The sequence below is a fragment of the Embiotoca jacksoni genome, unplaced genomic scaffold (assembly GCF_022577435.1).
Source record: "Embiotoca jacksoni isolate LCO1_2020_lvr unplaced genomic scaffold, fEmbJac1.0.p SCAF_6, whole genome shotgun sequence".
In the NCBI taxonomy this organism is placed as follows: domain Eukaryota; kingdom Metazoa; phylum Chordata; class Actinopteri; family Embiotocidae; genus Embiotoca; species Embiotoca jacksoni.
Genome location: NW_027185414.1, coordinates 5,048,207 through 5,336,564, shown reverse-complemented (window position 1 = coordinate 5,336,564; position 288,358 = coordinate 5,048,207). Strand labels below are relative to the sequence as shown.

The window sequence follows — 288,358 nt, the reverse complement described above, 5'->3', positions numbered from 1 at the left end:
ACACACACACACACACACACACACACACACACACACACACACACACACACACACACACACAGATGGAGAAGTGAGTGATATAGAAATCAAGCACGAGACGAGAACAGAGACATACAGTCACACACACAAACATGAGAAGTAAGCAATTATCCTATTAACTTTTGATGACCTACAAAAGTTGTTTTTACACTTGCCTTCCCATTTCCCAGGTGGGAGGTGATGCGGCATGTGCAAAGAGAAGTGTTGTCTGTAAACAGAAAAAGTTCAAGTCTGTTGATGTGTTCAGACTGGTGGTGTTCCAGTTGAGCTGTGACTTAAAGTTGGGTTTCACCAAATGTGCAGTGAAAACTGAGGGTAATATTACACTTCCAAGCCAGGATACTCCTCATCTACTTATTGACTGTAGTCATAGATTGTAATGGTGGCGTTAATCCATTGTGCGTTTGTTGTATGAAAGCTATATGAGTATGTTTAACTCTATTATGTTTACACAAAGATCATCAATACATAGAATAAAGATCACACCTGATCTGAGCCAAATGTTTTATAAACTTCATGTCAGAAACATGTATTTAAGTTTTTATGATAATAGTGAATGTAGTTGACAGTGTAAAAACAATATTGCTTGTAGTGTGTTCGGCTCCAATAGGCTTCAAAGAGTTTATAGCAACGTTCAGCCCATTGTTAAGCCGTCGAGACTCATCGCTCTCATGTTAACATTTTTGTTAAATAGGCTCTTAAAAATCCTCCAACCAATAGAGCAGACAGACAGTTTGCAACAAGCTACTGAAAATAGTGGCTCATTTTGCAGGTTAATAACCAACAATAAAACGTGAGCTAAAAGGAGAGTGAATATTGGAAACAAATCTCCAAATGAATGACAACGTTTCTCTGTAACTGTTGGATGTATAAATAAGCAACTGTTTTCTCAAAAGTTTGCATTGTCAACTTAATCAAAGTGTTTCCATGAATTCTTAAAGCACACAAGTAATGTGATACTTTCATTTTCCAGGTATAGTCTTTTCAATTTTGAGGATTTGTTCTTTGGACTGTTGGCTGAACAAAATAAGTAATTTGAATATGTCCTATTAAGCTCTGACCAACTGTGATGTCAAGTAATCACAGTTTTCTGAGACAGAATTAATTGAAATATGAATATTAAGGAATTAATTAATAAGGGAAATAACTGTTGGAACAACAATCTCATTATACGACCACTGTGTAACACTACTGTAATTTAAAAACTTTGTGAATTCTCCTTAATGTATGGCAGTAATTACCAAAACTGATTACTAATTATAGTGGCATTAGCAATTGTTTGGTGACTGGGGGAGAATTCATTACTTAAACTAGGTCTCCTCAGTGCTGTATTTCTGTGATATCCTTATAAATATTCTTCAACCCTTCTGATGTAGTTTCCCTTTTGATTTTGAGATATTTCTGAAGCGACGACGGCCCAGAAGTTTTGTAAGCTGTGGCCAAAGCTTCAGAAGCCGCCACTGAACGGGGCCGTCGCAGTAATTGTCTCTCTGTCTGCTTGTCAGGACGACGAGTGCTACGAGCAGTCTGCCGACGTTCGCTCTCAGCTTCGCTTCTTCGAGCAGTTGGAGAGAATGGAGAAGCAGAGGAAGGACGAGCAGGAGAGAGAGATCCTTTTGAAAGCCGCTAAAGTAAGTTCTTGTCACCTCACCATCCTGCTACGTGTGTGTGCGTGCGTGCGTGCGTGCGTGTGTGTGTGTGTGTGTGTGTGCGTGCGTGCGTGTGTGTGTGTGTGTGTGTGTGTGTGTGTGTGTGTGTGTGTGTGTGAAAGTTGTTGTGTCTCCCGTGCAACAGTGTGTGCTTGTGTACTGGTGTGTGTGTGTGCATGTGTGTGTGTGCATGTTGCTCTTGTGCAGGCCCTGACAGATGAATTAGAGTGTGACACCAGTGGATGGAGTGACCTCCCCGTGTCCTCTCAGGCTCCTGGCCCCAGGGCTCCTCTGTCCCGGCTCTTCCTCCCCGGACACAGCGAGGAGAGAGGGGGGGGAATCCGTACACTATGCAACTCACACACACACACACACACACACACACACACACACACACACACACACACACACACACACACTACCTGCAAAACATTTGTCTCATCACAAGCCTTGACAGCTCAGGTGAAACAGAGCATCAGTTTCACGTTTCAGAGTCAGATCACATCAGTCAATCTATCGGTATATATATCCAGCTTTTACATTCGTTTTTCTAGACATCTGGTGTTTTTAGGCTTTTACAGGGAAACACTACGCACAGAAAGTGATCCATTTTTAAAATTTTGTTTGGAATACAAATAATTAATAATCATGAGCAGATATACATGTAGATGCTTAGTTTAAACTGTATCAACAGAAATTAATGAAGGAAAAAGGGTCACAACTGGCAGCCCTGCTGAACTGACAGGTTAGCAGCTCAAATACAGTACAGCAATAACACATGAGTATCTAAAATGCTGCAGGACAATACATGAAATTGCAAATTTTACAGAATAGGACTTTAGCCAATAAGAATTATGCATTTCTTTTCCAAAAGTTTGCCAATCAGCAAAAAAATCGGAAAAGGTGTAACTGTGTGAGGGCTATTTAAAAGTCAATACCTGCACGCTGACTCTGAGCAACATTTTTTCCCCCCCAAAAAAGATGTTTCAAACCCAGTTGTATCCTCCTATGGTCATAAATTGTATTTGATCTGTGGCTTGGAGTCGATGTAGCAGGCGATACTTTTTCCAAATCCAAAAATCCATCATCCGTGAATCAACATGCATCATTTGCACACATTTGACTAAACTCAGGGAAATGGCGGGAAGAGAATACTAGACATGTTTGATGGGTGTGTCAAGGAGAGTGCACTTCATCTTAACTGTTACACAAATCATCTCAATACAATAAACATGTGAAACAGAGCACAGTTCATATCTAATAATCTACAAACCCTAAAAATTATGTTGATTCTGTTTTTGTGCATTTGTGTCAAAAGCTTTTTGCTGTCTATTGTCATTTACTGTATACACTGTCATCTGGCTGCACGTATTAAACTTCATTTATGTCTAGTCACACTCAGATATGAATCACATGACATGATATTAGACTGTTTATTAGCTGTTGTAGCTGAAACAGTTTGTACAGTTCAGACTTTGTAATTTGCCCTTCACATTTGTGTGCCAGTGAAAATATAATTCAATAAAATATACAACAACAAACTTTCACAAATGGTGCTCGGTCAGGTAACATTATGTGGTTTGTACACTCTGGTGCTTTGTATCAAGGATTTAGTCCTTCAGAAAGAAGTAGGACAGATTTTTTTTTAACAATTCTAGTATGTAGGTGACCTTTTGTCCTTCAAAAATATTCAAAATTGTCCCAGAGTGCAGGTTATTTTAATCGTGTTAATAGATTGATCTGATCACTGTACAGTTCAGTCAAATAAACATGCTTGATTTTGCAGCGGCTTCCCTCACAAATCGTGATGCAATTTGTGGAGTTTGATGTGATTGTTTTTCACGTCAAAATTACGGGAATTAGCAAACATTTTACAAATTGTTTAAAACTTTATACAGAAAGAGTCATTTGTAATCCCTTCCTTAAAAGATTACTTTTCATCACAGAAATGGCTAGACATGTTTTAGTCCTCTCTTTTTTTTGTGTTCTCTGAACTTAAAGAAGCATGGGCTCAAAAAAAACTCCAGAGTCATGAAGCTGTGCGTAACAGATACTGTAGGATTATGCAGTTGCCTAATTCTCATGATGAGATTACATTTCTCATAAACCTTGTCATTTCCTGTTTTGCGTTTTTTTACAGTCAGAAATGATGTGATGAAATTATGAGAGAAGTTGAATAGCCTAGCTGACTGTAAGAGAGGAGTTATGCCTTCAGCAGATCTTCCACTGAGAAACTCTACTGCTGAGAAATCACAGGAATTTTGCAAAATTGCAGGCTCCTGCAAATTTTGCGGAGTTTAGTTGAATTAATTATTGCGACACTTATATCCTAAAGGGACTGATTGTAGCTTATAGCACATGAAACATATAGAACAGGAGTACATGTAGCGGATGATCACTAACTGTAAAGTTATGAAAACTATTAATTTCTATTGGGATTGAAACAGCCACCTGTCCAGTATCCTGACTCCAGCTCTCTGCATGTACAGACATTTGTCTCTCAGTAAAAAAAGGTCTTCACATTTATAAAGATCACCACTGTCCAAAAAAAAGAGTGAGGGAATCTTTTGCAAATGAAAATGCCCCGCAGTGCAACATTAGCAGAAAGCTAGGTTAATTTAATTAATTTTGAATGGAGCCAATGTCCCACAGTAAAGATTCTCATTGCAGCACACCTCACTGTCTTAATTGCATTATTATGCTCCAGTCCTGCCATGCAGGATATTAGAAAATCCGCTAGTTGATGAGCGCCTGGCCACCAAACCTTATGACCTGTCTGTTTTTTCTTTTAGGAACAACCAGTTATGTCTCAGCCACTCGGTTGTGAAAAAAGACATTGGCTCAGCAGGAAAGGACACTCTTAAAGTGTGTTGTTTAAAAAAGGAAAAAGTACAGCTTTTAGATCCTCTTCGTCAGCTCCCAGTTCTACATGGGTGAACACTCTAATCTTTTTTTTTTTTTTTTTTTACTGTGGAAAGCTCTCTTTATTAACAGGATTAGTGAAGAACTTTTGCAAATGTAGCCAAGTTCTTGTGGGAAGGGCTTAACTCGGGGCTATTTGGATTGCATGAGCCTCGTTGAGAAAAGTTTGACTTCACCTCAGAGCCATGTCGATTTTGGCTCTTGTTGCCATGGCGTTTCAGTTCAAGGAGAAGTTTGGAAAGCAGATCTTTTCCTGATGATTTCACGATATATATTACACAAGCAGTGCCTGATGATATACCAGTAGTTTTCCTACCAGTTATTTCATCTTTTTCTTCCATTCTGTAGATTTGTATGGGCACAAACATAGTTCCCACATCTGTTTTATTAATATGGTGCCTTTGGTCTCTGCAGACATTATAACAGGCTGATTCAAGAGAAAACAGCAAAAATCCATCTCAAAACACTTAAATTATGTTAGAAAGTGACTGATGGTCTAACTTGTTTTTAGTTTAGAATTTTCTTGCTGCCACTGTTAAATGTAATGATTTTACTGCAGTTTCTCTCAAATCTAACACGGTTTTGCTTATACACACACGTCCATCACAGAAAATGTCAAAACTCTCAATAATACTCCACATTGTAATGCAGTCAGAATAAATATTGCATAAGTGACTCATCTGATGTACAATTTTATAAAGAAAATATTTGATATAGCTAATTAGTTGGTGGATATTCATTGATTTCACATTCTGCAATTTGTAAAGGAAAAAAAAAATATCAGCATTCATTCACATACTTATCAGTAATTACAGCAAGAGTAATAACAAGTTTCACCCATCAGACTTAATATTTGGCAGAATATATTTGGCAGAATATTCAATAACAGGCCAACTTTTTTTCCACATACAGCCCATAGTTTAATGAAACAAGTACAACCCTGTGGTGATTTTATTCAGTCCATCTGGACGATGTTAAGCCTGGAATACATTCACTATCACAGATTGATGACGGTGTATTATTCAAGTACAGTCCCCTCCACTATGCCTAACCCAACAGAGCTTGTCAGCATCCGGTCCCCTTCTCCCCTCCTCTCTCTCCTGTAAGTGGTGAAAAACCAGGGCAGCTGACAGAGGAGATGTAAAGCATGCCAGTGGCACTGCTGCCCTTTGTAAACAGTCCATCTGTACCTACCCCTCCCACTTCACTTCTCCGCCCCGCCACCACCCCACCCCAGCCTGCCTCTTCCCCGCTCGAGCGCCCGCTAATTTGACCTCCTGAATAAGAAACCCACTGAAATAATCCCTTCCACTCCCCGTCTCCTCTCCTCCTACCCTTCTTGACACCCCTCCCCCGTCGGCCATTTAGAAATATGACTCAAGTCTTGAGGGATGCTCCGGCCGACTGGAGGGCAAACACATTAGTCTTAGTTGAGATACCGACCAGTACGTGAACTGCCTGATATATTTAAAACCAATTAGCAGGAATGCTAGGAGGAGCAGCAGCTCTCCGTCCATAACACAGAGAGGATGAGGAGGGGGAGGCGAATGGAGCGTCCTGCTGAGGAGGGAGGCCCGGTATTTGCTCTGATCGATTTGGTATTAGAAGTAAAAACAAAAACATGGACCTACATGATGAGCCTTTAGCGATGCGTCATCGAATAAAACAAAGCTATTAAAGCACATATAGGACTGAAGCCCAAATACGTGAGACATTAAGTCAAAGTTATGTTTGCACAAAAAGGATCATGGACCTGACCTAATTTTTGTTAATGCAACAAAAAATATAATTCTGCAGATTATGTCTGGATTCACCAACAACCCTCAGTTAGCATGTAGAACCATAATCTGCCTGTATCGCCTGCAGTGGTCAGCTGTACATGTACATTTGGCTGTGTGGTGAAGGATTCCCAGGGACAAGTACATTCACCCAGATCTTAGCTGCTGATTAAAATAGAAGTGCTGTGTTGTTACACCAGGGACACACACACACACACACACACACATACACACACACACACACACACACACACACACACACACATACTCCAATGCAAAAACATAACAACGGATAGCCACACTGGCTCACAGTGACACACAGACAGCCACTGCCACTGATAGTCACCAACATCCTTCCCCCTGTGTGTGTGTGTGTGTGTGTGTGTGTGTGTGTGTGTGTGTGTGTGTGTGTGTGTGTGTGTGTGTGTGTGTGTGTGTGTGTGTGTGTGCTGGCTTGTGCAGAATTTTTAATAACCTCTTTTGATTAGAATCCCCCTCCAGCGGCTTATTTAGGGCTGGATTTGGAGCGGGTTTAAAGGCCACTGCCCCCCGGGGGGCGCTCCATTGCACTTCTCTGAATTCAAATACGATGTCCTTGACACCTCTGTATCCTGTTCCCATTTTGCACTATTTTTGCTGCAGCAGCAACAGATGAGTAGGGAAGGGGAGGTTGGGGGTTGGTGTAGTGGGGAGGTGGGCTCCTTAAACCAGCTGTTAACCTGTGTTTTTTCCCTCCTCTTTTTACTCCTCAGAGTCGCTCTAGGCAAGAGGACCCAGAGCAAGCTCGGCTGAAACAGAAAGCTAAGGAGGTAAGCTGCGGCGGAGATCATTACCCTTGACATTTCCCCGACTCCAGCATATTAATTTTTCATGCCTCACTACATATGTAATGCCATTTAAAGTCGGACTTAAAAAAGTTTGAGGAATTATTCGCGCCGATTGATGCCCCGCTTGTGGAAAATGATTTTCGGCACACCAAAGACCCCTCTTCCCCTCTTCTTTTTTTTTTTCTTCTTTTCTTCATCTATATCTGCTTCTTCTTCTTGCACCAGTTTGAATTTTGACAAACTATTGAAGACCTGCCTTTCTTGGTAGATGGGTTATCAAAAGAAAGGTGTACACGGGTAACAGTAGTAGCCTCCTGATCACCAGTCATTCACATTCACTTTTTTATTTAATCTGAGATGCACATTTGGATTGATGAGTAAATAAGTTTTGTTAACACAGAAAAGTATAAGATCTCCCAACTTTTTTGGTGCACCCGCAAGTCTTTTTATTTCTGTTTGTAAGTTAGACCAGTTGCAACAATACCTATCTTAGTTTAACTGTAATAAGCACATGATGGACATTTTTAGATGCCCCAATTCATGCTCTGCATTAACTTCTACTACTACAAAGGAGTAAAAGAAGTTTTTTTCTTTTACAATAAGCCAAGGCACAACATTTAGCACCGCAAACTGGGAAGTATTTCAACTGATTTACTGCACTCCTCTTTAGTAGTACGGTGCTTTACCCGCTTTATCTCAAGTGCAGGTTTTGTATAGAATGAATCCCCAGTGGAGCAAAGAAAAGTAGACCACTCATCTTTTAGTGGATGGTTAATGTTGTTTACGCAAACGAAATAGTTCTCTCTCAGTGGAAGTTTTTTTTTGTCTTTTTGTTTTTTGTTTACACCAGAATCACTTCACTGGGTGCTTTCAGGATCAAGAGGATTTGTGTGGAGCTTCCATAGAGGAGTCTGGAAGATGGAAACGATAAATAAATGCCGCTTCACCTGTTGTTGCGTTTGTTAAAGTAGAACTTAAAGAGCAGACGTGGTTTCCTCTAAGTTGCTTACTCTTTAAAAAAAAAGAAAAAAAAAAAGCCTTTTATTCATGCAGGTAAAGTTTACTTAGCATGTACACACTTTTTCTCACTGACACCCTCATTTACACTCATGGACTTTTTTGCTTTTCCACCTGGCAGCTCCCATTTTAACATTATATTTTCTGGGTAATTGTAAATGATGTGCTCAAGGGCGACTCCTGCATTGTTGTTTGGCCAAAGTATTTCATTCTCAGGATGTTCTCGAAGCCAGTGTGTGAGATTGAACTTGTGACCTTCAAGTGACAAGTGGTCTTGGCTCACCTCGGGCCACTGGCAACGCTCTGTCTTTTCTCTGCGCCCGTCCTGGATATTTCTTTCTAGCAACAGTGAGCCCCTGCTGCAGTTTAGAACATTCACACTAGATCTCAGCCTACCCATAAGCCCCACATATGCAAATGAAGCAGCGTAATAGGCAGCGTGATAGGTTTGCCCCAGGGGCCATGTGATCAAAGTGGATCTCCTCCCTGTTAAGTGGCAGTCCGCTCGTCATCTGGATACGGCCAGATTAGTGCCTCGTGAGAAGATGCCGCATGCGTGTGTGCACATTTTCATCTTCATCTGGAATTTTAAGAAGGTGGTTTGGAAATTGTTACTTTATGTAATGCTTTCTCCTGCTAGATAGAAACAAGGGAGACTCACCAACCCCTTCAACTGCCCCCCCACCACACCTCCCACACACACACACACACACACACACACACACACACACACACACACACACACACACACACACACACACACACACACCCCTGTTCCACCCTCCCCTCACCTCTTTCTTTTTTGCTTAATGGCCGTCGTTTCTCAGCCCCCGTGCCTCTCCAGTTTTCATCACCTGACTGGCTCAAGGGGACAGAGCTGGCTGTTTGTGTCACTGCAGAGTCTGTCGGCAGCTCACACATCTGCGCAAATTTCATCAGGATAATGAGCCCGAGCTACTCTTCCAGGCGACGGGCAGAGGAGCCAGCCTCTCTTTAAGCCCCTCGCCGCCTGATCACGCACGCATATAAACACACACACAAAGAAACCACCACCAAACACTCGTCATTTTTGGAGAGATGGAATTACAGCATGTTATATGCTTTAACCAAGTGTCGGCATGTAAATTGAGCATGATTTTGTTTCTGAAAAGGCAGTGTTACAATGTGTTGTGAAAGTACTGCTGCAGACCTGAGTGTAGTCTGAAGGCAAAGCACCAGGTGTTAACCCATGACCAGCAAATCAATGGTATGAATGGTCAAGCTCAGGTTGAATTTCAAGTCAGTTTCATTTATACAGCCTCAACTCACAAAGAGTTTCAAAATATGTGCGGCATGCGACACCGGCATCCTTTGACCCTTGATTTAAATAATTAAGGTAAAACTATGCAAAACAAAAAAAAGTGGAAAAGGAGGGATGCCTCTTCTAATATGGATCCATTATCATTCGTCATAATCAGGTTTTAGTAAGTATTTCTCATCTGAGAAAGACAGACAACGTGTAAATCCACACAGACTTCACAGTAAGTGTCTGAATGGCTACTGTTAATCCTTTAGCCTGATGGCATAACAAAATTACTAGTTCTCAGCATTTCACGTCCATAAATATTAATGACAATAAGGGCAGGCTTGTAAAAATACAAAATAAAGGTTGTAGATTAAGTAGACTGTAACGTCACAATCTAAGATGCGTTGTTTGGTGGAACCCTGAGTTTATACAGAACATCCATTACACTCTTAAATCCGCATGCCATCCACTGAGCTTTCCTTTAGTGCAAATATTTTCTGGCACTGTGCTACAAAGGTCTGCCAAATCACATCCTGTAATGTACACATGCATGTACTTACACCTATGACTGGATAATGAATGATGACGAAAAACATCCGAGATAGTGATGTCCTCGGAAAGTCACAATGAATCCAGAAATATGGGTGTCATGCTATACGTGTTTTTAAGTACCATAATATTCTCCACGAGCTCTATGTTTCAGCCCCTGCTATAACTGACGACCATGTTGAGCGCCCAGTTGGGCTACAATAACTAACTTTCCAACATGCACCAATACCCATACTACCATATGTTTTAGTATGTCCCAATCCAAGTACCAACTGCATCTGTTCCTATTTTGTAGTATGCAGCCCAGCATGCTTCACTGGCTGTTCTTACCCATAATCCTCTGCGCAGCAAAAAATACGTCATCGATTTGGTGGTGCTAATGCTCCGATTAGTTGCAATTTGCAAGAAGAAGAGAAAGAACAGTCTTCGAAAAGAAGTGTAACGTTAAGTGGAGCACTCGTTCCAAATCGCATCCTTTTTGCTTTTACTTCTAAGGTTGCACTACAGATTGCGATGGATATGACCAAGAGGGTCAAAATTCAAGGTGCATTTTTATGACATGGTAGTATGTCCCATTTGTGTGCATACTGTATACAACAGTACATACTTTGTCAGGATTGCTGCAGTACATACTTAAAGTAAAAGAAAAGTATGCAATTCTAAATGCAGCTACTGTCTTCGGTGGACATCACAGTTTAAAATCCTCCCCTCTGGATTAGTCCTCCCTTTAGTCCAAAGCTTTCACTTGTATTAAAGAAATATCAGAAATTAACAGTCTGATTTCTGTGACATCTATTGAGCACATTAATGCTCCCCAGTGGATGAACCCTTTTCATTTTGGACAAACCATGTGCTCTCTGCTTGTGCCACCCTCGGGCCAAAATGCTAACTTTGGTCAGAGACCGTCTCATAATGTAACACACAACTTACCAGTAAGTTTACAGAGAAGAATTGTGCTTTTAACAAGATCAAATCTTTGGTTTCGAATGAATTCCTGCAGATATGTCCTCAGGACAGACTTAATACCACCTAAGAACACTAAAATCATCAGTAAAGTGTTCTATTTGATAATATGGGTTCTAAAGAACATTGTAGGCTCCTAGTGTTTCTAGCAGGGCTGTGAGATTTTAGTTTGGTATATTGATGTATTCCTACCTCTAATTGTGTATTTGCACCACCAACCTAAAACACAACCGTCACCAGCAGCGCTGGCTGGTCTCACAGTCGCTGGCAGAGGTTTTGCGTGAGAGATAGGCAGAGCAGTCTAGCGCCTCTGTTTCCTCCCATTCACTACCATTTGGCCGAAAGGTCAGATGGGCTATTTCAGAAATGCCCGCAGTGAAAATCAATGGGCAAATCGTGGAGCTCAGTTCCTGTTTGTTTGTTTGTTGTTGTTGGTGGGTCTGTGTTCTGTCTGTTCCATCACTGAGGCAGGGGGCCAGGCCATGCCTAATCAACGTGAGTGAGAGAACGAGAGAGAGGGAAGGCGACAGAGAGACAGAGACAAAGAGATGGAGAGAAAAGGAGACTGGGGGTGGTGGTGGTGTGGGGGGGCACAGGGAGCGATAGAGAGGGAGTTAAGGCCAGCAGAGATACATCACGATGTCAGACGCACAGACACACCGCAGCCACAGATTCATCATTGCAACCGCGTCTGCAGGCACAACTGGACGCAGGAAACGAGTGAACTGGAGAAGAAGGAGTGCGCGGAGGACAGGAGAGGAGAGAGACGAGGGGAAGAGCGGGAAGACAAATTGGCTTCCACAGCTGGCCAAAATCTGGCCAAAAGCTCCTGTTAGAGTCTGTTCAGGCCCAAAAGCAAACAATGTCATGCCAGGAACACTAATATTTCCACTGTATGGCACAGTTCATGGGAGATGGTTATCACAAACTGTCACTCAAGCACCCGTTCAGGCTACACTATTGTGCAAATTGTTAGTTCAAAACTCACTTTAGGATGCAAAGATTTTTACAGCTGTGCAGCTACAGGTGATTTCAATGCAAACTGGAACACCGGGGAAGAAGAGCTTGGCCATCACTTGACCAGCTAGGCTTATAGTGGTGGGTTGTGTCACTAGTGTAAGTGGTAGTGTTCTCTCTCCCAACTCATCAACAGGTTTCTAATGGTGTCATGCATTTTTTTTGAGTCCCAAAAGGGACAGAAACACATTTCTTTCTGCATGCTGTTAATAATACAAATTTACAGTTGATGCAACAGGTGTTTAAAAGTTATCAATTAAGAAGAAATTGCCCAAAAATAAAGAACTTTACACTCAATCACACAAATTGGGAAAGTTAGAAAGTGAGCTCACATTACCACAGATCACAACATGCCATCACCCACAGTTTTAACCACGTAATAGCCTTATTCTGCTTTAAATATAATAAACACAGCTTCTTTTATTTTGAAATGATTTGTCAGTATTAAAGGCCTCTGTCAGGTAGCTGACAATAGTGAAATGACAAGAAATAAGTGGAGAGAGAGGTATATAAAGAACATTAAAGCATCAAAGATCCCCAACTGGATGTGAACCAGGATCTTAACCCTAAAACCAGCAGTGTCCTCTTTTAGGTTTCTTTGCAACAGTCTGAGAATAACACCAATTTAATGCTAAGATGTGTGAGCGAGCACAGCGCTCGGAGCATTTGTGCTGTCAGAATTAAAACAACAGAATACTTAAAGAAAGATTGAGATCACTTCGAATGGACTGTCGAAGGACTACAGATGCACATAGGCAAAGTAACACCGCAGGAAATGACTAAGTGCTAGAGCTGAACATGCTTGCACATGTTCAGCTCTTGATTCATATTCCGTTCGTCTTGTTTCTGTGGTGTGAACACACTGCTGGAAAGCAGCGCGGAGCTTAGTCAAGCTTCCCCCGATAAATAAAGGTTAAAAAATGGTTAACACAGTCTGTCTCCTGCTGACAGCCCAATCACTGACTGACTTTTAGATGGTGTGGGAGGGACCATGAGAGAGCGCATGGTCTCCTCTCCTCTCCTCTCCTCTCCTCTCCTCTCCTCTCCTCTCCTCTCCTCTCCTCTTCCCATTCTTCCACATTACCATGCCCTCACAGCAACACTCCACTTCTAGCTCAGAGTGATTCCAGAAGACTTGTGTGAAACCGAGTGCTCTCCAATGGGAATCTCAAAGGTTTTTGTTAGAATAATTTTCCTCAAATATTTTTTCTTCTTCAGGCACTGAGAGATTTTTTTCGCCCATTTGACGCAGCAGCATTGCTTGAAATGTCTTGAACTCCTACCAAATTAACTCTGCCCTAGCTCAACTTTGAACCTTGCACGGCTCCAATTAAAAGCCTGCAGTTGTACGTCCTTCTTTGCTGTACAAACATGTATGTTAGAATCTATGAATCCAATTAGACTTATATTAGTGGAATATAATGAAAACCTTTTTTTAAAAACATTTTTTTTTAGATGAGCATATTTACCTCCACACAATAGAGAATTGTTAATATTAATGTTGTGCATCCTAAGTCTTTGTTCAGCAGAGCATCCACTGGGCCTTGTTGCGCACATACGTGTCTTGATCGGGCTGAGATCCTCCACAAGTGACCAGGTCACAGAGAGACTGGAATCCACCCACACTGTAAGCCCCATCAGCCGGAGCCTCACACTTCCCCAGAGAGGAGAGACGCCTGTGTGTCAGAGGACAATGTAACAGCCCCTTAGTTTTTATCAGGCCAGTTATATCTGCGAGTTCATAGGCTCTCATCCTCTGGCCCTCTACAAACTGTTCTGCTCAAAGAGGCGCTCTCCCCCCGTGAGGAAGGCCCCGGGGCAGAAGCCTGCTACCCTCCTCCACGTTCTCTCCCTCTCTGTGCCGACTTTCAAAGAGAATTCCTGCTGTTCCGTGTGTCCCAATTCATAGTTGTTATGTTCTTGTCTTCTGGCCTCACAGATACACAATACATTCATTTCGCCAGAGCAGCTGCAATTGTGGTCAACTCGCGCGATCGCGACGAGAAGAACATTCACGTTCTAGTCGAGTAGAAAGATCATCTGTTTATAAACCTGCTTCTCTATTTTTTTACAATTTAGGTTATGGATTAGTTTACTGTCCTTTCACTTAATCTAATTTCTACTGGATTTCAATCATGTTTCAGAAAGATCATAAAAGGGGTTGATGTGCTTAATTTAATTATCACATAAGAAAGGTCTGTTTTGTAGGTCCTCGAGATATGCAGGCTACTAAATAGTACACTGTAACCCTATTTTTATTTGTTGCTTTGTTGTCTGTAGTTTCAACTTAAGTTTTTTTTCTTCACCCCAAGACATATTACAAGAAAAAAAATAGAACCAGGCTTTAAAAGTACCTTTGGTGTTCCTGTGTGTTTTCGAATATTACAAAGTGCTGTAATGAGAAGGAAAACAACAAAAAAAAGGAGATTTTTTTTTTTTTTTTTTTGCCTCAGAGGGAGATAGCGACTCGTCTACTTGCTGTACAAGCCTGTAGGTTCACTTTTCTCTTTGTGCGCTGGAGCACTCCTTGGGACTCAAGCGACAGGGGAATTGGGCATGCTGAGCTACGCTGGTGGCGAGGTGCCAGCCTCCTGTGCCTGGGATATAAGTGAGAGGGAGGCAGGACATGTTTCAATTAGGCAACAAACACCACACACAGAGGATAGGAGAGGAGGAAGAAGAAGAAAAAAAAACTCACCCTCATCAGCTAACTTCTCCCTTCTGACCTCTCCCAAAAATACACTTCCCTGAACCGCTGTGCCCCACCTCTTCTCTTCTTCTGCATTTCAAATCGTAGGTGTCATTTTTGTGGAATTCTTTTGAGAAGGACAGTAGCGGGGGTCTTTGTGAGGTGATGCTAAGTGTGCCAGCTCGGCCTGCATGTTTCCATTAGATTGTCATGTTGGCTAATTAGAGAGCGGCAGCATGATTCACCTTGTTAATTAGGAGGACTTGCACACCATGTGCCTGGGGGCGGTGTGGGGAAGAAGAGCCCAGCCTCAGAGCCCGCTAGTCGCCTGCTGCCTATGAAGATTCCCCTTCTCATCTACCTTCCTTTCACTCCTTTTTTTTTGATTTGGAAATGAATAAATCATTGAGATCGTCCTCTCTCGGAGTGTGAATATCTGAGTTCTCGTCTTTTCCTGGATGCAAATTAGGCGTGATCAATAGAAGGTGACGAGAGGCGAATCTAAATGTTAAAAAAAAGAGGAGAGCGACAGGGAGAGAGAAGACTGCTAGACGAAGCACGGCAGCATAGAAAGAGACAAAGCGAGAGAACATTTAAAGCAGGAAATTTTCCCTTAGATAAGCAGTATTTTTAATGATCACCACTCTCCCCCCGTCGCTCCGGTGTAACACCATCAGAATCTGCTTAACACTGATTTCTGGCTCCCTCATTCAACACAGTTCCTTGGCAAAATGTGTCGAGCAAATGTTATTATTTATAGAAATAATACTCTGAAGTAAAGGCATCAAGTCTCTAACACACATTCAATTTATCCACATATTTTGCGCTGTCCCTTTATACAGATTCCCTGCAAATAAATTGCAGATGATGAAGAACCGCAGGGTCATGATAGTGACACTCACATAATGACCTTAGCTCCAGGGACCACTGAGGGCTTTAAATAATTGGTCTTTGGCCCTGGAAGCCCTTCTGACATACTCAGCTTCAGAGGAAAAGCAGGCTGTGCCAAGACTATTAGCTCATGCATGTAGTTTGAATTCATCTCCATAGGTAAAATACTATAATCATAAACAGATTCACCAGAATATTCAAGGAGATTTGTGTTTAAATGAGACGACGAAACAGAATTTTAAAGCATTTTTCATCTCTTTATTGCACATTTTCAACCTCAAATGATTTATTGTCAGGATGATTGATATCAGTGCAACAACACAAACAAATAGTTTTAAGTGCTGCACATGCTAAGTGTGAAGCTATACTGGTAAACATGCCATGAAAACAACATACTGTACCAAATCTATGCATATGTTGAGTATATTACAACATAGTGTAACTTTACACCTATAAGGGCTCAACTCATGCAAATATACATGCTGTATATTTTCATATACAAATTCTGGACTATATGTAATTATTGAGTTCTGATGATGAAGCCATACGTGCCTCTATCCAGTTTTAATACACAGTCTTCTCTGCATTAGCAGGTCGGGGCTCAACTCGTCTCTTTGTAGTGCAGATGGAGAAATGAAACCTGATTGGTTACTGCAAATGGCCCTTCTCCCTGCAGCAAACTAACTGCCAGGCACTTCACATGAAGGAAGGCCTTAAGATGCAGCTCACAGATGTTCATGTAATGTCGGCCATGTGGGTGTCAGGTGAATGAGAGGCATGGATTACAGACGTACATAAAACACATACATAAAATGTCAACACACACTCATGTTAGGTAGTGGGAAACTTGCACAAAGGAACACGCACTGAGCACCTGAATGTATGTATATAAGAATGTTTTTATTTTTTATTAATTCATATGAACTGATCATTTTTAAAAAAAAATTTGTTTAACCAATTCCTCATGGTGTCAGCTTTATGAAACATTTGTATACACAGATTTGATCTTCATTCTTGATACAGCAAACTAAGAACATTTTCAGATTAATCAATGTTAGGCAGGTTATAACAAAAAAAAAACATATCAATATGCACAAATAATTTTTGTATTTCGTTTCAAGTTCGAAGTCATTGAATAACGAATAAAGATACATTATTATTAGGTTAGTGCCTCTGTAAACCTGCGTGTAGACGGTGTTAATATCAGCATGTAACAGGCTCTCAATAATAATAATTGCTTACTGATGTTTAGCAAGTTTAATGTCTACCATATTCGCCATACTAATTTAAGGTGTTAGCATGCAAGAATTTATAATTAGCACAAAATAGAAAGCTGACAGAGCTGATGGGCTTGTTATACATTTTGCAGGGATTTAGGCATAAAACAAAGTTCTGCACAGTGAAGAGGGAGGAGGACACAATGCCGATTGAGTATCATGTTTTGCCTCGCCTTGGTGTGAAAAGTAAGGTGCCTTAGGTTTAGCCACCAAAAAGCACAAGGTTGGATTATGATAAGATCATGGTTTGGGTTAAAATAAATAATGTTACATAACCAATTTTACGTAAATTTAATAAGTTACGTTATTTAAGTAATTTACTTATATTACGTATATTTTTTTTATTATTATTTTAGACTCAAACGCCTGTCTTCTGGGTGAAAGTCCTTAGTTTGATGCATCCGAGCACTGATTGCATGATCTCCTGCTTCGACCCTAAAGTCTTACATGTATGTGTGTGTACTTTTCACACATCAGCGAGGCACAATGTGACACTGTCACGGTGTCCTCTAGTGGACTAACAGATGTTTTACACACTTTTGTGTGATATGCTGAACCATACCCAGCATTAGTACAATGTTCCTAAAATAATTTAGATTGTCAATTATTAATTTCGATCCTACTTCCTCCTCGACACTCAAACACATTTTCCATCATACCCTGTAGCTCGGCCTCTTAGCAACAGCGCAGTAGTGGATAAGATATTTGATTCCTGCTGGAGTCACCCACTCTTGTTTAAAATATATGCACTCTACCAAGGGTGAATTAAAAGCATTCACCGAACGTAGCATATGGTATGTCTATATACTCTGCAGCCCCCTGCTGTGTCCTGTTGGACCAGAGATTTCAAGGGGGAGGTTATGAGACAGGCCAACTCAAAACCTGTGGTCTGGCTTATATTCTGCGGTCTTTGCAGGGCAGACAGCCCTTTAGCTTCCTTCACAGCCCCATAGCTGCTCGTGACGTCAAGCAGAGCGTGTTCTGCTCTACCAAGGACATCTGTCTGTAAGCGTCTGGAGGGCCGCGAGCAGCCCCTCAGGCCAGGAGCAGGGGGGCGGAGAGAAAAAGCCTTTGTTAAAAACAGCAGAGATGGAGAACGGCAGGTTGGCCATCATGGCTCCTACAGCTCATCCTCCTCCTCACTCCGAGCGTATCAGACCGCTCGAAGGTTCTTGCTGTATTTTGGACATTTTTGCATCATAAGGGAACATACAGCTCTTTCTTCTGTGATGAGAAAAAGCCCTGTTATTTCTTATTTAGGTCTTGACAGGCACTTTTACAGATCTATTAAGGGTACAGAGCTTGAAGTTAGACTTGTAAATAAATCAAGATGTGGGAAACAGGTGACTAAAAAAACAGTAGAAAGACAGCCAAACCGATCCAATTATTTTCTGTTGCACACACTCAGACCAATTCAAGCGTGCTTTCCTATTTTCTAGTTCAAATTTTTGTGTAATAATATACACAACTATAAAACTTACGAAATCTAAAACATGCACAGACTGCTGGTTTCTCCCTTCAAGGCATCTTAATATGCAGCTGTCTGTTATAATTATTGATACATAAACCAGTTGTGATTCAGTCAAAACTTCATTTTGAGAAATTCATGTATTTTGAAATCTGAATTCAGTGAACATAATTAACATTTGTAAAAACAAAGGAGGAAACTTTTTTTTATTTTTTTACTTTCAGCTTTTTAGCTGATTCAGCTTGTGTGTATTAAACTAGCCATTTACGCTGCTGACAAATATCAACATCCTTCAAACTAGAGTATTCAGTCCTCTTTAAATATGATTTTGGAGGAATCTTTCTGGACATAACTCCTTGACACGAGTAATCTAATGAATACATGTAATTTCAAATCCAGGGCCGGAATTTTTCAAGTTTATCAAACCTATTTAATTCAGACTCATGGCTAGAAAAAAATATTGAAATTGGGTGGAGGGTAATTTCATAATACCCAATATCCAATGTTTTTACTGGCACAAAACATGAGAGGATGTCATCAAAGTGTTAACTGATATACACTTAGCAGGATGCTCGACATTTGTAAGAGAGCTTTGTGCAGCAGCATCAAACATTTTCATGGCAATGTACACATTTGTATTTCCTTGCACTTTTCACAATGTTGGCGCACTCACCATACAATTGTCACCTAACATTGTGCTGTATGCACACAAACTAAAACCTTTATCTAACAAAGCTGTATATTGATTCTGTGGGGTATCTCAAAAATGTTCTACATCTCCTGACCTTTGCTGATAATTTGACTTTACAAGTCCCAGTTCCCTGCTTCCAAAGGGCAGACAGGCTTACTGGAAGAACTGGTATTTAAGCGACTTTGGAACAGCACATATTTATTCGGCACCATTGATCGGACCTGGCAAATGTATGCATCCTGTCAGCTGCTTGTTTCTCCAGTCTGCGAAGAATCTCAGTAGTGACCTTTGGCAATTGTTCTACCTATTGCCGAACATTGCTGACACAGTACTCCAGAAGGTACATGGAGATTGTTGCACTTGGATGTCACAGTGTTGCTTTCCATTTTTTGTCTCCACAAGATCCAAAAAAGATGCTCTAGTGGGAAGTCACTGCAAAATAACAATTTGGTATTACGCCAAAGCGTCAGTCAGCTTGAGAATACCGTATCGGTGTCACGTTTTGCCTCATAGCATGAAGGGGAAGGTGTGTTCAGTTTAGGCAACAATAATCACGTGGCTAAGTTTAGGAACAGATCATGGTTTGGATTTAATGTGAGATGGTCACAATTTGGGCGCAATTTGGTTTGGTTTAAGCACCAGTTACTTAAATGTTACACAGGTTAAATACGTTACATTATATAAGGAACTACTTACATAGTTTCCCATGTGTAAGTGCTGTGTTTGTCCCATTCAACCTCCCCCAATCTCTTCTCTATAGCGACTTCATAAGTCTTTGCTCTTTCCCCCTTTGATGGTCATACATGCCTTATCTTTTTACACCTAGGCGAGGCAAAACATGACACTAATGCAGTATCATCTAGTGGACGGATGGTGTATTACAGGCTTTGGCGTAGGGTGACCGGGCTACACGCTTTATGTAGGACTGCACGGCACTTTTATCCCTTGTGCTACATATTGAGACAATGTCCCACATTTTAATTGGCTCCACTTTTCAAAACGCAGCTACATTCCCACTTGTGTCCAAAAATGATTTACAGATAAATAAGGAAACAGAAGTATTACACTCCCAACCATGCAGGTCAGCAGACTGTGGTACTAAGCTAGCAACACATAAGACCAGTTACTGTAAACCTTCAGCTTTCTTTTATGCTTACTGAATTATTTAGTTTTGTAGTTCAGAAAGTTGCATTCAAATAAAATATATTTGTGGAGTTATTCACATGCTAAAGATCTAGCCTGTAATCTACATCGTCTATCATGTTTTTATTTTCAAAGTTGGATAGACATCACAAATTTTAGACCACCTCTCAACACTGGTACATGTCCCACATTGTCCCGCACAAACATACTCTCCTTACCTCACATTTGGTTTGTTGTAATCTGGTCACCCAATTTGGAGGGATACTGACCTGAAAATATATTTAATGTACCAATCTGTAAAATCATTAGAAGTTCTGTGGAATAAAAACAGCAGAAGTAAAGATGAAGAGCAGTAGCATATTACAACGTACAAACAGAGACTGATGGCTTCCGAGTGTTACTTTTTGTGCATGTGCCTAGATGGACATAAATAATCTAAATGTCAAAATTAAATGGTAGTCAGGACAACAACAACAAAAAACACGTAAGAAAAAGCAGATCTATGATAGCCTGGCCCAACTCTGGTTTGTATCAGTTGGCAGTTGTCAAGGGAAGGTAGGCCCGGCGTAGTGGCACCAGATTGAAATCAGAAATCAGTCTCCCAGTGTCATGGCGGCCACTTCACTGACGGGAAACGCAGACTGCAGGGTTGCAGATGGTAAAATGAAGTCTTCATTTATCATACAGTCATAAATCTGAAAATGCAGGCAGTTGCTGTGGGCGCTGGGAGCCCATGCCTGGTGCCAACTGCCAGCCAGAGATGCCGGCATCCTGGTGCCATCAGTGAGATAGCAGACCCCTCTCTCTCTCTCTCTCTCTCTCTCTTTCTCTCTCTCTTCTCTCTCTCTCTCTCTCTCTCTCTCTCTCTCTCTCTCTCTCTCTCTCTCTCTCTCTCTTTCTCTCTCTCTCTCTGTCTCTCTCTCTGTCTCTCCCTCTCTTGCTCTGTCGCTCTGCCTTGGCTCACTTTGCAGCAGGATTCTTTAAGGTCAGGCCCGGAGAGATTTGTGTGTTGTTTGTGGCTAAGCCTAATACGGTTAGCATTGATAACATAATGCTACTTTTTCCATGTGGACAGGGGCAATAATCGTTTCCACGTCCAGCCACGCTTCCCAGTTTGTGACTCCATTATAACCTCTGTATAGATTTGCATAGCAGTAAGAGCCCAACTCAACACTGATGAATTCAATTCCCAAACATGTCCATATTATTGCTTTTATTTGTTTTAACTGCAGCATCTGTATTTTCACCACCATCCACTGAAAAAAGGGTTTTATGTATTCAGCTGGTTGATACCGCTGCTATTATTTCCCCTACTTTGTGTTGTCAGCGTGTTTGAATCTTTCAACAGTTCCGCCGTGCTAAATGTGAAGTGGCAACACCCTAAAGGGCATGCCTAGCCAGCGGGGCTTTCGGGAAAAAAAAAAATCAGAGGCAACTGCATGCACATTTTAGATCAGACTTTGTACACCAAAACAACCTTTTACAGAGCGACATCTGAAAGTAACATGAAATTTTCCCCTGATCAGACAACATACATGCCTCACACAAACACCAGCGCCCAGCGAACACATGCTGGGAGATAACATAAAAGAACATGAAAGACATCAAGGCACACATTGATTGTCCCTGTTCGCTTCAACCCGGGCCTCTCTCCCCAGCGGGCAGGCACGCAGGCAAGCTGGTGGGTAGGCATTCCCTTTGCAGTGGCCAAGATTGATAGGCACGTGTGTGTGTGTGTGTGTGTGTGTGTGTGTGCGCGCGTGTGTGTGTGTGTATGTGTGTGTGTGTGTGTGTGTGTGTGTGTGTGTGTTTGTGTGTACACACTGTGTGTACATGTTGGAGAGAGTGCTGACACCCTCTGTGCCATGGCCCCAGGCCCTCACACCTCCGCCCAATAGAAAGGGCAGCTCCCAGCGACGCTGGATTCCCCCCCAACCCTGCAGCTAGACATGACATTACCTTGGGCAGTGCCACCCCCCCCCCCCCATCCCCTGCTCATACATCACAAACTGCAAAAATCACAACAGTACCATGTGACTACACACACGCATACACACACACAATCTTTGAGAGGAGCTCTGTTAATGGCTGACAGCAGTCTTCCATTTTGTTCAGCTCAGGAGAGTATTGTGCTTACAAACCGCAGATGGACAGATGAAAAGGGAAATCAGTCTTCCTAATTTTAATTCTTACATTTGGTCCTGCATTTGTTGTATTGTTCTCGCATCCTCACCCTGTCACACTGTGTGTGACAGTTTTGCTTGCAAATGCTATTAAAAAATGTGAAACAGGGGCCACTTTTTTGACCTTTATTTGGTTGAGACACTCAGAGAGAGCACCGTCAGTGCTACCAAGTAAAACGTTTACTTCAAGCAGGTAGGTATCATAAATGGTTATTTATAATGGAGGATTGTAAATATCAAAAATCACTTTTGATTACATGTATGTTGTAGAATTGGTTGTTAAGGAGGCCATTCGTGCATATTGATGTCTTGTTCGTGAGATACTTCCCAACCCAAACAGATGCAAACAGATGATACTGTGGCGATACAGTACCATGTATAGTACAGAAGTTTACTTTATGATCTCTGTGTTCTTTCTTCACCAGATGCAACAACAGGAACTGGCCCAGATGAGGCAGAGAGATGCCAACCTTACAGCACTAGCCGCCATCGGCCCCCGAAAAAAACGTAAAGTGGATTCACCAGGGGCCACACCATCAGGGACCGAGGTAAGACCGTGACTGAATCTTTATTTATTGTCAGATTTGTTTTGTCCAAAAACAGTGCTCCTGACAAAACAAGGTCCAAATCTTACTTTGGAAGAAATCTTTCCAGTAAAACACAGAGAACTTTCAAGGTGAAACATTTTATTTATTTTACAGATTTTATTCTACTATTTGTGATAGATTAGAGAAAAGCAGGGCAGGAATAATTTGTGATAATGATATCTAACTCATCATCACTTCATCTGACATCTTAACTTTTAACTGAATGCTTCAAACTTGTCGTGTGTCTGTAGGTAAAGGTTTGTGGTGAACTTGACTTGGTCATTGTATGAGTCTTCGGACATTGTTAACACAAGTATATTTGTTCGAGGACAATTAATAATCTACAGTAGGCTGTGGCTTTGTAGTTATTGATTATGCACTTAGATCTAACTGTTGGCTGCATAAAAGGGGCCATTGATAATTTATCATATGGTTGGAACTCTCAACCTAATAGCTACTGTAATGAGCTTATACTGTATATCAGTGGTAAATAGTGCATCTTGTTACAGGCATCCTGCCTCAGTGCAGCCAGCCTGGCTAATTTAACAAGAGAGCTTGAACCCAACCACTTTGGAAAACAGTTTCTTTCTGCACTCCAATAACAGTGATAAATAGAGAAATAATGGTTTATTGGTTGTTGTTATATATATTTCCCATTTAATTATAGGTTACCAATCGATTATGAGCATTCAAGTAGACTTATTTTATGAGAACATTTGAGAACATCAACATGAACAATACAAACACAAAGGCACAAATCAATATACAAATAACAAATCATTAAAATGAGAAGCAGACATGGTTTTAGAGCGATTGATGCAACAAGCACCCTGATAAACTATAAAGAGACACCACTGTGGGTGGTGTGTGGTATCCACATGGGCCAGTCAAAGGTTGGCCATCATCCTGCATTACACTGTTCTATCATATCTCAGGTGAGACGAAGGAGATCACAACGGAACATGTCAGTGTCTGGTGAACAGTCAGTTCTTGCTGTCACCGACTTAGACACAGGAGCAATGGGCAGGTGTAAAGACCTGAGCGACTTTGATAAGGGCCACACGACTTAGAAACAGTAAGGCATGTGGGGCGTTCTCAGTCAGCAGCGGTCCACAGATGGACAAAAGAAGAACAAGTCAGCTGCTACAACTTCTAGGACTTAATTGCGGCTAAGTTCTTGGTGCAAGATATCACAAAGCACCTTCTGAGGTCGTACAGACTTTTGTTCTGTGGTACGTCGGAGCTGCTGAGGCGTCTCACATTAGGTAGCAGTGGTCACTTTTATTACATCTGTGCTCATATATATATTTTTGCTGAGTGGCCACAGATTAAGTTCAGCACCTTTACTCCCGCAGAACTGAGCTGGTTGTTTGCGCAGCGAAGGTTGTTTGGTGTTGAGCTGGAGACACACTCTGCAGCCCTCTAAACATTTGTTTCCTTTTTGTTTATCTAATGAGTGAATGAAGATGATCAAATGTAAATGACTGCTAAGAGTCATGAGCTAATACCTTTTTGAAAGCACCAGGGAGCAGGTTTTGTTTGTGGACATGGCTATTTGTCGGTCTCCCTTTACTTAGCCCCTTGATACTTAAACCTTTAAGCATTAGCCAAGTTTAGATGTGTCTAATGGCTTACTCTCAACAATTTAAGTTAGAAAACACAACATAGATTTGAGGAAATATCTGTGTAAGTTACAGAGGGCACGGTGACTTACTTCCATGTGACTATCCTCGTCTGTTTTTAATTAATCTGGAGTGTTTTTTTTTTTTTTACCAAGACATGTTTCCAGATAGATGTTCCATAAGAAGCCACTTTAGTATCACATTTCTCCAGCACAGGGTTATACATGAAGTCATGCACAGTCGCTGTACCAAGTCACATTTTCCTTTAGGCAGCAGGAGGGAAACATTTAAATTCCACATATTCATCTGTAAATATGATGAATCTAAAATAAGGCTGAATTTTGAATGTCAATTGGTCATTTTAATAACCTGCTTATCGAGATGCATCTTCACATCCTTCGCTTAGCAGCAGTGTGTTGCAGAGCAGCATAGTAATGCACCCAGCAAAAAAGCATAAATAACAAAATAAAAGCATTACTTCTGGTCCTTGAGTGCAGTGCCAACCTCTTTCAGAATGTTTTACCCTGATGGGTATTAGCCCGCGACCTTCTGCTGCATTCAGAAAAAAAAAGCTGCTTTCTCAAACTGCTTCTCCAAATGCAGTTACACAACATAAACATGAATATATATGATGGTGGAGTTGTTGTCTTTTTTCTCTATTTTTTAATGTCCTGTATATGTTTAATTAGAAGGCATAATGAAGTGAAGTCACAGTGTGCTACTCCTCTGGAGTGATTGCAGAGGGGGCGGAGGAGGAATCTTAACTTATTTTCACTTCGTTTTCACCTCCTCACATTTCTTCATTTCACATGGGCTGGAAGCGCCCGCGGCGTTCTCTTTCCCTTCTCCAGAGCAAAGTGAATGTGACTTTTCTAAGGGGGTCACAGGATGCCTGGAGGCCTGTGGGTGTTACTGGACTGTTGCCTGCTCTTAGCTTCACTGAGGGGCTTGTCATAGATTTCATCTCCACAGAAATGAGCCGGGGGGCCCTGGCCAGGAGCACAAGCAGCCAACGTTATGAAGGGCCCACGCTGATTATTTCCCTCTGACATCGCATCCTGAGCTTTCCGCATTAATCCCAGACAAAGGCAGCCCTTCAGTGCTGTGCCAGAGCTCAAATTAGGAGCCAGATAATAGCCTTGTTGAGATCCTGTTCTGTTCACTGAGAGGCAGAGCTCCTGTTGAAATCCTCCTCTTCAATACTCCTTCCTTCCTGCTTCTTTCCCTCGTCAGACCACCTTTCCGCCTTGTTCGGACTGTGACGGAATTCAGGTGACACAATTTCCCTCCATGCTCCCCGACCCGACCCCCCGTTCACCCACCTTTAATTCGATGGTGGCTCGGCTGGACTTGGGCCCGTGCCTGGATGTGCATCGCCACGGGCTGCGAAACTGATAGCCAGTCAAGACTGGAGTATCTGTCTCCAGCCTGATCTAGTCTGCAGGAGGGAACAAAGGGGGTCTTACAGGGCTCCTCGGGGTGGATTAGTTCCAAGGAGCCAATGGCTGGGGCTGCTGGCTGGCTCGCTCGAAGAGGGCCTGCTGTGGCCCCAGCGGTGGGTCACTGCACAGGCAGGGGCCGCACAGGCAACACACACCCGCAACTCTGCCTGCGGCTCAATTGTCCCGATCCATACAGGCCTAACACAGCAATCAGCACACACAGGCTTTTTAAGTCCGGCACAAAAGTCGAGGGTGAGCGACCATGAAAGGGGTGGAGGGATGACGTGCAAGGACAAAGGGCAGTTGAAGGTGGATGGAAATGAGAACACGGCACAGATGACCTTTGCCCTTGAGATGTTAGCTTGAAGATGTGTAATACTATAATGCCTAATTAAAAAAGTGTGACGTTACTGGAAAATAATATCTTAATTCCTCAAATCACCTCTATAGAAAATGTACACAACATCAAACACCGCAGGCTGATTCTGAATTCTTTGAATGTATTTTGAAGCCCAGCTATTAGCATCTGGTGCTGCAGCTCAACAGTACATGAAGCATACTGCAGGTAGACTGTATGTTTAGTCCTGTGCTCCTCTCCAGCTGTACCAACATCTGTACGTTGTATGTAGAGGAGATGAAGATGGATTTTAGCTCAGTGAATCACGGATGGCAGACAGACTGTCAAATAGAGCTTCATTCATAATGATTATTCCATCACACCCTTTACTTTTGGTCCTTTCACACATTTAACATGATTTGAACACTTTACTGTTTAATTTCCTCCTCCATTGATTTTTCTATTTTTTGATCACCTCTTCTCTTGTTTGGTGAATCTTGTCTGAGATGTAAGGCTTCTGTTTGTGCTTAGCTTATGAGCGACGAGATAAAGACTCGTTCTGTACATCTAAGGTTAGCATTGAAGGCTCCGCCGTGTAAAATGTGCCTCGGTGCACAATGTCCTGCAGTGTTAAACACGCTCAGAGCTTTGAAACATCCTTGACACATTTACGAGCTCAGAGTTATCATCCAGGCACTTAGGCCATTTATCACATCAAAGGAAGAGCTTTGTTTGTTGACGTAAAAGCGACAATAGCAGCTAAATTGCCCCAGTTTGTGCAGCCACCCTGGCTTTCTCCTATCTGTCTCGACCAGGCGCAACGCAAGGGACAAAGGTAGGCGAGCGGTTTAATAGTGAGCACAGTCTATTTTTCCATTTGAATTCATTTCACCTTCTTTCTTTGAGGCTGTAGATCAGAAAGAAGGAGTGAGGCAATAGAGTGAGAGGCATGGGGAGAGAGGGGGGAAAAAGCACAAGGAAAACTGATGCCCTTTCCTCCAGCTAAATTAACAGGAATCACGTGGAAAACAATCTGAGTCTCCAATGAAGGAGGGAGGAGGGAGGGAGGGGGGGGGACCATTAAAATTAGCCCCGAGCTATGGACTGCACCCAATATCACTAAAGCTGCACTCACTACAGATGTGGAGGCTGGCTTACAGGCAAACTATGCTCTGTTCTATAGCTACAATTAAAATCAACCTCGCTGCCAAAAAATAGGAGGGGGAAAGAGGGGGTAGAAAGGCAGACATGAAACATCAAAGACAGATTGAAATGTGTAGTCAGTAATAAGAGTGGTCTCCAAGCCCCGAGGTTCTCCACGGTCCCCTTGTTAATGAGAAATTTTGACCTCTGGTTTGTAAGTTAAACTTGTAATCTCGGTTAATGAAGTAAATCAATCCCAACTCGGGAGTGTTCAGTGTCTCTCCCTTTGCCTTCTCCCCGCCAACCTCCCCTCTGTCCTTCTCTTTTGTGCTGTTCTCCTTCGCCTACTCCTCCTCCTCCTGTGTCCCTCCCAATGTGCCGCCTGGGAGTAAAATGGCCAGGTCTTCAACCAGACAAACAGGAAGCTCAGAGAGTACGAGGGTTCCGGAGCTGGAGGGGGGGGTGTAAGCACTCAGAGGACTCGGACCAACCAGGCTGTTTGGTTAAGAAGGAGACAGGCCAGCTGAACGCCAGTACCAGGGACTGCATGAAGGAAAACACTCGCTCCTCCTCCTCCTCCCCCTCCTCCTCCTCATCTTTTTCCCCTTCTCTCCCCAGAGTCTTCTGAGGTTAGTGTTTGGTTAAAAAGTCATGCCTGCTTTGCTGGTGTGGAAGGACTAGTGGCAGTAATGAGCAAACACACTCACTTCAGCTTCCTCCTGTTTTGTGCAACCTCCCTGCTCGTCTTACCCTCCTCTCACTCCTCTTCATGTCCAAACCACACACACTGTGACGGATTTTAATGGAAAAGACAGCTAACTGAACCTTTTTCTTTTAGTTTCTTAAACATTCGGAGCTCCACTTTTGCTCTTAACCATATGGAGGCTTGTGTTAAATCCACTGAGTGCATTGACATTAACCTCCGATTAGCTGTTGCATTTATTTATTTATTTCACCTCTAAACTAATTCAGGGTGGGAACTGAAGTAGAACGCAATGACTTTAGCTTGACTTACATCGGGATGTAATGAAGCAGAAGGATTCCTTTGTGGGTTCCCCGTCTCTACACACCACATACATATGATTAAAGAGGGCACAGACAGGCTGCTATTGGTTTTTATAATGTCAAGAAGATTGTAATGTTGGTCCGACTTAATGTCTCAGGGCTATTCTGTATTTCCAGTGAGGACACAAAAGGAGACAGAGTTGAGTCTCAGGAATGGTTTCAGGGGTTCATTGGCCGAATGCCACACGTTCTTAGAGCTTTAACACAGTGCACTTTGCCAACTTTCCCTTCCTACATGACGCACAGCAATGTGGTACCCACCACTCGGCTTTGCACTCTGTACCATGGGTTAAAGCATTGGAAATGGAGCTATAGCATTAGCATGGAAAGATAAATACATTTTTTTGTTTGCTTCAGTTGTGTGGAAAACTTTTTCCCCCTACATAATGGAATACTTTGTACAAAACATGAAACATATGTCATAGATCGATCTACATTGTTTCATTTTCTCGTTTCCAATATAACAGTGAAGTGGGAGAATGTTTTCCTCGTAGTTTTTCCCCACTAACAGTGTTACCTTTAAGGACAACCACAACATTACTGAACCCAGAATCATGGATGAATACACGATACCACGGGTTTATACTATGACCATCGCATAATACATTCTACGTGATATTACATCGTAGCCACGGACCTCACTTCCCATCATGCCTACTTGTGGAATGAGTAGTTTGCTAAGTTTGCTGTTTGATGGTACTTTGTGTTCGCAGTGTGTCTGTTCACTGCATGTAAGTAATTGTCATATTGTCCTGGTCTGGTTTTAATCATTAGTGAAGTGGCTTTACATTTCTTGATTGGAGCTGTATTTCTCAATGGTAATTTGTTGAATTCATCGATTTTGTAATAACACATTAAAGGATTGATTTTACTCATATCTGTTTTTCTGTCAATCAGTCTGTGCTTTAAACCAGAACTCAGATTGATGATTGCGCTTGACATTATAATATTATTATCATAGTTGTGGAGATTATCAGCATCATCTCAGAAATATACAAAATGTGACTGAATAAAACTTTAAATTGCTTGAAAAAATACTAGAGAAATGCTAAAATTAAATTGACCTTACTTGCAGATTCATTTTTTTTTCATAAAAAAATGTCATAGTTTATACACAGACTAATCTTGCCTGGTATACTACATAATTTGAGGCAAAAAAAAAAAATTGCCTCGAAATTATTAAAGTAGATTAAGCAGGATATATATATATATATATATATATATTTTTTTTTTTTTTTTATCATCGTCTAATTGTTGTACACTAAAATAAATAAAAATAATAAAACCTTTGGCCTGCTGTGCTAAAGGAAAGTCATTCAGATTCCTCCTTGGACATCAGTACCAAATATTTATGCACTATTGCAATAATCAGCTGTCAAGATATTTAACTAGAAGTGGGTGGCAGTAGAGGGAAACATGAACAAAGCTCTATGATTAATCCTCCGGGGACTATGAATGTCAGTCCATTGAATAGTTGTTAAGAAATTTCAGTTCAGACCAAAGTGATATAACAAACTACTAACTAACTATCTATCTATGATTAACATGCACATTTGTCTGATATTTGACTGCTGTTTGTCCAATTCTTTATGAAAGATTCTTCTGCTTTTGTGAACATTTGGTAACCTTTTTATGTAGGTCGTTAAATAGGAAATGATCATATAAAAACAGTCTGGGGCCACTTTTGGGGTCTGTATTATAATTTAAACACCCTGATCTTAAAGAGGATTTGATGCAAATTCAGTTTGACTCATATAAGAGTATCACAACACTCTCACAACTCCCTCCTGAAAATAACCACAAATGATTGCGGTTGTGTTTGTGATGTTGAACGTCTGGTTTAATAACTTCTCGTGGTCCACATATTCCACCTGTCGTCAACCAGTCGAGTTACAAGAAATCAAGAGTTAAGTTGAATCCCTAAACGATCATCAGTTTACTGAATCCTGCCTAATGAGTATACATTTAACAATTCATTTCAAGCTAATGCAGACTATTTGTGATGCTTCTTCTTTTAATGATTCCTAAATAGACCTTACATTTACACATGTACATAAGCGCACACAGTGGTGTTAACACTATAATCTCCGTATTTAGATAAGAAGCTCTTATATATCCATATTCATGGCAAAGTAGTGATCCGCCTCATTTCTGCCTTTAAAACTTTGCCCTGAAATAATGGTTAAATATACAGTTTTGACAACAAAGTTGAGCCTCGGGCACTTAAAAGATACCCATCTTGAAGAAATTAATTACCTCCCTTGTTAATCTTGATATAATTAAATTTCTGAAGAATGAAATTTGTGGCATTTTTTTTTCTCCCCACTCCGCCTCGCTGCTATGGAGGCGGACCAATAATGGCGGGCTCTCTAGCTAGCCTGCTGGCCAGGGACATGGGGACAGCCTAACATCGTGGGCCCCATGCTGTGCTATACCGCACTGTGCAAACCCACTCTCCTCGTCCTACGCCTTCACCACTCTTAGGGATAGGCAGAGAAAACGCCTCAGTCACTGCTTTGCCATTCTGTGTTTCCTCCATCCTGGAGGAGATGGAAACTCTGGGCCTCCAGTTTCTTAACATGTGATAATGTTGTCGAAAGACTCGAGAATTTTAGAGCTGCTAATGAAGTTGTCAACACAGAGCCCCTGAAACTTACATGTGGGAGCCCTGGAGAGACCGCAGACTTCTTTCTGTTATGGCTCACTTAAGAAACTCCTGTGCCTTTGTGTGAATGTCTGTCGTTATTTATAGGACCTCCTGTGATGCTGTTAGATTTAACCCTGATTGCTTTGTGCAGCACGGCACTGGCATTACAAGGAGGTGTTATTATTGTGTTATTGTCGCCATGTGTTAAAGTTTGTTTTCTTTTGACTATAAGTTTGATGTCCGTTTCATTGTCAGCTGTCAAGGTTTGATCCTGAAGAAAGTAGGAAAAAAAAAACCTGGAAAAGATCTTTCTTTAGATGCTTGTAGGGGGCGGAAGAATGCCAACGGGAGAGGAGCAGAGGTGGTGATATGTATGGAGTAGGCAAAACACTACAGCTAGGTGGCAAAACTGCCAACGTAGAGAGTAGTTTCAGTTTTCCAGAATCTGATTCAGGCTTTTTCAGTGTTGAGGTGTACATCATGCATCCTGTAAGCAACGCCTCACTGTTTAAAACTCAGCGCTAAATAATTTAGCACCGTCTTTACATTCACTGCTTTATAGCTGTTTTCTAGCAGTGTGCATTTTCCATTTTTCTGTATGTCTGTCAAAATGTTGTTTTGTGTGTGTAACATACACGTATATATTTCTAATAGTTATTGTTGTGTTTCATAATAAGTGTTGGAATATCTTTACAAATTAACCCATGATTTTTGAATAATATTGAACATGATGACATGTTGTTTAAGTGATGCAACCCGCCACTGATAAACGAAAGAATGAACTGCAACGGTCCCCTATTTAGAAATCGTAGAGAATATTTCAGACAACCATGGGTGATAGAAAAATACCTTGACTGTTTTATTTTATGTTCTAATCAAAAAGAAATAACCATTCAAAATAACCTCTCCACATAACAGATAACAACTTAACTGTATTACAGGAATGTAAATTGAAAATAGGGACATACTGGTCGTGATACCAGTATCAGGTCTAAAGTTGTGCTCATGTACTTGTACTCGTTTAACTTCTCTCATCGAATGCGCTCGATACCATTTCACGAGAACATTAAGTTAACCTCACTTTGGTTGAACCGGCAGGTGGAGGAGAGAAAGTGTTAAGTTAAGCAATCAAACAGTCTCTGCTAAGCTGTTAAAAAAGAGCTGTGAAAAACAAGAACTTTGATGAAACATCTAAACTCAATGCAGAGTTCAAGGACTTTGCTAGTTGCAGTAGACAACAACAACTTTGCAGTGAACACTGGTCAAGTGAGAGAAAATGTCCAGAGACAACCCAATAAAAATAACAGAACCCAGTACAGTTGCTCTAGAGGTCCAGTCTTTGTTGATTATTAATAATATGGGATTTTGGAGCCTTATTTGCTAGCTGGAGAACAAGTATGAGAGTCCCAGCCAGTGTTACATCGTACCAACTGTGTCATCGAAGGTGCAGGACTTTGTGAAAAAGAGTGTTGCAAAAACAGTGTGGTCTTCAGCTTCACCGCAGATATTTGATGGATATTGGACCAGCACTGTCTGCCCAGTGTCTCTCATCAGATTGGCCACATAGTGGATTGATGTAGATTTTACTAGTTGAAACTACAAACAGCAGTTTTGAGGCTGGCCCACTGGTTAAGCTAAAACAGGTGCGGTCTTCAAAGTTTTTGTAATTTTATGGTAATAAATTTTTTTATGGTTGAAATACTGCATTGTTATTATGTACTCACATCAGTAAAAGGTATTGGCAAGTGGGAAAGAGTAGTTAGTTCTGCACCTTTACAAAAGCAGTCACAAAGTGCTTCACGAGAATATAATTGTAAAAAAGAAAATACGGTTGAAAGAACTACTAATTGTAAGTACGTTTCCTTGTACTTGGTCTGCCCAGAAGGGATGTGTCCCTGGCTAAATTTTAAGCTTTCAATTTGTTCCAATAAGTCTGGCTGGCTTTTGCGGTTGAGCTGAAATCAAGAGTGAATATATTGTTGACTGGATCCGCAACCAGTGATGTACCAATCAAAGAGTTGATCGTTCCCACCCCTAAAAGCTACTGCTGTTAACTACCGCCATTATTCAACAATCTGAGCTTTTTACTACAGGCCCCAGAAGTGCCTTTTTCTCTTAGTCCCCCACTGGGAGAGGGCCTGTTTTGGCTTCCAGTTACGCCTGAGCTACCCTTCATAATCTGGACCAACCACCAGCTACTTTAGATGACAGAGATGCTCCATGCAAATGAAGATCACATCTATTACAGCTCCCTTTCTGTCCTTCATTCTAAGGACCATTTATTTCATAGTTGTTGTTAAAATGTTGTTGTGATACAGTGTCCTCTATTTTGTCTTTTAACGGGAAAACAGAACATCTAAAATTAGCTTCAGAAACTGGTGAAAGAGAACAAACAAGGCGATCCATTAGTGAGGATGGGTTATTGGCTGACTTGCCTCTTCTCATGGCGGCCCATTAAAAGTGGTAATGTCTGCCTGCAGCAGTGCCTGGGGAAGAAGAAGGAGGCCATGGAAGGCATATTTCACATGCATCAGACACTGGAATTAAATAGACCAATGTTCCCTAAAAAGACTGAAGTACATCTCTTTCTGATGTGCGTCCCGGGCAAAAATTCATTGATCTTAGAATGTCCCTTGGCAATTATAAAATATTAAATCCAAGTCGCACTTTTCGGCTCTGCTTAATTTTTTTTCCTCGCTTTTCACTGCTTTCCATTTGACCAATTTAGAAAAAAAAGTTAGAAATGGATGGGCATGAAAAAAACCAGACACTGATAATAAAGCCTGTGCCCACTTTTAGATATCTTTTGTTATGTTTCTGTATTGTTTTTGCAGAACATCTCACATCATTAAATGAAATGAGGTCCCGGCGACACTGAGTGCCTGAAACACGTCTTATTACACCATCAGAGCTGTGTTAACCAGGAGCGCTGGTGTCTGCGATTGAAGCACACGAGGGAGTGAAATTTGTATGACATCTTTATTTCTGAGCTCAAGGTCTCCTGAACTGCTGATGCCTGTTTCGGCACTCTGGGGATGACAAATATTTGTCAGCTGCTTCCCATTAGGTCTGTGGCCCTGGTGCTCGCCTCCGTGGCCCCTCCATGTCCCTCAGAGATTACAGAGGGGGTCTGCAGTTAATTGCCCAAATCATTAAATTTAACATATATCTCAATAAATATAATCAGCCAGCTGTTTGACAAGGTACACAGTTCATTAAGTCCCCTTGCTTGTTTGTCGTGTCCCTAATTAAGATTTAGGATCGATCATTGAGTGTGTAATGTACAGTGTAGCTCGGCTTGCACGGGGAGTCTCTCCGCTCCAACCAAAAAGAATGGCATCCGCTTGCTAAAGCTTCACCATTTAGCACACCGACTGCAATGGGAATTAGACATCCTGTGCTAATTAGCGAGGCCAATTAACTGTGAAATTCAGGCATTTTTGACAAATAATCTCAGCAGAATTCAGACATCAGCATTTACATGGATGTTATCAGTCCTGAATGGAGGGAGGATAAAGGCTGTTGGCTCGTGGGCTGGTTTTTGACGCCTGCTTGTGCTGCTGGAAATGTTGTGTGCTCCCATTGGAGTGTCATTTAGCACCCAGTCTAACCTTTTGTTACCGTAATATATTTTTTACATACATGTTCACTAGATTGCTGCTACTTATAAGTCATGTGTTTGCAGGTTTGTCTCTGGTTTGACCTCTAAGAAGCCGAACAAAAATGATGCTGTTGAGCATGTTTGGCGATGCTTGACCTCTATTTGCTTTTCTGAAACAAAGAGTTGGCATCACCAGAGACACTCGACGTTTCTCTGTCTCTCACTCCCATTTTGATTCATGCCCACATGTATTTTTTAGGTTGCATAAATTATGTATTTGTTGGACTAATGAACGCCCTCCACTGAGGAAACTTTGGGGCAAGTTGTGAATGGCTGGATATGGCCTCCATCACCCGCATCAGCGCTCTGATTACGTGTCACGGCACTTCTGAGCAATGAGAAGCAATTTGGCTGAAAAAGCCCTGCCTGGCCTCTCGGAGCAGTTTTTATATACACATACAACAAGGTCCAGAGAACCACAAAATGTAAACACACCTCCTGGGTCGACCTGAGACATTACACACCACCGCTTTGTTGTGTGTTTGTGTTGAGGTATGTGCAGTTACGTGTGTGTGGTCTGACTCGGTGACAACTATAAAACAGGCCCCTGCCGTCTTTATTACCGGTTCGACCTATCCCGCTGCTCCGTTCCTGCAGAAGCACTATTACCCGTGCTGGCGTTGGCGTTTTCTGTTGAAATCTAATAGAAAGGCGCCATTACGCCACAGAAGCTAATGGCTGTGGGTGTATGCTGAAGCTGTTTGGATACCAGGCAGCGCCGGAGGTGTGTTTGCTGGGCGCCGATGGGCAACTCCTGCAGCTGCCCGCCTCAGGTGCAGGAAGAATTGAGTACTTCCTTTTACAAGATGTGTAATTATTATGGCAGACAAGGGTGTGGATTTAAACCAAATAAATATGTAGATAAGCACTATGCACACACACACACACACACACACACACACACACACACACACACACACGCACACATACACAGCTGCTTGGAAAAAGATGCCGTTGTATGTGGTATAATAAAGCAGGTTGCCAAAATGCTGTGCAGGTAGGAAGGAAGCCTTGTGGGCTTGTGGAAGAGGACTCTGACGGGAGGAATGAGGCCTCCAGGAAAGTGACAGCAAAACCATAATGAGGAATAATGAGTCCAAATTTTGCAATGCTGGGTGCCATTTCTACCCCACACACACACACACACACACACACACACACACACACACACACACACACACACACACACACACACACACACACACACACACACACACACACACATCCCCCCAACCAATTTGTATCACTAATTGACGGTATATTATATGATTTTAATTTTGACATTGAAGTACCAAATGCCGTGGAATCACCAGACTTCTCTGCTCATCAGCAGAACTAGTAGAAGTTATATTATAAGTAGGGTATTCATATTAAAGTTTCATCAGCACGATAAATGCCCAGAACGGTGACGACATTTGTTTCTGAGCAGCTGTAAAGACTCTGTCAGCTTCTCGCCTTGGCAGCTCGCTGGATGAAAAACAATGACACTGGGGGTCACAAACGTTCACAGAGGCACTCTATTAAAGTTTCTCTTCGTCTTTCTGGGACATCTATATAAAACATGAAGCTGCACTCTTTCCCCAGAAGAGCCTTCGATTTTAATCAGACCTGCTCTTCAGACAGCCCGTTTCCTGCCGCTCATACTTAGCAGGCGCCACATCAGGTGCACGGGGACCGGCGTCGGCGGCACTGGAACGGAGCCTGTGATGGCTAAATGATGTCAAAAATGGGCCCATTAATGTCAATTTGAGATCAAGGGGCCAATTCAAGAGTGTGAACCTCTGCTGTAAATGTGCTTTCTAATCTCCTCCATCTGCATATCTGCTGTGGCCCCCTTGGTGCGTTCCTTTTCTTGCAAGTGAAATGTGTCACTGCTCATATGAGGATTTATGTGAAGACTGACAGCTCAGAATACGGCACATGTCTTCAGAGCAGTGGGATCCGTCGTGCTGCCTTTTGGTGCCTGTTAGCGCGCACACGGCCCTCTTGTGTTATTCAGTGCCGTGCTATTTTGCTAGCCTACTCTTTCTCCCTAATTAGGCCATTTGCAGGATGCGTTCTCCTTACTGTGGTCATTTATGTTCAATACCACTCTGAACTGATAGGCTTTTTGTTAACTGGTTGTTCCTATTTAGAACGTTTTGCAAAGACATCAAAGGGTGGACCACGAGCCTCATTTGGCAACTTCTCCCAGCTATCCATCGGCTGCAAAACACCCCGGTGCCTTGATTATTAACTCAGTCACCACCCTCTCATTCAACTTGAATTAAAAATTAAAAACCAGCAGAAATGACAGTGCCACACCATTGAAAGTAAAATGTGTAAAACCAACAAGGGCTCATTAGTGAGTAGTTCAGAAGACAAGCATTCTGACTAGAGACTCATTACACTTCTCCTATTTTAACTCTAATTGGGTTCATTTTATATATGAAACGCCTTGAATATTTAATGTTGAAAAAGTTCTACTTCTGATACTTTATGTAGCCAAAGATACTTGGCCTGTGTTAATTGTCCAGGTTATCGGGGAAGCCATTAGTGGTTTCTTAGTCTTTTGTGTTCTCTGTATGGAAATCATCAGAGAAGAAAGACATTGAACACACTGCTTGGTGGATTATTGATTGGATCTGGATCTTCAGTCAAATAATGCTGATTTAATAATCACAACAACAACAAAACCATCATTTGGTTTATCATTATATAGGCTGCTGATGTACTATTCTGATTGTAGAAAATAGGGAATTCTAATCATTTAATAGATAATAATTGGCAATATGTGAAAAAAAATGTTGTTACCCTTGATGGTGTTGCCAACTCAAGCTACAAAGACCCACCTAACAAAGCCTTTGTAGTATTTAACAACTTGCTCAGCTAGCCAGGCTTAGAGCATTTTAATTAAACAGATTAAAAACAATGTTATGGTTTCTTCCTCTGGTTGCCTTCACACAATCTTTTGTTTCTCTCAGGTTGTAAAAGAAAGCGAGAGGGGAAACAAAAGCAAGATTGTGTTTCCAGGCAGGAAAGTTTGAAGTTTTTTGTTTGGAAGCGAGGTTCCGGGTGCAGCCGACTGTTTAGCTTGGTGACCCTGTGACTGTCTTCTGAGGAATTGTATGAGCAGCCCTGCAGAATAGCGCTCCAGGGTCGGCTTTCATCTTAGCAGTAACCTGTGGACTTTGAAACTCAGGGCGATGGAATTGCAGCTTTGTCAGTACACTACTAATTAGAAAATTCCTGACCTCGAGCAAGATGTTTTAATTATGTGTTGTGTCAACGAGTTTGCAGATTTAATCCACCGTTGATACACACTCAAGTGTGCAAACTGTGTCGCATGTTGTAGTAGATCAAGTGGAATGGAGCAGGGGCTTTTTTTTTTTCTATCTTTCCTTCCCCATGTAACCTCACGCCTTTTCTGCACCGTCTTCGTTAGGAGCCATCACATGCTTAAGTAGCCAAATTAGACGTGGAGTTAATGTGTTAGCTCGTGAAAAAGCTGGTCTGATTTGCCTTGGTTTGTGCGAGGCTGAACAATGTGACAGTATTATGCTGGGTGTGAGCTCTCTGTTGCAGTGAGTCAGTGTGAGGGAAGGCAGGAAGGGGTTAAACAGAAATTGAGCGGGGATGCTGGGGGCAGCAGTGCTGCAGAACATAGCAGTGTTCGTGCGAAGGCAAGTCATTTCCCGAAACACTGCAGACACATGGCCTGCGGCGCTCTAAAACCTTTGGAGACCAAAATGGCTTGCAGGAGTTAGAAGTAATAAGGTGTTTTTTTTGCCTTCTTTCTCCTTGACTGAAATTCTGCACGGTTGCTATGCATTGCCATGGAGCTGTGTAGCTGTTTTTATGGTTTATGTGGGTATTAAGATGCTCTGCAACTGGCCATTTTTGAGATTTGTTGTTGTTTAGTTGTGAAGCAAATGGAAGTTGTTTGTTTTGAAAGTAATTCCCTCATTTTTTTTTTGCCATAATGAGAATGCTAGACCTCACTCTCATCGCTTTGTATTTATCCTCTTTATTCTTTCAGCTTTTTCTATTCTGCCGTTAACAAAATGACGAATTAACAAAAGCCTGTTTGAGACAAGAAAAGAAACAGATACAGAGAATGTGATTCACTCACCTTCGTTTCAGTGACAATGGCAGCCTCTTGTTCGGGCTTTTCTACAGAGAGGAAACCTGTGATAGGAACAAAGGCCATCTGTGTCGGTGCATGAACATAAAGCTGTAGTATTAGTCCATTCTGACCTCTGTGATTATTGGTGGACTCAACCAAAACCCTTTTCATCCTCTCCCCTGGTTCTGTTAATCTTGGCTGCCTTGTCTGCTTCAAAGAGAGGCTCCGGCATATAATCTGGCTATGTACATCTGTGAATTATTATTCTAATTCTTTATACGTTTATTAGAGCTGAATAAACTCCACATCAAATACATCACTCGGGCAATGTCAGAAAGCCTGGGGCAAATCAGCCGACATCTGTTAACTCTTTCAAAATGGCCTCATCCAGCATGTCTGTGGGCGTAGAGGAGCGAGGAGAAGGGAGAGAGGCGAGAGAGGGAGAGAGAAAGTCTCTGTTGCTGATTAATGGCGGCCGTTGGAGAGGCGTTTCAGGCCGAGTGCGGAGATGAAGCGGGGCCGCACTCCCACGGCTGGGCTACACACTGTAAACACTGCGAAGGGACGAGGCAGCGTTCCCCGGCTGAAATGCGGCGTGGAAGAAAACATGTGGGAAAGCTTTGGTTCCTGGCACGTAGTCAGTCAACCAGGCAGGCAGTCAGTCAGTCCTTCAGTCAGTAAATTAGTCAGTCAGTGAGTCAGTCAGGCCTTCAGCCACTCAGCCAGCTCCTCTGCTAGTCTGTCAGTCAGAAAATCTCAGAGTCCTTCAGTCAGACAGCATGCATGGTCAGGTACTCGTAACGAGACGACGCCAATCAGGAGAATCTGACAGCCACTTTAAAGGATCTACCTGCCAACTGCACCTTTAAAATACAACCGGACCACCAGATCACGGCATCACCTGCCAGGGTGGCCACGATCAGAGACTAACTTCATCAATATTTGAATCATAAATGCTGTTAATTTCCACCTTGGCTGTAACTTTTAAAAAACAGCACCTGGTTCAGCTTTGGCTTCACTTCTTTGTTTAGCTTGTCAACAGTCTGTCTCTGTTGTGCTATATATGTCCTCCTCGCCTGAAGCGCAGACATCAGAGTTTAAACGGATTTTTCAGCATCAAAGTAATAACAACAATAGAGTAATGTTGCATTATGAACAGCTTATCTGTGAGACTTTATCCTCCGACATGAATGCTGAGCAATGCTTCCCCCCCCCCGTGTTGCAGTCGTAGTTAACAATGTGTTCGCTGGTGTGTTGTCACATACCGGTACATACAGCGCGCCCTCTCTCACCGCTCACTTCTGCCGCGAAGGAGCTGAGTGCTGAGGCAGCAGGTCGGACCGCGCAGGGGCCGAGCAGCTCTCTGTGTGCCTGGCAAAGTGGGCCATTAACCCATCGCCCTGAGGTGTGACCCGGGCCAAATCCAATATTGGCTCCGGCATCAAGGCACAGGTGCCACTCAGGGTTCAAAGCCACAGATCAGCAAGAAACCCACTGCCGCTGCTGCCCCTCCACCCCCCCACACCTCCCCCCGCTTCCCCTTCTTCTTAAACACTAAAGGGCTGAATGTAAATGCAGAGTGGAGACACCTACAAGCACTGCTGCTGCCACGGCACAACGGGAGACAAGGAGTCAAACACCAAGGAAGGCAGGGAGAGACGGAGGTAGAGGGTGAAAACACACAATTAAAAAGTACATTTGGCAAAATTGGAATTAATTTCAGTTCTGTTGAGGTTGATGAAAACATTGTTGGTCATTGGAGCTCAGCTTGAAGAACATAAAACTGTGACCTGCTAACTCTATTGAAATATTATAAATCTTTTATATACCTGCGATTTACATAGACAGTGATTGAATGTCAAAACACATCAGCCTCATCTTTTCAGTGAAATCTGTCCCCGCTGTGACAATTTTACATGTTGGATTTAAACGACACAGTGATACAAAATACTCAAAGTACAGAATAATCCCAGACCTAAATTTTATGTTTTCATTAATCAATCAATTTATTTAAAGTGCAGAATCACCGAGCAACATGTTCCCAATACACGTTATAATTACAAAGAATGCAAAGACCAGACCATACGGCACATAAATAAAATATTAACTGTTCAAATGTGGCAACCACATTAAAACATCAATATTAAAGAACTCTAATGCAATAGATGCACACAAATGCACGGGGTGTGAAAGAGTAGAGGCCGAGGTGTTAAGTGCATCATGGGAGTTCTCCCAGCAACCCAGGCCTGTAGGGATAGTTCAGGGTCACATGAAGCCCTGCTTTTAAGATTCATCAAATTAAGTTTTAAGCCTGATCACAGGCTCTCTGCCTCTCTGACTTCCATCCTTTATAAGTAACTTTTTTTTTTTTCTTTTTTTTTTTTTTAAAGTTTCTTGTATATTGAGTTTATTTACACAAGGCATTGCTGACATTTTAAATAATTTGCCTGATTGGTTCGTCACCAAGCAAGAATTTGTGAAATTTGTCTGGTATTTTTGTGCTTCTCTTTCATTCTGTTGTATTGTTTTCCACATACTTTATTATATTAATTGTTAGGTACACAAAGCAGATACACGATCTCTGTTTCTGCTTTTGTGTGCATCACGTTTGAGCTGGAAACCTCAAGGAGTGTAAAATAATGTGTCTGGCCCATTGGCGCATTGTCATGTATGTCAACAGAATGACGCTACCGACCAGAGCCGGCAAAGAGGCCTTTTTGCAGACAAGCTTTTAAATCCTCTCTCCTCTCCTCTCCTCTCCTCTCCTCTCCTCTCCTCTCCTCTCCTCTCCTCTCCTCTCCTCTCCTCTCCTCAGGTTCTTTCCACTCTCTTCTGTTTTTCTGTCTGTCCCCGGCTCCAAACAAGTCAAATGTCTGAAGAGATGTATCGAAGTATCCCTGCGCGTTCTGTACGATGGATATGTCATATGACATAATGCCTCGGAGCAGCCATCACAGATAAAATGACAGATGCTGTTTTTTGCCTCGTGGATCTTTTGTGGCCGGGCTGATTTTGAGACTTTCCTTTTTGCTCTGCCCCTCTCTATCTCTCTCTTTGTGACTCCTTGCTTTTTCCTCCTCTTCCCACGATTTCCTTTCATCCACCATGACCTTACAAAGCCTGCCATTTTGTTTTTTTTATTGAATTTCAAACACAGTTACTGTGTAATTGCTGGCGACAAGGAAAGCATGGTGGTTGATGTCTCACTTTCCTTTCTAACTGACACTCAGCCATCTGCTTTGTTTAGCGTTGGTGTTTACCCCGCCCATCCTATCTCCCTCCTCCACAACATGACTTGCTACGTGTACTGGCGAGAGCGATCGGTCTCCATAGATACCGACAACAACATACCGGTGTTTGGGTTGTTGACATTCTTTATGTGGAGGGCATATAAAGGCAGAGGGAACAGGTGAGTGACTTCCTGGACAAGCACTGACCTTTCCGCCTGTGTTTCGATCACTTCAGGCTGCCCTTGTCCCTGAAGGGAGTGAGGCATTCTGGGAGTCGCATGGGCGGCACTGTCTGTCTATACTCGCTGTCTTCCTCCTCCCGACCATCAGCCACTGTGACCACGGCACCACCCCAGTACCGACCGCCCGCCCGTGGCTACTTCCGCCCGTCCGTCCAGGTGGATGGATGGCTTTGATTGGTAAAATCTGTGTCCCTGTCGCCGGCTGTACGAGTGAGTGGCAGTAATTGGCATAGCAGTAGGCAGGCTCATCTTTCACATGTGGTCCGCGATGATTGACCTGATTAGGCCAGGTTTGCTCCCCTGAAGTGAGGGTCCAGTTCGCCCCCAGGGCGCAGAGGAGCCGGCCGTACCCGCGTGCCCCTCGACTAGCAGCCGAGAGACGACAGATACGGTCGTGGTAAGTTGGCAGGAGCGGTGGCCTGGCTAGTCTCACTCATCATCCAACCTCCAGGGGTCAGAGAGTGTACTGAGGGAAATTTGAGACAACGCATCGCCGTACAGTGTACACAAACACAAGCATTTGAGGGGGCGGGTGCTGGAGGGACTTGGGTTCGGTTCTTGTAAATTCATACCCGTCATATGTTTGCAATTAAGGCCTGTCTGTACTGTGTGTTTACAGAGTGGTGCAATCAATGTAATTGTGAGAGGGTGTTCCTGACTGAAATGTCTGTCTTACTTCTCTCTGCCTGGGTTCAAGTGGGCACTCGCTGGATTTGTTTCCCACTGTTTCTCATTTCCAAATGTAAATGCATCTCTTGATTTGTATCAGCCTCTGTATACACTCCCTCTCTTTTTTACCGTTCTCATTTTTCCTGGATCAAATACAAACAACAAGGGCTCCGTTTCAGAGTGGGACGTCAGCTCAGATCCATGTCAGAAGCGTTGTGTATTTAGAAGGAAAATCTGTTCATATTCCAGGCGATGTAAAGAGCCATAAAACACACTTAAATTCAAATGATGCTTTCCCTGGCTGGTAGGAGCAGTGTTTTTCTCAGCGTCATGTTTGTTTGGTTTGAAAAAAATTTCAGAACACTGGTCTGCACCTGAAGATCTGGACGTTATTAGTGCGTCTTTTTGATCTCACTCGTGCTCCACAAGAGGCATTATTTCTCTTAATTGGAGGTATATACTTGGTATACTTGGTTCAAGGCTACAACATTCCTTACTATTGATACTGTCAATGTGTTTGCCATTCAGCAAGGATGACTTCATTTAGTGAATTGGAAACGTAGTATTGCTTGCTCTTGTGTTTCACCATGGAAACTATCCTTTGGCTGCGACACTGAGACAACAGTCTTTTTCCTTCCAGAAAAACAAACAAACTGTAAAACACACATGTGTAAAGGAAAGAATAGCATCACTGAAACCTAAACAACTTACCAGTCAATTAATGTTAAAATAAAAGCATATAAATAAAAGCAAATGAAGACAAGTCAGAGCACTTAGGTTTTCCTGCGATGGCCTCAGGACATTGGGGGGGGGGGGGGGGGGTTCGACACTGCGAGGTCACTTCAACAGCAGTGATAGCCGCCGTTGATTTAATCAACCACATTTGCCAGTTGAAAGCTCAAAGCCAAAATATTCCTTTCTGCCCCTCGTTAGCTGTGGGACTACGACGCAGCTCTGGGAAAGTATGGAAAATCGGTTTCATCATCTCCATGTCTGGAAGAACTTTGGAATTGGACAGAAACAAAACGATGCATCCACAGCCATGTTGGCTGCTCTGAGAGGCTACGCTTAGCATTTAGCTCAAAGCAGCGCTCTGCCTAACATCAACATGGGAATATGCAAACAACAACAATGCTAACATGCAAAAGAAAAGGCATAATGGTCCCCATGTACATTGTCTTAGTTTAGCGTTTAGCACAATAACGTGTTAATTTCCACTTTACCAAAGCACAGTTGAGGCTGATGGGAATTTTACTAGTTTTCCAAGTATTTGGTCATAAACCAGAGTACTGATGGTAGATTACCAATGTAGTTATAATTAATCTTGTGTGGAACATGAATGTCTGTACCAAATTAATGACAATTCACCCAACACATATATATTTCACAGATATTGGATATTTATGACTTTAGAGAAATATCTTTTCCGTGGTGCCACTAAAGGAAAAGTCAGGGGATAACTAAAGTAATTTGGATGCATTCTGAAGGGCACAAAAATGTCTGTACAAAAGTTCATGACAATCCATCAAGTAGCCGTTCAGATATTTTGGTCTGGACCAAAATGGTGGACCAACCAACTGACCGACCTTCACTTGCATCCCTAGAGCCGTGCTGCTAGCATGGATAAATCTGTCACTATGTTCTGGCATCGTAGCTATACATGTGGCCGGAAATTTAGGGAAATGAAAAGGAATGACATGCCTACCTACGGTTTTTTGTTGATGCAGTGAAAGTTTCTATACAGCAGGCCTTTGTCTGCTCAGCCATAGTCAGTATGTATTGTGTTTGTGAGAGTCACCCAAAGGCCTTTTCCACTACAGTAACTTACTGACCTGTAACTGAACATGCATCTGATCCTTCCCAGTTTGTAAAATACTGTTCCACTGTGTAGAAAAGCAAAGCCAGACTGACCGCCTTTGCCCTACAAGTTCTCAAAGGTTCAGGTTATAGGTCAGTGAGTTCCCCTAGTCAAAAGACATCTTGATTTTTTTTCTGCTTTTTCTCCAAAAAATATTACTTTGGCGGCTGCTGAAAACAAACAAGCAATATATTGAGTAATTGTTGTTGCATCTCAAAAGGCAATATGGAATTTTCTGACGAATGTAGATGAATTTCAGAGCCTCTTTGTGTTTCTTTAATGACAGCAGCACTCGAGCTGCATGGAGTTTCTTCAAACCTGATAACCCGTGTTATCCCAGCATGATCTGACAATGTTCCAGGCAGCTTCTCGTGATGTCAGGAATGTTTGGCTTTCTCAGTCTTCATGTAAACCAGAAAGGAGGTCAGGTGACTGTGGAGGAAAGTCCATGACAGTCAGCACTCCCTGGTCTTCTTTGATCTTAAAGTAGTTCTTCAAAGTTTGGAGGTGTGTTTGGGGTAAAGTATGTCTAAAGAATTAAATCCTTGGTCAGGGTGGAGTCGATGTAGCCCAACTCCACAGTCCAACTCCAGATTAGACAAAACTCCTCTGGACTTCATCTCCTTACAGATATCCTTCTGTTTCTGGTAGAAACCTCAAACTTGGACTCATCAGTGAAATGTTTAGCCTCCCCAAAGCATTTGGCCTTGTTTACCCGCCTAAGAAGTGGTTTAGAGAAAGTACTCGTCCTCTGAGACCACAACTTGACAGCCTTCTTTTGACAGGACTTTTGCTGATTGGATTCTTGCGTTCTTATTAGGAAATCCTGTATCTGTGATGAATTTGCTTTTCTACGTCTTAGTCAACAAACCTTGATGTGTTGATCTTGATCTTCTACTGGTGTGGTCACTTTTGTTCTGCCTGATGTGTGCTTTGGACACCAGTTTCCCCAAAGTGTTTCAAAGTGCTTCCTTAGAAACCTTCGGTGTTGCAACAACTTGACACAGAGAAAACCCGTCTTTAATAAGAACAGTCTGACCTCTGACGCTTTCGCTTCTGATACCATGTTTCACAACACTACTTAGTCAGTAATGTTCTGCTGGAAACTTGAAGCACAGCCATATTTATTACAGATGAATAATGGCTGCAGGTTGATTTACTTGAACAAGCCTCGATCAAATCCAGTGTCATCTGCTTCAATGGATGGATGACTTCACAAGTTCATTACCACTAATTTGCCTAAATTTGAAAAAAAGCTTTGAACCTAGAAATGGCACAGACTCTTAAATAGTTCACGTGTTTTTAAATGTTTCTAAATCCTCAAACTTTCGACATATATCCAGGTTCAATTGAAACCATGATAGATTTTCTACGTGACGATACAAGGTGCTTGAGAACTATGGAACGGTTTAACAAATTCTGTACGAGTGCCTCCGTCTCACCTCTGGCCCTCTCCCTTGTTTCCAGGTTTCCGGCAGCACGGCGGGCTCCCCGGCCAGCTCCTCCGCCCCGTCCACCTCATCTCGCCAGTACACGCGGCAACGCATCACCCGCGTAAACCTCAGGGACTTAATTTTCTACATGGAGCAGGAGAGAGAGACCGCCCACTCCCTCCTCCTTTACCGTGCCCTGCTCAAGTAGCCTCTGCTCCGCTCAGCGCCCACCTCAACCTCCTCCTCCTCTTCCTCCTCCTCCTTCCCAGCCACGTGCCTTCAGATCAGGTCTAATGTTTCAGCTCTGTGTCTCCATATGTACTGTAGTGATGTTTGATGTAGCTTTTAATAACAAGAAAGAGACAGAAAGAAAGATACAAAAATAAGCCTGTTGTTCTGTGTCTTCTCCGTTGAGCTTCACGTTGTGTTGTGAGATTCTTCAGTTTAAAGGCCATATCATTTTCTTTGTGTTGAAGTTGGATTCGTTAGAAGAACGATGTGTTTCAGGTCGCGTGACTTGACCCAGAACTTGTTCCATGTATACTGGGTAGCTATTTATTTGACATTGTTTGCAGAAGCTTCAACGTACCTCCTAAAAGTAAGCATTACTTTGGTTTAGAGAATTATATTCACACCTCGATACAGCCTACAATATTCTCTGAGCTATTTGTTGAACACAGTTCAATGAATGTAGTGTAGCTGAACTTAATAAATGAGACTTTACAGATTTCTACACCAACACATCTGTTGGAAACTTTCAGATTCCAGATAACAGCATCATGTCCGATTTCCTTCCCGTACATGTAAATAGTTCTGTTTGAATTATTTTACGGCATGTATATTTTTTATCACATGTAAGCTTTGTAAGAAAAAGGAGTAATCCATGTGTCAGTAATATGAAACCCGATGTTTTGTAAAACCATGTGCTTTGAAAGAGTCGAATTGAGACAGTTTATTCTGTAGAGTTTTATAGAAGGGAGATTCCTCCCGACCTTTCTGCTGAAGGTCATGAAACAAAACCACGGTCGGCTCTACGTGACACCAGTTTCTGATTGGTCACCCTTGTTGAATGAGGTAGTATTTTGTTTTGAAAACCTCACATAATGTGAACATTGTTTTTAGTATTTTGTGTCCTCACACCGGTTTAAGAAGTTTTGGTGGTACTCTAGGTGGGGTTTGACTGGGAAGAGTGAAAACAGACATTCCTTTATCTTTCACTGCTCATTAGTGAGATTTAAACAAATAAGTTGAAACTAACTTAAAGGGAACACCACCCCCCCCCCCCCCCACACACACACACTTTGATAATGACTGACAACGGTTAACCATGAAGCACTTATACTTGCTCCAACATTGGGTATCACAGCTGTAAAGTAACGATGAACTGTGGAAGAAAGCAGTTTGATGACTCCGGCCTGAAACTGACGTATATGTTTTTCTTTGTTTTGTCTTCCCTTTGTTTCACTTATTGAAAAGAGCTAATGGACAAAAACACCTACTTTTTACATGTCGTCTTGCACTCTCGCCTTGTTACTTTTTTTTAATTTTTTACAAGTCCTCATTGTATTATGTAATATTGTCCATTTTGTTTTTTTGTTTGTTTTTTCTATTTAACTAGATATCTTGGCCTCTATGCAGCTTTTCTTGTCATATTGAAATTTATTTAAATATGGGTGACATTTGAAACAATTGTTGTGCAAATTGTGTACATTTTGACAGCACTTTTTTTAAGTATCTATTTTACCTGACAACTGAAAGCTGTCACTGTATTATAGCAGAGAAACGACTCTTTAAGGTAGTAAACTGTATTGCCATTTTCTGTCAAAAAGACACTTATTTTTAACAATTAATATATTTCTTTGTCTTCTTTTCTTTGGGATTGGCTTTTATGCTTAACACATTTTCTTAGATTTTATCCCCAAAATACCACATTTAAAAAAAACAAGCACAACAATACCTATTGTGGTGATTTCAAAGGATTTTATTAATAATTTCTATGGTTTCTGGTGGCTTCACAGGAGGACATTTCTACTTCTTCAGCTTTTTAGCCAAAATATTAGAACAATATTCCTGATATAAACAGATGGGGGAAATAACATTTCAATGTAAGGATGATTTGTAAATATTGTTTACAAAACTATGTGTTTATTAGAACCACGTTATTTTTGGTAAACTATTGTACATATCTTGACAATTTCCTGTTTGTGTGAAAAAAACAATACTTATGTATTTGTACCTATTTTGTAAAGGAATAAATAAGCTGTTTACTAAACTGAGCAGATGCTGACTTTGATCAATTCTTTTTTTTCCACTCTAACACATTAAAATGTCTGTAGGTAGGATTCTTTAAAAAAAAAAATGTAAACCTGACTCTGAAATGACTTAATAACTAAGCAACGTGCTCCCTCCTCTTCATCCTCTGGAAGACTAAGCTATGTTATGTTTTTGCATATTTACCAAAGTCAACTGCTAATTCAGCTGGCTTCATTTCCATTTCTTACATTGCACATGCTAAGTACAAACTGAGTCAAGGCGCTGCTGCTCAACTATGAAAAGTCCCCCTAGGTTTCTGCTGCTAATTAAGCAGAAGCATTTTTGAAAAGACCAAAACGTTTAACTCAGTGCAAAATATTGGGGTTTGGGAGCGTATTGGTTTTTTGCAAGATCTCGGCCTCTGCCTCTGCCTCAATCCCTCTGGAGCTTCAGACTGCTGAGCTGGATTCAGCCCTGAAGACGACCTTCCCCCTTTGCAAAAATGAACAGGGCGCACACACACACACACACACACACACACACACGCACACGCACACGCACACGCACACGCACACACACACACACGCACACGCACACGCACATGTACACTAGGCTGGTAAGGTTTATCATGTTTCATCAGTTCAATTAGAGGACACAGACTTCAACTTATTAAACACTTCAACCACGAACACACTTAAACGTTTCAATCTGACATCATCTGCAATAAAACCCTCGCCCTGTCCTGTTTTTTAAGGAACGACATGAGAACAATGAGACACACGTCAGGTATACAGTACATCCTTTTATTATCGCAAATATGCAAGAAAAATCAAATGGACACACTGTAAATGAACACATGCCCTTTAATACCACAGTCTAATTGTTTTAAACACTTTAAATAATATACATTTGCACCTCATTATACCCTTTGAAATGTTTTAATCCATATGTACATAATGTAATGCTTTGAATTATTTTCCTTTTTTTCGTGAAGAGGACTAAGAGGTCTCTTAAAAACATGAGGGTCCCATAAAACCCAGAGTCCTGATAATTCAATATACAATAACTGTACAACTGACTCGCCTCAGAAGTGGGGTGATTGCCATGTGGACCGGCTGAACACTGACCAGTGCTTCGTCTGAAAGGATGACATGTGAGCATGTCCTTGGAAGTTTCCAGTCCTGTCGAGTTTGTGTAGCTCTGTAGTTAACCTGCTGAGTCAAAAGGGGAGTCCCGGGTTTGGTTATTGCAATCCGAAACACTCATACCTGTTTTCTTTGTTCCTTTTTCTCACTTTTATTTGCAAGTTGGAATGGTCATTAATATTTTTAGACAAGAGCACGACCTCCTTAGCTCCTGAAAGTTGTTAAAAGCCCATTAAATAATTTCAAAACGCCACATCAGTGAACAATTTTTTTGATTCTTGTAGGTGTGGCTTTTTCACCCTATCTTTCCTCAAGAAGTAACTCAAATGAGTTTCCACACCTGATACCGGGTGGATCAAAGATGTTGTGATCAGCAGAGTCGAGCTGCACAGCGCAGTATGTTCTGAGTATTTTGACTCATCAGTTTGTTTGGTTCGCTGTGGTGTGGTCCAGTGAGCTTCGGCGCAGGAGGGCGTTTTGAAAACGGAGCATATAGGGGGTGGAGGGGGTGACACGGCAGCAGGGGGTGCAGCCCGAGTTTCTACTGGCACCACTGAGCTGGGAGCCTTGAGGGAGGCGGAGGGGGGCGAGGAGCTCTGTGAAGAGCCCGACATGCCTCGGCACATGAAAGGCCTGGTTGACCATTCCCTTTGAGGCGACTGGATGCAAAGGCGCAGGCCACTGGCAGGTCAGAACAAAGATGGGCTGGATCGTGAGCGAGACCCCCGAGGGAAGACGGATAAGGACTTGGAGCTACACTTACGCCGAGCCGGTCGTTATCCACTCATCGGCCTTGTTTAATCAGTGGCATCCAAACAGAGCTGACACTCTACTGGTCAGAACAACTACGGCCCATTTTTAATGGACGACTAAAAGCAACCCCATTCTAACTCAAACAACTGCCAGCACCCACAAAGATCAGAATGGGCTTCTTCTTCTTTTTTTTTTTTTTTTCCTCAGTCTTTTGGAATGGAAGAAACAGCATCTGTAAGTTACACACAAATATAAAGCACAAAAAACTTGGCCTTTCTTCTTTCTGTCTTTGATCCAGAAATGTTGAGAATAAGACCAAAAGAATGAGAGCAGGATAGAGTAAATGCCGCCCACTCGCCTCTTTTGTGAATAACATGCTGATGCTGGGAGTACAGTTCACTTTGGGTTCTGCCATACATACATGTAAAGAACCGCTGAAATAATCTTGGCTTAGAAGTGACAATATTGAAAGAGAGACTCTCAAAGTTGGTGTGAAGGTACTGTGAGCTGTTCCCAGCAAAACTGTCAAGACTGGCAGCCTGGAGGATCAAATGTTGGACCCCTTCATGCCGTTTTGAATGATGCATTGTGTCTTCTTTTGGCTATAAACTGCAAAAGGAACGTCATTGTGTTCGTACAATCAACAAAACAGGCACCTTGTCTACTTTTGGTACCCGGACTGTTTGTTCTGTTGGAAGTTTTTTTTTTTTTTTTTTCCTGTTTCTGAAATTTTGATGTCACACTAGGCTAAAACATAAGATAAACTGATGGACTGCGGCGCTGCACACTGGCAGGGCCGCTCTGTAAGGAAACGTTTAAGTGCAAAGTAACATTTAAAGTACATCTCTTGCTGATCATGAGACACACTGGTAAACGTCAGCTCTCCCCCGCCGGTCCTAAAGTCTTTAACATTCTCACTCGACAAAACTGCAATACACTTTGAGCTTGTGCAATTTTGACATGAATTTTAAAATTCACATACGCTCTTAAACTTGTGCTAAACACGAACAAATGTTTGGTGCTTGTGCGAGAGAATCCGATCAGAGACCCGAGATATGTTTCATAGCTAATAAGCAGAAATTCTAGAGCACTTTTTTGTATGTGTGCTATACATTTGACTATAAACAATGTTGAAACATCCAGGTTTTTCTTCCATTCCCCGTTTGAACAATGGGACTTTTTTCCGGCTCCGAATGCATTGCCAGTCAGATCGCTTTAGCCACATAGCCTGCAGACATCTGAGTTTCTGCACCTACTGCCAAGAAACGCTCCCTCACAAGCTCTCAAAGCCTAATGAATACAATGTTCATACATCCTTCATATTGGAGAAAGGAAAAAAGAGAGATTAAAAATAATCCTATTAATAATAATTGTTTACACCATGTCATGATAAAAACAGCAAAAGGAGCAAGAAGAACATACTTTAGAGACAACAATGAAAAATTGTAATAAACAATCAGTTTGGCAAATGATGCTGTGTTCGTCGAGGCCCCGGCTTCTTCAGCCAGGCCTGCGGGTCGGGGGGGTCACGGGGTCTCGGGGCACTCATAAGATTAGATTATGTCCTCTTCTTGTCATCCTTTTAAACATCCGGTCTGCCAAAACGTCCTCGTCCCACAGCAGGCCACACTTGTCACCAGTCAGACACGACACCGGGCAACACACCGACACGCGAGTGGATGGTACACTTGCTGGAAGAAGGGCAGAGGAGTGAGGTGTGTGTACGCTGAGGGGTGGACAGGATGGACACACTCTTCATAAGAAGGTGAGGGAAATATCAACCAGTCACTTGAGCTAAAACGGCGAGCTGTGAGCCGCTGTTGCGTCCATTTGTCGTTGTTTTTATCACAGTCCCAGATTCTTTGGGCGTTATTTAACATAATCAAAAACTTTTGTTGCTGATGCTTTTCTTTTTTTTTTTTTTTTCCTGTGTTTGGTTCTACATTCCCCTTTAGAGTTCTGCAGAGTTGGCGAGGTTAACAGGCCTCTGCTAATACTTCAGTATGTTGGGGGCGGTTGTGGTCCTGTCGGGGCAGGGAGGGAGGGAGGGAGGGGGTGGGGTGGAGGGGTGGGGTGGGCTGGTGTGAGAAGATGGAGGGAGTGTTGGAGGGATGGTTGGGTGTGTGTGTGTGTGGGGAGGGGGGGGGGGGGTGTTGGCAGTCCCTCTTCCCAGAATGCTCTAGTCCAGGGGTTCCTGTTTTATCCTGATGGGCGTGTTGAGGGAGAGACTCCGCCGGTCCTCGCGACACAACACGTACTCGCTGAACTGGGATGAGTCCACGCCGCCGCCGCATGACGCCGCCACACTGAAGCCTTTCTGGAAAAGACGCTCCAGAACCTGCACAGAGGAAGAGGAGGCAGTTATAACAAAAGTAGTCAATAGGGATGAATCTAATTGAGACATTTTAAAAGATAGAGTTGCAGGTTCAGGGAAAAGTTCAACTTATTAGGAAAATGTGCTTTTCATACCGAATTAGAGGAGAAACGTGAGGCCCCTTTATATTAGCCGGCTAAGGTAGCTTAGCATTAAAATTGGAAAGAGGGCGAAACAGCTCGCCTGGCTACTGTATATGTAGATACAAGAAATTTCACCTCTAAAGCTCACTAAGTAGCACATTATATCTCGATTGTTTAATCTGCACAAAAAACAGAGTTTAAAAATAACAAATCCATGTTTTAAAAGGGATTACGCTGGATTCTGGTCAGTTGCCAAGTCTCCACAATAGACTCCAGGAAGGTACGAGGCAGATTTGTAGTTCAGCACATAAACTATTGTAAAACTGATTTGTTGATTTTACACTTGGGTTTTTGTACTGATTTAAAGATACAAACGATGACATTTTATTAAGTGACTTTTATTAGCTTAATATTTAGCATATGGACACCAGAAGGGGATCGATCTTATTGCCTAACTCCCAGAAAGCATTTTCCCCTTAAATTTTAGCTCATATTTTTAGTGTAATAAAAGATTTTTCTACGTGAAATTTGTGCTTTCCCAGACCAGTTCTTTCCTGCATAAAAATAAGATTGACCTTGCGGAAAGTTTAGTGACATCTCCTTACTTGTGAACTTTGCAGTGCTTTTTCACTAAACGATCAGCAGCAGCACATGTAAGTAAATCTTAGCTCGGTATCACTTTTTGATATCCATCCGTCCACTCGCCTGACATCAACCTCAGATCTTCATCAGTCACAACATGCAGCATGTGTCATTAACCCACCAATCACACAAAGTGATGGAATAAAACCAGAGGGCACTCCCACATCACACCACCTCTGCAATATTCATGCCGCCTGTGCTGGATTGGCTACTGAACCGAGGGCATGAGCTCAAAGGGATGAGAGGAGCGGAGTGTGAGTGAGGTGTGTTAGTGGGGCTCAGCGTGGTGATTACTGGAGCTCCTAATTTGAGTAATGAGGCCGGGGTGAGAGGAGAAGTGAGGTCCGTGAGCGAAAGAGAGAGCGACGTGCGGGGAATGAGGATCGGGGAGTTAAGGGTGATCTGTGTGAGGACAAAATGTTGGGAGCTGCTTGGAGGGAACAGGAGCGGGAGAGGGGCAGGGGGAGGAGGGGGAGGAGGAGGGAGAGGAGAGGGGGTGTTAGCCCCTCAGTCGGCGCATCGATACGCACGCTAGTCCAAACAGAGATACGCTCAGACACAAACACGTGAACTCCAAGATCACTTTTCTCTCCTCATCTGCTGTAAATCCATGTGGGATGTTTTTTCTTTTTTTTGAGGGGGTATATATCTAAATCCACGGGAGATGAGTGCCGTGTATTTACTTCCTTTTAATGGAGTGTGCAGCGCATGGAAATGAAAGGTCTCGCCAAGGGCTAACCCTTTCTGTCAGATACAGAGAAGTTCATGCAAAACAGAATGGTTTCTTCAGACGCCTGTACACACACACACACACACACACACACACACACACACACACACACACACACGCACACGCACGCACACACGCACACGCACACACACACACACACACACACACACACACTGACACGTACTCTCACAGCGAAGGATGACCTCCCTAATTAAGGCTGCAGCCTCCCCTGACTGAGGAGTATCAAAACACAGAGGAGCAGATAAACACACGGGGCAGTCATGACACGTGCAACAATACAACATCCAAAATGTAACAAATGTGCACAAACTTGTTGAGCAGACCTGAAACACCATCACACTCATCCGCTTCCTAAATTAAAACTAAAATGAGGGCCGACATGCTGCTTGTAAGCAGAAAGGACCACTTGGAAAAGTTACTCCCCCACTTCCCCCCCACCTCCCCTCTTCCCCCCTTTTTCATCCTCTGGCCATACGACGACGACAAACTCTGTAATTTGTGAGACAGAAGGGGCGGCAGACAGCTGATGGTGAGGATGGCTAATTAAGAGACCTGCCCAAGCATCAAACACTCCCAAATCCATGACAGAGACGGAGGAGCCTAACGATTATGGAAATGATATTACATAGACTTCTTTGATCATTGCATCACATTGCATTTTCCCCCATCATCTCTTAACGCATGTGGGACTCTGTCATGTTCAGCAATGAATTTGGTCACAGAGGAGAATGGCCTGATCAATAAAGATAGTCTGAAAACACTTTTATCATGAATGCATGGCAACACAAAAGACTTAAGGATATTATTATAGATAGTTGTAACTGACTCAAGGATACTGTAATGACTATAAGAGGGCGTAAAAAAACTTCACGTTCGGTTTGACACAGTGAATTAGTGCCACGGGGGGATAAACAATACACTGAATAATTAAGATGTATCCAAGCAAAAGGTTTCAATGTCCAGAGGACAATGTCCTGAAATCAATCCCTGGTGACAACACAAAGTAACGTACCCTCTTAAAAAGCTAAAACATGTCTGGTTGCTCAGTTCTCCTCTACATACTTGTGACCGCAGGCTTTCAGATCCCAGCTTATGTTGTACTTCTCTGCTTATTTCTCTGCCTCACTTGAGCGAAACCATAACAAAATATTCCAACAGTGAGTTGCATGCAAGCAGTCTGATTGGTCAAAGTCTGACTCTGAACATGATGATTCCCACGAAATGAAATGAGAGGTAATTAGGAGGGTTTATTTCTTTTCATGTCCACTACTTTGAAGTCAAAGACAACCTGCTGCGACCATACTTAAACTATGTCACCACCGTTATTGTTTTCAAAGCAGGAAATCAGACTACAACAGTGCAGAGGATGGAACAACACTGAACCAAAGTTTCCTACTTCTCCCCTGAACTTCAGCGCTTCTTTGGTCTCGTCCTGCCCGTGTGATCCGAGCTGAACAAAAGCATCTCTGCGCCCTCTTCATCCCCAGCGATTCCTTTTGAACCACAATAAACCATTCTCACAGTTGTAGGGTCGCCTCGGCTGCACGGGGACCTTTTCCCTCAAACAGGCATCATTCAAGCATCAAACCATCTCGCTGAGCTGCCACTCAATCTGGGGTCGCCATGGGGATGAGGAGGGGAGACATCAGCCTCGCTCCTCTTAACCTCCCAGTCTTGTAGAAAGACGGCGAAGGCAGGAATTCAAAGTGGATGAGTCTCAGGGCTGAAAACCGGAGCACAATGCAATATTGATGGCCACCAGACACTCTCGCAACATCTCTCAGGAGGAGCTGCAAGACACTTGCTCCTGGTGGCACGAGGCTCAGAGCTGACTGATACGTATGACACACACTGTAGCATGTGATGGGCGCCACACTCAGGGGGTTGCTTTTGTTTAACTATGCACAGTCTTTAATATGTGACAAGGAGTGCTATCTGCAGTCCCCGCGTCGTATCCTCTGCTTATCGCAAGCATCTGGCATAAAACAGCCATGAAGCTCCGACTCCTTCTAATTCTCAACGCCATCTGTCAGCTTTTTTAGGAGTCACAAGCGACAAAAACACTTTTATATTCTCAGAGTACTTGCAGCAAATTATCATGTGGCTCAGATCACCATTGCAAATGAACACTTGAGGGTGTCTTTAAGTGTCATGATTCACACAGGATTTCAGTTCGGGCGACACTTGGGGGAATGCAACACTTTAACCCCGGCAGTGTAAATACACACGGAGCCAGACAGGGAACAGAGGTGTTCTGGGTTAGGTCAGTCCTCAAAGGGACTGCAAGTAGTTCATGCTAAACTGAGCACAGGAAGTTCTCACACCACCTGACAGCAACCTTTTCTTATTCATTTGAGTTCATTTGTTTCTGTCTTTATGACTCTGAAGACATGATATGTCTCATTTTTTTAAGGTATTATACATTTTATACCACTTTATACTTGTACTCCATTTATAAAGAACATTGTGAAATGTGATCTAATCTTCATATTGAACTACCAAAGAGTGTATAACATAGTTAGAATCACCTCACTGTTAAATTATTGCTTTAACAGTAGTCCTTCAGCAAATAATAATCCAATAATATAATATGCTATAACACTCAAAAGATAATTTTGTTGATAGTACTTCTTTTCCTTCAAAAGATCTAAATAAAGATGTATTTTCTTTGTGATCTTGGCACTTTTTCTAAAGTGAATGATTTTAATAGCTCTTCTACCACTAATAGCTACAATTACATAAACAGATTATATGCCAAAATATGACAAGTGAAGGATACTTTACGGCACTTTTTTCAGTTTATTTATGATTGTGCAGTTATGTGGCACTTTTTTCAATGTTAAATTTTATATGAAATTTATATCTTTTGATTAAAGTGTGAATGAACATGTGAATCATCTCATTAATTCTCTTCCTTTTTTTCTTCAGGTGTATTATTATTCGAGTCAAGTAGGTATTAGAGAGATCTACTATCTACTACCTAACCTTGATGTTTCCAACACAGACATTAAATGGGTTTTTTTTAAAGATATTTTTAGGGACCTCCTGCTGAAGCTGTCAGCAGGCAGAGTTGTGTCGTTTTTATCCTCCCCACACAGCAGATTACTCTGCTTCCTGTTGAGTCTGATGTTGTGCTGTATAGCCATACAGTCACAGAGGGAGTACCGGGACCCCAAACCACCGCCGTGTTAATGTCTGACTCGGCCACTCAGGCCACTGAGGAGCACAAGCCGAAGTGTTTGTGTGGTCTCGTCTGGTCCGATGAGCTGTGGTCTCTCTTTTTCCACCCGGCGCAAAGGATTGATGGAGTGGCAGTGCGACATGTAAGAGAGTGTTGCGACGTGTTGCGTTCCCCGCCCGGGCAGCAGGGGGACAGGGGGCCCTTCGCTACGACTACCTCCGCTGTCACATTGATGAAGGACGGATTGGCTCTTGTGTGATCTGAGTGCTTCATCATGGTGATGTATGGAGCAGCAGGCCCGGCTCCAGCGCCGGGATGCGTGTGTGTGTGTACACCTCTGTGGCTCTTTGGCTAAATGTTTTCCCTCCGTTCAGTGCCTTCGCTGCTTTCTGTTTCCCTCCGCTGGATCTACATCACAGACCAGGTGTTTTGCATTATTCCCCAAATTCCACTCATGACTTCATGGAGAATCACTTGCCAAGGTGGAGTTGTTTATTCTCACTCTCTAACATTTGAATACACAAGACAAAGGACTAAAGAAGGGGCTAAATGTACGATACACACTATAATAATATAATATAATATGCAACATAATAATAAACAAAATATTGTCTCTCTCTGTAGACTGATACAAAAAGTTAGTATTGTTTTATTGACTGTAAATTGATGATATAATAGAAAAAAACATGAAAAGATTAATTGAAATGCTTTGAATATCACTGACTGTGAGAATAAATTAAATGTCTTATTCTGAAGTATATTCAATTTTACTGACCCAAGGGATGTTACTTTATCTCTAAGTGTATAAAAGTGAATGTCAAAAAAAACAACAACTCGGTTGCTAAACTTGGGCCCGCAGTAAAGTATTGAGAAATGTTGTGTTATCGTATTGTGTCCAAAGTATCAGGAGGTGTAGCGGTTTCCAGCCGGCGGCCAGACAGCAGCAGCACCTTGGCTTCAATAAACCTCTGATTCTGACGTGTAATAAACTGAAAATATTTAAATGCTGTCATAGAGCCATCTCTTTCCTGTCAAGACTTTTTTGGAAACTGACTCAGTCAAAAAGTAAATAGGTTTTAGACAGCGCTGCACCCACCCACCCATTTTCTCCCCGGTCTTTCTCTGTGGGCAGGGTGTGGTCGGTTGTGTGTGTTCCCCTGGGTCGGGGTCCAGGCCTGAAATCAGATCAGAGGCCTCTTTGTCTGGCAGGTAAGACGAGGATTATTTTCATAACCTTCTCATACCTTCACGCAACAATGAGAGAGGACAGAATGAGTAAGTTGTTTAGAAAAATCTCCCCTTACACCGAAAAACACCTCCATCTGCTCCCCGTGTCCTCATCTACATCGACTCAATGAGCCGGGTGCCTTCGCTGTGCGTGCATATGTGTGTGTTTGTGCTTTTGATTATTTTTTAACAGAATAATGTGTATCCGTGTGTCTTAAAGGGGCCGACACGAGACAAATGTAAACCGAGAGAGGCCATACTGCGGGACGAGATGGAGCATCGCTTATAGGAAACCTCGGAGATCCAGCTCCTCTCGCTGTTAGCAATTTGTCTGAAAAGAGGATTTCAGCTCACTTCGACTTCAGCAGCAGCCTAATAAAAACCTAAACTACTGTCCTTTCAGATTGTGTTAGTCAGATGTGCTCACATCCTGTAACCAGTCTCACTGGTAAACAGAGTGGGAAAATGTTGTGTTAGTTGATGCGGCCAATTAATTATATTGTAAGTCATTTAAAAATCTATAAAAGAAGTATAAACCGGTTTAGGCTGTTTGAGAAATTGTAAGTATGGTATTAAAAAATGCAATACGTGTATTTCAATTGCCTTGAGCGGTGTTATATTGGAGTCTTTGTAAAAAAAGGAGCTGTGTCTTAAAAAGGAGTAAAGCGTAAATTATGCATATCATTTCCCCCCCTTTCCATTCCTCTTCTTCATTTTTTCGCAGGAAAACATGGCCGCAGTCCACACGTGCTTTGTCCCGCTTGCTCGGCTTTCCTCCCTGGAGGTGGTCTCGCACACTGGCAGGAAGGAGGTGGAGGTGTCAGAGTGCACTAGCCTGCCCGGGAGAGGCTCTCTCTGGGTGCTGGAGGGGCGAAGGCTCCTCTATGTGTTGGTCTGTCCGTGGCTGTGGGTACTCAAGTGTGTTATATCGAGCCTGTGGTGTGAGACTGTTATGCCCCCCTTCTTTTCCCTCCCTCGCCGGGCAACACTACGGTGAAACTAGTTTTCTGAAGTTGTTTTTAACATCTCACTGCTTTACTCCACACCATGGTCAACTGTACCAAAGGAGACTGATGATCTCCAACTGGTAGCAAACCTGATTTGAAAATGAGAAAGATAGAGAGCAGCCAGGCTACAACCACTCGGAAGTCCTTTTTTTGTCCGAATGAAAAGCTACACACTGTCTGTACACCTGTACCTGTTAGTGACAACAAGCTACTGTGGCAAAATGCAATATAAAGGCCACAAATAATGTCATCTGCCTTAAAATAAAGTACTAAGGTGCAATCCGAGCTTATAATCAGAAAATTAGGACATATATCAGCCTTTATCCTGGCTCGCGACGTGAAAATAAAATCCACAGCCTGAGAGGGTATCCAAACAAGAGCCTCCTCTCCCTCACAAGATGCTGTCTTGTGCTGTCCAGCAAGACAGCTAAGTAGAGCTGCACTGTGGCCATCACAGCTCTGGTATATGCTACAAAATCCATCCTGGTGTTTAATGAAAATGTTGAACGTGGTTAAGAGAAAGGGTTTGCTTGCTCAGCTGAATCCCTTGCCAGATAAATAGTTAAAAAAAGAGTTATGCAGTCATGTTGACTGACTCACAGTGACGTTCTGTGGAATCTGTATGTGTTGGTCTGAAAGAGGGAACATCAACATTTACAGCTGAATTAAATGTAAGCAAATGCAAAACTACAGCGTCTGGACCAAATGTATACACGGGTTTCAATGCATGGGATCTGACTGCCAATAAATGCATTGATTTTATGAATGAAAAAAATATGTCAACAAACATTATGCAATCTTGCTCCTGACTTATGACATCACAAAATGTTGCCTTTGAACTACGGGTGTGGCACTGACCAACATTCTGAGAATATATAAAGAGAGCTTACCTCGGAACATCCATCATTCCCATCAGTACAGTCACCAGAGAAACACGCACAGTGAACTCAAGAGCAAACACACACACTTTTAAGAATGGAAGTAAGCACATTCAGCAGCAAAGACAGCAGCAGAACCCAGAAGAAATTCTCTCTCCATGACCAAGTCTCACAGGCCTTGTTTGACATGCAGGGCCGAGAGATGGACGTCGAGGAAGAAGCCTCCCCTGGAATCCAAAAGGAGTTAACTCCACCCAACAACCCCTGGAAAACCGCAAATGTCCAGGAGGCGGGTGAGCTTAACTTCGGCCTGGACCGTGGTGAGGCAGATTTTCCTCCACTCCAGAGAGAGCAGACCGACCGACGCGCACAGAAAGGACCGAAAAACAACGAGGCCGCTGACGGCAGGAGCAGATTCAGGAAACAAAAAGGACAAGATGACATCAAACGTACAACAGCCTGCCGTCAAGAAACAACTAGAGCCTGTGGTGGAACCTGCAAAACCTGCAACGGTGCAAGAACTGCCCGCTGCAGCTCCTGAACTGAAGCCTGCCACGCAGACCGAACCACAGCCTGCGGTGGAACCTATGCAACCTGAAACAGTGCCTGAACTGCCTGCTACAGCTTCTGATCCACAGCCTCCAACAGAGTTTGCCTCTGAAATGAGGCCTGTAGTGATGGTAGCACAGCCTGAAACATCTACAGAACATCCGCATCCCGACACACCGGAGAACCTACAGCCTGCCACAGAGCCCACCGTGCCAGATGTAAAGCCCAAACTGCAGCCTGCTGAACCAAAACAACATCTGATTCTCACACTACTGCGGGCCAACACATCAAAGCAACTAAACGGGAACCAACAGAGTTCAGTTCAAATTTCTGAGTTCGACTTTCACCAGAAACTGGGAGATAAGGACCAAAGAATATCTGAACTGGAGAATGAAAATCCGAAGAAGGAAGCCGAGACCCGCCTTAAACACCAGGTGTGGAGGAAGCCTGCAGAGTTGAAGCTTCTCTGGCCAAAGTACAACAACAGCTGGAAGAAGAAAGACGTCGGTGGCAGGAGAAGAAGCGTCTTCTAGCTGAGCAGGCAGCAACAACCTCCAGCATGAAGGCGGCTCTGACCAAGACCCAAGAAGACCTGAACCAAGAAAGATCCAAGTGGCAGCAAGAGAGGTCCCAACTCCTTCGGTCTATGAGCACCATGAAGGAGGCCCTCAAGGAGAAGGTGGAGGAGAAAGACAAAGCCGACGATGTCTTAATGATGAGAGTCGCAACTTTAGAACAACAGCTGCAGGAGGTTCAGAGGAAACCCAAAAAGAAATCCAGGACGCGGAATTTCTTTCAACTGTTTAAATGTTCTGCAGGGATCGCTACTTGAATCTGACTTTGACCTTTACACCGAGAGTCCCATCAAAGTCCCCTCCCTCAATGCCTCCTACCCAGAACCCACCACTCCTCGCCCCCATCCTACCGTCCCCTACACCAAACTACCTTCCTTCCTTCTCTTCCCAAACACCCCCTCCCCTTCCCCTAAACATAACTCCCTTTATTGTTTTATGTTTTCATTTTCATCTTGTATGTCTTGTCTCATCTTGTCCGTCCCGTCCCGTCAGAAAATAAATTAAAAGAAATAAAATCCTTCATAGCTTGACTAAGTCCTTTGATGACATTTAACAGTAAAATCAGCGCAACAGAGTCAGTGTTAAAACACATTTTGAGGCAGTTTGGGTCGTCTTTACACAGTTATTTTTGTTTTCTATCTATTGAACTATAGCTGTAATTGTTCAGATCATATACAGCAACAATGTTTTCACTAAAAAATGAATGAACTATTTTTACAATTTTGAGTCAGATCCTAATTGTTACTTTGTGCTAACATGTCAGTTGTGTCCACCTGAGTTTTACTTTTTCACTTGCAAAAACTTCAACTTGCAGAGAAGCCAGACAGTGTTTAAAACCAGAACGATCGTCTCGTGGTCATCGGCCTTCACCAAGAAATTCCTTCAAAGACTTCCTGTGATAGCGTGTTCACGAGAATGGGATGGACGGATGGGAGAGACGTAAGGGCCGAGAGCCCTTTACCTTTGACCTTTAAAGTCTAAGCAGCTCATCTTTTAAGCCAGGTAAACAATTGGGCCAAGTATGAAGAAATTCCCTGATCTATTGCATTCAAGAGAATTGGATGCATGGATGGAAGTCAAAAATACGTTGTCTGTTTAATTCATTCAGTTATCTTGAATGAAGTAAATAAACCGCGTGCAGATCGTGAGGTTGGATGTTTTGTGTTACCACCACACAACAAAGGACACGTGTTCTGGTGTGTTACCTGGACTGAGTTGAGCCTGCAGTAGCCGTTGAGAGGGAAGCGGATGACGTGTGTTGGGTCCTGGTTCCAGCCGGCGTTGACTGAATTGCACATAACGTCGCCAGTCTCGGGGAAGATCTCCTCTATAAGGACCTTCTCCCCACTCAGGGCGATCCTCTCGCCCAGGTCGGGTGTGACTCGAACCACCAGGCAGTCACAGGGCTGTGCCATCCGTCGTTGCTCGCGATCCTGCTTCCAGCGCTCCAGCTCCTTGATCATGGGTGTCAGCTGGTAATAGCGCGCCTCCTCGTACAGCAGGTGGAAGTCCTGTGCAGGGAGACGCACGTGGAGATGAGAGCGGTGAGTTTGCATGTGTTGCAGTCCTCTTGGCTATATGTGTGACTAACACACTGTGACTTTTGCTACGTTACATCTCATCACCAAGGTCACACAGACAAAATCCTACACATATACAGTATTGTGCAACATCACGATGACAGCAGAGGGTATATTTGTCAGGGGTCCTGACGACTTCCCCACAGCGACGAAAATAAAGTGTCATTGAGCAAAGCACTTGACCTCTAATTACTTCAGGAGTGCTGTTCTGGCTGTAGCAGCACTCTGACCCTCCTTGAGTACTCAATTTGCATGGAGCAACAAATAACTAACATGCATCAGTATCCTGCAACACGTATTTTAGGAAATACATTTATATGTGAGTGACCTTTTTCCTCACTATGCCTTACAATAAATTTGTAGTAAGGAGTTCAAAGATCAAGGCACTGTGTCTTTTGACATTAAGAGACCATCACATAATAATTACATTGTAGGAGTTTAGATTGATGCACCCAAAGTAAGTTACTCTGGAAATGGATTAGACAAATATCCCAAATACGGATGTATAAATATGACCTTTGCTTATCCTTGTAGAGTTAAAGATATCTAATGCCTGAAACGAATTTCTCTTGTTTCCATGTAATACATCTTCTGGAAAGAAGAACAATAAACGAAGATCAGCGATGGCCTCCGACCAGCAGGACAACTCTCTCAATAAACAAAGCAAAGCCATGCTGCAGCTCTACTCCACAGTAGCTCTTGGCGTGCCTTTAGTATGTTTCAGTGAGCCGACTCCAGAAAGGCCGTCAGTCGGGCTCCAGTGAAGTGGGATGGTGCATTCCTGTGTGCAGACAGTCTGCAGCAGATTGCCTGCCTCTCCCTCCCGGGCAGGGCTTGCTGGGGGCCATTTGCCCCTGCGCTCTTGCCTCTAATTTCCCACAAGACCAGATGGCACCATCATTCACCGCTACCATAGAAAATACGGGGAGGCGGAGGTTCGCTATTGGAGGCAGACGGGAGGTGAGGAAAAGATATGTGCAAGTGAACATGAGGACAATCATCAGCCAAGGAGGGTTTTTTTAATTTTTTTTTATGTATTTCCTCACATGGAGGGAGTTTTATGTTAATGAGGCTTGTGGCCCAATGTTAAGCTCCTATTAAGAACAAGAATTAATTAGGTTACACCTAAATGCTGCGAATCTTTCAGCTAAACAATCAGTAATTAATAAATCTGTGTTCTGATTAGTGCTTCACAGAGACAAAGAATGACAGCTTAATTCATTCTTAGCTTCCGAACTGTCACTGAGGACATTCAAAGTGTATTCTGTCATGATGTGCTTGTTCCTTATAGCGCCAGGCTAGTTTTAGTGTATGGACTCTGTAACACCAAAGAAAACAACTGATTGTCCATTTGGTTAAATTCCTAATAGATACAGAGAGTCAATCTTGGTGCAGAGCAAAGTCTAAACACCTTTGAAAAGTCAGACAGTGTGTTTTTGTGCTGCAAAAACAACATGCAGTATGTTTCATATGGTCTGCATCATTGGTGGCTGTGGGTGTCGGGTGCTGGAGCTACCAGGGAGCCCTGATCTAAAAAGAGTTTTTTCCCCTTTCCCTTCTCCGGGCCACTGCTGGGCACAGAAACAGAGCATGGCAGCAAACAGCATATTCATTAACCCTGCTGCTTCTGTCAGACTCTTTAGCCTTGAAAAGCCTCCCTCACTGTTTTTGCCCCTTCATCTAAACTGTGCCTTCATCTGAGGCGTGTGAGCGACACCCAAATACAACTCCATCTGGACGGCGCATTGACGCAACACATCTTAAGCTGGCGGTCTAATATTTAAGATTTCAGAATGTGAAAGAGGGGGTGGAGGTCCTTTTTTCCCTTTTTCTCTCCCTTTCTCCCTGTCTTTTTTTTCTCCTGGCCTTCTTGCTGCAGCTGACAAAACTCATACTGAGACGCTCCCCTTCAGGCAGCTCTCTGTATCAAAGTGTAGCTCCTCATCCTTCACAGGTCTGAAGCCATGGATGGATATGTTTTTAACAGGGGTCTGTCTGCGAGGCACTTTAGTCATCCTGAGCAGCGCACAAAACAACAGAGTAATCCTAAGCGCTGAGGTGAGGATGAGAGGGAGACAGGGCCAACAGCTCCGTCCTGGTTGCTGAAGCTGCTGCAGCTGGCAGCTCTACGAGACAATTCATCCCCCAATCCTGTGTCCAGACAGCCCGTTTGAGCTTCAAAATAATGATCCGACCTGATCGCCCACCGGCAAGGCAACATTTCAGGGAAGGACAGAGGGAGGAAGAGACAGTAAAAGACAAGAAGAAGAAGAAAATGATGGGAAAATGTCACCGTGAAGGAGACGGACGACTGATAAAGACCTACCGAGTGTTTTGGACAAATAAGGACTAAACCCACACAGGTAATGGGTCACAGGTTGGTGATTAAACAAGTCACTGAAGAAAAACTCAGCCAGGTATTATCTAATGTACACCAGTAAAAAAAAAAAAAATAGAAACACAACCTCCTTCTTATTATTTTTTTTAGCATTTGATACATAATAAGAGAAAGAACTGATTTAAAGTGCAATAAAAAAAAAAAGGCCGGAATAATCTGACAGAAACTCTTACTGGTTTATAACTGTGCCCTCAATATGACTGAGCATTGCTTACACTCTTGTGATTAATTGTAGTTTGAATAATGAGATGAGGGAGGATATTAATAGTGAATATTTTGTTCCACTGATGTAGGCTGAAAAATTTCTTTTCCTATTCTGCTCAGACTTTCACATTGATTTAGCAAAACACACAGCGCCGTGGCTGCCAGCAGCAGAACAGACCCGGCCCTCGGGCGACGGCAAGCCTGATTGTGTTCAGATAAGGACATGCTCAATTCCGCCTCGCACTATTTGCATTTTTTTCTTCCCCGGCTCCACGCAAATTGAAAGGTATGCAGATCAACACGGGCTTATGCGAGGGGATCGTAATGAGTTGAAACAATGAAGTCCGATGCATTCTCTTCAACCGTGGTGCCTGATTGGACTGTCAAGACTTCACAGGGAAGGAGGGGGGGGGGGGGGGACGCATGAATAAAAAGGGAAAAACTAATCGGTACTGAGTCAGGCCATCATTTGCCAAAATATGCAGCGCTTTCATGTTATGTTCTGTTGTCTGAGGTTTGGCTCCCGCTCAGACTATCCGTGAGGCCCGGAGAGCTCGCCCCTGGCTCTGATTGGCTTGGCCTCGCCTTGTTACCTTGTGGAGAATGATGAACAAGCGCCAGCCCAGTGAAAAGGTCATGCAAGTTAAGGTGGAGTAGAAGTGAAGAGTAGAATACACAGTGGAAACAGTATCACTGAATAAAAACCTTGAGCAGCGAGGAGCTGTAGGCAGAATGTATAATCACTCTGACAAAGCCACATATGGCTGTTTGGGTACTTGTTGGGTGAGACTACCTCACCAGTAACGCCATGAATTAAAGAGTTTTTGATCTATTGGAGCGGATTAAATGACCTGGTTTGATCAGCCAAATGTGCAGCTCCTCCCAGCTCTATGAGGCCTTTTAGTATCTTTCAGCCTGTTGTTTTTACAGCCTGTAACATGTTTTGGTTCACTCTAGCTGCTTTCATCAGCCTCATTTTCAGCAGCAGCAGCAGGCAGCTGTTAGCAGCAACAACAACAAAAAAAAGAAGCTCTGATACAGCAAGCAAATGTTACCTGGCCAGAAGCAAACAGCAGGCTGACACAAAGTTAGCAACTAGCTGGTGAGCACAGCCGAGCACAGTGAAACACTTAGCAGCTAAAGAGACAGCTATTTTGGATATACAGTATTGCACTAACATTTGGCAGGTGGCCAGAAACACAACTTCAGACAAATGCTAATGTTGCTCTGTGCCTAAAGTTTGCCAACACATTCTCTATATCAACTTTTTCAGTTGAACTGCTGTTAGCATTAAATATTCTCGGTTTTACTCCATCAAGCTCGGACAGAGAGATCATGAAGGATCATCCTGCAGAGCTCGTATCAAAAATACAGAACATGTACATTTGTCTTACCGACAACCTGAAAACAGGAAAAAAAAAAATCTCCATGCAGGAAATCTACACAGAGCTTTTGTTTGAAGCCTTGAACCTTCGAATCGTTTCGATGAAAGATAACGGAGAGAAATATGCTGTGCGTTTTCACTTTAACACTCAAATAAAAGCCAGGTGCTTACAGTCTGATTAGTTTAATCTGGAATACATCAGATTCAATGGCCCGCAAAGAGTAAATGAGCAGGTATTAAACTGCACCTACGATCCACGTTTCCCTGCGTCCTTGACTCTGAGGGAGACTTTCTGTCTGAGTGGGAGTCGGTCAGCAGTCCGCGGCTGAGCAGAGGGGGCGTACGGGCTATTTCACCTGGACTCACCTCTATAGAAACTACTCTTGGTGGAAAAACAACAGCTTAGGGCTTTGGCACACACATCGCCAGGCCATGCTCTAGTTAGCGTTTTACCTCTCCTTTACTGTATAGTCCAGCTGAGTCAAGCTTCTTTTCGTTTCTCTCTGTAAGTTTCCTAATTGCTGCTTGTGCTTATACCACAAGTAATTCACGTGTTGAACGTGAAGGAGGGCGAGTCTAGATTCAGCACTGTGAAAACACAACGAGTACATCTGTCGTAGTATCAGGTCTATTTTGACATAAAGCCCATGAGAGGACACTTAACATGTGTAAATACAAATACATTCACACTTCTGTGTATGATAAGAAATCTCAAACAATATGTCTGCATGTCCGGGCGAATGGCTTTAATGTACTGGAGTTTTTTTTTTTTATGATGCTCTGCTGTACAAACTATGCGAGTGGATGGTGCAGACAAGCACACGCAATACGACATGTTGTGGTGCGGACGTTTACCTTGAAGTCATCTGGAAGGAGCAATTTGCTGGTCCTGAGGAAACTGAGAATGTAGCGGAATATCTCGCCGTCTCGATCTATGAAGTAGTGCTGCTTCAAGCTGTCCAACACGATGGGCTCGGTGCCATTGAACAGACGACTGATTCTGAAAATTGAAATACACACACAAACACACACGCACGCGCACACACAGGCAGGCAGCCGCACACACAAAACACAACCACATAATGGAATGAGCCAGCTCCCTTCAAATGCATGAAACAATTACCCTCCATTTATTTTTCAATTTTATTAGCACTAAGCTTGAAATGCATTAGCATCCCAGGTTGAAACAAGGGGCTTAAGGCACAGTTCCTCCATTCCAGACTTGTTTGAAGTGTCCCTTCTGTAGAGAGATTACAACAACACACACGCTTGCTGCTTGTACTTACAGAAATTAATGGCATGAATGTAGCATTACAGCTCTATTATTCCATCTGTCAGAGGGGTGGAAATGAAGCAGGTGGAGGGCCATATATTAATGCCAGCAGGAACATGTGGAGAAAGATATTTTACTTTTACAGTTGGACTTTGTTAGGAATGTCAGCAGAATGCTGGACAGCTGCACTCCTACTGTGTCACGCTGTTTGTGTTTAATACAGAGTTACGATCGAGAAAATCTGAGAACATAAATCCATTGATATAATGAGCTTTCTTTATTAATTAGGAAATCAATTAATAACACCATTTAAAACTGTATTCAAGTTCCTTTATAATCTGTGCAAGTATTCAGTGGAACTATGAACCGTAATCCTGATCTCACGTACGTTAAACTGAATCCCCTTATTCAAAATAAAATAAACATTTTGGCCTTTAAAAGTACACATTTGTTGTCAGGGATCGATTTTAGGATAAGAAACATGACTACATCCCATTTAATTGTGCTGCATTTTTGTTTTGTTTCACCTTTTATATATGCTTAGGCTGAATTAAATACATATTAAATGTGCAGGACATCCAAACACGCCGCATTATTCTATAGAGGTATTGAAGTTATATCTAAAGGCAAAGTTGTTGTAATCTAAGAGAAAATAACTACTAAGGTAATGAAAATAACATTTCCTGAAATTACATCAATGTTTTCCTCTTAAGAATCACTATGATTAACTAAAAACAGTAATTAGATGTATGCTTTTAAGCTCTAACTAAATATTGACAAGACTTTGGTGTAGTAATAAGACACTTGTTGCTGCCTGGCGTCCCACCGTTAACCCTTTCCACTGGTGTGCTGCAAGATTAAGGGCTTAGTTAAAGTTGGCTACAGGGGCTCATCAAGGCAAAGAGTGGAAATTGCTGTTATCTTTAAACTTTCATCGCACCATGTTGGCGCCGCGCCTCGAGATACCCTCGGACAGATATTCATTTCCCCCTCATCTTTGTGTGTTTTTTCCCCGCCGCTTACCTGCAGGTCGCTCTCTCGCCGGTCTAATAAGCTCATCCAGGCACCTCCACTTTATCTGTTTGTTCATTTCCAAAAGCTAAATATCCCTCTTTAATATTTAAAAATAGTGTTTTAGCGTTTGTAAAATATTGAGGATGGGGTTTTGTGCAAGTGTCCCACTTTCATTCAACTTTGCAAAGTCTGAAATGCAAGAATTTAATTTGGTGACTCACTTTGAGGCAAAACTCACATCAGCCTCAGCAGAGAAACCTGGAGAGCCTGTGCAGCATAAATAAGCCGTATACTGATTTACAAACGAAATCTGTTGCCTGTAACCTCCTTCACGGTTTCACCACACATTTACATTGTCTCAGTGAGAAACTGCTGTCGGCAGGGGGCCGTTATTGTCATCATTTTGAAGTAATCAGCACTATAATCCCAGTAACAGCTTCTCTGTTGGCTGACAAAGTTGTATGAAGAAAATCAGGAAACCTATATGCAAACAACAAAATGAACACATACAGCCCTGCCTGAGCTCCGGCATTGTCAAACTCTATTACGAGACACTGTGAGGGAGCCGTAGTGGGAATGTCAATGAGCAAGCAGCAGGGCTGGCTGGCTCATTTGACTGAATTTACAATCACTATCCTCTACTTTGTAAAAGTGTGTGAGCTCGTATTTAACGGTTGTATCAGGTATCTCCTGACCCCGATGTGTCGGCTCGACGTGCTGAAGCAATCAAGTCAAATTCGCCCTGTCTCTTTTCTTTGACTTAACTGTGTGAAGAAGCAGAGCAAAGATGGTTCTCCCTCCCTCTCTCCCCTCCTGCCATCCTCACTCTCTTTCACTCTGTCTGTCTGTCTTTCTTTCTTTCTTTCTTTCTTTTTCTCTGTCTCTATCCTCCTCCCTTGCTCGCTTTCTCTCTGGAAATCGATGCAAAATGCTTTATAAAAAACCAATACTCATCTCCCTGTTTTGCCCGAGGTGTTCCTTTCTCATATGGTCTTGCAATTCTTCCAGCTAGAATTTCACCATACCCCTCCAGGCTAACTCTGTTTTTCATCTCCACTTTTTTAAAAAGCAATTAAAATGCTGCCTGTTTTTCTTTTTCTTTCCCTCTCTTCTATTCCCCCCTCTCTCTCCCTCTCTCTCTTCTCTGTTGGTCTCCTCATTTTTCCCTTTTCTGTTAAATCCCTCAATTGGAGGGAGGGGGGGGGGGCTGTTTTTAACAGGTAGGTAGAGAGAAAAGGGTGTGTGTATGTATGTCTGTGAGTCCGTGTGTGCATCGAGAAAATTAAGAGACAAGATAGAAAACACAGGCCAAAAGACAAAGACATTGATGGGGAGAATAACAAAGAGGTGAGAAATCAGAAGAAAAAAATACAGAGAGCAGAAGTAAAGCAGAAAGAAGAAAGAATCAGAGAGAAACAAACGGACTACAACAGAAAAACAGAGAGATGGAGTGGGAGAGAAAAAAAAAGGTTTGACAGTACAACAAAACTTAGATAAAGAGAGAGAGTCAGGGAGAGAGGGGGAGGTGGTGGGTGTAGGAGGTTATCAAGGACAGGAACGGCTCAGATCTCCCACCCCAGTGGTGCCGAGTGAGGGCAGGCAGAGGGGCAGTGGGTGGGAAAAAATCTGGCAGGATCCCCGCTGCTGCTACAGCTGGCCGGCAGCTCAGAGCTGCCAGCGTCGTGTCCTCGGGAGGCGGGATGAGGACGCAGCGCAGGTATCACTGATTCTACTCGAGCAGATGCTATCTGGAAACTGTACCACTCGAGGCCTTAATGATGGCGAGACACCTATCCGCTTCCTGAAAAGTGAAACAAACACTCCCAGAGATCCCTACTGTCCCTGAGTCCTGCTGCGAGCAACTGTAAAGTGACGCTTCTCCAAACAAGCTCTCCCAAAGGGTGAAGAGACAGGTTTCAAAACAAGGAATACAATTTTACTTTTGCATCCTGATTTATAGGTTCAGCTTAACTCGTAACGCTGTTGCACATTTTTACATGTCAGCAACAGCAGCACATAACTTCTTACATGAGTCTCTGGGAATAACTTTCTTTTTGCATGCCTCTGATGCTCAGTCTTTTGGGTCCATGATGTGATTTTTTTTTTTTTTAAGCAGATAAACTGATTGCATTAATGTTAACATCTCCACTCCTATTCTGACAAAACGTGCCACTAACAATCGCAGGGTTTATCTGCAGTTCATGAAAACATTTAATCTATTCGGAGCTGCGCAGCTGCGCAACATGACGGTTTCTGTTCAAGAGCAACAATTAATTCTCATTACTATTTCACATTAAGAGAACAGAACTAAAAGTCTTATGTAGCAGCTAATTGGACTTTGCTCATGGCTGTGTGTTAGAGCCATATAGCCTCAAATCTTAAAAAAAAGAAAACTCTGGTTTGCTTAGAATAGCTATGAAGCTTAAATCAAATACAAATAAAAGGAGTTTTCTTCTAAAACTTACAATGAATGATGAGTTAATCAGATGTCCTGTAAATGATGGTGATTTCCTCTTTTAGCAAAGTTCACCATTAGATAGAGAAGGCCACTTTCAGAGCATGAATCCAGTGCAGATGTGGCGTCTCTGGACACTTTCAAAATAGTCTCCTTGTCTCAAGAACATTTCCCCTAATTTCCTCAGCTTCTGTTCAAGTGACTGCTGAGACTGTCCTCTTTGAGAGCTACACAGAGTGCGCATCAATGTTTCATGACCCCTGTCCCTTAATATGGCCCACACAGAAGAAGATGAATAGCCACACATTAGTTACTAGACTAACTTTCTCTTGGCATGCTGCATTATTTAGGAGCCAATCTATTAAAAGTAATCAGCGGCTTCAAACTCTTTAACCCTGCTCTTTCGCTCGTCAAGTTTTCAGCGTTGCCAAGCGCGCCCTGGCTCGACCGGACGTGGCTGAACGCAGCGTACACGGTTATGCCAGTGTAATTGTTTTGCTTTCTGCTGTCAGCCATTATCCTAATTCACACAAAAGGGGGCCCCTCCTTCCACTGGCTCCAGTGGAAAGTGGAGGCCCGAGGCCAAGTGTACGCTGAGGAGGCTGGGAGAGAGAAACAGTGAGTGTATGCATGTTAGTTGTGTATGCATGGATGTGTGTGTGTGTGATCTAGAGTGAGAAAGAAACAGCAAGAGACAGAGAGAGGGAGCAATCGAGCGAGAGAGAGAGAGAGAGAGAGAGAGAGAGAGAGAGAGAGAGAGAGGGAGCAAAGGAGCATGTGTGAAACAGAGAGAGGGAGAGAAAGAGGAAGAAGCACTCCAACCAACAATCACACTGATATCCGGTCTTTACTCGCACTGTAAAAACACTGTTTGGATTCTCTGACGTGACTCTGAGCTGCATTTGCACGGTGCCCTGAGTGTGTCCCCGTATGAATAACTTCTTTGTAAAAGTGTAAAGCTGCACCAGAGCCTAAAAAATAAAGCAACACAATAGCGAGACACAAATAGCGAATGGAAATGAAACTTAAATTGAACAGCTACCCATCCACTTGATAAACCTCGTATATAAGACTAAATAATAATAATAAAAAAGTATTAACAGAAACAATGATAAACCCTTGTCTGGGTTGAGCTTTATTTTTCTCATGACATGTTACTCTGGAATAAAAAGAGACTTGTCAGGGATTTCCTGTCAGCGGACTCTATGAATATCAAGACTTTATTACCAGGGGATTATGTGGATTGTTCCTGTAGCCTATTTGGCAGAATTCTCTAACAACCTGGTGTATGTTTACCTTGGCCCACATGGGACTCAGCTGATGCCTGAGTTGAAGGCGGTATAATGTAACGAACGACACAATGCGTTAGAGAAAAAATGGCTAAAACATGAAGGAAGGGGTAAAATTCTAATCAAGTAAAACAATATTCCATCGTTAGTTTTGTTTTGCTTTCAGAGCTACCTGCGTTGGTGTCGTCTTGTTTGTGGATGGAGCTAAAATCGTGAATAAAGTGGGAGGGTGAACCAGCTCTTACACAATCTGAATCATCAGGACTGAGTCTCACAAGTGGAAGTGCATCAAAAATATGTTTGCTTTACGTGCGAGGGAATGTAAGTGTCACATGTCTGAGAGCAGAGGGCCCTTTCTTCTCATTCATTGAATACAGAGTCACTGTTGTAGCTGTAGTCAAAGTTTGACTGCAATATAATCTATACTTTGGTCTTATGTTGCAGTCAGCTGAAAGTGAAGGTAAGCAGTGGGGCAGCAAGTACTAAAGACTGAAATACTATAATAATGATTAGCCTATATTATGCCTCATAAAAAGGAATATATAGTATGAAGTCAACAAATTTTTATTAAAATCTTGAAGATAACCGAGTGTTTGAAATAAGAAATAAGAAATATGTAATAGTGGTAAATGCTGGTTATAAAAGAGCTAAAAAAAAAAAAAAATCGATATGTATCACATCAGAGAGCTAGATTTGAATCAGATTTGAAGCTCCCTTATATCCGCTTTGATGACAGGCTCGGCCATTTACGTCATTGTTTCTCCTCCAAGGATTCCTAACAGCACCCTGATCTACTGACAAGAAGAATTTAATTTTTTTTTGACAAAACTGTGAAAAGGGGTGTAGTGCAAAAAGTGTCTGAGTGGTGTAAATTCACACAAACACTCTTCTGCCATCAGCAGTAAAAGATGTGAAAGGTAGTGTGCAGCAGCTACATTTTCAAACACAACAATTGTGTGAAAGGCGATAAAAGTAAAAGCCTGGAAGGTATTTATTGAACAATTAAAATAATCCCCATTAAATCAAACAATAAAAAAAATAAAAAAAATTTAATTTGAAAGCTAAGGGAGTTTAGAAATAATGAAGGGAAGGGAAATGTTCACACATGGTTTGAGGAGATATTAAACGATTAGCTTTTGAGGGCAGTTGTCACTATAAAAGTTGCACTGATGTTGTCCTCGTGCCAGTCAGCTAAATGACTTGTTAACATCACAAATCCATTTAGACTTAATTAAGAGAAACACCAGTCAATGAATATAATTGAGTTACCGACTAAAATGCAAAATTAAGTATTAAAGATATAAATGATTTAAATCTACTTAAAATATTTAATTGGGAAATGTTTTCAATGAGGTAGAGTGAGTTACTTCAATTCCTATAAATTCATAACATTTAAAAGAAAAGCAACAGTATACAAATTAAGTCTCTTCATTTTGCTAATATTTCCTAATAATGATTTTCCACAGATATGCAAATGACATGAATTAATATAATAACCGTATCAGCGAAGCTACAGCATGAAAGCCAGGGACGTGTCTTACCTTGAATCTGGGTACTTGGTGAGAGTCGCCAGGCTACTGGTGTACATGTGTCCCCCGACATCGATGTGCACCGGGGCGTTCGACTTGGTCAGCTGAGCCGGTAGAGGGATCCCCTGAGTGGCCAGAGGAGATACCGGGGACCGGGTCAGAGACAGCCGTGACATGCTTCTTCCCTCCTGAAAGCAAGTGTACAGAAAAGCCATGGGAATAAAGGTAATAATAAAAAAAGGAAAACAGTGATACTAGACAGGGCAGTAGATGGTATCCTTTCTGAATGGTATCAGATCACTTCCACGTCTGTCTGGTCGCATATTTAGCCTGGAAATTATTGCCACCGCTCTAATTAAGTATGTTTGCATCTTTTCGTGCAGCACCGCAGGCGAGGATAGGAGGATGCTTATTAGAGAAGCAGGGTGAGAGAGATAGACAGATAGAAAGAGAGAGAGGAAGAGAGGAGAGAGAGGGAGGAATGCTAGGTGTCAGCCTCCAGGGGAATAAAATAAACTGCTGCTGCAATATTCTAATTAAAGGTCGCCTTATGTGTTAGACGTGATGCGCCCAGACACACCAACCACCAATCTGAGCGCAAGGGAAACACAGCGGGGAGGGAGGGCGCAACTCCCCCCCCCTCCTGTACGCACACACATGCAACCAGCACAAAAAAAAGATTAAGGTGATCGCTTGTCATGTGTCTACAGATACTGACAGGCTACTACAGACTACTAAACATGCGTAAAAACGCACCAGAATTCAGTTCAACACAGAGAAAGTATCGTACAGCTGTCCACACTGACAGGCCAGACCTGCTCCACTCTGTGGTTCAGTCTCAGGACGTGTATCTAACTAAAGAAGAGAAAGCTCACTATTAAACAGAGTGCGGAAGCACACATTTGAGACTGAAGTTTATTAGGAGCATGCGGGTCAGCGCTGAGCTGAATTAGATTAAGCTACCTGATAAAATGTGAGAGAAAATATTCATAATTCACTTGGATACGCCGCCATTTGACTCCGCACTGCTTCAGGAGGAGCAGGGGAGGCGTTTATATCCAACCCACTGGTGCGTAATTTGTTTGCCAACAACGGCAGGTAAACCACGTAAACCTCAGTTTGGTCACATTTAAATGTCACTATTGTCTGTGACAGAAGGAGGCAATCATGAGTGGTGTATCTTATATGAGGGATTTGTTTTAGTTTTTTTTAAAGGAAAGGGAAAAGACGTGTGCTGGTCTTAACTTCTTTTAATGCTTTCCTAATGATCCCAGACCAAGTTGGATCACTCGTCTACCTCCAGGCTTTGGTTGAAATACACGTCTTTCCTTACACTAAAATAATACTCGGACCATCAGTGTATAACTGGGTTTAAACAGACTGCGATAACACAATTCTTCCCTCCGGTAAATCAGCACAATTGATCAGTTTATTGTTGCACATAGGAGCCGTTTTACTCTTATGACCAGTAAACTGAAGAGCGTTGTGAAAGTCCAGATGATCCCTGCGGCTCTGATAGAAGTGCCACCGGGTACAAAGTGAGACTGGAGCCTTTTCTTTTTCCAGGGTGTTGCCCTCCTCACAGCAGTATCGTGTTCGTTTAATACGATTACAGGAGGACAGGATTACATTTCAAATCCCAGGAAAAGAGAGAAGAAAAAACTTGGAGAGGTTTAAGAAGTTTGGGCTGCGTACATGCCGGGCTGTCCCACCGCCCCCCACCCTTTCTCCCATCCACCCAATCAAGCAATTAAATCACAATATATGGACATATAAAAAGGACCAAATGGAAAAAAATAGAACCATAAATCGTCATACTCTCCCCGTCACACCACAATTTCCATAATTTCTCTCGTATCCGTAACCCCCCTCGACACACACATACACACGAACCATGTATGATAAATTCCTCCACAAATTCACAGCAGCTGGCATCAACTTCCTCCTCAGAGCTGCTGTCTTTATTCCTCCTTCCACTGACCCCAGTTCAGTCATTGTGTCGATTTCACACTTCATGGCATCAACGTAACCCCGATGGGCCAAAATTAGAATAATCCACAAAAAAAGACGGTAACGTTTGCAAAATACACAATGCGATACAACACCCCTCTCAGCAAGAAACACCGCAAGCCTGTGCTCTGCCTTTAATCTACCAAATGCTCAATATGGCGTCTTATTCCTGCTATACAATTAAAAAGCATAATCCCGACACGTGTGATTCACAAGCCGTTTGATAAAACCCACACAGTCTGGCAGAAAAGACGGGAAAACCACTTTGGGTCGAGCAGTGTAGCTTGCAGTACACGTTCCGGCTCTCCAGCAGTTTAACTACCCCCTCCGAAAACTGAGCAGACCAAAACTGACTGCACTGTGCGTAAAAAAAAAACATTGGATTCTGTAATATTGAATTGTCACCCTACCGTTTCAAACATTGTAGGGAATCCAGAGGAAATCCGTGCCGGCGGTCAGTCCCAGCTGCTGTCCGCGTAACCCCCAAAATTTTGAAAGATTTTCTCCAAATGCCCCCGAGTTGGTGACAGAACTACACCGCCATCCAGCTCCAGTACGAACCTACGCTGCCGCACGGAGAAGCCAAGTCTTTTATCCCACACAAAACTGCTTTTTTAGAAGACACTAGGTTGTGGCCGGGATCGACTGCTTGCAAAGAGTCTCTGTGGCTTTAAAGGCTCTATTACAAGGCTGGGTCGACCTGTCCTCACCAAGCTTCTTTGTACCAAAGCGCACAGGAAGCGTCCTTACCTTGAACATAGATGAGATGATCTCCTTCCCCTTCTGTTATTTGGATACGCGTAAAATGTGCGCTCTTGTTGGAATCCTGCTTCGTATTTCAGCTTCTTGTCTGCCTTTTTGCCTAAATGAAACTGCCCCTGTGGTTTGTTATGAGAAGAAGAAAGCCAATAATCCTTCTCTAAATAACAGAGCGGAGCTAAAAAAGAAAATTCTTGCTCCGGGCTGCCCAAGCGCCTCTGGGCCAGGGATTAGGCTACAATTAGCTCAACTCCACTCTCTCGCCCAGGCAATTTTCTCAAGGAAGAAAACGTGATACCCCACTATTCCTGAAATTATGACTGCACAGATATAATAACTTATCTTATTTTTTTCCGGCAAAAGTAGACCGTTCCTCTTAACGGTGTGAAGTTGTGATTTAGATGGGGTAGGAAACCTAACAGACAACTGTCAGTCGCTCAATGGATTTAGAGCAGCAAAAAGCAGATTTTAATCATTGTCATTTCGTCTGATGTAATAGTTCCCCAGGCAGTCCAGCTAGCAGGAATACATTTCCATCTCCATCTCCAGCCTAAATTTAAAGTTTAAAGCCAGGCGGGCTGCCATAGTCCTCCACTCAGGCAACATATAATAAAGGCGCAGTAACTTGTTGATAAAGTCTCAGCTGAAAAATATGTTGAAAATGAAGCGATATCCTTGAACCAATATCTTTCATGCGGTGATTTCTCCCCGTGTCCCCGCTCTCTCTTCCTCTCCCTCTCTCCCTTGCCTTAATGTCTGGAGTTGTAACGCCAAATTTCCTGCAGGCCATTAAAATCAAATGACGTCTATGGACATGCATGCATGCTGCTGCAGAAAGCGCCCTCACAACCTGCCTGCAGCCAAATGCGCCATTTCAATTATAGCGCAGGGCTTAGATGGAGATATCTGCCCAGAACACCCCCCTCCCCCCCGCCCCTTCCTCACTCTCCAATGAAAGCAGGCAGCCTCCAGATTTTTGGAAAATAAGATTGTGGCTGATTATTGTTATTTTTCAACACAGATAGACACAATGCAAGTGATGAGGCGCTAAAAGTGTTGCGCCACTTTTGCACCTAAGGAGAGAGGAAAGACGGAGTCAAGCAGGTGCTCACACCAAGGAGACGATTATTTATTTATTTGCATGTTTGTTTATTTGCGGGTAAATAACTGTGAATAATTGATGCAACATTGAGCCCCAGTAATTACTCTGTACCAGCATCGTGAGGGGTGTAGTGTTCGTTTCTTGATATTTGGCGCCAACCAGTGTAGGAACTTATTATTGGTCCACAGTTTACACGAATTTACTCACTTTTTTGGAACCTTTTTTTCATTGTTTACCCCGACACAAAAACAGTCATGTTTTACTGAATTTATAGATTTCAAAGTTTCCTATTTTTTTTACATTGTTTCACCGTGTTACTCCAATAACGTCTCCTTTGACTTTCAGGGACTTATAATATCGTGGTGTAGCTTTAAAGCAAGTAAAATGACAAGCATTTAAATGTAAAATTAAACAGTTGTGCTGGTGCAGAACTGATGGGAGTGTGAGAATGCGTCTCTGCAAGAAGCAGGCCAAGTCTTCATAATTAGAGAGACCTATGCCCGCCTTCGAGCGCTCCCATCTTCCCCTCCGGCACAGATTTGTTGTTTCCAGAGGTACAAACTGGAGGGGAAACTGGAATTTTTTTTCTCATTAAAGGAAACAAGCCCGGAGTTAGTTCAATTACATGAAGTACGCAGGGATGTTGTAAATTTAAAGATTTAAATAGCTTACAAAGTGGCCCCGGGCCCCATCAGTTAATTTCCTTAATTTATGGATTTTATCGGTGTCTATGTGGAAGAGAAGAAGTAGGTCATCTTGAGGATTTGCATGCAGCTTTGAGATTTCATAACAATCCCAAACATCTGCCCTCCTGACCAGCAACCTGAGCAGGTGAGAGGACAGACACGTTTCTGTCTCCGTGAATGACACGAGCCTGTCGCCGTGATCAAAATGATTTCTCCTCATGTTCAGGGATCAAAAATGCAGATCTGATTGTAATATTTGACCCAGGTAATGAGATTATTGATGTTTGGTCTCCGCAGACAGAGATAACAGCTCTGTTCTAGTTTTCATTAAAGGATTGTTCCACTCAATTCCCCCATTATTTTACATGCTTTCCTTTCTAAAACTAAGAAAGTTGAATAAATACAGATTTGTGCTTAACTCCGAGTTTAATCTGAAACATGAAACTGCATACATCAGTCAAAATCTCAGTCTCCTTCAGACATCATATGCTAATGAAGTGTATGAATTAATGCATGAACCTATAATAATAATAACTTGCCTCTAGGTTCAAAAGCAGGTGCTATTAGTGGTGTTGCCTTAAGTAGCACAGAGGACAATATTGTCTCTTTCTACTTTCAGCTTTGCCCTTTCACCAGAGGATGACACGTTGTTTTTAATAAGCTTTTATCAATCACACTAATAACAACAGCATGCGGTATGATTAACGCCTCTGAGGATAAACAGTGATGTGTTTTAGTTTAAAAACAATCTCAAAAATAATCTCTCACAATTACCTCGACAGATTATATGACAGTTTGTGCAACCAGGTCAGGGTGCCACTCTGAAGAATGAATAAATTGTGTTTGTTGAACGTGATATTTCTGGATCACAGTACCATCTGCTGGTTAGGAGCAACATGGTGCATAATCGATCCGACTAAGTGATCACTGTATGTTCATGCACTTTCAGGTAATTTAACAGTTTCATGTTGATTCTTGGAACATCTTGGAAAGGTACAATTCCCACCTGACTTCAAATGTTAAAAAAAACAACAACACAATTATTCCCCAGTACTTCAGAAGCCTTTTAGTAGCCTAAAATGGCATATTTAACATTTTTACTATCACTAAATCATTCTGTTTTATTCTATTAATTCAGAGAAACCCACTGATTAGTTCTCTTATTCATTCTCATGTTCTTTTTTAAACATCACATTTCCATCAAAGCCTTGAGGGCATTTGGCCAATGGATGTCTTTCTTTCTGATTCCCGTTGCCCAGGTAACCTACCCACTGTACTACAGTACGAGTGCACTGAGGTGAAAACAGTAGGTACAATACAGTCACATCCACCCCTCTAAATGTGAGCAATTGCAAGAATCCCTTTTAAGCATTTCATATCAGATCAACACTCCCACTTTCCCCTCTGGCGTGTGGAGAAAGTTTTAAAAGAACATTCAGAACTTGCTTTTAGTAATCTGCATGCCTTGTGGAGCCCGGTTGCTGTCAATCGCTCCCTTCTTCCAGCAATTTGACATTCTGCTTGATGTCGATGTGTGTCTGAGGTGCAACAGCAGCGACACTTATTGTTCATTATTTCAGAGAGAGGGAGAGAGGGAGAGGGTAAAAGGGTGCCGGTTTATTAATAGAACGTATGGGGTTGTGTTGCACACAAACACCTAACAAGCACAGTGCAGAATTCCCTCAAGTGCTTAATGCCAGCAATTAAGTTTCCAAAAAGCTGAGCACAAAGACAGTGTACTTTTGAGTCAATTCTCACTTTTACACACTTTTAAGACGGACCCTGATGCTGTCAGGTTATCTCTTTTCAGAAGGTTCACAAGATTGGTTTAGTAAATATTAACCACCTGGAAGAAGGCAGAGAAGCACTAATATGTTATACTTTGCATCTTAAAAAGAAAAACAGTTTGCACACAGTGTTGGAATTTACTCAAGTTCTTTACTTTCAGGTTTTCATGCTATTTATATGTTGCACTTCTCTAAGAATCAATGGGAAATATCATACTCCACTACATTTATTTGACATCTTTAGTCACTTTGACAAATTAACACATTGCAGACTTAACACTAAATGCTCCATATTAATTAAATGAACAGTAAAAACAATCCAGTTACATGGATTTTAATAATATGAAGCCTACAGGGGCCTTTTTCCTGCACTGAATACTTTTACTTTTGAAACTTTACTTACTTTATTTTGACACACCACTTGTAACGGAGTTTTTTTTTTTTTGTGCCTAAGTAAAGGATCTAAATACCTCCTCCATCCCTGCTGGCATGTCTGTGAAGTTGGAACAGTTAAAAAAAAAATATTCTGAAGAAAATGAACATAATTTTTTCTCTCCTCTCCTCTCCTCTCCTCTCCTCTCCTCTCCTCTCCTCTCCTCTCCTCTCCTCTCCTCTCCTCTCCTCTCCTCTCCTCTCCTCTCCTCTTCTCGGCCAGTCAGTGAGATTTGCCTCATGAATCTCTTTTGCTGCCATCATGTGGTCTGAGGTTCTAATCACAGAACATATACATGCTGTGATGAACTGCTTGCTACTTGTGAGGAAGACCGTCTGGTAATAGAGGCTTTTCTCATCATGTTTGGAGGACAATTATCAGATTTATACCCGAGACCAGGGTTAAATTATAATGTGTACATGTGGAGGAAACACATAACATGGCACAAATTTGGCCTTTTCTCAGTTTAAGAGGTGACAATGAGACTTTGTTTTGTGTCATCTGTTGTATCCGTCACTAAACCCTCTTTTTTTTTTTTCTTCTTCTAAGTCCAATCTTCTCAAGTTCTTCTCAAAAAATTTCCTCTGAAATGTGTTATTTTGCTTCTGGCGCCAACCAGTCGTACACATATCGGGCATGAATGTGTGAACAGAGGAGAAATGATCTTTTACTTTTTGTTGCTGCTACTATTTGGTTAGCAGTAACAACGTGAACAGTGTGATGTCTCCAATCACATCTGGTATGCATCACATACCATTCTCCCTCCCTCTGCTCAATGTGCCTTGGGGAATGTCCCTGGCACTGCAGAGCACCCACAGTCCTCATTAGAGTGCATGTGTCACAATGGCATCAACCCACAGCCTTGACTTATGCTTTATATTTACAATCATCCATCACAACACTGTCATCACAACAGTCAGAAAACATGGATTTAGTCTTGAACGGTTTGAGCTGATCCGGCTCGTGTTTGTAAGTCGTGGTACGTGCAGCATCCTTGAGGCCCTTTTTTCTGTCTGTAGCCATGTTGTTGAGTCTCGTAATGGCCCGAGACTGAAACTGGAGTCCCTGTCCTTTTGTTGTGCGCCGAGCTCCCTAACAGCACAGAGGAGGGACAGGGTTTGATGTGTCTTCTGAAGGCCTGCTGCTTTGTCAACACTGAGGCCTCTGCACTGACACTATGGAAGCCGAGCGCCTCCGGGGTGACAGGGAGAGGGGAGTGGTGGAGTTGGGGTGGGAGGGAAGGGTGGGTCACTGCAGCCTGGTAAAAGAGAGACAGAGAGAATGAGAGACAGACAGAGGAAGGGAGAGAAGAGAGGCGATGGGGGGGAAGGGTGCCTGCTAGTGCGGCCAGCGCCCAAGGCTAGAGGAGAGTGCTCTGTGCAGCAGACTGCCTGATAGGGACTGAGGCTGCTGGCTGATGACATTTTATGGTCACAACATGCAATCCCACCAACTTTAGTTGGTGAAAATCCAGTTTTCATACGCTGAACGGTGGTGTGCTTTTTTTGTTGTGTTTTTTGTTACAGCCCCACAAAGAATGACGCAGTTCAGCGTGTCATCATGTCCTTTGAGTTTGAGTTCTTTTACAGTAAACAAAACAATAGGTGGTAAAATAATCTCCAAAATCATACCATATGGAGCCATAAAAGACTATTTAGCTTTGATTCTGCTAAAAAGACCAATAGAAAATAGCTGTGTAGACTGTAACTGCGTGTATGTAATTGGCACTTACATGTAACTGTGGAGACTTACTGTTCATACATTCAGGCATATTCTGTTGTTTGATGGATAACGGCGAAACAGAGCGGCGGAAAGTAGACGATTTTTCAAGTTTCCTACTTCGGTACATTGTTGATGTACTTTGTTTTTTGCCTTACTTTCATTTTATGCACTTCTATTGTTACGATCTATCAGTTATTATAAAATGTATTTTCTAAACTTCTCAGATGGTTTAATGTAAATAAATGTTTGTAATAATTTTTATTGAACTGTTTGGAAAAATTAAAAATAAATGTCATTTGAGACATTTGATTTGTCAGCTATTTTACTGTCGCTCATTTACAACGGTGATGCATTGATGCAACGGTATATATCACTAACAGGGGCTGAGAGAGTAGATGTCATTGTGAGGATTTATTATTCAAAGTAGAGTGTGTACACACACGCACGCACGCACGCATGCACGCACGCACGCACGCACGCACGCACACACACACACACACACACACACACACACACACACACACACACACACACACATGCACGCACACAACTGGCTGAACACAGTGGCTGATAGCAGCACTTCACTTACACATATTGGTTTTGTTGGCTCGGGTATTATGGGCCTGTTAACCTATGATATATCTGCGGTGTGCAGTGAATTACAGTGTGAATGTGTTTGCCGTCCTCCAGAGGGTGAAGCAGAGCCAAGGCCGGGGGTAGCCAGAGGCGCTGCTCTCTCCCAGGCTGGCCTGATGCGGGCTGAGAAGCCAGAGCCCCACAGACATCACTTTCTTTCACCAATACTTTGTGTTAAGTGGCCATAAGTAACACTGGGTTTCTATTGTGCACCCAAAGCAGAGTTTATTCTCTCGCAGATCGTTATGGTTCAGTCGTGTGTGTGGTCTCAGTGCAGCTCATTTTCTGTTTCAGCTCTGGCCTCATCCTGTCAGTTTATACCCAGTTTAATTCACTGCTGTGAGGCCACTGTGTAGACGACGAGCAGAGCAAAGCACTGTAGGATATGAGGCTGTTCTTTGGTTTGTCTGAAAGTATAAAAAGATTCAAAAATCAGCTGTCTGTCTCGTTTTCTTGTCTCTGTTTGAATTAGAGATGTCTACTAAATGTGTATATTCAACACATCACCGCTTTATTCCAAACATGCCACTTCATTTTCTTCAGATAAGAATGAAATCAATCTTTATATGTAAAAAATAAATAAAATGTATCGTGTGAATGAGGTCGCTTGCAGTGACTGACAAAGAAAAACCTGACAGTGCACTTTCTATCAGCTCGGGGGAATTGTAGCATCTCTCAGCCAAATGTTTTGGTTTCACGGCTCACAACTTTCCCGTTTTGAGCCACTTTTGCCACTTTAACCATTTTTCTGTGAAAAATCTCTCACTGTTCACTACCCATTCACCACAAACACAAGTTAGCTTATGAACATAGAGGAGCATTTAGTAGCTAAAAGTATATTTCCCTCAGGAGTTGGTGGAGAGTAAAACAAAGCTAAAAGGAGAGTGAGTATTGAACTTACATTTCCCAGGTGTCCAGAAACAGGATTTCAAATGAGTCCTAAGTTGCTCCCGGATGGTGGATGTAAATGAATCACTGCTTGCCATCATGAGGTGATAATATGTCCCTGTTGTGTTCAAGCTTGATCTGCCGCCCCCAGGTGAATGAAAAAATAAACAAAAAACAATTACTGTAATGCAGCCTTGTAAAATACATGTCTAAAGTTGATTCTCCTTTTTTGCAACATAAAATTAATTATTCAAAATAATCTTCTGAAAATGAAACAATAGTTTGGTTTGCTCAGACAAAAGCCTTTGTGTTTGATCGTGTTTCTTTACTTTCAGTATGTGGAAATGTCTCTTTGGAAACTTTGAGTCTCTGGATTCATCATCTCCAGAGTCTAATGAATAACACCACACTGTGCCCTGCTCAGGAAGGAGCTGCTGAGAAGCAGTGTGGTACACCTGCCTTCTGCCAGGCAGCCACACCAGGCAGCCTACAGGCACTCCTAGATAACTCCTGTCTGATTAGCTCCTTAGGAGGACATTGTTCCAAAAGCAATTCACTAGACTCCCAGTATTAATTTAGTCCCGAGAGAGAGGCCCATCCATCGTAGGTAGGACGGGCCGTGCTCAGGGCCTACCCTACGGCCTGCTAATAGCACGGCACCTCCTGGCCTGTCACAATAAGTGATAGTCTCTGCAAGTTTGTTGCCTCGTTGTGTGTTTCTCCCATCAGGCAGTGCGCCTCCCGCCCTCCACTTTCCTTCTTCTGTATCTCCCTCTCTATCAGCGGTGGTTCAGGGCAGGTGTCTTCTCTGTCACTTCCATCACTCACGCTGCTTGACGAAGGGAAGACACAGTTCAGAACACGGCGGGAACAGGGGGTGATTCATTGAAAGCTCGCCTCTCTCCTTGAAAGGGAGCAGGAGAGAGAATCAGCGGCTGCCTCTTTGGGAGTTGGTGAGAGCTGCCAGCTACGAGGAAATAAGAGGAGAAGGTGAAAATGCTTTCAGTGTTGTTGAAGTGCTTTAAAGTGGCTCCAAAGTGAAACAGACTTCTTTTAAAAACGAGAGGTTGACATACTATGATGTGTGATGCACCTGCATTGATGAAGAAACTCAAACTGTTTTAAACTGGGAGGTGATCCCGGCTGGTTTACGGGGAGCACAAAGAGTATTCCTCCTATATATATGTTGAGACCAAACACTGTTTTGTTTAGAACCGGTGAAGGAACCTGCAGCCTTACAGCTACGTTAATATCCAGCCCGGTATCACATGAAACAGTGTAATACTCCCATCGGCCCACTAGAGGATACCGAGTTAGTGCCACTTTTTGCCTTGTCTGAGCGAGAAAAGTACACGCGTGTATGTCGCAGAAAAAGGTCATGTGATGAAGTATAAAGAGTAGGTTGGTGGTGGTTGGAGGGATCAAATGGTAAATGGTCCATTTACACTGTTTCCCATTCACCTATTCACACACGAATGGTTGCAGAGCTGCCATATGAGGTGCATCTGGAGCAACTTGGGGTTCAGTGTCTTGTCCAAGGACACTTTTGAAAAATACATTTCTGGAAAAAAAACCCCTCTTTTTTCAGTGTCATCTCCGTAGTCTTTTCTCCATTAATCTTCAGACACTGTTGAGTTTAATTTTACAACTTATTATTGGTAGCTCTATTGCTGTCCTCAGTTTGAATTTGAATATCTTGGCTGGTGGCATTAATTTTAATCCTGATCATTTGACATCTACCGCTAAAAAAATATTAAATTACATACCAGTGGTGTTATCTGATTTTTTGGGGTTTTTGCTCAGCCGAGACAGTTGGTTATAGTCTTTTAAACAGTGCAAAACTGTGCTCGCAGTGTTGAATATAATTAAACAAGCATTGCAAAAACAAATCAACTGCTAAAGCTCCCACACCTTGTTTTAATGCTAACGAAAAAAAATGACAATTACTTTTTAGAAGTTGTATTATTATGGTCGTTGTTTCAGTTAATTATAAAAACTTGTGGAAATGTGATGTTATATGCTTCTCCAGCTCAGGATGTTGGAAAAGTAAGGTGTTTGTGTGTGTAGTTTTTCAGAATGTTACACTAAAAAAAAAAATCAAATCTGTTTCATGAGTGTGTGCTTCATCCTTGAATTTCCGCATCTGCTTTTAACACTCTGATCTCAGCGTTCTTCCTTCCTCCTCCTGTCCATCAGCATCACCAGCCAGATGTTTGCCCCAACCCTCAATGTGTTTTTACATTAAAAATACATCCACAATATGCTGTCATTAGAGCTGGGGAGAGGTGTGATGGTGTAAATATGAAAAAGCAAAGCGGAGAATAATTTTATCAAGCCAAATGTTTCAGCCGTTCCCGGTAGTTGTGTCAGCTCGGTGGAGACACAGCCGCAAGGTTAAAGAAGCACTCAGCCCACAGCAGCTTGTGTGACTTCATTACAGGACCTGTGTTCATTGATTTGAGTTCATTAAAGCTGCTGCATAATTTATGCCAATTTCAGTGGATAGCCTAATTAGAGGACTTGAAATGGCTTTCATGGATGTTTTAGTGTCACAAAAGAAACATGACAGGTGGTGACAGCAAATTGGGTAGCAAAGTGCACATGACTTTACAACATGAATCATTCTTCAAAAAGAACAAAAGAACAGTGATGGGGTTTGTGGTATTTGAGATGCAGCACTGCCATCATGTGGTGATGTGTGATATATCTCTGGGTGGAGGAGATAACAGCTGGGCTTTCCAGCTTTTTCAATATATAGTTATAACCTAAGAGCATTTTGTAAAAGATTCGTCTTAGAGACACCATCCTAAGAAGAGACTTGAATAAGAGACAAAAGGTGATGTCTGATCAGATTAGTCACACTGCTATTCTTTCTTATGAATATAAAGAGCACATTTGAACCTAATCCTCACTAAAAAAATTCCACTACAAAGAGGCTATAAATGAAAGTGAATCATAGCTTTGAACTTTCTGTCTGAGCAAATATGGGAAAATTACACAGTGACAGAATGAGTTTTTTTTTTTCTCTAAAGCAGCTCTCATGATATTGTAATTGGCTCCATCCAGCCAAATGATACATAAGTGCTTGTTTTCAGAATGAGCAGCGTGTTGATAAGAGAGCCGGCTAGTTATCCAAATGAGATATTTGGAAAGTACATGTTCTCAACAGGACTCAAGTTTTGAGATTCCCTCCCTAAAAATTATTTCCCACTTGTCATTCTGCTTTGCTTGATTAATAACAGAGCTCAGGCGAATCATTTTAATGAGGTTTAGATCACTGAGAGACGTGTCTGGAGCATGATGCTGCGCATTGCTAAAACAAACAAAGATTTCATGCAAGAGGGGGAGAATTAACCTGGCATGCATATGTGAATGAGCAACGTTTTGTATTTGACGATTTGAGGACATTTTCTTCCTCTCAAATGTCTTCACTTTGAACCGAAGAGTCAATCCCTCAAATTGATTTTGTTCTGTTAATGCACGGGAGACTCTGCTGGGGCATTGATGTAGTTGCTGCCATTGTGAAAGCAGTTGAGTGTGTGTGTTTTTACGGTACACATGTGCATGTGTGCCTGTTAATTTGTGTGTGATGGAGCTCTGTTGTCAGAGAGTGAGCCGAAACCTGTCATCAGCCATGTTAATGCTGGCTCGGAGGCAAACATGAAGATTAACTGAGGAACTTATAATAATAATACTTGAAAAATGGAGCAAGGTCTCTTTTTTACAGTCCTCCCAACCAAGGCGAGGTTGTTGTTTGGGAAGATGTTTGGTTGCCTCCCTCGTATGTCTGCTTTGGGCCCTTAAGCAGATTTAGCTACACAAGCACGTTCTCTTCAAAGCATGTCAAGATTTTCCACGCACACTAATGAGGTAAATGGATGGCTTTTGTTTTCTCCACAGTTTTAACTCCCCCCAAAGTGCTCTCATGACTTATACAAGAGCTGTTGCGGAAATCCGCCTAGAGCATTTAATCAAATTTCTAACTCTACAGAGTGATCAATTTGTGTTGCAATATTCATCTGCCACACAAGCACACACAATCTCACATTCACACACACACACACACGCATGCATTTGCCAGCACAAAAACAAAAGAAGAAGGGCTGCTGTTTGTTTATATGTAAACAATGCCATTTTGGAAGACAAAACGCTGCTATGACAGGATTTTAAATCTGAGGAGAGTGTGTGAGAGAATCATGCAAATTACTGTACATTTAGGCAACGTAAGGTACCTACTCTGAACTAATCACAGAATAGAAATGAAACAAATCCATTTCTCCAGAACGGGCACTTAACAGCTACGTGATGGGAGAATAAAAGCGGCCATTTGAAAGCACTTAGATCTCAAAATGAAAAGTTTTACTTCGAGACATGAAACGTGCCTTGACAGTTATTTCCACATGTGTAGATTTGTGAGGTTATGTGAGGATACCGTACCTTCAAGGATTCAAGTATGACTTCCATTGCTTTGTGGCACACAATAGATGCAGATGTAACTCATTACCTGAAGGGTTAAGACATCTCACCAGGCAATATAAACATTTGACTGAGATCACTGTTAAGCAGGACCACACTCTTGTGCACTAAAGTCACAGACAAGATAGTTCAAAGTCTCGGATTTAATTTGATGGACACCAGAGACAGAAAAACATCCGTAGGTGTTTGTTCTTTCTGAACCCTGTTGCTTTTTTCCTGTTTTGTTAAGAGTTCATGTTAGTGATACGATATCAACAAGATGAGCGGATACAATAATAACAACTCTTACTGGTTTGAGTTTTTAATTGAAGTCTATTTTCTACTAGGTATAAATTGTAGAAGGCATGCAGTTTTAACTTGTGGGTAACATTTTGTTTTGGAAAATTTAAATGGTAGGGAAATCCATCCAAAAGCTATCTTGAACCGATTGACTTTATTTATTATACTGAGTTATACTGAGCGGTGTTTCCAATATTTTGCCCTTCCCCCCATTTAAATGGATGGAGTTTTGAAAATGTTAGGAACATCTCTCAGAATAATACATAAATGCACACAAATCATGGCATCAGCGCGGTCTTCAGTAGCCTCTGATTCCCGCGCATTGTACATCTCACCTGAGCCGCGTTCTCACGCGTATCTTACGCGTCACTGCTCTTAAAGTGACAGTGCTGCACGTCAGGTCACATCTATCAGGTACACCACCAAAAACCACTTCCTGCCCCTAGTTCACCTGGCTACATAGATAACGAAGCTGCGTTTATCCATCATGGGTTTAGCAACTGGGTTAAAGCTATGCAAACATTCCATGCATGTGATGTGAGTGCTGTTAGCATACTTACATATCCGCACTTCAGTGCCCAAACACAGCCTCGTGGAATTGCTGGTGTGTGCAGATATTTGACTTGATTTTAATGCATTTAAAAAAAACAAGGGTATTTTAAAAGTTACACATAATGGTGAGAAAAGATGAATTGAAGCAACGCCCCACACCACTGAGTCTCATCCTGGAGGTCATCGGTTGTTTCTCCAAAGTTTAGAAACCACAAACAAACAACACAAAAGAACATAGACACAGTGAAAATGCTAAAAGACAATTTATTAGTAGACACTCATCAGCCAGAAAGAACCACCTGAAAAATGTCTTCCTGAAATACACCATTTGATTGGCAGTGTAAAATAAGGCAAAGGGCTTAAGATAATCTTTTATACACGTTTTGCACCAACAATAAACTGTTATACATTCACTTGTTACTGTATTTATGCTTTTGATAAATCTGTCCACACACCCACATACCAAGAAAACTTTATTAGCTCGGGGGCAGGGACTGACAGAGTATCTGCGAGAGTAATACTCATCATAATGCAGTAGCTGTTTTGGTCAGAGATTGGCTACACCTACATAGAGTCTGACCACAACCTCAACAAAGGTTAGATTTTGGAATTGCAAAAGCCAACACTATACCGACAAAAGTTCATACATTTACCATCACCGAGAAAGGATAATAGCCTACCACCAAAATTGTTATAGCGTGTATAGATTGAAATAATATGACTTTCCCTTTTCCCATAGGCAAATACAACTCTTTAGAAACCGTTTAGTCAACAGAAAACACACTTCCAGTGAATTGCAAAGCATATATTAATAGTGACTGCAACTTTATAGGAGACTAGCCGTAGGTTGTTCTCAGTATCATAATAGATCAAATTTATCTTTACTCTCTTAAAAAAGACTGATTTTACTTTTAGTTTTCATGTTTTGCTGTGTGTTTGGTCGATTCAAGGTACAGTAGTTACTTTGATGTTATTGCCCTTGCATGTTTTATCACAGTGAGCTTAAACTGCGACCCAAGGTGATTTAAACTCAACTTTCATTATGAGAGACCTTGGCTGAGATCCCCATTCACCTGATTGAAGATTTACAGTACACTGTACAATGTGTTTTTTTTGTGTGTGGGTTTTTTCTAATCTCAGACTTGTTGAATCTTTCAATGGGATGGTATTGGTCCGTAATTTAAAAGTGTCTGATTGCTTAGGCTCTAAAAATGGCCAGCACCTGTGCAGTCTCGACTAGTGCTCACTGTTGTGTGATCTGACCTGCATTAAATAATACTTAACAAAAAAAAAAGTTTAATGACTCACCAGATGGGTGGTATGTTGGGAATATAGCAGTCTAGTTATGTTAGCTGCAGTGTGTTTTTTGGTGGTGTGTGTATATTTGAAAAGATGCTGGAAAAAAAATAGTAAAACATCTCAAAGCTTTTTCAGAAGCACACACACACACACACACACACACACACACACAGGCAGCAGAGTTGCTGTAGGAAAAATGACGTTAGCCAGGATGGGTAACTAGGTGGTATGCAACTCATCTATACAGGGACTATTATCCTATTGAGAGTCCAAACAGGTCAGGGATAAGTAATCAAAGAGCTAATTTCCAAAAATTGTTATATCCATTTTCTTCAAAAGAAATCTTCCTCTACCTCCAGAGCACCAAGTGGTATCAGTTTATCAATCGGATGCAGTTATTTGTGCATTTGAATGGGACATCGAATTTTTGCAGTCATTTACTGTCTTGAGAGTTCGACTGGTGGTTGTCAGCTGGTGGATATTTTGTTTTGGAAAGAAACTCTTCAGTTACACAACACTCCACACTGGTATTACTGAAAGAACAACAAATGACATCAAAAAAGGAAATAAACATACCTTCACCAAGAAGCACTGATATATATATATATATATATATATATATATATATATATATATATATATATATATGTATATATATATAGATGTATATTTTAGAAATACATAGAAAAATATATAGTCATCTGAATGCCCATTATACAATTTTACACAGTAGAGTCAGAAAAAAAGTCTATATGGTGGTGTAGGAGAGATGTGATACATATAGAGAGGATGGAGTCGCTGACAGTGTGAAATCTGTAAGTGAAAGCTGTTCAGGGGGTTATGAATGTGGTGGATGGAGAAGTTTGGGCACACTCTTTTTCTCATCACTGCTTTTTAAACCAAATCTAAACTTTTGTTTTTGTTTTGGCTGTTGATTTTTGCCCATTTGGTTCCCAATGCTATCAAGAGATAGAATACAGAGATATTGGCAACAACACGTTGTACTCTGCAAGTACTTGGCTGTCCTATATTTAACAGCCCAAGTAAATACCTTTAGTGATGGAGGACCTACAGCACATGTACAGTACGTGTTTTACTAAAGCACAAACCTACCCGACAAAGTTAGAAGTATAAAAATGCTACAATAAGTGCACACAGCTTCTGAGTGGGCAGCACTCGACACATTTAAAGATTTATACTATTTATAGGGTTTCATTTTGTTATGGTAAATATTTAGTAAAGCCATTCACATGAAATATCTGTATTAGTATGCACTGATACATAGAGGTATACTGATGCCTAAGCTGCTGTAAGTCAAATAGTAAATGTAAATAATTCAAATTAAAACAGTTTTTTTTATTTTTTTTTTTTTTTTTTATTTTTTTAAGAAACTAATGTGAACCAAGGACTAAAGCTAATAAATATTGTGATATGGGTATTCTAAAGGTGCTGTAGGTAGTAGGTTCTAGGATCACTGTTTACAGAAATCCCTTCTTAATTTAGGAGTGTAATCAGAACCTATGTTAAATGTGGTGCTTAAATTTAACCAAACCATTATTTACAAATGCTATTTGACCCACAGTAAGGCATAATTTAAAGCCTGTTGAACACTAATAAAAATGTATTTGGAAGCTTATCCTTTATAATTTTAAAATTCTACTTCACCATTTGCTAGTAGTGAATAAATATCTTGCATTTCTGGAAAATTTAGAGTATTTGATCCAACAGCACATGAACTGTTTCATCTCATGGTTGTCTGACAATGAAGATAATCTGGTAAAAATGTAATAAAAAAGCAGCCTTTGTGACATTCAGAGAAGGTTTGGTCTCTCTGATCGCTCTGCTTCGATGCACTGACCCATGTGAGTGTGTGAGTGGGTGTCTTTATGTTAGGATTACTATCAAGGTAGACATGTAGACGTTGTGGAATGTGACTGTGATTCAAGGGTCATGACAGGAGTCAGTCAATATAAATCTTTAAAAGGCTTGGAGTAATTAAACATCAGATAGTCCATATAGTAGAAGTCATATACTCGCTGCCTCTCCAACGTGCTAACCTGTGAAAAGTATTTTTCTGTGATCTGCATAGACGTCCGCTTGTCACTTGGGTTCCTATCTTTAAAACTGGGCAGCGTGAGGTTGGGTGGAGCCCCAGCCAGTCGCAGGAGAAAGTTGGACTCTTCCTCCATATTCTCGAACTTGCCAATGAAGTCGTAGTCTATGAGACAAGGGTTGCAGAGCTGGTTGGCCTGCTCCCAGTGGATGTCCATGCCCACGGGCCGATGGACGTCCAGCAGGTACTGGACGAATTCCTTGAACGTGACCCCGTTGCCTGTCTTCAGCGCTGCCCAAGACGGGTTCACCCTGTACTTGGAGATAATGGGTTTACCAAACAGGGAGTGGTAGTAGTTGTTGGGATTTTCAAACTTGTCCCTATAAGCTGACACCATTCTCTCCAAGGGCTCACGGACGAACATGACTTTGGTGTAGGTTTCCAGACGGTGCATGATTCCCTGTCGGTCAAAGCTGTCGAGCTTCTTGAGATGGTCGCCGTAGTGGACCGTGTCGTGTTTAATGCTCTGAGTGTTGGAGGCCTGCCCCGCCAGGACCATCAGGGTCCTCTTCCAGTTGGAGCAGCCTGCCTTGGGCACCTGGCAGTACAACAATTTGTACTTGTCCTCCACAAAGAGGTGTTTCACATGGTGACGTGTGATGGTCTTCGAGATGCTGCTTTTGTACTTTGCGCAGATCTCCTTCATCAGTTGCTGCCGTGCTTCTAGGATACTTGAGAGTTTTTTCCAGCGATCAGGGGAAAAAGAGCCTGAGGTGCTGGAAGAGGAAACTGGAGATGAGGAGGAAACTGAGGATGAAGAGGAAGCTGAGGAGGAGGATGAAATGGAGGAAACTGAGACGGTGGAGGAGGAAGATGATGAGGAAACGTTACTTTTGATCTGATGGATTGGGGGACTTGTTTTCAGCAGTTTGCGGTGTCTTTTGGAGACATGAAGGGAGCCAATGTCCTGCTCCCGAGACCCAGGGGTGGCCGTCTGTCTGCTCTTCTCAAAGTGGGGGAACTGCATTGGAGGGATCGGGCTGGACAGGATGCCCTCTGCAGGCTGGAAGTCCTGAAAATTGTCCAATTTGCCTCTCTCACGGTCCTGAGTAGAAAGAGTCTGCAAAACAAAGACAACACAGGTTGAAGTTAACAGCGGCAGACATATTTAAAGACCAAACACACAACAACATTTTTCGGTGATCATGTGGATATGCATGGAAGAAAAAGGATTTCATATTTTTTGGGGGAAAATTAGGTAAATCTGAGCTTCTCATACAGAAACAGCCACATCATCCCCACATGTTTAATTCCCAACTAGGCCACTTGATGGTGCTGTTTCACCACATCTTGAACAATAGTCTAAGTTTGTCACACGCAAATGTCACACACTGCCCAGTGCCATCCGTGACCTATCAATAAACTGGGCTGTAATACCATATAAATGTCTTATAAACACTTAATGGGGAATCTAAATTAGAATCATCTATGGCTTGATTACCATCAGATGATGCCCAGGGCCATCACGCATTCTGACATTTTATTTCAATTAAATGCTGTAATGGCATCATAAAGCCAATGGACTGGATGTATAATTTAAATTTTACAACAGACAAGGTGATGAGACCATCATGAATCTTGGTTCATCCCCCTCCTGACTTAAATGGCCACATTCTTTCCTCCGCAGGGACATCTGGAGGAGGGGAAAAGAGCGGCTCCTCCATTGTCTGTTTAATGTGCAAGGCAAGTGCGAGGCAGAAACCTATACACCAGACATCACGTTCTTCAGGGTTTGCAAGTAAGTCTCTCATTGGTGCTGATGATCACAGTAGAGAACAGTGTAAGCAGGGGTCAGTTGAAAGAGTACTTTCACAGCACGAGCATGTCTGGCATAAAAACCTGGTTTGTGGAAGGTCTTTGAGTAAAATACGATGCCGTTCTCTCTTCAGCTGTCTGAACCTTTTAGCTGAAAATGTGATAAAAGCACCGTCCAAATCCTCAATGGGCAACTTTTTAAGGCACATTTTACCTCTGAATTTGTTTATTTAAACCTCGGAGGTTTAATTCTTTTTTTATTTGGACAGATAAGAACAACTCCATTTACTTCCATTCCAGCTTTTTGTGCAAAAGTTTGTCTTATAATACAGAAGCTGACTTTCAAATACAAAGATGTTTGAATACAAAATGATGCCTAACTGATCCTGGATTTTTATACTGATACTGATAAATTGACCAAAATATGGTTATCGAACATGTGTGACAAGGATATTATGTAAGGAAGGCAGAATATTTGACAGTTTAATGATAAACTTTATTGTACAAAGTGACATCAGTGCACTGAAACATTGAACTGGGAATTTAATAATTACAGGGAACTATAAAGTTAAAAAAAAAAATAACAATTTCTAAATTACGCCAAGCTTCTTTTTCTGCTTCTTTCTGTTCTGAAAAAAAACAGTTTTCATATCGGCGCATATTATAACATATACACCGATACCAATATATTTGTGCCTATATTGGCCGATAAAATTGGCTAACTGCTCGGGCTTTAATACAAAGTATGTGCAATTATAGGTTGTCACTCTTATTGAGTAGTTAGTAGTCCTTGAAAAAAACTGTCAAACATACAGTATAAGCTTCTTATGAATCCATGTGACTTTTATTGATATAAATGTAAGTCAAGCCATCAGAACTGTTTGCATTTATGAACAGTTATATTAAAACAAGGTCAGATCTTGATATGAGTTACAATTATAAACAAACACAATATTTGATTGTATATACTGTTGTTAACTGTCATTGTATTGTTTCTGTACCTATTTAATAAATCATCTAAAAAATTGGAAAAAGTATGTTAACAGGACTGGCGCTCTAGGTTTGAAATGGTTTGACTTAAAAAACAGGCAAACATTATGACTTAGCTGTTCACAAGAACATCTGCTGATGAGAACAATACTGCGCAAAAAACAAGATCTCAGAAGACTTATGACCGAGTATTGTTGGTTTAGAAAGAGTGATCAGTCCACAGAGGAAAGATTGTTAATCAGAGATGATTTAGTAATGTGGTCACTCCTCCTGAATGTGAGCACCAGCTAATTTGACAGCAAGAGCATGACTCAGAATGCAAAATGAGAATTAAAAATGAAGTCCAGAGTACCAGATAAAGGCATCAAGGAATAATTGGAGTTGGTAAACATCAATGATCATGTGTTTGCCTTTGTTAAACCATTAAACATGCATGGTGTTAATGGTAGGACAACACAGAGAGAAGCTGCTGCTCTCCAAAGAAAACAGTACTTGAAAGTCTGACACACCACAATGCTGTCAGGAAAATGTTTTGTAGGCTATTAAAGTTAATGTTAAATTGTTTGGAGGGAACAAGCAGCCCTATGTCTACAAGGGTGAAGTACGGTCCAGGGAGTGTCGTGATTTGGGCTTCTTTGTTTCCTTTGGGCCGGGACAGCTCGCTATCATTGCAGGGAAAATGGACTTACAAGTTTATGAAGGTATCTATAGGATAATGTCAGGTGGGCTCTGCCAGATGAAGGTCAGAAAAAGTTAGGTCGTGAAACAGGACAATTATCCTCAAACTAAACAATCCACCTTTTGGAAGGGTCCAGTCAGAGACAAGACTTTATCCCAATAGAAATGCTGTATTCACAATAAACCTCCTAAGAATACAGCTGAGCTGAATCAGTTACGTGAGGTGAAAAAAATCCTCCTGAACATTGTGCAGGTCTGATCTGCAGCTATGGGAAACACTCGTTCGAGGTCATCGCTGCTGAATGAGGTTTGACTAGTTAAGGGTTCACTTACTTTTTCCATCAGCACTGTGAATGTTCAATCTGTGTGTTCAATAAAGACATGAAATATTCTTTGTGTATTATTAGCTTAAACGCAGGTATTTGTCTATGCTTGTGACTTAGATGAAGATTAGATCATACACTCTTTCATGACAAAGTAAAAATCTAATGAAAAGAAGCCTCTCTTATGGAATAAATAAAAAACCTTTGGGTGTGATCGCACCCTGAAGAACCAGGCTTGCTTCAACTGGGATCTTTTACTCACTAAACTCGGCCTCAGCCTGACTGACTGAAGGCACAGTGTGAGGTCAGCCTTTCTACACAGATGTTATCAGACATGCTGAGAGGTACAAGGCTGACAATCACTGTTTTTGCAACAGATAACAGGGAGCAACCTGCGTGTCTGTGTTTTGGGAGAAATGGAGTAAACACGTACCTCTCTGGACTGCCGCAGAGTGCTTCCAAGCTTCACGCCTGGGAAGAGAAAAGAGACAAGAAAATCAGCACTTAAGTAAACAACATGTGTTTTTGTCCTTGCGTAAGAGAGTCAGGCACCTCCGATGCATCAGAGGCTCCCAATAATTCAATGCTTCCTATCACTTCGCACGCCTACTTTTGATCCCCAGGAAACCACCGATGCTCTACAAGTCCACAGAGGGACGACAGGTAGCTCTATCTGTGTAATGAGGTGCCACAAGCATGGAAAGTTGGTAAATGAGTTGTGCTCCCAATACTAAGCTGAGGATAAGACAAGGGAAGGAAAAAGAAAGAAAGAAATTGAAACAGAGAGAACCAACAAAGCAGCAAAGTGAACTAATGAAAGTTTGCAAACCAGAAGAAAGAATGAAAGTTAGACAAACCGAAGGATAAAGTGAAGCAGGAAAAGTATGAAAACATGCGGATTGGTTTTGAGGTAGCCTCAAGGACAGATGGTGTATGTATTGGCAGATGTGCAGCAGCAGGACAGACAACATGTTCAGGGGTCTGTCTCCAGGTGGACATCTCCTTTCCTTTAGGTCCCCCCGTCTTGCTGATATGTAATCAGGCTGACAGCTCTGAGTGGGGCTGCATGGCTTCTGATGGGGGGGAGCGAAGACACCTCTGCCTGAATGGCTTGTCACTTCCAATTTGAGGGTGGAAGTGATGGGAACCTGCATGAGGAGGGGGACGGTGGATGCAGGCCACAACCTTCCCTAAGTGATGAGATGTGCAGGGCCCTATCTCACACTTAAACACGGGAGGGAATAAAACATGCTTCCCAGACGCAGTGTTGTTTTAGATTAGTATGCGCTAGAGAGCTCTCTGTTGCTGTCTGACTCTGTGTGTTGAATCTTTGTCTTCATCCCTCTGAACGAGATGCTGGAGGAACAGGCAGAGGAGGAAAAAGAAGAGGAGTGTGCTGAGGAGGTGGCGTGTGACATTTTCTGATCTTGTTTGGGTGCAGCTGTGTTATTTGATCTCCTAACCCTAATGATAGCTCATGTAGGACGTGCATCTTTGATTTCAGTTTACATTTGCCGCACATGAAACACATGAATATTTATCGCAGCACACACACATTGCCGAGGAAACACATCCAAGCACAACAATAGTAGTGGCCTTTCAGCATCTGCTGTTCTACAGTGATGAAGTGACGCAAGCCCCTTGTAGCCCCGACCATCTTGTCAAGACACATGCTTGGTTATTGATCCTGAAAACCCCATCAAAGTGGTAATTGAAATCTCCAAAGGTTTAATTGGTTCCTGTGAAGAGGTGTTTTGTCTGGCTGTTGTTTCAAGTTTGTCACAGCTGTTGATGTCAATACTGTCTCACTTTATCATTCTGTCCTGCACCCTCAAGCTGAGGATAATTTTGAAGTCTCTGTTGCACCGTTCAGCTGAACCCCTGACAGAATTCAGGAAAAAATACAAGCTGCAGTACTTAGTCCTTGAATATTTGACCTTTATTTATATCCTGTCCTTGAGAAACAGGAAAAATTAAATGCAACAAGGCTAAATGAGATTCAAGCCCACAGCATTAAACTGAACATACAGGCCACCCAGTTGTCCTGTTGAGCACTCTGTCGCCGAGGTGTCTTGTTAAAGTTGTTTGGAAAATGAATCTGACATGGCTTTATTTGATTTGATAAAGTTAGACCTAAAAAAATCGGTTTGAATTCTTGCTCTGAAAAATGCAATTCTGTCTCAAGTGAGGAGCCAAAATTACATTTCATGAGGAGGAACATTTCTCAATGACAGTTTCGAACTGAAACAAGTAATGTAACAATGTAAACTGAATTTCAGGGGGATTTGTAAACATCATTTATCTCAGTAGTGTCTATTTGGTTGAGGCTAATAGTTGCTGTTTGATTGCAATTTCACACTCAGTCAATTTTACTCAGTATAACCATGCTATTGATTTTCACTGCTGTGCAGTGAAACAGTGATAAATTGTAAGAGTGAAGCTTCATCCTGTGAGATGCAGAAAATGTATCCTGTTAATTCCACTTACAGATGTAGCAGCTACAGCAGAAGCCAACATTTTATTTTTCTTTCCAAAAGTTAGATGAAATAATCTGAATGTTTCTTCCAAGGTATAACTGGTTTATAGGCTATAGAGGTTTCTGTTGAATCCAGATTTGTTGTTAATGTGCACTGCAGCGTTCACAAAAAAGATTGTCTCCAACACTGCGCTTCAGGATAAATGCTTTGATGGGAAATTCTGTAATGGAAAGAAAATAGTCATCTAGTAAAGCTAAAGTTGGTTATAGCTCCACTTATTAAATGTCAAATTCTGGTAGTTCTGCTCATGAGGCTATAAAATGTTCCAGTAAACAAATCCACATATAAAATACACCGTTAACAGCACAGATCAAAGAAAGCTGCTGTTTAGTTTTTCTTTGGTTCTCGAGTATTTCGCTGTAATTTTCGCTGATGACGTAAACTGATTTAAAAGCAGAATGGGCTGTTGAGCCTTGTCCTCTGTTACCCTCTAAAATAACCTTGAGCACCCACCTCTCTTTCTGGGACAAAGCCTCTGAATATTCATGCAGACAACCCAGCATTACTGCAAAGATCCACATGAGCAAGGGCCACATCATTAGCGGATCCATTATCATCCTTCCCTCTCAAAGATCCTTGTACAACTCTCTAACGGAGACATACATCAAACATCATCTTTTTCCCTGCCACTGCCGCTGAGCAGAAGCAAAGGACAAAAACAATGTGAAATAATGAGCTTGTTAAGGGAGGGATTGTGGCCCCATGTCCTAGGAGAACTTGTTAAATGCCTGTTTTTAACCAGAGACCGGCCAGGAGGGTGCTAGAAGCCAGACGAGGCGTGTCCTCCTCCAGCCCACTATTCAGACTAGGCAGTCATGCTGCGCCACCATAGACCTTTCATTAGTCATTCAGCACTGTGAGCCACTGTGACCCCGACCAGCTGCACTCCCCTCTCTCCCAGCAAACCACCCACACCTGCATGCGCTCCTCCTCCACTTGACTCTGTGTGGGAATGCAAGGCTCAGGCGTGCTAGCATGGTTTATCAGAGGAAAACTGCTTGAAAATAGAGGTATTAGGCTTTGAGCCCTGGTCCATTGATGTTTTAAGTTGTTGTGGTGAGAGATAAAACGATGTTTCCGTCGGTGTTGAAATCCTCCAGGACTGGGCCAGAGAGAGCAGCGGCTGGGGAGGAGGAGGAGGTGATGGGTGAGCAATCAGTGATTTGAGATTAAAGACGCGCCTGCAGAGATTCTCCCAAGACCAAACACGGACTGTTGGAAATTTGTGCGTATTATCATCTGAGGACTGGCTTGTGTAAGAAAGCTTGTGAGGTTTCAGACATTCTTAGGTGTTTACAGCACAAAGCACAGGTTTGGCCGAGAATGAATCAACAAGCCAATTCTATTCCAACCAATGACAATGTACTCTGACTGAAGCAAAACCAGGACATAAAGAGACAGAATGTTTTCTTCAGCAGTAGGAACCATGAAACCCATATAGACTCAGTCAAAACGCTCCACAATTACATCCAGTTCCCAGTTATGCAGGTGCATTTACTCTAGTAGTCTACTTGAGTTCAGTCTTTTTAGTTTTTCTCAAATTAAACATCTCAGTTCATGTTTGGTATCTTCACCTCTTAGCAATGAGGACGCAACGCTGAAGTGCAATTTTGGGTGTTTATACTTTACTTAAATATCTTCTATTTTATGCCATCTAATAGTCCTATTTCACTGAATTTTACAACGGGATATTGTACATTTTACTCTGCTACAATTATCTGACATCTACAGTTACAACAAACTTAGCAGATTTTATAAACAAAACATACAGCATAGGAAATATGATTTGCTTCCATCACTTAAACTTCCCAGCAATATATAATGTTGCTCTGCATTGGCCAACTACAATACAAAAATGCATCTTACATATTAATGCATCATCATCATCATCATCATCACAATCATACAAGTAATATCAAATAAATATAATACATAATAAACAATATAATACTCAAGAGGGGTCACTGCTGCAGAATGAGTACTTTTGCTTTTAACTAATTATACTTTTAATTACCTTTGGCTGAGAATGCATGAGAGCAGTGAGGGCAACTGAAGAGCTGTGATGAATTCTTTTTAGAAACCAATTTCACATGTAGGTAGTCTTTTGATGCATTTTGATAGATACAAAATCGATTGAGGCTGCTTTAAGTACATTTTGAAGCTAATAATATACTTTAACTGTTTAAATGTATTAATTCTAATTGGGTATGTTTTATATTATGCTACTTTTACATGTGCTTTAATAGACATTTTGCATTGTTTTGTATTCATTTGACATTTACGTTCGTTGCTCCACGTCCTAATTACACCTTATTAGTCTGTATTGTTTGTTTGAAGCCCAGTATAATTATTGTGGGCTTGGTTAATGGTGGAGGCTGTGGAGTCAACATTTTTCTTCTTGACTTCTGTCAATGTTGATGAAATTTCTTCTGCTCACCCAGAAGATGAATAAAGATCTCCTTCAAAGCTGGTGAATCCAGACTTGGTGATATCACCATAATTTTATAATCTATTCATAAGAGCCTGAGATGAGTGAAGTGAAAGAATCACACAATACAGACAGAATAACTACATTTTGTTTAGAATAGATGGGAGCTTTACTTTAATTTACTTTGATTTGCTGTTGTCTGTGTGGTAATTTTTTTATAAACCAGAATATTGAACTTTTACAAAAAGTGGCTTTCTACCCTGTCGTGTGTGTTGACCTGCCTCTCGATCTTCCCTCTATAGTCCGCGCTATAACAGACAGCACAATTCCTTTTTACTGCACCTCAAAGGAAGCACAGGATGATCTAAGGACTTTTTAAAATCCATAAATTACATGATATTCATAAAGACACGTGTGGGCTTCCCTCCCACCTCTGACCCCGAGTCAAGGTCAACTGTCGGCTGCTCTTGTAAATCATTGGGGCCGTGATCTCTCATTATTTGAAATTCAAATGAAAAAGAGGACACTTCCTCCGACCCCCCTCCACAATAAATCACGGTGCCTTCCGCGCACCATAAATAACACATGGTTCAGGTCATAATTGTCTGTGGTGGAGCACAGTATAAGCATACAAAGACTCCATCAACATTCAGTGAGATAAAACCTGAACTATTTCTGATGTGAGGCTGTGGAGCTGCATTAACACCTTTGCACTATTTTCAGAGTCCCTTCTGCTCATGAATTACATCCCCACTCATTGTAGGGTTTACAAATGGTTTAAATATGCAACGTAGCATTCTGGTTTGAATTGTTTTCAAGATAAATTAAAAAAAATATTTGATGTATCAATCATTTGAGAAGTCTTACACCTCAAATTCTTTTTTTTATTTGACAGGATCTTCTGTATTACAGAGTAATTAAATGGTGAAATTGAGGGATTTTTTTTTTTAACTTTAAATTGACATATTGTGTAGTTCTATAGAAGTAAAACCTTTAACATAGAGCCCCAAAATTGTGTTGGACCTACTGCATTCAATGTAGCTGCCTCTTTGGGGCAATAATGTAGGTAGCAGTAATAATCTGCTTCATGTTTTAATATGCTCCAGTCTTTGGCTTCCTCTTTTCTGTGCAATCTTCAAATTCCTTCTCTCATGCTGGTAACTTGGGCACGGCACACAGTGGGAGGGGAACTAATGAACTAAGAAGATCCGAGGCTGCTGAAAGGGGGTATCAAATATGGCACTGATTACCATTATGACAATTCATTCTGACAACAATATATTCTCTGAGTCGATCCTACTTGGGGTGCTTTCAAGGTTAAGAGATGCAAAGGCTTTCCGGGGGCAGATTTCCATGGAAACAGAGAGTCAGCGAGCTGTATGTGGGGGTGTGTTGGGAGGCGGCTGGTTTTTAATACCGTGTAGAGGACAGGGCCTGGCAGCCTGTGCGAGGAAGGATGTGTAAACAAATACTACCTGTCAGCTGCGAGCTCAGGGTTAAGTGAATTATCTCGAGCGAGACAAGGTGCAAGAGGCTTTAATTGGCACATATCTTATTTAGATGCTGCAGAGCTCTTGACCTATAGGTGCAGAATAAACACACTGCACTGATGACAGGGGGAAGCCGCTGGGATACAAACAATACACATTGGGGGAAGGTTTCTGTTTAGGAGTCTGAAGTTTCTTCACTAAGCAGAATCTGTACGCGGAGCTGCTGTGTGTTTGCTGTCTGGGAACTCGCACAGGCACGACTACATAAAGAAAAAGATTCAGATGGTGACGAGAGAGGAGTGATGTGTTCTCGTAAAGTCTGAGCACTGAGTCAGCTATTCAAAGGGGGAAGAAGACACATTGTGATGAGAGCATTAGTTCTGACAAAGCGACAACCAACGGTGATGTCACCCATTGGTTTGTGAACGGCCATTATAAAGCCTCAAGGTCAGATTTTGGTCGTCGCCATCTTGCTAGTTCGGAGCGGTTTGGAGCCGGTAGTGACCATATGGACGAGCTGAGGGGGAGCGAGCGGTGGATTTGACTTTATCTGATTGGAAACCCGGTGATATTACGTCCCGCACACCGATAGCCATAACCTGACTGCACCACAGGCCTGTCAATCAAATAAACACGCCCACAAAAACACATCTTTTTGGAGCTTAGTTAATTAATGACGATTATTTTCAGATGGACTGCAAGAAAACTAATAAGAAGACTTTGAATGACTTTAGCTAACAAAACTGAACAATCTCTTGGAAAATATTGTCTTTTATGAGCCAACCTCTTGCGGCACTCTGTGGTTTTGCAGCTTCAGAAACTTCTTTAACCCTCGTGTTGTCCTCGGGTCAAAATGACCCGTAGCTGTGTTCAACCAAGTTCTATTTTATTTCTATATTTTTTATATTTTTTGGGATCATTGGTCATCACTCTTTAAAGAAACCCTCACAGCCTCCTTGTCACCAATGATCCCAAAAAATATGAAAATAAAATAGAACTTGATTGAACACAGCTGCGGGTCATTTTGACCCAAGGACAACACAAGGGTTAATTTATTTTAAATATGCAGATGACACACCCATTCATGGAGTCCTCATTAACTCTGCTGTGGCCTATGAAGAAATCAATTATGGGCTTTTCTTTTCTTCCTGTACCTCAAGGTGTCAGATCTGATCAGCTCCCCCTAGCAACACAAACCATTTTTACCATCAATCCCCTTAGACAGTGACCTCATTTACAACCAACACACCATTGACATCAACAAGTGCTGTCAATACAAGCAGAAACAAATTCATAAAATTGTACATACAGCTGTCCAACGGATTTGCTCACACCGCTCATATTCGCTTGAAATAACCTCTTCTGCCCTTATATAGAAAGCACGCACAATTGGAACAGACTGACTTCTCACTGCAGCTACTTTACTCTCCTGTACTAGATGATTAGATTAGATTAGATTTGACTTTATTAACCCCACAGTGGGGAAATTTACTCGTCACAGCAGCACAGAGAAAGACAAAAAAAGTGCACACAATATGAACAAATTTACAAATACTTATGAGATACAGGAAATAAGATAGATACACAATTATTATTTTAGAAAAAAATAAAATAAATAAATAAAGTAAGAGCAATGAATAAAAAACACACACAAACAGAGACTATATACACAAAAATAAATAAAATAAAAATAAATATAAATAAATACAGTTTGGAATGATGAATGTACATGTGAACTACCTCCTGCTTATGACAGTCACATACAGGAGGACCTGCACCAGCAGAAGCTTTTTTTCCTTTATCTCCACCACATGTGAAAACAAATAAGTACACAGAAAATGAAAACTCCAAAAGGGTTGAGAAGTTTGCCTATTCAGCGTGGACTCATCAGTTAAATGTGAGTGAGGACATTGGTTAATTACACCACTGGACAGTGGATAGCTCCTGGTGCTGAAATAAGGGCTAACTTTCCCTGCAGGGAAACAGATCGTAAGAAAAGACACCTGATTCAACTAAACAACACAATATATGTTTGAGTAAAATATGTTTTTTCCTCTATTGATGATGATGAAGAGATGATTTAATTAGCTAGAAAGCGATAGCAACTAAAAAAAAGACTCTGATCTGGAGTTTTTATCATCCACCATGTTTATTCTTTGATCTGAGAAAAACCTGATGGTTTACATTGAAGAAAGGATACTGGCTTTGACTGTACCTTTCACACAAATAAAAGAAGTCAGAAAATAATTATGTACCCCTGTGTTTTAATGTTTTTTTCTTTTTACAAAGCCATTAAAAGCTATGTGTGATGTCTTTTGGAGGAAATTGAATGAGTTGTTTGATGACCTCTTTTGAGTCTTTCTTTTCTTCTCACAATTTTTCATTTCTTCTCGATTAAAGCCAATGCCAAATCCTTTTTTTAATTTTTTTTATCCTGACCTATTGGTACACTGGTGGCGCGCTAGGGTGCTGTGATCAGATGCCGCTATGTCTTCGTTAGCTCCTTCGCGCTCCTCTGTTCACCTCTATTTGCGGTGAGATTGGGAACTGGAATTGGCCCTGTCACTGTTTACGCTGGCGTCTCATTTGAGTTAGCTTCACGTTCTCTTAACACACCCCTTGTTTTCCTGTCAGAGCACCGCTGATTACAGCTGGGACTGATGAGTCCAGACATGTGAGTAAAGCACAGGGACCGCGCCTGAATACTAAGTGAATAGTTAGGGAACCGCCTCAAAACCTCGGCAGATCTGCAGATTCAGCACTCACCTCTCTGCCTGTACAGTGCACGTCATTCCATCTAATGAATGTATAGAGTGGATTAAAAAGATCTCTGCAAGTGCTGAAATACTGAAATACCCCAGATTTCTGTGTGGATGATACATTTGATAATTGTTTACAGCAATTTATGAAAAACTAGAATGCTGCATTATAAAAATACAATAAAACCCAAACCTCCTTTTCAGATAAAAAAAAAAAAATCATCTTCAATCTAATGCACGATCTATTTTTCACAGTTTACAGACAGGGGATTCACACAAATTAAAGTCATAGAAAACATACATTTTACAAATCACTGAACCATCCTGGTCAATATTGGATCTTTTCTAAAAGGACTCTTTCTTTGAAATAGAAAAGCTTCACTATGACCAGTCATATCATTATAATTATTAGGAGAGACTGAGAGATTTAGGACCAAGTGCAGATTTTATATGAATATGAATAAAGATATTCACTGGGAACTAGTCGAGTTTTATTCTCACACAAGAGAGAGACTCACTTACACCATGAACTTGGGCTTTGGGCTCAAAGAAATCAGTGGATAGACCGTCTGCTCTGTGTTTGCTCTCAAATGACTGTTGTCGTAGACTTCTGATATGCTCTATTCCCCTGGTGGGGGTTGAATTGCAACTCAGTTCATTTTTTGAAGAGTTCCACATTAACTTTTTGACAGTTGTACTAGCCTACTTTTTTTTTCTGCTGGTTGTACAATAACATTTAATCTTACAGTGCCCAACTCATTTTTCTTTTGATTCATAATGGAGGTTGGCAAAAGCTTTTAGGCGCATTACTACCAGGAGCTGGTAAAAACAATGAAAAAGCCAAGCTGATAGTTGCATAAACGATTACATTTTTTATGATTTAATGGCTATTTACACCTATTTACACCCACTCTAGTTTAGAAAGTCTCCTCTCAAAGTAATAATAAGCTGCAGTGTCTTCCCTGAGGTCTTGCAATGAATTTTGGGGATTTACTTCAGTGGCTGTGCATTTGTGCAGGTTAATATACAGGATAAAGTGTCGATCGCGACCTTGTAAATCTGGTCAACAAGCAGTAATTTGAATGAAATTACAAGCTACCCAAGTCCTATATGAGCACTCCTTTTGAATTACACATTTCATGCAAATAAAAATGACATCTAACACTACTTCAGAGAAATAGATGACTGCAGCTGTGAAACAAGCTGAAGAGTCTTTGACACTGAAGTGTAAATAGCTCAGATTGATTTGCTGTCATAAGCAAATTACAGGACCAGCACTGAGATTCCTTATTTCTCTATCAAGGGCCTTGAAGCCATGCATTCTTAACATGCCTGCCAGCTCACCTCTGGGCTCCAGCCACCCCACACACAAGACCATTCCAGGCCTTCATAGCAACTCCTGATTAGCCTCAAGCACTTTCCTGTTTCCTCATACTTGCCTCTAGTCTCGCCTCTGTTTTCCTCTACATCCCCTCCATTATAATTCGTTCCCTCTCCAGATGCTCGTCCTTTTACTCCATCCTCGCCCCGAGTGTCTTATCTCCTCTCTCCCCTCTACTCCGCTCCTCTCACCTCTGGCCTCCAGTCTCCAACCTATAATTTCCTATTGCTCCTGTCTGTGCCCTCTGCTTTGCTCCTCAGCTACGTTCATGATAACCAGCCAAACAACAAAAATATAAATAAACAGAGCATTAAATCTACAACATTTGTACCATTAAAACTCCAGTGACTACAGCAGTTTTCTCCCTGTCTTCAGTCCTGCATAACAACAATGGAAATAATGACAATAAAAACATCATTCTTAGACTTTTTTGTTTTTTTACAGGGGCCTCTAGTCCCACAGTGCTCTCTGTGTTTGGGTCTCTGACAGGCAGCGAAGTGTATGTGAACATCTGAACAGAGCAGCAGTTACTCAACCCCTCTGCAGCTCTGTGCTAATGAGAGGAGTGTGTGTGTTTGCGAGTGTGTGAACGCTGCAAAGGGTTGTCACACTGACTGACACTCCCTTATGCCTGAAATAACTTTTACACACGTCAGGTGGCTGTTGCCAAGGTCCCCAGAGCTGCGGTGTCATTTAAGAAACACAGCTTGTTTTTGCTGCAGCTTACATGCTGCTGCCTGCTAGGCCGTCGTTGTGCCAATTGTGGAGTGAACAAAACAAGAATAAAAGCAGCAAAGTTGGGGCAGATACTGACATTGGATATGACCAAAAGTTGTCTGAAATACACATTGTTTTCTTTACTTTTAGGCTTTGTTGTACAAGCTCAGAAAAATCCAGCTTATTTTGATAATTAAGAGACTCCTGAATTTTTTTTGATGTCTTGCAAAGAAAGACTGAAATGATTGACATTTCAGGATGTTTTGCACACTATACTTTGCCAGTGCAGTGATCCAAACTAGCAGCATTATGTTCACATCCTCTGTCTGAGCCTCTGCTTATTGGTGCAGAAGGCAGCAATAAGCAGAGGCGTTAAAAAGTTTCCCCGACACGAACATGGGTCTGACACCTGACAGCAAAGCATCGCATAAGAAACCACTGAGAGAGCATGAATTTAGTTTGCAAGCAGGTTTTATTCTGTTTCTTTCTTTTTTGCCTTGTATGTGAAGCACCTGGTCAGGCGGTCTTTCTACTACTGTCCTGCTTGGAAAATCAGCTGAAAACCATCCTTGGCAAAGCGGCTTCGATCCCACAGCATTCTAGTGGTCTCAGCCCGAATCTGTCTGATTACCTGGCATCAGCATTTAAAATGCTCATTGAGCCCCGAGCCCTCCCTCATTTTGCTATCTCAGGCTCCTTTCTTCTCCTTGTCAGGGAAAATGCCAGAGAGGTGCGCTGAGAGCCATGCACTACTCCCCAGCCCTAGTAATTTGACAGCGAGCAGAGAGGGTGCAGAATAATTGGAATAGCATTTACGTGTCAATGTGACACTGACGAAGAGGGCTCAACATTTAACGTGTCCGACTGGAATTGGAGGGAAAAACGGCAAGTCAGAGATATCCTGGAATAGATTTCACAAGTTGTCAAGCTAAAGAAGTGGTGGGTTAATCAGACAAACTAGACATCTGGCCTTTTGTCAGAGCTGTTTGTGTCTGATGCTCGGGGAGAACAGACTGGAGCAACAGCAAATGATGATTTTGGCCAAACTGTGGTCTTGTGAACAACAAGCCAATGCTGGCCAGAGCTCGGGGCATGCTGATGGTCTCAATTGGACTTAACTCGGTCGGGTAGAAGCATCCAGAGACAATTGGATGACTGGCAGCTTTCAAAGAGTTATACTTTTCAGAGAGCCAATCTTACTGTCATCAGCAGATGTAAGAAAGTGAGACAGCAGGCAATGTTTGACTGAAAGTACGCCTACACAAACTAAAAATCAAAAAGCAGTAAGATGGTACGACTGGCAGGTTCCACATAACTTTTTAATTGGTTCCTTTCAGTGAACAGTATAGATTCACAGCTTCCAGTGTGACAAGAGTGAATCTTCCTATTAACAGATGACACATAAGCAAAACAGCTCGAGTCTGTTCCTGGGCGGTGGGAGGAGGCGAGGGGGGATGTGTGTGTGTGTGTGTGTGAGGGGGGGGGGGGGGGGGGCACACACACAAATTGAACAATAAAAATGCCATATTGAGGAGATGCGGAGACATATTAATTTATCCGAGCTTGTGTTTGTGTGCCAGTGACAGTAAGCGAGGTCTACAGTGAAACCTGATTGCGGGAGAGATGATCAAGAGGAAGACAACTGCTGGTTTGAGCTTGTGTGACGGTGCTGGCTCGCCAGCCAGGACGACTTTTTGTCACTCCTGTTCTGTTCTCATACTGGCTGCTGCTGCCAGTCTCAGAATAGAGGGAGAGCACAGTGTAATGAGCAGGATTACCAAGGGAGACTGGCAGGAATAGTATGGTATCAAAGGAAATCCAGTCAGTGAGGGATATTCAGACAGCACTCCCATTCTTTTATTCATTGCCTTCGTGCCCAGAGTGACTCAGCTCACTCTCCTGCTGTCAAACCCTGTCATTATCCATTAGTGTGTTTGTGCCTCACTGGGGACCGCCCACTGCTGCTGCTGGCGGGTGTGAGTCAGTGCATTCATGTTTGTGTGTGTGCATGTGTGTATACTTTATGAGCAGGTGCACGTTGCACGGTGTGTATGTATGCGTACGTAACGATATCTGGGTTCGTTCACATCACTCTCTCTGTGTACTTTGGGCTGGGGATTGCCCAGCAGGCTCGCGGTAGTGGGCAGGTTTTCTGCCATGACTGCTGTAGCCGGGGTGATGCTTTTTCAAGCACTGAGAGTTTAATAACCAGTAACAAAGCCTCCATTAAGACCATTCAGACAGGTGGACGAGACAGATCACTTGATGGGAGTTGAGGGGATGGCCTGCGAGTGCATTCCATACGTGCTGGTTTCATCATGTGAATTAATGTATCTACATTTTGGGAAAATTATAATTTTTTAGTCCATGTTTTGAAACCATAATGATAATGCTCTGTTTCATTGGCCAGTGAAGTCCTGATAATTTTCTAATTATTTTCTTGGATGTTTGACAGAAAATAACACATTTCTACTATTTACTAATCCTTATTTTATTACAATTTAGCACTAATTACAGGGGAGATATGTATTATTATTTGTACCCAAGTAAACATTCATTATTTATTTAGTACAGTGAATTTTAAGAATTAAAAGAGTAATTTCACAGTTTTGTATGTTTTGCTGGCCTGTTGAGCAATGACAACAGTTTGATTACACGGCCGACTCATTATTTGACAATGGACCAGATCAACTCAATTTTTCACTATTATTAGAAAATCACTGGGAAGTTATTCAAATTACAGACCTGTAAAATAACTACCCTTTAATATGACATGACAACTGAGTGTAATTTAAAGTGAGACAAATGGGAGACAGTTATTATCGTTAGGTAACTTTATTGTTTTTTATTACTTAAAGATTCAGTGTGTAGGATAGAGTTGGATATATTCACAGACTCTACAGAGGGACCTTTCGTATTTTTGTGACTTTCATGGTCACCGTAGACCCTTTTACACGCTTGGAAGGATGAGCGTGAAGATGTTCAATTGATTGCAATCTGCGGTCTCACCACTAGATGCCACTAAATCCTGCACACTGCTTCTTTAATCAGAGTCATAAAGTCAGCGAACTGACCCCTTAATAAATAACATACAGATACTTTGACATTTCAACATGTCATAGTTTAAAAAAGCACAGGCGTGCTCACTCAAGTAAAGGAGGGCTGCTTACAAATCAAACAAAGCCATAATTAAGGTCATTAGCTACACCTGTGGGTTTCTGGGTTATGCAGCATCACAATATGATGGACATGAAGGGCGTATTATGAACAGCAACAACAAGCAAGGCTGAAAGTGGCTATACTTACAGAATGGGATTCTCACTCTGAGTTGCTGTTGTTTAGTTTTTAATGAATATTTAAAGGAAACTGTTCTATTTATGCTGACATATAAAACTATAACAATCATATTGTAGCAGTTGTTTTTTCTTGAACTTAATCAAATATTTTTCAGTATTTTGTCATATCATCAGGAATATTGTTCTCACAGAAATACCCTGAAATGCCCAGTTATTATTTTCATTTGAAGGTGCAGCATCAATTCATGGGACGAAAGGGAAGTCAAAGAACGAGATGCAGGGTAAGAGCCAATAAATAACTAATCTATTTTAACATAAAAACACAGGTATAAAAACTAAAACAAAAATGAAAAACACAATGTTAGGTGGCAATCAGAATATTCAGTCGTGAAGGTGTGTGGATGAGTGGACAGTGGATGTGATGGATGGCACAAAACAAACTGCTGAGGGATGGCAGTGATTTATACGGAAAACACGAGGCCCAGATTACTCCAACTATCCTGATTTTCTCCAGCCTTCTTACTGCATTGCACAACTAGAACATATAGACAAGCTAAACAGGCAGCCTGACCTTATCACAGAGGCAAACTGGAAGAAAATCACAAAGAAGTTCCTGGTGAGTTCTGGGATCAGTCAGAGGCTGAGCTGGATGTAAGCACACTCCATACACACACACACACACACACACACACACACACACACACACACACACACACACACACACACACACACACACACACACACACACACACACACACACACACACACTCTCCATAAACATGTACTGCTGCTGCGTCTGTTTGTAGCTAACACATGTCCAACTGTTGTACTGACTGTTTTGGAAAAACAGTCAAATTTGTGCACGGCACAGTGGGAAGCTCTGTCACAGATACTAGTAATAATTCTACATTTGTAAGTAGCGAATGTCAAATTTTTTCGTAATGCTGCTTGTTAGCCAATATGAGCCACAACTTTTAAGAACTTTTCTGAAAGTGTTCTGCCAAGCTGCCCTTTTTTCACCAAAAGTGTCAGCTATTTAAGGGTAGCTGTCTGCTGTCTCGCTGCTGGGAGTGCTGAGGCATATCCTTGCCTTCTTTTACCAATGTCATGTACTGTACACCTTGAAATTTCTGCAAGGCCAGTTTGTTGAAATTGTTCCAGCTCTGTACAATCTCAAATTCCAGTAGTAGAAAAAAAAAAAAAAAAAAAAAAAAAAAAAAAAAAAAAATCAGTTTCAATTCATCTTGCAGTAAAGCAAAACTGTGATTCATCAAGAATTGCTCTCATGAGAATTGCAATGTAGTCAAGTTGCAGGAACCCTTGTACTCATGTGAAACTTCACATTTTTTCTAGTGGTGTGAGTACATGACAGTGTGTGTGTGTGTGTGTGTTTGTGTGTGTGTGTGTGTGTGTGTGTGTGTGTGTGTGTGTGTGTGTGTATAAGGAGGCTAAGGAGGCTGGGCAATTGGCGTTGCTCCTTTTTTCTCTCCGCTCAGCTGTGCTCCCTGAGGAGGGCAGGCAACGGGCCAGAACTGGCGGGCTGGTAGAGATCCAGATAAGATGGACAGAAAGAGAGAAGAGGATGTGTGCAGCAGTGCGTGTGTGCGCACGTGTAAATGAGGATAGAACATATATCTTGTTAGAGAGAGAAAAATAATAGTGAAATCTGATGAGAGAAAGACAGGAAGACAGAAAAGTACAGAATGGGAATATTATGTATGCAGAGAGAGAGAGAGGAGGGACAGATATGATGGAAAGAAACATAAAAACATTCAAATGATAAGAAAGGAAGTAGGAAAAGAAGGAGATGGAGTGAGGCTGATAGGTAAAAGAAAAAGGGACAGAGAAAGAGTGATGGAAACAAATAGTGAGAGACAAAAAGGGAGCGAAAGTTAAAGTAACTGAGAGAGAAATAAAGTGAATAAATGGAATGAAGTGAGGGAGTTTCATTGTTATCCTTTCAGGCCTTCTGCCAGCTGTGATGAGCTGAGAGGGAAGTCCACAACCTCACACCGGTGGTGACGGGATTACCTTCTTCAGTGACAAGTAGAATTACAATTCAACAAAGTTACATTTATTTTGGTTACTCCAAAGCTATCTTCTCGGTACCTAGCCTGGGAAAAACCTACATTTATAAATAACCTCGGGTATTCACGCATGCAGCTTCATTAGGTGCATGCGAGCAGAAGCTAAACCTAAACCACAAGAGTTTCAAAAGTGAAAAAGTTTATTTTGGTGGAACCCCAAAAAAACTAACTGTAAACACAGCATTGCCATATGCAATGTATAACTGCCACTATGTGTCTGCCATTTGGTTCTGGACAGGACAGGTTGGAAGCAGAGCGGTGACACGGAAGTAAAACAGTAAATTTGAAAGTCATAAAACCTTCACACTGATGTAATGTCTGGTGATGTATAACAGCTTTTTAATTGATGGAAGGCATCCGCTGTTGTATTGTTATGTAGAGGTAAAAAAAAAATAAAAAGGTAATGTAATAGGTGACAGGTGAGCTATTTACATTCCCTGTGGACTAACTGCTGCAGTAGTAAGATTACTTTTTCAACAAGTGATTACATTTGCCAAATAGTTTTCAAACACACATCATCAGCACACATGGCCTTACGCAAGCACTTCCATTCCTCTGTGACTCAAACAGTTGTCCTGTGTCCTTTCTGAATCAGATCCTCAAACCATGTTAATCTCACATTTGTACAAACCTCGGGCACATGTTTCAAACACTTTATGAGTGTAACAAAAGATGGAAGCACAATGAATCCTGGATCTATTTTTTGAATATAAACTAAGAGAAACTTGTCATTCCCAAACCTAACACTTCATTTTAATCTTGTGTCCTTCCTTTAGTTTTCTTACACAGCACATATCCAAAGAATGAATGAGAATAAGTGAGACTAACATCACAGCTCTACATAACAATACAACAGCGCGTCTCAGAAGTTTCATCCTGATTAATTCACTTTCTTTTATTGTAATTTAAGTACGATTTTAAGGCGGTGTATAAGAAGAGGTAGTCTCAGGAACTTATGGCATTCTTATTTATCGTTTACTTTGTGTGTTGATTGTATTGATACTGTACAGTTTGTATAGAAAAATGACAATAAATAGATGTAAAAAAAAACACAAGCTGTAATATAATATAAGATAATATATAGTAATAATATGTAATATAAACATTAGTAATACGGTTTCAAAGAAGAGAAAGCCTAAGGGCGAGAAGTGAAACATCTGTTCACTCTGTTACCTGTTAATCAATGTGCTAACTGTGGGTATATAGAATTTGCTTAGTCACCATATTTGCAAATAGATTTTAGTTTGAATGTTTTTCAATGTTTCGTTTTGTGCATGCTCTATGTTTCTTGTGTTTGGCTAATAACGTTTTTTTTTTTTTTTTTTAAATTAAAAAAAAATATTTTCTGTTGTAGTGAGTCCACATATTAATGCTTTTCAAGACATTCTGTATTATATGCTGAGCTAGAGATGAAAAGTGGCCTTAGACTCAAGTATTTCCTTCAAATTGCAGAACAAGTAACCTGATCTACCAACTCATTCTGCTGCAGTGCCCCTTGCTTAGGGCTGATTTCAATATTTTTACTACCAACTTCAATATCAGTTCCTGAACGATACTTTTTTCTATACCCATTTTAAAAACATCCACTTGAAGAGAAATAATAATTACACATTACTGTCCAAGTCTTCAGTATTCATGCAGTTTAGATGGGGTAGAGTGTAGCTCAGGTTCTTTTCTGTAGATAAAATTAACAGGTCTACCTTAAAAACCTCAGCTGCAAGCTATTACTAGACACTACAATTTACCAATGTTCCATAAATGCCTCACATGCTATCAGTAGATGGTAGCCAGCCAGCACACAGAGAAGCCTCCACTGCCGCTCAGCTGCGATGGTTTCATGGCCAAAGATTTGTTTGAAAAGAGCAAATAAGGCATTTTAATTTGAGAATTGAAACCAAATAATTATTTATATATTTGAACAGACCGCCTAGAGGTTATGTATGGTAAATACTGTGAATCACTGGCACTGATTAGATTTACTCCTGTGTAAACGTAGCAAAACTTATGTATTGAACAAAAATGTGTTAGTGTGAATTTTGCCTTGGGAAATTTGGTTCAGAATGACCAGACACTGTTCAGTTCTAGTGGTCACGAAGCAGTTCGATCTGTGTCATAAAAGTTTGGTACCAGCCTTACCCTTGCTAAACTCAATGCGTGAAGGTTATAATGCGATAACCGTTAGTATTCTTAAAATAATCACAAACAACTCCACACAATGAGATGACCACCGGTCAATGCCCTGTCGTGACCAGACTGTCTACATCTGAATGAAGAAATAAGGTGTGCAGTTACAGTAGATTGTTATTTTACAGAAGCCTCAAATACAGAGCCGTGAGCAACAAAGCCAACCACCCAGGAAGAGCTCGTGTCAGACTCAAGCGTAGGAGGCTGATTTACTCAAAGTGGTTCGTAGTATTACAAAATTGGGCACGCATTGCCCCATAAAATGATTCGCCGCAGCTTTGCCATTTTCTTTGTTACAGTTTGTTCTTCAAAATAAAAAAAGAGAGCTGCAAATTTACACCTCAGTTGAACAAGGGGAAAACACACTGTTCTGCAATTACTGTCACTTACTCCTATTGTCCATTTATGTATTTTTTAAACAACAAACCATTGGTGGGAGTCTGGAAGCTTGACTGGAAGTTACAAGTATTTAATGGAAGAGATAAGGTGGAATCAGGAGAGAAAGGCACGTTATAAGACATAATCAAATAACTTTTACAATGTGTCAGATACTGAATGTGTTTGATGATGACATTTGCCTTCATTTCTGCACAGCTTCAGAGAAGCCATTTGTTGGTGAACACCGGAGGACTGTGGCTCTTATGGGCAGCTGAGCCTCATTTTGTGTTACTGTGTGTAGCAGGAAGTGTACATTCTAACACTTCCGCTCCATGCCCAGTCATCTCAGGTTAAAACTATGTAGCTTCCCCGACACTGTTATTGTGCTGCTTGCTGTTTGATGTTGCTGACCTAAAACTTTAAGCTCATTTGATCATTGCACTCACAGCATCAGCGGATTGCGAACAATGAAAAAATGAAAGTAGCTATTCCTTCCTCCTGCTGTGGCTGCCCGCCTTTATGGCACAGTCTTTTTGTCTTGTTTTGTAGTGTGTTGTGTTGTGAAACTGTGCTGCACAACTTGGCCGGTTTCTATACCCTCGGCGGTTCGATCAACTGACAGGTCTGATGTTGCATGAAAAGCAGGTTCGACTGATGAGGGCTCCGGCCGAGCGGGAGTTTGACCGGCAGTGTGTTGCAAGAGCGCCGTCTCTATGGGAGAGCTGTGTTATTGAATGGGGCTCACTTTGAACTCAGTGCCTTGCTCAGTGGCTGACAATGGACTCATAAGAAATTAACCACTTCTTCAGTTTGTGTAATGTCGACAGCCAGGACAGACGCCCTGGTGGGCCGTACAGGGAGCCTGAGGTATAAACAAAACAGAGAAGACAAACAATAGTTTGGGCGACAGAAAGATATGGAGAGCAGAAGGGGAGAGAGACAGTGAAAAAGAGACAATAAGAAATGAGAGAAAGGGAGAAACCAAAAGAAAAGCAGCTCAAGACACAGAGACGGAATATCAGTGGAGTGCAGCAGTGCCATATGTGACCCAAATATGACAATGAAATAAACTAGGAGGAGAAGTGGGTAGAGATGAGACACTCTCACCGGCCTCTCACACTGTAATTATTCATGAACTGTGGCCAGTCATTCATATCACAGAGTACCTCTGAACCCTATACTGATCTGTTAATACTTTTTCTACTGTTTACTTCAATGTTTATGCTCTATCCTAATTTAGTTTGACATTTGTTTCTGTTTGTATGTTTTGGACTTCAATACCCTTACAGTATATCTTTAAAGAGCAGGCCTACTTTGAATTCCAATTATCTTCCAGGACAGCACGTTTTCATTCTCAGGGTGTCAAATACGATGTATTTGTCAAAGCCGCCGTTGTCACAAAGATACATGCAAGATTGCAAGATGATATTTTCCATTGAGCTGTTACAATATGGGGGAGAGGGGGATCATACATTGAATTTTCTCCCAGGGGACAGTGTTCGATAACGTCAGAAAATAAACTTAAATAACGTGTTCATCCATCCATCCATTATCTACACCCACTTTATCCTGAACAGGGTCATGGGGGGGGCTGGAGCCGATCTCAGCTCACTTTGGGCGCAGGCGGGTTGCCAGCCTATCACAGGGCCAACACATATACATGTAGACAGACAGAAACAATGACACGCTCATTCCCCCCTAAGTAGGGTGACCAGGTCTCAACAAGCCAAATGTGGGACATAGAGTACATTTAGGTGGGACAATGTGGGACACGTTACCAATGCTTAGAGTTACTCTGAAATTGTGATTTATTTATTTAACGTCAAACATAAACACACAAAAGACAATGCAGGTTACAGGTTGGGCCTTTTGCATGTGACTTCATGGATATATGTTATTCAAAAGAAACTTTTCCAACTCCCACGCTCGTAAATACAATTAGCATAAAAGGAAGCTAAAGTATCTCAGTTCTTCTGGTGTTATGTGTCTGCTTGCACTCATGTATTCTCTTTTTTCTATCACAATAACTATCAAGAAGTACAGTGCTTCCTCTCATCAACAGTAAATCTGACTTAACTGTGTACATTGAAACAGATCACATGAAATGTTGTCACATACGCTTTAAATATAACAGAATTTCACTACAACAACATGAACACATTCTGTGATATGAACACAAGGCACCAGTGCCTTCCAAACACCATTAGATTAAAGTTATTTAGACCTTTCCAGTAGAACCACATACTGAAGTAGGACCAGATGATGTTCATCCTTGTATTCCAAATCTAACTACTGCATTTCATATAAAATTAGGGACAAACTGAATTTAAAATTAATTTTAGATGTGCCAGCATATCGGTAATTATAGCCGTTACTTTTGTCCGACCGTATGACTTTTTCTTTGCAAACTCAGAGTGTGAAAAAATGACAGGTGCCAGATCCTACCACATTGTGCTGACCTGCCCGACTGGGAGTGCTGCACAGTGTGGTAAACGCTGGCTATTTCAGCTGCTGTTACTTTATCTGTCAGGCACATGTGTAACTCAGGTGCCAATGTTGATCAAGCAACAAACGTGGAATACTTAACAAGCTCATAGCTTCCCCCACTCCAAACATGTTTCATTCAATCTCTTTAATCACAGAAGAAAAACATTGGTAGCAGACCAAAACATTAGACCCAGACAAACTCCTGTTGTTTGAGATATGACGTCAATTAAATCTGTCATCTCTTATACCCTCTTCTTCTGCAATGGTTTAACGATACCCAGCTGGAAAGTTGCTGTCACCTACTGTTTATCTTGAGAGTCACACAAAAATGTTGGATAGATATATGCATTAATATAAAATTCCCTCCTCAGTTTTGCGTAAATTCTGTGAAAATTTTGCAAAGCAAAAGTTGCACATTTCAAAGATTACAAGCAATTACATTTAGGGCTGCTAGGATTATTATGATTTAAAGAGGTTTTAGATCGTTGTGGTCTTCTATTTTTATTATGCGGTTAACTCTCTGTGAGATGAAATAAACTACACTGGTGGTGTTTTGTCCCAGCAGGGCTTGAACATCAGATAAAGTTTCATGCTTATGCATCAGGAAGCATCTTGTCACGCTACTTAAGCCATTATGTCTGTCCTGTGCATCAGTCTAATAGAGAGCAGTCTACGGCGGGTGTGAGCGAACAACAGAATGGGGATGACATCAGCCACAAGGAAGATGAGCTGTCAGTCGGGTGATTGACAGACTTGTAGGGAACAGCAGCTAAAAGCCAAAAGGACTCAGCCGATTGCTCACTGAGAAGAGAGAGGAAGCGGTGAGCCGCCTTGCCAGCCATCCCGTCTAATGATGGCGGCCCACAAACCCACATACCAGGATAGGTCAACCTTGCGTCATGTCAGCACAGCATTATTAATGACACACACTTAAAATCTTATTACAGGCCCAGCTCTTGGGTATGCCTGATGGCTTGGTGGCTCAGCCAGACAGAGACCGGCCAGGTAATGAATAAATGACACGCTTAACCAATCCACAAAAAATAATATTGCGGTACATTAATACCAGCGGGGAAAGGAGAGAGTATATAAAGGGGGAATATCGCTCTCCATATAAAGAACAATGGCAGCCAAGTAACAATAATGGCTGTCAAACAGCAGCGAAGATTATGAGCTGATGTTATCATTTTATTCCCCATGGCCAATTTTTATATTCAAAGGAACTTAAATAGCTGAAGAATGACATGGTTATGGACTTAATACCTGTCATTACTCTTCACAATGCAAAAAATGGACGAGAAATTCGATCAGCTTTTCAATGCTAGTGTTCAAAGAGAGGGTCAGCCAAAGCCAGAGGTACTCCTCAGCTGTTATTAGCGTCTCAAATTTTTTAGAGTTTTTTTTTAATTTTTTTTTTTATAAAACTGCACTAATAAAAACATTTATATGAACAGTCGGTCAAATATTGACAAATTGACAGAAAATTATTACTGAACTCTGCAGTTCCCTGCAGCTTTGTGGAGCATTTTAGTGTCTTTCAGCTGTTTGATTTGGTTTTGGTTGCCTGCTTTACTTGTTATTTATCCAGGGACAGAACTGAATGAGAGTTGGGCATTAGAATAAATGTTTTTCACTTTCCTATAACGGCCAAATACTTTCTCTGCTTGAAGAATGTTGGCTTATATTTGTCGTACTCAAGAGCATCTTAATAGCAACATTCCATCCTGTTTTCTATCTTGTCCTAATTCCTTTTATGTCTTCTGCAAAGAAGAACTACCTTGTTAAGAGATACTTTAGAAATAATCTTGCTTTGCTTTGCCTTTAATTTTCCAGTCCCCTAGCTCCAAATTCACACCTGTGTTTTTCTGACAGTGAACCTTTTGCAAACCTTTTTTCTTAGAGCTGAAATGAAACTGCACCAGCAGTCACCGAGCACACAGGAAGTTTTAAGTGTTATTTTGGCTAGGTTGCACTCTTCATCCCCCACTGTGGTGTGATGTAATTGCGCTGCCTGCCAGCATGGAACGGGTTCCTCCTGTTGAGTGTTTCCATCATTTTGAAGGTTATGGCACTTTGATGTAACACGAGCTGCTTCATCTGAATATCTAATGCTGTTTCCTGCATTCAAGGTGGCTCTCTGGTGTGCATGTGGACAATATCAAATGTTTCAAATGAAGACATTTACAGTGAATCCATGAAACGCTGTAATCGTTAAACCAAAATGGTACAAAAGCCAATTGTGCTTTATCAGTGTTAAGAGGTGACCTAGAATTGCAAAAAATGTTATGATTATGGGTTAAAATCAAGTTATAGTAATTGAAACTACATTATTCTACTACAGGAAAGGTGTTTACTAATTCAAAGGTAATCAACATGGCACCCTTAACCAGTACAGATTTACCTTTAAATTTATCTCATTAGAAGCTGTGATTTTTTTAAAGAAAGAACAGGTGTCCATGATATGTTAAGTGATTGGACAGGACTCTGACATAATTCATTAAGTTCTATCTACGATCAAAAAATGCCTTGTTATTTGGTATCAAAGTTCACACTAAACATTTTAGTTTTTAAATGCAGAATTTTTGCACCAATTATGCAGTAAATCTCATCAGTGTAACTGAGCCACAACATTTACCATATAGTCCACCCATGTAGATAAAATAAATCGTCAATTGACATAGGTCAAATAAGATTTCGCTCATTTCAAACACAGTTTTGGCCACATACCTGTCTGAATTGTGTATATTGCAGTGACTAGAGGCAAGTTGGCTAGCATTTATAGATAGCATGTGAGGTTTTAAGGGAACATTGGTAAATTGTTGCATCTTAAAATGATTCGCATATGACGCATTTAGGGAACATCTGTTGATTGCAGCTGCGGAAAACAACCTGGATTACACTCTCCCCCTCTAAACTGCATGAAAACTAAAGATTTGTACTGTCAAGTAATTTTCTCTTTCTTATAAAATTGGTATCAAAAAAGTCTCACAAACAGGTTTCAATATCCACATTTTTTAACGCATGAGTACTTTTTATTCGTATTATTCAAAGGGTTTCCTCTTTTGTTGGATATGTGTGCCAAGCACACCCATTCACACTTTGCTGATGTTTACTCTACAAGAACCAGATACCAGCTGTTAAAACTGACTCAAACTGCCTGTCCATGTGTTGCCAAATGGTGTAATTTGCAAACAACCACAGCTCGCGACACAGAGAACACACTGAATGTCGGACAGATAGCATTAAAACTAACCAAACAAAGAGTAAGTATATACAAATGCTATTTCAAGGAATCATCTACTTATTTTTAGATTCTGACAGTTTCTGATACCTTTGGTTGTGCCTTCATTTTATTATTTTAATTTAAAAAAAAGAGTTTGTGGTTATGGCATGAAAAAAGGGACATCTCTTTTTATGAGACACTGTAAGTTTCCGTACTTTTGGTTAACATGCTTTTAATGACTGAGAATATTTTGGGATATGAGAGAAAGCTCTTGCAGCGCTATATTAGAACCATCAAACATGTGTCCTCATCGTCACACATTCAAAGTATGTGACAGTGTGTAGGTGGTAAATGCGCATTATACACCCAGCTGCAGCAGTTGCTACAGCAGGAGAAGGTACAGTGTCACCTTAACAAGCCAAAGTGACTTACATGGGTATAAATATGAACCCTCAGTGCTGAATGACGTGAATGGTCTGGCCTCACTAAATATTGTAGAGACCAAAGGTAAACTAATTACTAGTTTTGCCATTAGCTCACATTCAGCACGTGTTCAGTTCCGGTCCATAGAGTGCCCTTCTGTCAGTGTATAATCCACAAAAAGCAAAGATTAAAGGCAACTGTACATCTGCTAATTAACATTAATTGCAACCGAAACCTGGGAGGCATCATTCATTCCAGCAGGATATACACTAGAGCTCAATTCAGATGTTTCAGCCTGTGCCAAGTAGTTTTTAGGGGGGGCAGCTTTTCATATTTTAGTTCCAATTTTCTTTGCTGCTTAAGTTTAGCATTAGAAGGCATATTGGCTCCTCAGAGATTGTCTCTTTCCAGTACACAGGGATAAGGTCATAATGTGGAAAAAAATGAAAGCTGCCAGAAGTTGCTCTGCTGCTAAAGTGAGAAATTTCCAAGGTAAGATAAGTAGCAGAGAAATACAATCCTCTTCTCTTTATAATTGCAAATATCCCAGTTCTTAATTTTCTTCTTCCCACCTTGTGCAGGCCTAATGTTTTGTTTCATACCAGTATTTGTTCCTGTTTTCTTTTTTTTTTTCATTAGGTTTCTAATAAATTCCCCTCGAACCACAGAGAAAAAGTTGATATCTATCTAACTTTTGGCCTCATATATCAAGTGAAAAAAAAAAGTAATCCCCTGGGCAGCAGCATAGGACAGACTTTGTCACGATCAAAAGACACTGACCACACTATTCTCTTCTTTTTCTTTTCTCTTTGCTTTGTCTGATGAAATGTGAGACAGATAAGGGGATGATATTACCATTTGCAAGCTGTCTCCAAGTTGATTGACAGCTTTTGATATTGGTGGTTTTGAACAAAATTAATCACTTTATCTTTTCAGGAGACAGCTGTGTGGGCTGTCGAAAAAAAACATCCTGATGTCTCCAGTGTTACATTTTCATTATGGTCATTTAGCTGATGCACTACTTCCAAGCAACTTAGAATGAGTGCAGCAATGAAATAAGCTTCAGTTCCTACAACACCGGTATCACAGCTTGTGTGCCAACGCTGGAGTACTGAGTTTGATAGAAGCAGCCAGAAGGAGCCGCGTGGGAGGAGTGACATGGATGAGTTTGTGGAGGGTGATGACAGGGCAGGCTGCAGCTTTTTTGGACATTTACATCATTGTTCAAGTGACAACGAGTGAAAACCTAGACCTGTAACTGTCCAACGAAAGATGTGGGCGACCCCCTTTGATGAATATACATATGTGTATCACAAAAATATGCAGGGACACAAAATCCAAATAACATTGTGTGCACCATGGTGATTGAATCGCACTACAAGAGAAAGCAATAAAAATCAGCAAGAGTGATGCCAAGACAAGGATCACAACCCTTTCAGAGCCCATATCCTGCAGTTCTGAGTGCAGGGAAAAGGTCAGCTCTGTTTTCACCGGAGGCGGCTGGAACTGGATCGAATCCAAAGCAACTGGTGTGAAGAGAGCCGGTGGAAGGGCGAATCATCCTGACCTGGCAGCAACTCCACAACCCCTCCCCCTCCAATCCCCGCCTCCCTGCTGTGTGGGCGCCTCTCACAGTCTGTGGTCATCTTTTCCTCCACTTCTATGTTTACTTCTCTTCTCAGCTCGTATACGGATGCTGTTTAATATGCACACAAATGCCCGTGCACGCTCGCAACAAAGGAAGCCATCTGTTGTGAGATGAATCATCGGAGTAATAATTCTGGATGCACCTCCTCCTACTGTGGCCGTCTTTTTTCTGAATATCTTGAAAAAAAAAAAAAAAAATCATTCATATTCAATAGATAGAGGGGAGAAAACATGAAAGAAAGACACAAAGGAGGAAAGGAGGGATGATGTGAATTGCACCATTGAAGTGAGTGGAGCTGATGGGCCTTTGGGCAATACTGACATTTCAGCACAGAAGAGGATGCACACCGCTGCTCTCTTACATTGCTGTTGTAAAGGGCTTTTAAGAGGAGGACCATATTGTTGTGTAGCAGGATAAATGCCACCCACAAAGGCCGCTGTTTCCATATTTCCTCTTATGCCAAGTTGAAAGGGCCTTCAAATATTCATACACCTTCCTGTCAATAAAAAAAAGCTGAAGCCATTGCATCACCAACCACACAGAGGACTCTTATGGCTGTGAGGTCAAAACATAAAAAGGTTTCTTCAGGATGATGCCACCTCTACCACAATACTCCGGAGTAAATGTAGACTTCAGTTATCGATTGTCACGGTACATTCTCAGACGCCCCGAGTGGATGTCCTTTTCACTAATGCATTATTGTGCTCGGGTGCTTTCTCTTGTTCTGTCAGCATGGTCTATCTAAACTTCACTTGTTGAGGAAATGTGATTAAGTGATTAAAAGACAAAGTCCGGACTTGGACCAGAAACACGCAATCAATAGTTCTCATAAGTCAACAGAATATGATGCTCTATTAGTCATTTGATTTTACCTGTTCACCTGGCAGATTGTGAATGAGAATGAAGCAGCAGGTTGAAATGCTTTGAAAACATTTTGTCTCACAAACGTTGCTGCAAAAGAATCTTGAGCCGCAGCCCCCCCCCAAAAAAGAAGCGAAGCAGCAGTGTTGGTGATATCTTAAACTACTTTTTTTTTCTTTCTCACATTAAGCATATTATTACAACATTAATGCAGCTCCAGGCATGCATTTGTAATTACCCCTTTAGATAATTGAAGTCTTAAATGTTTTCATTCTCAGGCAAAAAAATAGAATTTTCTAGAGAACACGGTCATGGTGCAGAAAATTAGACATTAAAAGCAGACAGACTAGAACGGAATTGAATTTCACAGAAAAAAGTAGAAAGTTATATGCTTTCAATCTTTGGGTTACGCCTGTCACACCCTGATGAAAGGCCATAAAGTTAAAGGATCCACCAAAGAGAATCTGTCTTTCTTAGAAACGAATTCAGCTGATCCCCTTTGCTCATGTACATGTAGGTTTTCAATGGAACTGCTGAGAGCAAATATTAGCATTTGACTGACAGGGTAGAGCATTTGCTTATATGCAGACAGAGAGATGATAGATAGAGAGAGAGAGAGAGAAACATGTGGGTTTGCATGTGTGTTGAATGTGTTTACATTTGTGCTCGTATGTGAGGACTCTCCTGTCAAACAGGAGGCATGCTGACGGTCCCGTGTGGAAGCAACCCATGCAAAGCTACGCTTCATTTACTCTCTGTCATGCCAAAACCGACAGCAGATCTGATAGACAAGATAGTGTTTTAGAACTCCAGGTTTACTCCAATAGCATGCAATTTATTTGACACCGCAGCTAATCTGAATGCTCCATCTTATTGCGGAGTGTTATCTGTTAAAGCACTGCATCTGTTCTTAGCTGTGCTTTGTTAACGCCCAGTGTGCGCGATAAATCACCACCTCCTGTGAACAGGAGATGGATTACAACGCTTTCATGGGTAGAAAATCACCTACATTAGCAAAACGAAAAGGCCACCGTCATATACAATGAACCTAGCCCACCATAAAAGGGAAGATAATTCCAGAGGGAGCTGTGTGTGTTATAGCGAGGAAATAAGAAAGAACAAAGGCAGAAAAGAGGAGCTGATGACTGTAAATTCCCATAAGAATAGAATATTAATCCTCATAACAAACCATTTTCTGTCAAGTTCAGGGTAGACATAGCAATGGAAGTGTATGGAGACAGGATGATCTAAACTGCATGTGGTTATTACTGAGAACTGGTGTTCTGCAGGGCATGAAACAGCAAAATATAAGCTCTGATTCAAAATAGATCAGAAGAAAAAGAAGGCAATGTTGATTAAAAATCATTTTAAAAAGCATTACATTATGGTTTAATTATTCAAAAGATTGTTAAATTATAATATCTTAAAATATCTCTTTAATGAAAACACAGCCACTTTCTAGCTTTAACTGTTTATTATATAAACAACAAAAATGTTGTTTTGTTACTGGAGGCAACCTCAGGAAGAGGTCTACAAATTAAAAGATAAATTCGGAGATTAGGGAAATCCATTTAAATATAACGTGATGAAACCGCATGGAAATTACAGCAGATTGATTATGTGTCAAGCTCACTGATGAATTCAAAGGCAATATGATTAAACACTGCAACTGCTAGTATAATCCTTTTAATAATCTATCACCCACACCCTCCCCCCCATAACAAGTTGTTATGACTCTATTTCTTTGACTCCATATAAAAATAGTAAAGCCTAAAAATGCAATACCAGTAAGTGGCCACTAGGGGCTGACCCTAAAAAAAAAAAAAAACAACAACCTCGAGCTCCAATAGACTCCCATTCAAAAATCATCAACTTCTCTTATGAAAAACAAAGTCAGCCATTTTTTTGCACAAGTCATTCATGTAGCTAAATTCACTACTTCTGATCAGTATTCATGGTCCTTCTGAAAATAACTTGATAATTCATTAGCTATTTGCCCTCAAAGAGAGGTATGTTTGGGTGCATGCCTGGTTTGATTGACATGACTTTATGTCAGGCTTTCTTTCATAAGTGTCCTTGGGTTTTCGCTCCTCCCCAGCTTGCCCCAATATGGTCACTTCAAGTGTTGACCAAAATGACAGACTCACGACTTCAAAACGGGAATTCACTTGCAATTTGTTTTCTTGTGATTGTGGCAGAGCTGCCTTATTGTCACCACAATGCCATTTTTGATGATTTGGATGAAAGTAGTCTGTTTCACACTGGATGGGACACTTCTGTCTGTGCAGTATGAGGTTGTGATTTGAGCTGAGTTTGTACATTAAAAATTCTCAGGTGCAGCTTTAATCATTGTGGTAAAGAGGATGGAGGTTAAGGGTACAACTATATATAGAATAAAAGAAATGTGTGTTTGTGTAACATATGTATTGTGTTAAATACGGAGTGTACATCCTTGTGTTTAAGCAATGTGTTCCAGAGCGCTGTTCGTGTGCACAGTAGTTGTTTTTGTACGCGTGTCTGAGCTGCTCCTGTCGACATGTGCATGTGAGTGTGGTTGTGCTGTCTGAGAGGTAAAGCCTGTGTTATTGGGCAGCAGCCCTCCAGCTCACAGCTCTGTGTGTACAGTCAGAGCAGTGGGACAGACAGAGATTGTCACCACCTGCGGCTCAGCTGGGAGCTGCTGCAGAATGAGAGCTGAGGAAAAAAAAAAAAGAGAAGAGGAGATGTGTTGTTGGGGAAGAGCTGAGAGGAGGGAGGTGAAAGAGGAGTACATAATTACATGGCAGAGCAGAGGCTCATCTCTACGTACTCCAAGAACCCCCTTCCTCTTTTCTACAGGGCACACACACACACACACACACACACACACACACACACACACATACACACACACACACACACACACACACACACACACACACACACACACACACACACACACACACACACACACACAGGCCAAACGCATCGCCCGCTCCACCTCCTTTATGTCTTCATTTGGGAGAAAACAATCCATCAGACAAAGGTCAATGTACCCCCACCTTCACCACACCAGGTACACACACACACACACACACACACACACACGCACACACACACACACGCACACACACACGCACACACACACACACACACACACACACACACACACACGCACACACACACACACACACACACACACACACACACACACACACACACACACACACACACATTTAAGGGGCAGGAGGAAAGAATGAGAAACACAGAAAACAATCTGATATCTGTAATTAAACTTTGATTTCTGAATATGTACAAGCTGTAAGTGCAAATAACAATGTACAATATGTGCAATCAACACTTTTTAGTGGTCATATGAAATATCAGATATATGTCTTCTTGGTTAAAAATAAATACAACCAAAATGAAAATCCATACCGGCACTACATTCACATCACATTACTGCACCGGACATGGTCTCCAGATACTGCACAATGCTACAACACCTCAGAAGTGATAAACAAATAAATAGGATAAATAATAGAAGGAGGAAAGAAGAGCAGAAAGTGGACTCTTTCTAATCAAACCTCGTGGTGGTATTAGTCTGAGGTTCAGGCTCGCCTGCAGACCTGCCCCGACCTGCTCAGGCAAAGTTGGATCTGACTCAACCTTTGAAACCCTGTCACGGCGTCACTGCACACAATTCACCAATCGATGGATGCTATTCTGCTTGACAAATGAAAAGAGAGTCGGCTGATTCTCAGTCATAGAGCAAAAATTGATTCTATTTGTGTGTGATTTCCCAAAGCTGTACAACTGCTATTTATTAGGACATCAACAGGAGTCTATAGAGGGAATCAAAACAAAGTGGGAGGGAAATCTTAGGCGCTTGTATGATCCTGTGGGTAACACATATAAAGGCTCCACATTAAGAACTGGAAACTCAGAATAAAAATACTCTGTTACAACTGGAAGTCATGCCTTTAAAAGTAGTAGTAGTGCTAAAAGCAAAATGTACTGAAAACTATAATGCTGGAATTTTCCATATATATGTATGACAAATTCAATATGAGTTCACACAATGCTGATGAAAACTGCCTGGTGAATCTCTCCGTATTTCACAGTATGTGCACCTTTTCAGTCTGGCATCTGGTAAGACACTCCCACACAGGCTGGATAATTGCAAACCGGGCATGCTCAGTGGGCAGAACAGACACACCAGAGTCTTATACAACCGAGGCAGCTCATTTCTGGTTTAGCCCTATTCTAAATTGAATGGGAAAGATCTCACGGCTCCTCTAAACTTTCCAAATGGTATCGGACTGAATGGACCAAATTCTGTTGGTGGAACAACATTGGATTTTAGACGATGATGTAAACACGTGTTGACAGGGTTTTTGTAATTACTCTCACTGGCAGAAGGGGGAGACTAAAGTTCTGCACTACACGTTTAAATATCAAAAGTCTACCTGTCAGTCTATGCAGAACTGCTAAATTGTTATTTTTGTTCAGCATGTAAGCAGCACTTTGGTGTTGTAGTTGACCAAGATGTAGATATTTCAACAACTTTCTATTCTTTCTATTCTACAGTAGTGGGTCGTGAAAGGGCTGTATTTAATTGGAGTGTTTCATTTATTCGACAACATAGTAATGATATTTTACTTTTGATATTTTTTTGTATTGTTTTGTTCTTGTGTACCTAGACATACATGTCAGGTTTAGGTCTATGTTTTTTTTTATACAACAGTAAGAGCTTGATAAGCCATGGCTTCTTTATATTGTGTTTGCAAATGGTAAATTAACCAGAAGAACAAGATACCATAATCACTCAATCAATCAGCACTGGAAACTGTTCAGCTATTAGAAGTATTATTGTAAGAAGGAGCAGCAGTTTGGGTCATTACATGCTTATTGTAGAACGTCTCATTCATAGGAGCTGCGGTGGAGGAAAATACTTATAAGGAGGGTTTTCCTCAGTTAATAGTGTCCCTCTTTTGACATTTAGTGAAGATATTTTCTGGTAGCTGAGGTAACTCAGAGATAAGACTCTCCAGCAGCAGTTATCTTCATGTCTCATGTCAGTTTTTTCAAATTGTGTTTTGCCTGAAATGGTCCTCTGAGACAGTTAGCACTACATAGGTGTCAAAACATGGCTGCTATTAATTGTTTGTCTACATTTGGTGTGATTTACACTTCCTGCTGTGTTCAGCATTCACTCACTAAAAATAAAACTGATTTCGATTAACAACACAATGTACTTGACTAAAAAAAAAAAAAAGGTGCAAACAATACTTTCAGAAAATAACTTTCAGAAAAGACGATGTTCTAAATAAGCTGCTGATTATCCTGGTTTAGTTTGCTGAAACAAATTTTCCATTCATACTCCAGTTCACACGTTTAGCTTGGTTACAAACTGAAACTATCTCAGCTGAATCCCGTACTGTTGCTATACACGTTTGGGGGTTGAGGTGTGACAAATGCTTTTCACATGGTTCATTGTTTATCTCACTTTTACTTTGGGTTAGTTATCAGGACTCTGACATTCTCGCAAACACAATCGCTAACTAAATTAGCCTTCTTCTCTTAGACAGATGCTTTGAGAGCCTTACGTTTTCAGCTTCGACTGTGGAGGAGACAATAGACCCCTGACTGAGGACCTGTGGCGACAAACAGACTTACATGGGGTTGTCAAGTTTATTGCAAAATTTTCTGAAGTCTTTTCTATTGCTAGTCTAACTTCCATCCTATCTGACATGAGTACAGCACAAACAACTCTATTAAAGATCCAAGCAAGTGAGTAATCATCTTAAAATGTCAAAAGGAGAAGTTCATATTTTCTTGATGTACTGTAAATCTACAGGGGAAAATCTTTTTTTATAAATAACCAAATAACCAACTTCAAGACGTTGATCCATGAGTATGCAGCTTTCAGCTCCCATAAAGATATTTTTCAAAGGCTTTAAATATTTTGGATTAGTCATATATTTTTGATTTGCAATTTGGAAAACTCCAAATCATAAATAAATACAAATCTGTGACATTTTACAAAGTCCCGCAACAGAATATTTAAAATGATTAATAGAAACTGCCAAAATTTAAATATCCTCACAGTTTAAGCTGAAGTGTTAAATTTGTGTCCAAAAAAAAAAATCTCATTTTTATTTGTCCAGGTTGTTACACAACTACTGATGGTTTCTTGACAATAATGTGAGTAAAAAAAACATCAAACTTCGCAACAGTTGTACAAACTTTGAGATGAGACATTTTGTTGAGAATTGTGTACACAAGAGAACTAGGTCTTGGTCATCATTTTTACAGATAAAATTGTTTACGCTGAGCTTTGTGTTACATGAAAAATCTTTTGAAGACAAATACATTATATGAAAAGAACCACACAGGGATTAATATTAGCAGGTTTTCTCATGTTGAATAGACAGCCATTCTTTGTATGTAAATCTGATAAAGGAGACAATCTCACTTCCAAAATGCCACTTCATTGAGCTGCAGTGCACCAGAACCCAATAAATAATTTTCAAAATGAAAGAAAGCGGCCTGAAAAGATCATGTCGTTTTTTTATGAATATCCAAAGCAATATTTTATTGTTATTAAAATCCTCTAGTCTGCAGACAGTACTTCATATTCCTCCGAAGAGCTGTTTTAATATCCTTATAATTTAATATCCACAGCAGGTTTCATTATTATCTCACTGTCTGAAACTGCTCCCTGCAACTTACATTCAGTGACAGCAAATGTAGATGTAGTGCATTAAGTGACACTCCTGAATAATAATATCATGGCAATGACGATATTTCTCTCCCACTATCTTTTTTTTTTCCACCAGGGTGGGTAGTGATTCATATATGCAGTTGAATCTCTGTGAAAATCGAAAAATTGTGAAGTGATTTGGCATAATGGTTTTATAAGTTCAGAATTTTCCCTAACAGAGGTAAGGTAGACAACCCATTTGACTTAATGGGATTTTAATTCCTCCTCAAGACTATTTACATCAGGGGTATTTACATACCAGTAGTTTGTAGTGAAACGGTCTAACGAAGCATTGTTTGAGTGTTAACCCTGGAGCAGTCTATTGATTGCAATGTTAAGATGTTGAAATGTATGTCAGTTTTGGGTTAGACTGAGTTGGAGGGTGTGTGTGTGTGTGTGTTTAGGTGTGGAACTAGGGATTTACAATTCAAAACGGCATCTCTAAATGAACAGTAGCCAGACAAATCCTGTGAAAGCCTCTACAGGATTTGTCTGTTCAAAATTTCCCTCATCCACCTTGTTGCACTTGCCTTCATGGTCCGAAATGCTCCGTGCCCAACTCCAAGAGTGTGTCTGTGTGTGTGTGTGTGTGGTGATGTTAACTTTCAAGCACTTGTGGCAATCATAGTCATGTTTCCATCACATCAGACTCACCCTACCCTTAATTATAACCACTACTTACCGCTAAATCTAACTCTTACCCCAACCTAAAAGTCTTCACCCTAGACTTTAATTATTTATGCTTGTTGTCCCCCAAAAGGAAGCTGAGTTCCCACAATGTGACTGTTTAAACAGATCTATGTCCCCACAACATGAGCATATAGTAAGTAAACAACAGACACACACACACACACACGCACACGCACACACACACACACACACACACACACACACACAAATTTAAGAAAGAGCGGGAGGAAGTACTGTCAGATCAGACCACCTTAAACCCAGCTTACTCTTGCCAGGGCAGTCATGTTGCCAGTAATGTATTCTAACTTTCTGTTCTGCCAATACATGGTACAAATAAAGCCAATGTTTTGTCGTATTTGTTTTTAACCACTTGATCGGATTTCTTGTTTTCTCTTTTGAAATAAATTGTGACACTTATCCTTAAACTTTCACAATGAGAGCCTGGTAAAACAGTTAGCACACAACACTTTGGATCAAAGACAGGGGGCTCTATTTTAACAATCAAAGCATATGGTCTAAAGTGCATGGGATTTGGACACGCATTTAGGGCATGTCTAAAATCCCTTTTGTGAGTTTAACAGCAGACAATCTGAGCACAAATAAGGCAAGTGGTGCAAAAGGGTCGTACTTAGTTCCCTAATTAATCATAATTGTGTTTCGGGTACCTGAAATAAACCAACATTTCATCTTTCATTCCTTTAAGAGCCAGGTGTGTTTGCAGCTTGGCAGATTGGTATTATAATGGCGGATATGCCAGGAAGCAGGAAAGAGCGCTCCAGAAGAAACAGATCTACCGGTGCACAGATTGAGCAGTCGGATGTTCACAATAATGATCTTTCACATAGTAATCTTTTCATTCTTAATCTTTTGCATGTTTATGCACTGCTGAATGTGTTTGTGTGCCCTTATAATATGAGTAAAATACTGTTCCACTGACTTAAGATGAGGTTTTTGCAGGTCAGTTGCACAATTACTGGCTCAAGATACACCAACAATACACCAGACAACACCTCATTTTAAGAACAACATGCCCATGGGTGCTAAATGGGCGCAGGTACATTTTCTATTCACACAACGTGGTGCTGGACCGGAAAATGGAACTGCATTGGTTTGAAACTAGCAATTTAGCAATCTGCTGCGCCATAGTATGGAACAGTATGTATACCGATTTCATCAATAATGACATTTCTTCTGTGTCTATATATAAACTTCAAAGTTTTAATAAAGCCTCTGTTAACTGCAGTGAAAGGCACTCAGTGAGAAGTTTTCCTCTGTTTGCTTCTAGTTAGACCCTTAATTTCAAATTCAGTAGCAAAATGGATACTAGAGTCAATTCTTTACTTTTACTATGGATTTTTTGGCACGGCAGGAGACAGAAAACATCTTGACATTCTCCTTTTTCTCCAACACAGAGCATATTGCTGCAGGGTACCTTATTAAGAGAAGTTTGGGAAAGATGTTTTGGAGAGTGAGTTTCAATTATTAACAGGGAGGGACCTGCTAAAACATATCAATGCCAGAAATGAAGGCAGGGGCTGAGTGTGAATCCTTCAACACATGCACAGTCTTAAGCACACACTCTTTGTGAACTGTATTGACGGGATTGCTGGCTGATTTGATCAATGTCATGCATCAGTGAGGTAGAAGTTCTGTTGTAGCAGCATTTATTATATATTTAAACAGAAACCAATATGTCAGGCCAGCATTTAAAAAAATCTTGAATCTGATCTGAAAGAAATGAAATGCTGTGACAAACCATTTTTAAGCTGTTGTGCTTATATAGTGTATTGATACAGTGCATGGAATTCTTATGGAGTTATTGAATCGGAGGAGACTGTATGGATCTTTATTATGACCCACCCTTGGTCTACTCACACATGCAGAATAGATGCATAGAGAGAAGCACATACTAGTCGAGTATATCATTTCAGATTTACCTGGAGAGATCAGCATTTTGTGATATATATATATGTGTGACAATGAAACTGCTGAAATCACCAGTTCCCAAACACAGCTCTGTCAAAGTAGTCACTGTTTTAGTAAAGCCAGAGTTTGCACTGACTTTACAGTGCATACAATTGTATGATCTGGGGATTTACCAAATCAATAAACGTAATTTAATTTTACTTTGGACCTGGCCGTTCCCACATCATACCATATAAATGCTTTGTTTAATCTGTAGTGATAACTGTGTTGAAGAAAGAAAAATATCGTCATCCCCTGCCAGAGGTAGCCGGTGTCTTTTCTTTCCCTAGCGGTGCTCATTTCAACATTAGGAACAGCCCTTCATCCTCACACGGTGACTACCAGGCAGGATATCTCATTAGATCACAGAACAGAACACTAAGCAGCTCTCTGCAATGACGGGCCAATAAGGTGCTCAGTCAAGCAGCCCGCGTGCCACTCAGCTCACATCCCAGATGCTGCCCAACACTGTCAGTCCATTAATGGGAGACAGCAACATGTTCAGTGATTAGGTTGGGTAATGAGGAGTGACTGCCTCTGGAGGGTTGGGATGGTTTGTCCGGGTGGCATCTGTGGAGGACGCTGACAAACCCTAATCCAGTGTTTTCTACATATTCACAATAGTCCAGACAATCATATACATGTGCTTCCCCACATGAAGACTCGGGCTGCTCAGTCTTGCACGTCTCTCATGTGAAGGTGGTGTCGGGGATTAGAATGAGAGATGGTGATTCATTTCCTGACTTTTGGCACAGCCAGTCTGGAGTCTCCTGGGGGACTGCAAAGCTTGTATTATACTGGAGATGCCCACAGAACCCGGCTGCTAATGAAACAAGAGCTCCTCTGAGTTTCTGCTCACTCCCGATTTAAGCAGGCAGAAAGAAGCTACAGGTAGCTCTAACTCATACAGCATCGGTTTGTGGGCTTGAAGGTATCCTATGAAAGAAATTCTGATTCATTTTGTTATGTATTTTCAAATAGGACTATAGATATAGATAACTTCCCGATCAGGGTGTCTAGGAAGGTGGTACATGTAGGAGGTAGACTCAGACACTGTGATCGATTAAAGAAAGGTGATGTTATCTGTGGTATTACAGGATTGCTACAAACAGGCAGAAAGTAAGTTTTGCATGGTTTGGAGGAAGATCGTCTGCGGGAGACTCGTTCAAGTCCGTGGGTACATCCAGCACAATTGATTGATATGAATCTATTAGAAATTAACAAGGCTGAGAATTGAAAAATGGATTTGATAACAGCATCCTCACTTCATGTTAGAGAGCGTGATCCCCCGTATCCACAGAATTATACAGATCCAGAAGAAAAGACTGCAGGAGCAGTTTTTCCTCACTTCACAGCAGAAAAATAAAAAGTTTAAAAAGAACATAGAAATGGAAATGTCACTCCAGTGTCAATTTGGACTTTGTTACATATTATGTTCATACAAAATGCAAATGATTTCAAGTTAATGTTACAACTATACATCAGTTCATAGTACATATGTGTGTGGGCAGGTATGCTAATCACAGCTATGCTAGTGTTTGTTAATATTGCAGTGTGCTGTGTAGGCAAGCATGAATATTTACAATTCATTTCATTTTTTGCTTTAAATCACTTCTTTTCAACCTGAACATGTGATTTATTCTCAGTGGCTCTGCAGTAGCAACCCTTTTCACATCACAGATAGTTTGCTAGTTCAGTCTTTATGCCAAACATACTGCTCAGTGGGATTTATTATTGACAAATTTCCTCTTCCAGAAAATTCAGAACTGGTCATTTGAAAGTTTATGTAAAACCTTTTACATGTAGGCCATATGAAATAAAATGTATTATTTTAATTATATTTCACGCAAACATTGCCTTACTGAATCATTAAAATATTCCTGTTGTCAAGAGTGCAAATTTCTTAAATATAAGGATTTGAACTGAATCTGCACCACAAGTAATAACAGCTATGATTAATTCTCAGTGTGAGCAAATTTCATTTCCAGCCTCAAACCTAATTTGATCCTTTTCTCCTAACCTGTTATATGAGTTTATGGCAAATAGCATATGACATTTGGACAGGAGCATAGCACCCTGGTATACAGCACATATTGCTACTATTCCTCCACTTATTCTGAAACTGGACGAATCAGTCATCGCCAATGACTCTTTCTTTGAGTGACTTCCTTATAAGAGACCTGTCATGACACGGCACACCATGGCCCAGCAATCATATCTTATCGTGCATTAGAAATATACTCTGATGGCTCAGTAAGCTTCCATTAGTTTTGATTACCTCTCATCTCTATCATCATATGGTCTATGAACACTTCTCTAAAGTCATACCTAATGCAGAGGATATAGTCCAGCTACTGTACATAGTGTAAAAAAAAACACGTTACACTGTAAAGCAGGTACATTTTTATTTACTCAACACATTTTTACACACTAAAATGTTTTTCCATTCCTGATCTTGATCCAAGTCCAAATTGGAGGCTGAATTAATGAAAAATCAAAGTCAACTTTTAGTGTGATCTATAAATTCATCTGAACTACGGTGGTAGACCGGATGAATATAATGTGAAATCCTCTCTGATTTGATGCCAATTTAAAATGACTTTGATCTTAGATCATTTAAAATTTAACTAAAGAGCTGTAATATGAGTTTACATGGGGACAGAATTTTCCTGGTTGATTAAAAATGCATTTAGAGCTAACATAGAAAGTAGCCTAAACACACCATACACTTCAATGAGCGTCCCTTAGGGTGGTCCGGATTTTTTTTCTTTCTGTCCATGTGTTTCCTCATTTGTCTTCAACTTTTTTTTTTTTTTTTTTAATTTTTTTTTTTACAGAAAGTACATATCTGAAACTTGTTCAACAATTTTTTTCCATAATTACAGTACAAATGGACAAACATATCAGTGGTCTGAAACACTTGAGATCAAAATAGTAAGAATGCAGTGTATTAGTATTATTCTCTATTAACGCCCAACCTTCACTGTGCCCTCACAGCGTGGACGGCAAGGATGGAAGGATTTATATGTGGGTGGGATTTCAGCAATTATTTCTATATATATTTAAAACACATGTTTAATAATAATGAATAATGATAAATTGTGCAAATTACATATTTTGTTGAAATTTAAAGTGAGAAGATGTCAGTACCACCAGGAACATATATGTAAAATGAGCCTTCTTCAAATTCTAATTGCATTCTTCAAATGTTAATTTTATGAGCTTAAAAATAAAGAAACCTACTATGTCAGTACTTTGTAAACCATCTTTGCAAGAGATCATAGCTTTTTTTTTTTTTTTTTTAATTTTTTTTTTATTGTAGATGTAGGCGTTCTTACCCTCTATTTTTTGCAAATCACTTCAGGTTCTGAGCATGATTCAGGTTGTCAGCATGTTTAGGATCCATACTGATTCAGTGATGTTTACGTTGGGGAAACTGAGGGCCAAGCCAGCTTGTGTTCCTCAAAGTGGTTCACTGTGGATTTTGAGGAGCTAGCGTCTTTACAGTTTCTTGAATGACAGCATTAGCATCCAGAATTTGCTGATATTCAGTGAAATCCTTTCTTCCCTAATGTTTCCTGTGCCACTGCCAGACACACAACCTCAATTCAACCGGTTTAAATGTTTAAAAAAAAAAAAAAAAAAAAAAAAAAAAAAATCAAATGCAGCTTCTTGTTTTACTTATTTAGTTGTAGGTTATTATGGCCAAAGAGTTCAATCTGACTTCATCCGTGTGCTGCACTTGTTTCCACAATGACTCTGGCTAGTTTTGCGACTTCAGACAGTGGCTATTGTAATGAGATCACAGGTGAGATTTCTTTCTGATGACTCTCCTGTTTGTGCAACTAACGCTGTACCGTGGAACAGTGGCCCACCACTGCTGTGTCAGCTAAATCTTCCCACAGTTCCTTCCTTTGTATGGAGGCTTTTTGCTTCACCTTTCTGCCTAGAAGACGTGTAGTTTTATCTGAAAGTTGTCTTGGTGTTGCAGACCGTGTCTTTACTTCCACTTAGCAGCCATTTCTTAATGGTTTTAAATGGTGGAAATTTAAAGCTGGACATATTTTCATGGCCTTTGCATACATCATGTAGTTTAATTTTCAGATTCTTAGACAGCCAGAGAATTGATCAGCTCACAATTTTTAATGGAAAATGTAACAATTTAAGTGATTGTCAGAGTCGATTAAGGCACAATGAGTTTACATAATTCTTAGACATTACAAGTCCCAAAATGTTTGGACTGCCACAATTACAGTTTTAAAGGGCACTGACGCATGTTGTATAAAGAAAGGCTCATTTTAATTTCTGTTTGCTGCAGGGGGTTACCTTTTCACTTCAAAAATCTGCAGAATATATAATTTGCTGAGAGCTGCCCAAATGTTTGCATGTATTTTAAGAATAAAATTAAATGTCAGAAAAAAAGTCGCAGGACGTTTTCTTCAGCTGTGCCCCAGGTCTTTAATACGCCACTGCAGGTTTTGCTCTGCTGCTGCGCTGTCCAGCCCCTCGAGCCTTCCTCTGAGGTCTTGCCTTCTGTTCGCTGGTACTGTTTGTTTCCCACTCCAGGCTCAACTCTGAGCTGCCAACTGCTCGTCCTCTGCTCCTCCCTCCTTCCTCAGTCTCCTACAGTAGCTTCCTGTGTTGGATGACGGCCCAGTGTTTCCAAGCTTAAATAATGTGCATTTCTCTCTTGCATCCCTGCCACTGAAAGAGGAGCAGATTCCTCACCTGGAGACCGAAGAGTCCTTTCAGTCTGTTCCATCCAGGCAAACGCCAGCCTCGTCTTCTGTTTTATTTACCACCTCCCTGAATTATTCAGGACAATTTAGCCTTGCTTCAGTCATTTAGAGAAAACGACAAGCTATATTATAAGCTAGGATACCCTCAAAAACCTGATGAATAATACACTGTAAGAGGAATTAATCTCTTTAAATAAACATTTGTGTGATTCATTTGGAGCATGCACTGGGGGCCACGAAAACAAACATGCCTCAGTGTCTGTTTTCTCAGTAACTATTGCGTCTTCTGTGCAGGAGCGTAGCCTGAGGAGCTGCATTGTTTGGTCAGTGAGGAAGCTCAGATATTAGTTTATGACAGTGGATCAAGCTGCGTGCTGAAAAAAACGTGACTTCTTCCTCTTTTTTATTTTTACCACCTATATGAGTCTCTGTGTGGCTTCTGTGCTAATTAATATGGCATAAGGTATACACTCCCAGAGACGGGGCTCATTGTCTGGGATTCATCAGCTTTATATAGCAAGTTCTGACTTGGTTAGAAATGCATGCAATGGGATTAGATGCATAATTCAACCTCCTTGGTTTTATTATTTCAGGTAAAAGATGAATTCTTTATTACATGCCCTCCAGCTTTGAAACACAAGTCTCCTCCCCAAATAGCTAAAATGTACTGCATGGTCCCATTTCCTTAAAACCTGTCTCCCAGGGAAGCTGTTAAAGAGGCAGCACTCTCCATCTGTCACTCAGCACGAGCAGAGCTGGAAAATTCCTCGGTGGTGATTGTGCCTTGATAAATATGTCATCAGCTGTCCATTTTTTCCTTCCCTGCCATCCAATTTATTTTGCTTGTAATTGATTACTTGCTCCTCTGCACCATGTGAGTTTAATATTACAGTTTGGGATTTTGGAGAGCACTCTGTGAAAACCCCTATTCACTTTGCATTAACTCACAGCTGTGACTCATAAACAAACTCTTGGAAGTGTTCGTAGCGGAAGTGCCGCTGACCTCATTTCCTCACTTCACTAGAAAACTTTTACACTTCTGCCTCCACCATCAACACCGCCATCTTATCTGTGAGTCATTAAACCGCGGCACTCTTTTCTCCAGCAGGTCTGAACTCACAGTACAACTGATGGTTCAATGGTGCTGCGTGTCAGCGCAGAGCAAACACACCGGCTGCTATAAATAGACCTCTAGTCAACCTTGGAGCTTTGTGGGTCACCGGTTTCTTCCATCGATCTTTAGAATAAAAACACTTTCGCCAGACAAGTCAAGTTTCTGTGCTCAGCTCAGAGTGGAGCAGTGCCACATGTATGGAACCAGGTGAAAATGGGACAACAGTGTCATCTCTCCTGATTTAAAGGCTCTCCTTTCGATTGATTTATTCTACACTAAAAGCATATTCTCCTTTAGACTGTCCGCTAGCACTTGACGCTAACTGCTTGGGGAGGCCTCCACTTGAATGGCCACTCTCAAGGGTGAGCTGATTGTGAGCTGAAGGCCAGGTGTGACAAAATTTAAACCATCCAATCAAAGGACAGTGGGTTACCAACATCGTGACCTGGACGATAAGAATCATAAGTGTAAAGTGCTGAGCTGGTGAAAAGCTTAGAAGAGAGCTCAGTGGTCCTTTGAGCCAGGGAGTAATAGGATTGGCTATACCGCATATATCAAAGTAATCTGAGAACAGAAAGAAATATGATTGATGCAATCTTCTGAGGGTCCCTCTCCAGGGTGAAAAAAAAAACCTCTTTTTGCTATCAAGTACTGCAACAAGGTTTTTGTTGTGTTTTCTTTAATTCATTTCTCCTCGTCAAAAAACTTTCTGTGGAGACTTAACATGTCCCAGAACTCTGTCCTGCCTCCTTTCAGCACTTTGGTAACAGGCCATTTTGCACTTTTCATTGCTATCACTGCAAGCTGCTGCCTGCTGATGTTGGGCTTTTATTGCCATTTTATATGTGAAGGTTGCAAGTTTTGTAAACTAAAAAGGTAATACAAAAAATACAGATGTACTTTTAGATTTCTGCCAGTTTATGGTACAGCAATCAACACAAGGCCTTTTCACTCACCCTTATCCGAATGGATTCAGTTCACATAAGATATCTAAAGAATTAAGTGTTTGAAGGTTTCTATGAAATAATCAGCAGGAATAATAACCATGGGAGCTGAAAAACCACTAACGAGCTGTGATAACTGTTTCTTTTCCATTACTTCTGAGGTGCTCCTTTCTTCCATCTTTTTCATACTGTGCTGTTTTTCCAACACTACACAAGCTACAGATGCATGTGCACTGTTAAAGACCATCTGCTTCAAAACCACTTCTTTTTGCCTCTCCCTCCTCTATTTGCAGGTATCTTTCATCCCTTGCACTGAATTAATGCAGCTCCCACAGCACTCTGAGCAGACTGAGGCGGCAGTGTCTGCCTGTGGGAGGCTGCTTGGCCGCTGGATTCAAGAATGAGTGGATGCGGACCAGAGCCACCTGCCAACAGATACCAGTAAAAAATGGACCAACTTTGATTTCAACTTTACTACTGAAATCATATAAATCCTCAAAGTGTTTACCTGGAAAGTGCCAACAAACACCATATGTTACAGACACTTTCTTTTTCTGCCATGCACTGATGAGAAAGTCAGCATTAAAGATAACGCAAAAGCAAAAAAACAACTCATAAATCAGAAACTGGCAATTGATTCTCAACAGTAAGTTATGTAGGTATGGTGTACACCCTGAGAGGGGCCTTTTTGGAAATATAAATTGAGAATTGTGATAGCCATTTCAAGTAAAAATACTATTTGATGTTGCTTTGTTCAATGACGAGTGGCAAACAAGCTTTCGCGTGCATTACCGCCATCTTCTGGTGGTAGCAACACATTACTAACCGCTGCTGATACAAACAAGGGGAATATGACGATGATAGTTGCATAAACTCCTCATTTCAGTATTTTGGCAGGGTCTATCGGGGTATATCCTTCTGGCACGGCCTTAGAAGCTGGATTTTACTCAGCTGGCTATTGTATTCTAATCAGATAATATTAGCTCGGATGGCGGCTCAGCGTTAGCATCACCCAAAGGTCACAAGCCGTTTAAAGGGAGGATGGCTCCAAGGCTGTTTAGGTTAAGAGGCAGTGTGGATATGAAGATGGAAGACTGCTGATAAGAAGAAAAATGGAGGAGGAGGAATGGTGCTTGATGGTTCACCATGTGATTGAAAATAGATCAGGAATTAACCCTTATAAAGGCTTCTGCAAACTGTGTTATATAAGCAAAGCAAATGACTAAATATTTCACAACATTTTTCCCAATACACTACAGTGCTATTTTTTCTGTGCAAACTCAAGAACTTCTGGTAGTTATAGAAGGAAAGTGACTTGGTATTTGCATGTCTTTATGTGCAAGCTGAACCGCTACTTTGGCAACAAGTGAGAGATGCTTGATATTCAAAGCAATTTAAGAAGTATTCCTTCACTCACACATCTTTATGAAAACACACTTGATGGAAACCGCTGAAAAAATTATGAGGCTGTCAGTTTAGATACTATCTCAATTTCATTTAATGCACTTTCACAAACATTGTATTGGGCCAATTACGGCAAAACGTTCCTGACAGTAAACACAGTGCAGCGTGCAGAAGGTGCTCATTCACATGAAAACAGACGATGCACCTGCCTCCGCTCAAGGCATTTGGCTGAAACGACAAAAGAAATCCCCGAACTGGGCCTTCGATCCAAATGGAAATTAACTCTCTATGATGTGGATGCTGTGTGCAACAGTGGAGCGCGGGAATCAGAGGAGATTATGAGGGTTGCTTGCCTTATCATCCTATGTTTACAAGGAGAGAGGCACTCATTTTGTATGCTGTCGATTGAAGGGCATAAAAACTGACAGAATGGATAGACAACCCAGCACTCCACTCAGGGGCCTAAATTTACCCTGAAACTATTGACAAGGAAACACTTGTAAAGAATAATAATAGCCATAGGCATCGCAATACTCCTCAATGGCAACTAGTGTTTTATAAAATAAAAAAAGAGGCTTATTTCTGATGCCAATATTTTCCTACAAATCAAGAGAACCATTTTACTGTAGTGCTCAGCAATGTCACAAAGACATCCGGTGATCTTGGAATGTATTTGGCTAAAGCCCTTTGTCTCCTCCACAGTCCCAGCCTTCCTCTTCTGTGGAATAAAAATACGGAAAATAATAAAACTATTTATTGAGCAGCCAATCATGTCTCTTGATTTTTGTGTCTTGTGTTTTTCTGACAGTTAAGCTTCGTCCTTGCTTCTTCAGTGACTTCCAGAGGGCTATGCCCGTGTTTGATGTCTTTCATGTCTGACGCTGCTGTAATTACGGGGGCGTGAACTAAAAAGGGCAGTTTGGGCCTCAAGGCACATTGGCCTCATAACAGCCATTAGATGTGTATCTAATGACATGAAAACATGGCAGTGAGCTCGTGGACATGCCCTGATGTGACAACATGCAAAGTATGCATTCTTGTGTTAACAGTAGATTTTTAAGTCGTCATCCTAAAACCATAAGCAAACACGCAGATGATAGTGGTGCAAAATGATAGTGAACATCAGTAAAGTGAACATGAGTAATCAGAGATTTCAGTCCATAGAAAACCTCCTGACCGCTTATATAAAATGAATGAATGGTCATGTGCTTCGTTCTTCAAAAAGGAGAAAAATGCAATAATTTTCTACTAAATGCTGATAAAAAGAATTTTTCTAACAATGCACATTTGTAAGTATCTTATTTGTTGGTGCTGTTGGTTTTAAAGTGCAGCACTGCAAAGACTCGGGTTAATGGATGGATGGATGTTTTTATAATGGCTGCCTAAATAGGGCAGCTCGACAACATTTTTCACATTCATCTATTCATGAGCCGTTCTGGACTTTCTTGATGAAGCATTTTCAGAGTTTCATAGTTCGAACCAGATGTATCGGTCTGGGCTGAATTCTTCAAAGAAATCTAAAAGGTTCTTTAACTTAAAAACCACACAGGGATGTTAAATATTTTATTGAAAAGGAAAAAAACAAAACAATCATTGCTGCTGTAATTAACCTTCATTTTCATAATGGGCTCAAGTCAAGCATACTGAAAAGTAGGTGCTCCATGAACTCCAGTCAGAGCTCCTACGTTCATTATATCCACACAGGAAAATACCAAGATCCCATTTAGAATTTGAGATTTGGGGGTAAAACCACACTTCCCTCTTTTTGCCTAAAAGCCAAGGTAGAAAGCTGACACAAACACATCTCTTCAAGTTGGGGCTGCTGCAACAAAGCATGTTGGTCTATGAGTTTGAATATAAATCCACCCCACAGGAGACACTCCATACGACACGGCACAGGCCATGCCGGGAGAAGGACTCAAATGAGATACTATATGTTCTCCAAGGCTTTTACAGGCTGTCTCATCTTGAGGACATTTGACAGCAAACGCAGACAATAATGCATTGCACCCATTCACAAACATGCACAACAGCGTACTCCTACACACAATAATAATAATTTGGCCAGGTCTTTTCAGAGACAAGCAGAAAGTACACTCTTCTAAAGCTGTTTAATCTTTGAGCTGTGGAAGTAAGGTAATAGTGTACAGCACGCTTACTGTTATTTCATCATGTTCAACACCATGCCCACTCCTCAGAGAATGAGCACATAGTTGCCCTGGATTGCCCAGGAGACGTCACCAGTACAATACATGCAATACATGTGTTTCATTCAGTGGAGATCAATTATGAATTTAAACAGCTGGACTTTTTAATATTATTATTCCGATAGTTAACCGGAAACTGTCCTTGATAACTATTGCTGTAATTGCTGAAGTTAAGCCCAGTATCACGCCTGTCAGTCCACTAGAGGATATTGTGTCAGTGTCACGGTGTGCCTTGCCTAGGTGTGAAAAGTACATGCATGCATGAGCAGGGTCATGTGACAAAGTACAAAGACTCATAAAGTCGGCATAGGAAGGAGGTCTGGGTGGTTGGCTGGAACAAACACAGTAATTTCACCCAGTCAACCAATGTTCGAATCAATGGACAAACAAAAATCCACAAGTTAAGTATATAACATAACTTGTTTAACTTGCGTACCATACTTTAAGTGACTTCAGAGTTGTACTTACAGTTACTTATTATAAACCAAACCATGATCTTCTCCAAACCCAAACCAAGTGGTTTTGCTGTTCAAACTTTACCAAATTGCGACTGTGTCGCATTTAACCATGATCTCTTCCGAACCACGTGGTTTTTAGTTGCCCAAACGCCTTACTTTTCATGCCTCGCTGAGGCTAAATGTGACCCTGCCTCAGCGTGGTCTAGTGGATGGATGGGTGTATTACACACTTTGTAGCGATGCCTGGTTAAATAGTTGCAATTACTGAGTGTTGTTCTGTACACTCAAATAACATTAGGTAGATATTGGAATGTAAATAAATCCGCAGCGAATGAAACCTGCATTATTTTTGGAAAATAATACCTTCGGGCTCTCTGGTTCATTTTTGGGACAGCTCTGTTCTAACATTACTCCTGATTTTTGGAGGCCTCTTTTTGATATAAAGTTTGCACCTAACTAAACTTTTGCTGCTTATCTCTTTTTCTTGTCAATCATGATGCCTTGAGCAAAATGATATAACAGGCACTTGTCACACAGAGTGTGCATGACAAGAACTCCGAAAGATATTCAACCATTTACTCTGCAGGAAATGGAAGCTTATTTTCCTTCTCTTCTGTAATTTGTTAATGTCTGATCTTCAGGCGAAAATTGGCATATTACATGTCAGTATTGCTCATTGCCGCCTTGGCGACCCATGATTCACAGCTGAGTCATGCAACATGAGCTGTGAGGGTTATTCAACTGTTCCTGGATGAGTTCAAGCAGTGAGATGTGTTATATTTTCTCCTCATTAGTATACACTGTTGAGGGAACTGAGAAGAAGTGCCTGAAACCCCTAGTGGTGATGTCCAAGGGGTTACAGAGAGTGGGCTGAAAATACGTTTTTTTCTTAGTTAGCCTCGGAGAGAAAAATACCTCCAGTTTTCCAGAGGCTCGATAATGATCCAGGTGCAGAGCGTGTATGTCCTTTTCCCAGTGGCTAAATATTGACTGTGCTCAGTAGCAGCAGATGGGCTGAACGGTGAATGCCGGCTGTGCTGGAAGGATTGAGTGAGTGTACGAGCGACATCTGGTCCTTCCTGTGCCCAGTGGACCTGGTTCCTACATCAAGCTGCCTCATTAGAACTAGCTGGGGCTTTAGGAGCATTCTGTCACTCAAGCCGCCGCTCCAGTGCTCCCCATCAAATCCCTCATTTGCCACTGGGCCAAGACTGAAGGACCATATAATATGTTGTGTCGACAGGTTTTGCACATCCCTCGCTTTCTCTGCATTCTGCCGGGGTCACCTATTTGCACTTTGGGTGAGTTTATTTTGCCAGGAGAGAATTATGATGTGGTTGCTGTCCAAAATGTCCGCATTCAACCTCAGCTCACAGCTGGCTTTCAGCAAAGCTTCATGACCAGTATGATGTAGCTTTTTAACTGACACTGAAAATAGATGTCCCTACTTGCTGGTTTCAACATAGAATATTGTTAAGGATACACTTCAGTCAGTCCCTGTATGAATTTGTAGTTTTGCTATCGTATGAATGCACAGGAAACTTTAACTGTTCATGTCTTATTACTGAAAGACCAAAAGGTCATGTAACTGATGTAAATCTGATCTGTAACATGCCAGTTTTTTGCATTGAGAAAACAAACTAGGAACCAGTGATGAGCCCAGATCAATTAAAATCAAATCTCTGCTTTAACTTGCAAATTCAAATCTGTTACTACTTATGGAACTGCTTTTGCCAGTGTCAGCTTTTCAGGCGGACTTACTTTAATGATTATTCTTATCTAGAGCTTAGTATCACTCACAAATTGTGACTGTAGACTGCAATTTCTGTAAAGATTATTTTTGATCTTGCTTAGACTTGCTTTTTATTTTTGTGTCCCTTGCCTGGAATAATCACTTTCTCTGAATCTGTGTAAGTAAACGTCCCGTTTCCTGAACACCTGCCTCTGTGTTGTGCGCTTAGGTCTTTCCTCTTGTTGAAATTGGTTGTTTTTGTAGCTAGATATTCCCTAAATGCCTCACATGGTAACTTTAGATGCTAGTTAGCCGACTGCACACAGAGAAATCTTCTTTTACAACAGTGCACACAACTCAAACAGCTGCGTGGCCAAAAAAATTGTTTGAAAAGGGTCATATAAGGCATCCTAATGGAGGAAATTGAAAACAAGTGATTTTTATGTTTGTCGACGGGCTGCCCATTAAAGGATATGTATAGTAAATTCTGTGGCTGTCTGACATTTGATACTGAATGACAACTCTAAACAGTCAAAGTTTGTCTTTTAATGCCTTAACCACTTGAACGCCAAGCATACAGTGCACACGACTGTCCATTCCTTAATACTCCACTAAAAAGGTCATGTGACTGATGTATATTAGTTAATTGTAAAACAAGCTCATGAGTTCCATTTGAACACAGCATAAGTTCCCAGTTATTTCTGAGATCACTGCTTGGCAGTGGTAATGGGAGGGTTGATGTTAGCATAAATAGAGGTCCTGCACTGTTTTTTTTGGACAGGTTGTTTGGATTTTTTTTAAACAATCATACTGTCTGACGATCAAAAATCAAAACATTGTTGCTTTTTATTAGCAAACGCAAAAAAGTTGCAACACTCACTAACCAGATTTGGGGTTTTATTAATCAGCAAAAAGATCCTGTCAGACTGTTCAGTGGTGTTCACAGGGGATGGATCCCCTGATTTCCACTCTAAGTAAAGTGTCATCTATTCCTCTGATGGCTGTGAAGAGCGGTCCTCTCAGAGCAGTATGTGGCCCTCTCCTCTGCTGGTAGAAGCGGCTGGACTGGACTCCACTTCAGCAGCTCAGTTCGCTTCTCCCCAGGGCTGCAATCATCTGCGGCAGCATCTACTTATCACAGAGGGCTGTTTGGAATACCACACCATGTTTAATGGCAAGCTGCCATATGATGAATATCATAATCCACAACACAAGCAGTGCTACCCACTCTGTGTCCCGTCTCAGAGTGATGTCTTGCTGGTTTCACCACAGAAAGCGTCCTTCCTGTGGGCCCTCGATCCTAGCATACAAATTGCCCAGGGAAATACGGGAAAAGTGAAAAAAACTGAGGCGCAGAAGCCAAATAGGCTGGATGAAAATTCTGTTTCAATGTTACCAATACAGCACAGGCTGTCTGCAACACTACACAGTAAAAAGCATTGTGCACAATATTCTGAATGCTACGAGATCCCTGAAATCAATCATTAGTAACCAATACAATTCATTGGGAGTGTACTTTATTTTTGGACTTTCTGTGAAATGAATAGAATTGTCAAGGTGTGACAGAGCAGGTAGGTAATTCGCTGTAAGCCTCAAACTGGCTGGAGCAATGAGAAGGTGTGGCACATTTTCTCATTTCAGTCCACAACTTCAATCAGGATGCTGAACAGTTAAATAGTTTTTTTTTCTTTAAGGCTATAGAGGGGGTGGACACACTCAAAGAAACAACTGTGCAATATCAATCAATGCAATTCAATAGCCCTGCCATGAACATCACCTTTGAAAATAGTGTGTGTCAGAGAGCTTTTAATTCAGCAAACACAGTTTTGCTTTTTAGCTTGGGTCCCAGTGGTGGGAAAGATTGTGCTTTGATTCCATTTAATCTTGCTCATATCTTACTAATGTTGTTTACAACCACTCTTGCACGCTGTTCTTAGCAGTGGGCCTGCAAAGCCTGCTGACACCACTGTAGGGCTTCAAGACTGATGCAGTGATACAAGAGGCATGTGCCATTACTCAAAATTATTATTCCCTCCCTATTTAAATAGAACACATTTTAATATGTCCATGTACCTTCAAACAGCTGACTCTTGACCAGGTCATAACATTATATGTTCTCACCTACCTTTCAAAATAAAGAAAATTAACATCTTAGCTGTCACTGTGGGTTCTCTCGGCTGAACGTACAACAAGCCACCAAAGTACAATTTTCCGACTTGTTTATTCTGCACTGTGACGTGCAGGGAGAAGCTAAAACCTTAGTGATTAAGTATTCCAAGTTTTGTCACTTGAACAACATCAGCACCTGACTTACACGCATTTTGGTGACCACTGGTACACGCGCATCTGCGATTTCACCATAGACTTAAGCAGAGAGCTCACATCACATTTTGTCAGACTTGGGAAAGCAGCAACAGAGACCCTTTAAGTGCTTTAGAAAGTCTACGGTAATCAAGCAGTGAGCATGATGAGATGTTTTCAGTGACGTTTGCATTTCAGAGGCGCAACCAGGTGTTTTTTTTTTTACGTTCATGGGGTTGTGCAATGAGAATTTGTTCCACAGTGTCAGATTGTCAACACCGATATCTACTATGACGCTCTGAGGGAAAACATTCAGAGAAAACAACCTGAACTGTGCTGTGATGGCACTCGGGTTCTCCAATGTGACGACTTTCAAGCTCACAGTGTATTGAAAACACAAACGTTTCACACCCGCAACAACACAATCGTCTCCTCCCAACAACCCTGTTCACCGGATTTTACTGTTACTTTTTTCTGTTCCCAAAACTTTTACACTAAATTTGATGTGCCCCCCTCTGGCAAGTTACCGGTCCAAAGTGAAATTACATATGTTTAAAGTCCAGTAGTCACAAGAAACGTAGACCTCTTGATCAGGATCTGGGTTAGATGCTGATCAAGAGGCAAAACGTTGAAGGTTATATTTCTATTCTTCCTCCATTTAAGGACAGAGAGGAGAACTCTCTGTTCTTAACTCTATCTCTTTTTATAAGACTGGATAAAACCTGAGTAGCTTATATGAATAATGCAGCTACATCTAAAGCAGTGTAAGAGAAAAGAGCAAAATGTCTGGGATAAATATGTTTTAAAGCATAGAATTTATCTAAATTTCAATCAGTACAATCAGTATCAAGTGAAAAGAAGCATGGTTGCATGACTTAATAGTCATTTTAGCAGCATTTCTTTAGCAGCATTTTTTTTAACCAATAAAGTTGATTTAGATTAAAGAGTAGAAGAAAGTGGATTTATTACACAAGAGTATTTTACACATTTCTATGATGTGGAAGACTAACTCCAACAATGGTCCTATGTATAGCTAAACATGCTTGAAACACATTCAGCACAAACCTCTCGAAGAAGCTCTTAAAAATGGAGGACTCATCAGATAATGTACAGTTTCTAAACAATGGGGCATTGTTGCATGTTTTTCCCACTCTGGCTTCTTTTCAGTGTAGCTTTGAGACTGCTGTCCAGAAATATGGCAATTATAATTACACATGTTGATGTGAATTTTTCCATTGAATATATTGAAATATTTATGATTAACTTTAATTATTGTAAATTATTTATTTATTTCAATGCATTTTTTAAATCACTTTTGCCTCATTTATTATCATGCATCTGTATGTGTGGTGCACATCGATGTAAAACAGCCAGCTGCGAGTGACAAAATCTTTTGAGATGAAGAAGCTCAGTGGATCAACATATGACAAAAAAATAAGAAAAGAAACATCACATGGCCGGTGGTGTTCCATCCATTTAATTCAACGTTGTCCCAGGAGCTGCAGGGCAGCTGCTGCATGGATGCACGATCTTCTGGGGTGCTAAGATGCATCTGGGCACTATATTAACAGGGAGAGGGCTCCTGCCTGATGGAATATTGATAAAATGTTTTTTGTTTGCTGCACATTGCTCAGAGAGTTGACGGCTCGCTGCACTAAATCATAAAGCCCACTTGGGCGTACTGTAGAGCCAATAACCAGTTCTTTTTTTCTATTCTGGGAATGCACTCAGTTTCTGGGAGGTCGTCCAGTGAGGCAACATGGGTGTTGAAAAACTCTCAGAGCAGTTCTACTCTGTGGTGCATTGTCTACTATGTTGAATCCTTTTAGAAGAAAATGTTTTTATTCTCTTACTTAATATAATCAATAACTCCTAAAACAGCCCATTAGAGCAGGGGTCTCCAACTTTTTTTTTACAAAATGAAAGTATCTGAGGGCTACTCATGTTTAATAACATTTATTCACAGAGCTGAACCCAAACCAGCTGAATAAGCTTTGTTAATGTGACCAATAACAATTTACAACCAATAACAACAACAATTCTGGATCTAAAATTACACAGATGTTCCCTAAATGCCTACTGTCGGGCACTCAACCTTGTGTGGTCAAACTGGTCGGTCAAATAAAGCATTGTAATGTAAGATATAACAGGAAAATTCAGTGTTTCCCCTTCAATTGGGACTCCCTGCCCCTCCTGAAATACAAAACCTAGTATATGGATGGACCCTGTGTGAAACTGGAGGGCTTTTAAGTTGAAAAGTCGCAGTGTTCATCTTACCTGCGGTGTAACATTGATCCCTCACTCACTCAGTGACAGAGACTCTCTTTATAGCTCTGGCTCATCTGTTCCGATCCAGCCAAAAATATTATATTTATGTTATTTACTTAATTTATGAGCACCTGTTGGTTTTTTTTTCAGCTCAGTGCAGAGTCTGTGCTGCGTTTTTGTCCTCTGATCTCTGTGTTTCATCAAGGGGCGGAGCTCAATCTCCGCTGCACTGACACAGAGTGGAGCAGACACAGTTGAAGGGAGCAAAGGGAAATTGTCCAATTGTTAATCAATTGCATTGATAGTGTCATGCTTTCAGACAGGTTAAAAAATAAATACGTAAATAAATGCTGAAATGGATCGTCAAATAAACTCGGGCAGACGTTGAGTAGTAGCTACATCGTCGTGGGCTACTGGTAGTTCACGAACTACGGGTTGGAGACCACTGCATCGGAGGATATTGTGTCAGTGTCACGTTTTGGTTAGTTTTGGGCACCAAAACTACTGGACTAGGGTTAGAAAAAGATTGTGGTTTGCGTATGTTCCAAACGTCAGTTACTTAATGTACCTTACATAAGATAGATGCATTATACTATGCAAGTAACTTATTTACGTTACTGAAAAGAAATCCACGTTAGCTTCTGTTTTCGAACAGACTCAAACACCGGCCGTCCTGTGTTTCACTCTTTGTTCTTTGTCACATTGTCCTCCTTCTGTAGCAGTCAACCATGCGCGTACTTTTTATGTCGAGGTGAGGCAAAACGTGACACTGGCACGGTATCCTCTTGTGGACTGACGGGTGTATTACACGCAGTGGTATGACACTGGGCTGGATGATATGTATGATGTTGATTCAGAACACTGTATCTAAGTCCTCATTGTACAAACACTACATGTAGGCTACATTAAAAGTATTGTACTGTCTCTTCTTCTGCACTTCCTGCTCTCATTCCTATATCATGTAGTATGTGAGTAAGTTGGGAGTCAGTCTTGATTTGTGCTATGTCCCTCTACCTCGATACCACCAGGACAATCTCTGTAAATGTTACTGCATTTGCTAAATGAAGTGATCCTGGCTTTGACACTCACTATCGGTGTATGCTCATGCCATGAAAGGCAGATATCAGAAAAAAGCCGTAGATATGTCCCCCCAAAAACTCAGTTATTTGACAGTTATTGTAAATGCTTGTAGTTCTCCGTGAGAGCTAGTGACATGTATCTTCGGTGTGAATGAAATGTTTTTCTCTGCATGGTGACAGGTGGGTAGAGCATGCTGGAGCTCTGGCAGGCTGTGCACCAGCCACAGCAGCAGCGGTGGCAGCTCCAGCATTGAGGCTGAGAGCAGGAGACGGCCTGCCAGGGGAGGTGATGATGCCAAAAGCTCTTGTATCATTACAAAGCCTCTCTTTCCACTATAAATTATACACCAGGTCTTTAAATCTTAACTCTGGCATTTCCAAGCGGTTTAGATGCTGCCTGAGTGAATTGCCATGCTCGTTTTTAACAGACATTCAGCCATTTAGAACACAAATATTTTCGTACAATGTTGTAATTTGCTAAAAATAAACTAATAGGAAACCCTGGGGAATCCTTACATTATTAATCATGGCATATGCTTGGATAATTCTTTGTACAGGTGGGTGTTCATTAGCTAGAAATTATACAAGTGTCAGTGAGTAATAAAACCAAGCGCATACTATGACGCATACAGGGTATGAATAGCTGCTTTTGAATCCATTTGCTAATTAAAATCAACCAAACACCGTGATGCAGAGGCGATGCTGAGGTATGTTTAGTTGGTTTGCATCCTGACAACTCATTGAGGAGAAGATTCCCCCCCAAAGATAACAGAGGTCCCTGATCGAAGTGACGTGTTTGCCCGTGCTCCCTGATTGCCGGACTGCACATCGAGATGGTATCTTGAATGGCAGAGCATGGGAGGGCTGTGGTGTGTTTTATTTATAGAGCACAATGAGCCTAATTGGTAAATTGGTCTAATGATTGATTCGCTATCGAGTTTGGTGTCGTCTGTCACGACTCCGCAGTGAGGGATGTCTTGAAATAGCAGGGATGACAGCGAGAAGAGAGATGGAGCCAATACTTTTCCCTGAGCGCGTGATCCTCCGATTAACTGTCCGGAGTCTCCCTGAGAGTTCAGCCCACTGTAAGCAATTAGACACATCAAGGTTATATCTCAGTCTCGCTGTCACCAGGCTGTATTAAAGTCTCATGAGGAAGGTTTTCTGTTTCAACACCCACTGAATAGGATCTTAGATTTTTATTGGAAGATTTTTTTATTACCTCTGTTTTTGATCCATTACCTCATCCAGTAAGTGATCTGAGCTCATTTTAAAATGTGGTGGGTAATGATAGGATGTAGCAGCTTCATTCTACATTTAAAAAGGTATAAAGAGAAGATCCTCAGGGCACTGATGATCCTAATCTGTCTCGCAGAAAGTGCAAATGAATCAGATCTATCAAAGCACGGCATTACACGGCCTTGTACAGTTTTCTTTTTCCATGTCGGTGTAATTAAGCATGTCCATCCATCCTCTTAAAGTTCCCTGTGCAGCTGGAGTCTGGTCAAATTCCTGAATTTAATACCCGTATATGTCCGTTGGTCATAGCAATCAAATTTTTCCATATAAGTGTTGTTTCACCAAATGGGGTTATTCCTCTCAATGGTAGAGAGCAGCCCATTACTAGATTTGATAAGCACAAATAAATCAAGACTTTATGCATAACTGTATTACAGCTCATGCAGGGGACTTAGCTCAGGGGCCTATCTGCATCCTGGCTTCAGGTTTGAAATTCAATTACCCGCTGCCCTGGGTAGCTGCTTGCTGGAAGCAAATCATGGATCTGAGGTAAGGTTTAATGGATTTGAAATATAATTTAGCTCTGGCTTGGCTCCTTAGAGACAGGTCACCATTACCTATAACCACATTAGAGGTAATCAAAGATTCTCCTGAATTCGTTACCTCGGCTTCCAGCGTGCACCTTTGAGTGTTCTATTTTTTCTCCATCTCCGATGCATTCAAAGGGCAAGTTATGTCTCGTCATAAATCATGGATTTAATGTAGATTTATAGTGAGGCGACTACAGCATTATTCCTTTGTGGCAGTTTACAGTGACAGATCTATCAATGTGATTGTATCAAGGACCAGATTAATTAATAGCAAACCTCAGAATTATTTTCTGACAATTTCATCTGGCTCAGTCTCGCTGTTCTGTATTTCTTTACAACATCTTCAAGCTCTCAGGCTGGAGGCTCTCGGCTGATGTAACGCACCTAATACACTCTGGCTCAAGGTACCTGCTGCTCTTTTACTCTAATTGCAGATTGTAGCTTATTGCTTGGCCTTTCTTCCAAAAGATCCTTTTTTCCCTCTCAATAGGCAGAGCCTCCCCTTCCTCAGACACCTGTTATTAATTCTCTCCTGTTTAATCAGAGACCTGGGAGGTACCAGCCATTCCTCAGGCTGTGAGGATGACAAATGAATTGCCAGGTTAGAAAAATGGACTCAAATTCATCCTCTCCTGGAATTTGTGTTCACATCCACGCATTGTTCTTCCTCGAGGATAATGGATGGCATGGGGCGGATTTTGAAGGTGCGGCACAGAATTCCAATAAATAGTTAATGTTGCAAAAAGTCACCCATTATAGCTCTCTGGCACTTTGGTGGTTTGGAAATAGCTTACTGCAGCTAGCACGGTAAAGTCAGTATGGTGGGAAACAATCTGAAGAATTTATGGTCAAAATATGTATCCTTTTTTTTTTTTTTTTTTTCCCATTTAAAGCTTTCTTTTGCATATAAATAGGACTGATTCTAATAAGATTTTCAATCCTTTTGCTTTGCCGTCTTTTCTCCATCAGAAAAGCCACCTGGAAATGTCACTGCTGCTGTCTCCCATACAAATACAATCCCTCCTTGATGGAGCATGTGAGAACAGGACAGCCAGAGCTCACATTTCAGATGTACTGTACTGCAACATTTCCATAAAGGGATGTTAAAGGTTTCATATTCAATTAATTCATGTCAAGCAAACCGTGAAATTTGTTTTTTTTTCTTTATTGGTTTATGAGAGGGAAAAAGTGTTTCTGCGATCATCCGTGAGGTCGTCTGTCCTGTAATTTGATAGCTAGCTTTTCATTTATATTGTCTTGCATCAGTGTTCTTAATTCATTAAAGATTAATATAACTTGTTAGTATTACTCATTGAATCAATGAATACTCTGAAAGCAATGAATATGAATGGAGACAGAGCATGTGCCCAGGCTTACACTAGTAAGTGAGCGGTTCCATGGATTGAAGTTTTTGAGGGTACAAAAGTATTTACTCAGCGTTGCATCATCAAAAAGGAGCAGTAACTCTACTAAATCCTTGAATGGTAGCTCTTTTAAGTGTCTGAGAAGGGGAAGGCATGTTTTTTCTCTTGTCAACTGGCATTCGGCACAGGCCAGAAAGGAGGTGACCTTGCTCCTGCCAGGCGCTGTGATGGGCCGACTCCAGCCTTAGAACTGCTCCCCGCTGTCTCCTATAGCTTTAGACAAGCTTTGTGAAATGATGTTAGCTACAGTTGTGGTTTTAAAAAGATTTGCTTACTGTTGCTGCCTGTGTGAGAAAGATATTTAATCTCATACCTTGGTATAAAATATGTAGCTTTGGGCACATATAGCTCTGTTCTGGGTTAATAAAACAACAAGCAGCATAAATCTGCCTATTGACATGACATTACTGTCTCTCCTGGTGTTTTCCTTTTATAATACAACAGACTATTAATTTTAAGAACCCATGAAGCAGAATGCATTCATATATCATTCATATACTGTACATTCTAGCATATAATACAAGTACATTGTTTTTTGTTGGTCTTGATTACCTTCGACAAAGAGGTTGTTTGTTTTTCTTATGATGCACACTTCAAATTGTGTGTTAAAAAAATGACATTTATTTGCCCTGCAAAATATATTTTCTGTTATGAATTTTAGAACATTTTGAATTGAGATTTCAGCAGCTGTCTAATGAGCATAACATCCATTTTGTATCACTGCAAATTATGTTTCTCAAAACCCGAGTAAAGACAGAATATCTATCGTTTTAAAATATTGACTATTCCAACAGATTGAATGTCAGCGTGAAACTGAAGAAAACTATTTGCCACCTCTCCTTTTTAAAAAAAAACAAAAAAACTGATGGTTTATGGGTAAATATCTGTGATCGACTGAAAATTCAGGTGGTTTTAAAAAGGATATGTGGCTTTCAGGAATACAAATAAAAAGAAAAAAGCCAGCACAAAAAACATCTCAGTTTCTCCGACTTAACTAACAGTTATTGACAAATAGAGAAATCAACATCCACAGCTTGTGTTTTCTGTCAACTACTGTTTATTACAAATAACTGCCTGATAGCTCGGCACCACATATAATCATGAATAAGGCAATGACCATTTAAATGGGTGAAAACAAGGATGGTGTGTTCTGAATCCTGTGCAGATCCTGCTGTTTTAACATAAAAACAGCTGCCATCAATGGACCCACTCTATTCTGTTTCATGTGGCAGACAACAGGGTCTGATAATGTGACACTGCCAAAGCATCGTGCTGAATTTCAGAAGTTCCAGAAGTCATTCAGAGTCCTTGCTCGCATAAGTCGTTGCATTGATTGCTTGACTGCTGTCTAGAATTTATGCACATAGAGCACAATATATTACCGAACATAAAACGAGGGATATGGATATATGGGAACATTTTAGCAGCCCCGCAAATACAAATGACACGCTGTGTTTCTCATGTTGCAACCAGCAGACGTTGGCATGCGTTTCAAAATCAAGACCTGACAAGTAGCCCTCTTGCCTCTCCTGCTCTTCTGGTACAGTAGTAAAATTGGATTTCTCTCGCCTTTGATGTGGCACAGTGAGCGTAAGAGTCAGTCATCAGGTGTAAGAATGAACAGAAACCCTCAGCCGCTGCAGGTCATAAAGGTCTCAGTCGTTCCTCAACGTCTCTCTGGAATTCTAAGACGGCAGCCTGCTCGAGGCATAAATCAAAGCCCACAACCGTCATTCTGGAAACCTAATACCATTATCAGTGTAACTGAAGCTGACGGGAAAAAAACGGCTAATTAATTGATTTTTCTTTTTTCTTTTTAATGAGCTCAAGTGTTAAGTCACTTTTAAGCTTCTGGCTGAAACAAGATAACATTCTGTATTAGAAAGGAGCTTGACTTTCCCTTTTTAATGAGACTAAAGGTCTGGGAACCTCATTTAACAAACTACAACTAAGAAAGCAAATATCTGATGGAGGGAGAGTGTTGTAAAAAGACAAATAAAGAAGAGAAAATAAGCATTTGGGTAGGATGAGAGAGTGTGGGATTTTCAGTGACTTCAAAGCGCGGTTCCATCAGAGCCATCCATATTGTGAGGAAGCAGCCCACGGTCAGGTGTTAATCAGGCTGCTTTGTGTTGCATCTACTAGGGTTGGTGGATAATCACGATGGCCTCGTGGGCTGGTGAGCAAGGCCTGTGTGGTTGTCTATCTTCTAGCTACTTGATCACTGTAGGAGGACGGCGCTGAGGCAGAGTGGGAGAAATAATCGATGCCACAAGGCTATAAACAAATAATTACAGGGATGGAGAAATGTCAGAATTTCTCAGATTTAAAGAAAGGTCTGCTGAAGGCCCGGATAAATAATGGAAAATAAATCAGTGTGAGAAACAGAGGTTTAGCAAGTCACTTAGTTATTGACCTCATGGTTTTTATATCTGCAGTGGCTGATACTTCTATCAGTAATTCCTGCACTGTGTTGGGCAGCCTTAAAAGAAACAGTGAGCCGAGGAAAAAAAAGAGCTTCTCTGTGCAGCTGACAGAACTGTGAACAGATCAGGGGCCAAGCCACCAGTAGATTCAAACATGGCCAGGCTCAGTCAGTGCTGTCACTACTTTTAGAAGAACGACTGGAGCCCCGAGACTCTGAAACCTTAAATACAGTGAGAAACGCCAGGAAGATTGAAGCAATTTATCCCAGACTTGTATTGTTTTATGAGGTAACACTGAGCCCTTGGATTTGGCTCCACGCTGATGGAGGTCATTGATGCATTGCAGCAGCAAGCAGCCAGGTGGACATATTCAGCAGGCAAGAAAAGGTTGTATTTATGACAAATAAGTACAAATTGTTGTTTCTCAGACAAAGATGTTTAAAATAAAAACAGCTCCATGAATCTATCTATAAGGTGCAGCTGAATCGTGTATTTCAAGAAAGCGATACAACAGATTTAATATCCTGTTCAAACAATAATCCAGTGAAAATTGCTCAGTAATGCTATATTATCTTACTGTATGTCCTTATCTAAGGACTCCTGCAAACTTCATATAAATCAATTCAAAAGATTATCTTTCATTAAAAACATTAAGAAGACACGAGTCTGTCACCAGCCATCGATCCTTCAACACAAAGAGCTACTGTACTTCCTTTGAGTTCCATATCAGCGGTCAGTACTCCACCCCACACATGCCCACAAATGAATGTCTTCGCCTCTCTCTGTGTGTGTGTGTGTGTGTGTGTGTGTGTGTGTGTGTGTGTGTGTGTGTGTGTGTGTGAACACAGATTCAGGAGAACGCACACACAAACTTGGTTCACCAATGAGATGGGGTGGGTAAGAGCAGGATTATCCTCAGGTCTTTCTGCATGGCTCAAAGCCGTGGGAGGCTGACCCTGATAAATCACAGACTGTGAGGCAGCGTGGCCGTATTTCGCAGAGACAAGCTCGTAGTATGGGTTTCAATTTATGTCGGAAGACTGCTCCAGTTGGGAGTGTGATATGGGAGCCAAGCAGGCGGACCATGCAACCCGCCTGTCTCAGCAGAGCAGCGGCAACAAACAAGCCAGGCGCCTCTCATGTGACAGAGTGATCTCGACAATACACTGGCAGCTGATGTGTCATGTCGCTGCCCTGCAAAAATCAAAGACAGCGCTATGAATGCAGCAAACAAGCTGTGTGGTGGGTTGCGTGGAGAAAGGAGCTCAGGGGTCATTCTCGACGGAGATAGGAGAGGGGCCTGTCTCTGCGGGGTTCCTGATTATCATCTGATTTAAAGTAAATCCCACAACAAAAAACAACAACAAAGGACTGTTTCAGCGTGCGCTCATTCTTCACAGCATGATGGTGTACAAACGACACCACCACCCACTGAATTTCACTAGTAGGTGCAATGTGTAGCCTATAACGAAATCATTTTTGTTCAATTTCTCGCTGTACATGATAGATTTTTTTTGTGTGGATGTTGTTGCTGCACATACAGTATTATCGTTATACAAATCAGACTCTCGCAGCAAGGTGTGCTATCTTCTTAGCATTCAAATGTCACTATAATTCATTTTTTCTGACAGCGTGCAAATCTTTTATATCTGGAAGAATCAGCTGCTGTTCATGAGTTTGCTATTGAAGGTAAAACTTATTAAATACTGTATAGTGCTGAATAGTTGGTGGTGCCTGTATTGAGTTGTGAGAATCCAGAAATTAGTGTTGAGCCCACTGGAAGGGTCATGTGCTCAAATTAATAAAATATCTGCCAACACTCAACGACATACTCACGCTCAACCAACTCCCCCTTCCTGCTGATATCCAACCTATAGGTAGATAGATAGATGCTTGCCAATGTGGCTTGTGGATTGGTTATATCACAAAGCTGTTTACTGGTGAATAAAAACATGCCAACATGTGTCACTCACACAGACGTTATACAATCATGGATTAGTTTCCGGGTCTGAAAAGTGAAGCCAATGCGGAAGTGCCTTAAAGTGCAATACCACTGAGGGCCACAAGGGTCTGGCTCCAAAAAGCCTCTGGTTCCAACAGACTCCCATTTAAACAGCATCTACATCTATAATAAAATACAAAATTATTTACATTTTCTTAGCAAAATCAATTCCTACAGATCAGTGTTATTGTGGTCCCTTTGAAAATAGTCCCATAATTATTAGATAATAGGCCTCAAAGAAAGCTCTGTTTGCGGGCGTGGCTGGTTTCATTGACATGCCTGGGGTGCAGCCAGGTTGCCTGTTTAGGTGGGCAGGGCATATAGTCTACAGGTTCTCAGTCAGATCCACTGATCGCTCCTCCCCAGTTCCTTCAAACATGGGCACCACTGGCTCCAAAAAAACAAAAAGATGATGGCCGACTTGCCAGACACGAGCTGTCAAAACGGCAGTTTACAAACCAACAGGTGAGTTTACATCTGGTTTCACGTTGGGGCACTAATCGTGGTAGTTTAAGAAGTGAAATATGACCTTCATACATTGGTGATCAGACAGTCAATACAGAGCAAACAGTATTTTTACAGTTGAGTTCAGGGACCTTGAAGCAGTGCACTGCTTCAGTTTTTGGGAATCCAGAAATGACCATGGTCAGAAGGTCTCAGCCCAAACTCCCCTCTGAGGGTATGGTTAAGACATCTGGCCTCCTCATCACATGAATCAAAGATTAATCAGTCAGTAATGCTTAGCTTGAAAAATCCAGACTTGTAGGTACACAAAGTGGATCAGATTACGCTCAGCAAATCAAAATCAGTGCAGTCGATGGATAAAAACTGGTGTAAAATTCAAGGAACAACTCAACCACTGTCGTCATTCTTAAAGATGAAACACATCATGCCACTGTTATTTAAACATGAATAAATAACTTGCCACAGCCTTCACTTTCTAAGCAGTTTTTAAATTCCCATCAACAAAATTCATTTTCTAAGGTTACTTTTATGTTGCTGCTCATAAACAGATTCATTACACGTCTTGTGCAACCACCTCGAAATAGAAAACAATTCACAAAAATGTCCTCCTCCAGCAAGCCAAATTCCTCTAGGGGAAAAACAATAGCCTTGATATCTTCAAACAAATGCAAGTATGCAAGCTCTGCTGAAATGTTTTCTGCTATGCTGCACTGTGCATAGGGATATACTTTGCATATCTATTATGCACTTTTCTCTGTGAACAAGCAACCTTGTGGAACTCATCCGAAATCTGCTTTATATTTCTTTTGAAATCAATATTCAGCTTGTTGCTGTTTTGAAGTCTGCCAACGACAACTGCCTCCAGGCACCTAAATCATAGGGCTCTTGTGTGAGGAAGAGCTTCACTAATACTTGCATTACTTAACTCTTAAAGGAAACAATAAGGGAGTACTCTGTGCACTTTTGGCCAGCTTAGTTCTTCATTGCTTTTAAGTGATGCCTGTGTGACTGTGTGCAATTTTCAAAACCTGAGTTCAACTGCTGGTTTAATTAGGTGTTGGATTGACTGAACATGAGCCTTTTAATGCCTGTGAAGCTCCAATGTTGTTGATTTTATGACTGGTACATTAAGTTGAAAGCAATTATAGAAATAAAGATTGTGCTTACCTGTCAGGTATCAGCATGCACAGATGTTTGAATGGCCGCGCAAAGGACACATAAGAAAAGAGAACAAAGAGGAAACAAAGTTAATTAAAAATTTCACACTCTGTTTACTATGTTCATAGGGGAAAGATACATGTCGAACAGTGGAAGAAGGGAATAGTTTGACATTCTGAGATATGGATCTGAGAGTTAGATGGAAAGATTGCTACGTCTTCCACGTCTTTATGGTAAATATTCAGCCTGTTCTCATTCTCAGGGTGTCAAAATGCTGCTGTTTTGTCAAAACCTTGGGATTAAAGAGATTTGCACAAGGTGCCCTATGGTCTTGGCACCATGACGAAGGAGGTCATGAGAGGAAGTAGGAAGTCACTATTTCTACTCTGCAGCTAGCATGGGGAGGAGGTCGGAGATGGCTGGATAAAATAAACAAGATGTTCACCCACAAGACCAGTGACTGGGTCCTTGAGACAACCAAACTCAACGTGGAATTCTTTTAAGTTACATAAAGTAACGTATGTGATATGTATAATTTAACTTATGTGGAGTTATTTTAACTCAACCATGATCTTTTAATAAACCTAACCACGTGGTTTTTGGTGCCTAAACATAATTCACCTTGTGTGTATCTCTACAATGACCCTGCCACTATCTTGGAGGCTGTCTGAGCCTTCTTTTGAGAGCAACTGATTGACATGAAATGCTGGCAGGTTGTGAAAAAAAGTATTTGATGTCCTGATGATGATGAGAACGAGATGAAATATCTAGCTGGAGTCAGCTTGGCTTAGCTTAGCCCACAGACTGGAAACAAGAACAAGTGTTAATTAAGAACCTATTTTCCATGCTCCTTGGATGGTATCTAGTACCTGGTGTTGTTTTTAGTATTGGCTCTATAGAGATTCCAAGCAAGCTGAGGCTATACTAATAGGTGACGTGAAAACACTGCAAAACACAAGCTTCCACTTTCTTTTAAGATGCACACTTGAAAAAGTTTGTGTCCTGTCTCTACATCAGTGAAATCAGTTTGTTGCACATTTAGAGCAATATTTCTATAGTCATCCTTAAGTTTTGCACCTAATGAGTATTAGTAGCAAAGCTAGTCTTTTGTTGAACTCTGTTCCCCCACCGATAAGTGTTCCTGCAAGCCTGAAAACAATAAAGTGGACACACGTTCAGAGCAAAGCTCACTTCTGAGGAGTTGTGGTCTTAAGACTGAAGTCCCAAGAAGAGTCCCAAAACCCAAACTTTATTACCAGTTTTTGTCTGTGGAATTTTCTATTGTAGAAGTGAAAGGCGATTTGTTGTTGTTGATTTTGAAGATGACGTCATGGCAGTTTCATATGGTTTGAGGAAGAACTAGCTGCAGTGTTGCTGTGAGTGCTGTACTACTTTATGCAGCACTGCATTTTCTGTCTATCTTACTTGTATTCTTGTGTGTTTGTGCATGATGTGTGTGCTTCTTCTCGCTCTCATACTCTCGCCATCCGTATGTGTGTGTGTGTGTGTGTGTGAGTGCAAATGCATGCATATGTAAGTCCAGAGACGAGCAGAACAGGAAAAATGAATTGAAATCACGGTACAAAGAACATACAATATGCACAGTGCTCAATGTCGGGCAGCTGGACGAACCAGAAGGTGAGGAGCAACTTAACCTCGCTCACATTAAAACAGAGAAGTCTCCAGGGCTTGTTCAAGACCATCTCAAGAAAATCCCTGCAGACTCCTTGTCTTTCCCTGAAAGCAATTTCTCAACCCTCTACTGTCTAATTAATGTAAGACCCCATACCCTATGGTCTTCTATCAGCCTGTGTCTTCCTGCTCTTGCCCACAGCCATCAGTCCCGGGCCTCAGTGAGGACTGCCTTCGGCCCTTGGCCTCTGGTCTCCTACAGCATGACTGCACAGCTTGGCTTTAAGACCTCGCCCAGGGCAACATAGACCAAAATCAGTGAGGGGGCGTTTTTGATTATCAGAAGACGTGAGAGAAGTTACAAATGTGTTAAAAGTCAATTTAATTTGTCCAATTGCTCATTCAAGAAATGAATCCAGGCCATTGTTTTAGCACAGCTTTCATGTCATTATCCTATTTAGTCTCGACAGCCTGTGTTGCCGCTTCATAATAAATCACTGGTGATTTAATTAATTATACATTGGTATTAAATAAAACATGAGGGAAATTATATTTTATTGCATTAAGTGTTCACCTCGGCAATTAATCTACATTTGATATGGCCTGGCCTGTTTAAATTATGAAGAGCACTGGTGGTGGCTGCTCCATAAACCTCACATGCATATCCTTCCCTGAGACATTATGCTAATGACAGTGGATGTTTCTATAATTAGCTTCCCCGATTAGTATCTTTGAAATAGAACTAGCAATGAAAGTTTTTGGCATTGGTATACAGTGAAGCCTTTCAGCAACAAGAAGCAAAGCTGAAGGCTAAAACCTATATTAAGAGTGTTTTCAGGCAAAACATTGTCATCTGCTATTAAAGTAACACTACTAAGAAAATACTTTGCATGCAGCTGCTTTTATAAGCTGCTGTATGTGCGTATAACTATCATCTTCTCACTGTTTTCTGGATATCAAATAATTTTATATCAATAAGACAAATAGGGGAATTCCTACCTGGTTTGTCACTTTTGTTTCTCTGGTTTTGCTTCTGGTCTAAATACATTAAAATGGTATCAAAACGACGGGGGAACTAACTATCACTGGTGGCCCAGAAGCTGTCAGGGGCCAATGTAAGGATTTCAAGATGGGTGCTCTTTTGTACTGACCATTGTATGCAGTCATTAAAGTCAACATTCAATAATATAATTAGATTCCTTACCAATTCTGATACGTATATATACACACCACCTTTCTACCTTATGGTTTGGAATCACAGCCTACATGTTTTATTGAAAATAGATAAGACTATTGTTTATACCCATCTCTTAGACCTCTATGAATTGGAAGGGAGAAGTCAGACTGGGAAATGCTAATTTGTTTGTCCAAGGACCTTGCTCCCTGTCCTTTGGGATAACTTTCATTGACATCAATCAACCTTTTAGCAGGAAGCTCTCAAGGAAATGGACAAAATGTTAGCAGTATAGGCTAAATACACGTGTGTATGTGTGCATGAACAAGTGTGCGCTTGTGTTTGGGAGGAAGGAAGGCCCCCAAGAAAATATTAAAGAAAAACATTTCAAAAAGGTAAAGCCCATGATACTAAATTTCAGGATCTTAATAATTGGTGAAAATTCTACGTGTAAATACTTCAAAATGAGTGAGAAAAACAACTGACCTTGACTGACCAGGCTCTCACACTGTAAATAATGTATGGCCAAGCTTGCTAGCAAATATAATTATCTTTTGAACTTGAAATAAAAGAAAGCAGACCACCTTTTTACTATAATTACCCTCAATTAATGTGGGTTTGTCTTGAATATTTAATTATAAAAGTATTTGCATTGTAGTAATGGATTTGTGGTCGTATACAAACAGATCAGCGCTGGCTCAAATAACATTTGCAAATATATATTAATGTTTGCCTTAAACTGGTGGGAGCAGCTCAGATGGGACCGACAATTCAGATGTTGTCAGATAAACTGTTGATCACCAGGCAGCGGATTAAATTGAAATGCAAACCTGTATAGCAGCGTAGTATACACAATAATGTTACTGTGAGGAATTTTGAATAAAGGTGTCCATCAAACCGCAAACATTATGCTGCACAGCCTATTCCCACCTGTATGCCGGGGTGGAAATTAGCATAATACCTATAGTGATGTATTCAGATTTATTGGGAGGATCATGCTCTGCGGTTATTAAAATGCAAAAATGTACATGCTTAAAGCGTTTTTCCCATAATTCATTTTATTCTTAACAGGCTGACGAGCGATGTGATGTTTAACAAAGTAAATACATTAAGGGTGAGGCGGTTCTCTGACACCATTACTCTTTTGAGGTAGAGTGACTGCCTGTTCAGAGGTGTTGCAGTAAATGTTAGCCAAACAATCTGGCCATAGGAAGTATGATTGTTTAAAAAAAAAATCATACAAAGTGTATTTGACATGACTTTGTTAAGAATATTTTATATGTAGGGAAATCATTTAATTACAGAGGAGGTTGTGTTTTGGGTGTAGTTTGTTTGTTTGTCAGCAGAAATACACACAAACCAACAGCTTGATTTTCATGAAATTTGGTGGAAAGGTGTAGCATGGACCAAGGATGAACCTATTAGATTTCGAAGTGGCAGATCCACAAGTTATTTCTCACTTTCATTAACCATGCAAGAAATGTTAGTTGGGCTACTAAACGCAATTAAAATTCAGTAGAGATTCAATAGTGACAAAACATAGGCCATTCCGGCTTTCAATATCACAATCCACATTCACGAGTACAGGTAATCCTCTGGGACACAAACATACTTGCTCAGACTTCATATAGAAAACAGTTATTATGGCGCACCAGACGTGTACTGGGAAACAAATTCCGCCCTGGACAGTATTACCGATGGCCAGTACACAGCGTGGAGCGCTGAGGGACGGCGGTTTCATGGGTGAGACCAGGAACGATTACGACTGTAAATATATCCATATGTACTATATAGTGGGTGCAGTAGCGGATTTGCATATAATAGAAGAGTGGACTAATGACATTTGTGGCGGTCTGCACTCTCCCCATGCTTTTCTGGTTACTAATTTGTTTAGTTTGATACATTAGAAATATCTTGCTTACCTTAAAGTTTGCACACGTTTTGATCATCTCAGCAAGAAGATGCTCATTTGAGGATCACAGAAAATTTGACCATCCCAAATCTGCATTATTTATATTGTTGAATCAAGCTAATTCTCGCAATCTCCACCAACTAATTTCAGCTAATTGTGATATTTCTCAAAGGCACTGAAAGCATCATACTGTTAATTAATTAGAGCCAATACATTTGCAGTTGATGTTCAGCACAATTAGTCTGGTATTCCTAATTTAGTGTGCAAAACATAAAATTGGCTGGGGGAGGAAGTGGGTTCCTGTAATGAACTTTAAGAAGTGATGAGCCTGTGGCCCCAACAGACAACACACACACACACACACACACACACACACACACACACACACACACACACACACACACACACACACACACACACACACACACACACAAAACTTTATGCTCGTCCTACAGGTTGGAAAGCCTAGAGAGAAAACTCTTGTTGCACCTGCTGGAAATGACTCTGGAAACTGGTGGTTAACACAGGTGTTTGTGCCAAGGCTGGCTGATGAGACTTCCACTAGTGATGAAAAGACCTTCAGACATTTTAACTTTTCATAACCATCAAATTAAAAGTGTCACTGATGACGTTAATGATGGCTCTGTTTGGTTGTCAGTGAGCCAGTTTGCGGGACTTTATTAAGCTCTCTGATATAAAAGCAAATATTACAAGAGAAAATAAAAAGTTCACTACTCTTTAGTCACATTTTTATTTTCATGGCTAATTTATTTCATATAATTTATTCGTCATTAAGAGGAAAATCATAATGTGGAGGGTGTCGATGAGACAGAAATTTCTGAACTCAATGTGTTGTCAGGAGCTCATTGAAAATTACTGGCCTGACACCAAATCCACACCCAAAAATTAGGCCTTGGCACAGAAAGCAGCAGGTGAACTCAAACCCTGACACATGACACAATCATGTTGCAATCATTATTGACGGCAGATAAAGTCAGATCACAGACTAAGTCAGAGCTGCACGCAGACATTTAAGATATTAGATTGAAATGAGTCTATGAATTTCTTTTACAAATGTTGGTTGGTTTCTTTCAGTTTTTCAAGACCCAACTCCCCCAGATTAGGTTAATCAATTACACTACCAAGATTCAAATCTTGATTTAAAACATCATTTTCTCTGGCATTTTCAGATACATTTTTGTTTTTATTTTTATTGGCTTTTTGTTGTAGCAGCTTTGGTTGTATTTAAATGTGATGTATAAAAAAACTTGACATGACTCTTTTGAGAAAGATAAGCCCTCCATTGCGAACATTAAACTTCATGTAGTAATAAACTGATTGTTAAAAATGTTTATTTTTTCATTGATTTCTTTAATTATGTCATGTTCATGAGTAGGCAATTTAAATTAATTTGTATGTTATAGGCTTTGTGTTTATTCAACTGTTATTTTATTTCATGTCAGAGTTGAAAATTATTTTACACTATTTACTATTTTCTTTTTGTAGCTGTCATTTTAATTATTTCTTTTAACTATGTAACAATTTTAATGGAATACAAGGTCTGTGTGGTCTCCACTTCCAATTTTGTGTGCACACGAGTATGAGTCATTTTATTTCCGGTATTGCACAGGCTTTTTCCAGTCGATCATAACTTTCACATAAGCTCACTTTTTTTTTTACCAATCTACTGTAACTGTGGGGAAGCCTAACAACTCAACAGAGAAGGGCAGAAGTGCAGCTCATTATGTGAATGTTGCTACGCTCCAGATCAGTCAGCAAAAATAATTAGGCATAATATTACCCGGTGTCATATCTCATGAGTGACTGAATCCATCCAGTTGGGATCGATTGCACCCACTTTGTGTGGCTGAAAAGTAATAAACATAATTATACTTTTTGCTGCTTTTTGAATTGAAGTTGCACAGTGTGACTGAACGGGCTGTGTATGCTCGCTCAAGCAGAACGCCTTGCCAATTACCACAAATCATAGTCAGCTGGTTTTCTACCTCTTTTAATAGGACTCCAAACTTTCCTCTGCTTAGCATCGTTGAGCACGGCGCTTTCAACACTTCCATCTAATGTCATGCTCATTAGAATATAAATTGGTTTATGATTACTACCTGCAGCTTTGCAACTGGACCAACTGATAATGATTTGGCCAAAGACGGAGAAGATTAAAGAGAGCACAGTCAGTCAACAGCGTGCACACATTACAGTCATACTGTCACTGCTACCGCTGATACAACTTGATAACAGAGGTGTTTTTTTACATTCATTTTTGTGCACTCATGAAAATGAATGAACAAAATCAAACTGTCTCTGTCATCTCCATTTTGCGCTCAAATAAAGCTGTTAAATATAAGTTACCACTCGAGCCATGCTGATACTCAGCTCATCTAACTAGGTGCTGTGATAATTTCCTTTAAAATCAAAAATAAATTAATTTCAATGTTTTTTTCTGTGTGGTGTAATTGCATGCAGTCATATTAATGCTGACATCATAATGGACATGGCGATGTAATGTCCTTCAGTTTGTTTAACTGTTAATTTAAAAGCTCATCTGCACATAAGTTAACGCAACGTGGTGAGCGGCAGTATGAGGAGATTGTAATGTATAGTTACAAAACTAGAAACTAAAGGTTTGGCAGGATATTTATGAGTTTGTTTTCCCTTGTAAATCCCTTTCTTTGCAATAGACCCCATAAAGTTGCCACAAAGGGACATATAAAACCAGGGATTAGCTGTCACTGTCATACCAATGAATTTCTGCCGGATGTGACAGAATGCTCAAGGAAATATATTCTTATCAGCAATGACAACAGAGTGTTAAGTAGCCACAACAAATCCAGTTTTCCACTGGTGATTCACTGTTCTTAACAACGATTGGGAGCTATTTTTCAATGCCACGCTTCTGCTCCGGTGTCAAACACATGGAAACACAATTCTAAATCAGAGGACAGACAGTCTGAGCCTTCAGACCTCCTCCCACAGCCACACATGAGCAGCCAACATGTGACACAGCCGCGCTGATCCCTGTCACAGGCAGATGATCCCGTTATATTAAAGCCTGATTGATTTCAATATCCTGCCACACATGGAGCTTGACATTTATATTGAATTTAAAAGTAGGACTTTAATTAATTCACATACCCGCTCAGCTTAATAATACCCTCCTCGATCTTCAATACATTGAATTAAATCAAGTATGACTCAATGGAAATGTGAAATGGATGTTTGGTTCAAATAAGCATTCTTACAGAGAACTGTAAATCATCCTAATGGACTTTAATAGAACTGCCAGGACTTTAATGTCTTATTTTTACCTCTGTGCTACGTAAGAAAGTGCTGTGATTATGGATAGAGTTCATGACAATAAAGATACAAATGATGGTATCATTCACTGAGAAAAACGACATCAGCAGCAGTAATCAGAATACAAATACATTCAATGCTTATTAACTTATTTTAAACTGTTGTAAATTCATTTTAAATGTATGTATTGTTTAGCGCAGTGGATCCATGTCAGTGAATACACTCAGTTTTACACTAGGTAATACAATGCCATTTGAATCTTCTCTGAGGAGAGGGATGATGAAAAACAAAAAGTGTAATTTCACATAAAAACAATGAGAATGTGATTAGATCATATTTGCTCACAGTGTGATCAGATCTCAATCAGCAGCACATGCCTGTGCAGGGCAGTCAGACTCTCAAGCAAATGCAAGTTGAAAGTTCACAATATAATGATGGCAGTGAGGGCAGAATGGAGATATGAGGATGTTCATTATTGCTAGATGTGAATGCTATATATTGATAGAGTATATCAAGTATAAATATGACAAGTCTCATTTTAAAATGTGAATTATCAATGAAGGTCCACAGTGCAAATCAAAAAAAGTTTCACAATAATAGCTTATAAATTGTACTCAAGTTTAGGCAACAAAACTTTCGAGTTAGGTTTAGGAAAAGATCGTGGTTTGGGTTAGAATAAGTTCGTATGTACGAAAGTTAAGTTATGTAACATATTTTACGTAAGTTTACTTACTTGAAAAAACTTAAAATAAATCAAAGTGGATTTTTGCACAGGTGTTTTTGCAAAGTGTGGTGTTTGATCTATCCAATCACCTCCAACCTCCTTCCTATGCAGATACAGTGCATCCAGAAAGTATTCACAGCGCTTCACTTTTTCCACATTTTGTTATGTTACAGCCTTATTCCAAAATGGATTAAATTCATTTTTTTCCTCAACATTCTACACACGATACCCCATAATGACAACGTGAAATAATGTTTTTTGAAATTTTTACAAATCTATTAAAAATCAAAAACAAAAAAAAATCACATGTACTCAAGTATTCACAGCCTTTGCCATTACACTCAAAATTGAGCTCAGGCGCATCCTGTTTCCACTGATCATCCTTGAGATGTTTCTACAACTTGATTGGAGTCCACCTGTGGTAAATTCAGTTGATTGGACATGATTTGGAAAGACACACACTGTCTATATAAGGTCCCACAGTTGACAGTGCATGTCAGAGCACAAACCAAGACATGAAGTCCAAAGAATTGTCTGTAGACCTCCGAGACAGGATTGTATCGAGGCACAGATCTGGAGAAGGGTACAGAAAAATGTCTGCAGCATTGAAGGTCCCAATGAGCACAGTGGCCTCCATCATCCGTAAATGGAAGAAGTTTGAACCACCAGGACTCTTCCTAGAGTCGGCCGCCCGGCCAAACTGAGCGATCGGGGGAGAAGGGCCTTAGTCAGGGAGGTGACCAAGAACCCGATGGTCACTCTGACAGAGCTCCAGCGTTGCTCTGTGAAGAGAGGAGAACCTTCCAGAAGGACAACCATCTCTGCAGCACTCCACCAAGCAGGCCTGTATGGTAGAGTGGCCAGACGGAAGACACTCCTCAGTAAAAGGCTCATGACAGCCCACCTGGAGTTTACCAAAAGGCACCTGAAGGACTGTCAGACCAGGAGAAACTAAATTCTCTGGGCTGATGAAACAAAGAATGAACTCTTTGGCCTGAATGCCAAGCGTCATGTTTGGAGGAAACCAGGCGCCGCTCATCACCGGGCCAATACCATCTCTACGGTGAAGCATGGTGGTGGCAGCATCATGCTGTGGGGATGTTTTTCAGCAGCAGGAACTGGGAGAGGCTGTGAATACTTATGTATGTGTTATATTTTAGTTCTTTATTTTTAATAGATTTGCAAAAATTTTAAACAAACTTTTTCACTTTTGTCATTATTGGGTATTGTGTGTAGAATGTTGAGGGAAAAAAATGAATTTAATCCATTTTGGAATAAGGCTGTAACATAACAAAATGTGGAAAAAGTGAAGTGCTGTGAATACTTTCCGGATGCACTGTACGTTTAGTGTTTCTACTCCCTCAAACGACTTTCTTCTTCAACCACCCAGTCTCAAATGTAGCCATCTCACAATTTTGGAGCTGTTATTGTGAAACTAATACGCTTTGCATTTTAGACAATCATAACTAATACATATTTTAATGTGAGATTGGGCTGGACTCAAATGCACTATAACCTGTGAAATAGATTTAATAACCTTTTGAAGCCATAATCCATTAAGCCTGCAAAGTACTGTTAATTAAAAAGTATATTCAACCACTAAAATGATTATGCAGGAGATGAAAAGCCAAGAAACAGATGAGTAACTGTGGAAATACTACTATATATTTTAATTTGTTGTATTTATAGTGACAAGATGTCCCAGTTTATTGGGGACTTCACAACGTTTTTATCCATTGTCCCGCGTCCCACATATTGAGACGATGTCCCACATTTTGTTTGGCTCTAAATTTCAAGAGTAAACACTGCAGGACAGACCTTTCTGTGAAGAAAGCAGGGAAGGCTGCTATCATGGGGCTTTACATACGTGGGTCAAGTGCAGGTTAGTCTGTCTATCTTTGCTGCCAACGCTACACCCAACGGGGGAAAATTCTGTGAGCACAAAGCCACAAGCTATGCAAAATTCTGCAGTGTGATGGAAACTACCAAAAAGAAAAGGAAATGCAGCTACAACAAAGATTAGAAAGTACGTATGATTGGATGGGGACACTGGAACGAAAATCCCAGAGTTTGTTTGCCTTTTTTGCAGAGTAATGTCTCAGATTCACACAGGGGAGAATACGACATGAAGTGACACAGTACTGTACATGGTAGTCTCACAAGAAATGTATGGCTCAAAAAGAGATATGCCAACCTGTGGATGCATTCCTACTGAAATCGAAAGATGATTTCCAGGCAGATAAGGAAACAGTAGCTGAAATAACTATTGTTTACCACACTATGCAGTACTTCCAGTCATATAGGTCAAAAAACTGTGGTAGTGAGCTAGCACTACATAAAATCATATCATGTGAAACTGCATTAACTTTGCATTGGAGCTTGGAAAGTTGCATTCAAATAATATGTGTGTAGTCCTTCACATGCTAAAGGCTTAACCTGTTTAACCATAGTCTACTGTGTGTGACAAATATATGACACTGACATGCTAAATACTGACGGGGACTATTTTGCATCAACACTGTTCATACTCGCCGATGCAAACTTTTGACTGTTGCAACCAGTTTTGTACCAGTTTTGCACAATGTGATAGGTTGATGCCTTTGCGGTGTGAAAGCAAAATGTTTTTTACCTCCTTTGAAAACATAAAATGGCGCTTTATTGACATGCAATATTCTCATCCTGTGAAAGTACTCATGAAAAAAACCAACAGTTTGACCTGTGAATTAATCGCAATTATAATAATTTAAAAAAAAACACCCTTAAGTGTGTCTTAAGTTGAATTGGTAAATTTACAACTGAGACTTCCTCTCAGGATTGGTGCATGTCCCACACGAACATACTCTTTGCTCCACATTTGGATCGTTAAGATCGAGTCACTGTCTTGTCCTCTTTGGAGTGAAGCTTGACTGATAACTTGTTTTCCTGACAGTGAACAGCAGAAGACTGTCCCTAAACTGGACACCTATTCTACAAAAGAGGATTTAGAGTGTATGCATTTGTATTTACATGTTTCCCAGGTCTTTTCTCGATGAATAAGAAAGGCTTCAATGATAATAATAAAATATAAAAGTAAAAGCAAGCCATTAGGCCTTCCACTGATGAAGATGTGGCCTTCGCACATTGAAGGTTGGTACTTAGTTTAAAAAGGAAGCTCACATCTCTTCCTTATAGCAGAAGTGACACTGAGAGAAACCTTGAGTTTGTCGTCTATTTGGGCCCTGAATCGAGCCTTTGTTGATAGTAAGATGCCTCCATCACCTCCATGCTGTTGAAGATGCAGTGTGTCACTGCACTTAGAATAGGCTTAAACCATAACTAAATCTTTACTTTATCTGAAGCACTAACACTGTTACAACCGTGGGGAGCGTCTGGAGTTTTTAGTCTTGACAACACAGCTATTCAGATAATCATTCATGACAAGCAAGACATGTGTACAGGTGATGCGGAATTATGCAGATTAGTTTGAGGACTTAATCTTCAACATCGCTCACGGAAAATGTTATGCGGTTATCTCACAGGAGACACTGCTTGAATTTTTTCACCAACAAATCATCATGAAATAAGTGTTGATATCATTCACAGCGGGCAAAATCCGCAAATAAAATCAGCTACAAGAAGAAATAATATCATCTATCTGTCATTTCAGTTTTTCCCAGTATAACCGTCTAACTCGATTTCTGACTAAATCTAAGAAAATATTTCTAATAGACTGGAAGGTTTCACATCATGAGTGGCAGCATAGGGAAATAATTCGATATACAGAAGAAAAAAAAAAACAGCATACAAATTCAGCTGCATGGTACACAGCTGTAGTTGAAGTGTAGGTGTCTGTAAGGTCAAGCAGACCATGAAAACGTTTGCATGAATTAAATGAGCTGCATTAAACAAACAATGCAGACCTATAAAGCAGAGATTCAACAACACGAAGAGATGACTATAGTAGACAAACAAGACAACATTTCATGGCAGTGTAGTGGAATTAATGATATGGCTTGTGTTTTCTCCTTCTTCTGCTTTTTATTTTTTTATTTGAAAAGCCCATCATAAAATAAACTCAGCTTCTGGCTGTGCCTCATAAACCTCCCCTATGGTGACGGCAGACCTTTTGACAGAAATGCCCAATCAAAGCAGCAACGGGTCAATGTGGAGATGTTCCAGGAGTGAGTTATGGCTCAGTTCAGAGTGTTATTTTAATGGGGCTGCGAGCAGTAGCTATAAAGTCTTTGGCAGCTTTTTGGCTATGCAGCCAGCATTTATGTGTATGTCTCGGCTGATACAAACCTTATATAAGCTCTGTGGTATGGGGGCTCATCTCTGTAACATAGTGTCCCAGCTCAGGGGACTTATTAATGCTGAAGCTGGATAATGACTTCAAGGTCGGCTACTTGAGACAAATGGATTGGCAGGTGGTTTTCTATGGCAGTGTTAAAGTAGTGGTGCAAGACCATAGTTTAAATACATTATGTTTCTCCAGTGGTGCAGGACTATAGTTTAATTAAATACATTCTGTATCTCTAAATATGAGGCTGGTGCTAACAGGGACATGCAGAGATTTTCTGAGGGGCTGATGCTCTAACATGAAAAAAGGGCACCCGCCACCAACTTCTACCAGACTGCTGCTCACAGATTCAGTTTTCTTTGTTGGGATTTGCTCAGCAACACTGACGAATCAGTGTTAGTGTCTAAGTGCGATGATGTTGAAGTCGAGCATTTTTTTCTAAAGGTAGTTGCAGCGATAGTAAAGTGTTCACCAGTTTCAGTGCATACTGATTGGTTAAATAGCCTGCTCCAATAGTTTGAAAATTAACCCGATGCAATGACTGCAAAATATTTCCTATGGAGTGTACCCACACCCATATATTCATGCCGTGAAATTGGGGCTAGTATCATGCTATCAGCATGTGCCTGAATGGAGTAAAATACGATCATTGTACCAACCACAAATGAATTCAAATTAAAAAAAAAAAAACGGCACAATGTAAGTTAACAGATATAGTTTCTTATAAATATTTTCAAGTTTGATGCATCGTTGTCATTCATCAATTGGATTGTAAAAGACTTGTACCCGTAAGTAAATTACTGAGATAAAGTATTTAACTTATGTTACACATGTTAAGTAACTTATGTGACATATAAGTAACATTACTGTCATGACATAACATTTTTTTATTTGACCTAAACCATGATCTTTTTATTTTCCTAATCATGTGGTTTTTGGTGCCTAAACTTAAACTTTCCATGACTAGACAAGGCAAAACATTGACTGTCACTGACACATTATCCTGTAGTGGTATATCACCCAATTTGACATGACAGCGGGTTTGTAATCATGCAGCCATAACTACACAAAACAAACAAGGAGCATCTCAGTGAGCTGTTGCTCAGGCAACTTTAGCTCGGCCTTGTGCATACCAAGGCACCGAGGAGTAATACGGACAAGGCATATGACAAAACAGTTCTGCTATTATTTTTTCTGTAAAGAAAACTAACATCATTTGGCATCTGACGAATTAAAACCTTTTCTCAGTGCTCCTCTCACACAACATACTGCTATGAATTATGTGACACCCATAACTTCTCTACAGATGGCAGCCGGCCTTAACATTTTGGAAGTTAACAAAAAAAACTCCCCCAAAAAAAACAGACATAATTTTTACACCTGAGCAGAAATGGAAAATAGTGATTAGTTATATAGAAGCATAGTTTGTATAATTAGTTTTCCCTGACCCCTAAAACAACAGGCTATTTTCCTCCAAGCAGTTTGCCCCCTGCTGCCTCCATTCGATTTACAACATAATCACCAGCCCGTTCTCAAAACCGCCGCTCAGAAAAAAGCTTTCAGTATTCACGGACAGTCGACCTAACATCTTCATCACGAGATAATGTGCTTCATGTTTATTCCGCCCAGTGCTAAGCTCCGTTTGATATTAAATTTATCACCATCATGTTCTCACCACTGCTTCTTTCAGAGGCCTCATTTTATCACCGTTAAAGCAAATTGCCTGGCAGGTTAACAGAAAACACAGACAGCCAACAACTGACCACACATTCAGTGCCACACATGCACACGCGTGTTTATGTCCTCATCTGATTGAAAAAGACTCAAAACATCTAAAGAGCAGCAGTTTCCTTTATTTTCTCATCCACTGATCTTTCAGTCATGTCAGTGTCTTCCTCCCATACATGTCATTGAATCATTTAGTTTAGTTCTGTTCTTGCTCACAAAAGACGTTCTTTCAATACAGAAAGGCTCTAATTGCTGTATACTGAAAATCTTTCATCAATGCATTATAGTGAGGCAGATTACACGCAGAGACGGGGAGTGTAGATGTGTGTCAATCCACTCAATGGCTGTTACATAATGGATTGGTAAAAGATAAGGGAGGGCACTCCTGAGTCATTTCACAAGCAAATTAAATAACAAGTAATAGCTGTCAACTCTAAATTCACAAGAGATCACAATCTGCAATTCCATCAAGCAATAGAACCAATATATCTGAACACACACTACTATTAGTCTATAGACAAAACAGTAATTTGGTGTGATTTCCCATGTGGTTCTTCCACTTGTATTTCTTATTGAAGGAAGTGAATCGGATTCACTAATAAGGGTCACACATGGGGTGGCATGACGCCTTGATAGTGTGGAATTGGCTGCACTTGTGATTTAGTGTTTTTCTCAGGTCCAACCTTATAAAAAAAAACAAAAAAACATTCAAATCCAAATAGTTCAGATAACAACTTGAAATAAAACTTGAGTGAAGAATTGCATGTGTGCTTGTGTTTATCTACAGAGTCTAAATATACAGTATACTTTGGGAGATGAATTCCAGTGCAGAAAGTCAAGTTCATCTTTGTGAGATCATCTCAAATTTAAGACAAAAGATTCACATATATACAGTAGATATTAAAGAAATATGTCCAAACTGTGCACAAAGAAACCTTAAAAAACATTCATATGTACATAAATGTTAAGTCACATGTTATATGTGTTATGTCATGACATTTATAAAACTTCATTTGTAATATAATTGTATATTTAAATAATTCCAGACTGTGAACTGTGACTATTCATATTTATTTCCAGACACACATTTCCTTCATTAATAAACAATTTTTTTTCACTATGTGGCCAATTATTATTCAATTTCTGACAAAAAAGTTCTCGTTGAAACGTGTTATAAACTGCGTGGTCTGAAACAGTGTTCCCTTTTCATTTGCCTACCAAAAAAAAAAATCACTGCTCTTTGTTTGTAAATGTTGTGGCTAGAGTACACATCGAAATCTATTTTGAGATTATTCAATGTTTGCATCATGCATAAAATAATATAGGCATGCATATTGTCCTAACCACAAAATTTAGATCAAATCAAATCACAGCAAACTGAATAAAGGTCATGTAAGTCAAATGTAAATGAGATCAGACCTGTGAAGCCACTCTCTCCTCTAGCAGTACCCAAGGTCAAGGAACTCCAAACCTTAGTGTAGTAATACACTTTGGAGATAAACAAGTAGGGTTCCACAGTGGTGCAGTGGTTACCAGCACTTTCACTTCTAAGTAAGACAACACTGGGTTTAAACTTGCTGGCCGGCTGGGCCTCTGTGAGTGGAGTTTGTATGTTCTCTATGTGCCTGCGTGGGTTTTCCAAATGCTGCGGCTTCCTCCCACAGTCCAAAGACATGCAGGCAATGTTGATTTGTGATTCTAATTTGGTTGTGGGTGTGAATGGTTGTGTGTTTTCTGTGTTGGCCCTGTGATGGACTGGTCAGTTGGGATAGGCTTCAACTTCCCCCATGACCTCGTTCAGAATAAAGCAGGTTAAAGTAATGTATGGGTGGTTGGAGATATACAAATGTATCTCCAAAGTCGCTAAAACATCTAGTCAGAGTTTACAAAAAAGCCTCTTGTGTTCACACCTTGATTTTCCAAACCCAGACAATGCTGCAGAGGTCCAGGTGCACATGGGAACATAAGAGAGTCCCTGTAACCATAGAAACTCCCTCGCTGCTGACAGGCTGGCAGAGGAGACGCTTGGCGAAGAGAGGGCTGATGTTTGCACAGCATATAAGGAATTAATGATTCATGGGCAAATAAAGTACACATTTTTATTTATAAGGCATGTGTTTATTACAATACAGGACACTCATCTTTTGTTCCACATGTGGTAAATAATCAAACAGCACAGCTTTTCAAAAAAAATGGTGACCTTTGGTCACCGTGTGGGTTTCTTAATGTCTGCAGCGTGTCTCATATTACTGGCTCGACAAAAAAATGAGGCCGACAGAGAAGGTGGCTGGATAGAGCTGAGGCAGAGATGAGCAAGGTGCAACCACTATGACTGATTGGACACTTAAAGCATCAGTTACTCTTTCAAACCTGCCTGTAAACCAGGTTCACTTTCAGTCTAAATGTTGTCTTAAAGAAATTCCAAATACCTCCCATGTACATGCACATTAGCTGTTATGGTCTTCTTTGTGGAACAATATTAAGTAAGAAAAATGCTTAGTAAGATAAAAGCCACCATTCGCAGCCATGGTTGACTTGTAGCATTAGGCACCGATGCTGATGCTGTTTGTGGTGGCTGCCAAATGGTATCTCCATGGTTGAGTTTGCTTGATTTTATAATTTTCAAATAGTCATTAAAAGATGAGAAACTGAATAAGTTATGTGACTATTGTCTTATTACCCTTATTTTTACCGTTGACTGGTCGTAATGTGTTACTACAGCCATAAGCAGAAGGTGGCGGTAATGCACCAAAATACTGTTTGTCAACCGTCAATAAACAACAAAAAGAGGAGAAGAAGAACGTGTTACTACCAGGCTTCAGTAGAACGTGTGTGGTGCTGTGAGATTAGATGCAAACAGCAGAAACATGCAAATATAATTACAGCTGTCAAAAAGTTCTGTCTGGAACTCCATCAGAAAACTAAACAAAAATGAGGTGCAATCAGGTAACGTTAGTACATCATCACTTTACCCCAAACTATGAACTGTAATTGAAGAGCAAAATACCAAGCAGATGGTTCATCCACACATCAGGATGAGGCGAAGTAAGTGTGATGTTAAATAACAGCCGCTATTTCAAAGATGCTATTGTTAAAGACATGGTTCTCATCAGCTTTGTCAAAGGCAAGGCTTCTCCAAGTTTGATAACATTTTTCAGTTCAAATTTACAGCCTGAGTGAGTCTCCCTCTCTCTGTCTCTCTGAGTGTTTGTGTTCGCAGTTGACGAGTTCCCAGTAAATACTGAATAGTACTTTAGCTTGAATTGCCCATTCCTAATGTATGTACAGAAGATAACATTGTTAATTCCACAGAGAACTGGGGTGAATCAAATTGAGTCAAAATAGTGTGTTGCGTTCCATCGTGCAGCCAAATTAACTTAAGTATTTATATGCTGTTTTCCGGCACTTAAAGATCCCTACTTCACTCCCACTCTGTACCACTGGAACCTCCTTGGACTTGTGGCATCTCTTCACCGCGGACTACCTCTCTGCTCACACTATCTCTGAGGCCTCACCGGGGAGCCCCCCTGAGTCGACATCGTACAGCTGCCAAGATATAGTTGGAGACTCGCAGATAAAAGGCAGCACGAGCTTTTTAGGAGTCACTGAAGCCTCGGTCCACCAGATAAAGTTACATATGGCAACACTAGATGTTACAGTGTAAGGGCTCTCTGGTGTCATTTCCACTTGTGGTTTATTTATGCAGAGCACACAGCTGCCCAGGTTCATTTAACTTCCATGCAATACAATTAAGTGGATGAAGGAGTATCGAATTCAGAAAGTGCTGTGACAGCTGAATTTGATATAAAAAAAACAACAACACATTGCTAGCAAGTTGTGCAATCAAAGTTGAACCTCTGAATCATTGTGCAGTGCTTAGTTAACTGATGGAGAAAATGATTTTCTTGCTAAATTAATGGACTGCTTTACCTAATTAGAATTGACATATGATTGAATGGATCATAAAACCACCGCAATTTGGAAATGCATGTTTTCCCATTTGTGAAAAGGTATTTGAAAAGGCAGACAGTTTACCTACTATAAATCTCCTTTACTGCAATGATTGAAAGATGAATGCACACAGCATTTTTTACACGGGCTCCATCATAAATCATCAGACAGAAAGTCTCTTTGAGCCAGTGAAATAAGCAGCAGATTGGCGAATAAATGCAGCCTGATCAATGTATTCACAACACTTCTGTATGAAGTCACCCTGAGGTTACTGCGAGTGTACCAGCTGTGACTCCCCAGGCTCATATTTGCTAATCGAGAAAGAAAAAGAAGTTTGGCGTGTTGGTTGTGGATGATTTGATTAATGGCCACCCTTCCCGGTCTGCCTCTCCCATGATGCATGTCAACCTGGAGGGGATACTTGCTTGTCTCATAATGTGCTGCTTGGAAATTGTAGGTGTGTGCTAAACTGATATTTGCATTAGCATACTAACAAGCACGATTACTGTGTGTAAGCTCGTGGACAGTCACAAATAGTGAGGTGGGACATGTTCTTTTTGCTGATTCCTGGAGATGAGGGTAATGAATTGTGTTCCGCATATGGCACATTGATAAACTCACTTCATGCCATTAATCAGCAGCAAAGGGAAATGGGAGAGTCTTGGGAATGTTGGGTGATTGACAGGCTAATTTAGTGAGAGAAACAGCTTTTCTGGTGATGAATATGGCTCTGCTTACATGCACTAATTAAAGGTGGCGACTGTTCGGGGGAGAAATTGCCGCAGATTTGAGAGATAGGATCAGTTTTAGTGGGATTAGACTGTTGTGGTAGGATCAAGTTAGTGTTGCAGAGTGAGTTAGACAAACGAGACTGGAGAGTAACGGCATAGTCAGACGCTTTCAATACATGTTGGTCAGTGGCTGCTGTAGGCCGACTACCGACAAGCATGCCAAGATTGCAATCGTTTGGCCAGGAAGGGATTATTACTGTTATGATTGCCTACATAAAAGATGATCGTGCTCTGTGATTATATTACTCTGTGTCTCATCCTCCTCTTACAGCGGTAAAGCTGAGATGGCATTAGACATCAGCCTGGCCCTCAGTCTTAAAATATCTTATATGCATTGCCTCCCCATTGAATTTCTTCCGAGGGCAATTCTTCTTTTCTATTAGCATCTCATCATGGCCTTACACATTGAATTTTCTCACTTTACATTTGTGTGCCAAGCGGCGCTTCTGCTTGAATAACAGAATAATCCAATCAGCAGGGAGCGCCTCAGACCCAAGACATCTGACCTCTACTGAGGATGGGGATCTTGTCAAAGAGCGTCTTATTTCAGATAATAATTCACTGCTTTGTTTGTAGATTCTTATTTCTGCTCTGGCTACAAGCTGATTTGTTTTTTCAGTAGCGATGTGTGAGACATTGGGGAAATTTCATGGAATATTTATTGGCCTTTGATAATATTACACCTGTGGGTAATGCTTACAGTGTGTGTCTGCATCTGCATGTGGGTGCCAATGTCAGCTACTTTCTTGTTATGATGATTAGATTTAGTAAGAAAAAAAAAAAAGTAGAAGAACAGATGATCATCACTTTTACTGTCATACTGCCTCTATGGATTTTGCTTTTTAAATAGTCAATAGTGATAAGTATTTATTATAACCTTAAATGTTTTCATCTTAGAAAACACATTATTTTTTATAGTTTTTTAATAGTTAAGCTGATTGTTATTGTAGAAACAAAGAAATCTACTTAAAACTGGAAAATATCCAATGGTTTTATTTGTTATTGACTGGATATAATACAAGTGATCAAACCCTGCTATGGAAATTATTACATAAATCAGTGGCTCTCAACTGGTGGATTGTGACCCAAAAAGTGTGTCATGGGGCCATTGTGGGGGTTGATAATGTGTGTGTTAAAGAAAATCAAAGGTTGAGGGAAAAAGAGTCAAAATTATAATTTGATGTCTACATAATTTCAGATTCAGATTTTTCCCACATACACAGTGCGCTTGCGGTAACTCTTTGCCACCAATGTTTTCTGGATAGTAACAACCAAAACTAACATTGTCACATTGTTTGTTTAGCTCACATGCAAGCATTTGTAAACAGGTTTAAGATCAGATAAGTCTGATTCTTTTTATTTATTACAAAATAATTCTGTATTTCATATTTCATACAGTTCAGTTTAGATTCTTGAAACTTGATGAGCATAGCCACTTAAAACTTTAAAAACGTTTAAAAGCATATATGCCAGCCCTTTTTTTGTTTCATGTTTGTTTCAGAGCAGGATAACACTATTTTTCTCTGAAATAACTCTGAGTGGCTAAAAAATTTCAAACATTTCTGTTGCGACTCAATGAGCTGAGTAAAATGTGGGTCCTGAGGCTGGTCCACTCGAGAGACATCCACATAAATACTCGTCAAGCTCATAAAACATGGAAAAGTCATCCAACAAGCTGTAAAATCACACTGATTTTAAAGTACATTAAAACGCACAGTACCAAAATACCAAAGAGCCGTCAGCTCAGTCCAAGGAATCCAAAAATAAAGTGCAGTGCTCAGCAGAAAAAAAATATCCTTCAGTGGAACCAAATTATTCTAAACAAAATGGTACAATCAAAGCATGAGCTCTTCTGTGGAGGACCAAATTATCTCGACACCACCTCATTCATTTCAAAGACAGCAACAAGGTCAGCAGCCGAGAGTCCAGAGTCACCAGTGGTGTTGGAGACAGCATGGTATGACTTGAGGCTCCAACACGTAATCTCAAGGATCGCTCTGCCTCGGCAAGTACTTTGACTCACTTGACAGACCAGCCAAAAGCTGTCTGCTGCTGTTTGCCTCTCTGCTGTCTTCCACAGTCTTCTCCTGTGAGGTCTAACCTGTCCACGCAGAGAGAGCATGTGCCACCAAGCAGCCAATCCTCTGTTCAAAAAGACAAAGGCCGACAGCAAAACAACAATGACTTTCTTAAAATTAAATGCAAGCAAGCTGTCATTGAATCTGGAATAAAGCTGCATGTAGACCTCAAATGCCTCCTGACACAGTATGTATATGACTTTCTTAACCCTATGAACCCGAGGCTATTTTCAGAGTCATTTCATTACCTTCACTTTTAAGCTCATATCTTGGGCTTTGTCGGGGCTTACCATTCATGCTATTCCTTTTTGTTTTCAGGACAGCCGAGGTGATCCAAATCTTTCATTATTTAATTTGATAATACCTTTATATTAAGACAAAATATAATTTTGTATTTTGAAATTCTTATGTTTTTACATGTATCTCACCATAAAATATTGTCAGTAGAGATATATTTTTATAATTGTGGAGAGGAGAATGTCTAAAATATCTGGAACCATGTTTGTGGGACACTGTATTACTCAGCAATTTAAAAAAAAACATGTGCCGAGTGCCTGACAGAAAATACATGTCATGAATGACTGCGGGTGGCCGAGAGGCCCAAACAGGCACTCACATTGAGGGCATACACCCCTGTGATATGTACTAATAACTCAGATATGCAAACAAATATGTTTATTTATTTATATATTTTTTTATCATAAAGAGTGTGATGTAATTTCAGCCCTATGTTGTAGACAGTCAGCCGAGATTTCAAAACTGGATCAGTTGAAAACGTTTTGTCGTGCAGAGGAAAAAATGGGCATTGTCACGAAGAGTAATTTCTGTTTATTTTTAATACAGTAACCTACGTTATGAAGCGACTGGGACTCCGGAAATTATTCAATCGAGAGTAGTGGCTGTGGAGATGGACACGACGCTTTATACAGAGTGTAACGACAACAAAACTTCAACTGTGATTATCTCTGCCAGGCTTCGTCACACAGACAAGGCACCAACATTTCTGGAAAGCTCAGGTTTCATAGGATATGTCATCTATAATGAATATTCACTGTGAAATTCAAATGAAAATAAATGATAAGAATTTGGACGTGATGTGCGTCCATCAGGTTCCAAAGATTAACTGTATGTAATTATTTGTGAAACAGGATGTTGGGCAGTGTCTAAAGTAGGAGTAGTCATCTCATATATACAGTGCATCCGGAAAGTATTCACTGCACTTCACTTTTCCACATTTTGTTATGTTACAGCCTTATTAAAAAATGGATTAAATTATTTTTTCCCCCCTCAAAATTCTACACACAATACCCCATAATGACAAAGTGAAAAAAGTTTGTTTAAACTTTTTGAAAATCTATTAAAAATAAAGGACGAAAATATAACATGTACATAAGTAGTCACAGCCTTTGCTCAATCCTTTGTTGAAGCACCTTTGGCAGAAATTACAGTCTCAAGTCTTTTTGAGTATGATGCTACAAGCTTGGCACACCTATTCTTGGGCAGTTTCTCCCATTCTTCTTTGCAGGACCTCTCAAGCTCCATCAGGTTGGATGGGGAGCGTCGGTGCGCAGCCATTTTCAGATCTCTCCAGAGATGTTCAATCGGGTTCAAGTCTGGGCTCTGGCTCGGCCACTCAAGGACATTCACAGAGTTTCCTGAAGCCACTCCTTTGTTATCTTGGCTGTGTACTTCGGGTCGTTGTCCTGTTTTCATCAAGGATGTCTCTGTACATTGCTGCATTCATCTTTCCCTCCATCCTGACTAGTCTCCCAGGTCCTGCCGCTGAAAAACATCCCCACAGCATGATGCTGCCACCACCATGCTTCACTGTAGGGATGGTATTGGCCAGGTGATGAGTGGTGCCTGGTTTCCTCCAAACATGACGCTTGGCATTCAGGCCAAAGAGTTCAATCTCTGTTTCATCAGCCCAGAGAATTTTGTCAGGATCCCTGTCTGACCCTGGTGTGTCTCCCTCTGTTTGGTCCCCAGTCGCTTCTCCTCCTGTGTGCTGTCATTCCCCTGTCTGTTTGTTATTGTTTTCCCATGTGTTCTGTGTCCTCCTCTCCCCGCCTCCTGTCACCTCCCATGGCCACACCCCTCACCGGTCTGAGCAGCTGCCACCACTCTCCCAGATCACCACCGGCAGGTGACTCATTCCACTGATCACCTCACTGGACTATTTGAACCCGGTTTCTGCAGTCATGAGTTGTCGGTCCATACTGCTAGTTACTGCCAGTGAGAGGTTGTCACTGCCAGGCATCCACAATCCGTCACCAGTCATACCAGTCCGTCTGTCTCTGTTCCTGCTCCAGTACCGGTACCTGTTCCTGCTCCCGTTCTGCTACCGGTCAGTGATAATCAGTCAGTGATAATCAGTCAGTGCTGCCCGGTGACTCCAGTACCCAGTCTGTTGCCGCTCGCTGTGGAAGACCTCGGAATTCCCCCAGTGGAGCCACACCCCACTGTGTTCAGCCTGCCTGTCTGTCTGCCTGCTGCCATGTCTACGGCACTATCTGGCTTTGTCTCCGGTGAGAGTCGGTGGAGTTTCACTCCCGACTCGGAAAGAAAGACAGAGACTTTAGGTACCATCCCTATACAAACAATAAAGACAGGTTTTTTTTTTACCTTGATCCTGCCTGTTACCCGAGCCTGTGTGCCTGCGTTTGGGTCCGTTTACACCTCACCTCACAGGTGGCTTTTGTCAAACTCCAGGTCGGCTGTCATGTGCCTCTTACTGAGGAGTGTCTTCCGTCTGACCACTCTACCATACAGGCCTGCTTGGTGGACTGCTGCAGAGATGGTTGTCCTTCTGGAAGGTTCTCCTCTCTTCACAGAGCAACGTTGGAGCTCTGTCAGAGTGACCATCGGGTTCTTGGTCACCTCCCTGACTAAGGCCCTTCTCCCCCGATCGCTCAGTTTGGCCGGGCGGCCAATTCTAGGAAGAGTCCTGGTGGTTCAAACTTCTTCCATTTACGGATGACTGAGGCCACTGTGCTCATTGGGACCTTCAATGCTGCAGACATTTTTCTGTACCCTTCTCCAGATCTGTGCCTCGATACAATCCTGTCTCAGAGGTCTACAGACAATTCCTTGGACTTCATGGCTTGGTTTGTGCTCTGACATACACTGTCAACTGTGGGACCTTATATAGACAGTGTGTGTCTTTCCAAATCATGTCCAATCAACTGAATTTACCAGGTGGACTCCAATCAAGTTGTAGAAACATCTCAAGGATGATCAGTGGAAACAGGATGCACCTGAGCTCAATTTTGAGTGTCATGCTTACAGAGTAAAATTACTATGGGTACAAATTGGTGATGTGTGTGTGTGTGTGTGTGTGTGTGTGTGTGTGTGTGTGTGTGTGTGTGTGTGTGTGTGTGTGTGTGTGTGTTGAAAAGATAACAACAGGCAGCTTCCTGACTCTTGATAAGTTGACGGTACGACCTTCTCTGCCTGAGAAGGTACTTGAAAGTAGCAGTTGTGCATTTGCAACACTTTAACATGGGATCATGAAGGTCCTGCAGTTGTACAGCAGTGTGACTTTGATTGTTACATCACATCATGCTTGTGAAACATTATTTAGGTAACTGTTTATTAGTAATAACAAGGAATCTAGCCGGCTGTGCTGCTGTGAATTGACATTTTTTGTTTTTCAGTCACATTATGCTTATGGAAAATTATGCAAGTGGTACAATGGCAGAATATTAATGAGATGTAATTTCTGACTGCTGGTGAGGAGTCGGTAAAAAAAGGCTAATTAGAAGAACATGATAAGTTATGGTTTGATGGGTTTTCAGCCCCCACAGTGCTCACAGTATAAATCTTATTTACCAGTCGTCTTCAGATGCGTGCAGCTTTGATGCTGTAGTTGTAATGCTTATAGTAGACTGCTGGCACACAATATGCCCCATATGTTCCGTAAATAAGGTCCTATTATGTTTTCTTACAGGTAATTTGGAATCCTTTATTGTGTGACTGTGTTGTTGACAGCATTGACTAGTTTTCTATTTTATGCAACAACAAATAAACAATTGGGTCCGGCTAAAGGAAGTGATGCCAAAGACTCAACTAAAGGGTAAGACAAGCAGAGAAAGAGACAGGAAAGAGTGAGTTATATCAACAGTGCACAACATCACTCTGCCTCATTTGCAAAACCTCTGTCATTGTAACACACTCTAATCTTCATCCAAGGCCTCCAGATTTAGTAAAAGAACATGGAGCCTGAATCTTTCATTAAATGAGGGCTTATTTCATTATTAAGAAGGTGTTATTTTCTGCTTCAGTTCACAGGCTAAATGTCGACTGGCAACTCCGAGGCCTATTTAAAATGAGTCAAATTCTGCTCCCATCTGCCCTGCTGGTCCTCTTACTCTTCCCTGCGAATGAGTGGGCAGACTGGATGGTATAGTCAGCCTGCGAGATGCAAACTGGCTTCTGCTGTGTCATCTGTCTTCCCCCTAAGCAGCCCACTCACCTGTGCCAAAGCCACGGTCTCAGCAACATGCAGACCTCACAGCCACAGGTGGGACTATTTTAATTGGAGCACTTCAGCTGCTATATTGCTCACAGTGTCAGTAGGAAACTGTCCCTGACAGAGATAGACTGTATACAGTGTATGTAAACAGCTACACCGCTGAGGTAGTCAGAAGTGACTTATGGAGCAGTGATGAAATCAGTACATCACTCTGATGATAGAAAACGGAGAACAACGGTTAGACAACCTTAGAAACTAGGCACAACTTAATCACGCATGGGTACAAATAGCTCTACAGCCCTAGTTGTAGTTACAGAGAGCACCAGGATCACTCATAAACTTGATATACAGCACTCCCATCACCCACATGTTTACATGGCATGTTATCGGCTTAGTGGCTTGCATAATTTTGAAATGTTTGCATGTTGATATCTGAAAAAAATAAATAATAAAAAGCTCCTCACATTATTCTCCTATATTTGCAATATGTAAATGTAACAGTGTGAACTTGTCTGCTCTGGGGTTACTGTCAGAAATGAATGCACACTGACTCGCTGAATGAAGTATTTCTGATTCAGAATTAGGATTTGCAAGAAAAACTATCTTTTTATGAGCCATGCAGACAGTGTGGCCTTGTCCTCTCCCAATGACATGAGAAGCATACATAATCATGTCATGTACTTCTGGGTTTCGTGTGCCTTGTGAATGAATGGCTGCAGTTCCACAGACTGTCAAATAGAAAGCATCATTACACACAGCTCTGACTGCTGAGGGATCATTTGAATAATGTAGTTGGTTACATTATTATCTGTTTCATTCATTATTGATTGGTAGAGTGGTTCTGTTCCTATTACAGAGGGATAACACTTCACTGTATGAAACCCCTCATTTACCGAGCTGGGTTTGGCATAACGCTGTGCGCTGTCTCCAAGGAGGAATCCATTATCTACAAAACAGAAATCCTCTCTCCATAGAAAGTATTCCGCTTCATAACAAACAAAAACAGGCTTTTTTTTCCCCCTTTTATTTAATTTTTCAAATTACTTCGTAAATAAAATAACTGCTGAGGAATAAAGCAGCTTCCATTGCTACTTATCAGGGGATTTGTTCCGCTCTGAGCGCTAAACAGGAAACAAGGCCAGAGGAAATGAGAGAGCCAGTACGAGCCCGTAACGTAACATCTGTTGACATGAGCCGGTGAGTGAAATTTGACCACAGTGTGCACCCAAAAAAAAAAGTCTTGTTTTTTGTTGTTTGTGGTCCAATCTGCTAATATTCAGTCCACTTTCATGGCATGACTGAATTTTCTGAATTCATTCGAAGATTTGGCTCACCCATATTGCTTCCCTAGTGAGCAATGTGGTCTCTCGTTGCACTGATGCACAAAATAATTCCCTTCTTTGCGAGGTGTCCTGTTATCTAGCCATGAGTTTATTATCCTGTGAAAGCACAAGGGGAACAGTTGCACTTGCAGATCCTGGGAATGTCCACAGATGAAATCCCTGATATTGGAGGAATGTCAAAATGAATATGTAAAGGTGAGCAATATCTTAACTTATTATTTATTGTGACACTTTATTGATTGCTTTCACTACCATTGAAGCCAAAATAGAGGGTCAACAACAGGGCAGGGCCACTGCAGTTGGCATATTCGCCACTTTATTCAACACAGGGTCAATACTGTATGGATATGTCCACACCACATGATCCATTATATAAATGGAAGTTTTACACAAGCAGTTGTTGGTTGTGAAATGCATTCAAGAGTTGTGTCAATATTGCCATGAATTACCTCCACACACAGGTCTGTAGTCGGCTGCAGAATTAGAATGAAGTCTGGCTCTGCGAGGAAGACGGTCATACAATAAATGAAACCTCCATTGTAGTTAGAGAAATAAAGCACACCCTGACTTAGATTATTCATTTTTGTCATACATTATTCATACACCAATATAATGGGAAAGTTGATGTTAAGACCCATACATTTAACAACGCAAAACTACTTGTCAGGTAATTAGAGATAATGCCGTTCCATTTACAACTTGAGTTTGAGGACTAAATTTCAGAACATTAAGTTTGAAATTTGTCCTTTTTTATTTGACAGTACATTAATCGTCACACTTGAAACACTTCAGCTTATTCAGCACCTTCTGTGACATCAAACACAATTCTCTTGCAGCAATAAGTGGTGCAATGAAGTCAAACGAAAAAGATTATTTGGATTTGTAGCCTAAACTGAGCAATCAGTGACACACTGTTAACTTCAAAACTGACTGTTAGTCAGTCCATCAATCATATCACCAATGTTTCTTCAATGCAGCATATAAGATCTCTTCAATGCTTTTCATATATTCAAAGCCTCAAAAACACAAGCGATCCATACAAAAAAATCAACACAGGCCCATGATGTAAATCTGCATTTTCTCTGTAATGGCCACAAGGTTACAACGACAAAATTAAAGAATTTGTTTTAAAAACTTTGCTTAAATCTTATGCGCGAATTACTTTTGTTCCCCCACTGGCTTTTTCCTCAGGAAGTAATCGCAGTCAAAAATAATCAGCAGTATAATTAGAGTAATTAAGAAAGCACAGGGCAGGCAGTGTTTTGGATGCTATGAACCACTAAGCACAGTCCCTGAGTGGTAATTACATGTATACACTAAGCAGCCTGAGCTTTGTTCAAGGTTTTGCTACACTGGCCTTGAATTGTATAAAACTATTTTGTACATTCAGGAGGACGTAATTAGCAGCAAAAACAAAAACATGATCACAAACTAAGATGGTCTTGCAATTTAGTAACTTGGGAAATGATCAGGTATGAGTGTTCATGGTCAAAACTCACTCCTGCAATTACTGCATAACTGAAATAGAGTGACAACCATAATTAACCAGTGTGGAGGGTTGCAATTATACACAATTTAGATTTACATGTATTGCTGTTGAGGATTTAACTTAGTTTTCAGATCTATTGATGCTTCAGCCGTGAGTGAGTTGAGAAGTGGGCTCTTTGCTGGAACATAAAAGGTGAATGAAGATATCATTTTATCTACTGTACGTGACATTTTGAAGGTCCACATTTCACTGCATGGAATACATCTCATCAAAACGACCTTGCTGCATTGCTACATCCTCTTCCTCTCGGCTCTGTCTATATCTCTGTCCTACACTATTACTCTTAAAATTACAGTTTGTGCAAGGAGAGATGCCCGTTTCTAACTCCACCGTGAACCTCTCCGCACGGGGATACACTATATCAGACGTGTGCCTGGTGAGAAGACCTGGTGTGATACTGATAAGATATGTTTTCCAGACCTCTGCAACACTGATGCAGTTGTGTCTAGCTGAAGAGACACACTGACACACTATTATAAAGCCATTTACATTCAGCCCAAATCAGCCTGCCTCCTACCTTCCCACAGATCCACTCCAAAGAGCAGCCTAAACTCACACATTGGAAAAGGAGCCATCCATTGCCCTCTCTGTCAATTAAAATGCCTCACCTTGGCACTGCAAGTCAGACCTGTGACACGCATCAAATTCTAAGTGCAGCTTTTACAAATTTGATGCCAGTTATGGTAGACACTAAACATTATAAATAGTCTCTGAAATACTTTTTAAAAGGCTTCGAAGGAAGAAGGTTAAAAGATCAGCTCTGGTCTAATGTTTCTCAACACAGATTACCCACTGACTTTTAATACAGCAGTGAATAAAGGCTACAGTAAGTGTTGAATCAAAGCGCCGCTTGAGCAATTTCACGAAGTATGTAAAGGTCTTTTTATCATAAATTACTTGTTATTGTCTTGCCAATGGAGTCACGCTGCACTTTTTGTCCAATATTTGAACAAATATGTTCAAATATTTATTATAGAGATTGCTGCTTTATTTCTAAACCGTGTTCAATAGTTTCCAACAGTGTGATTTATGAGCGAATCAACTGATGTTCAAGTTTTTATGGAAACTTGTTCTGTGTTCCAAATGGCATACTTTTGTAGAAACACACTATTTTGTGTACATAAGTGCGTTCACACTGTCAAGTACAGAACATGCAGTGCTCTACAAGTACCAGGATAATGCAATCAAAGTGACCCAAAAAAGAAGTGTGAAACACTGGACACTTTCCACCCTAAACGTTGCCATCTTGGCTACATAGAGTAGGGGCGGGACCGGACGTAAAGAATCTTCAAATTAAAGCTTAGCAGGAAGGTGCAGCTGTTCCTGAACACTGCACAAAAGTGTTTCTTTTGCACTTCTGCTGCTGGACAGACATATAATTGTGTTTATTGAGAGTGTCAAACAGATTTCCAAATGGATGCAATTAAAGAGTATGTTAAAAGCCAAAGCTGGGTCATATTTATCGTGCTCATCGCTCTGAGAGACCTGCTGTCATGTCATGTTTGTGTTACTGTTTTAAGGGTAGCGGAAGAACACGCGATACCAAAAGACGATTTTGTGAGTATTTTAGCTTGATTCTATGTTAAAGTCAACTTAAACTGTGTACAACCCCACAGGCATGATATTTTTTGCTAAACAAACCACTGATTACATGTGAGTTGACAAGTTAGATACAATGAAGATTTCATTAAAGAGCAATAAAAATATTCTTTAATTCAGCTCTACATTACGCCTTGATAGCAGTTTTCACTGGGCAATGTTCCTTACCCTGAGAAATCTCATTAATTCACACTTAATTATCATCACATTGCATTTGCTGGATGACGAGGGGAAAGCTGCGATACAGGGAGATAGTATCAATACTGGAATTGCATTCTGACAGGCTCCTCATTCACTTACCAGGCGAATGATCCCAATGCATTTTAGATACTGTAATTAATCATTTACATACTCTGAGTGCCACCTGATAGGTCATCCTGCTGTGCTTTCCCCGCACACTTCTCATTAAAATGCTAATCTAAACTGCTGACCCACCTTGCTGCTGAGGAAGACTCCTCATAATGACTCTCTCCTTCTCGCTTCTTTGTCCCCCCTCAAGACCTTCGAAGCTGCCATGGTCCGAAACTGGGGAACTTTCCCGGTGAACAGGAGCGCTCCAAGTGTGCAGATATTCATTTATTCACACACAGTGCTCCCCTGTGCTGCCGTGGAAACGCAGGGCTCATTACCCAAATGTGATTTTTAAAGCAGCTATTTCCCGTCATTTCCCGTAGCTTATACACTATACACCATGGGTGAGTGATACTGGTTGAGAAGGTGTAACTGAACTGAGATTATGAACTGCTGAAAATTTGTCCGTCTGTCAGTACAATAACAGATGTGTGACAAGGAAAGGACAGTCATGAAGTGAGAAGCAGCTCTGTCTCCTCAAGTCAATGTGATGACTCAATAATTTAACTATCACTTACCCAGGTAGTCGTAGAAACCAAAAGTCTGGGACGACGACACGGTAATGTGTTCTGTTGGCATGAGCACTTTAGTAAGAACAGACTGAACAGGCAGTTGTTGAAAGTACATCACAGCACAGATTTGTTTGTTGAGTTATAGGCCCAGTGACACCTTGAAAATTAAAACAGGGATCCTAGAACCAAACTAGACGACACCTGTGGTCCTTCCCGATCCAACCTGCAGCCATCAACACTTTATCACTGATGTTTAAACATGTGATATTTGATTAAAGAAAGCAACACCATGTCAGATAAAATTTATTAAAAAGGTGGAGAGCAATAACCTTGAGCTCCAGCGCTGTATGCAGTGTGATGGAAATCATAAAGTCGAAGCTCAGGAGACCGACTTGATGATCAACAGCTATATTTATTGATACACTCGATCGAGGAGAAACAGAGTGACAGGTGTAAAGCTATCTACTCCATTTATCGCTGAGTCTTTCCCTCAGTTTTTATTGTGCCCAGAATATTATATTTCCAGATAAGTAGAGGTGCCTGATTCATCCTTGAAACTTGGTTAACATCGGAACAAGTTTCTGTCTATAGCACAGAGTTCAGGAGTCATGGTGACCTCCTGAGCTAAGGATAAGACAGGGAGATCCAATGATGAATGAAAATTCCTTCACATGCACATTGTTTGAGGTAAAATTTGCATGGAGGTAAATTCACCATATAAAGTGACACAGAGCTAAAAAAAAAAAAAAAAAAAACATCTTGGACAAACAGTTGATTTTGCTTGTGTGTGTCATTTGGTGCAGGCTTCAGGCCAGCAAACACTGCAGCTAAACATGAAACAAGACAATGACAGCTTACAGTTCCAAGCATTGTAATAGTAAGTTATATATAAACTGTTACAGATTACATTTTCGATCCTTCTGTGTCTACATTCTTCATGGAAATACCCTGAAGTGTTTTAGCCTGCGAGCCATGACTCCAAAGTGACGTTAAAACATCTTAGCTGATGGATATAGAAGTACATTGTGATAATGGAGTGGATATTTTGACTAAGCTCAGCCAGTAAACAGGGCATATAAGAACACACATGAATGGCCGGCTGCACAGCAAGCCATGCATGCTGGCATCACAAGTTAGACGGAGGTTTCATTTGACTGGTATGGACACGGCTATATGGACTAAATATATTCACAGACACTCACAGTTCAGTGCGTATCACGGAGCTGTGGGTCAAAATGTGACGCTTTTCCAAATGAAAAATGTCAGATATTTAGATGTTTGCTGCATTTTACCATGAATAAATGAATCTCTAACTAACTAATCAACATAATGTTGTTGGGTGTTCAAAGTATCTGCATCATGTAGTCAATCAGTTGTTTTGCGTTTTACCATGAGAGACTCGGCTAAAGAATATTCCCACTATTGTAATAGATTCTCATAGATATAAGTAAGTATGCCATATGATGCGTGATACATTAAAAGTTTAAAATTATGTGTCCAAAAGGCAGCACCAAACAGTTTAAAACCACTGAGACTTTGAACTGTGCAGCCGAATCATTTCATTTCACATTTCAGACGTGTCAAAACTCCTGTCTGTGTGTCAATATTGTAAAAAGTAAAAGGCTGCCCAATTGCTTTTTAAAATGTGCTTCTTGCCACGCTGCCAAGGATACTGAGGATATCATGATTACTGATGACAGTGATGAATGTGATGATGTGTAAAGTTGACAGACATCATACTGATTGATACCACTGATGACTCTGGTGAAAGGGAAACCGATAAATGGTCTGTTTATGTCACGTCAAGCAAGTTGAAATGTGTCTCTTAACCTGTAAAACTGACGCTGCTATTTACTTCACTGGATTTTTGTGAACTTAAGAAATCAATGATTCCAAAGTTGATGCTTGAATTTTTATTTATATTTTTAACAGTATTTCAGAATCTAATCTTATTTTTTACATCTGCACCTAATTTAAAGTAGCTTTAATGAGAATACATTAGGTCTCTGTAAGCATTAAAGTAGATATGTGTGATACGTATATGCATATCTTTAAACTGTTTAAATATTATGTTTGGACTCCACCTTCTATATCTGTATTTTAGTAAGGTAGAAGTTGTTTTGGGAGTAATTCCAACAGGGATGAGTGTTTTGGTTCCATGGTAAAATGTGTTGTATTGTACAAAGGCATTTTATGTGATTTTTGGGACAGCCATTCCAGTGCAAAAATATGAGTAAGTCTAAAATGTTGCCCTGGGCATACAGAGTTCACATTGCGCAATACAAGTCTGTTGTACTCCCAAACTGCACGTCTCAACTGAGGGTGCCTCTTGTTTCCTGAATCTAAGTCCTACAGCTGTAAAAAAATTAAAAGAAAATAAAAAAAATAGCTATTGTTTTCTTTATGTTTCTTGAATTTGAATTGCACAGACACAGACATGCAATCACAGATCCTGTTTCTCTGATAAGGGATCACACATGATGATAACTCCTTTCTGAACAACTGCTGGAGGAAACCCAAACAGCAGGGTGGTAATTAATACATTTTTCTGTATTTCAGCCTCGTGGAGCCTCAGAGGAAACGCTGTCACAGTGTGGCAGCAGACAGCACAAATCAAAACTTATTTTGTGGGCCAAGGTATAAATGTTCAATAAATGTGCAGGAATTGTAATGACAATGATCCTGATTACAGTAACAACACAGATGTAGAGTGAGTAGTTAATACTGACAGATATACTGTATCAGCACATATGCATAACACACACAGGATATACCAAGAGCAGACCAGCCACAAACACACAGGCAGAGCTTTCTATTTTATGACTGCAGTGTTTAAAAATAGACGTAGAAAAACAGCCGAGCGTGTGTAAAAATCATAAAAAAAACCTCTCCATGTCTTACTTGAGCCCACAAAGCTGAAGCTCTCAATTAATTTTTGCACAAGCCAGAGCTCTGCTTTTGTCTGGGGTTTAAAAATAGACTTTCATTAATACTGTCCAGCGAAATTATTAATCATGTCAAACCTCCAACAGAGTGGAGGAGAGGATTGAAGCAGCTTGTCGTATTCAGAAAACATATTCCACCATAGATGCTCTTCGATAAAGCCACTCTGCAGCAAACAAATGGCTGCAATAACTCCGGGCCTCAAACAAAAAAGTGTCTTTTCAGAGAGAGGAATCAAATAAATGGACCAAACTGACTGGAAGTGATATGTCACTATATATGATGCCTCTGTGCCAATATTAGATGCTACTATACCAACTGTAGCCTCTGGGTCAGCTTTAGACAGCATTGGGGTTAACTGTGCCTCCGCATCATGTTGAAATAGTGTTTTCAGTATACACATTAACCAAAAAAGATAGTGGCCACCTTTTTCTTGGCTGGTGAAAGGTGATAAAATATGACTAAACTGCAATTGTAACAGTATCAAAGTATTCGGATATTTTACTTAAGTAAAAGTACCAATACAGTAAAGTAAAAATATTCCATTACAAGTAAAAGTCCTGCATAAATAAATAGTATTAGCAGCAAAATGTAGTTAAAGCATTGAAGTAAAAGTACTGATTTGGTCCCTTTGACTGATATATTATTATATGTGACATCATTAGATTATTATTAGTGAAGCACCAGTGGGTTAGCAGCATGTTACTATTGTAGCTGCTGCAAGTGGAGCTAGTTTTACTGTATAGTCAGTTTTATATCCAGGGACAGCAGATAAATGTGAGGGGTCATCAGATACTTGGCGAGGAAAGACGAAAGAAAGTTCTGAGCAAAAATCTGCTCTCAGATTTTTCCAATTTTCCTCTAATATTTGATTTCTGGTGAGATATTGGATCATTTGAACATTTATTGAAATGAAAAAAAAAAATCTCTGTTTAGTGGAGCAGTTAACAACTCAGACATCTGACATGTGACCTTGACTACCTGCATCTTGTAAGATGTCAGAAGACAAATAGGTTCGAAACCACTGGTTTAATCACAATGTGTTGGATTTTAAAAGCTTGTGTCAAAACTTCATCTGAAAAGGAAAAAAAGACTGATAAATAAATGGAAAGGATTAGAAAGTATAAAATAACATCAAATGGAAATACTGAAGTACAAAAACCACAAAATTGTACTAAAGACAGTACTTGAGTAAATTAACGTAGTTATCTTTCACGACTGAATATACATGCTGTCTGGAAGATTTCAAAGGAGGAAAACTCCAAAATGAAGCAGATGCATTCTTTTGATTTCCCTTTGGAAACCTCTAAATAGCTATTAATGCACCTTTTTGATTCAACCTTATTTTTCAGCAGCATTTGCTTCCTTTTAAAGACCTTAGAATCAAATTAAAAAAAACAAAGAAAATCATTTGAATTAAACTGAAATAAAATGCAGTCCATTTCATTCAAAAATCTGCAATCTTTCAAGATAAAAAAAAAATGCAACCTTTTATTGATACACTGGGAAAAAAGTATCATTTGAAGGGGCCATAAGGTGCAAACCAGACAGAGAACGGACCCAATTAAAAACCTAAGCCAGAGCAGCACAAACGAAAGAGAATCAATACTACAAATGTCAAGTAGACCAAAGCGGATCCAAAAATCCCCTCCGTCTCCCATGGCAGGGATGAGTATTTATCATTGTCTCTGTGGCACCTTACTTATCGTCCTCTTAACTTCAGCAGGACTGATAATGCAGGCGTGATTTATCACTGGTCAGCAGAGAGGCTACTGATCCCTGAAAGAGGTTTGCGTCTATGCATTATTCAAAACTTTCTTTTATTCTGCCACTTTAGGATTACAGGGGGGGGGGGGGGGGGGGGGTGCTTTGTTCTTTTTCCAAAGGCTTTCTACTTTTAGTTTAACTGTTTTATTGTATAATAGAAACCAGGGGGAGATGCCAGTGAAACCACCAGCACATTTACGTATAATTTATTGCCTGTCACCTCACTCTTCTGATAATGTATTGTCATATCAGTCCAAAAATAAAATATCATGGTGAACCTTTACTAACAAATGCAATGGTTCCTTTATTGACACATCTTAAGCCCCAATTCCAGAAATCTTTTTTTAATTGTGCCAATAATGTTAACAGCTGTAACAAGTGCGAGCCCAATCGATCAGGTGGTGTTATGAGAGGCTGGTGAGCATCCGTCGAGCGGCAATAGAGTGAGAGGAGCCATGTGTTAATGAGGTGAGTAATTAAAGAGAGGGAGCGGCGGGTGGGGGTGGGGGGATGGGGGGGTGTATTGAGCTTGCTGACCCCTCTGGCCCCGATGAGCAGGGGAGCAGAGGGAGAGAGGGAGAGATGGACCGTGAGGCTAAATTACACCAAGACGACTCATTAAATGAGCTCGGCTATGCTGGGAGGCCTCACCTATTCTTCACGCTCCCTTTGCCCTACATCTCTCACTGACCTGTACAGATTGAAACAATTATGGGCTATTTTTGAGAGTAGCCATGGAGGGAAAACAAGAGAGAAAGTTTTAATGAGATCTGATTCCGGTACAAACTCGGGGACCGTCACTTTCTGTAAAAGAGGGATTCCTCCTTTGGATGGATCCGTGGGAAATAAAAGCCAAGACGGAACAGTACCAGGAGATAAGGGGACTTGAGACAAAGAGAAACATGACGCAGGAGAGATGTGGGACGGCATCGATGACTACAAAATCAACGGAAGCACCTGCATCCTCTGCCAAAAAGAAACACTGTGTCGGATAAGGATGTCACGAGAAACGATACTTCAATACCAAGTCAGAACAAAATTCTGTTGTATCAACCGAAAAAACAACAACATGCGGAATGCAACTAGTGTTAAAAACCAAACAACTGCAAAAGTCACATATTGGGATATTTTTTGCACTGGAGTCGGATGATGAGAAAGTTATAGCCGACCAAAATCCAGAGTGTCACAGAGCAATTCGGCCAAATAGAGGAAACACTTAAAACTTATCCAAGCAGCTCAAAGACAGACATCTGGATAGGAGCAGAATTCAAGAAGAGAGAGTTTCAGTTACTAACTTTATATTAACAACATGAAGCTAATGCACCGACATTGGCGTTCAGCTGTGTATACTTGTATGTAGTGAATTATTATGTTATTTGCCAAAGCTGATTAATTCTACAACCCAAATTAGTGGTCTTCTGGCCCTAATCAACATGTTTACCGATATGTGATGTTGCGGCTGGTCCCAGAATTTAAATAGTGTGCCATAAAATGTTTAGTTAGCTCTATTACACTTTGCAGTTTGTTTAAAATTATTGAGGGCTGCATGCCAGTGTTTTTGTAACATCAGTATTTTTCTACACTGTGCCCATTTATTATTTGCAATCTATTTTTTTTTTTTAAAGTTCAGTCAGCTGGGCTCTGCAGTACTGTAGAAATTGAACCATTTAAAAAAAAGTTTCTTACTTTTTAGTTTTTGGCACACTATGTTTTACTTTGACTTAACCATAATGTCTTTTTTTATTTTTATTTGAAAGATCCATCCTACTCCTTCGCCTGGATTGTTCTTAAATTGTTCAGGTTGAAACACTCATTTCATTGGTTAATTTTTTTTGCTGTGGTTTTAAAATTGGTATCAAGAATCATGAATTTTAAGTAGTATTAGTACTGTCTAGTACATTTTTTATATCCTGACAACCCCAGTGTCAGAGATTTTATGTAGGTTAGTGTGTATCTGTCAATGTAAAAGGCTAATTGACTAATTATGAAGATTATGAAGAAATATTTTACTTTTTTCTGCCAATTTAACATTTTAAGTTTGAGAGTATCAAAAGCCATGACAGCTTCATGAGCAGTAATCTACTTCAAATTCACTTCAAATTCAATTTAGCCCATCTTGTTTTGTTCTATTGTAACGATGTGTGTTTTTAGCATGTTAGTCATTGATTGTAAATTGTAATGTAATAACCTACATATCATGTATATGCAAATTGTAAGGGACTAAAAATGATGATACGTTCTGGTTTTGACGCGGCCAGTTATTACATTGTGGGCTTTCATTGTTGTTGGTTTTTTTTTTGATTGCATATGGCACAATTAACACATCAAAAGTTGCAACATGTTGATTCATATAATTATTGAAAATTAAACCGTAATTTGCTGAACTGCTTATTACCGAAAACAAATGCTGCTGTTGTGAAGTGTTGTCAGCTAGCTGTGTTCCAGAGATGGTGACTGCCTCACATTTGGGCAAACAGACGAGAGCAAATGAGAGATTTTCCTTCAGGTGTTTAGATTTTGGCATCACAGTGAAATAGAGGAGCCTGAGGACCAATAGATTAATCCTGTGTTGCAGACAACGTTGTCACCCTGTGGACAATGACAAATAGGATGAGGTAAAGCTCAATAACATAAAGTGCTGTATTGTTCAAATGGCATCCGAGTGAGGTGATGAAATATATTTCATACGTTTTGCCTTCATTAATTCTGAGCTATTATTTTAGCACCACATTCATCAAATGAAAGTATGCAATTATGGTGCTGCACAAGGAGTTTGTAATTTGTATTTTTGGAATTAATAGAACCTTTTGTCTCACTTTGATGCAATATATAATGTAGCTTCCAGCCAAAATAAATCTCTCCAACACCATTTATTCTGTAAACAGACATAAAGTCAGTGGATTTACGCTGTGAATAACTTTTACAAATAATGACTCAATTTCTCCAGGCATTTTACCTCCTCAAGGTTATTAGCAAGAGAAGCCAGAGTGGAGGCGTCTCTGCATATTTTATCTCATGGTCATCACCTGTATTACACAACAGCATTGTCCTCCCTATTAAAGAGAGTGTAAACAGTAAAGCCTTCCAAATCGTCTGTTCATATTTGGACATGGTAATCATCTCTCTGATGTGGTGATTGGCACGCAGTCAGTCCAAACATGACAGGGGCTGTGCTGAAAAGGAGCCAGAGAAAGCCTTTTCTTTGAACCCATCGCTAATTTATTTCTGCTCAGGAAGAGATCCTCTCTTTATTGGCATCTCTTCTTCAAATATTAGAGAATACAAATTAGAGAATCTATACCGGCATCTGGCAGAAGCTTATTATCTGCAGAGTAATTCTTCTTGAATGCACTGAGCCATAAGATCAGGATATTCACAAAATGTGTGTGTATTTTTGTGTAGGTGTTTGTGTGCTTGAATCGCATTCCCGATGTAGAAGAAAACGATTTAAGCCACTGCTCAAAATTTAAAATTAAAATAAAAAAAGATTTCCATAAAGCCAATCTATGAATAACAAAGTAAGAACCCCTCATCCCTTCCCAATTGTGATTCCCTCAGTTGACAAAAATGCATTAACACCTCAATGCTGACAGCACAAGGAAAACAACATACTTTTTTCTCACCCACACTCAAACTATTTGTGCTGAAGGTGGATAATCCATACAATGTGTGCTCAACAAGTCATGATGTAAGACAATATTTTTTTCACCTTTGGTGATGATCAGTCATTTCTTTGGTGTTTAATTATGTTTCTCAGCAATCAGGGTTCAATGGCACTGAACTGCTAACTGTTCCCAAACCAACAAACGAACGAGCTGTTCAAATCTGCTGTGGCTACTAAATGCGTGACAAAAGTTTAGCAGCAGTATCTAAACTACAAAGGTAAGTTATATAATGTTATACCTGTTTTGTTTACTATTATTATTTTATTGCAGTTGGCAGCTGCCAGCAAACGATCAAATGAAACTGTTATTGGGATGGTTTCTGCTGACACTTTATGAATACATTTACTATTATTTGATGGTTTCAGGAAACATGCTGATGTTTGACTATCAAAAAAACCTTCTTTTGGCTAATGTTCAAGCAACCATTTGCTCAATATGACGGTGGAAACACTGTATATTCTCTAAAAATTTAAAAAGGATTGTTTTGATCATCACTACACATCCCACAACACTGATGTTTTATTATTTTTTTCTGCTCTGGGGGATTTCTGTATTTTAGTTGTCATTATGAGGTTGCACTTATTCTGCCTATAAACATTGAATTTTCTGTGCAACAAATGATTATTTTTCCAGGAAATAACTCTGAAGCTGTTGCCACATATTTGGAGTAATCAATGTAAATCTTTTTTTGTGAAGCACTTGGTTGAATATGAGTCAGGAGGTAACAAAATGTATACAGCAAATACATCGGTCGAACTATGAAATAGTTGGATATACTGACAGTACTTTACAGCCACTGGCTGATGCATCATTGGAACTATTGAGTTAAGGATGATGTTCTTGAATCCTTTCATACAGTCATTCATGATGTGTCATCCACATTGTTCAGCATGGTAGAGAGCTCACTACGCTCTTCCTGAGGCGTTACCGTGGAGATGATAGTGGCAGAAGCCCTGCCTCCAGATGGAGCAGCTGTTGGGGTTTTCCTGAGTTGAGTAGTTCTGATTACAAAAATGAAGCTGGTGATGAATCTGAACGTTACACAGTCAACACACACCCCTGATCCAGCACCGCACAGCAACACGCCATCAGACCCCCACATGCACCCCCACATAGACACATCAGGATCTGCTTCCCTCCCCACCCCAACTTCCTGTTTCCAAGATGAGAAGGACAGAGCTCATACCAGGAGACGTTGCACGGCAGGTCTCTTTCTTCAAACATCTCACGCTCGTCTCCATGCAGAGATGGCCTAAAACTGACATCGACAACAGGAGCCTCATTAATCTTTATAGGAGCTCCAGTCAGAGTTTCTTTCTGCTCTTTGCCTGTCTGTTAGGTGGCATAGTCTCTAGAGAGCACCGTTCAACATCTTGGAGGTGCAGCACATTGTCACAGCAAAAGATTCCACACGTGGTGGGGAGCAGATGAAAGGCAAATAGGGAGTGAATTTTAATATAACCGGTGTGAAGACATTTACAGAATTAACAGCTTAAGCAGCTCTGAAATCTCCTCTTTATGTTTCCTACACCTGTGCCCGTGACCCTGCATACTGCAGAGGAGATTAAGCTGATAACGCAGAGAGACAATGTATGCATACACCCATGAAGGTCTGCCCCTTGTGAATATCTGGACTTTTCACGAGCAGTAAAAAAAAAACCCACTTGTATTGTCATCATTTTTATTGCAGTAAAATCCGTCTTGTTCCAAAGATATTTAACACACACAAAAGGGCACTGAGGAGGTATAATTGAAGTGATGCCCCAATTCTGTCAAAATGTTGCCTCACTGAGTCCTCCCTGCTTTCTTCTGCGGTGCTTTGTTGCCTGGCTCGCCTGCGAGAATCAATCAGCTCTTCACACCTGGGTTATGATGGGCCCCACTAGTGTCTGTGTGCTGCTGTGGCACCATTAGCGAAAGACTTATTTTTTGCAGCTAGCTGACAATATAGCTGATGTGCCTAAACAGATGTAATTACAGAGATTGATAATCAGCCAGACAGTAATAATCATAAAAAACAAAATACTAAAATAATATATATCCAACTGATTTTAACAAAACAAAAAAGTCATTGTAACAATTGTCTATTGATAATTGTAATAATCGGATGATTATGAAACTCTTATGTTAGAGCAGCTTTGTATTTGCGGCTTAATGAGCTGAAATAAAATCACTGCATTCAAATACGTATAAAATCATTCTCAAAATGTGTTTTCACACTATTTGAAAAGCGTTTTCTTGTCCAGATTTATTGCAAGGCATTTTGGTTCACTTCAGTATCTTTTTCAAAGGTCATCAACTGATCTCTAACTACCCCCCCCCCCCCCCAATCACGGAAACTTTTCAGTCAGAAAAGACACGAGCTAAAACAACCTGGAGGGGATGTGTGTGTGTGTGTGCATGTGTGAAAGCAGAGAAGGTTTCTTCCATAAACGTGAGCAGAATTCTTATTCTTAGTTAAGGGTCACGGACTGTGACCTGGCTCCAATCTTGGTCTGATCCAAATGTCTCCAGGAGCAAAATGACAAAGATTAACTGTCCCTTGGAGCTTGAAGGCTCATAATTAATGCTGCCTCACTTCCCTCTGTGCCTCTGCTGGGAGGAGGATTGACACTGAATTGATAGAGTTGCCATTTTGGGGTCAGTCGTACCATGATGGGACAGACAGTGCTGGGCACGTCTTTGTCAGCTTTAAGCCTACACCGATCTGTTAGCCAAATTTTTTATCTTTTCATCGTCTCACTTCGATCACCAGAAACAGAAATGAAAAGCTAATATTTAGGTGTTAAAAAGTTGTGATTATAACAGGTAAGCTGGCGTTTCACCATGAAGCTTTTAGCTTTTTTTCTTTTTCGAAATAAACAACAATACATGGACACAGCTGGCTTTGAAAGGTTTTTGGTGGAGCCTTAAGTTTTTTAATGTGGTGTTCGTTCTGCTGGCTGAAGGCTGCGGGAAACACACTGAGTGGTGCCAGTCTCTGTGTGGAATACAGTGCAGTAAACAGCCTTAGAAAAAGGGTGGTTTTGAAAGGCTCCCTCCTACCTCTGAGTGGGCTCTGCAAATCCCTCCATTGAAGTGGGCTTATTTCTTAACAGTGCTCCTACAATTTTGTATGGATCCTCCGGAATCCTCTTTGCACATAAACACCCACAATGAAGGTGAAAAAAAAGGAGGAAAATGTTCTGTCATGAAATGAAGTCTGATTCAGAATCAATAGAGGGGGGCGGGAGAGGTGGGGTTCTATTTCCTGTGCCGATAAGCCAAAGGACCAGTGAGACGTACAGTGTAGTAAGTGTATTAATTCCAGTGGAGGTGGACAAAATCCCCCTCTGTAATAGAGTGGCAATTGCACATGGAAGGCAGTCCCAGTGTTTATATTGAGGTTAAGTTCTTTAAGTAGTGCCTATCCTAAATCAGTTGTCATAAAACACGCAGTGTTGCTTTTATGGTACAGGAAGACAAAATACCTCAAAGACTTTGAGAGATATCAGGAAATAAATATAAGGGGATCTATGTCTAATTCTCTGTCTTGCCAACCTCTGAGAAAATTGGAAATGGGTAGTGAACAGCTCAATTGGTCTTGATGTTATTTAATGGCTTGTACCTGTTATGGGCTCAGGCTAATGCAGTAAAACACAATGAGCAGAAATGGTTGTGACGTGGGGAAACAGGCTGCAAACGGCCTGACAGCTGCCTGAAAGCCTTTCAATTTTCTGTGAAAGCAGCATTAAAAGGGCCGAGCATATAAGGCAGGAAAAAAGAAAAGAGAAACAAAAATAGGAGAAGAAGAATGCAATAAATGCAAAGACAAAATTCCTAATATTACTTTACATTAAAATATAATATGGTCAAATGGTGACAGTGTCAAGGTAGCTCTCATACTTTTTGGCAGAAAAATGCGATAGGAGCAAATTTGCAGTTATTTTTTCCTGATTTGAAATTAAAGTTAAGAGGATCATTTATGTGTCAAGTATAAAAACATTGCGTGCATTCATAGAATACAGGCTGTCAATGAGAAAATAAGCATTCAATTTTCATTTCACAAAAGCCTCCTCATCGCAGACGTTGTCATTGTCCGACGGTAGTAATAGAGTCAGAAATGAGGTTTAGATTGTTGTGCTGCATCCTCAGAATTGACATTAATGGCCTCTCATTGAGTTGCTGAAGGCTATTAGCTAAAAAGGACAAAGCTTTGGAGCCGAGAGAAGGTGGGAAGATGCACTGCACCGTGTAATGGCTGGGATTTGAAATGTGGTGCCCCACTGGGTATGTGGACCTATGTTGAGGGAAATAACTTAGATAAAACATAATTATATGTTACTTAATGACAAAGTAATTCCTCTGTGATTGAATTCAACACTATAAATCTGTTAAAACATGTTTGAGGTATAAGAATTTGGGACAGTGAAGCAATGCCCCTGTTTTAGGCACCTGATAAATTTTGTTTACATTTACCTATTTTCATCGACAGTTTTTCAATTTCTGTTTTTCATTATGATAAATTTTCATGTAGTAAAACCACTCCCACTGAGATTTGTCCAGGACAAACACAATCTTCTGGAGTGCTTGGGATTTAAGTGTTATTTAAGGGCAACTTGGCACTACTTATTGAGAAGAAATACCCACATTTCTCACTCATTTTTCAGGGATTAACACTGGAGAACTGACAGAATCTTAGCTCTTATCAGTGTGTCTAAAATGGAATCTGAAAAAGGCGAATAAAAGCATCCTTGCACTGTCAATTTACCCCAAGATACATGAATGTAAAAATAATTGAACAAGACAAATAACAGGATCTTCAGTCGACATCATTTCCTTTCTTTGTCCCACTTGTTTACATCAGTCACAGACACACTTATTACCAGACACAAGGCAGGAAATTGACTTTTTTGTCCAAGGCCAAGCTCATCATGTCAGATATTTGCCAACTACTATCACTGTTTGATCAACCAAAGAGATTCCTGGATTACACCTCAAGGCAACAGGTCTACTCTGGTGGTAAAGGTAAATGAAAAGAGGAGGCTTGCTGCCCTTATTCACAACACTGACTGCCTAGGATCATTCCTCAGTTGATGAAAATGTCCTGAATAGAGGGAGTAACACTAGACCACGACTAAAAGTAAGGTATTCATTGTTTTCTGATGCTGCTAAAAATCTGTCTGTACATCACTGCTGGGCTGTGTATATTAAATTAAATATTACCATGAAATTTTATTCAAACATTTGATGATCCCCACGAGATAAACCCAATTGACGTTCAAGAGCATCTGAGTTTTCCTCCTCCATAATGAAGTTGACATTTGTAATTTGAAGTGAAATATTGAATTAATGGATTCTTCCAGCTGACTTTGGGTGAAGGTGAGGCACACCTTCGGCACAGTCAAGTCAATCACAGAGCCTACCCTACTAAGTGAATTTGTGTACAAAATTGTTTTCAGACTTTTATTTCCCCCAGATGATAAATCACAGTGGCTACGGTGATCGCCTGACTTTTACTTGAGTGCAACCATGACGTTGACATTTGTGGTTTTGAGTTAATTTTCTTAACAATCAGATTCCTTGCTGTGTCGAGTCAAAATTTCAATTTATCCAATACTTTGTAACTTTATGATCCCAATAGCCTCAGTTGTTCTTTGTGTTAAGGGCTACAAAGCAAATTTATCATGATTAAATGTCAAACTTAAATGATGCTCATGGTAAACGCTCGCTTTGTTCCAAATGGTGCAATTACATACAAACACTCACAATTTTGAGTGTATAAGTGTAATCACACTGTCAAGAATGGAAATATGCACTGCACTTTAAGTACTATATATGAGTCTACTGAGGTACGTTCATTATTTGAAAGACAACCATAGTACCTGCCTGAACATCAACACGTTAACACAGTGAGCATATTAGCATGTTGATGTTAGCATTTAGCTCGAAGCATCACTGTGCCTATAAGTATAGTGCAGAGTTGCTGGCATGGAATGTAACCTCGAAACCTTGTTTACACAACCAAGGCTATAACTGGCTCAAATACACAGAAAATCCATAATTCCATGCACAAATTAAAGTTGATCTATTGTACATAGTTTGTACTTTTTTCTATTTATAGCCATATGATGTCAGATCCATCAGCTGTAGGTAAAATGTTCACAATTTCATTGGATTATTTGACCATTATAAAGCAGTATTTTTGGTCAACAAACAGCTTGAAACCACCGTGCACAGAGTGGTATCTAAAATAGCACCAGGTCAAAGTCATTACTCTTTCACTCAGCTGTAAGGAAAACAACTAAGAGTATCTATTTCTTATAATACAACTGCTGTTTCAAGATCAATAGCCCAAATCCACAAGGAACACCCCCCCCCCCCCCTTCTCTTCCCCGGTACTGGTCTGAAATCAAATTGTAAACAGCCTGAAATAGCTGCTGTGTGACTAATTCCTTCTCTCTGCCATAACTACTCGTAAGTGGCTTTTTGTATGTACCAGGAAATTTGATTCTTTACCCTATTAGTGACACAACCCACACACATATCTGACATAACAAAAATTTAAAAATCTGGCTTTTCAATATTAACAGCTAATATGATCAAAGATGGCCCTGCATGTTTTATTAGCCATCTGGCAGCTCCGTTTGGTAATTTAAAAGCAATTTTGGAGTTGTAACATTTGCGAGAAACAAACAGAGAGTGGGTGTGGGGGCATAAGGTTGATGAGAGACAGAAAGTACACTAGGTGCGGGCAATTAGCTGAATGGCAATTCCCTTGTTAAAAGGCTGGATAATGCCCAGTTTGGATTGATTTACTGGCTGCTGCCTGGTGACAGCTCCCATATCGCAGCCTCGCTGCCCACTGAAGTGTGCATTAGGACTTGGTGTTGGCAGCAATATGGCTTTAACATTTATTATTTAACAGTGTGTGCCCAGACGGAGAGGATGGGCTCAAGAGGCAAGTTGACAGAGGGGAACCTCCCATCACTTGTCAGCGTTATCAGGGGCAATTCCTTATTATCCCCGCACTTTTGGCTGCTATTCATATCATTCATCATTCCCATCACCTTTTCTTTGTGGCCCATATCAGAGAGAAAGAGGAGGTCGAGAGGGAATTCATGTATATAAATATGTCGAGAATGGGCTCAGTATGGATTCCTTGGCTCGTGCAAACCTCTTTGTTTGGAGGCAGACAGAGGTGGCTTTTATGTGTCTGTCAGCAGGGCCACAGCTCTCTCCATCAATGGCCTGCCATTCAGGAGATAACCATCAGCTGGCGGCCCACTCCACTGACACCACCACTTCCTCTCGGAGTCAGCAGATTACATTTTAGAAGTTGACAGCTTGTTATCACTTTGGATAGCAGGAGGGCTTAATCTTTTGTTCTTTTCTGGCTGGAGGGAGGGCTGAAGAGTCACCGGCTCAGGCCACTGATTCCTCCGACTTCCCTCCTTGTGCCCTCTGCAGCGACACACGCGGTGAATAGGCCACTCTCTCCTCCACTCTTTTCATCTTTCTCGAAGAGTGCCTGCACTTTGTAGAGGGATTACAGTGATGGAAGCCTCAGCAGTGCACAATGATATCCATTCAACATGTCTCCCTGGCAGACAGGGGATGGGTTCAAGTCTGATTCGATAATGGGTACGCTGGCTTCAGTCTGCAGGGACGGATCACCGCTCCTAAGGCAGGGCTTGTCCTTTGGGAACAATCATGTGGAATCCCTCTCAGAATAATATCCGTGACCATAATAGGCGTGGAGAATGGCATGGGTCTTGTACAATATTATAGCTCATACAGATGGCGCTGGGAGGAAGGCTTTTTCCTCAGCTGAAGTTACTGCAAAAACCTCCTGCTGCTGATAGACAAACTATGGAGGAGTGTGGAGACTACAAGCTTCATCCAAAACATCAGGCCAAAGTTCCACAGAGAAAACATGGAATTTCTGATTTTACCCTTTGACCTTGATGTGGCAGCTGAACGACTAGCTTTCCAGCTGAAGTCTATTCAGTGGAACAGATTTTATTCGTGTGGCTCAGATATTTTGCTACAAAAATCTGAAAGCCACCCATCTATGAAAGGATGATAAAAAAAAAAAAAAAGGCACAGATTGGCATAGATAAAACTCCTTCTGTTTTAAGGACCTCACAGATGCCGGTTGTATCTGTTAACATCAGATTTGAGCCTTGAATGTCTCCTCGTTGTATTTGAGAGTCACTTAAACTCATTATTAATTGACCTGTTTAACAGAGTAACAAAAGATGCAGTTGTGTTACGCTAACAATGACCTGTCTTGCATAATGTTCCCCTACTGAGCGGCTGATAACTTGAGCAACCTTGAACATTAACATTTATTATCACTGTTTGCTTTTGAAGCTGCACGATGTCTCCTTGATGAGAGCTGTGGTTATATAACTGCCGTCTCTCCTCCCACTCTCTCTCTGTATGTCTCTTCCTGTCTATGGCATTCGCAGCCAACTGGAAGATGGCTACAAAGCTCAAACTTATGAGCTTTTTTGGTTGGGATTACTTAAGACAAGGCTTTCTGCTTTTCTGATGCGTTCGCGGTGGTGAAGACGAGTTTTCTGACAGAAACATTATGTTTGATATGAACAGCCTCATACGGAGGCAGTGACATTAAAAAAATAATTCTTCTTATGCAACACATCAGTGTTGTATGATGAAATGAATTATACACACACATTTCATGCTGTCAGACAGCAGACAGGCAAAGGAGTAGATGGTATCTCCACCGACTTTCAGGAAAGATTAGATGATCCTATGAAGACTTGGGCCTGTAGAGATGATTGCTTTGGTTCTACACTTCACAGACTCAAGTAAACGCTGCTGTCACAGAGACTGCATAACCAAAGGGGACAGGGAAGACCTGTATGACCAATTCACTTAATCCCCTCTCTGTTTCTTTATGTCTTACAGGGAGAGGTATGACACAGCTTCTATTGTCACAAGATTAAATTAAGCTCAGATTTAAATTTATGCTCGGTGGCCTGACGCTTTTCAACAGTCGTCTCTTGACAAAAGCTGATACATCACCTCAGTCTGTATTTATACTCAGGGAACAGCAGCTCTAAGCAGGAAGACAGAGCGGTTGTTGATTGGAGTCATTACACTTTAGGCAGCTGTTTTGAGGATTAAGAAGAACTCAAGTTGAAAAGAAGCATTTGATGAATCTATATCATAGGGTGCCTACAACCTTTTAACATAACGAGTGCTGTTACAAGCGAATAAAGAAATTACAATATTTTCTTACTGTTACAAGTTTGCATCAATATGATTACATGCAGGTATACAGTATATACAGACTGATAATTTTTAACCAGACAGTAAAATAAAATATGCAAATATTTGAAAGTGAATATTAAGATATATAAACAAGAAAAGGTATGAACTCTTTGCAATTCAAGCATGCAGGTGAAATTTCTCTTTAAATATGGTCAGATTTTTATCTAAGTTACAGTTCTGACCAAACACAGTCTATCAGGACACTGACAGCACAGCCCGGTAACACATCAATGTGTGTATACACGTCAGTCCCCTAGAGGATACCATGTCAGTGTCACGCCTTGCTTTGGTAGGCATAAAAAATATGTGCACGCATGCACGACCAGGGTCAAATAAGGAGGTCACGGGACCAATTACAAAGACTGATTAAGTTAGAACAGGAGGAAGGCCCAGCAAGGCTGGAACAAACACAGGACATTTTCCCAAACAACTGGTGTTTGAGTTCGTATGAAAGCAAAAACCATCGTGGATTTATTTTCAGTAACATAAGTAAATTAGGTACGTGACATATTTAACTTACCTTTGATTTTTGACGTCCATAACGTTACTTACACAAAATGACTTACTCTAACCCAAACCATGATCTTTTCCTGAGACTAACCATGTGGTTGTTGGTGCCTAAACCTAAGGCACTCTACTTTTTACATGTGGACGAAGCAAAACGTGACACTGACGCAACATGACAATGGTATAGTGAGCAAGAAGCCAGGTGCTGAGTTTAATCAGTGTCAGCACAGCTGCATACTGCTGAGGCCAATCTGTTTGTGTAGAGGAACACGGTTACAATACATTCATTATACAAGAGAGGTGTCCTGCCAACTGTGTCTCAGTTGGCCTTTCGGTACAGCTGGTCAGTCAAAACTCAAAGGCCCACACTGTAACTGATATGTATTTAATATGAGTAGAAGAGGCAGAAAAGGCACAACACATTTTTACATATCTCTGAAATCCCAATTAATTTGGATTGTTATTGCATATGAATTTTCCACTGTCTACAAAAATCTGAAACTGTCTTCCAAAAGATGAACTCTATTGTGTTCAAAGCCTCAGTTCCTACCGTGACATAGCGCGAGAAAGACTGACAGCAGGCAACATCTCTGATTACAGTCTTCAAAGACATTTTCAAAAATCAGCCTCTCTGTTGGATCCACCTGATGCCCAAGTCTCATTCTGTTTTATTTCCTTTTGGAGTTTCAAACGTTACCCAGCGTGGCGTTATGGAAAAGGGCAACCTGAAAGACCCACCGCCAACAGCAGGACGGCCAAGCCATGCTCTGCTGCTCAGCGGGGGGGGCCTCACCCTGTCTGCTTGGCACTAGCTCAAAAGATGCATCTTCAACTACGCTGAGTTGAAAGAAAGATCACAGCACATGTTTTTCTTTTTTTTGTTATTTGAATCAATGTCCTCCCTCTCTTTCTCTTGTCTCTCCTCTAACACTGTATGGTTTCTTTAGGATTTGTGTTTCATATTTCATGGCTTTCTGGATAGCACAAGATCAGCTGTTTTGAAGTTCAGTGGAGAGCTCTGCAGTAATGTGATTTGTGGCTGCACACACATTCTCACTGGACTCTACCACAGAAAGTAACCTTTCTCTTACGTATAGAAAAGAAAGTGAAAACCACATCCAAAATCTTCTCTTCCCGTGTTGAGTTTTCAACCTTCATTTTCCAGTTAATGTAAAACAGTTTTAGTCAAGCAACAGTATTTGTATCTCGAAGGGTCTAAAAGTGCAAAATCTTTTGTCAACAGCTTCCATATTTACACATTTTTGACTCTGACCTCTGCTTGAGTGGGAATGTCAAAAAATAAAATCTATTTGTATAGATTGGCATGTAGAAGCCATTGGTGAGTGGGATCAGATGGCATGGAAAACAGATTATTTTGCCGGGCTCCCAGGGCATAACCCCTGGCATTAATGTTAATGGGAAATCACATGACCTTGCAGTTGCCTCCGAGCAGCTCCATTTTAAATCCAATTGACATGACCCAGGTCTGGGAGAGGCTGGAGACACGGTGATGCAGGCACCTGATACCCGAGCATGAAAACAGTCTGGTTTTCAATTTTTCTTTTTTTTTTTTTTTCTTTTCAGGGTATCCCAGCGGCCCCGAGAGGTTGCCTCTGCTCCCTGAGGTGAACATGAGAAGACATAGCTGAATGTGGAGCCGTGGTTGCTATAATAGTTGCTGCCCATGTCCCATGCCAGATGTCATGTGATCCAAACACTAAGCAGGATGGCAAAACTGTAAGGTATGTTGTTGCACTTTGCTCAGGAGACAGAATACCCCTTGTTTTCAGCGGGTATATTGTACTTAAGGTTGTGTAAAAGTCCTGTGATGGAGTTGGCTTTGCCAAGTATTGCTTTCCAATGCTTTTCAATCTTCCTGCTTGGGGAGGAATAGTGGGGATAGTGCCAACACAACACAAACAGGCTTTGTTAAAGGAGCTTTGCACACACATATGAATGAATGGAAAAGCAGGGGGAAAATAACATTGAGTTTTTTCCACAAACATCCAGTGATGGATTTGCCTACAAATACAGTGCCGTTCTGCTGCTCTGAGGGTCATCAGCACAATTTAATTACATTAAGAGACAGCTAAATTGGACTATGCAAACAGACAAGGCTTAAGGGATTACTGGACCTCTGACAGAGAGATCAAATTTTTCCTTCGAGCGTGAAACAATATGCCCAGTTCCTGGCAGGCTCCATGTGGACACAGATACAGGGATGGAGAGCTGGAGGGGGCCAACGGCATACAGCCAGATTAATTATATTACTCATTTTCATTTACTCTATTTTATGCATGCAGAAAAGCATAGCATTTCATAATGCACTTGACATGATCACAGCCAAAACAACAAGTCAGTGTGCATCTAAAGATGTTGTTTCTCTTGATCACTTTACCTGCCCTGCCTTTATGCTTTCCCCAGTACCTCCCAACTTAACCTCATGCATTTGCAATGTTTTGTCTGCATGTCTAATACTTATCAAAACCTCTTGAAAGAACATTGTATTATTGAACACTGTGCTCTCACTGTAGCTGCCAGCTTTCTGTATGGCATCCTGCCTAAATGTTGCACCACTGAATTTAGACCTTTTACTTCTCTTTTGTCTTCCTCGTAGAAGTAGTAGCCATGACGGAGCTCTATCATAGGATTCAATTTATCATGGTATTCGAAGGGAAGAAGTGGTTGCTTTTTTTTACTTCATTCATAGAAAGGCAGTCTGCAGACTGACATTTTCAGACGTTGCCCTTTACCTGCATCCCATTTCGTATGAAACAAAATCAAAGGTATTGATGACATTTTCACCCAGTGAATTATGAAAGCTCAGTCTAGTCAAGAAGCAGTAACTTAAAACCTTCAGTAATATGTTTTTTTGACTTCCCCTTTGCCAACCCGTGAGGAAATTTCTCACTCTGTTCACCACCTAGTGGCTCACAGTGCCTGACTGCCACTTAATGCTGAGCAGGTAAAGTAGTGTGTAGTGGGTGGTTATAGCTGTTCTGCACGAAGACAAAAAAAAAAAAAAAAAAAAAAAAAAAAAAAGATCTGCTGCAACTGAAAACACCTCAATGAATTAAACAAACTCAAAAAAGTTGCAGGTTGGAAAAAACAAACAATGAGCAGAAAGAAGTTTAAAAACTCACACAGAGTGGAGGGAAACTGCAGAGTCTCTCTGGTTTCATCACAAGTGAGACGTTTCACATTACAAAATATCACTTCTCTGCAATGCCTGGTCATTAGATTGTAAATAATCATATTTTATTTGAGGTAATGTGTTGTTTGAATGCTATAACACAATCACACCTGAAGCAACTGAATTAAAATTTTGCTTGGACTTGTAATAACAGAAATTAATTCTGTTTTTCCACTTTTGTTGTTTTGTTTAATAGGGATTATGGCTATTTTGTTAGGCCCATGCACTATTTGCCAGCTTCACTGCATGCTGCAGCTGCAAGTTGCTGGATGTAGCATCATAGTGAGCAGAATAAAAAAGTAAGCCAAACCGATTTCTTTAATCATAAGTGTCATCCTTTTTTCTTTTTTTTTAATGAGAGCCATCAAACTATCAGAGCAGTTTAAACTAACATGTTGTGACAAGCTACTGCTGTCAAGGCTGTGCTGTTTAATTACATATTCATTGGAATAAGACAGAACACATGTTGGAAAAATAAATAAATCAAGGAGCCTAAAAAGCTAGAAATCAGTTTCTTACATTGTCGTACTTGCTCAAGTTGTGTTTGTGCCTGCAGGCACTTGTTATTTTAAGCCCACAGGTGAGCTGGTGAGGTTTGTGTTTGAAAAGGATTAAAACATACAAGTTTCTGTAAAATCCCTCTCAAAGGTTTTAAAGAATATTAAAGTGTATGCTTTAAATCAAGTGTAATTAACACTAATTTAAAGTAAATGAGTAACATAAGCGTGTTTTGTGTGTAGCGTATAAGCCCAGCACTGCCCAGAACAGCCCAGTATCACGGCAAAGTGTGTAATACACCCAGCCACTAGAGGGAAGTATGTCTTTGACACACTTAGCATCGTCTAGACGTGATAAGAAGATAGGTAGGCAGGTTACGTGAGGAGAGGTCATGTGACAAACATACGTTGATGGAGGTTATGAGAGTGCAAAGGATGCTGAAGTCCATTTAAGGTCATGGAGTTAGTTTGAGTCCCGGACATCACAGTGTTTTTTTGTTTTTTTTTCCTAACCATAACCACGTGGGTTTCTAGATGGTTTTGTTTTCCTAAAGCATGTGACATTGATACATTTCACAAAGCAAAGACGTTACATTGATGCATTTCCCTCTAGTGGGCGGGTGGGTGTATTACACGTGCTGCCGCAACACCGGGTAATGTTTGATTAAAAGCACCAATAGCATGTTATTATCAGCTACACTGAGGTGCAGACACCTGCTCGCTAGTAAACACATATTTTCTCAGACACACATGCAGCGGAGTGACAACTTCCCCTCCTCTCCTCCATTTACAGATTGCCGTGTTGGAGTTTATGAGGTGATACACAGGCCGACCTCCTACTCCCCAAAACCAGTTGGTCTTCACTGCCACGCTCATCTGAAAAATGCCCGGAGGTGTAAATTTGTGCCGACAATTTATCTGGACTGCCAGCTCTTCAGGTGTCTCTTCTCCCTGAGAAAGTGGCTGCTGCTCCTCCAATTGCCCTTAAACAATTACTTGGGTGAGATCAGGGGGTGACTGCTGCCATTTTAAGTGCAAGTTTTCTCCGCCACCACTGTGCAGGCCATCCAAACCATGCGGATACAAAAGCTCTCAAGTACACTGCGAGCAAAATAAAGAGGTGGAGAAGGAGGGGGAGGCAGATAAAAGCTGACACCCAATGTATTATAACTCGGCTCTATTAGATATGAGCTGCTGCTAGGGTGAAGCACCATAGCTTAAGGCAAAGATACCGCTTGCTCATTGTGCTTTCGCGAGGGGGCTGGGAAGACTGTGCAGCCACTGTGTTCTGTATACAGCGCACATTCTCTCATGCATGATTTAGTAAAGTGAAATTCTTACTTCAATATCCAAGTAGTACAGTAGAGGAGATAAAAGGATGTGCTTAGGCTGCAAAACTTATCGCAGACACACCCTATATGTTTGAAAATTGGCCAGTAATGAAAACAGAGAGAAATCATTAATTAAATGCTGCTGCCTCTTGTTAGCATTCACTCGCACTTTGACATATGTCACCTAAATGATACCGTCACTTGATGAATATGTCAGCCTCAGTGGCTTGTTTGCTTTAAGAGTGTTGCATTCTGGTTATAAGCTTTGTTGTTGCTATGTATGATGCTCGTGGGACTACATGCTGGCGAATGTCTCCTACAGTTTTAATGCTGATGCAGTGCGTGTGTGCGGGTATGTTAGTCAGCGTTATTCAGCTTTATCCAGAGGTGTCAGACTTTGGTTCAGAGCCACAGATCATCAGCCAAACAGATGCAAATCTACTTGATTAATTATTGTTCCCCAGTATTTGATCATTCTTTTAAAACCATATACACGGTACAATCTGATCACTGTAATTATAAAGCTGCACGCTTCTTCTTTAGCCTAGCCTTATGTTTTGTTCACAACACGAATGTATATCATATCAATAATAAGTCCTTTTTAAAGAGTGAGTTCCAAATGATTTTGGCATATTATATTTTAAAAAGTGATATTGTATCTAATTTAACCGAAATATTACATTGTTTTTACTTGTCTTGTTAGCTAGTAACAAAATATGTGCACGCTTTAATATAAAAAAAATAATACTTTGTATATTGTACCAAGTTGGTATCACTTCCTTTTCGATTAACTTTTACAAAGGCTACAGGCACACATTTTACTAATATACAAAACATTTACTAAATTACTGTCTACATCTATTTACATAATGAATGCGTAGATGTTAACACTGATTATACATAATCTATCTATCAAACATTCAGTAACTGTTTACATATTTGTTACAAATGCTTCATAAGATGATTTGAATAGCCTACTGTCAACAAAATCCCAAATACAGGAGAGTTGTAATTTTTAATTACCTCAAAGACAAACCGTTATCATCTGACTCACTCACCCACTCATCAACTGATCTCAACATGTCAGTTTTTGCAAAAATACTTGATATGAAATCAACATACAAACTGTCACATGGATGGACTTATTTCATTGTATTACAATTTGTAGTAACTGTAAATATTTGATACTGCAGCACCTCTACAGTCACAAACTAAGAAATCCCTCCTCTCCCAACTCCAAATAATACAAACAACTACGACTTCGATCATAAAAATGTAATTGTTAAGTTGTAGCCTGATGAGCATGAGGTCAGGTGTCGAGCAGTGATGTCACATTAGGAGGTAACCTGAAGTCCAGGGCACACTCACGTGCGGAATAGAGATGGAAAACTATGAACAGCACTGTATGACTTCACCCTTTATGATACCAGTAAAACAAAATTTATGCACAACGCAGTTGACTTTTACCAACTGTGGCTGAAGGACAGAAACAGGCATAGGTGCCAGCTCTGAGGGTGCTGAGGGGCTGAATAATTAAAAAAACAGAACTAAGTATGAATTAAATCAGATGACTTTGCTAAAAAGATGACAGAGGGGGCTTGAAGCATCAGTTGGGAGACAATCACAGAGGTCTCAACCCAAATTATCCAAACTCTGCTGAGCAGTAAAACTATTTACCGAAGTGTTTGTTCTAAACCTCTGTTACTGTTAATCCGTGTCCTACTGAACTTTTTTTCACCCTGTAAAACAAGGAGTCACTTTGGGTTTTTCCCTTAAAACTAAAATTAAGAATATCTGGAACTAAAACAATACAGCTGCTCATTTTAGTTTTCCAGATCTCAACAGTTTGACATCATAAAGGTATGTCCAAAACTATGAAAATAAGATATTAGTTTTAAAAGATCAGAGTTACATTTTTAGGTAAAAGGAATTCATTAAACATAAATTAATCCATAATGTATGTCTGCAAAATTACAGATATGCCAATTGTGCAAATGAGCTATTAAATGCCAAATGTAAATGTCTTTTGAAAAGACAATATTTTCCACTGACCAGTGCTTTTATTGAAAAATGTTGCTCCGTTAAAGGTTCAGAGTCACCGCATATAACAGTTGGAGCTTTCAGACTTGATCTCACACAGTATCTGGTTCTTGTAGCCCTCAAATGTCTGAACAAATTTCCTCCAAGCTCTTAGGGTGTTGGTCTCATATTTGTCATGAATATTAAATACTGTATGTCACGGTTTGTATGTTTGTACATAATGTGCATGTCCGTCTTGCACTCGCGCCTCTGCATACGTCCTGCTCGTGTTTGTTTCATTGTGAAAGGCCTTTTTTCCACCTGACACGGCGTCTGAAAGCATCTGACAATCAGGGGGATATTAGAGGGTTGGAGAGATTCCACTCTGGCTAAGTGGCTTTTATTGCTGTGGAGTGTGACACCGCTCATACTAGTAATGATTCACAGTACTGTTGACACATGATAGTGCAGATACTCGGTGAATTACTGGTTCTCTGACTCTAAGGTTCTCTGCTGGTGATGATTTGGTCTCCAGAGAGCCCGCTCGGCCACTTCATCAGCATTTTCTTTGATCATCACCAACACAAACACATCAATTCATTACAACTGACTGATTTTTTTTTTGTGTATTTACTTGTTATAAAAAAAATTTAACTGTTGTTTTTTTCATGAGTAATTTTACACAGAACACAAATATTGCACAGCGTAAAAAGCACAAATATTTTTTGCATGGAGATCGGAGCTTTCGCACCATGAGTAAAGGCATCAATCAATCACATTGTGTGAAAGTCGAATGGACATAACATCCAACTCCTAATGACACCAGGCTATCATGTTAGTGAGGAGTTTATGTTGGATGAAGTACAGTTGGTAGCAAGCAGGCAACAGGGTTGCAGCAGGTTTGGCTAAAAGCTCCTCTTATTTTGTCGAGTGAGGAGCAGCAGGACAAGATCTTCATCACTGGACAATGATTCAATCATCTTCATGAAGAACGAGCTGATGCAAATCTATTAACATGTTTTTTTAAGCAACTGCTGTAAAGTCATATAAAGGTAAGGAATTTAGCATTTGTCATGTTGTTTCCTCATCACGCTACTGGTGTGTAAAGAGTTTATTCCAAAAGAATTACATTAAACATGTCGAAAAGATTCAGATCTTGAAATCAAAATAAGGTCAAATATAACCCATGATGTGTATAAAAAAAGAAACATAATTCTAAGTCATGGGCTGGTGCAAGAAGAGCAGAATCATTCAACTGATGCTGCTCTCATTTGGTTGAAAGTGCCCTGCAAGCCAAAGATGTGTATGAGGAAGCAGCTGATCTCTTGTTTCTGAGACATGAAGCAGCTTACATGATTAGGACACTCGTCCATCATGGCTGCTTAAACCCCAATCTCCTTAATGCTGAGTGCCAAGCAGAAGCACACTGGGTCGCTTTATGAGGACAAAGGTTCGACTCATTTGGAAATTAATGTGTGGCCTCGATCCTTCTAGATGAGAATTGGAAACTGACCACATGCCCTCTGAGATGGAATGAAAAGGCCAGTATTGTATGTCTCCATTTAAATCTGACACACCAAATAATATAACTATGCAAAAACACAGTAATCTCCTCTTTGATAGTTCATGTGTCTATATGTGTACAAATAGTATGTGTGCTGTAATTTGCACAAGTAGCACAATTGCTTTTATACATATACTGTATTTATTAACATGTATCCTCCCTGTATATTTATGTTCGCATGTTCTTTGTTGTAGCCTATGTGCAGACAACCTGTGTGTGCTTAGATGTGCATTGCTATACTTGCTCATCTGTGCATGTGCAAATGTATTAATGTGGATGTATATTCTTGCATTTGTGTCTGACTTGTCTTTCTGCTTGTATGTGAGTTCATTAGAGTCTTTTTATTATTTTGCAGAAAATGTAGGGCTATACTGTTTGTTTGTGTTTAATTAGTCTATTACATACAAATTTCTAAAAATGCAAAGAGCAGATATTGAGCATTTCATGATCATTAAGTCAGTGTATACTGTCAATAAACTGATTCACACAGCAACAAGAGTAGCAAATGAAATGCATGTATATTTGTCCTTATCGTTTAAAAAATCTATACGTCATATTATACTTATCTATGATTAGTTTCTGTATTGATACAGTATAGCTAACATTTTTTTTAAAGTTTGATTTCTCCATAACATGACAGGTTTGTTTCTGAACTACTTTTTTGTTTCCTCGCACTTCTTTTTGCTTTCCCCTGATACATACTGTATGAACAGGAAGTGTGGAGTCCAGTTACTGCCAGGAGACACACTGCTTGTCTGACACTTGCTTTTTATTTTTACTCATTACTCCGTTCAAACAGATGAGCACTGACACTTTACACCTATTGTATTAGTTGGAACTGTTACTGCTCTATACTGGTTAAAGCTGTGGATGTGGATTTTTATGGATTGTTGAATATAGCTGCATTTGTGGTTACTTCCAATTTTTGAGTGTTTATCAAATGTGTGTTTTTACCAATATTTTGCCAGCCTGCAGAGAATATGCTGAGAGACACTAAAAACTGGCCTGAATTAAAACGATTCACACTGCAACAAGATATCCGCGCAATACAGGACACCATCAGTACAAGTAGCAGCCCTCAAAAAGCGATTTCCTGTTCGACTTTATGCTGTTGTAGGTCAGGCAGAGACTAACCTGGGCCTTGTTGCTGGACCATCTCTGACAGATCCTGTTGGTGAATGAAGAGAACTAGACCTCCAGCGGCGAACAGCAGGACGAACCAGAGGGAGCAGGGCAGCCTCCTTCTCCGTCCACGCAGGGAGTCCACCACCATCTTCCACTTCATCCACAGCATGATGCTGCACAGTGAGATGCTAACGTAATAAATTCTGATGGAAATTAAAGAAAGAGAGAAGAGTGTCGTCAGTGTTTGTAGTGCAGTATTAACACAGAAGAGTAAATGGTGGTGGACAAATAACTAAGTTTACTCAAGTAATACACAAGTCTGAAGTACTATTGCTTTACCTGAGAATTTCCACTTTATGCTACTGTACATGTTTATTTCAAGATCACTACATTTACTTAATATTGTTAGTTACTACTTAGAAGATTAAAATTTTACAAACAGAACACGTGATAAGATTATAAACCATGATGCAATTTCATAGGTTAATCCACCCAGTAGTATATAAAATAATTAAAATTAGCTGCACCTCAACCAAGTGTGACAGTAAACTGCTACCAGCACATTCATGTACCAGTAATAATAGTACAATGTTTTAATATATAAAGGTGAACATTTTGCAGGAGCAATTTTTCTGAATTATTAGTAACATTTTTGTACTCTAAGTATATTTTACTACCTTTTACCAGACTTTCCTTCATGTTATAGTATTTTTAAATAGCTATTTTGCTACAAAAGTCAATAACTTGGCCACTTTCTCAACTGCTGGTAAATAGTATTTAAATGTTGGTGAAAACATTATAAACAGTGCTGTATCTACTTCTAATGAAAGTGAACACCCAAATTCAGTTTTGTCCAAGATTATAATAGTTGTGCCCGATTTGCAGATAAAAATGGAGGTCAAATATTGGCTCAAAATTAGCACAAGACCGAATCCTATCACTTCAAATTTAATAATAATGTGAAGACAGAATGACCAAGTAAGTCAGTTTATTTTATTTATAGAGACCCAACATATCAACCTATTCAAGTATTTAAGTTAAAAAGAGAAGAAAACTTAATATTAAAGCTGTTTAGAAAATCAACATGGAGATAAGACAAGATAACACCTAATCCCTCCAAATATAGAAACCTGCGTTCTGTTTGTAAGGATACAGTTTTGTAAACACAATTCCAGTTGGACTGGTATGAGTGCAGACCAACTCTGAGGTCTGTTCATACAGCAGAAAGACCGTGTAGCATCTGTCTTCAAATTGATATGCAAATGAGCTTTGGTTACTACTCAACCATTGCAGGAAATAAAATTGGCTCTATTTCAGCGATGTCCCAAACTTGACTTTCACATTGTATCCTGAGCACAAACCAGAACTTATCAATAAATGATGAGTGTAAAAAACCGATGTGTCATGTTTCCTGCTGTAATGTTTGAATATACAGGGATTTCTGTCAAAATTTTGGTTTTGTTTATACAGATGAGAAAATACACAGAAAATGAGATGCGGCACAAAGTGCAAATAAGCAGATGAAACAGAATCCAAGAGGGACTTATAACAATATCTCACCACATAATCAAAAAGGACAAAGAAGACGTCAAAAAGTTAACCAGGAGAAGAATGGTGCAAAAATAATAAAGACATAAATAAGACAAAGTTAACAGCTAATGGATGTGGGTTTGTGTTTTAAAGTAGACAAATGATGACAGAATGATTTTTGTGCCACTTATGGAAGACTGGATCTCAGAAATACTTGAAATGGCCATGACCTCTTACCAGCATGTAATGTGTTAAGTTATATGTGACTCATACGTGATAGATTTCATGGTCAATTCATGTATTTCTGTGACATCCGGCAGCATTTGTCTATGCTGTCCAAAACGTTAATAATAAAATATCAATGTTTTAAGGTGTGACCACACTGGGGTTAAAATCCACTTGGTTGGGAGGTTATGGAAATATCATGGTTTGGGTTAAATGATCACTTGAAATGTGGTGTGAGTTAAAGTTACTACTTCCTTGCACTTAGGCAATCCTTGCTATTATGTTTTTTTTTTTTTAAACTGCGCCCCTCTTGGTTGGAAACATGAAGCTAAATCCACTTTTTGCACCACCTCCTCCTCATAGGCAAATTTGTCCCGTTACATAATCTGAACCGTGTCAAATTTCAGTTGTCTTTTTTTCCCCAAAGGTGGCAAAGGCATGAGCTGCACTCCTCTGCCTCTGATTGGCATGTACTCATTGCCTTTGCTGGTTGGGTGTCAGCATGAAGAATGATGATTGATTGGGTATTATCGGGGTAAACCAATCAGAGGCAGAGTCCCAGCTAGAATTTTATTTTTAAAAACAAAAATGAATAACAAACATACAATGTTCCAGTAATATTTTCAGCTGGGAGTTTTTTTTTTTCTTTTCTTAAAGCTAGGAGAAACTGAAACTGAAACTCCTGGTCACTCTTGGGCAATTAACAGATTTAGTTTATTTTTGGAGTGAAGAGAAGCAAACACTCATTCTCACCTACTCCTTGCATCTCTACATCAGCCACATGAAATGCACCCATAGAATAATCAGGCTAACAGTCTACTGTGATTCTGGTACAAAGGTGTACAGTTTGCGGTTATCAAGGGCAGCAAATTTGTATGTGAGTTGACATCAGCAGCAACTATAGGGTCAGGTTATGTCATTTGTAGTCGTGTATGGTTTCAAAAGCAAGTGAATGCAGGCGTTATGAGCCCTTAGGGGAAAATGTTTGTTAGTCAGTGGGTCACCAGTGTTGCAGCTTCAAAACATGTGTACTTTATCACATGGTACTAAAGTGAGTTTGTAACATTATTTAAAGCTGGAATACTCCCATTTATGTTGCTGTCAGTCAGTTTGGTCATTAAGAAAAACTGAATAGGGGAGAAAAGAGCCAATGTGTATTACATGCTATCAATGACTGCAGCTGTACAATAACCATAAAATGAAAATGACACTTTTGACTTGGACAGACAGTAATTGGACTGACATGTAAGCAGACCCACATCAAAGTCAAAAACATCACAGCATTTGCTTTTGTAGGGGTTAAACTAGTCATCCAGATGGCAAAACATGAGGCCACCCTAATAACCATTTATTCTGCTTTTTTTTATTGACAACATTGCATTTCCATATGAAGTTTCTTGAGATCCATCAGTAGGGAAACCATGCAATCAAAAGCACACTGATTTCTTCAGGAGTAAGTATGGTTATTATAAACAGACATCCCGACATTTGTTGCAGAGGAGAGAAGGGAAATGCAAGTTTTCTTTTATTTCATTTATGTCTCTCTTTACACTGTGATGACTGTATTTAAGTGTCTGTCACTTCAGATCAGCACACTACACATTGCAACTCCTGCATTATGAAAGTAGCTTTAAATTGCAAATCTTATTTACATGCTGTAACTGTTGTTTATGGAAGTTTTCTATGTGATGATGGGAAGGATCTGTGTACACGTGGTGATGTTCATTGTTGTTGCTGTATAATGGGGATGTGGTACCCTCTGTGCTCCGTAGGGGTACTTTGGGTATTGAGATATGGTTCAGGAGCTATTTCACATCTGCTACTTCTTTCATGTTTACAGTAAGGACGATAGAGATGTATGCATAGATTTCAATCTCTGTAATATATCATGTTGGTTGGCTGTGCACACTACCCAGTTGCCATGGAAACACCATTCGTATCCCTATGTACTCTACAAACTTTTTAATCAATGGGCTGCTATCCATTGTATGAAAGCCATAATATTCATGAAGCTGCTACACAGACAGAATTTAAAGGTGTAATCTGTAAGAATTAAATCCCATTTTGTAATACCACTATGTAGCCCTAGATTAGGAGGTGATACTGTATACAAATATAATTTACAGTCCAGCTTGTTTACCTCCATTTGTAGCAAAGCCATAGTAGCAAGAAAACAGCCATAGAAAAATCACCATTTATTGGCACCATTTAGCATATTTTTAAGTACAGTTAATGTTGTCATTAGCTGCAGTATAGATCCTTTTTGAATTGTCCAAACAACGTCAGTACGTCTGTTTGTTTGCTACATAAAATCATTCAGTTGGATAACTAGATGATGAGCTACTTGAACTTGATTCATCTAATCTAACTCTTCTGAACCGCATATCAACAAAAAGCACACTAAACATATCAACACTATCAGTACCGTTGTACAAAAATGTACTGTGTAAAGGTATTCAGCCCTGAACTCATCAGTGGAGACACCCTGAATAACAGGCACACAGAGAGGATAAGAGAAAGGCAGTGTGGGTAAAAACTCTACGAATTGTTTTGATGGTCCACTGCAGATGCAGCTTTCGGCCTGGATAAGTTTGACTGATGGTCAATACATTCCTAACAATAAACAATTAGGTGCCTTTTTAAACAGTCTAGAGGAAACAGTACGAGTTCAGCATCAAACTTCATTCTTTTACTCACAAACAGCTGTCGGTGGAAAGCAACATGTTAACTCTTGTTCTGGTACTTTTTTGCCAACAGTTTCATAATTTAATGCTGACAGTTCCATTCACGACAATAAGAAATTAGAATTCACTACTTCTTCCTCTCAAGATGGACTCACTGTACCGTCTTGTGGTACTAAGTGGTATTACAAGACAGAACAGGCCAGGGTGAGCTGGTTAGAATACTAACTTCAATAGATGTCTTTGCGAAACAATACATAGGTGTCTGTGACAAAACATCAACAGTGCTATTTCGTCACATTCTTTTGATACTTGTAGTTATTTTTTTGAATGTTTTAAACTAAATATCTTACAGAATACCCCCTTTAATGTATTTCCATTAAAGTATTACTACTTTGGTTTGTACATGAACAGTTACAGACTTTATGGAAACTATTTAGGGAAAAACAGAAAAGAAAAAAAAATTGAACTGCACATTTTGACTGCATGTTTAGCAGAGTTTATCTATGTTTGCTGTGATAAGTGAAATCCCCCTTCCCCTGCATGTGAAGACTGAACTGACTGCTTTCCAGTGGACTCAATTTTCATCCTATACTGTCAGAGTTGTGGAAGCATTAAATGCAAGATGGGAAGCTGATGCTATCTTCTTACTCTGTTTTATCAACAGGGTTTGACCTTTTACATCTCAGTGTCATTCATACTGCCAGTGCAAAACCACAGAATGTAATCTCATCGCAGGAAATCATCCCAGGTTTTCACTTCCATTTCCGATTCTTTTTCAGGTCTAACCCCTCAGCTTCATCACCTTACTTTTCTACAATATATTGGGGTCAGGTAAACAGCTGCCTGTTGTTTCTGGCTATTGGAGACATTTTTTGAAGTGCATAAACTAGTGTTTGGTTTTATACCCCCAAGTCCAGTGCGTGGAAAGGCAATGTAGTATTGAGTCAGCAAAGTGTGAAAAGCATGTATTCATGTCAGTGTTGATTTTAGTGATTTGAAAAGAGTGTCCTTGTTTTTTTTAGTCTTTAAGCAAGTGGCTGGTCTCAGCAGATGCCTTTCCTGTGTTTTGTTACATTGAGACTGTCACACATGCCTCATTACTATGAGAAAGCTGTGGGCATTTCATTTCTACTATTAGCAAAATATAATTGTACATGTATTGTACTTGTTATCAAAAATGAATGGCAAAGCGACTTGAAACAACATTTCTACAATTAGAACAAGATAATTGTACTGGTATTGTACTTATTATCAAAAATTATTTGCAAAGCAGCTTGAAATAATAAGAATGTAAACATAGGACAGGAAACCAGATAGACAAGAGAAAAAAAATAGCTTAACCATAAATTCTGCCTCTAATAAATGTACAATCATAAGTCTTTGTTGACATTGCTGTAAATTGACATATATGTTCATGACTGAGGTCACAAGTTAAAGTTGGTGTTATACTAGAAAACCTTGTCTGTGATATTCTTTCTGTTTTCCTTTGTTCATTAACTATTGGTTCATCCCTCTTCCTGTAATTTATAATCTTTAAATTATTTTCTGATTAATGCCTGTTATGGGCGGTGCAGTGGTGGTTAGCACTGTTGCCTCATAGCGAAAAGGTTCTGGGTTCGAATCCGGTCCTTTCTGTGTGGAGTTTGCATGTTCTCCCTGTGCCTTCGTGGCTTCTCTCCGGGTACTCCGGCTTCCCCCCACCATCCAAAAACATGCATCTCAGGTTAATTGGTGATTCTACAAATTGCCCTTCAGCGTGAATGGTCTTTGTTTCCGTCTGTCTCTATGTGTTGGCCCTGTGATCTCAGTATCTTAAAACGATCGAATGTTTAAATCATGAGGATTTGTGCATTCAAAGGACAAATAATTTGATACAGAAATATGCCTAGGCCATTCAAAATACGCCATTTGAATTTTCACTTGGCCTGTTTTTGGGCTAGTGAGTGTAATGGAGTTAATAAGTTGTTAACAAAAAATGATAGCAGCATAAAGGGCTGTGAAGTCACACAGCTAAAAAAAAAAGAGGAGCAAAGTAGTTCTTAAGAGATTGGTCTGTTTCTCTTTGAAGCTCTTAGTGTTGCTGGATGCTGTCTAACTCTTGAAAAATGTTAAATTAAAATTCTTATCAAAATGCCTTAGTTTAAATGCTGCAGTCTGAGGTTTTAGTGACTTGCTGTGATGACTCTCCCCATCCACTAATGCACCCACTGACTGTGTGTGATTGTGGACCTGACTGTGGTCAGGACTGATCCTCTTGAGTAATGAAACTAGTGCCCAGACATTTTTACAAGAGTGAAGAACCTTCTTAACATATTGAAAGCAGCACTGAGAAAGTGAAGCCAGTGTGTAGGTGCCTTAACATGCAATACTACTGAGGGCCACTGGTGGCTGGATCTAACAAACTGTTCAAAAAGCCTAAAATTCTCTCATGAAAAGTGAAAACAAAGTCAATACATTTGTTCTACAAGTCATTATGGTGTTATTAGCTAAATTTACTCCTTCTTCTCAGTGTCTTTCTGAAAATAATTCCATAATTAATTAGATATTAAAAAGGTTTTCCGTCAGATCCACTCCTTGCTCTTCCCCGGCTTAAATCAAATTGACATATTATTAAATAGGGTGACGGCCAAAATGCCAGACTCTGGGCTGCAAAACGGCAATGCACATGCAAATGGGTGTGTCTCCGTCTGCTGAGAACACTACACTTTACATTGAAGTTGAACCACAACTCAACACTCCCACTTGTGTTTGTGTGTAATTACAGCATTTACCTATGAACCAGGACAGACCTGAAAAGGAGCAGCCAATTTCATCTGAAATAATAAAATAAAAGACAAAAATAATACCGCTGCAACTGTCACAGCTTGACACAAACATCTCATTATGATCAAACAACACTTCATTCTAAAGACACTGCCTTTTTACTCCACTTCCAAACAGATGTATACGCCAAGAAATGACACAATGTGTCCCATTTTATGCAGGAAAATATTTCTTATGTGTCAGAGTGATAATAGGGATGATGCTGATGTTCATGTATAATACACATCAAAGAATTTGTGCTTTTTGGTTCCAAGCACATCAAAATCACAGCTGTCAAACACATGTGGTAGCCTACATGTGAAAGAAGTGTTTAACTGTGACATTTTTTTTTTTTTTTTTTTGAAAATTTGCTAATAAGAACAGTTTGTGGTGAAATAAAGCATTTAGTCTTTTACAGAACAGAACCGAAGTGTGTGTTCAACAATATTCAGTCAGGTAAAATCTTGATTAAAAGGCATGTATTATTTAGATCCAAATAACTAACTGAATAACAATACTTTAGAAATGATTTTCTTCATTAAGTAATGTGATTCTTCTCTGATGTCTTGTCTAACTAACGTTGATAAAGTTGGTCCATGTGAATTATATTTCATGAAGCAGCATTATGCCCTGACTGAGGTATCAGTTTAAAGTAAAAGCTGCCAATGTGACCAATGTGCTTGACAGATGTGTATTTATTGTGTGTATATCAGGCTTCATTAAAAAGCACACAAAGAATGGTAGAAAGAGCCCTACTGATACATATTTGCTACGAATTTATAATTTCCTCAACAAATCTACGCAAAACATTTTAATTGACTTTTTTTTAAATAACACTAAAACAAAATAAAAAGCGACCTTTGTAAACATGACTATGATGAAATGTTTAATCAACAAATAGAACCTAAAACTACTATTTGACTAAAACCTAAACACCCACACTTTCTTCAAAAGATTAATGGCACTTTCATTGTTTGGTCAGGACCTTTGGACTTTTTTGTTTGGTCCGAACAAAAATAGCATGTGAGAGAAGAACCTCAGACCACAGTCCAGACCAAAAGACCAAAATTTAGTCCAACCAAAGAGGTGGTACCTGCAAGGACCAAACTGAACCATGATTTGGTGAGCTTGGAGTGTGAAATCACCTCTTCGATGGTTTAGACTTCTGCACTAATTACAGGAAGTTGAGGTAGGCCATCGTCATCCACTAAATATGAGAAGAAGTAAAAATGACATGGAGAGAGGAAGAGAGTATTTAACTGTAATTTGGTCCATTGAAGAAATCAAAACTCTCCCTGAAAAACACATGAAAATATCACAACTTATAACATATTTTCTAAGAGGAAAATAATAATAATAATATACTGGCAAAGAAATTAATCTGGTGATTTATTTTTCTTTGTTTTAACAGAAAAGGCTACAGACTGAATTAATAACCAGGCGACGTACGATGCACGCCGTGTAAAAACCAATCAAGTATAGGGATGATAAGTATAATTCATGTAAAGTTATTACGTGCACTGGCAACATTTCATGTGAGACCAAATGGAACCGAATCAAATGCATAGAATGTAACAAAAACATAGACCTTAGTCTGGACTTTAGGTTGTGAAAACATCCTAAAACTGATACCAAAGTCGGCTGCCGACTTACCGACTGCTCCACAGGGGTAAGCTTGTGACAAGGCTCCACCGCTGTTCATAGAACTAAGGTTACAATGTGGATCAGTTTCATATATCCTCAAAATTTTAACATCCCTGTAATCAAATATCATAGTCCTAACCATTACACTGATATATATTCTTTAATACTAACAACTAATGAGCATCAATCTTACTCTGCATGTGAGCTGGATGCTTCATAACATGCACTGGCAAAGAAATCAATCCATTTTTACTACATATCCAATCACCTGCTTCCTCTGTGGTTTGGAGCATTTCAGATGTCCTAGAAAATGTTCTAGGATATTATTTTTTGATACGATTCATGGTTCAGTGAAAGTGAACAGTGTTGGCTACCAAATAAAAAGAAAGGGAAGCCGTTGCCAGGTGTCTTTCATTAATAAATGATTACGTGCGAGGGAATTCGACAAGCGCACAATGGGAGCTGGTATAAGATCATGTTCAAAGCACTGCTAATTGTCTTATTTATGACAGACGGTGAGCTCTGAGATGAACTTATGCACGCTATTATAATGAGCCTCTGCAATCAGCCATCAACCCTCCCAGCTTTCTCTTGCTGATTGTTTACTGATAGAAAAGGTCTATAGACACGTTAAGAAAGTTCCCCTATTCAGCAGCAAGAGGGTAATGTACATCGAACAATACCCTGACTACTTTCTTTATGTAAACATGCTAAGGCACCTGTACACTAACATGATAGAGTCAGAGTAAAGGATTCATAATGCTTCAATGCAAACAACCCACAGAACTGTGCAATGGTTGTGTACAAATGTGTCCCACACATACTGAGATGAAAGTGTTCAACTTTTGATTTTATATTTGAAATTCTCATCTAGAAAATACAGCTGCTGCAGAGAACAGGCAGTAAAACCTGAAATTTGTGCATCTAAATAACAGATTCAGCACCTTTCTGCAGTTAGGAGACCAATCAGTGCGTGACTACAGCTTTGACAAACAACGTCTCGACTGCAATACAAACTAGTTTTCAATTTTCTAAATCTTTAAACACAATTATATGTGTCATATAACCCTGTTATATAGAAAACTGGACCATAGCTGTTTTTCATGCTTCATTTCCAACAACCTCCTACTGTTTGGATTAAAAACAAATAAATACATAGCCACAAATGCATTATATCGTGTATATAATGCACCTATACAGCAGTGGCTACCAAAGCACTGGCGCACCAGAAACAAAATCTCCCAAATACCTTACAAATGAAAAAGCTGTGATGGTGACCTGCCACGCTGGCCTTAGGATAGCTACCAGCTCAGGCAGAGCAGGTGATGACAGCTCCAACACAATCAGACATGCTCAAATACAACACATCCTCATCATATCATGTCAGCCCAATACCTGCCAAGGGGCACTGCTGTGCTCCACCACCAGCCCTTCAGATGAGGTTACAGATTAGTTTCTATTTATACGCAGGGTCTTCCAGCAGCTCAATGACCAGCAGAGTGGAGTGGATGAATTACATGCAAGCCTATCTGGTGGAAGAAAAAGGGACTACCAGCCTTAAAAAAAAAAAAAAGAAGGTGTGTTTTAGATTCTTGTATTTATAATTTTGAAGATCTGCTGCTAAAGTTTCATTTCACAGGGGGGGGGGGGGGGGGGGGGGGGGAAATGAAGCTGCTTTTATTTCTCTGGACAGCATAGGATTTGTTGGTGGTTTCTGTGTTTTCCAAAAGCTTTTTTGGCAACAGGTTTTCATTTAAAAAATGTGGGCCTCGGGGTCAAACTCAGTCCATTTTCTCTGCCATCAACACACCTGACCCTGATACACCAGACAAATGGCTCATTTGGCAAACACTTAGGCTGTATTGTCTCATGCTTTCATTACCATCTAAAACTATAATTACGCTCAATGGGTTCCTCTTAGTAATGATGCACTGAAACTCACCAACAACTTGTGGCTAATTAAAAGCTATGAGCAGAAGATCATTTGCTGACCTGAACAGAACGCCCAGGTGAAACCATTTGAACTGCTGCTGCTCTCTTTCTGTTTGCAGGAGGATGCAGGCCTTCAGTAGATAGAACGGAGGAGGCAGTTGGAGGTATTTTTATGCCTTGACATACTGCAGGACAGATGGTGCAATGCTGCTGCAAGTATTGAGAGGGTATTCCTAATATTTTCAGCCTCTGGGCCTGTGAAATGGGAGCAAATATCAAGAGGAAGGTTGTGTTTAAAGACACTCTCCAGTAAAAATCAAGTTTTTAACCCTGTTAATATGCCCATGTGGTGTTTCTTTTGCTTGCTGGAAGACATATCATGTGTGAAAAAAAAAGCAGTCAGTGCCATGGCTAAGCTTTTCTGTTTGGGAACTTAAGTGTAAAAGCCTGCAGTTCACTTCATGAATAGATAGGGTCTGTCCACGCTCCATTGAGGATTGTTTCCAGTCGTTGCATCCTAATGGCCGTAGACCTCGGGTTAATTTTAAAACTACTGGAGCAGCCTTCAACCAACTGCCACTGACCACATTATGACGTAGGTTACGTGCCAAAACTCACCAGTCTGTAAACAACACAGACCCACACCCACCCCATCACCACCCACAACATGAGTAGAGTGCAGCAACATGTTGGTAAATGACCAATGTAGGCTTTGCAGACTCCTTGATGTTTGCTTACATTGCTACAACTGTTTGTTTCACTTCATTGAGCTTTACCACTGCTGCCATTGTTCGAACCGTTGGACAGTCTCAAAAAGACAGATTCAGACAGCCAGGGTTTAAGCGTCACATACCTAAAGAACCAATCCCATCAATTTATGGGATGGGCTTTTCAATATCATTGAGCTGCCAGCTCAAGCTGCAGGTGAGAGGTGAAGGGATGGGTGGACATATGCTGAAAAAATGACTAGAATATTGCATAATTTTCAAAGTCCCTTTAGGGCATTAGGGTATTTTATTTTTGGAAAAAACTTGTAAATATGTACTTCTGATAACCAGGTATGAGTATTTGGTACTCATGAGAAATCAGCTGCACAAAAAAAGTCTCAGGTAACTGGAGTGTAAAATTAAGAGGAACAAACAGACGTATGTGCATAACTGCATGTATTTCTCTGTATGTTATATGTTTGTCTGGGTTTGTGGTGCACACAATACACCATTGCTCTTTACCTAAAATGTGCCCTGTACATACATAACACAGAAGAGTGTTCTAAATGAACTTGTAATTTGCATCAGGGAGGTACACATGAACTTACTTTGTCATTTGAACTACATAACTAGAAGCATGTTGTTAAGTTTGAAACTTTTCAATGATCTGTGTGTGAGTCTTATGGCACATGGATATGCAGACAGTCAGTCAAACATATACCCCTCTCCCCCTTCATGAAGCTTTTCTTGTGTGGGTGTTCAATGAAACAGTCATCTGTATGTGTTCAGTTCTTGTGCAAATGGTGGATTGTTTACACAGATCTTCGGGACATCTGCTAACTGGCCATGGCACGCAGAACACATATGCAGTAAATATACTATGAGGATATTGTACATTCTGTCCTCATTTGTGCATCTGCTCCAGTTAACCTACTGTTACTGTTAAGGAACTACCAGTTGGACCAGATGTCCAACCACCATCACTGTACAACTGGCTGCAACAGTTTCACCAACAGCCACCAATCAGCAACCCCTCTTACTCACTTTAGGTCCTTGGTCGGTCAAAAAGGGAACATTATATCACAATGTCTCTCTTTATAAGTGTAAGGTGCAAAGTGATGACATCCTTGTCATACTATGGTCCACTACCCACTTCTCAGATGAGGCAACAGCTTAGTTTTTATTCATACATGGGGCCTTACAGCAGCTCACTGACCTGCAGGGTAGAGTAGATACATTACATGAGAGCCGATCTAGTGGAGGAAAAATAACTCCCAGCCTTAAAAAAAAAAAATTAACTTCAAATAAATTCCTGTCACTTCTTGTTTGTGATTCAGTGTGGTTTGGATTCCTGTCCTTGCAATGTTGAGAATCTGCTGCGAACATTGCATTCAACAGGGGGAAAATTACTTTGTGTGGTCTCTGTTGTCAAAACACTTTCTGGCAGCAGTTTTTTTTATTTCTAAATGTCAGATTTTAAAAAGCAATTTTCTAGTGTGATTGCCCACTACACATTGGGTCAAAGGCAGATACTGTACACTCTGTCCTCAGTGGTGCATTAAGCATAACACAATTACACAATATTTTGGACTCAATTCAGTAAAGAGGTCCAACAACAAATCATATTAATTTAGGAATTTCAGCAGGATTAGCTGCGTTAGCTGAGTGCCTACATTGCAAATACAGTGTGAGGACAAACTGGCTGATGATACTGATTCTCAATCTGCATGCGAAGGCAGTGTGTGTGTGTGTGTGTGTGTGTGTGTGTGTGTGTGTGTGTGTGTGTGTGTGTGTGTTCTTGTGTGTGTCATTAACATTTGTGATGTAACGCAGCATAAAAAATGTAAATGCTGGCATAAATGAGATAAAGGATGCATCAAAAAATGTGATGCATCCACACTAGCTTGAATTTCATTTGAGTTTTTTCCTTCTTTTTTTTTCGTTCAGTCACCTTGGCCCAATTTCTCCACACATTCAATGGATACACTGAATAACTCATTAGAACTAAGTCTTTTGAAGCAACATCCTTTGGCTTATTCAAACATCCGGTAAACCTTGACCCGCTCTGGATTTACTGCTTAAAGCTCTTAGCATGTTCCCAACAAAGTCCTCTTCGCCAGTAAACATGCAAATAAATCAATAGTGCTGAATTTCTTCTCACCCCACTCATTTTTCCTCACCTATTTTTTTAATTGTCAGAGGGATCTGCAGATTGCCAGGAGAAAGGTCATATCACATCCCTCCACTTGATGCTTGTCTGCTTTTGTAATTCTTTGGAAGCTTGCTGTATTTTTATGTGATTTATTTATTCTTTGATTTCAGTGTGAAAAGGAAAGTTGGATGATGAAATCATTGGCTGCTTAGCTTCCTTGTGATTCTTGTCACAAGGGAGAGCAATCTTAAACAGTGATCAGTTTGAAACAACAAAACAAAACCATTACATTTGCCATTATCAGCGCAAGTGTTGGCCTTAGTGAGTGTTTCCAGCGAAGCCCCAAATTCCTTGCCAACATTTTTTGTCAGTCATGACCGTAGGAGCCAAAGTATCTTAAACAAAATGGGAGAATGAAGCACTGACAGAAATACAAGCAGAGACAGTTCACAGTGGTTAGATTCAAGGTCTGACAGCAAATGCACTAATATGAAATAAAGTAAACACAACGCAGCACCTTTTGATTATTTTTAAGCTGTACAAGCTTTAAAATTTGGTAACATTACCTTAGCATTGTATTTTGCAGCACATTTAAAGCGTGCAATCTGGATCTACATGACTGTGCAGAATTCTTGAGTCCCCACTGACCATTCCTTTGTAACTTAAACCTAAAAACTCAACAACAGACAAACTGCAGAAGTAGAATTGGCAAAACGGATTGCTGCCAAAAGAGCAAAAACATAGAGAAGTATGCACAAAAACGTAGTATGTGGGTTCGCAAAAGGTCAGAAATGACTGAATAATGTGGGGATACTGGAAACGATTTCCATGATTAAAAAAAATAAATGGCAATTATTACCTAATGTAGATTTTTGAGAATATATGTAGATGCTTGTTTTCTATTTTTCCCTGAAGTCTAGAGAAATATCGACTTTCTAACGTGTTCCACGGGTCATGCTAATATGCTGTGCTCCTATGCTCCATATACTGATTGAGCAAATGTGAAGAAAAGTCACTGTTTATTTACTCACAATGTTACACTCAGTGTTCGAAGATAATGTGAGGCCGTGTGCCTGCAAGTTGAAGTTGAACATGAAGTGTACGTTCTCAATGGAATAATGATCCAAAGCACACGACCAATGAATGGTTCAAAAGGAAGAAATGGAGGGTTATGGAGTGGCAGAGTCAAAGCTCAGATGTGAATTCCATTTAAGACCTTTAACTGTAAGCACTGTTATAAATAGGACTAAATGTTTGCCTGTTATAATGTCAAAAAAGCTAACAATGTTGCTGGGATCAATACATTCTGAGACTGCTCCTGTTGCACACAAACGATGCGTAACACTGTGAAGTGCACAGAGCAGGAGGAAGGTTTTGATACAAATTTCATCACAGTTACACATATTTTGTGAGCAGTGGTCCGGGTGCATGTGCAATGTTTTACGCACCTGAAACTTGAGCAGAGAGCACACATCAAAGTTTGTGACAAACACGGAACAAAAAGAAGCAGCATGGAGCCTAGATTCTGTTATTTTAGGCAAGAAACTTGTGTGTTTTTACTGGGCTGTGAGCGGGGGTCATGTTGGAAAACCCAGGTGCCATAAGGCCACAGTTCAGGTCATTTGCACTGAGTGCTTTTCCTCAGATGCCTAGTTTGTTGACAGTGTGACCCTGAGGATGTATTCACGGTACACAGCCCTGTGAATGTCAAAGATAACCCACCTGGATGGGGGTCTAACCTGATGTGCCCATTTTGGTTTTTTTTCTTTGGTGATATTCCGCCCCTCAGAAATGCAAATGTCCCTCAAAACACCTCTCCAGGCTCAGTGCTTCATTGCCGTCGGCTTCCTGAAGCATTTTAAGCGTCTCCGTTGCCGATTTCCAGAGTTTGAAACAAAACTTGATGTGCGCCCTCTGGTCATGTCCACGGAAAAATCACAGACAGCGCTCACAAAAACGTGCGTAACTTTGGTGATGACTTTAATCGAGCAACATCACGATGCTGTGCATTGCTTGCACGCATCAGGAACAGTCCTGGAACTTATAGATCCACCCTTGTATACAGTTTATGACTTGAGCCACTGAAAACCTATGAATCCGAAAAGCTCTTTTTCAAATACAGCCATTGTACGAGTACTACAGATCAATATCTATACATGTTACATTTGTTATAGATAGTGTCTCTCCAGTGTTGCTGATTCCAAAGAGACAGGAACTCACCTTTTCTTCTTCTCTCATGCATCTTTTATAACAATGTTCGAGGACCATACTGGTGTTTTTACATGCTTTATCCCATTTGGCTGAAAAAGTGTGCTGCTGGCTCCTTTGTGTATTGTTGTTATGCGGTGTGTTTATGTGGTGTAGGAACCGAGATTCCCAAGTTTTGACAGCAGGCTGATGAACGAGAGCCTTTTTGCCAGAATCTTTTGAAGTCCCATCGTCCTTTTGACACTGACTACATTTACTTATTGTTTGTTTTCCTAGTTTCATTCTCTGACAGCCTACCATGTGAAGGCAATGCTGTTTGGCAGCCGACTCTGACATGAGGTTCAAAGCAATACATGAATGCACAACTGACAGCCCCATAAACACATTTGGACCTGGTTACAACTGTCTTTTTTCCCCTTTTGTTTTATAAGATTTTATTTTGTTGAAATTTTTGGCTCATTTATTTTCTGTTTTTATGAGATGGTTTCTGAAGACTGCTGTTGTTTGGCTTGCGAGTATATGTGTGTGTTTAAAAAAAAAAAAAAAAGCAGCACTAGTGCTTAAAAGAAAGACACCATTGAGACATGGCATGAAAAGCCAAAAAGAAAGATGATAAAGAGACAATAACAGTGAATGGGCTTCAGTTGTTAACAGACGGTATCTGAGTACAACAGAATGAACATTAATCCAGTAAGAAAGTGAAAGTTAGATATGTGAAGATGGGTAAGGTGAGCATTTTATTTGTACATTCATTTATTCAGTGTCTTCTGGTTTGTTAGTCATTTCAGTGTGTTTGAATCTAACCTGCCCAAAATGTTTCTGCCAGTGTGTAACTTATCATGGTGATTTTACCATTAGGCATTTAATGAACCCTTCACATTTTTATTATTTTGTCCTTAGTGGACTTGGAAAAATGTTAAGTTTTGTTATATAGCTGATAACATTTGCAAACACATTTAACCACACAAGACATGACTTTCACCTGGACGACTGGTGATAGAGTCAGTGAGAAATTAAAAGTCAACTTTTATTTTTTTTAATTTTTTTTATTTGGTCATTTAAGTAACTAATTATTAATTTTAACCCCAAACCATGATCTTTTCCTAAACCTATCCATGTGATTTTGGGGCCTAAACACAGGGCACTTGTGCAGATCTCTGTGACAGAATGGCAGCACTTCACGCCCTGGGATGAGAACGGTTTGGGATGACACGTGGCATCGCGGCGTCAGTCATGCAGAGAGCCCGGTAAGCTTTGGCTCCCTCAGGACCTGGGCATGTGTTGAGTGATATTGACGTACACTGTCAACATACACCTTTCACATTGTGCAAAGGGCACAGAGCTTATATCAGCCTGTGGGTCACAATAGGAAATGGGTCATGCACTGGTAGCACTGAAAGCACTGGCTCATGAGACCTCCTACCAGGTATTTGAATTTGGGAATTCGAGGAGGCTGGATTTCCACAACGGGTGTTTATAAGGGCAGAAAAACAGTGAAATAACTGTCAACATCTGATATTAAACTGCAACTTAGCACAAATTATACTATATCATTGACAATAATTGCTGAGCTATAATGAGATATTTTGGATGGTAATTATTTCATGTCTTTGCCTCACCAGACCATCGCTAAGTATATATATATATAACTTTAATATAAGAAGCCATTCTTATTTTATTTTGAATCACATTAGCATATTGCAACTTAATGCATGAATGCTACAACCAAGTAGTCAACAGAACATTCCTCATAATTTCAGAAGACCAAATGTCAGTCGTGTCCAACATTTCAAAGTTTCTTTTTTTTCCTGAGTACGGCATGAGCCCACAAACAACAGCAAGTGGCGCAGTGGCTACTGCAGCATTGTGTCGGACGTAACTGCCCAGCTATAGCTGTGGGTCTCTGGGTCCAATAAGTGAAGCCAAAGCTGAAGTTCCTTAAAGTGCAAGAGCACTGATGGCCACTAGGGGCTGGCTCAAAAAAACCTATTAAAATTAATAGACTCTCATTCAAAAGCATCAAATTCTCTCATGAAAAGTCAATAAATTTTTGGTATATAGTATATACTTAGATAAACTCACTCTTTCTGATCAGTGTTTTAGTGCATCTGAAAATGATGCCATAATTAATGACATAATAAGCTTCAAAGAGAGGTATGTTTGAGTGCGTGTCTGGTTAGATTGACAGGCCTGCAATGCAATCAGGTTTCAAAATGCCACATTCGAGGCTTCAAAACGGCAGTTCAAAAAAACAAAGGGTAAAGTCACGGGGTTGTGCCCAACATCTGATCAATATCTAACACATACAGTGGAGCATCACATCACTGACTATACTAATTCAGTCACAAAGGGATTCATAGAAAATAATGTAAAATGAATAGAGGATGGTTGAATGCTCTTCTTTGAAAAACTGTAATTCACATTACAGACAAAACATGCAATGTCAGAAGCCACTGGCCTTATGAGTTATTGGTGGGAGGAGATTTAAAACCCCTCTTAGTTCACCTTTAAACCAGCCAACCCACCAGGGACCTCAGGATTCTCGTCTGTTGATTATTGATTTGAACTAGAGTTCACATGCTCTGCACACGGCCCGTTAAGTCATGTAAATATGCCGCTCTGTTCAGTTTGATTGTGATCTATTGGAACTGCCAACTCTGATCCTCATAAGGGCACCTACAAAAAGGAGGAGGGAAGAGACACAATTTTCCAACACTATTTTTATGGTATACAGACTTTTTTTTTTTTGGTCTTTGACATTTTTTTTAGGCTTGCTTGTAATGGAATCTCTAACTGTACAAATTATTAGTAAATTACTTATTTCAACTTGTTAAACATCTGGTCAAGACAAGGTGCACACATGATGCTCTTAAATCACTTATTTGTGCCACTGAAGAACATATTTGTCTCAGTAGATCAACAGTACAGATCTTAAGATATGAATGTTTTCTGTGTGTGTGTGTGTGTTTTTAAAGGGAAACTTACTGAGTACTACTACATATGTAAAAAAAAAAAAAGGTTGTGTGAAATATTTTGTGATTCCTGTGGAACCTGTGTAAAGTCTGATAACTCTCTCTGGGAGAGGAGGTGGACATGGTGGAGGAGTACAAGTACCTCGGTATCTCCATCGACAACAGACTGAACTGGAAGACCAACATCAACGCTGTCTACAAAAAGGGGATGAGTCGACTCTTTTTCTTGAGGAAACTTCGATCCTTCAATGTGTGCAGCAAGATGTTGGAGATGTTCTACCAGTCTGTTGTGGCCAGTGCTTTGTACTTCGCTGGGGTCTGCTGGGGGAGCAGCATTGGAGCCGGTGACACCAACAGACTTAACAAACTGGTTAAGAAGGCCGGCTCCATCATCGGCTACAAACTGGACAGCCTGGAAAAGCTGGTGGAGAGGAGGACGCTGAACAAACTATTATCCATATTGGATAATCCTGTCCACCCTCTCCACCACCTGCTGCAGGGACAGCGGAGCACGTTCTCCAAAAGACTCCTCCAGCTCCGCTGTCACGAGGACAGATACAGGAGATCATTCCTGCCGACCGCAATAAGACTGTACAATAACTCACCTCTGGCAAAATAATACTGTTGACTGTGTTTTTTGGTTGTTTGTATATAATATATATAGATATATACTGTACTGTATACACTGTATATACTGTGCATTTTCTATTTTCTATTTATATTTTATATTTTATATTTATATTTTATAATTTTACTGCTATTTTATTGCTTTTCTATTGTTCTATTATTATCTTGTTGCTTCTGTATGCTGCTGTAGCGAAAAAAAAATTCCCCTCGGGGATTAATAAAGTAACTACATAAAGTAACTACCTAAACTGTCATCTGAGTCATCCAAGGCAGTAATAATGATCCGTTGCACCTGAGTTAAATAATAGTCTATGAGTACATAGTGGAGTCAGTGGAGTTGTCTTTTCATATGCTTACTCCAAAACGCTGTGACTGAAAAATGTAAAATACATATTTCCTTTATTAACAGAATGTGAATATTATGCATCAAAAAAGTGACTTGAGGTTGATTTTGCTGAGTCTTTGTACTATGAGTGAAGGCATCAACCAATCATATTATGTGGAAGTGAAGCAGACACCTCATTACAACTGTTAATAACAATGTTGATTATTTGTTTTTCCAACCACCCACTATTATATGGGAAAGGGCACACAAATTAGAGGAGTTTATGAAGCTTATTTGGATGTGGTAGAGTTGGTAGTAAGCAGGCAACAGTGTCACAGCAGGTTTGACAAATGTACCAAAATCTCTTCTTTCATCAACTGACAAGGAGCAGGATAAGATCATCATCACTGAATGATAAAGAGAAATACCAAGCAGTAACCAGCCATGATGTCATCCATTGGTTTGTGAATTGTTGTTCTGAAGCCTTGAGTTCGGGATTTCGGCTGTCGCCATCTTGCTAGTTTGAAGTCAGAAGTCACCATATTTGGACGAGCTTGGGAGGAGTGGATATGATTGGGGACACTACGGCACACCCACAGATAGCGGGAACCTGACTGCACCATAGGCCTGTCAATCAAGCAGACACACCCCCAGACATAACACTCTTTGAGACCTAATATCTAATTAATGATGGGATCATTTTTAGATGGACCAACAGAAAACTAATAAGAAAGAGTGACTTTAACAAATGACACCATAATGTCTTGTGGAAAAAATGTATTGGCTTTGTATTTTATGAGAGAAGTTGGATGGGAGTATATGAAGCCAGAGTCTTTTTAGAGTCAGACCCCTAGTTGCCTTTAGTGGTATTGAGCTTTATGGCAGTTCCACATTGGCCTCACTTTTCAGACCCGGAAGGTACATCCACTTTTGAAAACATGTCTATGAGGAATATGTACGAATACGGATACATCCATCTCAGGTCTTATAAGCTTGTGACTGAACTTAAGCACGAAGTTATGAGATCATCTACGTCTCATGTGGCCCAGCAGTAACTCCTCCACTTGTAGCCTAAAAATTACAATGCTGAGTGAGTCACAGAGGAACAGGTACATGAAAACTTGTGCTGCTCGTACAGCGAAGCATTGCTCTGGGCTTTCTTGGGCAATGATCCACTGCCCAAAGCAACCATTATTATTTGGAATACATAGAAGAATTGTGTTTTAACCATGAGCCCAGTTGAAAACACATTGCAAACTGTAGTAGAGAAGATAAGCCACAACCAAACCTCTTCCTATTTGTACAAAGGACATTTATGAAGCCTATCTCTGAATCTAGTCTTGTTATTATCACCATATGTTATTGTTTTGGTATTATTGAAAACATTTCTAATGTGCTTTTTTTCTGAATCTTGCTTAGCAGTTCTTGCTGCTACACTAATTAATTTTCAACAATCTTCAGAGCAGAGCCATTCCTGTTTTCAATTCAGCTAATAATTTCCAGCCAATGGTCCACATTCATTTGACCAAGACGGGTCTCTGATAGAAATGTGGTATTTTTCAGTTGCTTTCATTATCTCATTGGAACAGATCACATGTTGCTGAACTAATGTGTCAGAGACTGCTGTCATTTTTTTGCTTGGTGAGAGAAGCTGTGCACAACTTTAAAATAATTACCATTTATCACCAAATTGGTCACCATAACCAAGACAGACTGCCTGTTTGAAAATGGTATCTTCTCTTTGTTGTAGCGGCAAGCTATTTCCTATTTCCCAATTTTCTGCTTTTCACATACTTGCATTAATTAAAAGATGGGGTGGGAATGTTTCATATGATTTCAGGACTCATAATAGGAAACTGGGAATAGATTTAATAACAATTGTGCACCTTAATTTTAGGTCCAAACGATGCACTTGTAATTCAAACAGACACAATTTGTTTCAGTATCAAATGGGGAGAAAAGGATCTCAAAGACTATGGTTTTGGCCTTGCTGGTTAATTAGGTGTGGATTTCACCCTCTATATTTGTAACGAAGGACACAAGTTGCATGTGTTTCATGGAATGTTACGACTTCCAAGGCCTCTTTGTGCTCAGACAAGAATTAGAGGCCAACATGAAAGGAATTAGAAGAGGGGAATGCATTTGAAATCTTCTATTATTCTGTCCCTCCGTAGCATGATTTGTTCACTTTAAGCGCAGGCTGTATGAATACATCTGTGAGGGAAAGCCTGTTTTCAGTTTAATTACATTCTCATTAGCATTATGATGTTTGGTGGTAGAATAATTTCACTTAAAACTGAGAGCATAATTCACTAAAGGACAGAACCATATAGAACAGCTTCATCGAGGCCTCAGTATTAGCAGGATACATCTATGTAGTTAGTGTCCATTTGAACTGCTATTATCACCATACAGGATGTGGGCACTTTGCACGTGATGCTTTCTTTCTGGCTACACATACTTGCATTTAATTTAATCAGAAAAATATCTAAGTAGATATAGGGAAGGCTATTATCAGGGGTGGCTCTCAGTCAGTGGAGAACTGGGGCTTGTGGTTGCTTGTCGGTCAATAAATATCACAAACGATAAAAAAAAGTCAATACAATGAAAGAAATATTATTATAATTGGTTTTATTGTTATTATTATTATTATTTTTTAAAAAGGTTTTATTTATTTTTTTTTACTGCCAAACAACCTTTTGCCAATCTTTTCGTTGATACTGTCAGATAGATGTTAATTGAAATGTGCTATGTTTTTCTTTGAAGTTTTAGTAGCTGGTGCTGCTATAATACACTCTTTTAGTTCACTAATAAAACTAAAACTCAAATCTTCAGCACTAAGTAGTTAAATATTGATATCCACGTTAGTCGTGTATCCTTAAATGTTGCAAAACAAGACAGGACTCTTAAAAGTAAGTGTCCCCAAGATTTAAGAAGCACATATGTGTTCAGAATATGTATGGTGGTCAGGAGGAAGACCGCCTTGCCCTTTTTGTTCTGGACGCCCTTTTCAGACTGAAATACCAAGGTAGCATTTTCAAATAGAGTGTCACACACATTGATCCTCTGATGAGATACAGGAGAAACATGCAGCAAGTGTAAAGGACATTTACGCTGCTGTATTATCACTGTGCATGTAAATGCTGATCAGACCTTTTTGCCCTCAGTAAAGGCTTTCAGACTTGCTTTACCAGGCTTTCGTGTGAAACTATGGTGGAGTGTCAGTCAGCCAAGGCACAACAGTAGAATATAGGCTACATGACTTATGGTAAATTATTTTTATGTTATAAAGCATGTCAGTAACTTCTCAATTTAATTTAGGATAGAGCTGCTGTTTTACCTGGCCTGAAATTCACACTTTAGTCATTAATACTATCCTTTTACATTTTTTTTCCCTCAGTGTCAGTTTATGTCGAGACGTCTTTCTAACTCAGCCACACTACAGATGCATGAAGTCTAATTCTTATGCTGTGGAACATTTTGAAGGTGAATAACAGACGTTTGGTACAGTTGTATTTAATATTTCAAAGTTGTTGTGGTTCATGTTGTGTTTTTTCTTTTACTTTTATCTATAGACCTTTATAAATCTTTTGTGTGTAACTTTTCTCTCTGTTGAAAGTGCATGTTTACTGCAAGCTACACAACACACAACAACTGATGTTTTAAAAGCAGGTTTAAAGATCCTTCCCTCAAAGGAGCATCATGACTCAGGTCTATATGAACATATGAAAGGAAATGCACTTAAAAAAAACTTTTTATGGCATTTCTGTATTATCAGACAGTTCACACTGATGATCAGCCAGAAGAGGTGAGAAAAGATGCAACAAAGGTTCCTAATTTTGCAATGAAGATGCTACATTTACATCACACATTCCTGAGGCAATGGACTGAGAAAACCATTCAGAATATCTCTGATTTCACCCTTCTCAGTCTTTACAGTTACAATCTTTAAGAATTGTCTTTCGTACTCTCCGGCGTTACCTATTGCAATAACAGTAATCGAAGCTGTGTTTTTGGACTTCACTTTCCAGAGATCCAAACCGTGTCGCCTGTGTGACATCAGTCAGTTGACAGTTGAGGAGCAAGTTAAAGAGTGAGCCTGTTGCATTAACACTGCCTACCCTCTCTGGCAGAGCAACCACTGCTCGGTGACAAAAATGCTTCACTAACTGTGCACAACTTGTGATTTGTCACGGGAATGTCACCACAGATGCCCAGCTCAGTCAGTTTGTAACACTGACAAAGTAAAGGGCTTTCATCAGAGGGCCACAGGCTCAATCACCATAATGTTACCTCATTCAGCAATAGTGCTTTAACAGACATTTATTTAAATGAAAATCTTAGAGATGATTACTTTAATGAACCTATTGATTAGAAGTCTATATTTTGATCTGCAGCTTATACTGTTTTTTTCAGTACTTAAAAGTGGTAATCTGCATTTCCTTAGATTAAATTATTATACACCTGCAACCATACATTTGGTGGGCAAAAATGATGAATGCCAATTTATTACAGCTTTGGATAATAAGTGTTCTTCACTCCAGAGATTTAAATAAGATGCTTACTCGGTCAGGCCCAAGTAGCCCTTTTCTCACAGGCATGCTGTCCAAATAATAGAAGCCAGAAAATCTGAATTATGTGCATGCATAAATATACTGTCACTAACCTTCACCACTAATGAATAAATACACAATTCCCTATATCCTCTTCGGTTAGGTGAGCATACAAATGAAAACAATGGAAAGCAATCCTGGAAGAACCACATTGTCTAGCATATATACATAGTCTTTCCCATCTGATAGAAAATGTAATTTGATGATGTATATTTCACATTGGATATAACATTTGATTCAGATAAAGAGGGAAAGCCCTAGGCTCATAAGGATTTAAGGAAGGGGAACTCAGCAGTTTTTAAAAATCACTGTACAGTGGAGCCAATTTTATTTGCCAGAGATACATTCCCCCTTTACTCTGAGTTTCTCCTCTCTGGCACAGTTTGAATAGGAAGAACATATTTCCAGTGTTTAATTTGTCAGATAAGTGGCTGATAAAAAGTTACCATGTGTCTCTAAAAGGACTGCTCTTTTCACTGCATACCACATTTATGCAGAAAGACCTCCTGTTAAACTGTTTGTGCAAGTTGAAGAATATATATCACTGAAAACAATTAGTGAAGGAAGTAAAAGTAAAAATATATCATTCAACGGCACAACTGAGTTTAATAGGCGGATCTACAAGACGTCAAATATACACAATGAGAGTTCCTTTATTGATGTCTGATTGACAGTGGGAGTTAAAGACTGCTGAATAAACCACTGAGGGAAAAATCAATCAATTTTCTATTTCACTGTCTTTATTGTGTACCTGGTGAGGATTATGGATGTACTTCCTTACTGACAGATACTACTTAAGACATAAAACAAGCTATTAGCTGATGGGTTCTTGCTATTACTGAACTCTCCTGACCAGACTCATTAAGTGGGGTTGAGCACTACAAAGGGGTAGCAGCTACTAGTGTTGTTCACTTTGATGGCACTGAAGCTGTTTTTTTTTTTTTTTTGTTTTTTTTTTGTTTTTTTTTTTTTTTTGGGGGGGGGGGGGGCGTTTACACAGCGAGCAACTAAAATGTGTGAGAGCCTAACCTCTTACAGTACATCTCAGTTTTGCTGTCATACAGCCCTGCTGATATTTTGCACTACAATGACTGTCTCAATCTTGCACTGTCTGTCTTGTAATGTCACCATCAAATTGATAACTATTTCAATTTACAGCTGCGCCTGCTGTGTTGAGAGCATCAACTATATATAAGAATGGATGAAGCTTCTGGGTCTGAAAAGTGAAGTCAGTGAGGAAGTGCCATAAAATGCAATGCCACTGAGGGCAACTGGGGGAAGGCTTAAAAAGACTCTGATTCCATTGACTCCTATTGAACTTCTCCCATTAAATTCAACGTCAATAAAATGTTTCCACAAGTCATTATGTTCTCATTTGCTAAATTCACTTCTTCGGATTAGTTTTCTGTTAATCCATCTAAAACTAATCCTATATTGATGAGACATTAGGCCTAAAAAAGATGTATATTTGAGAGCATGCTTGGCTTGACTGAAAGGCCTGGGGTGCAATCAGGTTTCCACTATAGGTGGGCCGGTGTTGTGTTCTTGGGTTTGCAGTCAGATGTACCGCTCCTCCTCCCAAGTTTGTACAAATAGGGTCACCTCTACTACAACTAGAGTAACGGTTAAATTAAATTTTGATCTGATGATGGAGGTACATGGAAAGTTAGGGGATCACTAAAGTGATTACAATTTGTGGAACATGAATGTGTGTACATAACAGTCCATCGAAATAGGTTTAAAAAAAAAAAAAAAAAAAAAAAAAAAACTCAAGCTGGCACTAGTTAAAAAAATCTGAGAATATTCAAATCATAGCGACATTGCCTGGGAACAATGAATGTCTGCCCACATTTTTTTTTCCATTCACCTGTTAGGATATTTTACTGGATAAGTGAAACATTTGAGTTGCTGAAGGAGCTAGTAAAAAAGACAAGGGATTACTGAAGTCATCATGTTTCAACCTGTGGGAACAATGGATATCTCCATCAGTCCATCTATTAACTATACCATTCTTTAAGTGGAGCTGCTATAATGGATATCTGTCACCATCAAATAGGTGCCATGATATTTTATTAAAAGGAAAAAAGGTCAACATCATGGTGCCACGAGACGACAAGTTGCGTAAAGTCACTCGGATTCTTCTTTTGGGTATCATAAAGGTCTGCACAAAATGTAATGGCAATACATCCAGTTGGGCCAAATGGTGATTCTACAATGAAGGCATAAGAAAGTGTGTTTGCATGAGGACTAAGGCCTCAGAACTGGTAAACCCTTACAACGCTGACACTGAATGCCTGGACTTACTTACACTTACATCACAGTTAATCAGCTGCCATGTTACATCTCAGCTACATCTGTGACTTAAGGCACACATGACTCCAAACATGACTCAGCAAAAAAAAAAGTGAGGAAATACTGCAAAACACCAACTTTGGTAGCAAATTACCAAAAACTTAATAAAAAAAAAAAGAATAGGGGGAATGTTTAAAGCCTTTGTAAGAACTGATTGAAACACTTAATTTGCTTTGACAATATTCACGGCATTAAAATGTCTCAGTTCACCTCAAACCAAGCCGAAAAGAAGTTCAGCCCACCAAATTAAAATCCTCACGGTGTGTTAACTTGAAGAGCACCAGTGACTCTATAAAGACAACTATTATTTCCCAGCTACTCAATGGACTATAAAAGGGGAATCCGTTGACATTCAGAACTCGAAGCCAGGTGGGATTAGTCTTCTTTAGACGAGGCTTAATTAATGGACATTAAAATTATCAGTGGAAAAAGCAGAAGATAAATCAACCTGACTATATCCCTGTGAATAGGTCCCATATTTGACTGTAAATCAGAGCAAATTACAAACTCACCTGCAACAAGTGTTTGCAGGACTGAGGGTGGAAACAGTAGAAAGAAATAAAGAAAACTGAAAAGATTAAAAACATTTGGTGTCTTTCTTACAGAGTACATACAGCTTATTGTATCAACTTAAATCTAGACTTATTATCCAAACAGAAAAAGGGCACAATAGTCCAAACTAACTGCTTGTACGATTCTGAAATCTTTTGGAACAGATCGGCAAAAACAGCGCGGGCAATTATGTCCCAGTGCCATGTCCAAATGTTTAATTTATGAAAGTACTGCCTATGTGACAAGTATAAATATTGATGTTCTGTTATCATTTTTTAAAAAAAGGCCATTCATATTCATAAATAGGTTGAAATATCGAGTGATTAATTCATTGTTTATTTAATATATTTTTGTGTTCAAAATTCATTCATTATTGTTTTATCAATCATCCGCTAAGTAGCCTGATCATATTACCCCACAGGGGTGTTCAGGGCGGGGCTGTTATCATACCTGTGATGTTTGGAGAAGGTCGGTCCATGTACATTAAAGCAACTCGTAGTTTCATGGCGAGACGCTCAAAATGGCCGCCTCTTTACGGGCACACGTATCAACGAAAACGAATTATTTTGAGAAGATTTAATCCCAAACATGTTTTCTATCAATAGAAACAAAATTCAAGTCGGTCCGACAAAATCCCTCGGAGGAGTTCGACAAAGTACAACGTGTCAGAATCGCCCAAAATGGCGACTAGATTCAAAATGGTGGACTTCCTGTCGATTTGACATAACGGTGCAATGTAACTTTTTTGTGCGTCCAGGTGTGATACACGTGTCCACCGGATTTCGTGAATTTAGGTAAATGTGGCTGCCGGGGCATGTCTTTAGGGGGCGCTCTCGAGCCATTTGGCCGCGCCCACTCGCGACTCCACTAGAATACGAATTTTTTTTGCCAGGAGACATATGTGTCTCCACTTTCATGAGTTTTTTAATATGATAAAGCCTCCAAAAAGGAAAATCACTTTACGTAAGAACGACTAAGAACAACGACTAAGAACATTTTTACGAAAAACAATAGGGCTTCACACCATCGGTGCTCGGGCCCTAAATATAATCTAGTTTGTGATTTGTGCTCTTTGTGAGAGGCTGCTGTGATAAATAAATAGCGGTTTGATCCTACTAGTCCAAGATATAGTGCCTTCCTCTTCTGAATTGAATCATGTTTAGACAATAAATAAATTGAAAACTCAACAGATTAAATCTTGGATGGATGCAGATGTTGCTGGAGCAAAGTCTTTTTTCTTTCTTTTTTTCTTTCTTTGAAAAGTGGGAGAGGCACTTCTTTTTTTTTTTTTAAAGACAAATTTTTGATATTCCAGAAGCAATATATTCAACAGGAAATATTTAATAGTGTGATTTGTTACTACACACCTCTTGTTTTGTCACCAGGTTGGGCAGTAGGTAATGTTAGAATGTATTATTGACTCTGCATATACTTTTGTAAAGTCTTGAAGTTATGAAAACAGAATTCCAGTTATTTATTTTTTTTAATTCTCCAAAGGGAAAATAAAATCTGCCACTGAAATTGAATTGCCTTTGTAAAATGGTCAGATTGAATACTTGTCAAGTCTTCATCATCTCTTTAGTTTAAACAAAAACATTTTGATTAAGTTTGGGCATTAATCTGCAATTATAGTTCAACAACTACTGTAAAACTTTGATTAAATACAATGTTAAGAAGAAAAATAATTATTCCAGGAATTAACAAATATAAATTAAGAAAAATGTTAGTTGTAAAATCATAAATGAATAATCAATTAATACCTACATCAAATCTGCTACCAGAACAATGTCTTTACATTGCAGAGGACTTCCTGCTTCAGGACTATATTTGTTTCTCACCCTTTGTTACAGAAAAGTATGTTTGTACACCAAGAACATATTTTCTTTTGAGAATTGTTTCTCATTTCAAACAATTTCATGAGACCGGACAACAGACAAGAAAACGTATGTGGTAGAAAGTGGCTACATGACCTCAGCTCCAACTGTATACCCTCTGTCTCAGTGGCTGAACATCCGCTCACATGTTAGCAGTCTGAACTCAGTCTTACTCAATTCCCAGTTTAGTAGTGAATAGTGAAAATGAAGCAAGACGAAAAATTTCTCTGGCTGTTTTTCTTCAATCAAAAGTCAAAAGAAATCAAATTTAAACAAGCACATGAAAGTGGACTGTACCTCATGCTCTCTGGCTTTCCACTGAGGGTATGCAATATTCACCAATGAACATGCTGTTGTGATGATTGTCTGTTGTGCTTCAAACTAAATGGACTCCTCTGACCATGAAGCACACGCTTTCAAAACTCTTTAAAACTGGAAGCGAAACATACTCCTCTTCTTGTCTGTGTTTTATCGGAGTGCTGCTGAAACAAATTCCTATCTGCTCGGCTGACATGCCAATAAATATTAAACCTGAAGTCTGCAGTGGAACTTCTGCTTGCCTATTTTAAGTGGAAACGTGTCACCAGTACAGCCGTGCAAAGCCTGAACTTCAAACAGGAGCAGGATCATAGAGCATAAGAAACAAGCAGGCCAGTAACAAAAGTGTGATGAAGAAGGTGCTGGTTTGATTTCCTGAAGCAACGGGGGAAAGTTTGGCCGGAGAAAGGGAATGAGTAATGGATCGGACTGTTCACAAGCCCACAGTGGCAGCAGTTGGACAGCTCCCAGGTGTGAACATCTACAGTACAGCATATCTGAATGAATGATGAGGCAGGCTGTGCTTCAACTGAGCATTTGCACTCTCCTTCACTTAATAAATGATATTTGTGTGCTGGTCATCTGAAACAGCAGGCACAGTATGTTTGGCAGAGATCCCTATTTACTTACTTATCTGGAATGTTGCAAAGTTTTCGTTTTCCTGTCCTATCCACTCAACTAAAGTACAATTTATCTTTATAAAGTTCAGCACTAATAGCACTTTTTGAAAAATTATGGTCTCAGTTAAATATTTTTCAAAAAAATGAAATTTAAGCACAAGGTCAGATTTGTTTAGTTCTGTAACATTCACCATATCTATTATCAGAGTGTTTTTATTGAGAAAGTTAACCACTAACCGGACACAGGATGTGTAGTAATAAATGTATTATTTTTACCCAGCAAATTAGTTTTTTTGAGAGTGTATTTGTCAATACATATATAAACACAGCTAAACAGGATTTTAACCATATTTAAATAAAAGTAATGAGTAAAAGTAAAATGGTAACTTATTTAAGATGAGTGTAGTCAAATTTCTTGGCCCTCAATGTGGCCCCAGAGTGCCCTTTGTCACACCTGCTTTAATACCAGGCTTAAGCTGCCAAAGCGTAATAGACTCACATCTGATTAAGAGCTGATTAACAGTAATTGAATGGTAATGTGAATTTTTAATGACTGCACAAAAGGATCTTCATTCGTATTGAATGGCACAGACAGGAGTTTACTTATCACAGTCATTCTGAAGACATCAACACCGGGCTAATAGTCAGACACTAATGTTTGAATCCTTAATATTAAATATTAATAGCTGTGCTTCATTAAAATTGAATGCAAAGCACTTATGTTGAGGGAATAATATTCCATTATGCAGTAGGTGTATATCATCACGAAGACACAAGAAATAGATTCTAGTGGTTAAGTTTTGTAAGATGGCTGAAAGTTTATGACTCATCCAATTCCAACTCACTTTCTCCCAATGTGATAGTCGCAGTTCTTCAAACTTAGAGCACTTAACTTTTACATCCATGCAGACATGTCAGCACAAATTCTGCTATTTTACTTAATTAAAAAATAGCAGAAAAAAGATTAAATCAAATGGCCACAAATACTGTAACAGATTCTGTCTACGGTTATCTAATGAAAAAATATCTTTTGAGTTTAGCAGATTTGGATTTCTTCAGATTTCACCGCCAAGACCACAAAGTTTAAAACGCTGTTATTTACTTCTACATGACTTCAATTAGTACTAATTATTTACATGCCAATTGTGCAGTTAGAGAGCAGAACATTCAGTTTTGGTTGATTTGGAGACCTGCCTTAAACCACTTAATAAAATCAAAAGTGTAGTTTCAACTCATTCGGTAAAAATTAAAGTTAAAGAGGGAGCTGACAGACATGTATGCAGCCACAGTGTAATGAAATGTTTTTCCTTTTATTAAAGTTCTTCCAGAGAAGTTTTTTGTTTGTTTGAGCACTTTCAGTATTTAGTACATAAATTCTTCCGAATTTTAACCTTGACTTTCACGTAACTCATCTCTTATGTAGTTTGCTCCAAGTAAACATCAGAGCTTCTCTCAGGGCATTTGCAGCAGAACAAGACGACTTTAAAGAGCTGCCTGCAAAACGTGTGACGGGTGAGCTGTAACAGCACAGCAGCCCTGTGGCAGTTACTGGGATGATACGATAGTGTGAGTCCACAATGTTGTATTTGTGCATTTCAGAGTGTGATGGTTCAGGTTATGAAGGCACTTTTGTGTATTTTTATCCAAGCATGGAAAAACATTTAAAACAAAATTTATCTGCTCTCAAAACAAGAATCCAGTTTGTAAGTAAAAATATATGAACTGAGAATACAATTACTCGGATTGCAAACAAATTCTCCCTCACGGTTATGTAGGTTTTGGTTACCTACTTGAGAATTGTGCTTATGAAACCAGCCTCTTTATTGTGCCACACAAATTGTGATTGTGAATGAGACCTGTTTGGTTGTAAGTCAAAAACATTTGGTTGCGAATTGAGTTGTGCGCAATGGGTGGGGACTATGTGGATGGATGAGACATGAGTTTTTATTGGTGGGTTTATCTTAGATCTACAGCATGGTTTTACATACACAATTTTCTCCTCCCACAGTAAACAATTTACAGGATAAGACATAAGACAGGTCATTATTATGCACTTTTCTACTGAAATGCTTTTTAATGTAGCAGCACAACTTTCACTTTGGTTGTATTTCATGTTGTCAATGTGGCAGTATTTTCACTTACAAACTTAATTTTTGATTGCAGTGCAAGAAAGTTGCTCTCAAAACAGTTTTTTTTTTTTTTTTTTTTGTATATTTGCATAAAAAGGACACAAAACTACCTTCCTACAAGTCACCAGCAAAGAAGCCCAGGTCACCATCCTGCACTTCTTGTAGTTTCCTGACATACATCCAATCTGAATTTTACTAGAGATCCCTCTCTCTTAAAATGTTATGCAGAAGCAACAAGTTAATGCAGTCGGAAGCTTCTCTTGTGCACACCAGCTGTGAGTGATAAAAGCGCAATGAAGCAAATTTTTGAAATTGATCTAATCGCCTTTTTCCAGCAGAGGAAAGAGAGACAGGGTAAACTTTAATCAATACAAAGGAGGATTTTAAACTTCATTTCAAAAGCTAGAGACAGCCTGTTTCAAGGCCTATTTAGGGATAGAGCTTCAACTCTAAAACACTGTCTTTAAAATGCAGAGGTGAATAATTTCTATGTGAAGCGAGCTAGCTCAAAAATAGCTCGTTAAGAGCCCTTTTCCTGCCAGTACAACTGTGCACTTGTTGTTCAACTGGTGCACAGTAAGAATTGTTAATACTTGTGGCTATATGGAAGATCAAAGTGTCTGACTGGAGTAAGGTGGTCAGCTGGAAGCATCACAGGGGCTTTCAGTGCTAGCTTGAAACCCCTGCCCTGGTCAATACATACTCATCACAACCTCCCCCCCAAAAAATCCTTTAATCTTCGGTCACCATGTATACTACCTTCCTGTGAGAAGATGATGGGGAATAGATGTGATATCTCAGGTAAAGAAATCAGGTGAGAGCATTCATTAGTCATATGAGGCTTCCTGCAGGGTCAGAGAGGGCAGAGACTGTGCGTAATTACACGTGGTAAATGAAACACTAATTTAATGAGCGACCCTCTGCCTGTGCTTCTTGTTTAATCATAAGGATAAGCGGATACAAAAAAAAATAAAATTGGATGTAAGATGATGCACAAATTGATCACTTAACAATAAACATTAAATAACAATCAAGGTAAATGTGTTTGTATTGACTCAATTAAAGAGGAAACTGAGCAGCTGAGTGATGAACAGTTTAACGTAAATTACACTCTGCCTAGTTATTAGATTCAAATGGAATTAATTGTAATTTGTATATATTAAAATGATACTTCAAATAATGAATCATGATTAAATATCAATAGTGAGTGTATATAAAAGTGAATGTTACTGTGTGCTCATAACTCATAATTCTGTGTGCTCATAACTCATAACTCATAATACTCTAAAGTACTGGCTTGTTGCATTGGTTCGGGATAATTTGACAGCTAAACTTTAATGTTTTGAGTATAAACTGTATTTAAGAAATGGAGGTGGCCTCTGTGATGTCACCCACTGGTTTCCTGAAGATCAGTGTTGTGTGTAGGCGGAGCTGAGGTGACTATTAGAAGTTAAGCGTCTTGAGATAAACAGTTGGTGGCACTAATTCTCCACTCATGTACCATTAGACCACAGCAGAAGAGGACGTCATGAAAAGATTCAAACTTTTAACGGTGTAAAACTATGTGAAAATAGTGATGGAAATATGACATTATGTTCATTTCATCAAGCTGTCTTTATACAAATGAATAGAATTATGTAAAATGATTTTGGCTGGCTTAACCAATCAGGCGATTATGTAATAATTGTGACAGGTTTAGTTGCGGAGGAGTGGATGAAATTATTTGAATTCATTATTACTTATCAAAACCCTGTCAAACAGCTGCTAATTTTTAATATACTATGTAAATGTAATTCTGAACTTAACACACAACTGAACGAACTGAAAGCTGTTTCAACTGTGCTACAAACTGCACTAACTCTCGAATTGGTGTTTTTGTCTGATTGCTCCACCGGTGAACATTCAACCTCCACCTATAGCACAAATTAAGACCTCGCTGCTGCATCCAAGCAGACCTGCATTTGTTGCCAAGTCTTTACTGACATGCTTAGGCAAAGTAAATTAGAGTAATTAACTTGGGCAGCAACACTCTGGCCTAATTGATCAACACCCTGGCTCCAGAAGAGTTAACATTTAAAGCCCCCCGCAGTTGTGCGAGACGCTGGCAGCAGGCGTGTCTGTGTCCTTGATCCGAGGTCTTGCAGGGACCACACTGTCTTTGAACTGAAAGAGCACCTGGCTTGGCATCAGTCTGAACGAGTCACCTTGTCATCCTGAGAGAAACGGCTGCTCCTCACCTCTGAGTTTCTACGAGCTAATCCATGTCCTCCAACTCAGATGAAACCTGCTCCTCTTTAACAATTTTTTTTTTCAGCATCAAGATAAACGAGCGTTGTCACTGCTCTGCCCGTAGTACGGTGGCAAAAAGGGCAGCGTCTCTAGAGAAATACTAATATCACAAGCCAAACCCTGAACATCAGTGTCCCCAAATAACATCCTGTTTTCCTTTCCCAATTCATCAACCTGGATTCTGAACTGAACCAAAGTCCATGTGGCAGGAACAAGTCAACTAATAATTTTAAACTTGTGCACTTCAGATTTGGCATGCTACACTTTTCACCCCGACTCAACAATCATGTTTTTCTAGACTCCATATTGTGTCAGGCACACAGACAAATGGCTTGTATTCAAATTTAAACAAAGCCATGATTTACTGGTAGAGATAGCATCGCCTGGTGTAATTAGATCGCCACTGTCTCTATTATGGTTTCAATCATTGCCCGTGGATCTAAACAATTATAAGTGTCTTCAAAAGAAAATGTCAGTTGTACAAAACCACATTGGATTCGGAGGAAGAATCCTTTAATGCAGCTGAATACTTAAGTATCTCTATTCACAATATTGATCAATGTATTTTATCTATAATTGCAGCACAGTCCTGATGATCTCCTCGCCGTGCATCTAGTGCTATAGTACAAACAGCAGAAAGACAGTGGCCATCGGAGGATCGGATCATTCTGCTGATTGCATTTACAATGACAAACATGCTCCTCATTTGATTTTCTCTGGGCTGCTTGCCATCCGCTGCTTGACAGACATGCTCTGTATCTATCTGTGTATGAGCTTCTGTTATTGTTCAGAGATGGTAGAGTTGGCATAAGCGTGTTCTCCGTTTCTCTGTCACACAAACACGCACGTACGCACACTTTTTCTCACTCTGTCTCATCTGTCCCTCACTTTCCCTCCTGCCTCTCACATAACAAGATGAACATTTTCACTTTCTCTCCTTACTCTGAATCCTATCCATGCCGCCTCCCTCTAATCCTTCCATGGAAGTGACTCACATTACAGCATTCTTCAGTTTAATGCACTTTAATAGCATTAATATCTGCTTTTGCCTCTTCAGCTGCAATAAACACCCCTTACATCTTAAGAAAGCCGCTTAAGAGCAATTGACATGGCTAGTGTACCAAAACAGAAACGTACCCCGGGTGAAAAGCAGAATAACTCATTGTAAAAGAATAATCTGCTGTTTAAAAAAAAAAGTAATACATTGGCGCCCGCCCGGCGCAACGTGGCACATAATGTACTGTAAACAGACACTGAAGGGAACTTAGACTTGGAGCAGCCAGCTCCCTTTAGTCCTTCCTACTCACTCTCACTGTGTGTAGGAGGCCTGCAGATACGGGAAGAACAAGAGTCCCTGCCACCTTCTGTGCCACCCATGCTGCCGCCACAGTGACAGCCAAGGTCAGCTGGGGAATGACAGAGGGCTCCTGCATGGAGATAAGACTCTCACAAACATCTGAACCACCGTGCCGCTCTTCGAAGGAAAGAGAATCCTTCACCTGAATTATTCATACGGGTCTCCCCACCCTAAATAACAGCCGGCAAGCATTGTTTGACATTCTGAATGAATAATTAAGGCCTGACCTTTTGTTCCCATTAGAGGTGATAGGTTGATAGTGCCATACTTTGTGGTTGAGGCTGTGAGATGATGTGAAGGTGCTGTGTACAACACCTAGGAATTCTTTGTATTAAAATCAGCCAAACTCTCAGGCATAAGCAGCGATGCTAAGAAAAGAAACTCACCGCATCCCTGTGGGATGCATTGATATACAAAGACATGGATGCAGTCTCTGTTGATTGTTCCTAAAGCACAGCCTGAAGCCACTCTTTGTCACTACTTCTGTGTTCTCACAAGAATTGTACTGTAGTTTGTTCCTGACACATCAGAGGCATTTTGATTATGCCAGTCAAGAGCTTGTAGTCAGCTCTGTGAATCAGAAATGAAGCATTAACACAAAATCAATCCCTGCTCAGCTGGCTCGGTCCAGTTTGATGGCATCTCGATGAGTGATGGTCTGCTTCTGAATTTTGTATTTCAATGAGGTCATGAATCAAAGAACCCTGAGCAGCACCAAATTTATACAGTATATCCAAAATATAAAACAGTTTGACTATGATTATACATTTTATCCTTTGTCATTATATATGTGTTATTATTAATGTTTAAAGGAGCAGTGTGCAGGATTTAGTGGCATCAAGTGGTGAGGTTACAGATTGCATCTAATTGGACATCCCTTACCACACACTTCTTTCACCCAGAAGAAGGGTGTATACTTCACTTTGTCAACAAATGATGACAACAAAACCAACAATTAGTTCATCATTCATTAATTCCTATTTACAGGTGTTGACTATCCAAAGACTGATAAAGAAATATTCTCTGTGACTTAGAGCTTGCCTGGTATCACCACACCTAAATTCTGGCCACGCTCCATTGGGGATGTTGTATTCAAATGGGTGTAGACTAAGTGGCAACCAACAGTGACGTCACCAATTGGTTTGTAAACTTCCGTTCTAAAGCCTCAAGTTCGGCATTTCAGCCGTTGCCATCTTGCTATTTTAGAGTCAGAAGTGACCATATTTAGACAAGCTGGGGAGGAGCGCGCAGTGGATCTTATTGGGAACCCGACAACACTACACCCCACGCACCTATAGCATAAACCTGACTGCACCACAGGCCTGTCAAACACACACGCCCCCAAAAGTGACACTTTTTGAGGCCTAATATATAATTAGTGGTGGAATTATTTGCAGATGGTACAGCAGAAAATTAACAAGAAAGAGTGACTTCAGCAAATGACACCATTATGACACTTGGAAAAAAATTATTGATTTTGTATTTAATGAGAAAAGTTGAAGAGGAGTCTTTGGAGCCAGCGGCCCTCGGTGGTATTGCACTTTTGCATTGACTTCATTCTTCAGACCCCAAAGCTACATCCACTTTTATATATAGTATGGTGTAGACCTTGGGTTATTTTGTAACTACTAGATTAAAGTTTTACCCACGGAACTACTTCAACGTCACAACACTAAGACAGCTCTACCGGTCACTGATTGGTCCGCCCTTCAGATGGCAGGGCAAATCTTAATGCAAACAGAATGTTTCGACTTTCATCACACATTAAAGCTGGACAGAGCCAGGTTGCCATTGAGCTTCATATTAAAAAACAAAACAACTATCAAAATACATCAACTTTTTAAAACATATACTGTCGCAGTGGGTGCAAGTCTCTTCATCGCAATAATGTTGGGCGCAGACTTGGTGTGCCCACCCAGATGAATATGGCTTCTATGTTATATTGTTAATGTGTTTTTATGTTGAATGATACACACTCATGAATAATGTGAATATCAACATCTTTATGGACTCAAAACCTTTTCAGGGAAGAATACATACACACAGGGAGTCAGAAGGTGTTGAGAAAAATAATTGTTGGGTTTGGTCTTTTCATGTGGGTTGCTGTAAAAGGGGAAAATATAGAACAACAACAGCTTCAACAAAAGCCCTTCAGTGGTTTTGTTGTATAGAACGTTTTTCTCGCAATGGGGCCATTACTGAATTGAATTTAAGCTTTTCAGTGAGGAAGGGTTTCTGGTTCCATCACAGTGTGCGGGAGAAAACCAGAGCTGCAGTACGCCCGCAGTGACACACTCAAGGAGAGAAAGCTACTCAGAGGCGAGCACAGATTCCTAGTTTAAGGAGTGAGAGAGAGGTTGGGTGTTGTAGACAGACCATATTTATAGCCAGGGATAGGAATAATTCATTGTGATCAAAGTGCAGATCATGCTCCATTCCATCACGGAGCAGATGTGGCAGAATGAAAGGAGCACGCTCTCTCTGCGTTTGCTCTCTAGCGGCTTCCCAAATGGAAACAGCGAGGTGAAGTTAGCTCTGTGAAGCCGCTGTGCGTTTGTCGTTATGTGCTGTGTGCTAATTCTCAGGTGGCTTTACTTTAAGAGTGTGACTCCTTTGAGATGTAACAGGCAGTGGGAAAAAAAGAAAGCCTCCCACACGCAACACAGCTCCTCAATCAGAGCGAGGAGTGAATATCAGATGTTGACCCCACAGCAGGAGGCCATGTGCCTGAAGCTTTGAGCCATAAAGCACATACTGCAAAGACTGCTGCATGTCACGTGAAAAATCGTAGATCACAGAGCTGATACTTCTTCCATTTAAGCCTCAGTGGTAATGCTTTTACATAGAATACAATAAACTAGTTTATTTGTATTATATGTAATTCTCTGCGCCGCCATGATTTGCCGCTTCATAAGATCAGACCACACATGTGTGCAGCCCTCTCTTAGCAAACACACACACAAGCAAGCAAGCAAGCAACCTCCGCATACCTGATTCTTCTTTTTCATTTTCCTCTCCACTCTCATACCCTCATTTCCGCAGGATACACACATTCCCTTTTTCTTCCTCTTTTTTGTTTGTGTTTTGTCCCTCTCCCAGTAATGCTTTCTCTGCAATCACACACACACACACACACACACACACACACACACACACACACACACACACACACACACACACACACACACACACACACACGCGCGCACATAGACATACACATGCCTGCTTCTTCCAGTTTCATTTTCTCTCCCTCCCACACAGACACACACACACACACACCAAACACACATGCGCCTGTTTCTCTCTTTCATTTTCTGTCTCCAACCCTTTCTGCTTCCTTGTCACTCCTTCAAACACACATACACACATAGAAATACACGATCGCACACATTCACGAGCACAAGCACTCAGACATGCAAGCACCTTCATCTTGTCTTTTATTTCTTCTCCCTCCCACACTTTTCCTATCACTACTTCCATGCATGCGAGCACATACAGAGGAGCCTGTACCGTTCACTCTCTTTCTCTCATCCAATCACTCCTTCAGCACACACATATATCCCTCTTTCTCGCAGTCTTTTTTCTTTCTCTCTCATCCCGTCTGCCTCCCACAATCGCACACAAACACGCTCTAGCGGTAGCCCAGCTTCCCATACACCCAGCTGGGCTTGGACAGCTCTCTTCCTCTGGCCTCTCTGGGCCATCTGGAGTGCAATGTCCCCGCTCTGCTGGTCCCCTGCCAGCCTCTGAGCCTCCCAGGATGAACGCAGCATCTTCAAGCACAATTTGTACGCGTCAAAGCTCTGCTGTGTGTCCGGTGACCCAGCTGAGTGAAGTCATTGAGTCTCACATTTCCCTACCTCAAAGGAGCCTCATTCTGCTTTGATGACACCTGCGCTCCACGTCTCTCTGGACGGAGGACGGCACAGTAATTGATTAAAGCCGCTCAGCAACCGTACTTGCAATTACAGCTCTGTTTATGATCTTGTGGAGGGTTTGTCTTCACATGAGGAGGGGATATCAAAATCTAGCACACAGGACAAGTACCTCAATGAGCTTTTCGGGTACAGATACACCTGTCGTCTGCATAGATTACAAAGTCTGGCTAGATTAAGGCAGCAGATAACACATTTTATAGTAAAGACATAAAAATGAATACAAACTGTCTTCCAAACAGCAGCAGAACTGAAGAAAGCTGTCGTCAATAATGTTAAATCTCCTGGCTCTATATTTATATACTGATTTCTAAACTTAATATTATAAATTATATTCTAAATTCTCAATTTGAAATTAGAAATCTGCTTATTGGACAAACTATGATTAATTTCTAGTAATTATTTATTGATTAATGAGTACTGTCTGTGTCAAACAAATGAATAAGTGAAATGAAATGAAGTGTCAGTGACTGGTGGAATGAGCCACCAGTATGTAAAAAAATAATGTGTCCGCTGTAGCTTTAAGATCTCCCTAAAGCCAACAGATAGTCCTCTGAGTTTAGTAATTCAAATACAAAATACAGAATGTAATTCAATACAAAAAACAAAAAATTGCCTTTGAAATTAAGCCGTGCCTTTTGAAATTAATCGCAATTTAATTTATTCCACCTCAAAGGGGCCTTGTTCCGCTTTGATGACACCCACGCTCCCTCTCAGCCCAACAGGGTAATTGATTAAAGCTAGTAAGTCACAGCACTTGCAATTACAACATGTATAAGATCTCCTAAATGTTTAACTGACCGCCAATAGTGCATGCAGGAAAATCAAAGGAAGACAGGTAGAAAATGTTTTATCACTGGGAAACATTTAGTGATACACTAAATCCTCCTATTGGATTAACATTTCATTGGTCTAATTTGGGAGTTTTAATTCAGATTCCTTTGGACAACCCGCTGGAAGCATGGCACATTTTAAAGTCACTGCAAAGCTTAAAGTTATGTTCAAGATGCTGGAGAAAATCACTTGTGCTATAAAAGTGACATAACCACACAAAAAAAATGCATGCCCGAAGTCAATTAGCATGCGGCGGGTATTTTAATAGTCTAGTGATCAGACCAATCCAAATTGACACCCAAACAACAGCACACATAATCTCTTTTTCGATTTTCTGTATTTTCTGATTATAGTCCAGCCACAGTTTTAACAGAATAGAAAAAAGAAAAAGCAGCTGTGGAGGGAATTGCTGTACCTCATCACCAACTTAGAAAGTGTTTGTGTCAAAACACTAAACATATAATGATCATGGAAATAAGTAGAACACACAAACCCAAGAAGCAGTGCTGCATGACATTATTAGTTACCAGCAGGCAGCAAAGTGAGAAACCAGCACAAACCAACGACTTTCTCAATCCCTCCTCACATACAAACAGTCTTTACTGGATATTCATGTTTTCCAATGCATGCAGAAGCCTCAAAGTGTCACTTCAATAACACAAGTTGGAAAGACGATAGATGAGAGATGTGAGAGAACAAACTGCAATCACAGTCAGTATACAGTGGGTACTAATATGCTTGATTTTTCCATGTTTCATCATTTCTCAACTGTAAATAAACTCTATGTAATGCATTGCAACTTGAAAAAAAAAAAAAGCAATAAACTAAATAGGGAAAATACTGAATAAAAAAGGAAGTGCCACAATAGGAGAGAAACAATAGGGGAGTTGTGCAGCTGAATGGACAGTAAAAGAAGTAAAATACTAAACAGTGACAAGCATGAAGGGGGACATCAACAGGGAATCTGCAGGTCCCATAGTTGTAGCAGCTAAAGCAACTCATGAGGGACTGCTGATGAAACTTTGTAGCTATGGTCAATCTATAGGATTAAATTTGAAAATAAAAACCCATGCACACACCCGGGACTACGGATTAAGAACGGACTGGTGGCTTTAGAGGCTGTAATAGAATATCCCGGAGACATGACTGAAAAGAGCTCATCTTCAGTACACTGTACAACACTGTAGCTACATCACTGGGCTTACCTTTGCAAGGCTCCCAAATACCATGAAGCTCAGAAGCAGGTAAGGAAGTGACAGTGTCCTCCTCCTCCTCTTCACTAGTTGATCCGCCAAGTATTTCTGTTTCAGCACCACGGAAAGCGCGTCCGCCTCTGTGGGGAGGAGGGGGGGGGGGGGAATGATGCAAGTTTACGGTCGGTGCCGTGAACGCATCGACTGCGCAGACTGTGAACACGTCTCCTTCAAGTTTGATGCCACCTCGTTGATTCTCCGGCTGGAGCAAACATGCCTCACCGTGCCTGATGCTTTTAGGAGGAGCACGGCCAATCACAACGCCTCTCGCTCTTTACTCTCACATCGTTGCGCATCCCCCAGAAGAGTCTCCAAGGACCGGTTCCTGTCTGCCTCCGGGCGGGCACGGCTGCAGTAGTAACAGGGACTTTTAAGACTGCCTTCTCCTGCTATTGCAGCACATCTCCTCTCGCAGTGCTTCTCTTTGTCTTCACGGCGATCCTGATACTGATAAAGATGGGGATTTTTTTTTTCCCTGTCTCTCTTCCGCGCATCGACTGGTTGCGGGAGCGGAGCAGTGGGAGCCGGGGAGCAGGAGGAGTGTCTTTGACGCTCTGAGTTCATTAAAGACTCCTCTAATATGGATGAGCTGCGTGTCTCATCGTTATTATGACCCCTCTGTTCTTATCAAATGGCGGGAACATGGCGACTCTATAGCCTACTGTATAATAACTGCTCTAGTAAATGCAACTGAGCTGCAGTAGAGTTTAAAATAGATGACTGCTTTTATTAGCAACAGAGATATATGCACTGGATGGAGTCTAACGTCAGTGATTAATTATGAAGTAGTTATTAATTATGATTTAGACAACAGTGCCGCTGTGGACGCCTATGTGGGGATGTCTATTGCTGCCTGTGTTTGTGTCTGACAGACTTCCAACAAATATATTAGGTTGTTTTCCCTACAGCTGAATTCTACAACATATAAGTGAAATGATTGCTGTTTTCATTGGGGTCAGGAAGGTAGAGTATTATAGAGACTATGAAGTACCTATATCTCACCGTCAAATAAATCCTCAAACGTGTGTGTGTGTGTGTGTGTGTGTGTGTGTGTGTGTGTGTGTGTGTGTGTGTGTGTGTGTGTGTGCGCGCAGTGGTGGTAGGTTAAGGTATAGGGGTTGTTTTATCATCTGATATATATATATATATACACACATACGAGAGGCAGGAGGGAAAGTGAGGGACAGATGAGACAGAGTGAGAAAAACTGTGTGTGTGTGTGTGTGTGTGTGTGTGTGTGTGTGTGTGTGTGTGTGTGTGTGTGTGTGTGTGTGTGTGTGTGTGTGTGTGTGTGTGTGCAGTACATTTTTCATGCCACTTATATTCAGTCTGATATCAGATTGCCTTTGGCAGACCTAGAAATAATACATGACCCACTGTATGTGAGAGTCTACCTGTTGTGCACCTCTGACACAACTGTTTCAGACATTCAAATGCTCTTCGCTGACCAGTGCACACTTTCAGTGTGATCGCACAGATTTCAGGTCCTGTCAGTCTTTTCACGACAATGAGATCAAGGTACCACTCCACTCACTGGCCGCCCAAAATTAAGATTGTGTGATATATTACAGCTCCCAGCCAGATTACATTCATCAGCCTCAAACAAACAAAAAAACACACACAATAAGCTATTTAGCCCTGCACCGATTTGAACTAAAAGATTTTGCCCAGTCATTTTCTGTCAGAGGAAAAAGAGAGGATGCATAGTTGGAAAAAAATAGAGCTTTAATGAAAAGAGAAAAAGCCCTGTGGGATGGATATCAAAAGCCAGTGGATGTGCATAATTCATCTCAGACTATTTCATAAAGCCCCACAGAAGGGCTTTCTTTAACCTGTTTTTCTCATTTAAGAAACTCTAAATATTAGCACTCGGCAGTGCTCAGGAGGGAGGCTGCTCGCTTGGCTCTACTGAGGCAGTGTGTTTTTGAGTTTTGTTTCCTAAGTGACAGCTAGTACAAGTAAAGACCTCAATTCGGAGCCTTTGGGGAAATCTATCACAGTGCTGTTAAGGAGTAATTTGAATCTCAAAATGCCTGACATGTTCACATTACCCGACATGAGCTACTGAAGTCGGTCAGAGTAAATATGAGCACTGAGTGTCATTATTTTAATGTTTTATGATTACATATAGAAGTAGAGTCTTTTATCTCAGCTCAAATCATCTGACTGTATTTAAAAGTATAAAATGTTGCAAGTCTACCAGGCTGCGACTATGTTCAAGTGTGTATTACATCATTGTTTCATCACTGAGGTTTTGTCAGTGTGTGATCATATTTCAGGGTGTGGCTGCTAAGAAACATCCGAGGCTTCAGTCGGCACAACTGACACACACTCGCCCGGCTCCTCCTGACTTGAGCACACCTCCCTCTGCTGGTGTCAGGCAGCAAAGAGAAAATGTCTCTCTCTAGACTTGATTTTGGCTGGAGGGGACTCTGGGTACAAGTCCAAGAACAGTAATTCAGACCCACAGGAAGGCTTTGCTATCAACTGCAGCACATGCATGTTTTTTTTTATTTTTTTTATTGTGGAGCCTTGTTTTAATTCACAAAGCTGCTACATGTAAGTGGGGCAAAACATCGCCCAAGTCCTGAAGATCTAAAGAGGCACCAGCACAGCAGCAGCTGCAGCGTAGCTCTGCTGGGACTGTGGGCCGCTCAGTACGAGTGTGTGCCATCAGAAGATCTGACTGAAAAACATGCAGAAAATGATCAGCGGCGCCTATTTTGTGCAAGTGAGGGTGGAAAATCTGCGTTTGGCTCCTGAATAAAGGCATTATTAGAATTTTTCTTAAAAAGTAAGATAGATTCTGGGATCAGATTGCCTCAAAATGTATTATTGTACTCTCAAATATGATGTGTCATCTCTGTTACTCATTTAAGAACTACATTTCATCATGCACTGTTAAGAGCTCTTGAACAGTGATTAAGAACTCTGTCAATCTGTGCTTAAGATAAATAATCAGTTCATGTTTATTTTGATGTTTTGGTGACTTTGCCGGAGAGAACAAACTCTTCAAGCGGACAGCGTCAATTTACTCGGATCTATAAGTGTCGTGTAATCTCCCTTAATGAACATGTGGGCCGCTCGACAGCTAGGTTCTGATGGATTTTGAAGGTTGCGAGACTTGACGCAATTCCCTGGCCGAAAGACAAACAACCTCCTCGTGGCACACTCATGAGTTCCATCCTCTCACTGCTCATTGCTCATCCAGCTCTGGCATCTGGTGTTACTCATAATCAATAGTGTTGGGATCCAAAGTCTGCCCAGAGCAAGTGGTTGCCTGTTATATAGCACCCACAGAATAGTGTTGCTGTCATAGTCTCTCTCTCTCTCTTTTTTTTTTTTGGAAAGTTTCTTATTGTCAGTCATGGTATTTGGATATAACAACAACAAAAAAACAAAAAACAGCCTCTGCAACATCTGGACTGCTTGATCTCTCTTACTTTAAATGTATTGATATGTTCACACCTAATTCATTTTCATCTTTAATGGATTTGTAAGTTATAGATCTTAAGTAGTGAATGATTCATTGCCTTCTGACACAAACTGCACCCTGAGGTCCAATATTGCCTTATACAATCTCCCTCAAACGTACAGTATAACAGACTCATAGAAGGCATAACTCTGCAGTGCTTTAAATTGCTCTTTTGGCCCCGCTGCTCTTTGATTGATTGTGATAAATGGACATGCACAACAGTTTAATGAATTACACCGGCCAGTATAAATCTGGGATTCCCTGTCTGAGTGGGCCCGTTTTATTCTTTGGTATTGACCGGTGTACAGCACACAAACGACTCCAATTTCAACACAGGTCAAAGCCTCAAAGGTTCTTTGTGTTTTCCACTGTGGTCACTAAGGCTTCAAGTAGAACGGTGATTTATCAACGGGAAGCAGCAGAGGAGAAAGAGTCGACTTGCTGATACAAATTGAGGGCATCAACTTTTTATAGAGAAATAAAAACTGAATACGTAAGCTAGATCTTGCAAATGATGGTAACTGCAAAAAGTCTCTGCTAAAAACTCTGCACAGAAGCAGCATGTAATTAGATTGAAGAGAGCCTGCAATATAGTTTCATCATGGACGCAGCACAGACATTATGCGATAGCACTCGAAGCACTACAAACAGGGGGGGGGAATCATCTGTGGTTTACTTGTAACCATCTCTGCAGCAGAAAAAACTCGCTGATACTTTATCCTGTGCTCCTCTGATGAAGATGAATGCATTTGTGCTGCGCCTCATTTGAGGTTTCCAGTGAGGGCACACTAAGCTGGAGTCATGCCCTGATCAATTGACAGGCAAGGCACTGCGTGGGCAGCCAATCCCCTGGCTGACTACTCCACTATCAGGGCGTGGACAAAAAGCATTAGGGCCAAGCATGAAGACGTGTAGGATGGATAAACCATAGGCAATACATTTTAGTGTCTGTATGCCAATTATCTGCCAAGACAGACAGATGGCTCAGGGTAATGTTTAAAAATGCAGACAGTGTTAATGCAAAGTCATCTGACTTTGCTGTGAGTAATAAACTGCGTTGTTGTCTGTGCAGTACAATGTTTTTCATGCTGTTTTATCTTCTCCTTTTTGTTGCCGCACTGCTCGGTTTTCTTTTAACTTCAGATATTTTTCTGTGGCCTCTTTTGTTGTGGGGGAGAATAAACGGCCTCAGAGGCTCTAAGCTTTGGTATCTGTTTCACAGCACCTGCTTGCAGACTAGGTGATGTGCTTTGGGATGGCTCTATTTGGGTTAGGAGGATTCATGTTTGTGTCAGGACCACAGGATGACCCGTCTCTTCCAGAGAAGTGCAAAGTGATGAGTTGTGGCTTCACTTGTTCTGTAGTCATATATTTGACTGCGGTATCTACTTGGCACCCGGCTACCAATTTGCTAAAGTTCAGGAGGACACAGGTTTAAAAAGAACACTAAATTTTGCATTCAGGGCGAGTTGTCTTTTCTGTTATGTAGCTGTTCTGTCTGCTGGTTCCATTTGCTGTTCTTTTTTGTTGTTGCAATTATTTAGAAGAAAATAAAGATCTAATTACAGAGACAGTTTTGTGCTGAATTAAATACCCTTGCAGGAACATTGAGTTTTTAACCGTTAACATGAACATAAAGTGACTGAAATAAGCAGTTGGTGCATTTCTGTTTTGGATCTGTAGTGACAGTTTGACAGTTTGTCTCAAAATAACAGTTTTAGAAACAACCAAGGTTTCATAAGTCACACTCCTAAGGAACCAATCCCATCACCTCTCTGTATCATCGAGCTGCCTACTCGAGCTGCAGGCGATCGATGGAGTGGTGGGTGGCGATAGAAGCAGGGACTATTTGTCATTTCATAGATTTGCATGTACTGAATAAAGGCAAAGGTGCAAAGCTTTATCCAATGCTGAAAACACAGAGATGCCTCAATGCATCATGTATCGCTTGTCAAATGCCACCCATAGCTCCAACAGGAGGTTTCACCTAATGATGCGTAAAACATGAATATAATGCTACATATATTAATTACTGTGAATATTGCACAATCCATCCATCCATCATCTTCCACTTATCCGGGGTCGGGTCGCGGTGGCAGCAGGCCAAGCAAGCTGACCCAGACTTCCCTCTCCCCCGCAACATTTTCCAGCTCATGCTGGGGGATCCCAAGGCGTTCCCAGGCCAGCCGGGAGATATAATCCCTCCAGTGTGTTCTGGGTCTTCCTCGGGGTCTCCTGCCAGTTGGGCGTGCCCAAAAAACCTCCAGAAGGAGGCGCCAAGGAGGCATCCTGATCAGATGCCTGAACCACCTCAGCTGACTCCTTTCTACGCGAAGGAGTAGCACCTCAATTCCAAGTTCCCTCCTGATATCCGAGCTCCTTACTCTATCTCTAAGGCTGAGCCTGGCCACCCTACAGAGGAAACTAATTTTGGCCGCTTGTAGTTGCGACCTCGTTCTTTCGGTCACGACCCAGAGCTCGTGACCATAGGTGAGGGTCGTAACGTAGATCGCCCGGTAAACTGAGAGCTTCGCCTTCCAGCTAAGCTCCCTTTTCACCAACACGGTCCGGCGCAGCGCCTATTGTACTGCTGCAGCCGCACAGCTCCACCTGTCAATCTCCCAGATCCATCCTCCCCTCACTCGTGTACAAGACCCCGAGATACTTAAACTCCTTCGCTTGAGGCAGGCACTCCATCCCCACCTGGAGGGATCAATCCACTGGTTTCCGACAGAGAACCATGGCCTCAGTCGGCTGCAAACCTCCCCAGTGAGTGCTGGAAGTCGTGGTCTGAAGAGGCCAACAGGACCACATCATCTGCAAACAGCAGAGATGCGATCCAGAGACCCCAAACCCGACGTTCTCCTCCCCCCGGCTGTGCCTAGATATCCTGTCCATGAAAGTCACAAACAGGATCTGTGACAAAGGACAGCCCTGGCGGAGGCCAACACCCACTGGAAACGAGTCTGACTTAATGCCGATAATACGAACACAGCTCCGACTGCGGTTGTACAGAGACCGAATGGCCCATTGCAACAGGTCCGGCACCCCGTGCTCCCGCAGCACTCCCCGCAAAAACCCCCGGGGGACCCGGTCGAAAGCCTTCTCCAAGTCCACAAAACACATGTAGACTGGATGGGAAAACTCCCAGGACCACTCCAGTAGTCTTGCGAGGGTAAAGAGCTGGTCCACTGTTCCATGATGAGGACAGAAGCCACACTGCTCCTTATGAATCTGAGGTTCGACCAACGGTTGGAGCCTTCTTTCCAGCACCCTGGCATAAGCTTTGCCCGGGAGGTTGAGTAGTGTGATACTCCGATAGTTGGAGCACACTCTCCGGTCCCCTTTTTTGAAAATGGGAACCACCACACTGGTCTGCCAGTCCATGGGCACTGTTCCCGACCCCCATGCGACATTGAAGAGGAGTGTCAGCCAAGACAGCCCAGCAATGTTCAGCGCCTTCAGCATCTCAGGGTGGATCTCATTCACGCCCGGTGCCTTGCCACCGAGGAGCTTTTTGACTACAACAGAGGCCTCTGCCAGGGATATGGGTGCCCCTCCCCCCCACACACACACACACACCCCTGCCCAAGTCTTCAGACGCTGCCTCCTCTCTAGACAGCATGGTGGCCGGGTTTAGGAGTTCCTCAAAGTGCTCTTTTCACCGCCCGACGATGTTCCCCGTTCGAGTCAGCAGTCCCCCCCGCTGAGAACAGCCTGGGGTAGTCCCTGCTTTCCCTTCCTATGTCGTCGGATGTTTTGCCAGAACTTCCTTGAGGCCAACCAAAAGTCCTTCTCCATGGGAACTCCTCCCATGCCCGAGTTTAAGCATCCACAACCAACACAGCTGCAGCCCTTCTGGCCTGCCGTTACCTGTCAGCTGCTTCAGGAGACCCCTGAGCCAACCAGGCCCGAAAGGCCTCCTTTTTCAGCTTGACAGCTTCCCTCACCCCCGGTGTCCACCACTGGGTTCTCGGGTTCCCACCACGACAGGCACAATGACCTTCCGACCACAACTCCTAGTGGCCACATCTACAATAGAGACTTTGAACATGGTCAACTCAGAATCCATGTCCCCAACATCCCTCGGGAGGTGTGAGAAGTTCTTCCGGAGGGGAGAGTTAAAGACCTCCCAGACAGGTTCCTCCGCCAGACGTTCCCAGTTTACCCTCACTACACGTTTGGGCTTGCCAGGTCTTTCTGGCTGACTCCCCCACCATCTGATCCAACTCACCACCAGGTGGTGATCAGTTGACAGCTCTGCTCCTCTATTCACCCGAGTATCCAAGACATACGGCCGCAGATCAGATGATACGACTACAAAGTCGATCATTGATCTCCAGCTTAAGGTGTTCCGGTACCAGGTACACTTATGAGCCACCTTATGCTTGAACATGGTGTTTGTTATGGCCAAACCGTGGCTAGCACAGAAGTCCAATAACAAAACACTGCTTGGGAGAGGTGGAGGTGAGTCCAACTATATCTAGCTGCTCCACCTCTTGCACCAGCTCCGGCTCTTTCCCCGCTAGCGAGGTGACGTTCCACGTCCCTAGCGCTAGTCTATGCTGCCGGCGATCGGCTCGCCCGGGACCCCACTCCCGCCCACCGCCCGGTCTGCATTGCACCCGACCCCGATGCTTGTCCCTGCAGGTGGTGGGTCCACAGGGTGGCTGCTCCATGTTCTTTCTTCGAGCTGAACCCGACCGGGCCCCATGGGCGAAGGCCCGGCCACCAGATGCTCGCCAGCGAGCTCCCCTCCTGGGTCTGGCTCCGGGAGGGTGCCCCGGTTTCCTTGATCTGGGCAAGGTGACCTCAGACATGGGCTGCTATTCATCGGGGTTTTGTGAACCGCTCTTAGTCTGGACCACTTTGCCTTGGGAGACCCTACCAGGGGCTGATGCCCCAGACAACATAGCTATCAGGATCAATGAGCCACTCAAACCCCTCCACCATGTTAAGGTGGCGATTCGCAGAGGAGCAGTATACTTGTATTTAATAATAAACATTACTTAACAGATACATGCTAAGTGTGATGGGTATGTATACCACCTTACTACTGTAATCATAACTTACCAGTTTTGGTTTTGAGTCATAGCCTATCCTATGTAGTTTTTAACTATCTTCAATTGTGTTCCAAAACTGCATGTTCATTTCATTTCTACTTATCGTTTCAACTTATTTATTTGGGTTCTTCATTCTCAAAAGTTACTATGGAAGATAACATGCTGGGAAATGCTGAAGCGAGGGGAGAGCCCAAAGAAAAATGTTTGCATCTTGGCCAATCACAATTATGTTATGCTGCAGATTGTGAGACTGCAACTGCAAGAGGTGAGGTCACAGGAGCAGAGTAGAAGATGAACTGCTATGGGAGCTGTGAGGTAGTCTACAAAAAAAAAGCCTTTTCTCTAGAAATATATATGTATATTTTATTTTTTTTACACTGGAAACCGGACAATGGCATGAAGTGTTGCGGGAGTTGACGGTGTAGGGGTTGTCCAACGGGGTTGGATGTTTTGACACGTGCCATTTGGGGCCCTTAGTTATTTGCCTTTAGCCACTCTACAGCATTGAGGGATTATTTAACACTGAGTAAACTTCTAAATATGTAATTTTGATAACTAGTGATGAGTTTTCAAGTGTTAAATCAGTACAAGGAGAGGGTTGTTGTTGTATTTATTATCAATGCTGTTTTCCCTGTGAAACAATATTCATCAATAAGGAAATAGGAATTATCTGAAAAAAAATAATTTTGAAAAATGAAATGTATTGCACCATTCCTTTTTCTTGTGAGTCTGAGAAATGTTCTTATAAAGAACATTAATAATAAACTCCCTGAGGATGCAGGTTCAAATGTTCTCACAAATCTTTTACAGTTTGGCCTTTTTAACACTTTAATAACAGATTCAGAAAATCTCGCCATGTTTCAGCCGGAAGGCAGTGAGGTTCTGGCATAAGTGCCAGCGGACCGAGTCTATCTCTGGTGACTTCTAAGTTGGAAGCAGCTATAGAGCAACACGTGCTCACTGCCAAAGGGAGCACTTTCATACCGCACTGCAGCAGCCGTCTGCCAGCCGAGAATGGCACCTCTGCATATCATTACCGTATATCACATTCTCTCTGATCACTGGAACACACAGGCGTGGGACTTGAAATAAAAAAGAGAAAAAGTTTTGTGCTAAAGTAGAAATTGTGTCATTAAAAAAAAAAAAAAAAAACTTTTTTTATAACTGCAGGTAATATACGTTTTTATTTTACAAAAAGTTTTAGTTTTTGTTACAAATCTGAATCTTGAAACTCAAATCTGGGTTTAAATGCACCTACTTATTGAATATAGATGCATTGTATTGTTTCTACTATTTTCTACATTGTAGAACAATGCTGACAATATCACAAATACATTTTGGAAGTATTTGCAATAAAAAGTTGCAAAAAAACACAATAGATTATTCAAATGTGCCATTGTTTGCTTTGATGACAGATTTGCTCAATATTAGCAGTTTGTGAACGAGCTTCATCAGGTCGTCCGCTGGAGGAAATTAACAGTTAACAGATGAGCCGTGACGAGAATTAACTGGTGAAATATCACTTTTTTTTATGTCCATCAGCTGCACAGTGCCAAGGTAGTATTGTGTACAGCAAAGAGCCATGTTCAGCTACTCTACTAAGCCATATTATTGGCAGGATCTGCTCAGAGTAAAGAGAAACAACAGTCCATTATTACTTTATGACATTAAAGTCAGTCAGTTTAGATTGATTCAGAATTCAAGACAACGCTTAACCAACATGGCTACCATCCTGTTCTGCAGCAACACATCCTATATGGCAGGACAAAGAGACAAAACACACCTTCATAATTTGGAAGGGGCCAAGAGAAAGAGTGGTGCCTGCACAGGCCTGCACACCCGGCCTAAATCCAACTGAGATGGTTCGGGATGAGTTGGGCTGCACAGTGAGGGAAAAGTAATCAAAAAGTGCTCATCATTCTGGATGTGGGAACTCCTTCAAGAATCTTTAAGGTTTGATTCTACCAGGAGCAGCTATATCACGTCCCGGCTGAAACACCGGAGCTGATCACAGCTATTCTGTGTCAAGCTGCACAATGCTAACCAGCAAGAAGTCTAATATAGAGTGTAAAGAATCCGGTCAATTTTTACAATAAAGGAGCTTGTGAAGACTCCCACATATCACAAAATTAGATTAATGTCTACCTCGTTGGTCTTTCAAACAGAGGAAGTGTGTTCTCCCTAAGCATTGAATGTGAAATGTAGATATGAAATATTTTTAAAAACTGAAATACAGCCAACTGTACTTTATCTTTATCTGTAGGCTACAACACAAAGTAGGATGTGACTATAAACACAAAATGGACAAAAAAAAGAAACCATCTAATAACGTTTACCCACTAGAAACTCAAGAAAGAAAATACCAAATGAGGAAGGCAACAAAAATCAGGAAATCAACAAAATCAAGCCAACAAAACGGCACATTTCTTAGGTGCTCCTGGTGGGAAATGAAGTCGTGCAGGGACCAGAACAAAACAGATGGACCCGTGTCCACTGGAATCCACTGATAAAGTTGCTATCAAAGCAAAAGGTGTCAACTTTTAAGAATCTAACTTTTTAAAATGTTGTTTTGTTTACACTTTTTCATTTACTGCATGAATCCAAATGTTTTATTTGATAGTTTTGATAATTTCAGTAATAATACTTTAGAGGGCATGTGCATTGTGGAATAAAGTGGAAAATTATGAAACCCCAAAATGGATAGCTTTGTCCCAACTTTTGACTTGAACTGAATGTAGTTTCAAACTATTGTTGCAAGAAAATCAAACAGTGTTTACTAAAAATAAAATGGTGTGAACTCCGCTCTCCCTCATCACCCTCAGCACCATGTTTACCTTCCAGCTACCATTTCAGTGTATAAATGGATTCCAGAGAAAGTGTTCTTCAGGGTTTCCTAACGGCATTACCTGTAGCACTGTTTTTTTGGTCAAGGGCATGTTCCCCATGTCACAGCAGGTTGTGGAGAGGCTTCTGACACAAACCCCAAACTGCTTAGTGAACCCAAAGGATCCGCAGGGCGCGTTAAAAGCACTACAGGGCAGCTGTGGCACTCAAGTCTGCTCCTCGGCCTGTCTGAGAGCGTTATTTCAGCTCTTTCTAATGTACTCTGGGGCTCAAACTGCATGACCGACCTGACCCAAATGAAACCATTCTATCCTTTCAAGTCTCCCCATGGAACCACAACAGCAAATCCTGCCTGGAAAGTCATGGCTCTGAGTCCTCTAAACCTTTTGAGATCACTGACGCTGCAGGAAGGGCGAGTATTTATGTTCCCTATACTGCAATATTGGTTTTGTTTCTTTGTCACCGGGATGTGGTCAATTGCATTGAGACCGTGTTAAAGAGCTGATGATGCACTTTCTCTGCTCTCTGTGGTAGCTCCTATATGTGGATACGTGCAGTGCTGTTTGTATTATGTGTGTGATGCTGCCAGCGGCTGGCTGGGTGTGGCACCCAGAAAAGAAAATGCCTGCTGTTAAAATCTCGACTATGAGACCTCGAGGGAGTGCGGGTGCACGGTAGATTAAACAAAGTGCTCGTCGCAGTATGTATAAGATTTACAAAGTAACTGTCACCTGGGCACTGAATGGATTCAAAGTTAATTACATCTAAGTGTATAGTAACAGCTGGCAGTGTGCATTTAGCAATTGTAATTCCTGCTTTGCGAGCATATGCATATAACAGTAAATTCATTCTTCTTTCGGGACACATGTTGGGTACACTTGGCACCGTCACAGTGGAGTATCGTACACTATCCCGCACACACAGCTTCTCTGAGATCAGATTTTATCTTCGCACTGATGTCTTCTGTTTATTCGGTGCTTGTCAAACTGTTATAAGGAAGCGATTTCTCTGCATAGCAACCAGGTGTGATATATCACTGTCTCTGTAACTATAATGGGTCATTTGAAAGGTAATGCTGTATTTGTGTAGTTGTCACAACATTTAATGGAATAGTTGAATTCTATAGAGGAAAAAAACAGACAGACTGGCAATAACAGTCCTCCACAGTTAAAAACAGCCTGGTTAACAACCTCTGTTGGGTCAGCTGCACAGCATCAATGGCTGCACAAGAGGAATAGTGTAAGGTCGTGTGATCGTGCACCCATATTCTGCTGCACATACCTGTCAGCATTTCTTGCAATTATACCATGGAGTCTATTTTATATGTGAAAATAGTGATGGAACTCTAATATGACTTTAACGATTATGCAAAATAAGCTGAAGTAGTCACAATCAGTAGATTATGTAATAACAGGCCGAGGTCACAGGTTGTTATTTGCTCTGCTGAGTTGCACCCAAATGTCAGTCAGGTGGGTCTTAACTAATCAGAGAGCAGACGCCAAAGAGAGGAGGATGGTGTGGTGCTGACAGCTGATACTCTCTTCTCGAGACCATGATTGAAAATAAATGTTAACCCTCACCCGTGCAGTGCTCTAATGTGGGACGCAAGTCGAGCTCACGAGCATTCAGGCAGGACTTTCTTCTTGTAGCCCATTGTTGTGGGCAAGCGAAGGTCTTCAAAGATGTTGAGCATCTTGGTGGTAGATACAACTAAAAGGGTTGGAGGTAATTAAATGCTCTAGTCTATAAAAAAACCACCTGCTGTACTGCCACCTACAATGCAACTAAACAACCAACAACTGGGTCGAAAATTCAGGTGTGTGACTCTCAAAGCAAGTAATGTAGCCTTGAGCCACTACCCTGAAGCAGAAATGAGAAGTGGGCTACAGATGTCTGCTGAACTCATTACTTCCCACCTCCACACCCACAGAGATTTTACATTTTCAAACTTATAGTCTTCAGTCCATAAGTGACATCACTTAAGGTGTTTTATCTGATTTTGCGCAGCTCTCCCTCCTGGAGAACTTTTTTTTTTTTTTTTTTCACATTCAGAGTCGTTCTCTAGAAAACCTGTAAACAGACTTTGATGTGTAAAATCCATCAAGTTCCCTTTAGCTCTGCCTTTACCATGTATCATCAGCAAAGCCAGGTGTGATGTCATTTTAAATTAGCTCCCTAGAACAGGATTAAACACCAATCTGACATGCATCTGAAATATTCTCCTATTGAGGATTATTTGTTTTGGGTCAAAGTTCACCTCAACTTTAATTGGCTCCATATAGAGATCTATGCTTGTATTAAGGGCAACTTCCAGTCCTAAGACAGTGAGGCTGTAAAATCGTACAAAAACATCTGAAAACCACGATGTTCCTCCCAACACAAGAAGCAGCCATTAGTGCACTGAGACCAAGTTGCAGTGACCCCTGCCCTGATATCTGCTGTGCCCTGCTGCCTCCCTTTTGTCCTGTCTTTTCCAAACGAGACCATAAAGTCAAAGTCATACTAGCATCCTGTGATGCCTCCCAGCCTCCATCCAGTCCTCCACTAAATACCCCATACCTTCTGTTCAAGCATGACTCTGCCCCAGTTTTGCCAGCGGGCTTTAATCTGCAAACCTTGCATTCTATATCACTTCAAATTACACCTGAGTGCTATACTATGAAGCAGGTTCAACATAGCCAGGATATCTTCTCATTATCTGGCTTATCTAAGCCTGACAAACATAATCAGGCTGAGCACTCACACGGCGGTGGTTATCTACTCAATTAGTCAACCCAGGGTTTTCCAATCCGGCTGTGAGCACTTTCACATAAATAGGGACGGGGTTTGCAGCAAATAACCAATCACAAACATGTACAACTGGCAGCAGAGGGGCATATTTTACAAATGAAGAGCAAACATTAGACAAATGTGAAGTTAAACACATAATCCAGACTAAAAGCAGTACAGCTGCAACTGCCAAATTCAGGAAGGATAGCTGGCAAAAAAAAGCTCATTATATCACTGCCCCATCATTCGGGCACAATTACATCTGACTCTAATTACATGTGTGTATTCCATTAAATGAATGTGTTTCTTTAAGGTAATGTTCAGTATTAAGTGTATTGCCAGGTACTTTTTTAAGATGAAAAATGTGTCATGATGCATCGCACCAAAATTTAAAAAGTAAAAGTCGAAACAGAACTACTGACACAAAAGGCAGGTGGTATATAAATACAATTTCACAATAAAGTAAAAACATATGTAGTGTACATGTACACAGTATAAACCGTATGTATGTAACACCAATAATTGCATTAATCTAAGTTTCCCTATGACAAGCGATTAGTTCACAGATGTGCAAAATACGATTATAGAATGAAATGTGGTGTGTAGTCTTATGGTTTGTTTAATAATTTCCGTCTTATTCTTTCAGTTGCAGCCCCAGCACTGTAAAATGGACTGGGGAGCAAATAAGAAATAAATTCAAAGGCATAATTCAAAGTGGTAGTTAGGCTTATTCTCATATCTGAAGTCCAACAAGAAGAAGGCTTTAGTGCTTCAATCAGTCTGTTGTAGGATGATTTTGGTATACAAAAGCACAATAAAATGGAATGTATATTTCTTATAGGTTTGTGGCTCTCTGGACGCTCTTGCTTTTTGGTTTTGATTATTTGACTGAGTGCTGCTAGTTCTGTTGGTTAACCTCTTATTTAAAGTAAAAAAAAAAAATGTCATACATGGAAAAGTAATGGCAAATGTGAGACAGTAAATGAGAAAAAGTTTTTTTAGAAAATGTACTATTGTAATGTCATTTTAAGCTTCTTTTTTTTTGTGTAGTTACTTAAAATACAGGAATTGGAGAAAATTTGTCCAACAACAAGATTAGGCAGAGACTTCAGTTGTTCTGTGTAGGTTGAGATAAACATTACATAAAGTTTGAAAACCGCTCAGTTTTATACAGCTAACAGGAAAAGAGTAAATGTGATGTTATCATTCAAGTAGCAACAATAAATTGGGTTAGAAAACGCCTTGTTTAAAGTATTTCGGCATGTTTTCATGTCAACCATCATGTTCATTGGCTGCAGGAGATGTTTGCTCTTCATGTGTTTCGCTGCATTTTTAATTCAGAGCAGGTGATGCTCATTAAAAATGCATGCTTTGGCTATTATTTTGGAAATCACAAGCCATAACAAGTGTGTTTCAAGACTTTTGCCCACCACAGTGTGTGACACCGTTTATGTGTGACCAGTTGAGGGGAGTAAATACACTGCATTTCTGAAGCATGCCCTCTAAGGTATCATCATCATCATCTCCCTCATCATCTAATCTGCCTGAAATATGAAGAGATAAAGAGGGAGCTATAAAAATAAAAACTTTCAGGTTTGAGGGTTTCTTTTGCCCACTGATAACAGATAACATCTTATTTGTACTTCGGGGTCTTCTGTGCAGTTCTGTACTCTCTGCGCGCCCCACTTGCCCCCATTCTATTAGTTCCCCTCCTGAGAGGCAGAGCAGCAGCTGTCCTCGGCCAATCATCCATCACTGTGTCCGCTGGGTGTGGACACAGGAAAAGAGCAATGAGCAGCAATCCTATCTGTCAGCCTCCAGAAGCAGCAAGGTACACCTCAAATTGGTAATGAAGTTAGTCCACCCACAACAGGTTCATTTATAATTCACTTTTAATGGGCTCGCTTAAAATTTTTATAGTTTTCCTCTGTTGTCATTCATCGCTTCTTCACATGCTCGGCACAGTTTTTGAATGTTTTATTTACGTGGACTGTTTTGCAACCTTTTTGTTGTGACTTTGTTGCCTCTTTGGAAAGCAGCATTGTTGCTGTCGTCAGTAATCAGTTAACTATTACTGCAAATCATTAATGCCAACCTGTATAAGTGGATATGTACTATATATAAAGACAACGTCAATAACGAATGAAATTCATAAATAAATTTGAAATTAATGTTGACTGATAATAGATATTGCCATTTCAGTGAATCTAACAGTCTCTTATATGAGAGAGATGCTCATCGTGTGTATGGTGGACATTTGCTGGATAGAATGGCCAAATATTATGTTTGGGACATCTTACAGATTTCGGTTTGAATTAAACTTCTTCACTAATAAAACATTTTTTGCAGTTCTGGAATTTAAATTAGGACTGGGTCATAATGATTGAATTTTTGAAACACTCATCAAACAAAAAGGTGAATAGTTTAATCAACTATTTACTTACCCTTGTTTTTACTGGTGCCTTGTACATATTGTGTTACTACTGTTAGAAGGTGGTAGTAATGCACCTAAAAGCTTTTTGCCATCAAACAACAAAAGGAGAAGAAGAGTGTGTAATACCTGTGTGGTGATGTACAAACAGTACAGTACAAACAGTAGAAACATATAAAAACAACCATCAAAAAAAGTTCAGCGTGGAACTACTTAAAAAAATATATATGAAAATGAGTTGCAGTGCAAACTCTGCTGGGTAAAGCTAAATTATAAGTCTACCACCGCTGTGCACTGGTATTTGTGAGCAAAGCACCAAAGAGACAGTCATCCACAGATCAACAACTAATTACCAGTTTTGTCACCAGATGAATCAAGCTTGATGTTGGACATTCAGAGCAAACAACAGCCCTCATCTCAAAGATCGAATTATTTAGCACATTTAAACACAACAGGTTGACCAAAGCGCTGCACACAATCGATCAGGCATAAAGAGCCAAATAGACATTGATCATAAGGAGAGATAAGCAGTAAAGAAAATTGAAATCAAAAGCAAGGCTAAGCCAAAACGAAGCACACCAAACATGTAGGAGCAATAAATAAAGAATTAAATGGTGGTTAATGTGGATAAGTGAAAACAAATAGATTTTAAAACAGCTTTTGACCATTGGATGGAGGTTGATGACCTGATATGGAGGGGAAGGTTCTTCTTAAGTTTTGGAGCAGCAACAGAGAAGGCGCGGTTGGCACCAGGTAGACAGTTTGAATCGAGGAACAACTAATAGCTTTTGATCAAAAGACCCGAGTGAACGACATGGGAAGTTGATCAAATCAATTCTGTACTGCTCAGGTAGCCAATGTAGAGATTCCAAGATCAGTGAAATGGGCTCACGCTTACCTGCACCAGACAAAAGCCTCGCTGCAGCGTTCTGCCCCAACTGAAGCCGGGATATTAGAGTCTGACCCATTCCAACATACAAAGAATTTCAATAGTCCAACCTTGAAGTAATAAATGCATGAGTAACCTTCTCAAGGTCTTTTAAGGAGAGAAAGGGCTTGACCTGATCTAATGGTCGTAGCCGAAAGAAAGACGATAATAGTGAGGCTTACAAGAGAAACAAACTATATCTGAGAAATATCAGAGGTATTTGGTTGGCTAAATCAACAGTCAAAGAACAGGTGCATATGGGAAAGGTAGAAAGTGGTAAACAAGCTGGTTGACGAAGAAGCAGCATTGATAGAGGAGAAACAGTGACCAAGTCTAAAAATGGAGAAGGTCTGGTGGTTGACACCCAGGAGTTCAAGTGTAAAAGTCAACAAGGATATTTTTCCAATTAAGGCTCCCAAGCCAAATGTGGCCCACACCTCCTTTGTTTTGGCCCAACAAGGTCATGCTTATTCTCCTTATTCCTAAGTGTTGTAAAATCATACAGTAATGACTACAAATTATAAATTTTGTTCAGGTGAAAAGTGAGTAAGTACAGCAATGTCTACATAGAAAGATGGTATTCTATCACTCTAGTGCTGCCTATGCGTGTCTTATGTCATTGCCTTTGAGCTGCCAGTCAAGATGAGAGATGGAGGCAGTGACACACTGGCAAGAGAGAAATTTGGAAAAGTTGGCGAGATGACTGATCAATTTATGCGATTATTTTCAGCCTTTAAGAATGTGGGCACCTCTGGTCTGGACTATAAAAAGGAGTTTTACTGTCCTTTTACAGTATACAGCTAGTGACGCTGGCAGATGACCTTCGGTTTTAAGTAGGGGTTGAACATGAAAAGACATCTGCGTACTGAGGCGTACTCTGCGTGTTGAGAAACAGGGACACGAGTGATGACTCTTGTGCTTTTATGAGGGTCTTCCGCTGGGCTTTTAGAGTGATGGAGGTGTGTGATGGAGCAGCCGTCGCTTCTCCAGGCAGCCTGAGAGCATCCAGCGATGGAGAGTAAATCATTCAAGGAGCCTTAGCTTCATCACACCAGAAAGCAGCGGCCTCATTTTTAAATGAAAACATTTCTAGCGTGGATATGGAGTCATTTTCTCTGATGCGTGTGGGTAGCATTCATCCTCTTTAGTGTGTCTGGGAAAATGGTGGTGTTTTGAAACTGATTCCACAGACTTCAGACTTGTATCTTTTCACAGGAGCTGAGCTGTCAGGAGAACTGCCTGATATGACTTTAATCAGCAAATTGAATAGGTGTAGCCAGCTTATCAGAAAAAGGCTCCCACACACTGTAGAGCTCCTATACACAAGTGCTTCAGCTTAATACAGATCACAATGAAAGCAATATTTATTTTTCTATTGTAGATTTCTATGTATTTATTCAGCTCCTGGCTCTGAAGCAGCCCTTAAAAGTTCCTCTGTTGGACTAATTAGAGCTGTGCTGGCTTATCCCTCTGACTATTGTAGTAGTTATGGAAGCTTGCCTACTGAGACTGCTATTTCTCATACAGTAAGCATCTTATTTTCCCTAGATATCACTGCTGATATAGCTGTAATGGGAGCAACCGTAAAGTATTAGCTGTTATATTCTTAATTGCCTGCAAACAGCTTGTGAGGCATCTTGCCCAATGACATGCTGTGAGAAAGGCTAAAAAAAATAAGAGAGTATGCCTCGGCTGCAACTCGTTTACAGTACATGACATTTTTATTTCCACTTTCAGTGCATTAACATGGGAAATAAAAAAGAGATGTGTCGAACCCAAACTTTCTCCATGCTTTAACCCTGACCGCACAGCGGTGCGTTAACTGTTTCTTTTTCTTTTATTTGGAGGGTGGAGGGGGGAAGGGATGAGGTCGGTGCCAGCGATGTGAGCTTGTACAAATTCCTCAAAGAAGCCAAATGAAACCTGGTGTCCTTCTCACTGTGACAAGGCGGCGCTAACCGCCGAGCCACAATGGCTCAGTGGCATTAAGTCGCCACAGTCAAGCTGTATCATGCCGTGACGGATGGAGGACAGTCACGCTCCCTCTCCCCGCAGTGAGCCATCCCACCTGACTCATTTGCTTGACCTTGACAACAGAGTCACTGTGACTCTTGATAGTGTAGATGTAAGCACCCTCGGGAGACAGCCTAACCACCACATTCACTAATCCACTCTGTAAGAAGCCTCTACCACTGCCTCCCCGCGGCCTGCTCATTAGAACAGGTTGTGTTTGGCCGTGTTGACAGGTGCTGCAGTATGTGAGCAGGGCATAACTTAACAAAGACAAAAATATCATCAGGTGCAGTATGACTGAGGCTTTTGTTTTTTTGTCTTGTTTTGTTTTTGGCTGTGTTGTCACAGCTATTGTTTTGTTTTGTGTGCTGCCACTGATTGAAAAAGACCTGACCTAATTATCAGCATACAAATAGGAATGTGTTCAATTACAGAGTTGGAATTTATTTCTCAAGACGTCTCTCAATTATTCTTAGCTTTTATGAAGGTGAAAAAATAAGAGAAGATAAAAATCCCATATCAATTATGTGTTATTCTTTGTCTTTTGTTTTTTCCAAATGATGTCAGGTAGACAAATATAAATGTGTCTATTTATGCAGCCTTTCTGTAGAGAACAAAGCCCTGAGGATGGTATGTCCATGAAAACAGTCTGAAACCCTGCAGACTTGCATGTTAATGGACTTGTTGTTAATTGTCTTTCTCCAGCATATGGTACATTAAGATTAAATATGCATGCTTTGACACTTACCCAGTGTCTCCTAAAACGCAAAACTGGACAGTGTCACAGTGAAGTATGGCAGAGAGATTACACCAATTCAAGACACAGAACAATTATAGTTAAATTCCTGAGTTATAACATGACTTAATATTTAGCTTTTTTGAAAAATTGCAAATATAGGCTTTGCTTTAAAGCAATTACTGTGTTTTTCCAACAAGAGTTGATTTGCTTAGCACCGTCGCCTCACAGCAAGAAGGTTCTGGGTTCGACCTCGGCCGGGGCCGTCCTGTGTGGAGTTTGCATGTTCTCTCTGTGCCTGCGTGGGTTCTTTCCAGGTACTCCGGCTTCCTCCCACCATCCAAAGACATGCATGTCAGGTTAATTGGTGTTTCTGAAAACATTTCCCTTTGGTGTGAATGAGAGCGTGAATGGTCTTTGTTCCTGTCTGACTTTCTGTGTTGGCCCTGTGATAGACTGCTGACCTGTGTAACCCGCCTTCAGCCAAAGTAAGCTCCAGCCCCCCACCCCCCAACCCTGTTCAGGATACAGCGGGTGTATATAATGGATCGATGGATGAATTTAACCATAAAGAAAAATAGCACACACACCTAACAAGTCTTAAACTACAATGGGTGCATGGTTGTAGCGATATTCAAACAAGAACAAAATACCTGCACTCACAAATCAACTGAAACCGATTCATTTTTTGCCCACAATAAATTGGAATGTATTGATTTGTCATTGCCGGTGTTATGTTCTTTTCTAACATGTTTTGTCCAACCCAGTGGCATGGCAAAGTGTGTAATACACACGTCAGTCGACTAGTGTATGCAGTAGTCAGTGAAATGCTTGCAATTTGGTTTGGCAGTCCCTTCAGGAATTTTTTACAGTACAGGAGTTTTTGTGATTGTTGCAATAAAAAATGCTTTATTTTTGCTTTCTCAAAAATTACACTTTAATTTGTGGAATTTTAAATGATTTTTTTTTTTTTGTCGTAAAATTCCGGTAATTAGCAAAAATTGCAAGACAAGGAAAAGAAAATGTAATTTATTTTTTGGAACTTGGAGAACAATGGGGGTCCAAGTTCCAAAAAAATATATTTTGGTTAAAAAAATAGACCATTTATAATTTCACTGTCTGCTCCTTCATTGACAAAATAAATAAAACATTTTCTATTAACATATTCACCTTTCAGTTGTTGCATTAAACGCAGCTCGCACAGCTGCTCTACAACTGGCTGTTTTGTTGTCCAGACTGTTGTTGGATGTTCAGCTCCTCTGGCTCACTGTCGCTTAGCAACAACAGCCTTGTGTGTTTATTTTGTGTGGCGTCTCTGATGCTGTTTGCATTATTTCAAAGTTGTTGTTGTTTTTTTTGTTTTTACTTTTCATTTGGATATGAGGCACCTCCATACTGCGGAGTAGTAGCCTGTCTTATCAGGCGTATATACTGAAATAGGAGGTGCACCGGAGATGACTCAGTAAACTGACTCAGTAGACTGTGGAAAACTGCTACAAAAAACAAGTTGAAATCTGGAAGGAGTATGATTTTACATCTGGCTTCCTACAGCTTTAAATTTTCTTTCAACTTCACCAACCCTAGTCTGAATAATCTGTATTGGCTCGTCAATAATTCAGCAGCAGTGCAACAGGGTATTGTGGCTCACTGCAGGAGGCGTCTGGAAACAATTTAAAGCAGTCTGCTGCATCTTACCGGGCTGCATGTTGAGAAAGGACTTATTTAGTTTGTTAAAAAGAGAAGCGCCGCCATTAAAGTATTCAGTTGCAACATGGCACAAATACTCCGGAGGCACCACTAAAGAAGGACCAGTTGTCTCCTTACAAGCATTGTTCGACATCCAGCGCTCCAAGGGAGCCCTGTGCTGCTGATGAAAGTGGAGGTGTTGTCTGCTCTGCCCCCAGGGTAAACACTCCTCTCACCACACAGATCCAGGCACGGTTTGATATCTCCCCTCCACAGCTTTTGATCCTGCAATGTAAGCAGTACAATACGGGAAGAAAAAGCCCTGCTGTGAATATGAAAACAGCGCTGGTGTTTATTAAGCAACTGCGGAATGTGAAGAATTTCCAGTTTAATAATTTTCCCCTGATTATACTTATTTGGTAAGGAGAGGAGCTGCTTTGTATGCTGAACATTTTGTCAAGCTATAAGTTATGTATACGGCAGAACTTATCTGACCTTTATCTGAGGATCATGTCTTATTCTAATGGAATTTTAATATGCTCTTCATACGGCATTGCACAAAATTATGTATTTACTATTTCAAATGAGCGACATCTGCCTATAAAAAAAGGTTTATGAAAATCAGAATTATTTTGAAAGGTTAATCTAAATAAGTGACTGAAAAAATGTCATGAATTGTGAATATTTTCTTTCTAACATCATGTTAATGTTGAAAGTCAAATGTACATACTATTACTTTTATTGTGTTTGGCCACATTCATGTAGATGCAGTTCAACTGTAAAACCCACTGGCTGTTTAAAAAATTGCTCACACACTGCAGGGCATTGGCATTTTTGTTTTGTTTCTGTTTGCATGAGTAGCTATAACATTGTAATATGATTTTGGTTCCTACGCAATCTAAGCAGGTGAACCATAAAGATGTGACGTGTGGTAGTATGATTGTCACGTTAATGCTCAACATCAGTATTTTTCCATGACTGCATAGGAAATATAGGTGAATATAGACTATGTATCCATTTATAAATGCCTTCCTTACAAAATGGAAATGAATTAAAACAAATTTGGCATTAAATAATGACACTGCTATGACAACTAGATTAGCATCATTAGATAATTATAAGGACACAAATATGAATAGGAGAATACAAAAAGGTATGATGCTGTACATTAGTTCATGTTGAAAAATCCAAACTTGACTGAGAAAAAGAACAAAAAGCCAAGAGACAAAAAAAATGGCTCTCAGGTGCCACAACGACTGGGTTTTGTTAAGAAACCTTTTTTAATGGACCTTGACTTCGATACTGGTTCATACTTTTTTCAAGAACAATTATATAAAATCCTTTTATTTATTTTTTTTATAAGTAAATTTCAGTACACATCTTTTGTTTTTATGCAGTTTAGAGGGTGAAAGTGTAACCCAGGATATTTTCTGAAGCTACAATCAACAAATGTCCCCTAAACGCCTCACATGCCAATTTTCACTAGATTCTACAATTTACTGAGGCTCAATAACCGCCTCAGATGCTATCTGTAGTGACTGGATGCGGGCTACCATCACTACACCGTGTGCACCTCAGACAGGTAATGGGGCCAAAACTTTGTTTGAAAAGACTGAAATGTGGTGTTCTAATGTAATATTTGCTTATCAAGTACATAGTTTAACCCATACGTGAGCAGGCTACCAAAGTCGAGGCTACGTATGGTAAGTGCTGTGGCTGATGGGATTTCCTGAGCAAATGTAACAAAAGTCACATCAAAATTTGATACAAACTGAAAAGGCATTTTTCAATAGCAGATGGGTATCGAAGCAACTCGGTTTGTGCGACTAAAGTATTCAAATTTGGTACACAGATCTGTTAACTGAAGATATGATTTCTTCCAAAGAATCCTCTGGGAACACAGTTGGGAGGGAAGCCATGATCAAAGTATAAATAACACAGACATGTAATTGATTCTGACAACATTCAGCAGTGCACGCTGACCTGTGACCTCTGGGGTTGGAGTGCCACTGAAGTCAACTGAGAATGTTTGTCACAGAGATACTCTTAGACCATAGCCATCATTGCTGTTGCCCTGTCATATATTGTTTTCGGATATACTGAAATCCTGTCAGAAACCCAAGAGGCTAAATATGGTTTCCCAGTGTGTGTTTGTACCTTGGGGCAGTCAGGTTCAGTCTTTTTGAAGCATGTGACCTTGTCACTATGACGGCGGTCAGCAATATCTAACAGTGCACTGGTACGCAATATGAAATGCAACAGCAATAGTTGTACGCTGTACTAGCAGCGATAACATTTATATCAGATATATCAGCAATATATCGCAACAAAATTGTGAAAACATCATGAAAACTGATAAAAAAAAAAAAACAGCTTGAATGCAGGAATTAACGTATACTGCAGATGGTGTTTTTAAAGTTCAGTGCATTACGTAAGACAAATGTAAAAAGGGAACTGGGCTCTTGACAATTCAAGCATTAAACCTTGTTCGAGTCATCCTCTTCTATCGTTTAATCTCTTCAGCAAAGCCCGCATGCCCAGTGCTGTAATTACAGCTTCTTAACTTATCTGCAATTTGCAAACAGGCCCATCTTGATTGCTTGTAATGATCATCATTTTCCACTTAACTGGTAATCAGCTTTTCAGATGTTTTTTATCCAGTAAAAAAACTGCAGATTTTCGGTCTCACAAAATTTCATATCTGCAACCAAATAAAAACACGATAGTGTGTTTGTGATGAAAACCATAGGTCAGATCTGAAGAGGTGGAAGACAGTAAGAGGCCCAGTTAGACGTCCTTTAACCACTTTGGTAAATCATATTATATCAAACAAACTACTCAATGTGACGCAAACAAATTCACTTGAG

The 288,358-nt window shown here is 40.6% G+C and overlaps 3 protein-coding genes across 8 annotated transcripts in view; 1 reads left to right on the top strand and 2 right to left on the bottom strand.

The window, feature by feature from the left end:
• LOC138212820 (transcription initiation factor TFIID subunit 4-like) overlaps positions 1-48,696 on the top strand; it is a 91,740-nt gene extending 43,044 nt beyond the window's left edge. For all 3 annotated transcript variants that reach the window (XM_069173404.1, XM_069173403.1, XM_069173402.1), the window contains 4 exons: positions 1,545-1,670; positions 7,141-7,197; positions 22,814-22,936; positions 46,464-48,696. In XM_069173404.1, coding sequence (XP_069029505.1) covers positions 1,545-1,670; positions 7,141-7,197; positions 22,814-22,936; positions 46,464-46,637 — 480 coding nt within the window. In that variant the 3' untranslated portion in view covers positions 46,638-48,696. The remainder of the gene's footprint in view (positions 1-1,544; positions 1,671-7,140; positions 7,198-22,813; positions 22,937-46,463) is intronic.
• Positions 48,697-49,471: 775 nt separating this feature from the next.
• LOC138212945 (BTB/POZ domain-containing protein kctd15) lies at positions 49,472-78,596 on the bottom strand. 3 transcript variants are annotated; one of them, XM_069173680.1, is made up of 5 exons: positions 77,734-78,596; positions 74,986-75,161; positions 68,269-68,413; positions 63,053-63,358; positions 49,472-52,918 (listed from the first exon to the last, which is right to left on the bottom strand). In XM_069173680.1, the coding sequence occupies exons 1-5, from the start codon at positions 77,740-77,742 to the stop codon at positions 52,760-52,762; spliced, it is 795 nt and encodes a 264-aa protein (XP_069029781.1). In that variant the 5' UTR covers positions 77,743-78,596; the 3' UTR covers positions 49,472-52,759. The 3 variants fall into 3 exon arrangements, with proteins under 3 accessions (XP_069029781.1, XP_069029780.1, XP_069029779.1); XM_069173679.1 differs by lacking the exon at positions 77,734-78,596 and adding an exon at positions 77,394-77,693; XM_069173678.1 differs by lacking the exon at positions 77,734-78,596 and adding an exon at positions 76,867-77,253.
• Positions 78,597-90,547: 11,951 nt separating this feature from the next.
• Positions 90,548-264,083, bottom strand: LOC138213106 (carbohydrate sulfotransferase 8-like). Of its 2 annotated transcripts, XM_069173978.1 has the most exons (5): positions 263,769-264,083; positions 263,499-263,626; positions 221,622-221,815; positions 97,895-97,932; positions 90,548-94,775 (listed from the first exon to the last, which is right to left on the bottom strand). In XM_069173978.1, the coding sequence occupies exons 3-5, from the start codon at positions 221,779-221,781 to the stop codon at positions 93,567-93,569; spliced, it is 1,407 nt and encodes a 468-aa protein (XP_069030079.1). In that variant the 5' UTR covers positions 221,782-221,815; positions 263,499-263,626; positions 263,769-264,083; the 3' UTR covers positions 90,548-93,566. The 2 variants fall into 2 exon arrangements, with proteins under 2 accessions (XP_069030079.1, XP_069030078.1); XM_069173977.1 differs by having other exon boundaries at positions 263,499-264,083.
• Between the last annotated feature and the right edge of the window lie 24,275 nt (positions 264,084-288,358).

Coding starts and splice junctions, on each gene's coding strand:
- LOC138212945 (XM_069173678.1), bottom strand. CDS start 76,989: ATGAAGTGTGAAATCGACACAATGACTGAACTGGGGTCAGTGGAAGGA. Junction 68,414..74,985: donor ACCAAGTACCCAGATTCAAG/GTAAGACACGTC, acceptor TTCAATTTTCAG/AATCAGTCGTCTGTTCAATG. Junction 52,919..63,052: donor GCAGGCTCAACTCAGTCCAG/GTAACACACCAG, acceptor TCCTCTGTGCAG/GTTCTGGAGCGTCTTTTCCA.
- LOC138213106 (XM_069173977.1), bottom strand. CDS start 221,781: ATGCTGTGGATGAAGTGGAAGATGGTGGTGGACTCCCTGCGTGGACGG. Junction 97,933..221,621: donor GGTCCAGCAACAAGGCCCAG/GTTAGTCTCTGC, acceptor TTCTCTTCCCAG/GCGTGAAGCTTGGAAGCACT. Junction 94,776..97,894: donor CTCTGCGGCAGTCCAGAGAG/GTACGTGTTTAC, acceptor TTTGTTTTGCAG/ACTCTTTCTACTCAGGACCG.